The sequence below is a fragment of the Motacilla alba genome, chromosome 23, assembly GCF_015832195.1.
Source record: "Motacilla alba alba isolate MOTALB_02 chromosome 23, Motacilla_alba_V1.0_pri, whole genome shotgun sequence".
NCBI lineage: Eukaryota > Metazoa > Chordata > Aves > Passeriformes > Motacillidae > Motacilla > Motacilla alba.
Genome location: NC_052038.1, coordinates 5,806,598 through 6,070,958, shown reverse-complemented (window position 1 = coordinate 6,070,958; position 264,361 = coordinate 5,806,598). Strand labels below are relative to the sequence as shown.

General features: G+C 57.5%; 20 protein-coding genes and 2 long non-coding RNA genes across 50 annotated transcripts in view; 9 read left to right on the top strand and 13 right to left on the bottom strand.

Moving 5' to 3' along the window:
* Positions 1-4,713, bottom strand: part of CNKSR1 (connector enhancer of kinase suppressor of Ras 1) — a 6,332-nt gene extending 1,619 nt beyond the window's left edge. Inside the window, exons 1-16 of the mRNA XM_038161169.1 lie at positions 4,557-4,713; positions 4,157-4,314; positions 3,700-3,890; positions 3,540-3,624; positions 3,327-3,368; positions 2,958-3,257; positions 2,818-2,877; positions 2,392-2,460; positions 2,038-2,157; positions 1,790-1,875; positions 1,222-1,355; positions 984-1,141; positions 809-839; positions 534-706; positions 371-444; positions 1-18 (exon numbers count right to left, since the gene is read on the bottom strand). The exon at positions 1-18 is cut by the window's left edge and continues 54 nt beyond it. Of these exons, the coding sequence (XP_038017097.1) occupies positions 1-18; positions 371-444; positions 534-706; positions 809-839; positions 984-1,141; positions 1,222-1,355; positions 1,790-1,875; positions 2,038-2,157; positions 2,392-2,460; positions 2,818-2,877; positions 2,958-3,257; positions 3,327-3,368; positions 3,540-3,624; positions 3,700-3,890; positions 4,157-4,314; positions 4,557-4,608 (1,751 nt within the window). The 5' untranslated portion in view covers positions 4,609-4,713. The remainder of the gene's footprint in view (positions 19-370; positions 445-533; positions 707-808; positions 840-983; positions 1,142-1,221; positions 1,356-1,789; positions 1,876-2,037; positions 2,158-2,391; positions 2,461-2,817; positions 2,878-2,957; positions 3,258-3,326; positions 3,369-3,539; positions 3,625-3,699; positions 3,891-4,156; positions 4,315-4,556) is intronic.
* A 149-nt stretch (positions 4,714-4,862) lies between these two features.
* On the top strand, positions 4,863-6,798 carry LOC119711103. Its single transcript, XR_005259666.1, has 2 exons — positions 4,863-5,551; positions 5,927-6,798. It is a non-coding gene; the product is annotated as an uncharacterized LOC119711103 (long non-coding RNA).
* Positions 6,799-7,277: 479 nt separating this feature from the next.
* ZNF593 (zinc finger protein 593) lies at positions 7,278-8,539 on the bottom strand. Its single transcript, XM_038160867.1, has 3 exons — positions 8,309-8,539; positions 7,871-7,933; positions 7,278-7,740 (listed from the first exon to the last, which is right to left on the bottom strand). The coding sequence occupies exons 1-3, from the start codon at positions 8,503-8,505 to the stop codon at positions 7,599-7,601; spliced, it is 402 nt and encodes a 133-aa protein (XP_038016795.1). The 5' UTR covers positions 8,506-8,539; the 3' UTR covers positions 7,278-7,598.
* Positions 8,540-8,634: 95 nt separating this feature from the next.
* C23H1orf232 (chromosome 23 C1orf232 homolog) lies at positions 8,635-10,061 on the top strand. Its single transcript, XM_038160863.1, has 4 exons — positions 8,635-9,267; positions 9,348-9,434; positions 9,518-9,615; positions 9,796-10,061. The coding sequence occupies exons 1-4, from the start codon at positions 9,181-9,183 to the stop codon at positions 10,058-10,060; spliced, it is 537 nt and encodes a 178-aa protein (XP_038016791.1). The 5' UTR covers positions 8,635-9,180; the 3' UTR covers position 10,061.
* A 9-nt stretch (positions 10,062-10,070) lies between these two features.
* On the bottom strand, positions 10,071-12,862 carry FAM110D (family with sequence similarity 110 member D). The gene is made up of 3 exons (XM_038160866.1): positions 12,845-12,862; positions 12,591-12,701; positions 10,071-11,982 (listed from the first exon to the last, which is right to left on the bottom strand). Exon 3 carries the CDS (start codon positions 11,670-11,672, stop codon positions 10,686-10,688), a length of 987 nt encoding a protein of 328 aa, XP_038016794.1. The 5' UTR covers positions 11,673-11,982; positions 12,591-12,701; positions 12,845-12,862; the 3' UTR covers positions 10,071-10,685.
* Positions 12,863-15,593: 2,731 nt separating this feature from the next.
* Positions 15,594-23,745, bottom strand: PDIK1L (PDLIM1 interacting kinase 1 like). Its single transcript, XM_038160865.1, is given in 4 exon segments — positions 15,594-18,006; positions 18,009-18,585; positions 21,150-22,515; positions 23,654-23,745. Coding segments are annotated over 3 exon segments (1,026 nt in total). The 5' UTR covers positions 21,435-22,515; positions 23,654-23,745; the 3' UTR covers positions 15,594-17,842.
* Positions 23,746-26,346: 2,601 nt separating this feature from the next.
* TRIM63 (tripartite motif containing 63) lies at positions 26,347-29,737 on the top strand. Of its 3 annotated transcripts, none has more exons than XM_038160967.1 (9): positions 26,347-26,561; positions 26,650-26,816; positions 27,910-28,078; positions 28,336-28,431; positions 28,571-28,804; positions 28,930-28,952; positions 29,093-29,217; positions 29,322-29,396; positions 29,501-29,737. In XM_038160967.1, exons 1-9 carry the CDS (start codon positions 26,403-26,405, stop codon positions 29,509-29,511), a joined length of 1,059 nt encoding a protein of 352 aa, XP_038016895.1. In that variant the 5' UTR covers positions 26,347-26,402; the 3' UTR covers positions 29,512-29,737. The 3 variants fall into 3 exon arrangements, with proteins under 3 accessions (XP_038016895.1, XP_038016892.1, XP_038016893.1); XM_038160964.1 differs by having other exon boundaries at positions 26,348-26,561; positions 29,319-29,396; XM_038160965.1 differs by having other exon boundaries at positions 26,349-26,561; positions 27,913-28,078; positions 29,319-29,396.
* A 129-nt stretch (positions 29,738-29,866) lies between these two features.
* On the top strand, positions 29,867-33,546 carry SLC30A2 (solute carrier family 30 member 2). 2 transcript variants are annotated; one of them, XM_038160968.1, is made up of 8 exons: positions 29,867-30,761; positions 30,871-31,071; positions 31,310-31,456; positions 31,710-31,863; positions 31,946-32,102; positions 32,604-32,709; positions 32,802-32,936; positions 33,353-33,546. In XM_038160968.1, the coding sequence occupies exons 2-8, from the start codon at positions 31,053-31,055 to the stop codon at positions 33,496-33,498; spliced, it is 864 nt and encodes a 287-aa protein (XP_038016896.1). In that variant the 5' UTR covers positions 29,867-30,761; positions 30,871-31,052; the 3' UTR covers positions 33,499-33,546. The 2 variants fall into 2 exon arrangements, with proteins under 2 accessions (XP_038016896.1, XP_038016897.1); XM_038160969.1 differs by having other exon boundaries at positions 29,867-30,786; positions 30,918-31,071.
* A 415-nt stretch (positions 33,547-33,961) lies between these two features.
* Positions 33,962-41,578, bottom strand: EXTL1 (exostosin like glycosyltransferase 1). Of its 3 annotated transcripts, none has more exons than XM_038160961.1 (11): positions 40,935-41,578; positions 39,507-40,742; positions 36,673-36,766; positions 36,485-36,592; positions 35,947-36,066; positions 35,735-35,867; positions 35,532-35,650; positions 35,141-35,236; positions 34,921-35,007; positions 34,560-34,720; positions 33,962-34,483 (listed from the first exon to the last, which is right to left on the bottom strand). In XM_038160961.1, exons 2-11 carry the CDS (start codon positions 40,439-40,441, stop codon positions 34,072-34,074), a joined length of 2,265 nt encoding a protein of 754 aa, XP_038016889.1. In that variant the 5' UTR covers positions 40,442-40,742; positions 40,935-41,578; the 3' UTR covers positions 33,962-34,071. The 3 variants fall into 3 exon arrangements, with proteins under 3 accessions (XP_038016889.1, XP_038016890.1, XP_038016891.1); XM_038160962.1 differs by having other exon boundaries at positions 35,947-36,015; XM_038160963.1 differs by having other exon boundaries at positions 35,947-36,012.
* Positions 41,579-43,420: 1,842 nt separating this feature from the next.
* Positions 43,421-49,515, top strand: PAFAH2 (platelet activating factor acetylhydrolase 2). Of its 5 annotated transcripts, none has more exons than XM_038161165.1 (13): positions 43,421-43,682; positions 43,743-43,768; positions 44,343-44,403; positions 44,581-44,728; positions 44,899-44,995; positions 45,095-45,163; positions 45,260-45,374; positions 46,636-46,749; positions 47,004-47,095; positions 47,176-47,346; positions 47,510-47,658; positions 48,114-48,204; positions 48,701-49,514. In XM_038161165.1, exons 3-13 carry the CDS (start codon positions 44,359-44,361, stop codon positions 49,260-49,262), a joined length of 1,653 nt encoding a protein of 550 aa, XP_038017093.1. In that variant the 5' UTR covers positions 43,421-43,682; positions 43,743-43,768; positions 44,343-44,358; the 3' UTR covers positions 49,263-49,514. The 5 variants fall into 5 exon arrangements, with proteins under 5 accessions (XP_038017093.1, XP_038017092.1, XP_038017095.1 ...); XM_038161164.1 differs by having other exon boundaries at positions 43,617-43,683; positions 43,744-43,768; positions 44,343-44,442; positions 48,701-49,512; XM_038161167.1 differs by lacking the exon at positions 43,421-43,682 and having other exon boundaries at positions 43,703-43,768; positions 44,343-44,442; positions 48,701-49,051; positions 49,090-49,252.
* A 3,142-nt stretch (positions 49,516-52,657) lies between these two features.
* LOC119711098 lies at positions 52,658-53,740 on the bottom strand. Its single transcript, XR_005259665.1, has 2 exons — positions 53,213-53,740; positions 52,658-53,065 (listed from the first exon to the last, which is right to left on the bottom strand). It is a non-coding gene; the product is annotated as an uncharacterized LOC119711098 (long non-coding RNA).
* Positions 53,741-57,867: 4,127 nt separating this feature from the next.
* Positions 57,868-63,659, top strand: STMN1 (stathmin 1). 3 transcript variants are annotated; one of them, XM_038160821.1, is made up of 5 exons: positions 57,868-57,940; positions 60,902-60,972; positions 61,664-61,836; positions 62,442-62,633; positions 63,152-63,659. In XM_038160821.1, exons 2-5 carry the CDS (start codon positions 60,960-60,962, stop codon positions 63,218-63,220), a joined length of 447 nt encoding a protein of 148 aa, XP_038016749.1. In that variant the 5' UTR covers positions 57,868-57,940; positions 60,902-60,959; the 3' UTR covers positions 63,221-63,659. The 3 variants fall into 3 exon arrangements, with proteins under 3 accessions (XP_038016749.1, XP_038016748.1, XP_038016750.1); XM_038160820.1 differs by lacking the exon at positions 57,868-57,940 and adding an exon at positions 59,369-59,458; XM_038160822.1 differs by lacking the exon at positions 57,868-57,940 and adding an exon at positions 60,363-60,566.
* Positions 63,660-64,718: 1,059 nt separating this feature from the next.
* On the top strand, positions 64,719-71,726 carry PAQR7 (progestin and adipoQ receptor family member 7). Of its 6 annotated transcripts, none has more exons than XM_038160813.1 (4): positions 64,719-65,966; positions 67,180-69,259; positions 69,986-70,076; positions 70,897-71,726. In XM_038160813.1, the coding sequence occupies exon 2, from the start codon at positions 67,219-67,221 to the stop codon at positions 68,245-68,247; it is 1,029 nt and encodes a 342-aa protein (XP_038016741.1). In that variant the 5' UTR covers positions 64,719-65,966; positions 67,180-67,218; the 3' UTR covers positions 68,248-69,259; positions 69,986-70,076; positions 70,897-71,726. The 6 variants fall into 6 exon arrangements, with proteins under 6 accessions (XP_038016741.1, XP_038016742.1, XP_038016743.1 ...); XM_038160814.1 differs by having other exon boundaries at positions 67,156-69,259; XM_038160815.1 differs by lacking the exon at positions 64,719-65,966 and adding an exon at positions 66,629-66,697.
* A 343-nt stretch (positions 71,727-72,069) lies between these two features.
* MTFR1L (mitochondrial fission regulator 1 like) lies at positions 72,070-78,656 on the bottom strand. Of its 3 annotated transcripts, none has more exons than XM_038160817.1 (7): positions 78,564-78,656; positions 78,430-78,491; positions 77,341-77,445; positions 76,662-76,771; positions 75,960-76,171; positions 75,355-75,673; positions 72,070-72,915 (listed from the first exon to the last, which is right to left on the bottom strand). In XM_038160817.1, exons 2-7 carry the CDS (start codon positions 78,442-78,444, stop codon positions 72,810-72,812), a joined length of 867 nt encoding a protein of 288 aa, XP_038016745.1. In that variant the 5' UTR covers positions 78,445-78,491; positions 78,564-78,656; the 3' UTR covers positions 72,070-72,809. The 3 variants fall into 3 exon arrangements, with proteins under 3 accessions (XP_038016745.1, XP_038016744.1, XP_038016746.1); XM_038160816.1 differs by having other exon boundaries at positions 78,560-78,653; XM_038160818.1 differs by lacking the exon at positions 78,430-78,491 and having other exon boundaries at positions 78,560-78,628.
* Positions 78,657-79,469: 813 nt separating this feature from the next.
* SELENON (selenoprotein N) lies at positions 79,470-92,267 on the bottom strand. The gene is made up of 12 exons (XM_038161004.1): positions 92,078-92,267; positions 90,033-90,150; positions 88,919-89,046; positions 88,304-88,516; positions 87,520-87,644; positions 86,713-86,850; positions 85,879-85,960; positions 84,774-84,962; positions 83,751-83,856; positions 82,860-82,972; positions 82,152-82,253; positions 79,470-81,448 (listed from the first exon to the last, which is right to left on the bottom strand). Exons 1-12 carry the CDS (start codon positions 92,219-92,221, stop codon positions 81,278-81,280), a joined length of 1,629 nt encoding a protein of 542 aa, XP_038016932.1. The 5' UTR covers positions 92,222-92,267; the 3' UTR covers positions 79,470-81,277.
* Positions 92,268-94,826: 2,559 nt separating this feature from the next.
* Positions 94,827-147,016, bottom strand: MAN1C1 (mannosidase alpha class 1C member 1). The gene is made up of 13 exons (XM_038160715.1): positions 146,680-147,016; positions 145,050-145,965; positions 128,082-128,178; positions 110,734-110,849; positions 109,117-109,197; positions 107,164-107,258; positions 103,547-103,670; positions 101,489-101,582; positions 98,318-98,433; positions 97,923-98,142; positions 97,234-97,406; positions 96,588-96,703; positions 94,827-96,170 (listed from the first exon to the last, which is right to left on the bottom strand). Exons 2-13 carry the CDS (start codon positions 145,614-145,616, stop codon positions 96,050-96,052), a joined length of 1,920 nt encoding a protein of 639 aa, XP_038016643.1. The 5' UTR covers positions 145,617-145,965; positions 146,680-147,016; the 3' UTR covers positions 94,827-96,049.
* An 11,451-nt stretch (positions 147,017-158,467) lies between these two features.
* On the bottom strand, positions 158,468-172,671 carry LDLRAP1 (low density lipoprotein receptor adaptor protein 1). 2 transcript variants are annotated; one of them, XM_038161005.1, is made up of 9 exons: positions 172,518-172,671; positions 170,634-170,776; positions 168,769-168,881; positions 167,680-167,794; positions 165,384-165,456; positions 164,354-164,437; positions 163,064-163,194; positions 162,538-162,572; positions 158,468-160,409 (listed from the first exon to the last, which is right to left on the bottom strand). In XM_038161005.1, the coding sequence occupies exons 1-9, from the start codon at positions 172,600-172,602 to the stop codon at positions 160,265-160,267; spliced, it is 924 nt and encodes a 307-aa protein (XP_038016933.1). In that variant the 5' UTR covers positions 172,603-172,671; the 3' UTR covers positions 158,468-160,264. The 2 variants fall into 2 exon arrangements, with proteins under 2 accessions (XP_038016933.1, XP_038016934.1); XM_038161006.1 differs by having other exon boundaries at positions 163,064-163,191.
* A 7,478-nt stretch (positions 172,672-180,149) lies between these two features.
* On the bottom strand, positions 180,150-203,350 carry MACO1 (macoilin 1). Of its 3 annotated transcripts, none has more exons than XM_038160656.1 (11): positions 203,084-203,350; positions 196,130-196,271; positions 195,250-195,376; positions 193,955-194,078; positions 193,403-193,581; positions 192,455-192,953; positions 185,149-185,373; positions 184,357-184,539; positions 183,549-183,669; positions 181,801-181,975; positions 180,150-180,908 (listed from the first exon to the last, which is right to left on the bottom strand). In XM_038160656.1, the coding sequence occupies exons 1-11, from the start codon at positions 203,161-203,163 to the stop codon at positions 180,706-180,708; spliced, it is 2,058 nt and encodes a 685-aa protein (XP_038016584.1). In that variant the 5' UTR covers positions 203,164-203,350; the 3' UTR covers positions 180,150-180,705. The 3 variants fall into 3 exon arrangements, with proteins under 3 accessions (XP_038016584.1, XP_038016585.1, XP_038016586.1); XM_038160657.1 differs by having other exon boundaries at positions 185,149-185,307; positions 203,084-203,348; XM_038160658.1 differs by lacking the exon at positions 185,149-185,373.
* Positions 203,351-204,572: 1,222 nt separating this feature from the next.
* On the top strand, positions 204,573-211,964 carry RHCE (Rh blood group CcEe antigens). Of its 4 annotated transcripts, none has more exons than XM_038160662.1 (11): positions 204,573-204,922; positions 205,837-206,023; positions 206,230-206,380; positions 206,507-206,648; positions 208,438-208,598; positions 208,959-209,034; positions 209,119-209,270; positions 209,483-209,628; positions 210,131-210,210; positions 211,222-211,295; positions 211,590-211,964. In XM_038160662.1, the coding sequence occupies exons 2-11, from the start codon at positions 205,857-205,859 to the stop codon at positions 211,614-211,616; spliced, it is 1,176 nt and encodes a 391-aa protein (XP_038016590.1). In that variant the 5' UTR covers positions 204,573-204,922; positions 205,837-205,856; the 3' UTR covers positions 211,617-211,964. The 4 variants fall into 4 exon arrangements, with proteins under 4 accessions (XP_038016590.1, XP_038016589.1, XP_038016587.1 ...); XM_038160659.1 differs by lacking the exon at positions 204,573-204,922 and adding an exon at positions 205,018-205,384; XM_038160660.1 differs by lacking the exons at positions 204,573-204,922; positions 208,959-209,034 and adding an exon at positions 205,052-205,384 and having other exon boundaries at positions 209,136-209,270.
* Positions 211,965-213,625: 1,661 nt separating this feature from the next.
* Positions 213,626-218,907, bottom strand: TMEM50A (transmembrane protein 50A). 2 transcript variants are annotated; one of them, XM_038160654.1, is made up of 7 exons: positions 218,849-218,907; positions 218,242-218,344; positions 216,859-216,971; positions 215,284-215,351; positions 214,736-214,828; positions 214,267-214,327; positions 213,626-214,068 (listed from the first exon to the last, which is right to left on the bottom strand). In XM_038160654.1, exons 2-7 carry the CDS (start codon positions 218,332-218,334, stop codon positions 214,023-214,025), a joined length of 474 nt encoding a protein of 157 aa, XP_038016582.1. In that variant the 5' UTR covers positions 218,335-218,344; positions 218,849-218,907; the 3' UTR covers positions 213,626-214,022. The 2 variants fall into 2 exon arrangements, with proteins under 2 accessions (XP_038016582.1, XP_038016583.1); XM_038160655.1 differs by having other exon boundaries at positions 218,812-218,849.
* A 76-nt stretch (positions 218,908-218,983) lies between these two features.
* Positions 218,984-224,484, top strand: RSRP1 (arginine and serine rich protein 1). 2 transcript variants are annotated; one of them, XR_005259654.1, is made up of 6 exons: positions 218,984-219,194; positions 219,338-219,393; positions 220,643-221,221; positions 221,518-221,672; positions 222,429-222,855; positions 223,657-224,484. XR_005259654.1 is itself a non-coding variant. In XM_038160650.1 (6 exons), exons 1-6 carry the CDS (start codon positions 219,124-219,126, stop codon positions 223,843-223,845), a joined length of 1,134 nt encoding a protein of 377 aa, XP_038016578.1. In that variant the 5' UTR covers positions 218,984-219,123; the 3' UTR covers positions 223,846-224,484. The 2 variants fall into 2 exon arrangements, 1 of the variants encoding a protein (XP_038016578.1); XM_038160650.1 differs by having other exon boundaries at positions 222,772-222,855.
* Positions 224,485-224,708: 224 nt separating this feature from the next.
* On the bottom strand, positions 224,709-228,450 carry SYF2 (SYF2 pre-mRNA splicing factor). Of its 3 annotated transcripts, XM_038160652.1 has the most exons (7): positions 228,379-228,450; positions 228,181-228,300; positions 227,864-227,989; positions 226,943-227,060; positions 226,011-226,101; positions 225,297-225,395; positions 224,709-225,226 (listed from the first exon to the last, which is right to left on the bottom strand). In XM_038160652.1, the coding sequence occupies exons 1-7, from the start codon at positions 228,433-228,435 to the stop codon at positions 225,061-225,063; spliced, it is 777 nt and encodes a 258-aa protein (XP_038016580.1). In that variant the 5' UTR covers positions 228,436-228,450; the 3' UTR covers positions 224,709-225,060. The 3 variants fall into 3 exon arrangements, with proteins under 3 accessions (XP_038016580.1, XP_038016579.1, XP_038016581.1); XM_038160651.1 differs by having other exon boundaries at positions 228,181-228,450; XM_038160653.1 differs by lacking the exon at positions 225,297-225,395 and having other exon boundaries at positions 228,181-228,450.
* Between the last annotated feature and the right edge of the window lie 35,911 nt (positions 228,451-264,361).

Here is a 264,361-nt window from a genome sequence, read left to right as displayed (position 1 = left end):
TGGCACAGCTGGAACACGCTGAGGACAAGGGGGTGGCTGCTGTGGTGACACCGGGCCAGCCCCGAGCCCCCTCCAGCCTCCCCATCCCATCCCACCCCAGCTCTGGTCCTCGGCCTCATCCCAGATACCCCATAACACAGTGCAGGCCTTGCCCAGAGTGTGGGCACAGGTGCCAGCCCTGGGGGGACCCCAGCAGCCCCACGGAAACGCCAGCAGCCCTGGGGGGACCTTAGCAGCCCCATGGGAACCCCAGCAGCCCCTGGGGACATGCAGGTGGTCCCCAGCAGGATACATCAGCACGTGGCCTCGGCACAGCATCCCCCCCCTTCTGCCGCCAGCTGGGGGTGAAAGTGAGGCAGACCCCGCTCACTATTTCTTCTTCTGCTCCCTGGTGCTCTCCAGGTTGTAGGTGGCCACGTTGATGAGCCCCGCAGCCCTCTCATCCTGCGGGTCAGGGACAGCCGTGTCGGGCACCGCCCCAGGCAACGCCGGCTGCCCCGGCAGGGACGGGCACAGCCCGCGCCCCCACTCACGTTGGGGTGGTTGTACCAGTAGAGCGTGTGGCCCTTGAGCACAAACCAGCACCGCTTCCACTTCTGGGCCATGAAGCCCACGTGCTCCTTCTTCTTGAGGAGCCACCCGTCGCAGTCCACGCGGCCCAGGTCCCGGCACGAGACCCGCCGGCGGCTCAGCCGGGTCGCCACTCCTGCACCACAGCGCCGGGGGTGTCAGGGCAGGGCAGGGGGAGCAGAGCCCCCCGGGACAGCCCCCGGCCCCGCTCAGCCCAGCCTGGCAGGGCTCTGCTCACCTTTAGGTCTGCGTCCCGTGCTGGGGCTGCCCTGGGTGGGGAGACGAGATTTTAGTGACAGTGCAGGGCAGGGCAGTGTGTGCTGAGCCTCCCCAGCAGCACCACAGCCCTTAGGGACCCCCAATTCACACAGGGGGCTCAGGGGGGAGCCTCTGACCGCCCCCCCAGCTCTCACCTCTTCAGGGCTGGGCTCTGCTCCCCCATCCCCCGTGGCCGGGGCTGCCCTGGGGCTCAGCTCTGTGGCACAGGGCTCAGTGGCAGCAGGGGTGCTCGGGGGGGTGTCCAGGGGGGTTCCCAGGGCGCTGCCACTGTCCCACACCTCCTCTGCAGCGCCTGTGAACGGCGAGCGGGGCTGCAGCCTCGGATCCCGGGGGAGCTGCTCCGTCCCCGGCCACCCTCTGCTCCCGTCCTACCCTGTCCCGACGGTCCCGGCAGCTCCTCCGCGGCTGCCCCGGGCAGCCTCAGCTCCCGCTCGTCCTCTTCCTGCTCCTCGTCGGTGACGGGATCCGGGACAGAGTCTGCTCCCGAGTCCAAGTCGGCCGCGGCGCTGGGAGGGAAGCGGGAGCCCTGAGCCCCAGAGCCCCGGGAGCGCGGCCGGGGTGCCCGGTCCAGCTCGGGCTGTCCCTGCCCCGGGAAGGGGCTGGAGGGGGCGCGGGGGCAGAGCTCCAGCGCGGTCCCCCCGGCCTGCCCGCTGCCCGCGCTGCCGCTGGCTCTCCGCACGCCTTTCCATTCCGGGAGGGGAGAAGGGTCATGTCTAAATATAGTTCCAACCCCCCTACAACGTTACCAAGTGAATGAATTACAAACTCCTCTTTTTGTCATTCCTCAAGACTCCTGTCAGCTTCCCGGGCTGCTCGCAGGCAGCTGCTGCTCTGCTGGCACCTCTCCCCCTAAAAAAGGGCTGGGAAAGGGCCCTGGGTGCAGCCAAACCTCTCCCTGCTGGCCAGACTGGGGGCGTTGGGGTGTCGGGATGGGGCTCACCTGGAGGTCAAGGACACGGGGCTGCCCGGGCTCTCGCTGCTCCTGGTGCCAGGGGAATCTGCAGCATCCAGAAATGCTCCCGGGGGCTGTGGATGGAGCGTCAGCGCCAGCCCCATCTCACCACGCACCCCAGAGCTTTAGGAACCTCCAGGGTGATGGGAGATGCCCAGCTCTGAGCACCTCTGCCCGATTCCCAGCACGGCCCAGTGCGGCACTGGGGCTGGGCTGGGAGCACTGGGATCGCTCACCTGCTGCCTGGGAGAGGGGGGTGAGCTGGGCAGGTCGAGGGGGATCTTCTTCAGCACCAAAGTCACCCTGCTCCCCTTCTCCAGCAGCTTCCTCGCCAGGCTGACAGGCGTCCAGCCCACCTGCAAATCTGGGATGAGCTGCAGATGCTTCGTCCCCCAAACCCACCCCAGCCACAGCTCCCACGCCCCCCGGATCCCCCTGGCAATGGCTCCTGTGTCCCCCAGACCTTTCCCAGCCACGGCTCCTGCTTGTTGCTGCTCATAACTCCTGCATTTCCCCACCTGAGCCCCAGTGCTGCCCGAGCCCTCCCTGCCAAACCAGCAGCACCCTGGAGCCCCTGTCCCCCCACTCACCACGACCTGCTCGTTGACCTGCACGATCTCATCTCCGGGCAGGATGCAGCCCCCGTGGGCAGCCAGGGCCTGGGCAGAGAGGGGGACAGTGGGGTGCCCAGTCCTGGGTTCCCTCCCTCCCTCCCAAGCTAATCCCACTCAGGATCTCTCCCCGCCAGGGAGAAGCAGGGGGGTTAACCATTAACCCGACTGCACAGCACCCCGGAGCTGCTGCTGGAATTGGGGTGCAGAGGGGGCTCCCCATGCCCAGGCTGTGCCCACTCGTGGGATGAGCTGCACGGGCTCAGGACCGGCCACCCCCCCTGCTCTGGGTCAGGGGAGGGCAGATCAGAGCCCTAATCTGGATCCCATGGATGGGGGGTGATCCCCACAGGGCACAAAAGGGGGTGACTGGGGGGCAGGGGCGTGACAGGGCCCCTCGCTCACCTCTGGGGTGGTGGCAGACACGAAGTGCAGGCAGGAGCTGGTGGAGCTGATCTCAAAGCCCTGGAGGGGCCAAGATGGGGGTCTGAGCAGGGGGCTGGGGGTCCAAGGCAGAGGGGGGCACTGGGGTGGAGGGGACTCACCAGTCGGGCGCTGAGGAGGGGCTGGGGGCTCCCCAGAAGGTCAGAGGGTGGTGTTGGGGTGTCAGGGGATCCTGGGGGGCTGCTCCATTGGCTGGGGGGCAGCGTTGGCGTGTCAGGGGATGTTGGGGGGCTCTGCTGCAGGCCGAGGGGCAGTGTTGGGGTGCTGGGGGACATCGGGGGGCTGCCCTGTGGGCCGGGGAGCAGCACCAGCCCCACGCGCTGCAGCACAGCCCTGCGGTCCAGCAGCGCTGGGGGGCTGCAGCCCACGATGCTTTCGCAGATGCCCTCGATGTGCTGGCACTGTGGGTGACAGCAGAGGGGTGAGGGGGGCCCCCCGGGCCTGCCACCCCCTCCTCACCCAGCACTCACGATCTGCAGGATCCCGCTGCTCCTCTCGGCTGCAGGGAGGTCCTGGGGGGCAGGACGTAGGGATGAGCTGAGCACCATGGGGGGCTCCAGCCCAGCTGGGGGGTCCCTGTGGGGAACCCCCTGCACCCCACCTCCCCTTCACCCCAGTTTTTGTCCCACCTCCAGCCAGCAGAGCCCCGGGGGTCAGGAGGGCAGCCAGCCCCGGGCACTCACCACCTGCAGCGTCTCTGCCAGCTGGGCACACAGCAGGATGATGTCCCGGCTGGCTGAAAAGTCATTGAGGGTGGAGAACAGGTACCTGGGGGGAAGACAGAGCTCAGCCCCCGGGGTGGGGGGCACCCAGCACCCAGGGGTGCCCTCACCTGCCCCAGACCTGTTGAGCCAGGAGAAGAGTTCCTTGGCAGCCCCGACCAGGTCGATGACTCGGGCCAGGAGGGTGAGGGAAGGCGGCTGGCGAGCATCCCCTGCTGACAGCCCCCCCTGCACCAGGCTCTGGATGCGCTGTGCCAGCTCCTGCAGCCTCTCCGTCAGTGTCCGCAGGCTGGTGCTCGCCAGCCCTGTGTCCTGGGGGGACAGGGGTGCCAGGGCATGGACGGGCAGGGTGGCATTCAGGGTGCCACCTTCACCCAGCCCACGGTGCCCCCATGTCCTTCCCTCTGCCCAGCTCAGGGTCTCCTCAGAACCCCAGGGTGCCCCCGCGTCCCCACCTCCATCTGCCCCCTTCCAGCCAGCCCAGGGCGATCCCACATCCTCGTCCTTCAGCCCAGGGAACCCCCCTGTGCCCCTGCTCCTCCCCGGGGTCCCGCAGCCCCCGGGATGCCGGCACTCACCAGGTTCTGGAGCTGCTCCACGGCCTCCAGCAGCAGCTCCTGGTGCCCCAAGGGCCGCACGCCCAGAGCCTCCAGGACCCCCGCGTCCAGCCCCAGCAGGTCAGGCCCCGAGAGCCCCCAGGCCTCGAAGGGGTACCCCTGCACCGCCGCGTCCAGCCCTGCCACAGATCAGTGTCCCCTGGCAGTGTCCCCCTGGCCGGGTGACCCCAGGGCTGACGCCCGGCTGACGGGAGGGTCCTGTCCACGCAACGAGCCCACCCGGCTGGGAACGGCCAGACCCCTTCCCGCCCCCCGCCACCCAGGGAATGAGAAGAGGGACGGCAAGCACCGCCACCCCCAGCCACACGTCCCCAGGCTGGGGACACCCCTCCCCAGAGCCCGAGGACAGCCGGGGACTCACCTCGGAGCCAGGCGGCCGCCTGCGCGGGGCCCCAGGAGCGCAGGGGCTCCATGGTGGCGGGGCAGGAGCGGCGGCGGGCCCGGAACCGGCGGCGGGCGCGGCTCTCACCTGCCCCGGGCCCGGAACCGGCGGCGGGCAGGAGCGGCGGCGGGACAAGAGCGGTGGCGGGGCCCGGAACCGGCGGCGGGCCCGGAACCGGCGGCGGGCAACCGGCGGCGGGCAGGACCGGCGGGGCAGGAACCGGCGGCGGGCGCGGCTCTCACCTGCGCCGGGCGCGGCTCCCACCTGCGCCGGCAGCCGCAGCCCCATTGGCGCGCCCGGGTGCCGCTCAGCGCCGGGCCCGCCTGCCCGGGACGGCCCGGGACGGTGCCGTGGGGCGAGGCCCCGGTGAGTCACAGCCCGGACGGTGACACACGGCCGCTGGAACCCCCGGGAGATGACGGCCGGTGTCACCCCCCAGCCCCTGCGCGCAGCGAGGGCCGACAGCACTCGTGACACCAGTGGGACCCCCCAGGTGCCCCTGTGGGTGCCAAGTTCGGCCGCAGAGACCCCCAGAAGAACCTGAGGGAAGCCCCTGCTCAGCCCTGGAGTTTTTGGGGCGTCGCCCCCCGCCCAAAGCATACCTCACACCCCTTTACAGGTGGGGAAACTGAGGCAGCCCCGCACAGGCCTGCGGAGGGGTTCGCCCACGGTTAAGCCCAGCCCTTCAGCCCCCCCAGATCCACCCTGGCCTGGCCCCGGCCCCCCCGCCCGCCGTGTCCGCTCCGGGGAGCAGCGGGCGCTGATCGCGGCTGACAGCTGCTCTCCGCGCCCGCCGCTGCCCGCGCCCTGCCCGGGGGCCGCCGGCACGCACCGAGCCCCTCGCCGGGCTGGGGGGCTCGGGGGCTCCCAGCCCCGCCGCTGCCGCCCCGATCGCGCCCGACCCCGCTGCTCCCCGCCTCGCCATGATCATCCGCCCCCGCCGCCTGACCCCGGGCTACTTCCGACTGCTCCAGGTAAGGGGCGAGCAGGGCCGGGGACCCCGGGGAGCCCACGGGGAGCCCACGGGGAGCCGGGATGCTGCTGCCCCCGCTGCCCCCGCTGCCCCCGCTGCCCCCCGGGCCTGCCCGCCGCGGGAGCCGTGCCCGGCTGGAGCCCGGTTCCACGCTGGCAGTGACGATGCTGCCGATGGGGGGCCACAAATGCTGCGGGGGCACCCTAAAACCCCCCCCCGAGACGCCCAGAAGGGCACAAAGCCGCCCCCATTGCCTTTACACCCCCGCAGTGTGATGGGGACGCTCAGGGCACGGCCCCAGGCCCCTGTCCCCGTGGGGTTCGGGTGCTCCCCGTGGGGTTCGGGGTACTCTACTCTGCTCTCTGTGTCCCCACAGATGCAGCTGGCAGCAGGACGCGAGGCCGAGCCGGGGGGGCGGCTGCTGACCCCCCTGGCCCTGCTGCTGGCGGCCGCCGGGCTCTGCCTGTCCCTCTACAGCGCCCGGAGAATGGCCGACCCCGCCAAGGCCCCCCCGGAGCCGTGAGGAGGGGGCTGGGGGGGCCCTGGGGACAGTCCCCGGGGGGGTTTTAGGGGTCCCCTCCACCCGCCAGCCCCCACCCGAGCTCTGCAGCTGAGCTGCGCCACATCCAGCCCTTCCCACCGCCATGGGTGCCCTCCCTGGGGATGGGGGACATGCCTGTCCCCGCCTGTCCCCTCCTGTCCCCGCCTGGAGCAGCCGGGATGGAGAACGGAGAAGCCGCTTCCAGCTCCGGAGCTGCCGCCTGAGCCCGGCCCGAGCCCCGGGGGGACAGAGGGATGTGGCCACCAGAGCGGGGGCTGGACGGACAGACAGAGGGACGGCAGAGCCGGGAGCTGCATCCATCCCCATCCCCCGCGGAAACTGAGGGGCTGGGGACCCCACTGGCGGTGACAGAGCCCCCCTGTCCCCATGGGAACGCGCGGGGGCCGCAGAGCCCCGCAGGGACGAGGCCAGAGCCGCGCGTTAGGTAACGGGCAGGGGGGGACACGGGGCGGTGACGCGTCCCTGGGCAGGGACATCGCATCCCGTGTGGCAGGCACAGCCCGTGTCCCCGGGCAGGCACAGCCCGTGTGGCAGGCACAGCCCGTGTCCCCGGGCAGGCACAGCCCGCCGGGATGCCGGCTGCCGCCTTCCCAGCCCCCGCAGAGCCGCGGCTCTCCCTCCCCCGGGGCCGGGGGGAGACAAATCCGGGGCAGGCCGCGTGGAAATAAACCCTTCCCGAGCCAGCACAGCCGTGTCGCTGCTCTGTCTGCCCTTCCCAGGCCCCAGCTGGGCAGGGGGGATGAATGGGGACAAGCACTGCGCAGGAATGCGGTGGCATTGTCGCTCAGCGTCCCCTCAGGGGCACTGTGGCAAACACCAGGCAGGGAGGCTGATCACCACGCAGCCCGGCCCTGCAGGAGCACGAAATCATTGCAGGAGTGGAGTTTTTGGGGACAGGAGGCTCAAAGTGTCCTCACAAGGGGACAGCAGCACTGCCCTCTCAGGTGCAAAGCCCAGTGCTCCACGAGGAGGTCACTGGAGCTCCCGTTCCCCACAAAAAGCGGCCTGGGAACGCCCTGCCAGGAGGGCAGGGGGACTTTCACCAGGCAAGAGCTCCAGGACGAGGCTCCTGGCAGGGACAGCTTTGGGTAACGGGGAAGAGAACAACACCCAGGTGTCCCCTCTCCCCCTGGGGGGACTGTCACCCTCATACTCGACGCTGCCACGCTGTTAATTGACATATTTTAATGAGTGCATCATTAAATAACCTCTGAGCCAAGGACAGAGCAGAGACTGCTCCAGAAGCAGGCAGACAAGCGTGCAGTCCCACCAGCACGCAGAGAACGAGCAGCTTGTCCCTTTCGAGAGGAGGAGGATGCTCAGGGAGGGCACCCGGGGTCTTGCTGGCTCCTTCTCCCCCTCAGTGCCCTGGCCAGGGGGGCTGTGGGAGGAGAGGGATTTGGCTGCCAGTCCTGGGACGTGTTCTCCTCACAAAGCTGGGCACGAGGACGTCCTTGCAGAGCCACTCCGTGCCCCGTCCCCGCGCTCAGCCCGACGTCTCCATCTCGGTGACCTCCTCCAGGGGCTGGGTCTGCACCTCCACCTTCTTTGGGGGGACGTAGGAGCCCATGCCGGCGGCTCGTTCAGCCTCCTCCTGCGTGTACGGAGCCTCCCGCAGCTGCTTCAGCCTGGGGGCACACGGGGGGAAGCTCCCACCTGCTCCACCTGCCCCTGGCACCCCTCACCCCGGGCAGTTCGGGGTCTGCCCCCGGCACCCCCTCACCCCGGGCAGCTCGGGGTCTGCCCCCCTCCCCGTACCTCTTCTTGTGCACCTTGGACCTGAAGTGCTCCTTCATGCTGTTCAGGTCCACGAAGTAGCGCCTGGGATGGGAAAGGAAGGGGGGGTCAGGGGCACCCCGAGACTGAAGGGGGGCTGGGGAGGGTCCTGCCGAGGGGCTGGGGTCCCACCACAACCCTGCACGGGCCTGGGGTCACCCTGAGACCACGACAAGGTACACCCCCAGGAGCCAGGGACTACCCCGGGACCAGAGCCCCCCTCCCAGGGGACAGGGACCCCCAGAACCTGAGCACCCCCTCCCAGGGGACCCCCAGAACCTGAGCACCCCCTCCCAGGGGGCCCCGACCCCCGGGACCACGACGACCCCATCCCAGGAGCCTCATGGACCGGGACAACTCCCCCACCTCCCCCGAACCCCGGGACCCCCCGGGACCCCCCGGGACGCCCGCCGCACGCACGCGCAGTGCAGGCAGTAGAACTGCGCGCAGCCCGGCAGGTCGGGGTCGATCTCCTGCCGCAGCAGCCGCGCGGCGTTCTCGGGCTTCAGGTCCGCGTGGATCTCGTCCAGGTCGCGCCGGCGCCGCTTGGTTTTCAGCTGCCGGGCGAGCGAGTGCGCCCGGTGCGCCCCGGTGCGCCGCCCGCTCCGCGGCGACATGGCGGCCGCACGCCGCGCCGCACTGCGCAGGCGCCGCGGCTGCGGGCCCCGCCCGCGCCGCCGCACGCCCCGCCCACACCCCGCGAGCGCCACGCATGGCCGCGCCCATTCGTGTAAGCCACGCCTACATCCCGCTAAGCCCCGCCCCCTCGCCCGGTGTCCCGGTACCGGCACGGTCCCGGCTCGGTCCCGGCTCGGTCCCCGCGCCCCCCCAGCCCCGCTGGCACCGTCCCCGCCTTGCCACCGTGTCGCCCCGTGTCCCCCGCGCTGCCCCGGTCACCGCTGCCACGAGCGGGGCAGGGCTCAGCGTGTCCCGCCGTGTCCCGGCACCGATCGTGTTTCGTCCGCGATCAATTATAGATGGCGACACGCGGCGGGGGGAGCGCGGGGCTCCAGCGCCTCCTCGGCGCCGTGGGGGGGTGTCCCAGCCCTGGGGGTCCCAGGTGGGCGAGGGGCACCGGGGGGGCCGGGGCGGGGGGCTCAGGACGGGATCTGGGGGTGCCCGGAGGTGCCGCCCCCGCGCTGCCCCCGGCTCGGCCCGGGCTCAGATTCCTTTTGTGCGGTGCAAGCGGCCGCTGAAACTTTAATGAAGCCACCGGATCGCCGGGTCGCCCGCTCGGCTCGCCCCCGCTGCCCGCGGCTCCCGCCGGCTGCGGCCCCGCCGAGCCCCTCGCCATGGCCCAGGGCTTCTGGCGGCTCTACAAGGCCAAAGTGCTGCAGAGCCTGGGGGGGCCGCGGCCCGACGGGGCCCTGCAGGACGAGGTAGGGTGGGGGGTCCCCAAAACGGGCTGCCCGATCCCCCCCGGCGGGCAGCCCTGCCCTCACCGGGGGCTTCCTTGCAGGGAGACCCCCCCGAGCTGATGGAGACGGCCGAGCCCCCCGCGCTGCTGGAGGAGGGAGCCAGCCCCGTGTCCCAGCTGGCCCGGAGGGTGAGGAGGGGGCTGGGGGCGGCGGGGCGGGGGGGACAGCGGCCGCCGGAGGTGCCCGGTGACCCCAGCGCTGCCCCCCGCAGGTGCAGGGGGTGGGGGCCCGCGGCTGGCGGACGCTTTCGTCCCTCTTCACCCGCGAGGACGAGCACCAGCTGCTCAGCCCGGAGCCCTGCCCGGACCAGTGAGTTACACATCGCTGGGGGGGCACCCCAGAACCCCGATCCCCCCCCACACCCCCACCCCATCCCCTGCACCCCCCTCCCCGGCCTGCAGCCGCGGGGGCAGAGCCGGCAGGGCGGGGGGCATGGTGGGCTGGGGAGATGTCCCTGCCCCGACGTTTCCGTCCCCTGTCTCTCCGCAGCCCTCTGGCCGCCGAGCCGCCCGAGGTGCCCCGCGCCGAGAAGGCTCCCGGGTTTTGGGATCTCTTTGCTACCAAGTGGCAGCAGGCGTCGGGGCCGGACAAGGGCGAGGGGCCGCCCCCCCCGGAGCTGGACGCGAGCCCGGGGGAGCCGCCGGGTGACGACGGCGGCGACCTGCGGGAGCCAGAGGAAGGAGCCTTCCACTGGGGCTTCCTGGCCGGAAAACTGGCCGAAATCCGGAATAAAACCGCCCCCAAGGGCAACTAGAGGAGGGTGCAGCGGCCGGACTCGCCAGAAGTTATTTGCGGCCCCTCACTGCTGGTGGGCAGCGCCCCACCCGTGCCCGAGGGCTCTGCCCTGCGTTTGGGGGTCACAGCTGCGCTGAAGACCCCAAAAGCTTCCCTTTTCCCTGAGCTCTGCTTTCCTTGCCCTCGCCCCCCAACAGCCCCGCGGCCCCCGGAGCAGCCCAACCCCGAGGGTGGGGAGAGAGAGCTGCCCCCCGGCCCTGGGGCATCCCCCCACAGCCACGCACACGCCAGGCTAGGAAAAAACCCCAAACAGATTTATTGGGGGCAGCTGTGGCCCCAGCAGCCCCTGTTGTGGGGAGGAGGGGGCTGAGGGGTGGTACTGCCCACGACAGGGGGCTGCGGGCCCGTGCCACCCTCCTGGGCTGGGGACAGGGGGACAGCAGGGGGACAGCACCCTGCCAGCCCTGACTCACCCGGGGCTGGCCCTTCCTCACCTGCCCTCAGGTGTCCCCACCACGCTCAGCCCGAGGAGCTGGCGGCTCTCCCGGCCCGCAGCATCCCCACGGCACCGGGGCCACCGCGGGTGCCACATCCCGCCAGGGCGAGCCCCGCGGGTGTCGCGGTCCCGGCCGGGCTGTCCCCGCTCACACCGTGGACTCCTTGGCAGCCGCCCAGGCTCTCTGGCAGCCGTAGAGCCACTTGATGACCCGGGCGTTGCGCTCCACCACCGAGACGGCCGAGCCCTGCCGGGCGTCCGGCTCCTCCTCGCCGGGCCCCGCGTCCCCCTCGCTGCCCCCCGAGGCCCGCCCGGGCTCGGACTCGCAGGAGCCGGCCCGGGCCGAGCCGCTGTCCCAGCCCGCGGGCCCGAAGCGCTCCCGGCCCAGCAGCTCCACCAGCGCCCGGTCCAGCCCGCAGTAGTTGAAGAATCGCTCCTGCTCCGACAGCGGCAGCGACACGCGCAGAGCCAGCGGCTCCTTCCCGGCGACACCGGGCGGCTGCTCCGCGGGCACGGCGAGGATGCCGCCGCCGTCACCGCCGCTGTCCCCTCCCGCTGTCCGCGCCTCCTCCCTCTCGGCAGGCGCCCACAGCATGGGGGTCTCGGGGCTCTGGGGGGCTCCCGAGCCCAGCGGCCCGGCGGGGGGCGAGCCGGGCGGGGCGGCTCTGAGGGGTCCCTGGAAGAGGCGCCGCACCAGCCCGGAGCCCTTGGCGTTCTCCTTGTCGCCGCCCAGGCAGTCCCGCTTCTGCCGGTAGATGATGAGCGAGTCGGGCCTCAGCAGGCGGCGGCTGCCGCCGCGGCGGGACACGGGGGACTGGGGGCACGGCCCCTCCGAGCCCGGGCCCAGCTCTCCGCACTGCTGCCGGGCCAGCCGGCGCCGCCCGTGCGGGGACAGCCGCGGCGAGCCCCGCAGCGCCGGCTCCTGCCGCCGGCTGATCACCTGCTGCGACTTCACGTACTTGGCCTTGTCGGCCTCCAGGCGCTCCACGGCGCTGGCTCTGCGGCCCCCGCTGCCCCCCGGGCCCTGCGGGCACTCGGGGCCCCGGTTCAGCCAGGCCAGGGGGGAGCCGCGGCCCATGAGGCGCAGGTTGCTGGAGGGGCACACGGCGAGAGCGGGGCTGCCCAAGGGCACCATGGCCCCGGAACGGCGCTGGGGATCGCTGCTGATCACTGCCGATCGCTGGGGATTGCTGCCAATCGATGCTGATCACTGCTGATCGCTGCTGATCGATGCTGATCGCTGGGGATCGCTGCTGATCACTGCCGATCGCTGGGGATTGCTGCTGATCGATGCTGATCACTGCTGATCGCTGCTGATCGATGCTGATCGCTGGGGATCGATGCTGATCGCTGCCGAGCGCTCTGTGCCCTGCGGAGGGGCCGGGCAGGGCTGGTGCGGCCGCTCAGGAGGCTCCTGGAGCTTGGCTCGGCTCTTGGATGCAGCCCTGGAGGAGAGAGAAGAGTCAGGGTCAGCCCCGAGGGTGCAGCGGTGAGGAGGAGGAGGATGGGGCTGAAGCAGAGCTGAGGGTCCCCTCAATGCCGCACGGACAGCGAGTCCTGGCAGCCCGGGCAGGAACAGCCCCCGGGCAGGAAGGGAGAAGCGCCGAGCATCCGCCGGCTTCGCCCGCATCCCAGGAGCGGCTTCCAACAGGAAAAAATACCGGGGACGGCCGCCGCCTTGTCTTCCCGAGCGGCGGAACAAAGCGAGCTCGGGAGAGCTGGCGAGCTGTCCCGGGGCTGGGGGGTCCCCGAGCCGTGCCCCCGAGCCGTGCCCCACACTGCCGGGCTGGGCTGGGAGGGAAGATTCCGGGCGCGGAACCAGCCCCGGGGGGCAGCAGGGACACGGGGCCGGGCAGAGCAGAGCTCCGGGAGCGAACAGCCCAGGAAGCCTCTGCCGCGCAGCTCCACAGCAGCCCACACCGCACCCACCGGGAGCACACACGGGGAAACTGAGGCACTCCGGCCCTGTGCTCCCGGGCTGGGACCCTCACCCTCCCCAGCCCAGCCCCGCGGCCGGATCCGTGCCAGGCAGGTGGGGGATGCTGTCGCTCACCTGAGCCACGCTGGGATGCAGGGATGGGATGCAGGGAAGGGATGCTCCTGTCTCACGCAGCTCCTGCCCCTCCGGCTGCCGCGGCAAACTGAGCCCAGAGCCGGGAGCAGCCTCATATAGAGGATGAGGAAGAGGAAGAGCCACCCATTAACCCCTGCCAGCCTAGCCCGTGCTGACCCTGCCAGCTGGCCCTGGCCAGCGTTAACCCCTCTCCTCCCGCAGCTCCACCTCCTCTCCTCCCTCCGCCTCCTTACGGGAACCCGGCCGGCGTTTCGGGGTCTGCAGCAGGGATTTCTGCCTCCGGGTCTCTGTGCCCCTGCCCCGGGCGGGGCAGGAATGGGGCAGGGACACCGCGTCCACCCCAGCAGCTTCTCCTTCCACACCCACCCCAGGGCTGGGGGCAGCTCAGGAGCAGGAGCCCACCACAATCCCCCTCCCCAGGATCGCCCCCAGGCGGGAAGGAAGGAGGAAAGCTCCTTCTGGCACCTTCCCCGGTGGCGGTGAAAGGGTCAAACAAGCCCCGAGCGGGCCGGTTCCTGCCTCTTCCCCCCGGGAAGGGCTGTAAATCGCAGGAAGCCACAATGGGCTGGAGCTGGCCCAGGGGTTATTTTTACCGCTGCCCTCTTCCCTTCCCGAGGGCCGAGTGCTCCCACAGGGACAATCCCGGCCCCCTCCAGCGCGGGGGGCTGCGAACGTGGCACCGGAGCAGAGGGGGAAGCACCCGCTGCCCCCCAGGCTGGGCTCCCCGACCCTCGGAGAGGGGCCAGAGAAACAGAGGGGCCAGAGAAAGCCCCCGGAGCTCCCCGGGAGCCAGCAGCCCCCTGCACCCCTCTCGCAGCCGGTTTGGGGGGAGAGCTGGGGCACAGCCAGGCTGAGCACAGGGACTGAGGAGGCTCCAGGGGGACAAAGCTCCGGGATGAGAGGGGACCTGTCCCCGAGCAATCTGTCCCCACCCCAATTCCTTCCTGAGGAGCTGCCGGGAACGGGCCCTGGGGCTGTGCCCGGCACCTTCCCGGCCGGTGGCAGCGGGGCAGGAAGGGGCTGGGGCCAGGACTCCTGTGCTGACGAAAACCGGGGCTGAAATGGAACCTGGGCAGGATGAGAGGGGCCAGGTCTCGTTTGAGCTCTGCAGGCACTGGAAAAAAAACCCAGCGACAGCAAGGAAGGGACAGACCCTCTAATAAACCTGGAGAGGAGCACAGCAGGCAGCACCCGGGCTCGGTGCGCAGGATGCGGCTGCACTGGAGCAAATCTGGAGGAGGACAGGGAACGGGATCGGGCCGAGTGATGGAGAAAGCCTCGGCAGCTCTGGGATCTCCCCTGGATTCCCTCACGGGAGAGGCGAACGCCACCGCCCGGAGCGCCCCCACGGGAGGAGCCGGGAGGCTCGGGCTGTCCTCGGGGAAGGGCGGCAGGCTGGTCGGACGAGTTTAAAACCACCAAGGGTTCAAACGGGCACGAATGAATGTGAGAGCAGCGCCTCAGCCCAGGCAGGCACCCGCGAGTCGGGGCAGGTCGGGACGGGAGCGCTCCCGGGGCTGCTCCAACCCCGAAAGGCTCCAAAGCCCCGGCAGGGAGAGCTGGGCAGTGCTGGGAGCACGGGGACAGACAGACAGGGACAGACAGGACAGACGGAGCCTCTGGGGCTGAGGGAAGCAAGCCCAGGGTCAGGACGGAGGCCTGAACCCAGCACTGCTGCAAAGGTTTTTAGGTTTTCTCTGGCTCCATCCCAAACCTGAGAGCGAAGGAGCTTCTGGAATGAACAAGAGCAGCCCGGGCTGGGCTCCTCTTCCAGCAGCGGCCACTCGACACCTCCCTGCTCCTGAAAACGGGGTTTCAGATTCCCCCAAACCCTTCCAGAGCTCCTGAGCAGCACCTGCAGCAGCGCAGGCAGGTGTTCCCAGCCGCCCCGTGTCCCTCGGATGCTCGGGTGGTTTGTGGCACTCCGGGCACGCCCCTGTGCCCTTCCCGGGCTGCAGCGCAGGAATTGCACTCGGCAGCCAGGGGAACCCGGCAGCCCCTGGCTGGTGTTTAACTGCCCACACTGGCTGTCCCTGCCCGTCCCTTCTGTCCCCAACCCGGCAGCAGGGATCCAAACCAAGGAGCCAGCCGTGTCCCAGGGGCTGCGAGCGGGGCCAAGAAGGGGAGCCGAGGGAAAAACCCCACAAACCCTGAGCCGGACGTGCCCCCGCAGCCCCAAGGAGGGAGCAGCTGCTGCCCTGCAGGGAGGGCACCTTCCCAAGGGCTCTGCCTGCCCCACGAAGGCCCAGGGAAGCTCTGGCCGAACCAAAACAAACCCAAAGCACCAGCAGGGCGAGTTCCCAGCCCTGGGAACGGGAGGGGCAGGCTGGAGCCCCAGCCTCTGCGGCTGGGCTCTCCCCGCCCAAAGGGCTTTAATTAGATCCCATTCTGCACCAGGGCATCCCCGCCCTCCCTAGGGGCTAAATATATTTCCAGTACAGCACATATATAATATATATGTGTGTGTGTATATATATATATTTATAAAAGGTTTGCTTTTCTCCATTTTGTGGGAAGGAATCCAGCTTGTGTCTGTATTTGCAATCACCACTCTTAGAGCTAACCCAAAAGTGGGACTTTTTCCTTTACTAAAGGTCTTTAACCCCCCTAAAAAAATGAATTAAACCCAAACTGCATTGACCCAATCACAAGGCTCCTGCCAGGTGGGCACATGCCCATTCCAGGTGGGAATTCCTGGCGCAGGAATCCACAGGTGCAGGCACAGGGCACAGGGCTTTGCTGTGGGTGTAAGAAACTCCAAGAGAAGCTCACTTACAGCACTTCCAGTCTGCAGATCCCTCTGTCCAGAGCGCTGCTAATTAAAGCATGCAGATGAGGGCCACACTTTCCTGTCATGGATAAGTAATGATGTTTCCTCAGCTTCACTGCCAAGGTTTCTCAGGGCAGGTGGGAGCAGCAGGACGCCGTCCCTGGAGGGCAGCACTGACACTGCACTGACTGAAAGCACGTCCTGAAACTTCATCGAAATTCAAGATTTTATTTCAAAAACAGTCATGAACTTAATAAATTACACAATAATTTTCCTCATTATAAATTCTCCATAAAATATATTTTACAGTTTTTAAAGAAAAAAACATGGAAAAAAAAAATCTTTCCCAAGTGCTGAAAAGTGTCTTGACTCTGTGTCACGCTGGTGAACGACCCCGCAGCTGCTACAACAACTTGATTTACTTTCTCAAAACAAAGACCTCAGACAACAAAAACCAAAGAGAACACAGAGCTCGAGGACTACCAGTGTCACCCAACAGCGAGGATAAGCACCAAGAGAGGGATTTCAGGTACCCCCAACCTATAAAGTGGCAATCAGTGCAAAGAAACACTTGGGGAGTCAAAAACCCCGAAACTTGCCCGTGCCAGCCCCTGATTTCTGCCCTGCAGAGGGGACCCAGGTGATGCACAGAGCACCTCAGAGGGGAGCAGTGCTGTTCTGGTTCTGACTTCTGCCTGGGTAAGGCAGGGGGACGCTCACCCCTTTGTTTTTAACAGGCTCCCAAGTTTAAGGTGGGTTATAAACCCCCTTTTTCTCAGCCAGTGGCCCTGCTGAGATGCGAGAACTGGGAGGCAGAGTTGGCACAAGCAAAGTGTGTTTGTCTGAGGATCACTCCCTAAAAGGATGAAGTGAAAGGAAATAACAAGAATTATAAACTAAGGCCAGCTGGGGACAGCCACCAGCTCACACAGCACCAGGTAAGAACCACCTGCGGCCTGTAAAGCCTCAGAAGTTGGGTGGAAATCAGAATTTCCTTTAATTTTGGAAAAACAAAAACCAACATTTTGTTTATTTGCACTCGAAGAATAAAGCACTGAGTGCCCAGAACTGCTGTCCCAGCACTAAGAGGGAACAGTATCCAAAAAGCAAATTGCACAAGGAAATACTTACAGCCATTTCCAGGTAAGGTTTGGGTGGGGGGAAAAAATTAAATTGAATTTTTAAAGAAAACTGGCCTTTCCTGCAGCTTGAAAGACAATTTTAAGACTCTGCTTTTTGTTTTTTTTCCGCAAAAGGTCAAGCTGGATGGGAGAGGTCAGAACAAAGCGCTGTGCTGGGACAAAGAGCTGCTGTCAGCCCTGCAGGGCCAGGTGGCCCCAGAGAAACCTGTGCCAGCCTCCACCTGCAGAGCACAGCCAGAGCTGGGGACCAGCAGCTTCCCCTGCTCCAAACCCCCTCTGTGCCTGCAAATAAGGATCACCTCTCTAAAAGGAGGGAAAATAACCAAAAACCAGCACAGGCTGCCCCCTTTCACACACCTGTCACTGAGCCCTCTGCCAGCAGGTGTGACCAGGGGACAGAGCCACCCCTGTCCCCTCATCCCCACTGGATTTGGGGCAGGGCCAGAGAGGAAAAGCCACGAGTGTTGGATTATGAGCTGGATTCTAGTGGGAGAGCTGCTGCCACCACGTTTGGAAGGATTTTGAGAGCACGCTGCTGGATTGCCTCCTCCGTGTTTCCATAAAGTGAGGGCACAGAACTCTGCTGAGCTGATTCCTCAGGGTGCTCTGGCAGTATGGACCCCAGGGCAGAGAGCATGTTGAGAAAAGGCAGATTGACTGATTAATCAAAGCAAAATAAATGATCAGTGAGCCAGCCCCCCTGGCAGCACCTGGCTGTAGGTTTCTAATTTGACTCCCTCAGTGATGAGCTCACTAAGCTCTAAGTGCCAGATCAGCCAGGTTAGCACTTTGAAAGCAGCTGATCCCCTTGCATTGCTTTTTTTTTTTTTTTTTTGTTTACAAAGTCAAGTCTTTGAAATCAGATAACAAAAATAAATAATAAAGTCATTCAGGCCTGGGGAAGAAGGAGTTTTTCTCACTCACTTCCTTCACCCAGATTTCTAGCAGACCCCAATCATCCAGACCCACAGCAAATAAATTAATTGAAGTGCCACACACTCCCAGCCACTCATATACATAAATATATACACAGATTACATTACAAAGCCTCAAGATTTGCACTGCCAGCATGCAAACCTTTCTTTTTTCTCCATTTTTTTTTTTCCCATGAGAGTTCCTAATACTGACATAGGGAACTGGAATGTGTGAGACACTCCACGACAGAGTGCTGGAAATCAAGTAGTGTCGGCTCTTGCAACATCCCCCTGCCAGGGGAGCCCGAGGAGCACCCTCAGCCTCACTCTGCGATTTCCCAGCTCCGCATTCCTGCCCCGGGAATCTCGGTTAGGTGCAAAGTACCCCCCGCAGGCAGAGCCCCCTCACGTGTCCCAGCTGCTGTCCTTGAAGGCGATGTTCACCAGCCTCAGCTCCAGCTCGAAGGCGTCGGGCCGGTCCTGCGGGTTGGCCGCCAGCATCTCCTTGATCAGCTGCTTCATCCTGGCGTTCATGGACTTCTTCTTCACGGGGATGAGCAGCTCCATCTTGGGTTCTCCAGCAGCGCCTCGCCCACGGGCACGATGGCCGTGCCCTGCTTGACGTAGCTGCCCAGCAGCTCCTTCTTGGTCTCGGTGTCGACGAAGGTGATCCTCTCCAGCATGGCCCAGATGATGATGCCCAGGGCGAAGATGTCGGCCTTGGCCGTGTAGTGTCCCTCCCACACCTCGGGGGCCATGTAGAAGTCGGTGCCGCAGGCGGTGGACAGGAAGCACTTGTTGACGTTGACGGGCTCCTCGGGGTTGTGCCCCGAGGCCGAGCACACCTTGCTCAGCCCGAAATCCGCCACCTTCAGCGTGGGCTCCTCGGGGGCGCCGGCGCGGGCGCGGCCCCGCGAGATGAGGATGTTGTCGGGCTTGAGGTCGCGGTGGATGATCTGGTTCTTGTGCAGGAAGGCCAGGGCGCTGCTCAGCTGCAGCATGAAGCTGGTGTTGGTCTTGCGGCTGGGCTTGCGGGACAGCAGGTACTCGTTCATGTCTCCCCCGTCGCAGAAATCCATCACAAACCACAGGTAATAAGCACTTTTGGGGTCAAAGGCTATTTCTCCTTTTAATGAGGTTTCCACAAGCTGCAAGGAGGAGAAGAGACGTCGTAACTACCTGATGATGGGGGGAAGCAAAGGGGACGGGGGGGAAAACGCACGAAATCAGGATATTCATGGAGAGGGAAACTGGGGTTAGTCACACACAAGGAATTCTCCCCTGTGGGGCTGCTGAGGGCCTGGCACAGGCTGCCCACAGAAGTGTGCCTGCCCCTGGATCCCTGCAAGTGTCCAAGGCCAGGCTGGAGCAGCCTGGCAGAGTGGAAGGTGTCCCTCCCATGGGAACGAGATGGGGTTTAGGATCCCTTCCAGCCCACTCTAGGATTGTTTGACCCTCCTCTCAACAATCCAGAGAGAGAGGAATTGCAACGGGGGAAAGAAAACATTATGGAAATGTTTTTATGTAAAAGAGAGAAAAAAAAAAAAATCACAATATATTTGCCAGCCTCCTTATCTTCCCTCGTGTGGAGCGTATCGAGCTCAGGCTCCTGCCCAGGAGCAGAGCTCGACCCTGATAACAGAGTTTTTAAAGATACCCAGTGGCCATTGCCCTCCCATCTGTCCCAGCTGGACAGTGTCCCACCCTGACAAAGCCTGTCCCACCCACTTTGCCAACAGCTTTTCGGGATAAACAAAGTCTCACAAGTAACTCCACACAGCTGTATTTATCCAGGAGAGATTCCTAAAGCCTGGTCTCCGCTCCTGACACATCCGTGAATTCCAGCAAGTTAGCACAGGATCCCTGAGCTCAGGAGAACACTGATCTGCAGGCACAGCTGAGCACAGAACACCCTTCCCACCACCACCATCCACAGGGTACTTTCAGGAACAGCCAGTTCTTACAGCAGCTCCACTCAGAAAGCAAAGGCAAACCTGCAACCACTTTTACTAATCCTGTTTACACAACTGCATCTGCCTCTTCAGCTCCTCTGAGGTGGCTCTGCAAGGAAAGTCCTGCAGTTATTTCTGCTGGTAGGAAACCAATGGATACTAAATCAAACTGGCTTTCAGAAAACGAAGGGGTGTGTTAATATCTCCAGAGGCATTTTGAAATGCTTTAAAAAAGTGACCTTTCCAAGAGAAAAAAAGGGGAGTAATTTACAGCTATCTTCTTTAAACAGTAAATCTATTTTAGAGCTAAGAAATGCCTTGTTTAGGGTTTGTAGTCAGGAGCTGTGAGATTAAGGTATCTCAGGAGAGCAGGAGGCTCCCCTGCCAAGAGGGCACCAGCACAGAGTCACAGGAGCTGCACTTGCAGATATCGTGAGAGTGAAGACAACAAAATCCACCCCCACATCTGTGCCAGTGGCAAAGCACCAGCAGACAAGGCTGACTCGGGACTCAAACTCTGCAGATTTGGTTCAGCTGGCACTGAGAATGTGCCCAGAGCCCTTCCCCAGCCTCCTCACACACAGCAGCACCTCAGCTCTGTGTCATCCCCTGCGAGAGCAGAGGCTGAGCCCCGGGGCTCTGAGCGCCCTTGTTTGAGCCTGGCAGTCAGCTCAGCTCTGCCCTTTGCCCTCCTCCCTGGAGCAGCAAAACAATCCGTGCTGTTTGCACCTGGCAGGGCCAGAGCCCCGTGCTCCCCAGCACCACCATCCCGGCCGGGGGCAGCTGAAGCTCTTCCCCACCTTGCAGCCCCACCCCGGGGCTCGGAAGCTCCTCGCTGGCAGCTCCCTAGAGCAGCAGGGCAAGGCTCTGACTCGTGCCCCACCAGCTGGGCAGTGCCACTGCAGCCTAATCCTTCCCTGAACACGAGGCAGGAGCAGCTCCCAGGCCACGGGGAGCTGGCACAGCCAGGGATCCTCGAGCTCAGGCAGCTTCTGCAGGGCTGCTCACCCACAAAGGGCCGCCCCAGACTGCAGGGTGGAATGGAACTGAAATAATGATCATAACAGCTGGCTGGGGATAACACAGCAAACACTGAGCAGGCTGCTGGCCTCCTCAAACACTGATTTCTGCCCGGGGGTCATTTATACTTAGGGCTGCTTCTTGACAAGGGCATTAATTAGATTGTCTTTCAATGTCTTTCCAGACATTTTCTACTTATTCTTCAAACTTAAAGGACACTTTCAGAGCGATATGTATTCCCTAATTTATACTCTTTAAAGAGATTAATAGTTATTTATTAAAAAACAATAACAGCTCATGATGTGCTTCCAATTGATGCTCGTTTCTGCAAGAATTTTAAGCACTGGCTTCCTATAAATCAAGACACTGATTTCCTCTTCCAAGGACAGGCAGGATGGGATTCCTCCAAGGATGGAGTTCCTCCAAGCTCTGTCCCAGGACAGGAGTGCTCTTTAACCTGCAGCTGCCAAGAACTGCACAGCCTGCACCTCCCCTGGGCCTCACCTGCAGGGTTTCCTCAAGCGGGTTTGCATCAAACACAAACTCTGGAGCCTTTCAGAGCAGCACGGCTTCAAACCCCAGGTCTGGGTGATTGCTGAGGTTTTTGTAAAGACCTCTATCACGTTCTGGGTGCCGGCAATGCAGACGACCCCCTGGCCTAGCCGAGCACGCTCACACCCCTCGGCTGCCCACCTCCTTCCCCCCGGCTCGGCGTCACCCGTCCCCTCGGCCTCGTGTACCTGCAGATACAGGGAGGAGCTGGAGCCATGGGCCATCTTCTGCACCATGCCATCTTTCTGCAAGATGCACTCCTCCAGGTGAATGACGTTGGGGTGCTGGCTCTTGATACTGCTAAGGGCCCAGAACTCGCGCAGAGCCAGTTCCACGTTCTCGGGAGCGTGGCACCGGATCTTTTTGACGGCCACGCGGGCACAGGTCCTCCTGACGAGCGCTTCGTACACCACACCATAACTGCCACGGCCAACCTCCCGAATTAGATCGTACTTAGGCTGGCTACTCACCATCTTCAAGAGCAAAGGTTCTGGGGAAGGGGGAGAAACCCACACAGCTAAAACTTAGGCGCGGGAGCCGGGCCGTATTTCCCCCCCCGCGAGGGGCTGGCCTGCCCAGAGCCCGCCGGTAACGGGGGGTCGGTGCTAGAACATTCCAGAAGCTCCTCCATAAACCTGCACCTGCCTGCCGGGGACCGGGCGGAAGCGAAATTACATCTTTTTGTTAGGGTTTCAAACACGGCCCGGCGTGTTCAAGGCGGCAGCAGCTCAAACCTAGACTGGAATGGTGCCGAGACGGGGCTATCGAGAGCGCTCCTGCTGCTCTCCCTCAGTGTCTTCCGTGAGCATCTGCAGGAATAACACGAGGCTGGCATGCTCCCCATGCAGCCCGGAGAGCACAGCCCGGCCCAGCCGGAGCCCCTGGCTGGGCTGTGATTTTAATTAAAGTGCCTTTTAGTGGAGGTGGCTGCAGGAGCAAATGTTTCTGTTACAGTTGTTTTACTCCGAGAGGAGAAAGCTTCAATCGCTGCCCGTTTAGCTTTTGAGGGGACTGATTTTTCACCAAGCCTCCCCTGCGTGAGGAATCTACAGCTAGGAAAGGTTGGAAAGGATAACTGATTGCAGAAGTTTGCGCCCAGCATCTAACTTTCGCTTTTGCTCAACAGAGCAAGGATAAAAGTTAAGATATTGCTCTGAAAGTAAAACAAGAGACACACACACACACACAAAAAGGAAGAAAAAATAAAAAAAAAGCCACCAAACCCTGCTGCAGATTTATGACCCTCCCTGCACGCTGCCCTACAAGATTACAAACCAAACACCAGCAGCACCTTCACACAACCAAACCAAAACTGACTAGAGACAGCAATAAATTAAAATAAAATTAAAAAAAAGAGCTTGACTAGCCAAGGATCACTGGTCAAACAGAAGGAAACGCAAAACCAAAAGTAAATAAATAAATAAAATCACACTGATAGATCAGAACTACAATAGCTTTAAGACAGCCAGTGATAAAGGTAATTCTCTTTATGTCAGGCAATAAGGACCACGCTGAAACGGCCTGTTATTAGTAGGAAGATTTCAAGTATTTCCACTATTTTTTTAGGAAAAAAAAAGAAAAAAAAAAAAAAAGAAAAAGAGAGAGAAAAAAGGTATCATCAGTCTCAGGCAATGCTACAGAGATATTTTAACCTTTCAGCAAAGCTGTGCGAGGGACATTTGCAGCAAGGATGTGCCGTGTGTGAGGAACGGGGTGGTACCAGGACAACCCACGCTGGGACGGGCCGAGGCTGCACCTGCAGCGGGGCTGGAGCTCCAGGGCAGAGCCTGAACACTGAGACCCATGGGCCAGCGAGGGCAGGAGGTGAAATTCCCTGTGGTACCGATGGGCCAGCGAGGGCAGGAGCTGAAATTCCCTGTGGTACCGAGACCCAAAGGCCAGCGAGGGCAGGAGCTGAAATTCCCTGTGGTACCGAGACCCAGGGGCCAGCGAGGGCAGGAGCTGAAATTCCCTGTGGTACCGGTGGGCCAGCGAGGGCAGGAGCTGTAATTCCCTGTGGTACAGACACCAATGGGCCAGCGAGGGCAGGAGCTGTAATTCCCTGTGCTACCGACACCAATGGGCCAGCAAGGGCAGGAGCTGTAATTCCCTGTGCTACCGACACCAATGGGCCAGCAAGGGCAGGAGCTGTAATTCCCTGTGGTACCGAGACCCAGGGGCCAGCGAGGGCAGGAGCTGTAATTCCCCAGCGGCCAAACAGCGTTCCTCAAACACGGGCACAGCGGGCCCCGGGCGGGCACACAGCGTTCCCCGTGCCGGAGCTGTTCCCGAGCCCCGGGGCTGTCCCGGCCCCGCTCCGAGGCCCCGGGGCCGGCCCGGCCCAGCGGACACCGGGGCCGCGCTCGCCGCTGCGGGCCGGGCAGCGCCGCCCGCCGCGTTAAGGGCGGCGACTATAGAATAATATAAATATATAGATAACGTAGATAATTAATATCGGTAATATAAATGCACCCCTCCTGCTCGGCGCGGCCCCCACCTGCGGCTGTGAAGGGAAGCACCGGCGCACCGCTCGCCCCTGAGCGATGCCGGCCCGCTGGGCCCTGCCCGCCGCGGTGGATACCGGCTCCTCCCGCCCAACCTGCAGCGCGGATCCCGCCCGCTCCAACCCCCGGGGGCTGCGGAGGACGAGGGGCCGGCCCCGGGCCGAGCCGGGCCGGAGAAGCCGCGTTACCTCAGCGCCGCCGCCGCCGCCGCCCGGCCGCCATCTTAGGGCTGCGCTGCGCCCGCCGCCTCCCTCACGCGGCCACGCCCACCCAGCGGGCACGCCCACCCCGGGCGCACCGCGCTGTGATTGGTCAGCCGAGGGGGCGGGGCGGGGCGAGCGCGGTGGGCATTAATTGCATTAATGAATCAATTAATGACTAGATTCCTGTTCATTAATCGCGGAGGAATTAATTAATGCGAGGGTGAGCAGGCCGAGGGTGCCCAGAGCAGCTGTGGGTGCCCCTGGCAGTGCCCCAGGCCGGGCTGGACAGGGCTGGGAGCCCCTGGCACAGTGGAAGGTGTCCCTGCCATGCAGGGGTGGCACTGGGTGAGCTCTAAGGTTCTTCCGAAACAAACAATTCCAGAACTCTATGATTTATTTCTTGGTGTCCAGAAAAAATCAGTACAGTCCCTGTCACCCTTGGTTGTGCTCTGGCTTGGTGTGACAGTGACACAAGAGCTGTCGCCCCTCTCTGTTCCCTGCTCCGCGCCATGGCTCCCTTTCCTCCTCCGGATGCAGGGCTGGAGGGGCCCCCCGTGCCCGGGAGCTGGGGGCACAGAGCTCCTGTCACAGGCCCTGCTGTCTCCTCAACCATTGCAAAGCCACCACAGGGACATTCTGGGAGAAGCCAGGGCCACCTGCAGCTCAGAGCCCTGCGAAGGCCGAGCAGAGGGAGATTCATTCCTGCAGTGGGCTCTCCGGGGTTAATTGGGAAGGATCCCGGTGTGATTAGTGCCCTGGGTCCTGCCTAAGCTGTCCCAAGCCAATTAGGGGCCAACGAGCCCCTTGTGGGTTCCCAAAGCTGCTTAGGGCATTACAACCCCTCGGTTGCTGTGAATCCCCTTAAGCGAGTCCAGAAGCAATTAATGAATCAATGTCACCCGGGGCAGGGCCAGGTCGCGTCTGGGTCCGGGCAGGCTCCGAGCCCTGCGCTGCCCTCCCGGGTGCCCAGCCAGCCCCGTCCTGCTGCCAGCGCCGCGCTGGCAGAGCCCCAAGTGCCGGAACGGGAACGATTTTGCAAGATGTGCCTGGCAGGTCCCGGTGCAGTCACTCGCTGCACACGTGAGCCAGGGAGGAAGGAGCCCCGAACAGCTGAGGGGCTGCCCTGGTGGGGAGAGGGGGGGCCAGTGCACCCCGACACCGTGTGCCTGTGCACCCAGGTGCCCGTGTGTCACACAGCCAGGAACATCCATTTATCCACGTACCTGTGCATCCCTGCACACCTGTGTGCTCACAGAGCCCTGCACCCCGTCAGGTACCCCCTGCACCCCACACCTGTGTGCTCACAGAGCCCTGCACCCCATCAGGTACCACCTGAACCCCACACCTGTGTGCTCACAGAGCCCTGCACCCCGTCAGGTACCCCCTGAACCCTGTACCTGTGTGCTCACAGAGCCCTGCACCCCGTCAGGTACCCCCTGAACCCCACACCTGTGTGCTCACAGAGCCCTGCACCCCATCAGGTACCCCCTGAACCCCACACCTGTGTGCTCACGGAGCTCTGCACCCCATCAGGTACCCCCTGAACCCCACACCTGTGCACCCAGGTACCCCCTGAACCCCACACCTGTGTGCTCACAGAGCCCTGCACCCCGCAGGTACCCCCTGCACCCCGTTCCTGTGCACCCAGGTGTCCCCTGCACCCGGTACCATCTCCTGCCCGCAGTCACTGCGGGCACAGCAGCCACCCCCGTCCCCCCGTGGTGCCCCCCTGTGCCCAGGGCAGGGTTAGCCCGGGCTGGCGCAGCTCCCCGTGCTGCCAGCTCTCCCTGTGGCCAGCCCTGGCCCCTGGCCAGCCAGCTGGGCATCGTGCCCGGGGCTGCTTCAGCCAGGCTCTGCTCACCCTCTGCCCCCACAGCCGCCTCTGGGTCAGCTCTCGAACCCCAGCAGCGAGGCCAGCTGGGTCTGGGCTGTGCCAGGGCTGTGCCAGGGCTGTGCCAGGACTGTGCCATCGCTGTGCCATCGCTGTGCCAGGGCTGTCCAGGGCTGTGCCAGGGCTGTGCCATGGCTGTGCCATCCCTGTGCCAGGACTGTACCATGGCTGTGCCATCTCTGTGCTATCACTTTGCCATCCCTGTGCCATCCCTGTGCCATTGCTGTGCCATCTGTGTGCCATCCCTGTGCCATCCCTGTGCCAGGGCTGTGGGAACAGCCTGAGCTGCCCCCGCTGGGTCTGGGCTCATCAAGGAGCCCCCCAGCCCTGCCTGGGGAAGGGGCACCCCTGGCCTGTGCCAGGCACGGGGGCTGTGTGTCCCCAGAGCTGCCTGTCCCCTCCCGGTGCCCAGCGAGCTGTTGGCACCCCGGGAGCGGTCACGTTTTGGGTGGGGAAAGGGACAAACCGTACGAACCCCCCCTGCTGCGGCTGGGCCAGCCCTGACAGGTTTCTGGAATCGCCACGAGGCCCCGGTGACCGCGGGGGTGCCGCGAGCCCCTCCTTGTCCCCAGCGAGGCGCTCGGGGCTCGTTTTGGATGCGCGGCCCCCTGTTTACCCCGCAGCTCCAGCCCGGGCACGTCCGCGGCACGGGCGGGCAGCTCCTCCTGGACAGCCTGTGCCCGTCTTGTTTACCGGCCCTTCCCGGCTCGGCACGGTGTGACAGGTGCTGTCCCGGGACACCCGACACCGCGGCGGCCTCGTGACGCGGAGCCGCCGATAAATAGCGGGGCGAGGGGCGCCGGCGGCGAGAGCGCCGCGAGGGAGCGGAGCGCGGGCGAGCCCATGGATTTCCAAGCCGGTCTCCTGCAGGATGGCAGCCCCATGGAGAGCCTGGAGAAGCAGCTCATCTGCCCCATCTGCCTGGAGATGTTCAGCAAGCCCGTGGTGATCCTGCCCTGCCAGCACAACCTGTGCCGCAAGTGCGCCAACGACGTCTTCCAGGTGAGCCCCGTGCCCGGGCCGGGGGGCGCCGGGGGATGGAGGGGACGCTGGTGGACCCCACCCCACCGTGGTCGTCTTCCCCTCCCAGGCCGCCAACCCGTACTGGCAGAGCCGGGGCAGTCTGATTTCGGGGGGCCGGTTCCGGTGCCCCTCGTGCCGCCACGAGGTGCTGCTGGACCGCCACGGCGTCTACGGGCTGCAGAGGAACCTGCTGGTGGAGAACATCATCGACATCTACAAGCAGGAGTGCTCCAGGTGGGCGCTGCCGGCGTGGCCGGGGGGCACGGGGGGTTATGGGGACACGGGGACGTGGACATGGCCCTCTCATTCCCCAGCAGCAGCACTGAGAGCCCAAGAGATCGCACTGGGGTCTTTCTGCTCAGCGATCCCCAATTCGAATCTTTTCCTGACTCAAATCTCCCTCCCTCGACTCAAATCTCCCTCCCTCGACCAAAATCTCCCTCCCTCGACTCAAATCTCTCTCCCTCGACTCCAAACTTCCTCCCCGGACCCAATTCTCCCCTGTGCCCAGCAGTCTGTGCCGCTGGCTGTCCCAGGGGGACGGCGGGTCCCTGGGGGGTGGTGGCAGCCCCTGGTGCCCTTGCTGGAACATTCGGTGGCAGATAAGAGGTGTGGGGAAGGAATCCAGGCTCTGCTGTGACAGGGGCTGATAAGGGGCACAGGGACAGTTTGGGGGGGCCCAGTGGGTACGAGGATGAAGCTGGGGGGGGACAGAGGGGTCACAGGTTCTCGAGGCAGAGCGGTGGCCCCAGCCAAATCCCCTGAACCGCTGTAAATATTGTGTGAGAGCCATGGGGACGGGGACGATGGCACGTGGCAGGTGTCTGGGGGGCCGGGGGGGCCAGGCTTGTCCCTGTTTCAGAGCGCTGGCTTGTCCCCGTGTCCCTCCTCGCTGTGGATGGGACGATTGAGCTGCAGCCCCCGTCTGGGACCCCCGGGGGTTTCTGGGTGTCCCCACCCCGGTCACACGATGGGTGACAATAAATCCGGGCAGCACAGGGCTAAAATTAGGCACTGGCGCAGCTCCTCTGGATCGCAGCCCCCCCCCGTCCCCAGTGCCACCCCCTGCCATGCGTGGCTTAAACTGGGTCACGCTGGGGCTTGCAGAGGCACGGAGCTTGGTGGCTCCCAGAGGAGCAGCTGTGGGACAGCGCCGGGATCCGGCCTCTTCCCTGGGCACCTGATTTTGGGGCGACAGAGGGGGCGTCACCGCGGTGGGGGTGACGCTGACCGTGGCGGCGGGGGCGTCCCCGTAGCGGGGGGACATCGCCCCGGTGTGGATGTCACCGTGACGGGGACGTCAGCGCGGCCGTGCCACCCTCTCCAGCAGGCCGCTGAAGAAGGGGGAGCACCCCATGTGCAAGGAGCACGAGGACGAGCGCATCAACATCTACTGCGTCACCTGCGAGGTGCCCACCTGCTCCATGTGCAAAGTCTTCGGCGCCCACAAGGACTGCGAGGTGGCCCCTCTGCAAACCGTCTTCCAGGGACAGAAGGTGCCGTGGGGGGGACCCGGGGGGGGCCGCGGGCCATGTGCTGAGCCGGGACGGTGACAAATGGCTGCGGGACTGGCTCACGGGGTATTAATAGCCCCCGGGTGGCTTCGCCCAGGAGACAGACTATATTTAGAGCGGCTGCTGAGGGATGTGGGGGAGCAGAGCTGGGGACGAGCCATGCCCAGCCCGTCCCCAGGCTGGGGTGGGAGCAGTTCCTGTCCCCGCAGCAGCTGAAACTTCTTCTCTCTGCTCGCCAGACGGAGCTGAACAACTGCATCTCCATGCTGGTGGCGGGGAACGACCGCATCCAGACCATCATCTCCCAGCTGGAGGACTCCTGCCAGAGCACCGAGGTGAGGAAAGGGGGAAAGGAGCCCCCCAAAAAGCCGGGAGTGAAACCCTGGCCGGGCGTGGCCGGGAGTGGGGTGGAGCAGGGATGTTGCAGGCGCCGGAGGGACGCGCAGTGGCATTCCTTGTCCCTTGTCCCCGCAGGAGAACGGCGAGGCGGCCAAGCGGGAGCTCTGCGCTCGCTTTGAGGCGCTGGCGGCGCTGCTGGAGGAGAAGAAGGCGGAGCTGCTGCAGCGCATCTCGCAGGAGCAGGCGGACAAGACCGCCTTCATCCAGAGCCTCATCTGCCAGTACAAGGAGCAGCTGGAGAAGTCGAGCCGGCTGGTGGAGACTGCCATCCAGGCAGCCGAGGAGACCGGGGGGGCTGCCTTCCTCATGGTGAGACCCCCAGACCCGCCCCGGGGGTCCCGCTGCTGGGGACGGCCTGGTGGCTGCTGTGGCTTCACTCACCTCCTCTTCCTCCCTCTTCTCCTCCTCCTCCTTCCCCTTCTCTCTCCGCACAGAATGCCAAGCAGCTCATAAAAACGTAAGTGCTCGAACTGGGCTAATCTCCCTGATCCAATCCCCGAGGATTTGGCCGGGGGGAGCTGCCCTGGTGCCCCACGGTCCCCAGCTCAGCGAGGGGACGGGGACACTCAGGGACACATCCGTGCTCTCCCTGCCCAGGATCGTGGAGGCCTCCAAGGGCGGTCGCCTGGACAAGATCGAGCAGGGCTACGAGAGCATGGACGCCTTCTCGGTGAGCCTGGAGCACCTCACCGAGGCCGTGCACGCCTTGGACTTCCAGCCCGGTAATTCAGCCCCCAGCACCCCCTCACCGACCCCCACCCCGCTGGAGACACCCTCTGCTTCTCCTGGCGGCTCCCGGTGACCTTTGGCCGCTTGTTTGCAGCAGAGGAAGATGAGGAATACTTTGACGGGGAGGAAGAAGAGGTGGAAGAGAACGCGGCGCCCGAGAGGACAGTGATGGGTAAGGGGCAGAGCACGGCTGAGCCCGCCCAGGACCCTCAGCACCCACGGCGGAGCTCTGGGGGCTTGGGCTCTCCTTGACCACCCCATCCTCTCCCTCGGCAGCTTCCCTGTAGCCACAGCAACGTTGCCGGCGCGGGAGAAACGCCCCCGGGCGCAGGATGTCCGGCGACAGCTTTGGGATGGGGGGGACACGCGGCAGGGCCCGGCAGCCTCGGCCCTGCCCCAGCACAGGACACTTTTCTATACGGGTGCAAACAGGACAATTCCGCACGTTTTGTAATTCCCTTGTTTTGTATATAATTGTCACGGATTTGAAATTTGTGTATTTTGTAAAGAAAATCGGTGCTTTGGGTGGTTCTTTCCTTCCTCGCCTCTCGCGCTGGGCACCGGGCATGGCTTTGTCGGGCTGGTGCCACCGGCAGTGTCCCTGCGGGGCAGAGGGACACCTCCCTCCGGTCCGGCTCTTAATTTCCAGCCTCATTAGCACCTCTGGCAGGGCTGGCAGCCGCTCCTGGCCGCCCGCCCGGGATGTAACGGGTCGGCACCCGGCAGGATTTATCTCCTGGGGATGGGATGTCCTGTCCAGAGCTTGCCCCGGGCTGGAGATGTGGCTCGGGGGGGCTGAGGATGCTCCGGGCTGGGCCAGCCGCCGAAATGGGGATGTTCTCGGCACAGAGCTGCTGGTTTGCTGCTGACTGAGCTCAGAAATGCGCCTCGGGTGGAAGAACACACCATCAATGCTAACATACATCCTAAACGCATAAATACCCCTTAAACGCTTCTCTCCTGCAAAAACCTGAGTCCTGCTCGGAGGGGGCCGAGGGGAAACTGAGGCAGCACCCGGAGCTGAGCCACAGGGGCAATTAGCCCCAGGGTAATTAACGCTGCTCACCCAGGGCGGGGCCCTGCCGTGGAGGGGGGTCCAGGCTCATCCATCACTCGGCTGGATCCAAACTGGGGCGTTCCGAGGGCTCCCCAGAGCGGGGAGGGGGGATCACCGTGTGCTTTGGAGGGGACACGGGGACATTCCATCCCTCTCTACACCCAGCCCGGCTGTGCAGCTCCTAGGGACGCTCGGGGTTGGGGTCCCAGCGCAATCCCCCCCCCCAGCAGCAGCCCCCCGGGCAGCGGGCGAGGGGGCCCAGCCTGGGGCAGGCTCCGCGGGCGCTTTGCAGCCGGCTTGGCCGTCCCTCCTCCAGCCGGGATTTGCACACGAATCCCGGCTCTTCACACGAGCCAAGGCCACCGGCTGCCACCAGCGCCGGCCACACGCCGGGGTCACCCTCGCCGACCCCCCCCGGGCCCGGAGGACGATGGCAGCGGGCGACGAGAAGCGGCACCTCCTGAGCGAGGGCGCCGGCGGGTACGGGGGTGCGGGGGGGCTGGGGGTGCCCCTGTGCGGGTCTGGCTGGGGGGCAGCGCTCAGGGTGCACCCGGAGCCCCCCGGCCCCAAGCCGCGCCCTGGCCGGCAGGTGCTACGCGGGGGGCTGCGCGGGAGGACGGGCAGAGCGCGGCGCAGGGACAGGAGCCGGCCCTGGAGCTGGGGACACGGCGGGGGCAGCACTGCCACACGCGGGGACACGGCGGCCACCCCGGCCAGCAGCAGCGGGCGCGCAGGAAGCTCTACCTGGCCGCTGGCATCTGCCTCTTCTTCATGGTGGGGGAAGCCGTGGGTGAGTGCGGGGTGCCGCCTCCGTTGGGGTCCCCGGGGGGGTCACCCCGAGCCCCTCTCGTCCTGATTCCCTGCTGGGGGTGCGGCCAGAGCTCCCTGCTGGCTTTCTGTGGGTCAGAACACCCAGTGGGGCCCCGCCGTGGCGCGGGGTGAGCTGAGCTGTGCCCAGGTCGGGGCAGGACCCCTGCCATGTCCCCCCGGTGTCCCCCCGATGTCCCCCCGATGCCTTGTGTCCCCAGGCGGGTACCTGGCACACAGCCTGGCCATCCTGACGGACGCTGCCCACCTGCTGACGGACTTTGCCAGCATCATGATCAGCCTCTTTGCACTCTGGGTGTCCTCACGCCCCCCCACCAAAACCATGAACTTCGGATGGCACCGGGCAGGTAACGCCGTGGCCCTGTCCTGGGGGGGCCGGGGTGCCCTCCCCGAGTGCCCCAGGGGCTTTGGGGTGCCCCGAGGGGCCCGGGGAGCCCCAGCAAAGTCCTGGCGCCACGAACAAGGCAGGGGCACCGCCAGCCCTGGGCAAGGAGCGTCCTGGGATGGGAGCCGGGTGCCCACACTGTGCCCAGCCCTGCCGGGGACGGCGCTGGGGGTGGCAGGGCAGCGAGGCAGCCACGGGTGGGGGTCTCTCCGCAGAGATCCTGGGAGCCCTGCTCTCCGTGCTCTCCATCTGGGTGGTGACGGGGGTCCTGGTCTACCTGGGGGCCCAGCGCCTGCTCTCGGGTGACTACGACATCGAGGGTGGGGTCATGCTCGTCACCTCCGCCTGCGCCGTGGCCGTCAACATCGTGTGAGTGCTGCCACGGGGTGCCGGGGGGGTCCCCTCCCCGAGCCGGCTGGGCCCCGGGGTGCCAGCGCTGCCCTGCCCGCAGGATGGGGCTGGCTCTGCACCAGACGGGGCACGGGCACGGCCACGGGGCAGCGGGAGAGCAGCCCAGCGCCAGCGTCAGAGCCGCCTTCGTGCACGTGCTGGGGGACCTGCTGCAGAGCCTCGGCGTCCTCGTCGCCTCCTACATCATCTTCTTCAAGGTCTGGGGGTGACGGGGAAAAGGGGGTGATGGGGAAAAGTGGGTGATGTGAGATAAGGGGTTGATAGGGAAAAGGAGGTGATGGAGGGAAAGGGGTGATGGGGGAAAGGGGTTGATAAGGAAAAGGGGGTGATGGGGAAACGGGGTGATGTGAGATAAGGGGTTGATAGGGAAAAGGGGGTGATGGGGGGAAAGGGGCAATGGGGGAAACGGGGTGATGGGAACAAAGAGGGTGCTGGGGCAAAGGGGGTGCTGGGGAAAAGGGGGTGCTGGGGGCAAAAGCAGGTGCTGGGGGCAAAGGGTGTGTTGAGGGCAAAGAGGGTGCCGGGAAAAAGGGGGTGCTGGGGGAAAAAGGGGGTCTGGGGACACAGGGACAGGCAGCCCAAGGCCAGGCACAGGGCGGGACAGACAGGGCTGCGTGCCCGCCCTGCTGCTCCCAGTGGGGATTTGGGGTGGGGTGGCGCTGGCACAGGGGTCTCACCCCCTGGCACCCCCTCCCCAGCCCGAGTACAAGTACGTGGATCCCATCTGCACCTTCCTGTTCTCCGCGCTGGTGCTGGGCACAACGCTGACCATCCTCCGCGACGTCCTCCTCGTCCTCATGGAGGGTAGGGACCCCCCGGGGGGGGCTCTGGGCGGCGGGGACACCCACGGGCGCCCCGAGCCCCGTCCCTGCAGCCGCCGCGGCTCTGCCCCCCAGGGACCCCCAAAGGGATGGATTTCAACGCCGTGCGGGAGACGCTGCTGGCGGTGCGGGGCGTGGAGGCCGTGCACAGCCTGCACATCTGGGCTCTGACCGCCGCCCAGCCGCTGCTCGCCGTGCACATCGCCATCAGTGAGTGCCACCGAGGGGCCGGGGGGGGCGCAGAGGGGGACAGAGCCACCAGGGAGTGCCACCGAGGGGCCGGGGGGGGCACAGAGGGGGACAGAGCCACCAGGGAGGGTCACAGAGGGGCCGGGGGGCCGGGGAGGGTCACAGAGGGGGACAGAACCACCAGGGAGGGTCACAGCGATCAAGGAGTGTCACAGCGGGGGGACAGGGGTGCCAGAGCCACCAGTGAGTGTCACAGCAGGGGACAGAGCCAGCAGGAAGGGTCACAGTGGTGGGACAGAGCCAGCAGGGAGTGTCACAGCAGGGGGACAGGGGTGCCAGAGGCTGCTCTCGGTGCACGTCGCCCTCAGTGAGTGTCACAACGCCAGGGAGGGTCGGGGTTTCCCCGCACCCCCCATCCCCAGCTTTCCCCCCCGCAGACGCGGCTGCCAGCGCGCAGGAGGTGCTGGAGGAGGCCAGCTCCCGGCTGCAGGGCGCCTTCCGCTTCCACAGCACCACCATCCAGGTGGAGAGCTACTCCGAGGAGATGCGGGACTGCCGGGAGTGCCAGCCCCCCCGCGACTGACTGGCCATGTGCGGCAAATAAAGCAGAGCACGCGGGGCTGCGCGGGGACGCTGGCTCTGGCTCTTATCTCCGCTATCTGCGGGAGCCAAGGACACACCCAGAGCCGCGGCAGCCCGAGAGCGGCTGTTGGAGGCCACCTAACACTCCGTGTTTCTATTCAGCTGGGAGGAAAGCCAGCTGAAACGCCCCTTTTCCCTTCTGCGGCGAGCGCTGCGAGGCAAGGGGGTGCTGGGCTGCGCGGGGGCTGCGGGGGACCCAGCTGGAGCGAGGGAGGGAGGTCACACGCGGCTCTTATCGCTCCTCTGTTTGCTCTCGGGAAGGTGAAGGACTCTCCTGCCCGGGTAATTCCCAGGGTGACCACGGCAGAAGTGTTGCGGCACCCATAAGCCGCAGCTCCCAGTGCTCCCAGTGCCCCCAGCGCTCCCGGCGCTTCCCGCACATCCCACAGCCACCACCCGGATCCTTCCTCTCCCCTGTCCTTTATTGCACCGGTAAAAGCCGCTAACGAGTAAAACCCCGTCAGCAGCAGCGAGCCGGACCCCGGAGCGCTCCGAGCCCCGACCCCGGCCGCCCTCAGGGCTTCTCCAGGCTCGGGTATTTCTTGCGCAGGACGGAAACCTGGTCCTTGAAGAGGACGGGGTCGAGGCGCAGCCGGGAGGACACCAGGGGCATGCGGCCGAACCAGTCGGCCAGCTGGTTGAGGCAGTCCCGGCGCCGGGGGAAACGCCGGCTGCCGCCCGCGCCCTCCGCCTGGGCGGCGGCGGCGGAGAGCGGGGCCGGGGGGCTCCCCGCAGCCCCATCGCCGCGCCCCGCCTGCTGCGCCACCCCCTCCTTGTGCTGCTTGCGCTGGGTCACCTTGATGGGCGGCAGCTTGGTGACAGCGGCCACCAGCACGTTCATCAGGATGTCCTCGCAGGCGGCCAGCCCGTCCACCAGCTCCCGCAGCCCCGCGGGCAGGTACTCGGTGAAGAGGCTGTGGTAGTACCTGCGGGGAGAACGGGGTGAGGGGCACGATGTGGCCGAGCCCCCCCGGGCCCCGCGGCCCCGCCCCGGGCGGGTACCGGTGGTAGAAGGCGGCGGCGGTGAGGACGATGGAGAGCTCGTTGGTCCATCGGGAGGTGCAGCCCCAGCGGCCCCGCTCGGCGTCCCAGAAGTGGCTCTGCGCGGGGAAGCCCACGATGCGCTCGGGGAAGCTGCGCCACACCGAGAAGGCAAAGTCCACCTGGCACGGGAGGGGCACGGTGTCGCCCGCCGCAGTGCCACCCAACACACTGCCACCCAACACAGTGTCACCCGCCGCAGTGCCACCCGCCGCAGTGCCACCCGCCGCGGGACCTGCGGCAGGGGACCGCCGCTGCCCCTGAAGGACGCGGGGACACGGGGACAGCCCCGTGGTGACACTGAGCACCCGAGTGGCCTCACCTCGCTGGTGGAGAGGCTGGTGTCCTCGTCCAGGCTCAGCACCGCGTCCGTCTGGATGGCCCCGAACGGGAAGAAGCGCTCGCTGAGCTGTGGGGGGAGGAAGGACAGCTTGGTGCCCTGGGGTGGCTGTCCCTGTCCCCTGCCCGTGTCCCTGGGCCCTGCCCGTGTCCCTGTCCCCTGCCCGTGTCCCTGGGCCCTGCCCGTGTCCCTGTCCCCTCACCTTCCTCCTGCCCTGGATGACGGTCAGAGGCACGCTGCTCTGGGGCCATTTCCCGCTCGGGGGCGGTGGCTTCTCGCAGCTCCACAGCACCACGATCTGCAAAGGGGAGGACACGTGTGGCCAGCAGGGTTTGGTGGGTTCTCTGCTCCAGCCCAGACCGTCCCAAAACCACCTCACGGCAGTCTGGACCGGGATAAACCCCCAGCTGGTCCCGCCTCCACCCCAAAGGGCTTGGGCGACAGCTCTGCCCACCCAAAGGTGACAACACCAGCCACCCCCTCCATCCCTAAACCCACCCACCCCCTCTCCCGGGTGCCCGCAGGACCCAGCCCCATCATCCCGCCGATCCCTGGGGGCTGCACCGGCTGCCGCGGGACTCCGCTCCTCCCACCTGGGCGCAGTACCGGGATCCTGAGACCGCCTGGATGAGCCTGAGGAGGGGCTGCGACAGCGACCCTGCTTGCGACACCGCCCGGATGAAAGCCGTGAACTTCTTGGAGGGGCTGTAGCCTGAAAAAAGGGTGGGAAAGGGACGGGAGAGGTGTTGGGCACGCCCCGAGTTTGCGGGGCTGGGCCGGGGCAGGCAGGTCCTACCGTGGTGCAGGTAGTAGAAGGGAAAGTCCCCGGGGTGGGTGGAGAAGTCCGGCAGGACCAGGAGCCCCCCGGGCAGCGCGTTCCAGAGGAAGCGGGAGCGGGAGCGGTGCGGAGACAGCCGGTCCTTGATGATCTGCCGGAGGCCCCAGTGATGCTCCCGGCACCCCGGCAGGTGACCCGGGGAGGGGGGTTCGGGGTGGGGGGCTCCTCACCTCCAGCGTGGTGTGCACGATCTTGTCCACGGAGGAGAAGTAGGCGTCCCACAGGAACTGCGTCTGCTGCTGGAAGGCCAGCACGCGCTCGGGGGGGATGCAGCGCACGGCGGAGGGGATCTGTGCCAGGGGCAGCGGGGTCCTCACCTCAGCTTCCCTCCCTCGAGGCTGGGCTCCTCACCTCGACCATCCCGACCATGCCACGGGACAGCCCCTGCCCACGGATGTGGTGCCACACCACCCTCCCCCTGTGGGGCTGCACCTCCTCTCCCTGGGGCAGGATCAGGCCCAGGATTCCCAAGGGTTTGTGCCCAGGAAGATCCTCCCCACCTTCCCCCCAGGATGAACAGACCCCGGGACCGCAGCTGGGGTGGGACCCCCATTCCAGGCTGGGTCAGACCCTCCTGCATCTGCCCACAGGGTTGCTGCCAGGCTCGGCTGCGAGGGGATCCCCCCCAGACTTGGCTGGGGGCTCCACCACCGCTGGCACTGGGTCTGGGGTCTGGGGCTGGCGTGGGGCAGGATCTGGGCCCGGTACCTGCAGCAGGAGCCTCTCGCTGCCCACGACTGCAGCCTTGCCCCAGTCGATGGCTTCGGCAAAGGGCAGCTCCCAGCCGTCGCTCAGCAGCACCGGGATGCAGGCGGCCTGCGGAGGGACCCCGCAGGCTGGGACAGAGCCCCCGGACCCCGGGGAGGGGGTGGCCCGTCCCCCTGCCCACCCCGTACCTGCAGAGCTTCGAGGAAGCGGAAGGAGCCCAGGCGCCTGCCCCGGGGCACGATGCAGAAGGTGGAGTTGTGCAGCAGCTCCTGGTAGTCAAACCTGGCGTGGGAGATGGGCTGGGGGTCAGGCATGGCCCCCTCCCCTCCTGTGAGCACCCCGGGAGGTGTGGAGCCAAGCCAGGGCAGGGTTGGGATCGGTCTGGAATGATCTGGGCTCTGAACATCCCTGGTTTTGTGGGAGCAGAGATCTCCTGGGTGCTGGAGGGATGGACCTGGGCATCCTTTAAAGAAGGGGGGTCAGGAAGGGACCCCAGTGCCCTCTAAAAGCATGAGCCAGCTCCTCCCACCCTCCAGCAATGACACCCCACGCAAGGCCACCACCCGAGCCCCCGAGCCCGAAACTGCAGCGACTCCTGTGCCGTGCCCAGACTTGCCGGGCAGGACCAGCCCTGCCTGCCCTGGCAGCGTTCGGGGGGGGGCAGGGGGTGCCGGCAGCGCGGCCCCCCCCGCCGGGCTGGCCCGTGGGGCTCTCAAAGCGCCTTCTGTGCCCTGGTGGGGAGAGGCTCGGCCGCTGCCGGGTCCCTGCGGCCGCGCCGGAAAATCCAATATTGACTTTAGGTCGGGACAGACCCCGTCTGTTCCTGCCCGCGGGGAGGGGCAGCCGCTCCTGCAGGGGCTGGGGGGGCTCTCGTGGGCCAGCCGGGTGGCTGGGGGGCCAGAAAGGGCCCTTGCAATGTGTCGGTCCCCGGAGGAAGGGTGTCCCTGTGGTGGGAACGCGGCGCCGGTGCCAGGCTGGGAGCTGAGGCTGTGTCACCTCCGCGGGTGCCGGAGCACTCGGGCACGTCCCAGCGCTCCGGGATGTGGGAAATCAGCCCCGATGCCAAGGCACAGAGTTTCACAATGAAACCCGCCTCTGGATGAGCCTCCCCAGTGTCTCCAAAGGATGCCAAAATCCTTGACCCGTCAGCACCCCGGCCGGGCAGCCGGGGCGGCGACAGCGCTCAAACAGACCCCCTGAAACCACAGCAGCGACACCCACATCCCCGGGGCCAGACCCGGCTGCCACCTCTCCTGGGGACCCCGGACCCTGCCAGGACCCCCGGCAGCTGCGGGGCTGGGTGGCAGCGGGACCCGTCCCGGGGTTCGCCCTCGGCGGCGGCCGGTGCGGCGGGGCTGGCGCCGGCCGGGCTGCGGGGCCGGGGGCTCCCGATGGAAATGCTCCGCTCCTGACGCGCTGCGGTTTCCGGGCAATCGCCCTCGGGCCTTCCTTGTTTTGTCAGCAGCCGGGACGGGCGCCCGCCGCGCTCCCTTCGCCCGGCCCCTCGGTGGCTCCGGCCGGGCACGGTGCCACCGGCACCGGCGGCTCCGCAGCCCGCGCTGACTGCTCCGAGCGGGGGCAGCGGGGCCACAAGCCGCCCTTTATCCCAGAACAGAACCGGATTGTTCGGGGCAGCCCCTCGGGCGTGAGGAGGATGATGGGATCCCAGCAGGGCCTTCCTCCGCTCCCCGAGCGGCTTCCACCGTTCGCACCGGGTGAACGGGGCCGCCGGGGTCCCGCTCTGTCCCCTCCCCGCCGGCCTGTCCCCTGCCCCGGTGTGGCAACACCTCCAGGCCAGGAGGGCATCGGTCCCCGCGGGAGTCGGGCAGGGCCGGCCCTGTGGCGGTGCCGGTGGTTTTGTGCCCGGTGTCCCACAGGGACTCGGGGTCACACACGAGCACGCCGCCCGTGCCGCGGCTCCTCATCCCTCCCCTGGCCAAAGCCGTCCCGGGAGAGGCGCAAATCTCGCCGTGTTTGCAAACAGCATTAGGGGATTACCTGGGTGGGCGGATGGGGGGGAATTCTCATCCCGGGGCTGACCTGGGGCCCCCTGCCCTGCCAGCCCCACTGTCCTGAGATGCCCCATCCCAAAGAGACCTCGCTGCGAGTGCTGACCCTGCTGGGCTGGCGGCACCCTCCAGACAGGGCCATGTGGTGCCTGACCCACCCCAAAGCCCCGGCTAATCCCAGTGCCAGCACCCCCAGCTCCACTTTTACCTCCCAGTACCTCCTAAGACGCTTTGAGGATGATGCCCCAAGTGGCCTCTCCCCATCTGCTCTGCAGCCGGCTGCCTGGGGGATGTCCCCGGGCAGTGGGATGGGCACCTGCCCGTGGTCTGTGGCATGGGGTCTGTGTTTACCAGCCCTGGATTCGGCAGCTGCTGACGGGTCCCAAGGAGCTGGATGGGGAAGTGAGGAGCTGGCACTTGTCCCTGCAGAGTGGAACCCCCCAAACTCACAGAACTTTGTGCCCCAAATTTTTCCACCAGTGTGTCCACCCCACGCTGCTGCCACCGTGTCCATTTGTGACGGGGGGATTCAGGGGGACCCCCACCCACCACCACCGGTAATTGAACTCAGGGCTGCCCACACTGGGACGCCCACAGGCCCGCCAGTTTTGTGGGATTTTCAGTGGAGCCGGTGAGGGGGGGATGTTTCGGGCTCATCTCCAAGAGAAACGTTTATGTTGGGGGAGAGAGGGAGGGGGGAGAAGAAAAGCGTCATTCATCAGCGTTCGGAAAAAGGGAAATCGTATTAGAGGCGGTGGCAGCGATTGCAGATAAGAGCTGCTCGCGCCAGATTACTCCAACTTTAATACAGGCAGGAAAGCCCCGAGCAGTCAGCGCCTCGCTGCCCACCGTGCAATGAAACCCTCATCCCTTCCAGGAGAACCCCAAACTTCCCTCTCCGGAGCTCCAGCCGCCACAGACGGTCACGGCTGCACCCCGCAGAGAGGCAGGAGCATTTGTGGGGTGTCCCACCGCCCCAGACCCCCATTTCCCCCCCCCCAAACCCGACTCACCTTTCATAGTCGACGTTGTCCTTGTCACAGCGCGCGTCCTTGTGCTTCTCCCAGTCCTTGCCGTGCTTGCAGGTGGTGAGGGAGATGATGTCCTTGCCGTTGTGGATGTGGTGCAGCGCGTTCCGCGTGCCGGAGCCGATGCCCGTCAGGTACCTCTTCCCCTTGAACACCAGCAGGTATTTCTTTCTGGGGGGCACCGAGTCCCGCCGCAGCCGCCCCGCGTCCCCGCCGCGCTGCGGGTGCTCCTTGGGGAACAGAGGGATGGAGACGTCGAAGCCGGGCCGGAAGCTCTGGCTGTCGAAGCTGGCCCTGGCCAGGATGGCGTGGCCCGCGTCGAAGCCCAGCTCGCCGCCGTAGCTGGGCCAGGTGCCCGAGTAGAGGTTGAAGATGAGGTGGTTGCGGCCGCCGTTCCAGAGCGGGAAGCCGCGGATTTTCTCCTGCACGTCGCGGACGTAGTGGCCCGAGAGGCGGTCGCGGTCCAGCGTGTCGATGCCGAGGATGAAGAGGCAGGCTTCCTCGGGCCGCGGCGTGTGGTAGCGGGAGCGCTCGATGGAGCTGAGGATTTTGCCGTAGGTCTCCGAGACGGGCTGGCCCCGCTCCTGGGGGTAGGCGAACACTTTGAAGCCGTTCCTCTCGCACCTGGAGAGGTCGAAGCAGGTTTCCATGCGGCATCTGCTGCCCCTGTGGCCGCTCAGCCACGCCGCCCGCCGCTCCCGGGGGGACAGCAGGGAAGGGTCCCCATCCCTCTGCAGCTCCTCGGGGTCTGCAAAGCTTTTGAGGAGGGAGCGATCCGTCCAGCGGGGCCAGCTCCTCCGGGCCTCTGCTTTCGTCCCGGAAAAGAAAGCGAAACGGCGCAGCTGATCCCCTCCGAAGAAGAAAAGCAGGAGCCAAGAGGCAAGGAAAGTCAGGAAAATGTATTTCTTCCTGGTCTGCATAGGTTCACACGCAGCCCCAGCTCCTCATCGGGCTCAGGGGGGTGCCAGAGTCCGGTCAAGAGGCCGATGTTCCCAACCCCGAGCGGGTGGTGGGACGGCTGCCGGCCCCCGCCACTGTCCTGTGAGCTCGCAGCCTGTGACAGTCCCCACTTTCTGCCCGCTCTGCCCGGGGCTGCGCTGGCTCCTCGGGACGGTCCCGGTGTCTGGCTGCAGAGCAGAGCCCGGTGTCCCAGCCGCTCACTTCTCCGGGCCCCCGAGCCGCGACAATGACATTTCCATCGCTTGACCCAGCTTCAAATCCCTGGGGAAAGGGAGAGGTCGCCTCGTCACCGTCCTGTCGCCGCCAGCCGTGTCGCCACAAGTGGCTCCACACATCCCTGCGGCGGGACTCCCCTCCCCAGCTCCCCGGGGAATAAAGCCAGGGAATGAACCCTCCCGCAGCCGCCGGAGCCCCCCTCCCTCCCCGGCTCCTTCCCCCCGGTTCCCCCGTTACCTTCGGGGGGTCGCGGCCCCGGGTGGGTGTCGGGCCGCGTCCCGGAGCGCCGATGGCCGGCTGCCCGCGGCTCCGGGCTGCATCCCCGGCCGGGCAAGGCGGCGGAGCAGCCGCCGAGCGGCCCCGCGGGGCTCCCGGTGCGCGGCCGGGCGGAGGAGCCGCGGCGGGAGGCTCCGTGTGCGTCCCCCTTGTCACCTTGTCCGTCTGTCCCTGCTCTGGGCTCTCTGTTCCCGTGTCCCGCCGGTGCCTGTCCAAGACCTCGGCTGCTCTCCGCTGTCCTCCTGTCCCTTCCCGGGACTGGCTGTCCCCTGTCCGTCTGTCTGTCCCCTCGGGGCTAACTGTCCCGCAGTCCCCTACCCCTCTCGGAGCTGGCTGTCCGCTGTCCGTCTGTCCTTTCGGGACTATCTCTCCCCCGTCCCCTCCCAGATCTGGCTGTCCCTCGTCCGTCCGTGTGTCTGTCCCGCCCAGGGCTGGCTGTCCCCTGTTCCCTCCGGGAGCTGGCTGCGCGCTGTCCGCCGGTCAGTCCCCGCGGGGCTGGCTGTCCCCGTGCCCGTGTGGCTGTCCGGGTGTCCGTGTCCCCCTGTCCGTCTGTCCCGGGGGTCCCGCGTCCCCCCCGCGCTCCACGGGCCCCCCCCGCCCGCGTCTCTTACACGGCGCTCTGGCCCCGCCCCCTCCCCTGTTCGCCCCGCCTACTGATCTTCCATTGGCTCTTCGCTCATGGGAATGGGCGTGCCCCGGCGGAGCCCCGCCCCACGGCGCGCGCCCACGTGGGACGGGGGGGGGAATCCTCGCGCGCGCCGGGGAGTCCCGGGGGGGCGGGGCTGGGGGGGACCGACCCCGTGTCCCCCTGTCCCCATGGACCCCTGTCCCCGTGTCCCCCTGTCCCCATGGAGCCCGTCCCCCTGTCCTTCTGTGTCCCTGTGTCCCCCTGTCCCCGTGTCCCTCCGTGTCCCCCTGTCCCCCTGTGTCCCCCGTCCCCGCAGACATCTGTTCCCGTGTTCCCCTGTCCCCATGGACCCCTGGCCCTCTGTCCCCCTGTCCCCATGTCCCTCTGTGTCCCCCTGTCCCCATGTCCCTCTGTCCCCATGGACCCCTGGCCCTCTGTCCCCCTGTCCCCGTGTCCCCCTGTTCCCATGGTCCCCTGTCCTCATGTCCCCCTGTGTCCCCCTGTCCCCGTGTTCCACTGTCTCCGTGTTCCCTTGTCCCTCTGTGTCCCTGGCCCTGTGTCCCCCAGCTCCCCTGTTCCCGTGTCCCTGCGTCCCTCTGTCCCCTTGTCCCCGTGTCCCCCTGTGCCTGTGTCCCCCTGTGTCCTCATGTCCCCCTGTGTCCCCCTATCCCTCTGTGTCCCTGTGTCCCCGTGTCCCAGGGGGCATAGCTCGGTCCCCTGGCCTGTCCCCCCAGCTCGGACGGTCCCTGTGCTCGCAGTGAGCCCAGCGCGGGGTCCCCGCAGCACCAGGACCCCCGGGGGTCCCCAGTGAAGCCCCCAGCCCCGCTGGGCTCCGCTTGAAGCAGCCCAGGCTGGCCCCAAACCGCCGAGCTGTCGCCGTGACCGACACCTCCACCCAGGACCCTCTCCCGGGGTGGCTTTGCGGGCTGATTTGGGGGTGTTTGGGGGGGCTGACCCCATTCCCGGAGCCGTGGGCCGGGCCTGGCAGCCCGGGCAGGTCGGGGCTCGTCTCTCCCACCCCGTCCCGGCATCCGCGGCCGCGGCAGCCGCCCTCGCCCTGCCCCGGCGGCCGGGCAAGCCGGGACCGGAGCGCTGGATGGCGGCCACGGGCGGGACAGCCCGGCCAGCCCCCGCACCGATGGCCCAGGGCTCGGGCTGCGCTCCCCGCTCCCTGCCCCGGCCGCGGGGACCCTGGGGACACAGCCAGCGGCAATGCCGGGGCTCTGTCCAGCGCCCGGCGCGTGCCTCAGTTTCCCCGGTCCCGCAGGGAGCCTGGAGCGGGGCTGTGCGAGGGGGGATCGGCAGGGACGCTTGTCACCGAACCTTTGGGTATTTATTTGCCAGCCCGGCTGGCTCGGCCCCGCTGGGAATTAATCCCGGCCGCAGAGGGGATTACTGGGGACCCGGGGCCGCTTTAGCTCCAGAAAGAGGATTAAGCGAAGGACAGGGAACGAGGGGATGGGCAGCGAGAGCCCCAGGGCGCCGCTGGCCTCTGGGGGGGACAGGGGGACAGTGCTGGGGACAGGGACGCAGCTACAGACACGGACAGGGCAGCCCTGGGCTTGGGGTGCTGCCCACGGAGGGGCCACGGGGGCACTGGGGGTGTGCCCCGAACTGGGGGCACTGGGAGCCGTGTCCTGTCCTGGTGTCACTGGCAGCTGTGACTTCATGCTGGTGACACCGGGAGCCGTGTCCTGTCCTGGTGTCACTGGGAGCTGTGATTTCGTGCTGGTGACACCGTGTCCCGTCCTGGTGTCCCTGGGAGCTGTGATTTCGTGCTGGTGACACCGTGTCCCGTCCTGGTGTCCCTGGGAGCTGTGATTTCGTGCTGGTGTCCCTGGGAGCTGTGATTTCGTTCTGGTGACACCGCGTCCTGTCCTGGTGTCGCTGGGAGCTGAAGTCCGGGAGCACGGGAGGCGCTGGGAGCTGCGGGGCAGAGTTCACTGGGGGCACTGGGCAGTCGTGACTGGGAGCTGGGAGGGCACAGAGGGAACCTTGGAGCTGGGAGGGCCCTGGCAGCTTGGGAGGGGCACCGGGAGCTTCTGGGGAGCACCGGGAGCTTCTGGGGAGCACCGGGAGCGTCTGGGGAGCACCGGGAGCTTCTGGGGAGCACCGGGAGGTTCTGGGGAGCACCGGGAGCTTCTGGGGAGCACCGGGAGCGGCGTGGGTGAGCGCGCTGGGAGCTGGGGTGGAACTGCGAGGCACTGGGAGCTGCGGGGAGCGGTGGGAGCTGTCAGGAGCACTGGGAGCTGGGGCTCGCCGGGAACTGGGGTGGAACTGGGAGCTGCGATGGTGCCTGGGGGCGCTGGGGGGAGCGCTGGGAGCTGCGATGCGCTGGGAGCTGTAGCCCAGCTGAGTACTGGGAGCTGTAGTCCGGGCTCCCAGCGCATACTGGGAGCTGTGGTCCCGGGCCAGAGCCGTACTGGGAGCTGTGGTTCGGGTCCGGGGTCGCGTCCTGCCACCCCCGTGGGTGCCAGCCCCGCACGGACCCCTCGGCAGGGCTGTGCCCCAGCCCCTGTCCCCACCCTCCGCAGGTGCCCGCGGGGCCGCCCCACGGTGCCAGTCCCGGGAGAGGAACGGGGGGGGTCTCACCCCTGAGCAGCCCCCAAGAGGGGGTGGAACCGGGGGTCGTGGGGTGGCTGGGGGGCTCTGGGCTATGGGAGAGGGGTGGGGAAGGGAGCAGGGAGCGGGTTGGGGTCCCCGGGCTGGGGGACAGACACCGAGCCCGTGTCTCTGCCCAGGCTCGGCTGCGGCTGCATGGGGGGGATGCTGGCGCTGCCCCCGGGGCAGGGACCCCACCAGGTGGGCTGCACGGATGTCATGGTGGGGCACACGCGGCAGGTACGGGGGGCACAGGGATGGGGATGGGCACAGGGACAGGCTTCCCTGCAGAACAAGGCGGTGCAGCCAGCTGGTTTTGGACACGGCCACCACCCTCTGTGCCGTCCCCACGGTGTCCCCCTTCCTTGTCCCCCTCAGGGGCTCCTCCTCCGCCTCTTCTACCCGTGCCTGCCCCGGGCAGGGGCCACGGAGCCGCTCTGGGTGCCGCGCCCCGAGTACTGTGGGGGCCTGGCCGATGTCACCCTGGGTCGCCGCTGGTGCTCCCCGCTGCTCGGCATCGCCATCGGTGAGGGGGACACCCCATCGCCACCCTGGGGGCTCCCCGGTCCTTAGGGACCCCCCCTCCGGTGGGGTTCAATCCCTGGGTGGATGCCGCAGGCAGGGCTGGGCTGAGCGGGCTCTGTGGCACCCACTGCCCGTGTCCCCCCCCGTTCCGGGGGTTTCCCGTCCCCGCAGGCTCCTGCAAAGTCCCGGTCAGCTGGAACGGGCCCCTCAAGCCCCGCAGCAGTGGGTACCCCCTGATCATCTTCTCCCACGGCCTGGGAGCCTTTCGGTACCGTGAGCCCTGAGCAGGGCAGGGACAGGGGTGCGGGGACCCTCCACGGCCCCGCTCAGAGCTGCCCTGAGCCCTCTGCTCCCATCTCCCTTCCAGGACCTTGTACTCCTCCATCTGCACAGAGCTGGCGTCCTGGGGCTTCGTGGTGGCAGCGCTGGAGCACAGGTGGGTGCCCGGGTCACCACCAAGCTCCTGCTGGGGCAGGTGGGACATCGTGCCCCGGGGGGACCTGCAGGTGTCCCCTTCCCTCCTGCCCCACAGGGACCACTCTGCTGCCACCACCTATTGGTGCCCGGCAGAGGCAGGGGCGGAGGAGTGGCTCCCCTTCCAGCGGGTGCCCCGAGGGCAGAAGGAGTTTTATTTCCGAAACAAGCAGGTACCAGGGCAGGGGGGGTCCAGGGTGGCCAGAGAGGGGGGTCTGGAATTCCTCCTGCATCCCTGGGGATGCTCTTCCCGATGCTGCGTCGCCACCGTGCTGGGGCTGAGCTTTCTCTTTGGAGATGAGAAAAATGTGTCCAGCCTGTTTCTCTGCTTCCTGGGGTCCGTCTGTCCTGCTCCAGCTGACCCTGGCAGGAGCCAGGCTGGGCTTTGCCGTGGCCCTGGATAATGTCCCCCACGCCCTGGGGAGAGCAGGGCTCGGTGCCCAGCCCAGCTCTGCACCAGCTGCTGGGTTCGTTCCCACTGGGATTTTTTCCTCTCTGGGATTATCCCAGACAGCTGCTTGCTGGGGAGCAGGGAGGTTTCCTGCTGAGCCAAGTTCCCCCCCTCTGTTTGCTTCTGCCTCATTTAAAAGGACAACAGCAAGTGAAGATTAGCCGTGGAAAAGCTCTCTAGGAACGGAGGTGCTTTTGGCAGCCCTAAATCACCTCCCAGGCTGTTATTTCTGCGTGTGCTCTGCCTCACGGCACATTGCACAGGAGAGGGAAACAGCTCTCCTGAACCCACCGGCAGAAATGGTGAGGGAGAAAGAGACATAAATGATAGGCAGAAGGAAATGGTTGCCAGGTCAATCTCCATTGTGGCATTTTCTGTGTTGCAGGGAGCAGGAGAGAGGTTTTCATTGGAGGTTTTTGTCACTTGTCACCTTAAATGTGCACAGACAGCAGCTCTGGTGTCCTTAGGGCGGCTGAGGACGTGGCCTCAAAGTCGCTCCAAGTCAGGGCATCCTCTCCCTGAATCATTTGGGATTTTAGGATGCTCCTGGGTGCTGCCCTAAGCTGGGTTTTAGGGGGACACCCAGGTTTGCTCCTGGGTCAGGGGTTCTGGGGTTCCTGTGGGGGTTTGGAGCAGGGGATGGCTCGGCTGGGGCGCAGCTGGTGAGGATCCCGGGCTCTCCCTCCTCTGCTTCCTCCCCAGAGCAGAGACTTCAGGTCATTTCCAGCTGTCTGCTGGCCAGATTAGCTGAATTAAGAGTAAACCCCGAAAAGGGTTTGGTTTATTGCACCCCAATAAACGCGCTGTGTCCCGCGGGATCCCACTGCCGCCTCTCGCCTGCTCCGGGGTTTGCTGTGGTTCAGGGAGAGCCCCACGGGACAGAAGCACTGGAGGAACGGGCCTGGGGGGCACTGGGGGAAGGTGTGACCCAGGTTTGTGTGTCGGAGGAGCTGGGCTCACCCGGCAGGGGCTGGTGCTTCCAGGTTCACCAGAGAGCGCAGGAGTGCGTGCGGGCGCTGCGGCTCTTCCAGGGCATCGCCGGCGGCACGTCTGTCCCCAGCGTCCTCCCCCAGGACTGGGATCTCTCCGTGCTGAAGGTATCTGGCCCTGCCTGGGGGGGCTCTGGGTGCCCCTCGGTGCCAGGATCGCTCCTGGCTGCCTGAGGCTTTTCCTGCTGGCACAAGAAGGGTGCAGAGCCCAGCCTCCCTCCCCTGTCCCGTCACACCCGCAGCGGGACATTCTCCCCTTCCAGGGGGACTCCGCTGCTCTTCCCTTGGCTTTTCCTTCCCCGATCAGACGCCTCCAGCCGCGAGGTTTGGGCTCAGAGCCCTCAGCCCTGTCCCTTTTGCAGGACAATCTTGATGTGACCAAAGTGGCCGTCATGGGCCATTCCTTCGGGGGGGTGACAGCGGTGCTGGCCCTGGTGAAGGAGCCCCGCTTCAGGTGAGGCGTGGCAGGGATGAAGATCTGCGGAGGCTCCGGGGCTCATCCTCCTCACCGTGGCGGTGCCTGTCCTGCTGCAGGTGTGCCGTGGCTCTGGATGCCTGGATGTTCCCTCTGGAGCACCTGCTGTACCCGGAGGTGCCCAGCCCCGTGCTCTTCATCAACTCCGAGCGGTTCCAGACTCCGGAGAGCGTCGCCAAAATGAAGAGCTTGAGCTCCAGGAACAGCCAGACCAGGATTGTGACCGTGCTGTGAGCCAGGGGCTGGCACCCACCCGCTGCAGGGAGCACCCGGGGGCGTCCCAGCAGGGAAAGCTCGGGGTCCTGCGGCGCGTCCCGCTGATGGGGATGGGTTTGGGGTGGGAGGGAAGCATCCCAGCCTGGCTGTGCAGTGACACATCCCTCCCCTGGCCAGGGGAACCGTGCACGAGGACCAGACCAACTTTGCCTTCCTCTCTGGGAAGCTCTTCAGCCTCATCTTCGGCAGGAGGGGCACCCTGGGGCCCCACAAGGCTCTGGCCATCACCAGCCGGGCAGCTCTGGCCTTCCTGCAGAGGCACCTGGGTATGGGGGGAGCAGCGAGGGACTTGGGGGGCTCGAGAGCTCCCTGCTTTGGGGGTGTGGGGCTTGGGGGGCTCGAGAGCTCCCTGCTTTGGGGGTGTGGGGCTTGGGGGGCTCGAGAGCTCCCTGCTTTGGGGGGCTGTGGGGCTTGGGGGGCTCGAGAGCTCCCTGCTTTGGGGGTGTGGGGCTTGGGGGGCTCGAGAGCTCCCTGCTTTGGGGGTGTGGGGCTTGGGGGGCTCGAGAGCTCCCTGCTTTGGGGGTGTGGGGCTTGGGGCTGGTGCTTCCCAAAGCACAGGGGGGCAGTGGCTGCCCCTCGGTGGCTCCCGGCGAGGCTGTGGTGGCTCTGTCACCTGGAGGGGACGTTGTGGTGGCCCTGTCACCTGGAGGGGAGGTTGTGGTGGCTCTGTCACCTAAAGGGGAGGCTGTGGTAACCCTCTCCCCCCCTGTGTCCCGTGCAGAGCTGCAGGAGCAGTTTGGACAGTGGGACGAGCTCCTGGAAGGTGTTGGGGACTCGGTGGCTCCGGGTGCACCGTTCAGCCGCTCTCACCTGTAGCTGCTCCTGGGTTTGGGTTTGGGTTTGGGTTTGGGTTTGGGTTTGGGGATGGGTTTGGGTTTGGGATGAGTTTGGGTTTTGGGATGGTTTTGGGATGGGTTTGGGTTTGGGGATGGGTTTGGGTTTGGGGATGGGTTTGGGTTTGGGTTTGGGGATGGGTTTGGGGATGGGTTTGGGGATGGGTTTGGGTTTGGGGATGGGTTTGGGTTTGGGTTTGGGGATGGGTTTGGGTTTGGGTTTGGGGATGGGTTTGGGTTTGGGGATGGGGATGGGGATGGGTTTGGGTTTGGTTTTGGTTTTGGGTTTGGGTTTGGGGATGGGTTTGGGTTTGGTTTTGGGTTTGGGGTGGGTTTGGGGTGGAGGGAAGCAGCCCAGCCCGGCTGTGCGGTGGCGCTGCTGCCGGCAGGGGCGTGCTGGCAGCGGCAATGAAGCTTTGGAAGCACCCGCAGCGCATCCCGGGCCACACCGGGGGGGTCAGGGGTGCTTTTGGAGGGGAATCCGATCCTCAGCCATCCCGGGAAGGGCTGGAGCCGCGGGAGCTGCAGGGATTTGTCCTGTGCCGGGAGAGGAGCGGGATGCTGGGCACGGAGCCGCCGCTGCGTCTGTCCCCATTGTCCCCGCCGCCATCCCGGGGAGGAGCTGCGGGCGACAGCGGGGACAGAGCGGCGGCAGAGCCCGTTCTGGGGGAGGAGGGGGTGGGAAGCAGCGCCAGTGCCGGAGGTGTTCGTGTCACCTCACGGCAGCGTCCTCACCTGCCTGGCGCTGCGGGAAGGACGAGCTGGGGATGCTCCGGGGTGAGCTGGGGAAGGCGCAGCACGGGGGACATCCCTCAGGAGAGGGGACATCCCGCAGCACAGGGGACATCCCTCAGCGCAGGGGACATCCCGCAGCACAGGGGACATCCCGCAGCACTGGGGACATCCCGCAGCACAGGGGACATCCTGAGCTGGCTCCACATCCTCTTTCAATGTCTCCTCCCCTCCCCAGCGACCCACAAAGGGCCGGTGTGAATAAACGCGCAGGATTTTGCCGCTTTGGAGCCTTCCAGGGATGAATTTTCCAGTGTTTTGCACCCGAAGCAGCGCTCCTGGCCCTGGGCTCAGGCCGGGGTGTGGCGGCCCGCGGGGACGGGGCTGTGCTGGGGTGCCCGGGGGACGTTCAGTGTCGCTGGATGTGACAAATCCCGCGGCTGCGCCCGCCAGGTGCCGGCTGAGCAGTGAGAGGCGGTGGCAGAAATCAAATCCCGTTTTCCTGCCGGAATGGCTCCGACGCTGGGAATTCTGCAGGGCTCTTATGTAAAGGCGTTCGGGAGGGGGTGGCGGCCACCGGCTCCGCTCGGGGGGCTGTGGCATTAACCCTTCGGCTCCCGGGGAGCTCTGTCCCGTCCCCGGTGCCCCAGGATCCTCCTCCCCGGCCCCACATCCCCGCGCTCCCCCCTCCAGAGCTGCCCCCACCCCGCTCCCACAGCGATTTTGTGCCTCTGAAGAAAAATCCTGCCTGAAAAGAGATGAATTCCCCCTTCCCAAGAGCAGGAATTCATTCCCAGGGATTCATTCCCCCTTCCCATGAGCAGGAATTCATTCCCAGGGATTCATTCCCCCTTCCCAAGAGCAGGGATTCATTCCCAGGGATTCATTCCCCCCTTCCCATGGGCAGGAATTCATTCCCAGGGATTCATTCCCCCCTTCCCATGAGCAAGGATTCATTCCCAGGGGTTCAGCCACTCCCGAAGGTGAGCTGTGACAAACCCATCACTCCCAGTGCCCCTATTCATCCTCCTTCCTCCTGGTTTCTATCCTAAACCTGCTCTGGGACATCCCTGGGGTCACTGGGGATGGTGACACACTGTCCCAGCTGTGTCCCCTCCACACTCCCGGTGGGGGTGACTCAGGAGCAGGAAAGGCCTTGGCACTGTTCAAAGGCTGCTCAGACACAACAAAACATCTTTGTGCTGTCAGCCCTGCGTTCAGCACAAACCCAAACACGGCCCCGGCCCGGCCTTTGCACTGACATTAACCCTGGCCCAGCCCAGAGCCAGCACGAATTGCTCTGCTGGGCTGGGGATGGGTGAGGAAGGGTTTGGGATGGGCGAGGAAGGGTTTGGGATTGCTCTGCTGGGCTAGGGATGGGCCAGGAAGGGTTTGAGATGGGCCAGGAAGGGTTTGGGATTGCTCTGCTGGGCTAGGGATGGGCCAGGAAGGGTTTGGGATGGGTGAGGAAGGGTTTGGGATGGGTGAGGAAGGGTTTGGGATGGGTGAGGAAGGGTTTGGGATGGGCGAGGAAGGGTTTGGGATGGGTGAGGAAGGGTTTGGGATGGGTGAGGAAGGGTTTGGGATTGCTCTGCTGGGCTGGGGATGGGTGAGGAAGGGTTTGGGATGGGTGAGGAAGGGTTTGGGATTGCTCTGCTGGGCTGGGGATGGGTGAGGAAGGGTTTGGGATGGGCGAGGAAGGGTTTGGGATGGGCGAGGAAGGGTTTGGGATGGGTGAGGAAGGGTTTGGGATGGGCGAGGAAGGGTTTGGGATGGGGGAGGAAGGGTTTGGGATGGGTGAGGAAGGGTTTGGGATTGCTCTGCTGGGCTGGGGATGGTGAGGAAGGGTTTGGGATGGGTGAGGAAGGGTTTGGGATGGGTGAGGAAGGGTTTGGGATTGCTCTGCTGGGCTGGGGATGGGCGAGGAAGGGTTTGGGATTGCTCTGCTGGGCCTGGGATCATTCCCATCGGGGTTCTTGGGGTGTCCTGGGCTGCTGCAGGCTGCCCGAGCCACCCTGGGAGTGTTTGTGGCACAAAGCAGGAGTTAAAGTTCATCCCAGGATGTGATTTGCCTCCGGCACCAGCTCAGTTGGGGTTTGAATGTGAGCTCTGGGGTGTCACACCCCCAAACCCAGAGGGATTTTGTTTCTCAGGGGTGTGGGGAGGGAACAGCAGCCCCGTTCCTTTGGGGGGCCAGCCCGGGGAGCCCCCAGCTGCAGGATGGCAGCCCCAAGGGCTCCCTTCCAGCCCAGCATTCCAGCCCTGCTCCCATACTCGAACCCGTGGCTTTAAAAATTAAAAAAAAAGCCCAGCCCCAAGCAAAACAAACGCTGCTGCCCATTGATATTCCCCTCACAGCTGTGCCTGCAGCGTGGCTGGGGTATGAATGGACACATTCCTTTTCCCCACGGCTTCTCTGAGCTCTCCCACCGAAGCTTCCCACTGAAATCTGGAATCCCACAGTGTCAGCACAGCTCCTCACAGCCCAGAGTCTCCTTCTCCTCCTCCCAGGAGCCCCTTCCAGGGCACATCCCTGCAGCAACCCCAAAATTCCAGCTCCAGCCCTCGCTGCCATCCACACAAATCCTCATTTGCTCAGTCGGAGCTTCCCTGTTGGTTTAATTAATGCAAATCCAGGCTGGTGTTAAACCTCCTTGTAATCACCGTAAGGCTCTCCTGGTTTTTGCTGGGTATTTTTTTTTCCCCCCTTTTTCTTGTGTTTTTAAGGAAAACAGTGAGGCCTGGATTCCCAACAGCCCGAGGAGGTGCAGGGCCCTCCCAGCTGAGCCCTTGGCAGCTCTGGGGCTGTGCCCAGCCCCAAAGACCAGCCTGGACACAGGTGCAGTGCTGCCCCAACGCCAGGCAGCCCCTCCTGGAGCAGAATTCCCCAAATCCCTTTGCCTGCTGGGGATTCGCTCGCTCTCACGCTGGGTTTTTTTCCCACTGCGTCGCTCTGGGCAAGATCCCGGAGGAAAACCAAGTTCCTGTCTGTCTGGAGTGAATTTTCATCACCTCACCCTCGAGCTGAGGAGCCTGCACGCTCCCGGTCACGAGGGATTCAGCTCCACACTTCCATCTTCCCGAGTTCCTCCCACGCTGGGCCAGGACGGACCCTCGGGGTCTGCAGCGGCTCCGAGCTGCAGGCTCAGTGCTCTCCCCACCCCTGCCCCCCAAAAATGCACCCCCAGAGCCCAGCCGGGCTCCTGTGCCCTCGGCAGCAGCACCCCAGGGGTTTTTGGGGCCCAATTTGGTTTTCCCAGCAGTTTTCCCTCAGCCCCGTTTTGGGCTGGAGCCGCTTCTTGCTACGCCAGGGATGATTCCTGAATAAACGGGGGGGGAAAGGGCTGAGGAGGGAAACTGAGGCAGAGGAGGGGCGGTGTGAGGTGTGTGTGCTCCAAAAAGCCTGAAATGGTGCATTTTGGGTGGGATCCAGCTTTCCCCCATGTTGGGAAGCACAGGCTGAGCTCAGCCCGTGGCTGCTCCTGCCTTTCCCTGCAGTGTGCTGGAGAGGAAAGTGAGGAGCTGGGCGAGCAGGAGACCCCAAATCCTCATTTTTAACCCTTTAGGTCTTATTTTCACCTCAGAACGTGGTGCTGAGACTGCCACCAGCCCTCCCTGGGTGACGCCAGAGCCCCCAGACCCGTTCAGGCTGCCTCACCCCCTCCTGTCAACATTCACCGCACAAAGCCTCGGCTGGGGGTTGTTTTTGGGGGTTATTTATTTTTAATTTAATTAAAACAAAGCCCCTGTGTTGCCCATCACACAAGGGTGCCTCTGAGGGTGTTGATTTTGGCGTGGAGCAGCAGATTGCTGGTTTATTGTGTAAAAGATGGATGTTTTTTCCAGCAGAAAGCCTGGCTTGGTCTGTTCTCACAGCCACAGTGGATGTGTCAGGTTCTTTTGTCTTTTAATTTATGTATTGATCTATCACGGGCTCAAATTGGTCGGGGAAAAAGGGATGAGGAAGCACAGGGCAAGTGTGAAGTGCAGGAATCGTTCCTGTGCTGGTATTGCTGAGATTCCAGGGGCAGGGAGCAGCAACGAACCCCTTTGGATGTGGAATTGTCAGGGCAGACAGGAGGGGAGCTGCTCCTCGTCCTGAGAGGATCTGAAATGTGGAAAAACAGATCAGGACTGAAGTCTAAAAATCGAAAAAAAACCCCACCCCAGGCTCGTTTCCTCGGCTCACAAATGCCGTGGTGAGAGACCCCCAGTGCCTGGTGGATCCCCCCCATAAACACCTGCAGATACTCACAGGGAAAGCAGCCCTGGCTGCTGCTCTGGCTCCTCCTGCCTTCCCTGGGCGTGAGGAGTGGGGGGCACCTCAAAATTCCGCCTTTTGGCCAGAACTTCAGCACCTGAGAGCTGCAAACCTAGCTGCTCCCCAGGCAGGAGAGCTCCTGGAAAATCGAACGCTTCCCACTGGGCTGTGCCGGGGAAGCTGCTCCGATTTGGGGTGCCCCGAGGGCTCTGCCCCCAGGATCATCGCCACATCTGCTCCTTGCGGGGGCTGAACGGAGCCCGTTCGTTTTGTTCATTTGATTTTGGGGAAGCCATACTCCTTTAAGAGGATTTCCATCCCTCAGCTCCTCCCCTCGCGACACTTCCAAGCCACATTTTGTCCTGACAGGGTGGGAGTATTTTTAACCGTATCACGCCAGGGGAGTATTAATAGCACAACGGGCTCGCTGAGCTGCTGCTGGAGCCGAATCCAGATCTGAAATGCAAGCGACTAATTAGGAGCTGGGGAATAATTAGTGCTACACCCAGCTTTTTTTTTTTTTTTTTTTTTTCAGCTTCCCCCCACCCTGTATTTTCAAAGACCCACAGAAGGGTCTGTGCTGGAATGTTCCGCGGCTGTTGAATATTTCATAGCTCCTCATGCATCGCTATTCCATGGGCTTGCCAGGATCCCACCGTGTCCTCTGCAGCATCCCAGGGCCAGGGGCTGCCTCTGGCGCTCCGGCCATGGGGTCAGGGCATGGAAAAGCCCCAAACCCAGCCCTGTCCCCGTCCTGCTCTCCCGCCCGGGCCCTGGTGCTTGCTGGGCTGGCACTCGGGGATTTTTGGGCTGCCTGGAATAGCAGCAGAGCTCCAGGCTCCAAGTGGAAAGGGGAATTTGCGGGCTGGGCTTCGGGGAGGAGCAGGGAGGGCGCAGAGAAACGGGTCAGGGCACGGCTGGGAGCGAGGAGAGGGCCTGGAGGGCTCCCAAAATGGGTCTGGGGGCACGGGGAGGGTGGGGGGCAGCGCCCACAGGGACCTGGGCTGGCTTCGGGCAGCAGAACACACCTGCAGGGGTGGGAACGTTGGGAACACACCTGCAGGGGTGGGAACATCAATCTGTGCTGGATTTAGGCAGGAGAACACACCTGCAGGGATGGGGATGGGGATGCTGAACACACCTGCAGGGATGGGGATGGGGATGCTGAACACACCTGCAGGGATGGGGATGGGGATGGGGATGCTGAACACACCTGCAGGGATGGGGATGGGGATGTTGAACACACCTGCAGGGATGGGGATGCTGAACACACCTGCAGGGATGGGGATGGGGATGTTGAACACACCTGCAGGGATGGGGATGGGGATGCTGAACACACCTGCAGGGATGGGGATGCTGAACACACCTGCAGGGATGGGGATGTTCAGAACACACCCAGGCAGGGCTTGGGGCTGTCAACCCCCATTTTCCAGGAATTAAAGGATGGAAAACACCCTTTTCCCCCCCATTTTTTCAGGCTGGAAGGGAATTCTGCCGTGCCCAGCCCAGGTTGGCTCAAAGGCAGGTGTGTTCAGGGGATGGAGCTGCTCGTGGTGACAAACCCTTATTTCAGGGCCCTTTCTGAGTGCTTGGGTATTTTTTAGGAGGGAAGCAGCGTTCCTGCAGCCTTTGTTCTTTATTTCATTAATATCTGACGTTCTCCTTGTGCTCCAGAGCTCTGTCACCCCCATCCCCCGGGATTTGGGCACCAGGCAGTGCAGTCCCCTGGCTGAACGTGACATTTCAGGGCTCTGTTGCCCCAATATCAAAGCAATTAATTGATATTTCCGTCCCTGTCGCTGCAGGCGTGGTCGCCATCTGTGCTCAGCGCTTCTCCTCCTCTCATTTAAGGGAGGAATTAACAGATTTCGAGTGAATTTCTCAAAAAAACCCAACCTGTCTGACCGGCAAAAATTCAATTATTTCCAACAGCGCGTTGGGAAGTGCAAATTTATTCAGAAGGGAACGTTTTCTTAATGGCGTTTTTCAGCATAAATACAGCACCAGCCTAAACACCTCCAGTAAACAAATATCAATTACCTTAAACGCTTCCTGCCTGTGGAAAAGTGAGGGAGACACTCCCTAAAAACCTCGGTTTGTCCTTCAGTTCCGTGGGCTCCCGGGCTGCGTTTGGATTAAAATGCATTTTTATCTGAAGATCAAGAATTTTTAAGGTTGGGAAAAAGCCCTGTGAGATCACTGAGTGGATTGGAAGAGATCTTGCAGCCCTTCCCCACCTCTCCCTTTAAAACACTGCTTCCTCCTGGTTATTGAATCTCTCAAACTGACCCGCTCGGGTCAGATAATATTGGATTTCTAGTTTCAAAATAAACTTTGCTAATTCAGGGCTGCTGCCAGCCTGCGAGTGTCACTAACCAAGGTGCTCCAAAACATCCTCTGCTTAGCAAATAAGCCGTCACCCCCTCCACCAGCGCCCGAGGCTGCCAATTTAACACCCAGAAACCACATTTCCTTAGTGGAGATTAAATATTTTTGCAAGTTAAAAGAGCTGCCGTGGGCTGAGTTGTCACCTAATTGTGTCAGTCTCTTTGTGGGGTGTTTTGATGAGCACAGCAGAGCAGAGGCTTTCATCTCCGGGCTGGATCTGCTCACCTCACGTCCCAGATTCCCACCCACCAGCATTCCTCTGGGTTTTGGGGTTTCAGCCCCAGCAGGGTGGGCTGGGATGGGGCTGAGGGGTCCCAGGTTGGGTTTTTGGTAGGGTTGAGCCCCCCAGAGCACTGAGGGACACGGCTGAGGTGGGTGCTGTCCTCAGCAGCTGGGATTCTCCAGGGCCGCTGGTGACATCCCTGATCCACAGAGCCTTTGTCCTCCCTGCTCTGGGAACATCTCCTGCTGTGATCCTTTATTTTCCTCAAAAGGCAGAAATCCATCCGGCAGAAATTCATCCTGGTGTTAATTTTGGGCCTGAAGTGGTGTTTTTCTGCTGCAGCCTGTCTTGGGGCTGAATGTGACGTGTTGGGGGATGCTTCTCCCACTGCTGCCTGCTCTCTTCGTGGTAAAACTGGGATTAAAGCAAAAAAATAAAAAGCTTTTGTGGGTGATAAGGAATCCAGTAGATAAAAACCACCCCAGCCACACACTGAGGAGGGAAGAGTCTGTTTGGAACCGCAGTAAATGTGTCAATGAACACAAATCAAATGCAAATTAAATAAAAGCTTTTCGTACGCTCCATTCTCCTCGAGATCAGACGAAAATAAATTCCACATAAACAAACGGGGTTTATGAAACGCTCCAAAAATAAAACCACTCCTGCAGCAAGGCCAAAAAACGAGATTGCCTCCGTGTCTCTCCACCTGCTGGGAGCTCTTGCTCCTCTGTGTGCCTCGACAGCGCTCAGAGGTTTTGGTTCAGATCAGAGCCAGGGGTGGCAGGCGCTGGGGAAGAGCCTCATCCCAAAAGATAGGGCATGGAAAATCCCAGAGCTGAGAGCAGATCCCAAATCCCCTCCCCAGCTCTGTCAATAAGTTTCCTCTTACATAAGAGAGTTCTTACCCGAAGGAAATATTTTTGGCTTTTAAGCCAATCTGCAAAGGAAGGTAAGCTACAGACCAGTCTTTTTTTATTATTATTATTTTATTTTTTAATTTATTTTTTTTCCACTTTTTTTCTCTTTTTTATTATTTTTTTCCTTTTCTATTTATTTTTTACCCCTTTTTTATTTCCCTTTTTATTTTATTTTTTTTTCCTTTTTCCCTTTTTTTTTTCTTCTTTTTTCCCCTTTTCCCCTTTTTTTTTTCTTTTTTCCTTCCTTTTCCCCCCAGAAAACCAGCTGGGAAGTGCTGGCATGACTCATAGCTTCCTCTCAGCCTGCATCCCTCCTCCAAAGGCTGAAAAGGAAATTTCCTCCTCCCCTCCCGGGGCTGAGCACTGATCAAGACCCTCACTCAGGTACAGCCCAAAAGCCCCGAGCCCAGGAATCCTCATTTCCTCTGGGAAATCCGGGGATCATCCCAGGATAAGCTCATTGATTGACTCAAAAACATTAATATTAAACCCTCCCCCCGCTGTTGGGCTGCAGGGGCGATAATTAATAAATAATCAAGTCCAACACAGGCCAATGGCAGGGGCTCCTGCCTTGGTCCCCACAGCGTTTAATAAATTAATAAATGATTAATAACTGATCAAGCCCCACACAGGCTGGTGGCAGGGGCTCCTGCCTTGGTCCCCACAGCGTTTAATAAATTAATAAATGATTAATAACTGATCGAGTCCAGCACAGGCCAATGGCAGGGGCTCCTGCCTTGGTCCCCACAGCGTTTAATAAATTAATAAATGATTAATAACTGATCGAGTCCAGCACAGGCTGGTGGCAGGGGCTCCTGCCTTGGTCCCCACAGCGTTCCATGCCAGCACCCGAGGTGTTTCCCTGGAAAACACGCGTGCTGGGGGTGCCAGGGATGGGATTTCCCAGGGCTGGAGCTGCCAGCAGAGATCCCCAGAAAGGGATCGTTGGCCCCAAAGGGCCCTGCAGGTTTCAGGTTGCAGATTTGGGGCCTGGGATCCCCAAAAAGGTCCTACCACACTGCTGGAAGATGGCTCTTCCCGTGCCCACCCTGCCTCTCCCAACTCCAGCAGCTCGGCTGGATGTGGTTTCCATGGAAATAGACGTCAGATCAGCAAAAACCAGGGCCAGGGTTTAAAATAATCTCTGTTTTGAAAGCTTCCTGCCTTTGTGTCACAATATTACCCTTCCGCAAGGTAGGATCCCTCTCTTTTTGGTGCAAAATCTTTGGGTTTAAGGGGGTGCTCGGCAAGGGGGGGTCCCAGATAATCCTATTTTTGGGACTGAGGGTTGGAGGCTGCCGGGCTGGGCTGTAGGGGAGGGTTCTGCTGTGTGTCCATCTGCCTTTTGTGTGGATGGACCCTTGGTGTGGCCGGAGCGAGGAAACCACCACGGGACGCGCCCGGGGTTGATTTGTGAGGGACACGAGGGCACGGAGCGACTTTGTTGGGAGCAGATTTGGGAGCGAGGCGCTTCCAGAGGCGTTGTCCTGGGGAGGGGACGCTCCAGGGCCGGTCCCTGGGGAGCCGCCGTGCCCATTCCATGGCATCTGCACAAACGGGGTTTGTTCTAAACGGGCTCGGCCTCGCTGGTGTCACCCCAAAGGAGAGCGTGGCCCCCAAACGCTGTGGGGCCACAGACCCTCTCTGGTGGCCGTGACCCCGGGATGACCAAAGGCACTCGACGGTTGTCTTGATGATGACCAAGAGCCCTGAAGTTATGGTGGCCCTGAGGCGGCCATGCCCTTACGTGGGTGACTGTGTCTCTGACGTGACCGAGGGCTCACGGCAAGTGGCCGTGCCTCTGAGGTGACCGTGGCTCTGGGGTTACCATGGCTATGAGGTGACCGTGATCTTGTGGTGACCACGGCTTTGAGGTGACCATGGCTCTGGGGTTACCATGGCTCTGAGGTGACCATGATCTTGTGGTGACCATGGATTTGAGAGGACCATGGCTTTGAGGTGACCGTGATCTTGTGGTGACCATGGCTCTGGGTGACCATGGCTCTGAGATGACCATGATCTTGTGGTGACCATGGATTTGAGGGGACCGCGGCTTTGAGGTGACCACGGCCATGAGGCGACCATGGATCTGAGGGGACCACAGCTTTGAGGTGACCACGGCCACGAGGTTACCATGAACCTGGGGTTACCATGGCTCTGAGGCGACCATGATCTTGTGGTGACCATGGCTCTGGGTAACCATGGATCCAACATGACCATGGCCGTGAGGTGACCGTGGCCGTGAGGTGACCGTGGCTCCGCTCTGACCATTCCCCTGTCGGGCCTGACACCCCTGCCCGCCCCACCGCAGGGGTGACACACAAAGGGAATCCCGGCAGCTCCGGGGGCAGGAGCGGGATCCCAGCGCGGGGCTCTGGGGGCCGGGGGGTCCCTGAGGACCGGGGGTCGTGGCGGTTCGGCCCCGCACCCCCGGTCCGGCCCGGGCCGAGCGCGGGGGCCGCCGCCCCCCTCTGGGGGCGAACTACAACTCCCGGCATGCCCCGCGCGCCCGGGGGCTGGGGGGGGCTCGGTTGTGGGGGGGTGGGCGCGAGCCCCCGCAGCCCCCCCCCCACCCCCCCGCGGCGGGCGGCACGTGCCGGCGGGCTCGGCCAATCGGGGCGGGGCGGGGCGGGTCACGTGCCTTTGTTTGGCGCTTTTGTGCGCGGCGGGGCGGGCGCGAGCGGAGTGTGGCCGGAGCGGCGGCGCGGGCAGGTGGGTGCGCGGCGGGGCCGCCGTGGGGGAGCGGGCACGGGCAGGGCCAAGGCCGCGGGGCCGTGCCCGCCGCACCCTCCGCGTCTCGAGATAGGCGGAGGAAGGACAGGGGAAGCGTCGGTGCTTTGCGGGGGTCCGGCGTCCCGTCGGTACGGGCGGTGGAGGGGTCCCCGGGGTGGGTGTCAAGGTGAGGGGGGGCTGCGCGGCGCTTCTGGGGCGCTCGGGGCGGGGGTCGCTTTTGTCCCCGCTCGCGGGCATCGCGTCGCCGCCCGGTTTTGGAGCGTTGCGGTGACAAAGGGAAGGGAGACAATGGGGGGGACTGCTCGTACGTGTCCCCGTTCCCCCCGCGCCCGGATCGCTGAGGGGAAAGGGGTGGCTATTGTCCCTCAGCGCGGGGCGACGCCCTACCCGCGGCAGCGGCGCCCCCTCCCCTCTCCGCCATTGTTAGTGGGGAAGGGGCGGTATCCGGGCGGCCGCGCCCCGACGCCATCGAGCCGAGGGGGACCCTCTGGGAGCCCCCTGTCCCCGTGCGGCTCCCCGGCGCTCCCCGTCCCCTTCGCCCCGGAGGGGCTGAGGCGGCGGTGAGGGGAGGGTGGGGGGGCGGCCCCGCACCTGAGGCGGGGGGCGGCAGGTGCCCGGATGTTGGCGCTGGCCCCGCCCCCTCCCTCGAGCCCCCTCGCGCGGGCGCGCGCGCGCTCTCCCCGGCGGTTTGAATTCGGTGCGGTGGGCGGGCCGGGGGCGGGGCCTCCGCCGGCGCCTCGGCGGGGATTGGCTGCGGCCGCGGGGGGGCGGGGCCGGGGCCGCGCGGTCCCCGCTCCGCGCCCCGGCCCCGCCCGCGCCCCATCTGAGCCCCGAAACCCCCCCAAAAAAAACCTTTTTTGTCGATTTTTTTTCTTTTTTTTTACACGGCTTCTAGACCTTTTTCTGGCATTTTTTTACGGCGCCCCGTTTTCACGAGCTGTCCTGGGCGGTGTACGCCCTCGCTGTCTGCCGCGGTGTGAAGCATCTGACTTGAGCTGCGCAATTAAAACCGAATTTTAAATGAGCTCGATTGCGCACATTTCAGATCCTTCGGGAGTGGCAGGAATCCTAGCTGTGCTGTCCTGTGGTGCGTCATTTTTCTATTCGGCGAGCTCTTTTATGTGTGTGAGAGCAGTGCAATCCCCATAGCCCCGCGCTGAAACGGGGGTCTTTGTTCGAGTACCTTGAGGTGGAATAAAACAGATTGAAGATGCTCGAATATCACACAGCTCCTGCAATTCCGTAACCTCTCCAGTATTCCCAGCACTGTCCATCAGCTCCACAAAATGCCTGGAACCACTGACTGCAGTGACCTACCTTGTGTGCCTTTTGTTCAGCAGCTCTGATTCTGTTCAGCAGTTTTTATTAGAAGGAGCAGGTCCCCGTGCTGGCTGTTGAAAGGCACATCTCTTTGTTACCTAGGAACCCACCTGACTGACCTTCTCCCAGGCTTGGCTTCTGGAGTCTGATTTTCTTGGCCATGGCTACTTCTGGTAGGTAGAATTCTGTGCTAAATGCTCTTGTGTCCTTTTTTTTTCCTTTTGTTGCCTCCTAATTTCTTCAGGAATAACTTAAACCCCAAATCTAGTGAAATAAGCCGCTGTCAGCAGGCTTTTCTCCCATTTGGGCGAGGCTGTTGAAGCCGGGTGGTTGTGAAAACACCCCAAAAGAGGAGTCTGGCAGCAGATGGGCTCCGCTCCCTGCAGCCATCTGCTCCCTCGGCAGAGCTGGCTGTCACCGAGGCAGCTCGGGGACCACGCGGGTGCAGCTGACACCGTGCAGGGCTGGGGGAGAGAGCCCTGCCTGCAGATCGCTCCAAAACCTGATTTTTTTCCTTCCTGGCTCTCTCAGGTTGCAGGCAAACGCCTGGAAATTCATCCTCGGGTTTGTCACTGGAGGGAGAATGGTTTTTGGTTTGAGCTAAAGGGCTTGTTTTCACCACTTGGGATGTCGAAGGGGAAATTAGACCAGCAGGTGCTCGGGTGATGCACGATCAGGGAAGGGCTGCAAAGGAAACTTCCTCATTTTTGAACAGTGTTGCTGTGCTGAAAACAAAACTCCTGTTTGGCTGCCCTTCCTCAGGGAACTTGGTGGTGCTGAACGTTGGAAGGCTGTTCTTAATGCCACCTGAGGCAGTTCCTGCATAAAACACTCGCTTTTCTGGCATTTTCCCTGCGTTCCCAGACATCCAGGTGAAGGAGCTGGAGAAGCGAGCCTCTGGGCAGGCCTTTGAGCTGATCCTCAGCCCCCGCTCCAAAGAGGCCGTGGCAGAGTTCCCTCTGTCTCCCCCCAAGAAGAAGGATGTGTCCCTGGAGGAGATCCAGAAGAAGCTGGAAGCGGCCGAGGAGAGACGCAAGGTAGAGCCGGAGCAGCTGAAGTGAGCTCTGCTCCTCCAGTTCTGGGGCTCTTTTTGGGCTAAGTGGGGTTTTCTGTGGCAAACTGAACATTAATGAAATCCCTTTGGAAGCTTTGTGGTCCTGGTTGTGGTTCCAAAGAGGTTCTGAAGAAAAGCTGGGAGGGAGCGGGGCTGGGAGGGGCAGCTCCTTCAGGAAGAAGCTGTTTTGCTTGTCTCTAACACCAGAACAGATGAATTTTCTCCCAGAAAACGCAGCAGTGAATCTGTAATGAGAAGTTGGGGAATAAATGATCTGAGTGATGAAAGATGTGGCTGAGGGTGCAGCCTGGAGCCCTGGAGGGTGGCGAGGCTTTGATCCGAATGAGCCTGACCTGAATCCCAGTGATCCCCCACTCTGAGAAGGGAGGATCTTCAAGGAAAGCTCTTTCAGTGTTAACATCAAAAAAAAACCGTGTTCCCTGTGCAGAAAAATCCCATTTAGCAAGAAGGGCAGGCAGTGACAGAAGCTGAGCTGGGCAGGGTGTGGTGGGGACGTGCAGGGCCTGTGGGACGTGGGGAGCCCCGGAGCTGGGGCACCCCCTCACAGCCCAGCCCGTGTCCCACCAGTCCCACGAGGCAGAAGTGCTGAAGCAGCTGGCGGAGAAGCGGGAGCACGAGAAGGAGGTGCTGCAGAAAGCCATCGAGGAGAACAACAACTTCAGCAAAATGGCAGAGGAGAAGCTGACCCACAAAATGGAAGCCAACAAAGAGAACCGTGAGGCACAAATGGCTGCCAAGCTGGAGCGCTTGCGGGAGAAGGTGGGTGTGGAGCCCTGCCAGGGGGAGCTGGCCCTGCTCCCTGCTGCGAAAAGCAGGCAAAAACCTCCAGAGGAGGAGGAGGGTGCCCTGAGCAGGTGGGGAGGGCTGTGGTGGCACAGCGTGGCTGTGGAGTCTGCAGAAGGCTCTGCAGAATTGCAGCTCTGGGCGAGGGCTGGGTGGAGCTGGGGCAGGCTCTGCCCTGAGGCTCCACCCTGTGCCCTTCCCCGGAGCGGGGTGCTCTCCCCGGAGCCCGCTCTGCTCTCCCCGGAGCCCACTCTGCTCTCCCTGGAGTGGGGTGCTCTCCCCAGAGCCCGCTCTGCTCTCCCTGGAGCGGGGTGCTCTCCCTGGAGCGGGGGCTGCTCTCCCTGGAGCGGGGTGCTCTCCCCAGAGCCCACTCTGCTCTCCCTGGAGCGGGGTGCTCTCCCCAGAGCCCACTCTGCTCTCCCTGGAGCGGGGTGCTCTCCCCAGAGCCCGCTCTCCCCTCCCCGGAGCTCACAGCTGCTGCTGCTGTTTTGCAGGACAAGCACGTGGAAGAGGTTCGAAAGAACAAAGAAGGCAAAGACCCCGGCGAGGCCGAGACCGACTGACTCCGTTCTGGAAACTGACTCTCCCCCTCCTCCCGACATCCAAAGACTGTACTGGCCAGTGGTTTTATCTTTGCTTTTGGTTCGGTTATATATATATTTTTTTTTTACGTTCCTTAGAAACTGATGTAGAACTGTAAAATTAGATCCAAACTGTACACTTGCTTTGGGGGCTAGAGGGGAGACCTTCCATGTGTCACTTTTCTAAAGTGTTGTCTTTCCAGTGTAGCTTTTTCTTCTTGTTGCATCCTTTTCTACGCCAGCGCGCTCGCTCCCGGGTTGATGGCGAGTACTGTATCAGCTCTGTAAGACCTTTGTGCAAGGAATCTCTAGTAACTGTTCCATGCTGAATATCTGTTACACTTCAAACAAAAATCTGACTGTCCAGTCTGCTCCGATCCTGCTGTACCGAGTGACTCAATAAAGCTGCACAGTGCTGTTAGATCTGCCTGCCTTCCTCAGCACCGGGGCTGGGGCGCGCACAGTGGCCCGAGGCTGTGACAATCAGAGCTTTGTGTGACACCTCAGCTGGGGGCTGTTTGTGCTGCTGGCCATCCCAACAAACGGCCCTTGTTGCCCGGGGCTCTGGGGGACAGCGTGTGACACGGGGGACAGCGGGCCCCTGCTTGGCTGCCCCAAGGGGCAGGGCTCAGGGGAATCACCTGCCCGCCGCCTGCTCTGTTCCTCCTGCCTGGGAGAAGGGAGGGGCTCTGAGGAAAGATGGTTTTTAGGTGGATTTGGAACAAAATTGCTGTGTTGCACCCCAAACCCTTCCCCTGGGGATACCCACAGGGAGCCGGGCTGCCCTGGCGTGTGAACCTACCAGCCTCCCCAAAAAGAACCCTGCCAGAGCCTGTGGAGGTGGCACTGGTGGCTCTGGTCTCAGCCCTTGATTGGGCTTGGCTCCCGGGTTTGTTTTCAGTTTAACTCCACACCTGGAGCACCTGAAGATGGAAAACCCGTAGAGAACTGGGTTTTTAGGAGACTCGGGGAGTCCAGGGCCCCGGGCCTGTGCTCTGGGCTGTGCTGGAGAAGGAGCTGAGGTCGGGATGCTTTTCCCGTGTCCCAGCGGGCTCTGTGAGCTGTGCGTACCCCGAGCTGAGCCCAGAGGAGCGGCGGGACACACACCGAGGGATCGCCGGCAGGTTTGGAGGTACGAGAGAGGCTGGAGAGAGGCTGTGCTGCTCCCTGCTGGGGACAGGGGCGGCCCTGGGGCTGCCCGGCATCGCCGGCAGTGAGGGAGGAACCTGTGGGGTCGGGCTCTGCCGAGCAATGGGGCCAGGGTCTGCCTGAGAATGGGGTCGGGCTCTGCCCGGGGCCGGTTGGGGTCGGGCTCTGCCCAGGATGGGGTCAGTCTCTGCCCCGCAGGGTGAGGGCAGGAGAACGGGGCTGAACTTTGAGGCTCTGCCCGTGAGTGCGCCCAGGAGCGAGCTGAGCGCCTGGCACGGCGTAATGGAGGCTGGAGGGAGCCCTGGAGCAGCTCCCGAGCACAAAATGAGGCACAACCAGCAATCCAGACCCCCAGATCTTTATTTTAATGTAGTTCCCTGCTGAGGAAAGAGTGTCCCGAACGCCATGTGGGGTTTTTTCTCCTCTCTCCACACGTGGGGGAGGAGAATGGCAGCTCTGCCAAAGCCCAAATGGTGCTGGAGCCCGGATCGCTGCTAAATGCGAGGTTTAGGCTTGCCAGAGCTGTCAGAGCTCGGCGCGGGCCTGCTGCTCCCTCCTCTTCCTTCTGCCTCACGTGTCTGCCGAGCCTGGGCTCAGCCGGGCTCCAGGGCCGGCTCGGGGGTCTCTGATGCTCCTGGGGGAATTCTGGGGGGTGCGAGGAGGGAGAGGACAGCAGTGACCTGGGCAGGGAATGATCAGGGCAGGAAAACAGAGCGCAGGGTCCTTCTGGGGAGAGCTGGGCTGGAAACAGGTTCCTTTTAAAATAATAATAATGTAAAAAATAATTTTAAAAGCTTCTTCCAGCTGCCGCGAGAGGGAGGGAGGGAGGGATGCGGGGCTGAGAAGGGAGGAGCTCCGAGGGGCTGCGGGGCCGCGACCCCCGGGGCCCGGCCGGGAGGAGGCGGCGGCGGGGCCGTGCTGCGGGTGCCGGGGGCACCGGGAGGGGACAGGAGCCAAAGCCCGGCTCATCCCCGGCCTAAGGGAGGGAGAGCCACCCCGGGCTGCCCAGGCTCGGCAGGGCTGGAGCCGCCGCTCTGCGGGGCCTCAGGTGGGTCAGGGGCTGATCGGAGCTGCAAGGAGCCCGTGCCGGTTTGGAAACGAGAGCCCGGCGCGCTTTAGGAGCTGCGGGAGGCCGTGCCGCCGTGCGGCGGGAGCGAACGGCGATGTCAACAGCCGGGGGCGAGTCTTTATCATCACAGAAAAATCCAGCGGGTGGGGTGGATGCTGCTGGGCAAAGGAAACGCTGCGGAGGAAGCGCCAGGCGGCTGAGGCAGCGTTACCGCCGGCTCGTGGGGAGCTGGGGGCTGTTATTGGAGTACGAGGCACATGAAGGATTTCCAGGATGCGCTCCCTTCGTAGCGGAGCGTTGCTCAAGGCTCGGTAGCTGGGAAGAGCTCGGCGAATTAAATCCTGCTCCGACAAGTTTCGGAGGAGCTGAAGTAAACACCGCTCCCTTCCCCTGGCCGCTCCGGACTCGGCATCTCCCGGGCCGCCTCTCCCGCAGGAATTTCTCTTCTGGGAGCCGCAGCGGGGTCGAGCTGAGAGCTGAGCCCCTTCCCCTGCGCCTGGAGGCAGCGAGGCAAGTTCTCCGGGCAGCGTTCGCTTCCAGGCTGCCCGCGGAATTTAGGTCAAAACTGAACTTGGCAGGTTCTGCTTTTGCCCTCTGCCCGCGGCCTCACTCGGGGCTTTGCGGTTCAGAGCAGGGGCAAGTTCACGGGGTGAATTTTCCCCTGGCAGCCCCAGGAAGTGGCGGCTTTTTGGGAGGGTTCGGGGGGCCAGGGGAGGGCTGGGACGGCCGGGGTGAGGAGCTGCCCCAGCCGGGGAGGGCTGGGACGGCCGGGGTGAGGAGCTGCCCCAGCCGGGGGAGGTGGGGATGGCCGGGGTGAGGAGCTGCCCCAGCCGGGGGGGCTGCTTGGGCTGTGGGGCCTCTCTAACCCGGCCAGGTGGGCAAAGGGCACTTGGGAGGGAAATGGAGCAGCAAAAACCCTGGTTTGTTTTCTTTTTTCTGCATCAGTGCCCCTTGGATTCAGGCAGGAATGAGTTACAGCCTAACTTTGATGAGGAAATTACAGAGTTCTTTAAAACAAACAGTCCCACCCCCACCTCCTCCCGTTCCCAAACTTTGAAGAGCTTTTCCTGTCCCTGAAATGAGGGCACTTGTCTGGGGTTGGGGCACAGATCAGCACTGGGGCTGGACGTGAACCAGGTTTTCTTCAGGACTTGTCTGAGAATCTCAGGAAGTTTTTATGAAAAGGCCGAACAAGCTGGCAGGGCTGCCTTTCACGGGGTAAGGAGAGCAGCTTCCCGAAGGTAAATATGGAAATTCCCGCTCACAAAGATTCCACGGCTGGACCTCGGTGTGCGGCAGGGCCAGGATGTGGGAAGCTGCTTGGCCAATCGGGAGCTGAAAAAAGGAGGTGAAACTCCAAATGCAGGAGTTGCAGCCTCTGTTATTTGTTAGTATTTGTGAGGACAGACACTGCAAACAGTTTACAGGAGGGGGAATCTGGAGGGGGAGGTTTGTTTGGGACGCTTGGTTTGTTTAGCTGTTCCCAAACGACAGGGAAGGGGGTGAGCCAGGCACTGGTGTGTCCTGGTGTGTTCACTATTGTCCTTTAGCCCCAGCCTCGTTCCTCGGGGCTCTTAAATCTCCCTCCAGCCTCCTTTCTGTCACTGTTGGGGATTCCACGGGGAAAATCCCCAACCAGAGCACTTGAACACCCCCTGCTTGTTGATTATTACATCAAAACCCCTCCTAAACCCCACAGCCGAACTCCCTCTCCTTCCCCAAGGTGATTTTGCAGAGCGAGGACGCGGAGTTTGGCCTGGCCATGGCCGCGGCGGTGCCACAGAAGCTGAGCCAGCTCTTCGTCAACGTCAGGCAGCTGCCCGCGCTGCTGGGGCCGTCCCCGGGCACGGTGAGCAGCGCCGAGGTGCCGCCGCTCTTCTGGAAGCCCTACATCCACGGCGGCTACCGGCCCGTGCGCCAGACCTGGCGCTACTACTTCCGCACGCTCTTCCAGCAGCACAACGAGGCCGTCAACGTCTGGTCCCACCTGGCGCCCGCCCTGCTGCTGCTGCTGCGCCTGCAGAGCCTCCAGCAGCGCGTGGACTTCGGGCAGGACGCGCACGCCCGGCCCCTGCTCATCATCCTGGCCGCCTCCATCACCTACCTGACCTTCAGCAGCCTGGCCCACCTGCTGCAGGCCAAGTCCGAGTTCTGGCACTACAGCTTCTTCTTCCTGGACTACGTGGGGGTGGCCGTGTACCAGTACGGCAGCGCCCTGAGCCACTTCTACTACGCCATCGAGCCGGGCTGGCACCGGCGCGTGCGCGGCTTCTTCCTGCCGCTGGCGGCGGCGCTGGCCTGGCTGTCGTGCGCCGGCTCCTGCTACGCCAAGTTCCGCTTCCACCCGCGCTGCTCGCTGCCCGGGCGCCTGTGCCAGGAGCTGCCCTCGGGGCTGGCCTACCTGCTGGACATCAGCCCCGTGCTGCACCGCCTGTGGACCGCGGCGCGCCCCGAGCCCGCCCTGCTCTACCACCGCTGCCAGGTGCTCTTCTTCCTCGTCGGGGCCTTCTTCTTCTGCCATCCCTACCCCGAGAAGTGGTTCCCCGGGAAGTGCCACTTCTTCGGGCAGAGCCACCAGATCTTCCACGTGTTCCTGGTGCTCTGCACGCTGGCGCAGATCGAGGCCGTGGTGCTGGACTACGAGTCCAGGAGGGAGATCTACTCCTCCCTCCAGAGCGGCCTGGCCCACGACTTCTCTGCCCTGTTCCTGGCCACCGTCGCCTGCTCCGTCCTCACGGCCACCTACATGGCCCGCAGGGTGAGGAACAAGCTGGGCCTCAAGGCAGAGTAAAGAAAAAGCGAGCTCAGCCCAAATGCAGCCCCAAGCCCCCAGCTGCCGCTTCAGGGACTGTTACTCAGCAAGTGCTTCCTCTAGGGAATGAGAGATGCTTTTAATGCTTTTTTAATCCAGCCTAAGTTCCAGCTTGCTCATAGAATGGCACACGGGTTCAGTTCAGCTCTGAATAAACAGTTGAACAAAGTGTCTGTGTGCCCTGCTGGGCCGGGGACGGCTCTGGGAGGCTGCCAGCTCTCCAGCACCAGATAAGGAGAGGCCATCTGGCCCCCGTTAGACTCTAAACCATGGAACCAGACCAAGGCTAGGCTGTTTAAACCACTGACCTGACAAATTAATTTGTTATCACTTCAGGCCCCTCCTGTAGGGCTGAGGGAGCTGCTCAGAGCTGTCCATGCAGCGCCAGGGCCCCGCCCTTTACCCCCGGGGGCCGGATGGGCACGGCCCTGCCCCTGAAAGCGCAGGGAGAGGAGGGGCTGGTGCGGTGGGGAGCCGCAGCACGGGGTCCGGGCTGGGAACAGGCGGCTGTGGATGTCCCGCCGTGGACCTGGGGAAACGCGGGGACACATCGAGCACCGGGGCCGGGACCGCTCTGAGGGGACCCCGCCGCCACCGCCCCTTATATATGGCAGGCCTGTGTGGGCGTGGTCTCATTACATATATAGCCCCGCCCTCACCTCCCATTGGCCCGTCCCTGAGGGAGGCGCGTGCGCAGCGCGCTTTGGAGGCGGGGCCAGCGGGAGCGGGAAAACGGGACCGGGAAAAAACCGGAACCGGAAGCGGGGAACGGGAACGGACCCGGAAAACTGGAACCGGGGAAACACCGGAACCGGAAGCGGGGAACGGGAGCGGACCGGGGAAAGCTGGGACCGGGAACCGGGCCCAGGCCCGGTCCCGCGCAGCCCCCGGCAGCCCCGGGATGCGGCGGCGGCGCGGGGGCGGCGCGGCCCCGGCCGAGGCCTGCGGGGTGTGGCTGGACACGGCGGAGCTGAAGCGGGGCCCCGCGCGGGTGAGGCCCGGGCGGGCCCTGAGGGGAACCGGGGCGACCGGAGGGGTCGGGCCAGCCCCGGGGGACCCCCGGGCCGGGCTGAGGCGCTTCCACCGAACCCCGGGCCTCATTCGGGGAGGGAGGGGAGGGGAGGGGAGGGGAGGCTGCGGGAGCGGGGCCGGGGAGGGCTGGAGAGGGAGGGCTGAGGGGGGACCCCATGAACCCATAAAATGTCCCCAGGGTGTCAGGGGGACCCCATGAACCCGTAAAATGTCCCCAGGGTGTCAGATGACAATGCCAGGCTCTGTTCGGGGACAGGACAATGAGTCAGGACATAAACTAAAGCACAACGAGTTCCACCTCAACGTGAGGAAGATCTTCTTTCCACGAGGGTGCAGAGCCCTGGCACAGCTGCCAGGGAGGGCTGGATGTGCCCTGTGGGGACATCCCAAAGCCACCGGGACGCGTCCCTGTGCCACCTGCTGCAGGTGACGCTGCCGGGCAGGGGCTGGGCTGGGACACCTGCAGAGTCCCTCCCCCCTCAGTCACTCCGGGATTTCCAGCCCAAGTGATTGACGCTGTGGTAATTATCAATGATGGCTAATCATTATTAATTAGGGTCAGGCGGTCGCGGCTTCCGGGGCGCGGCGAGGCGGGAGCTGCGGGGCAGAGCTGGGTTTGTGTCTTTATGGATGTATTCTAACGGGATATTTTTATTTTTAACCTTTTTCCCGTGTTTCTCCGCAGCCCCCCGGAGCCCGCGCCGCCCCGAGCAGGCAGAGCCCGGCACCGCGGGCCCGGCAGAGCACCATGGCCCGGTTCCTGCGCGCCCCGCCGGGTACACGTGGGCACAGAGTGCTGGGAATGGGAATAATGGGAATGGTGGGAGTGCTGGGAATGGTGGGAATGCTGGGACGGGAATGGTGGGAATGCTGGGAATGGGAATGGTGGGATGGGAATTGTGGGGTGGGAATGCTGGGGTGGGAATGCTGGGAATGGTGGGAATGGGAGCGGTGGGAATGGTGGGATGGGAATTGTGGGATGGGAATGCTAGGAATGGTGGGAATGGTGGGAATGGGAATTGTGGGAATGGTGGAATGGGAATGCTGGGAATGGGAATGCTGGGCAGGAATGGTGGGAATGCTGGGAATGGTGGGAATGGGAATGGTGGGAATGCTGGGGCGGGAATTGCTGGGGTAGGAATTGCTGGGCATTTTGGGGTGCAGAGGGCAAAGGTTGGAGCTGCCAGGAAGGAGGGGCTGGATGGTCCTGGGAGCCATTTTCTATGGGATGGTTTCAGAGGGAAAACTTGGATTTTCCATGGAATGGTTTCAGAGGCAAAATTTGGATTTTCCATGGAATGGTTTCGGGGCAGCTCTGCCAGGCCGGGGCAGGGCTGGGGAGTTCGGGGGTTTTTGGTCACTTTGGGGTTTTTGGTCACTTTGGGGTTTTTGGTCACTTTGGGGTTTTTGGTCACTTGGGCAGCTCTGGGGTCGCACTGGAGGGGCTGTGCCAGGGCAGCTCTGCAGCAGCAGGGACCCCGGGGGTGGTGGCACCGCTGGGGACAGTCCCTAGGCACGCTCGGGGACAGCAGTGGTGCTCAGGGGGGGTTACCCCTGGCCGTGGCTCTGCTCTCAGCAATTCCCTGCTCTTTTCAGATGGAGGGGACAAAGAGAACCGCGGGCCAGCTGCCTGCAGCCCGGCCGGGCCCGCGGGGGCTGCCCCGCCCGCCCGGCCCCTGCGGATCCTGGCCTTGCCGCCGCTGCAGGGAGCCCGGGAGCAGCCCCCCGGGGCCCAGCAGGGGCTGCGGGGCACGGCCCGGGCAGGGCAGACGCCTCAGGAACCCCTGGAGCTGCGGGGGAGTCTCAGCGTGGGGCTGGGGGGCGCTGCCCGGGGCACGGCGGGGGCAGGAACAGAGCCGGGGAGTCTCCTGGAGAAACGGCCCCGGGGGGCAGGAAAGCACAGCCCTGGGGCACAGCTCCTGCTGGGACAGACCCTGCTGGGGCTGGGGACACAAACCCTGCCCCGGGGGCTGCTCCCAGCGGGGTTTGCTGCTCTCCCCAGAGCCCGGGGCCGGCTCAGCCCCTCCGGGAGCGCGGCCAGGTCCTGGCAGGGTCCTGCAGGCAGCTCTTCTGCCAGGGCTGCCAGGGGAGCAGGGTCACTGCCCACAGGGACAGGGCCAGGACCAGCCCCCCCAGGGCCAGCCCCAGCCCCACCAGGACCAGCCCCAGCCCCCCCAGGGCCGGCCCCAGCCCCCCCAGGACCAGCCCCAGCCCCTGGCAGCCCCCAGAGCCGGGCTCTGAGCTCCTGTTCACGCAGGACTCGGAAGGGCACAGGGTCATTAAGCACTGGTGAGTGAGCCAGCCTGGCCCTGGCAGCACTGGGGGTGCTCCCAGCTGGGAGGGACCCCCTGGTGCAGCCCCCAGCACCTCTTTGCTCCTGAGAAGCTGCTTTAATCCAAATAAAACACTGCCGTTTGTTGCTGAGGGTTTCCTGTGTCCCTGTCCTGCCCAGGGGGAGCACAATTCCCGGAGCAGGGAGTGCTGCCAGGCCAGACCCCCCAGATCCTGGAGCAGAGGAGCCCTGTGGGGACAGGGACAGTGACACAGCACCCAGGGGCCCTGGGGTGCACCCAGCAGGGGAGGAGCTCTCCCTGGAACTGCAAACTCTTCATCTTCTCTGCCCCAGAAGGCTCTTCTCTGGTTTTTAGGGTGGGGATGATGGTTTTGTTTTTCAAGGACATCAAGGAGGATGAAGAAAGGCCCTGGCACCTGCAGAGCTGGGATCCCAGCCCCACCCCGAGCCCATCAATAACCCCACGGACACTGGCGTCTTATTAAGGCTCCGTTTTATAGAAAGGAAAAAAATCCTATTTTCAATCCAGCCATGGGGGCACCGCAGGGGGCGTGGGGCTGGGGAGAGCTCTGGGTGAGGCAAGTGCAGCCACAGCCAAGGCCAAGCTCCTGCCCTGGGTGCTGGGGGTGCTCGAGGTGGAATAATAAAACAATAAAACAATGAAACAATGAACCACAGGCTGGGGCCAGGGGCTGCCGAGGGGACATTCAGATAAGGCCATTCTGTCATGCAACTGTGGCTGATGGGGGAGAGAAGGAACACCCAGGGCACAGAAACCCCTCAGCCCCGAGCCAGGGCAGTAAAATCCCTTTCCCACCGTGGTCCAGCAGAGCCCTGGAGGCACTCGGGAGCTCAGCAGCTCCGCGCCACGCTCGGGTGAAGGGCTGGGGTCTGTCCTGGTCCTCCTGGGAACGGGAGCCGGGTCTGTCCTTGCAGCTCAGCTGGAACCTAAGGGAAAGGGCAGGTGCAAAGGGCCTCATCCAGCAGCACTCCAGGAGATCCTCACAGGCACCAACACCAAAACACAGCTGGAAAAGAGCTTCCATCTTCTCAGAAAGGTTTTTCTTAAATAGGACAACGCACGGAGAACACACCAAATCCCATTTCCTATCGGAGCGGCCGCTGCACAAAGCACGTGTGATCAATAAAGAGGCTCAGTCCTTGCGAGGAGCTTTTGGGAGCAGCAGCTCTGCTGGCAGAGCCAAGAGCAGCAGCGTCACTTCTCCTTCAGGGCCAGGTCCTCGTCCTTCAGGGCAAACTTCCTCCTGAGCACCTCGGCGATCAGCACGGCCGGGTCCTCCTCCTTCAGGGAAGGGCGGCTCCTGAGGGGCACAGAACCCACTGCAGTCAGCACAGAGAGACAAATTCATCACTGACAGCCCTGCCTGGCTCCTGAGGGGCACAGGGCACTGCAGCCAGCCCAGAGAGACACAAATTCATCACTGACAGCCCTGCCTGGCTCCTGAGGGGCACAGAACCCACTGCAGTCAGCCCAGAGAGACACAAATTCATCACTGACACTCCTGCCTGGCTCCTGAGGGGCACAGGGCGCAGAACCCACTGCAGCCAGCCCAGACACAGCCAAACTCCTGCCCAGACAGAGCCAAACTCGTGCCTGCCAGCTCTGCCTGGCTCCTGAGGGGCACACAGCATTGCAGTCAGCCCAAACAGGACCCGAATTCCTCACTCACAGCTCTGCCTGGCTCCTGAGGGGCACACAGCATTGCAGTCAGCCCAAACAGGACCCGAATTCCTCACTCACAGCTCTGCCTGGCCCTCTGCAGGGCTCCCCTGCAGCTTTCATCATGAGATGCTGTCACAAGTGGAGGAGGTGCAAGAAAAACACCACAAAACAACAAAAAGGGGAAATTCAGCTCCAGGAACTCGTTTCGTGGCTCCAGGGGGATCCTGGAAATCTCATCCCCAAAGCTCTGGGTAATTCCCATTCCACTGTGCTGATAACAAGCCATCAACCCAAAACCTCATTAATTATTTGCAGCCTCCATCCCCTCTGTATAAACCAACCCTCAGTGAGCTGTCTGGGGGAAGCCCTGGAAGCTTCTGGGTTTTTTTTTTTCCCTGATTTTGCTGCACTCTGGGTTTCTGCTTCCCTATTTCAGCCGGGGAGGTCCCAGGCATTTTCCAGCAGGGCTGGTGCAGATTCCCTTCCCCTACACCAATTCTCCTCTCCCAGGGCAATCTGCCTCCTGCAGCAAGTTCACACAAGCAGCTCCTTGTAGAGGATTGTTTCACAGGAGGCCAAGCCTCAGTTCTTCTCCCCCAGGTGCCTTGCTTTTGTTCACAACCTGCAATAATAACCTCAGAGCTTTGGTTTTTTCATAGCTGAAGCCCTCCCTCACTCAGAAAACATTGTGAGAGATTGAAACATTCCTAAAAGACAAAAAAAAAACCCCAAAGCCTGGAATATTTCCACCAGACACTGGAGCAGGCACATTTCTGCAAGTTCCTGAACCTTCCAAGGCTGAGTTTAAACCCCAAGGCTGAGTTTAAGCACTGACTCCTACAGAGCAGCAGCAGAGAAACACGGGTGTAATTATCTTTTCAAGCATTTTTTTGCATCTTTAAGCACCTTTTTTCCTCCACTTGAAGAGCACCTGACCCTCTTGAGGCCTCCCAGTGCTGCCCAGTGCAGCTGGGGGAGCCCAGGGGCTGCTCCACAACCGCACCAGAATTAGGAATTAAAGCTCATCACATAATGAACAGCAGTAATTAACTTAATTCTTCAGCTACCTGCAGCTCTTCAGACAGCTTCAACTGAGCTGTAATGACCCCAAAGCATCGTGGCTGCGTGCGGGGAGGCTGATGAGGGCAGAAGTGGGTGAGCTGCAGCCTCGGCGTGGCAGCACTGCCTGCAGGAGCAGGGGCCTGGAGCTCCCCAGGAAAGCAGAGCAAAGGGTGAATTCTGGGGGGAAGGAGCTGTGACAGCCCTGATGCTCTGCCTGGGGACGCTGAGCCTGTTCCTCTCACCTGACTGGAATTTTTTCAGTGCTGAGGATGTGGTTCCTCGCAAAGCAAAGGAGGAGGCAGCAATGGTGCCCAGCCCCCAGGCAGGGTGGTTTTCTGGCAGGAATTCACACAGCAGAATGCAAAGCTGAGCCTGGGACAGGCAGGTGGCACGGCCAGAACCGGAGAAGAAGCTTCCCAGCTGGGCAGGAGCCTGTCCATGGAGCAGCTTCAGGAGCTCTCACAATCAGAACTTGTCAATTCCTCACGAGACAAGTGCAAACTCACCCTGCCCACGCCCAGAGCAGGGCAGGATGAAGAACCACAGAAGCTGAGAAGCTCCACGTGCTAAACCCCTGAATATTCCAAGCTGGAAAAGCTGCTGAGCTTCCCGACTGCCTGGGAATGGGAGGTGGGCTAAGAGCAGCACTGTCCTCGCTCTGAAGGCTGCCAACACACCCAGGGCATCTGGGCAAACACAGCTCTTTGCCAGGTGAGCGAGCTGGAACAGCCAAACATTGCAACAGTTTAAACTCCCCTCCACTATTTCCTATCCAGGAGAAAAAAAAACCAAACCAAAAAAAAACCAAACCAAAAACCAACAAGACTCAGGAATGAGTTCCCAAGCTCTGCTCCAACGAGGTATTTCCCCCATGAAAATTCTCCATGATTTCCTATCCCAGAAAGACAAAAACCCCAGGAATGAGTTCCCAAGTTCTGCTCCCAGAGGCTTTTCCCCCAGGAAGGAAGGACACGGAGCAGCACAGAATTAAAGGAGAATTTCAGGAAGCACTTACAAATCTTTGCTCTGCTTCATCCTATGGATGTCTTTGAGAATTCCCATCATGTCAGCGAAGCTGCTGGCCTTGGAAAGGGACACGGAGTCCTCCTGCTCGGGGTCCCGGGGCTCGGGCCGGCCCTCGGGGGCGGAGCAGAGCGGGGGCAGCTCGGCCACCGAGGGCGGCTCCTCGGGGCTCTCCAGCTCCGCCTCCTCCTCCGTGATGTCGCTGATCACGAAGGACGTGGTGGACTGGAAGGAGGGACCAAAGCAGTGCACAGGAGAAGAGGCGTTCGAGCTCCCTGGGGATAACAGATCTGGGGTCAGCTGGGCCGAGGCTGGAAGAGAAAACAAGAGGGGGACGGATGAGCTGGCAGCAGCGCACGTGGGACAGCTTTTCCCCAGCAGAACAGAACGTGAGCCTCAACACAGCCCCTGAGCTGCCCCCAGAGCCAGGAGCCCACCAAGGGAGCTGCTGGGAAACAACTCTGAGTGAGCTGGAGGAACCACGGAGCTGCTGGGAAACAACTCTGAGTGAGCTGGAGGAAGCAAGGAGCTGCTGGTTGCCAGCCCTGAGGGAGCTGGAGGAGGCAGAGCTCAGCCCCAGCAGGATCCTGCCCCTACCTGACTCCGCAGCCACGATCCTGGCGATCTGGCTCCGCAGGTGGCTCAGCTCATCCTGCAGCTCCGTGGTCCTGCTCAGGGCTGGCAAACCAGGTTTCTTCAGGGCCAGCAGCTTCTCCTCCTGCTTCCTCAGGTTGGGCACCGAGGCGTTTCTCTGGATCACCGTGAAGGGACTCGGCTTCCACTTGTGCTTCAGCGGGCGAGTGTCACTCCTGGGGACACAAACCTGTCAGTCACCGAGTCCAAACCCGTCCGTGACAAAGCCTGGCCTCCCCTGAGGGCAGCAGAGCCTCCGAGGAAACAAACGAAGCCTCTGCGTGCCCTCGGAGGGGCAGAGGAGCTCTCTGCAGCACAGGGAACACAGGAAACTGTGGCTGCCCCTGGATCCCTGCAAGCGGCCAAGGCCAGGCTGGACAGGGCATTTCAGTCCTGGGAGAGCTCACCCCTTCCACTTCCCGGCCAGAAATCGCCCTGGAGCAGGGGTTACTGTGCCCAGAGCAGGGAGTGAAACAGGGCATGGCTCGGGCTCCTGGCTCTGCCGACAGGAATTCCTCTCTGGGTACTCTGGCATTTTTTTCCCCTCTCTGGGGAAAAACGTCTTTCAAGAGGCACCACATCAGCCCTGAGGGGCCTGGAAGTTGCAGTCACCTGAGCTGAGCGTGGCCTGAGCTCTGTGCCAGGGAGCAGCAGAGGAAAACCAACCTGACCCTGGCGTAGGTCTCCTCATCGTCCGCTGCGATCCACACGATGTCAGCCAGGGTGGGCACGGGGGGCACGTCACCCAAGTACAGATCTGAGACGCTGGGCAGGACCTGGCAGGAAGGAAACGCTGCTGAGGAGATGGTGTTTGCTCAGCCGTGTCTGTGCACAGCAGCGATTCCAGCAGTTCCCTTTAATCTGCACAATTGTTTGAGCTTTTGGAGCTGGGAGAGGAATCCTCCGTGCTTCCCTGGGCAGCCCCTGCTCCCTCCTGCTGTGTGAGTGAGGCAGGAGGGGACACCTGATCCAGCCAAGGCCACGTGCCACCCTCTGCCACTCCAAGTGCCAGCCCCGAGCTCCAAGGGTGACGTCAGGGACTCCACAATCCTGGGACCAGACCCAGAGGGCACCCGGCCCCTTGGAGGTCACACAGCAAAACCCTGGGGCAGCAGCTCCACCTTTCCACGTCCCTCAGCTCAGACACTGCCTGAGCAGGGATTTCCTCAAGCTGCCAGTGATCGCTTCACGAGAACAGAATGAAAGGAAAGAGAAATATAAAAAATTATAAAAAATTATTAAAAATTCACTGTACTGGTGCAGGTTTTGTGGCTACAACTCTGCAGATGTGTGGGGGCAAAACAGCACCTGCTGGCACTGCCTGGTCCTGCCAGGGGCCACTGACCTCGAAGGTGGCCCTGGGACAGGGCTTCAGGGGGAGGTTGGAGCCGATCATCCTGACCACGCTGCGAGCCGAGCCATGGGGCTTGTTCTGCCAGATGGGGATGGTCTGCAGGAACACAGCACACAGTCAGCACCCCCGCGCCGTGCCCTCCTGGAATCCGTGACCTGGAAATCCTCCTCGGCTGCCAGAGGCTGCTCTCAGAGGCACTGTCAACAGGCATCTTCACAAAGGAAAATCGGCAAAAGGAGGAAAACAGCCACACGCCAAGGGCCCAGCAGGAAAATGACACCCAAAAAATGTCATTCAAGGGACACTGGAGGGGCTGGACCGGGTCACCTCCAGGGGTCCCACCTGGCCTGGGATAAGGCTGAGCATGGCTCGGGTGACAGCAAGTGACAATTCTATGCAGCGCCTGTCGCAGCCCAGGGCACGGGGAGCAGCCCTGGAGAGTGCTCTCAGAAAGAGCTGCTGCAGAGCTCTCAGGACACTCTGAGCTGGAGAGCTCTGCCCACGAGAGCTGCAGGGGCAGGAGCAGCACCGGGCCCTGCACGGAGAGCACACGGGGACAAAGCTCAGCCCGCAGCACACCCAGCCATGGATTTACTGCTGGATTTGTTCTGTGCTCTGGGCCTGCACTGCTCCGTGCTGACACACCCCAAATTCCTGATGAGCCCTTCAGACCGAGCCTCTGGGCTGGGGTAGGGGGGGACAGATCCCTGCCTGGGGACAGATCCCTGCCTGGGGACAGATGCCTGCCTGGGGACAAGGGCAGGGACAGGACAGATCTCAGCCTGGGAATAGACCTCTCTCTGCCTGGGGACAGATCTCTGCCTGGGGACAGGACAGGGAGGGGACAGATCTCTCTCTGCCTGGGGACAGGGGCGGGGGCAGTGCCCGGGAGCTGCTGCTGGGGAACGGCGCCGGGGGAAGGTTCTGGGGCAGCTCCCGGGCCAGGTGCCCGCGGCCGGGGCTCGGAGGAGGTGCCGGGGCCGGTACCGGGGCAGTGCCCGCTGTCCCGCCGGGGCAGGTACCGGGGCGGTACCGGGGCAGGTACCGGGGCAGTGCCCGTGTCCCGCCCGTGTCACTCACGGCCTCCGCGTCCATCTCCGCTGGCTCAGCGCCGGCCGCTCATCGCCCCGCTCCGCTGCTCACTGCAACACACAAGGGGGGCTCAGCACCGCCCGGCCCGGCCCGGCCCGGCCCCCCGGGCCCCCGGTACCTGCGGGCCGGCGGCGCAGCTCGGGCCCGCTGCCAGCGGCCGCTCCGCCGCCATCGCCCGGAACCAGAACCGCGACCCGCCCCGCGCCTTCCGGGGCCGCAGCGCCTGCGCCGCGCGGGGACAGCCCGGGGACAGGGGACAGCCAGGGGACAGCCCGGGGACAGGGACAGGGACAGCCCGGGGACAGGGGACAGCCCGGGGACAGCCCGGGGACAGCCCGGGGACAAGGACAGGGACAGCCCGGGGACAGCCCGGGGACAGGGACAGCCAGGGGACAGGGACAGCCCGGGGACAGCCCGGGGACAAGGACAGGGACAGCCCGGGGACAGCCCGGGGACAGGGACAGCCAGGGGACAGGGACAGCCCGGGGACAAGGACAGGGACAGCCCGGGGACAGGGACAGCCAGGGGACAGCCCGGGGACAGGGACAGCCAGGGGACAGGGACAGCCCGGGGACAAGGACAGCCCGGGGACAGGGGACAGCCAGGGGACAGGGACAGCCCGGGGACAAGGACAGGGACAGCCCGGGGACAGGGACAGCTCGGGGACAGGGACAGCCCGAGGACAGCCCAGGGACAAGGGACAGGGACAGCCCGGGGACAGCACGGGGACAGGGAGGGAAGCGGGGACATTGGGGACACCCTGGTGCAGGGGGGACATTGGGGACCCCCGGTGTAAAGGGACATTGGTGACACCCCCGATGCCAAGGGGACACCCCGGTGCCCAGGGGACAGTGGGGACACCCCGGTGCCAAGGGGAAATTGGGGACAGTGGGGACACCCCGGTGTAAAGGGGACACCCCGGTGCCAAGGGGACATTGGGGACATCCCGGTGCCAAGGGGACAGTGGGGACAGCCCGGCGCGCCCCTCGCCCCCGCAGCGCGGCGCAGGAAGGAGAGCGGACGCCAGCTGAGGATGCTCGGATGCTTTTACCGGGGCCGCTCCGCCGCCCCTCCGGCCGCCATCGGCCCGGGCCCGCCGCGCTTTGGGGCCAGGGCGTCACCAGGCGCGGCAGGGCCGGCGGCGGGACCCGCTGCAACCGGGACAACGCGCGGAGGCAACGGAGAACGCTCGGCACGGACCGGGGCAGCCCCTGCCCGCAGCCCGGCGGGGACAGGGGACAGGGGACCGGGACACGGGCTGTGACCCCGCGGGAGCCCCCCGGCTGGGGGGTGGCTTTGGGGTGCCCCTGCCACCGTCCAGGCTCATCCGAGAGCGCTCGCAGGTGGCTGCGGGGAGCTCAGGAGAGAACAAACAGCGACTGGGGGATCCCGAGGATGGAGCCCTGCAGGGATGGGAGCGCCCCGAGGGTGACAGGAACTGTGGCACGGCCAGACCCCAGCCTGTCCCACCGGGCAGTGAGAAAGTGCAGAGCTAATGCATAGTTACAAAGCCAGCGCCGAGAGCCAGCCCGGGGTCATTAATTCAGCTCACTAGAGCAATTAGTGGAGTGGCACTGGTTCAGCCCGGAGGTGCAGCTAGCTCAGTCCCCAGACTCGGGTATGGACACTGGGGCAGGGAGGGGACAGGGTGATTGCCACCCCCAGGCTCCTCCCAGGACTGAAAATACCTGGGCAGGAAAAAAATAAAGGAAAAAAAAAAAAAAGGCTTTTCCCTTAATTTGGTCCAACAAAATTGTGCTTCAGAGAGCAGAAAAAGCATCACCAGCCAGGGCTGGGTGCAGGCAGCTACTGAGGATGCTCTGTCCCCTCACACGTCTGTGGCAATATGCCTTGAAACCCGTTTCACTTAACCTTTCCTTCTCCAAATTACAAAGTGATGCTCGTTCCGTGCGCAGGCATTGGCACAGAGCAGGAGCAGCTGCTCCGGGTGGCTCCAGGTAAGGGAAAATGGCTTTGTGTCTGGACAATCTCTTTGGAAAAAATTCCTGAAAATACCTTCTTGTACTTCTGGCTTTCAGAACTGCCCAGTCCTCGCCCAGGTGAGGATCTCGGGGCAGTTCCCAGAGGGAGCTTCATGGTTCCTCACCCAGCACCAGCTGGAAGCCCAAAGCAGACAGGGACAGAGCAGCAGCTCCAAGGGGACCCAGGGAGAAGCTCCCAGAGCTGCTGGGGAGGGAGCCCTGGCAGGGAGGGATGGGTGGGACACTGCTCACTGCTGTGTCCTTTAGCCTGGGGGAGCTCCTGGGGGCTCAAGCTGATCCTCACCTGACCCCTCTGATGCCCTGGTGCCACCCTTGGGACACAGACCCTGCCTGAGCCAGGCCACCAGATCACACAGGGCACTGGGGGCTGCCACAGTCCTGTCACCCAGATTGTCACCGTCAGTGTCCAGAGCTGCCCGGGACGCCCCGGGGGGAGCAGGGAGCTGCCCAGGGCTGCTGGCTCTGTCCTCAGTGGTCACAGTGGCAGCGCTGCTCCCTGCACGCAGCAGGGCCCGGCAAGCAGCAGCTCTGGGCTTGCACAGTCCCACCAGGCTCAGCAGCTCTGCAGAGGAGGGAGGGTGGCTGGCACGCCCAGGAGGGGCGCTGGGAGGGATTCAAGTATTTGCACTGCTGTAGAAATGTGCCTGAACGGAGAAGGGCGGGCTGTGGGAACTGGAACTCGGGCTCAAACCAAGCTCCAGAGCACAGCCCCGGCCTGGGACCGCCTGCAGCTCAACACCAACGTCTGGCACGGGCACGAGGAGGATTTGCTGTAACCAAAATAGATCTCTGAAGTCTTTGGCCATCTCAGGGGGGCATTCAGGTGCCCGGTTTTAGGGCTGCAGGTAGGGTTTTGCTCTGTGCAGCCCTTCCTTCAGGAACTGGAGGTAAGTTGCTGTTGAAGGGTCTTCAAAATTGCTTGAGAAACTAAAGATGCTGCTTTCAACATCTTCAGGCTTCATGGAAGTAATGTCCAGGAAATAGTTGGCATTGATGTGGTGGATCTGGGAAAGAAAACGGATGAGAAGAGACTTCTAAGGGTCAGAACAATTCCCCCTCCCCTGCCTTGGCCCGCAGCCAGCACAGAGGTGACAAGGCTGTAACAGCTCCCACAGAATTCTTTCCAAGTGCTAATTCAGGAACCAGAATTCAGGTCTGAAGATCAGTCAGAGAAAAATGTGTGATCTTCCCCCAAGGGTGCTGACCCTTTGCTTAGGTTAAGAAGAAGATGAAGGTGGTTTGGGAAAAATCATGGAGCTGGGAAAAGGGGACACTGAGACACTGTCACAGCCCACAGCCTCACGGGGACAGCCAGGGGACCCTGCAGCTGTGACCAGCTGGTGTCTGGGCAGCATTAGCCCAGCCCAGCAGAGGCAGAGTGTGTGGGCTGGTTAAGGGCTGATCTGCTGTGACCAGTTTGGGGAGATGAAAGTGCTGGAAGGTGCTGATCAGGAGGTTTTCTTCAAAGGATGAGCACAAAGGGCCATGGGTGCAGGAAACAAAGCTACAGTGGCTTCCCAAAGCTCAGGGACAGTGAGGAATCACACTTGGTTCAAGCCTGTCCTGCCCCTGCCCAGAGCTGCTGCTCTGTCTCTGAACTAAAACACATTTGTTTCCCATTTCCAGGTGGAGGAACAAAGGCTCGGGGGCAGTCCCAGGTGTGGCAGACCCTGCAGAGAACAGATTCCATGAAGAGCCCAGCCTTACCACCGTGCCATTGGGGAGGCAGATGATCATCTCCACAGGGAAGTTGTATTTCTCCAGGTGCAGCTTGGCCAGTTTGCTGTAGAACTCATTCTCTCTGTTGCTCTGCAGGGAGATACCAAACCCACACACTGGCACAGCCCAGAAGTGGCAGAATGGCACAGGGGGAGCCCACAGGACACGGGAGAGGGGCAGGGAGGGACAGAGAGCTGCTCTGCAGTGCCATGGTAACTGGTACCATTCTCACAGGCTGCTTTCCCTTTCAGGCTCCCTCTCACATTTCAGCTGCAGATCTTCTCCCCAGACAAGAAAATCACCCCATCACAGGCACACCAGCAGCCCGATGCCAGCCTTTCCCAGAGTCTCCAGCTCTGTGACTGATCCCAGCTGACAGCACAGGCTCAGAAGTGGGGAAGGGCTCAGTCAGGAGCCCCAGGGTTCAGACAGTCATTTGGTTATTTGGTCGTCCCCTGGGCTGCAGGGGAGTCAGCTGGCTGATGGCACCAGAGGCCTTGGGCAGGGCTGTCTCACAGAGAATCATCTGTTTTAGCTTTAAACCTGGCACCAGGACAGAGCCAAGGGGGTCACAGTGCCACTTCTCAGCCTGCCTCCATCTGGTGTCTGCCTGGCCCCTGCTCGGAACAAAAATCCCCCCTGGCACAGGAGGGAGCTCCCCCTGCCCTGGCACCCCCAGCAGAGAGTGAGCCTCACCTGCAGCTCCTCCAGCTCCTTCACCAGGGACCAGCTGCTGATGAAGCTCTCGTTCAGCAGGGCGAGGATGGGCGAACTTTCCAGGACGGTCTCCCGGAGAGTTCGCCCCGAACCTGGCACAGGAAGAGGCACAGGAGGCTTTGCTGGGTTTCCTTAGGTCACTGTCACCGTGCTCGATGCCACCTGCTGAGTGCCAGCTGACCCTGGTCCCCCCAGCCCTCCCCGCTGTCTTTTTGCTCCGTTGCTGGCAGCTTTCCATGGCTTTTGTTCCCTACAGGTGCCGCTGGCAGAGAGCGCTCAGCAGAGCAGAGCCCAGGCACAGAAGGCCCAGGAGAAGTGAGCCATGGAAGCCACCCCGAGTGCCACTTGCTGCTCATGCCAAGCACAGCCCGGTGCTGAGGGTTTTTCAGGGCAGACAGGACTGAAGAGACCCTTCCCCTCCCACCCATCCCTCCTGCCCAACTTGGCACGGAAGCTCTGAGGCACTGAGGGGGAAAAGCTGCACATCGGGCCGGCCCCAAGGCCAGGCCTGGCTCTGGCCTCTCCTGTGCAGGTGCCAGGGACAAGGCAGACAGAGCAGGGGCCCTTTTCCCTGCCAATGCTGCCTCTTCCCCAGCAGGAAAGAGGAAGGGGAAAGACCAGAGCCGTGTCTCCACCTCGACAAAGGCACCTGACTCACAGCTTGTCTCAGACAGAGCTGATGCTGCCACTGGGCAGCTGAGCTCCCATCAGTAACTCCCATTCCCACTCCCATCAGAATTCCCACTCCCGTCAGGAATTCCCACCCCCAGCTTTGTCTGCTCAGCACCTCCAGAGCCAAAGCAAGTGGGACAAGGTTTCCTGCTGGCCCCCGGGCTGCTCCCTGACCCCCCATCCCTCCATCCTCCTCACCTCAGCAGCTCTGGTCGTCCAGGGCACCCCACAGCAGGATGGAGTGCACCAGCTTCTTCTCTGCTCGTGCTCTCTCAAAGGCTTCTGTGAAGGGCAGGTAGGAGATCTGGGGGCAGAGGGACAGCGTGAGGAACAGGCCCAGCTCCAACAGGAGCAGCTCTGAAGGAACCAGACCCAGGGGTGGCACACCCAGAGCTCAGTCTGCAGCAGGACCTGCAGATTTAGATTGGTGACAACTGTGGTGGTGTCCCCAGAGAGGGGGACACCTCCTGGGGAGCCCTGACCTCACACACCGCAGAGAGCATCTGCACCAGGGTGGCCAGGCTGTCTGCAGCCCCTCCTCAGCTGCAGGGAAATCTGGCCTGGAGATATTTATTACAAAACCTCCTGAAACAGCCCGAGAGCTGTCTGTGGGAGCCTGCACAGAGCCTGCTCCAACCACCGCGATGAAAGGAACTGATATTCACATCTTGGCAGCCTGAAGGGACATTTGTAAGCTCGGGCACAAGGAGGCAGCCACCACGACGTGTCCCTTCAGCCAAGGAAGCGGTGACAGGCAGCGGCCATCTGCTCCACAGGCTGCTGGCATGTTAAATGGTTTGGGTCACCCAGAGCTATAAATTTGTGTCTGGCTGCAGGCTGCAGAGGCACAGGCAGATCGTGTGCTCTCTGCTGATAAGGAAAGCTCGGTGCACAGGCACCTGGAAGTGAAGCCAGAGGAAAAACCATTTGTAAGCAGCACAATTACCTGCCTGCTCCAGAATCACAGCAGCAGGCGCTGATAAGAGGCAGGAAGGATGAGCCTACACCCACAGTGCAATCCTGGAGACACCTGACATGGAGGCTTGGCTCCTGCCTGTGCTGCTGTGTGACCCCAAACGCCCTGGGACACCCCCCCAGTGCCCTGGATGCTGCTCGGGCTGTGGCCTCTGGACTCTGCTGGCCCTGCAGGTCACTGGATGGCTCAGCGAGGACAATCTGCCCCAAATCATTGTGCCAAGGAGAGCCCAGCCCCTTCCTCACCTTCTTAAATGGATACATGGCCACTTCCAGCCTGTGGGCTGCCTCCTGCCAGGGGATCTCCTGCTGCCAGGTGATGTCCTCGAACACGAACTGGATGGGCTCCCCCGAGGGGTCCCTGCTGGCCAGGACCTGCCCGTTCTCATCGTGGATCACCGTGGGCACCGAGGGCCCTGTGGATTCCAGCTCCATCTGCAGGGGAACAGGCTGGCTTGGACCCTGCACTCAGCCCTCCCCCGGTTCTCCAGGACAGGATACAGATCCAAAATAACACCGTGCAGCTCCTCAGGAAGGTACAGCTTGATCTCCCATCTCCGAGAGAGAAATTTCACTTTTCCAGTGAAATGCCAGGAGAGGAACTTCATTTCCCTCAGTGTGGCTGCACTCTCTGGGTTGGAAATGCACAGACTGCACGGTCCCACCTTGCCAGTGGAGACTGCTGGCTGTGGGACACCAGATCCCCTCAATCATGAGGATCTGCAGGGCTCATTGGAAGCTCTTGCTTGTCACCAGCTCAGCCCTGGGAAGCCACGAGAGGGAGCAGCAGGAAAAGCTGCCCAGGAGCTTCCCCGTGGTTCCTGCTCTGGTACAGCTGAAATGATTCTGCTAAATCTGCCTTCCTGACTTCTGCCAATTAAAAATAATCACCACTCTAGTTTAGGAGAACATGGGCCTGTTGAATTCAGCTATTCAGAATTCTGCCTTATGTTTCCTGTCCCAAGAGCTGGGATTACCACAAAAAAAAGGGGAACAACCTTGTGCACTTTCTAAATCCAGACCCACAGCTGTTCATACCCTGCTCTGGGCTCAGGGCCTGGGTTCAGCTCCTCATCTTCCCTCCTGCCCGTCAGGCAATGTTTTAAAAAAGGAAAAAGTCTCCGAAAGCTTAGGATTCAACCCACACTGAGGGAGAAAGGAAAATATCAGAAGAGCTGCCAACAGGGCTGCAGAGGACAGAGATAAATGGAAATTCTACTGTTGGGCTGAAATGACCAAGGGCAAGCTCTAATGGGGAACGGGGCCACAGAGGCCCCACAGCTCAGGCCATGGCAGCACAAACCCCTGAGGAGAAGCTGCCCAGTGTGGAGCACAGGCAGAGGGCACAGACCTGAGGCAGGTATCCAATGTCCACTTCCATGTTGCTGCTCTCGCTCGCCCCGTACAGCCACTCCATGTCCACGTTCAGGGACCTGCACGGGAACCCACGGGTCACCCAGGGCTGAAGCTGTGCAAGGGCAACCCCAAACCGAGGGGAACATCCTCCTGCAGGGTCAGCACTGGAGCCAGAGCCTCTGCAGATCTCTGTGCTCCCTGCAGGAGCACCAGATCCTGCTGGAGCAGGGCCCAGGCACCCACTCAGCACTCTGGAAAACACCTCTGAGCTCTGTCAAATGACAGGAGAGAGATGTCTTTGCTCCCTCTTCCCTCCCAGCACTTCACTCGCACATTCTGATCCTGCTGAACTTTTAAAAGTGTTTTTTTGGAAGCAAAAGGCTGCTGGCAGAGCCCAAAGTGTCTGCTGGCTGCAAGAAATGTGCTGACAGAGCCACTGGGGTTGAGTCGCCAGGGTAACGTTGTAATAGAATTTTCACCCTTGTCATGGGCAAAGAGATTTGAAGCTTCTTCCCCCTGAAAGCTTCCAGCTCCTTGCCAGAGAGCAGGAACGAGCTGGTGCAAAGCTCTGCACACAAATCCTTCACCTGTCAGACTCCAAGCAAAAAAATCTGCTGGAGGAGGAGCACCAGGCCTTGCTGAACTTCAGTGCTGCAGCCAGTCCTGCCACACCCTGCCTGTCCCTCCCAGCACCAAGGGACAGTCACTGGGGTGTGGATCAGGCCCTGGATGGCTCAGGGATCCTCAGTGATGGAGAAATGCATTTACAGGCAACTGCAGAGCTCACATCACTCAGATTTTTCAAAAAATGAGAGGAAAACGGCTGTACCTGTTGTTAGGGACAAAGAGCCTGAAGTCCCTGACGTGGGAAGAATCCTTGGACAGGACAATGTAACCTGTGAACTGCCCCGGGGAAAACCAGAAGGGGAAGTTTGGTGGCTCGTTCAGCTGGAATTCAGCGTGGATCCTGAAAGGAGAGAGGAGCCATCAGCTGGGACCCTGCACTGCAGCTGACAGCAGGGAAAAGCTGTCCCCAGGCACCTGAAACCATGAACCTAGACTGGGCAGGACAGGCGGAGCTTAAAAAACTTTTCATGTCACACAGTGAAGAGGGTGAAAGACTGGAATGCCATGGGGCAGGAGCATCTCCAGGATCCCTGGGGCAGGAGCACCTCCAGGATCCCTGGGGCAGGAGCATCTCCAGGATCCATGCCTCCTGGAATTGGGCAGCCAGGAAGGATGAAATATTTCATCATTCCTTGAAACACAAGGACAGAATAAGGCCCCTTGAGCCCACCCTCCAGCTTGCTCAGACACATCAAAGCTGTGTGTAACACTGCCACTAAACAATTCTGTGGACTCTCCCCCTTGGAAAGACACTCTGATAAACCTAAATCTAACGAAATTCTTGCTAGCCAGATTCTCCCCTTCAGCCAGGGGCAGTCCAAGGGTGATGCCCTGCACGAGGACAGTGACACTGGCAGCACAGGTGACCTTTGGCTTGCACCACCCTCTCAGCACAGCACCCGGTGTCCCTCAGGAACACGCTGCACGTGCCATGACTGCCGTGCCCTCTGCCAGGGCTCCCGGCAGCCTCCTGCCCTGCCCTGGGACAGGGGACAGCCCCGGGGCTCACCGGAACGCTATGGTGTAGTAGAAGCTGCTGCTGGCCTGGATGCAGGCCACGGCTCCCTGCGGGGCAAAGCGCGTCTTGACGAAGGGCCGCGGGTGGAACATGCTCAGCAGCTGGTGGATGATCACCTGCAGGGGGAATGGCAAGGGCAGAGTGAGAGCTGTTCCTCCACACAGCCCCAGAGCAACGCCCACCTGAGCAGGAAGGCCAGAGAACGGCTGTGATTTAACACCCGGCTCAGAGACCGACCTAATCGCACGCCAAGGTGACAAAGCAAGGCGCTGCTGTCACAAATAAATCCATCTTCCACGGCTGCTGTGCCACTGCCGTGCTCTGCAGCTTTCCATCAGCCCAGGCAGAACAGCAAACTGATGTGCAAGGCTGCCTCCACCAATGCCTCGGCCTCTGAAGGGGTGGCAGTGCAACCCCTGATGCCAGCAGCGCCCGCCTGCACCCGGGGCAGGGTGTGCACAGCCTGGCTTCACCTGCTGAGCACACACACAGTCCCACCTGGCACCTCAGGGCTCACCTGGCCACCGTTCCACCAGGAAGGATCCCATCCCCTTCTGAATAACCCTCTCTGGGAAAAACTATCCTCAAATGCCACACAGCTAACAAATGAGATGAAGTTACTCGAGTCAGCCTCATCTGGCTGCCACAGACACACAGAGCTTTTGCCTGCTCTCAGGTTGGCCTCCAGTTTAGGTGCTCCTGGCTACACGCCACAGAATTCCTGCTTCCCTCGGAAACAGGGATACACGTGGACAACCTGACTTTCATTTCTCACCTCTTTGCCCTTGGGAGGTGGAGGGTAAAACCTGTTGTTGGAGAGATAGCCGGTGAAGATGTTCAGCTCGCTGGGAATTATCCACCAGGGATCCCCAAGATCCAGATTATCCTTAGGAGGCAGAAAGGCTTTGAACTGCCTGGCAAGCAGGACACTCCTAGGGGCTGCTGGGGCTGTCCAGTTCCTGAGCCCAGACAGAGCCACATGAGAAATCTGGGAACAAAAGATGCTGTCAGAGCCCACAGTGCAGCCTCCCAGTGTGCAGTGATGTCATGGATGCAGGGAGGCTTGGAAAAGGGGGGGAAATGCATCACATCCCATATTCTTCTTACCCCACCCAAAGGGTGTCAGCCTTCAGGAATGTGAGCAACACCAGAGCTGCTGCACTCAGCCGAGCAGAGCCAGCTCTAGCTCCTGCTCCCAGCTCCCAGGAAGGGTGCTCTAACTGGGGCAGGGTGCTGAAACCCTGAAATGCCGAGGGGGGCAGCGAGGTCCCTGTCACAGCAACCCCCACGGGATTCAGCAGGACCCTGTCCCCTCCCAGCGTACTCCTGGTGCTGTTGCCAGCCCCCCAGACGTGTTTATCCCAGAACCCGTGGCCTGCAGGACACCTACTCCCAAGAAACCATCCTTGCTCTTCGTCATGGTGTCCATGAGCAAGGGCTGGAATTTGGCCACGATGGACAAAGTCTCCCCATCTGGATCCAGCACCTCCTCCTCAGGTTCTGGGACTGGAGCAACCCCTAGACAAAAGGACAGGAATTCAAGCACTGTTCCCCCTCCCTCCCCTTTGCAGCAATTGTGATCACACGTTTATCCTGGCAAATCCAGGGCACTGGAGTCTCCAGCTGTCCCCACACAGCAGAACTCAGACCCCTTCTCAGGCCAGCTTTGGCTGCATGAACTGAAGAGGGAGGGGATGGGCTCAGTGGCTTTAAAGTGGGACGGGGTGGGTTTAGGTTGGATATTGGGAAGGAATTTCTCCCTGTGAGGGTGGGCAGGCCCTGGCACAGGGTGCCCAGAGCAGCTGGGGCTGCCCCTGGATCCCTGGCAGTGCCCCAGGCCAGGCTGGATGGAGCTTGGAGCAGCCTGGGACAGTGGGAGGTGGCCCTGCCCATGGCAGGGGTGGCACTGGAAGGGCTTTAAGGTCCCTCCCAGCCCAAACCATTCCATGACTCCCTGTTTCCCTGGCTGCAAAGCCCAGGCAGGCTCACAGCCCCTCTGAGCGATCCCAGCACGTGCTGGAGCCGGTCCAGGAGAGCACAGCAAACCCTGTCTGTGTCCCCACTGTCCATTGTCATCCCCACACTCCTCCCTGGCTGGCACCAGCAGAGCCACTTGCTCTGAGCTGACACAGCCTCCAGAGATGATCTCCCACAGCTGCCATCCAGGAGAGCTGCCCCAGCTGAATGGAGCCTTTGGCCTGGCCTGGGCTGAGCTGGATTTGCTGCATTCACCCATCCCAAATCCCCTTTAAGCTCCACACAAAGTAACTTATGTACTTTGCTAGTCCAGCAATGGGATCCTCCACCTTGTAAAAACTGCACTTTGTCACAGTGATGTCTGCTGCTTAAGCCTTTCCAACAACATGGAAAGCTTCACAGCCTCTCTTCGTGGAAACAAGGCCCAAACCAGCACCCAGAACACAAGAAAGTGAATAAAATAGTGAATTCAAGCCGTGGGGTTCACTGTGTGCAGGGAAGGCTCTGGAAGGCAGACAGGAACCCACCCGTGAGCTTCTCAGCGATGGGTTTGAACTCCTCTGGGCTCAGGTACAGGTCCTTGTTGGTGTCCAGGGAGGAGAAGAGGAACAGCCCCTCATTCCCCAAGGACTTCAGAGCCAGCTCCTGGTTTGGGAGGAAGAGGCAAGAGAGACTTCATTGGAACCTCCTGCAGGAGTCCACTCTGGCCCCTCTGGAGTTAATCCCACTCTTCCCAGCCCATCCAGGGAAAAGACTCAGCCCCTTGGCAGGATTTGGTGCTATTTGAGGCGTCCAGGAACTGCTGGCAGGAGGATACAGAACCTACATCTGCCTGAGTAATTCCAGCCGAACCCTTTGCTCACGTTCAGTGTCTTTTGCCAGAAGAATTCCCCCCTCTTTCCAGCTAGCTGGTCCTAAAGCTGCAGACACTGGGAGCACCTGGAGGTGCTGATGGCTGGGATGAGCTGATGTGCAGACTAACAAAGGCAGTCAAACATGTGAGCACCACACTCCAAGAGCACACAGGGAGTGAGCTGAGTTGGAATTAGAAACTTCCACTCACGGTGGGATCCACTGCAGCATCACTGCCCTGCTCTGGTCGGTGCCTCTCCAGATCTCCAGCCCTGGAACTGCATGGAATATTTTGGCCCCCTGCTCCCTCAGCCACCCATCAGGGAGTCACAGAACCCACGGCCTTCTCCAGAAACTTCCACAGGATCCCAGCTTCTCTGTGCCTCAGTTTCTCCCTGTGCCAAGCCCTCACAGGGCTCACCAAGGTGATGACTCCCCCAGAGCAGCCCCAGAAGGGCTCTGGATGCTTCCAGACATTTCCACTCTTCAGTCTGAAGGGAAAGAGACAACTTGGAGGCAGAGCAAGAGCTCCAGGTTGGTGTGAGGGGAGGGACAGACACAGAGCAGGCGAGACAAAGCCCTCAGTGCCAGCCAGCCCCTGGCACATGCCCCAGGATGCAGCAGCTTGCCCTGCCACCCCCGGAGAAGCCTGGAGCTGGGAGCACAACCACTCTGCATTCTGCTGCTCACCCTGCCTGCTCTCCACTGCCTGCAGCAGCAGCACCATCCCCAGAGCTCCTGAGCCAGTTTATTTTCCATCTGTTGCCTGCCAGCCTGAAGCAGCACTAATGCAGCCTGGAAGGCTTTGCTCCCATCAACTGCAGCTACAAAAGCACTTCAGAGCCTTCCAGGGCACTTCCAGGGCTGAGACTGAAATAAACTAGAACTCAGCACGAAGATCTGGATGAGGACATGGCCAAGGACATGAAAAAATGAAGGGAGATGTTTTTTTGTGCACAGGGACAATGCACTGTGGACTGCCCACAGTTAACCTGCTTTTACTCCCTGAGTGAATGGAGATGAGCATCCTGGGCTCTGGAAACAGGCAACAGCTCTGCTGAGCACCTGGCTGCAGGCGCTGCACACCTACCAGGGTCACACAGGGCTGTGCCAGGCTCCAGGACCTCTCCCAGCTCCGGATCTCACCTGTGCTGGCACACAGATCGTGGGCTGGGAGCCAGCGCAGGGCCCTGGGCAGGGAACAGGAGCTACGGCCCCCTCAGCCCCGGTAACCAGGTTCTGGTGCCCCTCAGCCTTGCTACGGCTCCCTCAGCCCAGGTTCTGGTGCCACTCAGCCTCCGTGCCCAGGTTCTGGTGCCCCTCAGCCCCGCTGCCCAGGTTCTGGTGCCACTCAGCCCCGGTGCCCAGGTTCTGGCGCCCCTCAGCCTTGCTACGGCCCCCTCAGCCCCGGTTCTGGTGCCCCTCAGCCTCCGTGCCCAGGTTCTGGTGCCCCTCATCCCCAGAGCCCAGGTTCTGGCGCCCCTCAGCCTCCGTGCCCAGGTTCATGGTGCCCCTCAGCCTCCGTGCCCAGGTTCTGGTGCCCCTCAGCCCCAGTGCCCAGGTTCTGGTGCCCCTCAGCCCCGCTACGGCCCCCTCAGCCCCGCTGCCCGCCCGCTGCCGCCGCCTCCCCTCACGCTACCCCGACCAGCCGCGCCCGCCATTCCCCCTCCCTCCGCCCGTCCCCGCCCCTGCCCGGTGCCCGGTGCCCGGTGCCCGGTACCTGCTGCCGCGCCGCCTCCGCGTCCCGGTAGTACTTGACGGCCACCAGCGCGGCGAGCAGGGCCAGGGCCAGCGCCAGGCGCGGAGGGGCCGGCCCGGGCCCCGGCCCCGCCATCGCGCCGGGCCCGCGCCGCGGAGCCGCCATGGCCGCCCGGCCGGGGGAGGCGTCAGGCGGGCGAGGAGGGGCCGCGGGGCCCGGCCGCGGAAAAAGAGCAAAAAAACCCTTATTGGTGTTAAATCATCGCCGCTCCCTCAGGGGAAGGGTCTTGGTAGTGTTAAATCAGCGGCGCCCGGTCAGGGAAAAACGTGTTTTATGTGTTAAATGGCCGTCGGTCTGTCTGGGAAAAGATCGTTTTAGTGTTAAATGAGCGGCAGCCGCTAAGGAAAAAAATGTGTTTTAGGGTTAAATCGCTGCCGGCCGGTTAGGGAAAAGCTCTTTTTAGTGTTAAATGAGCGGCACTTGTCAGGGTAAAACCACGTTTTAATGGTAAATGAGCGGTACTTGTTCAGAAAAAAGCACTTTTTAGGCTGAAATGTCTGCTGTGAGGGCTCTTGGGGGGATGAACCCCCTCCTCCTCTGTCTCCAAGGTCTTTTTCTGTATTATCCATGGCAGACAGGGATGTGTATCCATCCCCACATTCCCATTTTATCCTTAATTCAGCTTTTCCCAGAAAGAACAAAACCCTGAACTTGTTCTGCCCTTCCCAAAGCCTTGTCCTGCACTTCTACTCGGTTTACAGCTGACCAAAATGGGTATTTTTTAACAGAACAGGGATCGGTGAGTTCGCTTGCCGTGATTCCGCTGAGGTTTGAGCCCTAGGGATGGGAATTAGGGGACAGGAATGACTTGGCAGTCCTGGGGTGATTCTCCTGTCTCCAGCATCATCCCCACATTTTGGGTCATTTTTACCACCATGCCACATTTTGGGCCATTTCCACCCCAAACTTTTCTACCTCCCGTGTTTTCAGTGTCCCTCCCACAGCCGTGGCATTGCTGTCACATTGTCCCTTAGCGGTGGCTGGGCCAAGACACACAAATTTATTATTTAGACACACAAATTTGTTATTTTAACCTTCCCCACTCCTGGTCCTCCTGCTCCTCCGTGCTCCCAGTCCCCCCATAGCCGGGGAAGATTTCTGCTGCAGGGCCAACAAGAGTGTCTGATCTCTCCGAGGGTAGCAGGGAGCGTCAGCCTGTAATCCTTTGAAGCTCTGCTGGATCCTAAGCCTGCCTAATCGTTTTTGTTTTAGGTTTAAAGAACTCTCGAGATGGAGATGAGCGAGAGCATGACCAAGCCATTAAGGGAGGAGGAGGATGAGGATGAGGATGAGGATGGGACCGGGCAGAGGAGCCCAGCAGTGGAAGCGAGGGGGATATTTGTGATTTATGCGATGATTTATCCTTCTGCAGCACAGCAGAAAGCTTCCCTGGAACTCTGCTCCATAAGGAACCCCAGCGTGGCGATGGGATTAGCAGAGCATGGAAATGGCTCTGGGAGCAGGGGACGAGCTCAGCACCTGGAGCAGATGTGCTCAAAGCTGCCGGGCTCGTGGGGCTGGGCAGGGCTGCTGCTCCCCTGGAATAACCCAGGCTATGGGTTTGGATCGGGATAAAGGTCCTGTTTGTCTGGGAAAGGAGCAGGAGGGGGCCTGGCAGGCTGGTGGCAGAGCTGAGCTGGTTCTGTTTGGGCTCATTTTACACCCAAACCATTCCCAGTCACCACAAAAAGATGAGAAACGGGGATTATTTGATGGGAAAGAGAATGGAAGGCAAAAGGTGAAATAATTCAGGGCGGCTGCTGCTCCTTGAAAGAGAACAAACCCAAGCTGGCTCTGCACTGCTGGGTCCTGGGATTACAGCACGCAGGAAGAATGTTAAACATGCACACATCTGCTGTGGGGCCCACCCAGGCACACCTGGATCAAAGGGAATCCTAAAAATAATAACGGGGAAGATTTCCACCCAGCAGGAAAAACGATCCCAGACTTCCCCTCGGTCAGAACTCCTGGTCTGTGGTGTGGCCCCCGAGCTGCAGGAAACTTCCTCTGGAAGGGTGTGGGATGCTCCCACCCACCTGTGTGAAATGGAAGCCAACCATGGACCTGTTCCTCAAGGAAACCAGAACCACGCTGTTTATTCTGGGGGGTTGAATTCTGCCAGGCAAAGTGCTCCATGTTGCTCCAAGAGCAGGTCGTTCTTATTTAAGAAATTCCCTTAATCCATTATCAGAATCCTTTGAGCTACAAGAGCTCCCCATCCCCAAATCTCCCGGATAACACAGCTCACTCCCAAGATGTTTATTTACCAATAGCCATTCCTCCAGGCCAGGCTTAGCAGGCAGCAGCCTTATCCCTGGGATAATGCTAAGTCCCCATCTGACAATCTTATTTCTCTCGGGGAATTACAAAGGCAGGAATTTAGAAACAACGTTTTCTGTTTTCACAACTTGCTCAAAGCAACTTTACTTTCCCCCAAGTTGCTGAATGAACCAGTTGTCACGAGGCTGTCACAAGAATGAACAAAAATGTTCCATGCCCCAGGGCCACAGAGCTTTGCAGTGATCAGAGGGAATGCTGATCCCAGACCCAGCAGTTTGGGAGAGCTGGGAATTGCTGTCAAACACTGCCCAGATTCCCCTGGAAATCAACTTCTGCCGCACAAAACTCTTTAAATCCACTCTTTAAATCCAGTATTGTCTCATTCCAAGCATGGAGTGACTGGTCTTTCACAGGATCAACCCCAACAGGCTTTTTATTTTACAAGACTTTTATTCTGTTTCACAGATCTGACTATTACAGCAGTAAAATTATTACAAGTGACTCGTAACATTTAGTTCCAAATAAAAGTAGAAAAACACAAAAGAAAAAAAGATAAAGGAAAGTTAAATGAGATGTGATGGGTGGTAAATGTGTTTTAAGAGCACAGAAAAAAAAAGTATATAAAAATACATCAGGAGCAAGGATTTTGCAGCCAAGTTTTGGTTTAGTTACAGCGGTGACACCAGAGTCACAGAATGGCTGAGGCTGGAGGGGTGGCCCTGTCCCAGTCCCTGCTCAGGCAGGGCCACCTGGGCCCCAGGGCTGTGTCGCCTGTCCCTCAGAGAGCTCCACATCTGCTCTGCTGCAGCCCAGGCTGAGCTTCCCCCCCTCCCTGCTGCCCTCAGGATCCTGAACTCACCATCCACGGCCTCTGCAGCCTTGGGTGTGGTTTTGGGCTCAGCAGAGCCCCTCTGTTGGCTCCTGTGTCCCTTGCAGGAGGAATTTATCACCAACCCACTCCAGAAGCCTCCTGGGCTGCTCCTGAGTTACCCCTGCAGCAGGGATCAGGGTGGTTCAAGTCTCCCCCTGAAATCTGCAAATTCCAGCCTGGGGCTGCTCCTGTCTCTGGAGGGTCTGATCTTATTTTCCCACTCAAACATCACCTTTCCCTGTCCTCCCTTCACCCCTGAGCTCTCAGCTGGCTCCTCAGCCATCCCCAAGAATTCCAGCTGCTCTCCCACACCAAGGACAACTCCCCCTCCTCGTTCTCCTGAGGAGCCCCCAGAGGCCAGCAGCAGAAAGCCCAGAACACTGAGAGGTGATAAATCCAAGAGCAGATAAAAGGCAGAAATGAACCAGAGAAAGGAAAGGAGGACGTGTGTGTGTGTTGGTGTGTAAAGTCTATTTTATGGCAAACTTCCAGTCCTTTGGCCACTATAAAGCAAAATCAGTGGATTTCATATAAATTCTCTGTATAAAGGAATGTCTATGAACTGTGTACAGTATGGCCCAGAATAAACATCTCATCATCAGCTAACAGAGCTCCTCACAGAGGAAAAGAAGGTGCTTAGTCATGGTTCATCTTCCCAAGACAATACTGTCCGCAATTGGACTAGTGCCCCAAAACACCATTTCAGGAACAACAGGGATTCCTTCAATGGAAAGGAAAAGCAGAGTCTGCCCAGGCCGGGGGAGCAGGAGCTGGGCAGGGCCTCAGGGCTGCCCTGCTGCTTTCGAGTCCGTGTGGTTGATGGGCAGGGGGTGAGCCTCGGTGTTGAACACCCAATCCTCCAGGGACAGCACGTCATCTTCACAGAACAGAAGATAGAGGTACCTGCAGCCACAGGAGAGGACACAGGGCTTGGAGGAGCCCAGCAGGGCTCCAGGCAGGCACGGGCAGCAGCATGTGACACGTTCCCACCTCCCTGGAACATCCCCACCCTTCCCATAACCCAGCTCTGGAGCACAGCAGAGCCCTCCAGCCCCAGCCCCGGAGCAGGAGCCCCCAGGGAGCCAAGGGCAGCAGAGGTTCTGTGCAGGAAACTCCCCAAGATCTGCAGCCTTGCCCAGTTTCCCCTCAGAATGGGCAGACTTGGAAAGATCCTGAAAGCTGCTCTGGTTCCAGCCCCCTGCCCTGGGCAGGGACACCTCCCCTGGGAAGAGAAGACTTCTCCCGTATCATCTGAGGCTCCCTGAGCAGCTGCTGCAGGAACTGTGCTGCTCTGGCAGGCCCCTGGGAGCCCAGACTTACTTCAGAGTCTCTGCGAGGAAGAAGCTCTGCTGCATGTTGTCGTGGAGGGCCGGGGTGCTGTACACGTCCCGGATGCCAGAGAAGCCAGCTTCCACCCTGCAGTGCTTCTCCAGGGCCTGGGGAGGAACAGAGCCCTCAGCCACCCCCAGCAGTGCGGGCTGACCCCTCCAGCAGCAGCAGCTGCATTCCAAACCAGTTTACAAATCCAACCCCAGGTTTCCTGTCCCTCACTCAGGGGTTGCTCCACACTCTGGGAACCAGCCTGGCTCTAATGGAACAGCAGCCACCCCAGCTGGGTGATTGGCCGATGGCAGTGCAGCCCACAAGGGAGAGGAAAACATCCTCAGTGGAGAGAAAACTGAACTGAGGCACTTTGTGTACTCCTGCCACATTGCTCAGGGGTTTGAGAACAACTTGGGTTGAAAGGAACCTTGAAAATCACCCAGTTCCACCCCCCTGCCATGGACAGGGTCACCTCCCTCTAGACCAAGCTCCCCAGAGCCCCATCCAACCCAGCCTTGAGCATTCCTGACCTGTCTCAGCATTTAACACAATCTCAATAATTTCCGCTCCTTCCTCCGAGCGAAGCCAAGATTTTCACAGGAACGCAGGGAGCCACAGAGCTCTGTGCCCTCTGCAGCCTTACCTGCACCACCTCCCAGCCCCAGTGCCTGTACTTGGGGTGGTGGGTGAGCCTCCAGAGGTACATGTAGCTCTCCACCACCTCGGGCCGCAGGATGTAGTAGCGCTCGCTGAGCCGCGTGGCCATGGCCTCGCTGCCCGCGTCGAAGCGGAACGCCTCGGGGCCCAGCTTGGTCTCTGGGGAGAAGCACACAGCACTGTCACTGCCAGGGCAGCACCCGCAGGACACCAGCCAGGTGCTCTCAGGCTGCTCAGGACGCCAGGGTTTGCCTAAGGCTTTGCTGAGCCTTTTCCTCTGCGGCGCCTTTGGAGAGAAGGGATCAGGAGAGGCTCAGCAGCTCCATGTTCCTGTTCCCAGCAGCAGCTGCAGGTGTCCAGCACTGCCCTGCTGGGCTTCTCAGCTGCTCTGCTCCACAGAGGAGTTAACCCCTGCTAAGCCTCCCCTCCTGCCTGCAGAGGGGTGTGCAAGCACCGCCCGGAGCCTGTTGGGACCGCCTGGGAGGCAGGGCCAGGGTTCAGCCCCAGCTCCGCTCCCAGCTCTGCCCCAGGAGCTCACAGCCGCCTCTGCTGCACAGAGCACATTTCCGTCCCTTCCACGCACCCCAGGAAAGCCCAGGGAAAGCCCCAGCAGGGCTGCAGGCGCTGCTGAGGCACAGAACCCCCCTGGCAGGCAATGCCCACCCCCCCGGGTACCTGAGCGTGTGTAGGACTCGTGGCAGGTGCTGGTGATCTCTGCTGCCAGCTCCATGTGCCTCTGCCTCCTCTCCCCCGTGCTGTGCTCGGCCCCCAGGGCAATCATGCCCCCAGAGAAGCAGGCCAAGTGGCCCATCTTGTGATCCAGGATGCCACCCCTCCACTCAGCAATGTAGGTCAAGCCTCCTGCAGATTTTTTCACCAAATGCTTTTCTATTGCCTGGAGGGATGAAAATCGGGATTTCAACAGAGTGGACAGCGAGTAAAGCTTACTCAGGGTTAGTTAATGCCAGGAGTGGGTACCGAGGAAACCCACAGACTCATTCTGAAGGTCTGAACCCTTGTTATGAACCATGCCCCCCCCAAAAACCAGAGAGCAGCAGCTGGCTCCTCACCTCCAAGGCATCGTCGTACATCTTCTTAGCTTCAGAGTCTTTCTTGTCTGACATCAGCCAGGATTTGAGGAGGTATTCATAAAAGCTGTCCCCGAGGCCCCCGATGGAGACGTGGTCTGTGGTGGGAAAGGCAGGAAAGAGCTTCAGGTTCGTGACAGACAGTGAGCAGCTGCTTTACAAAGGGGAAACAATCACGTCCTATTTAATGCCCTTGTTCTCTCCTTCCTCTTCCCAGCTTCCTGGGGAGAGCTTGCAGCATTGCTTTTCAGAGAGGAAGAAAGGTGGAAAGTGCAATCAGGAGAAGAATGTTCTGTCATTTTCCAGAGCATTAGTATCCCTTACCAGAACCATTCAGAGGCCTTATTTTACAAGTTATTTATACTGCAACGTGAAGATGCTTCCTGTTTATGGAGCCATCATCATAAATCCAGCCTCATAAACCAAAAGCAGTGGTGGGTATTGATAGATTTCCATCTCGATGGAGCCCCTGGGAGCTGTCTCCCTGCCTCAGGAAAGGAAGGAGAGGTGTTTGGATCCCACAGGGCTGCCAGCGAGGGGCAGTGGACACACTCCTGGGTTTTCATTTGTATTCCAGCCTCACGGAGGGACTCCGGGCCCTGGGGAAGGCTGGGGGCTGCTGGCACATTGCAATGATAAAGTCAGGTACAGGGATGTGCACTGCATGTTTTCCTCTGCAGAAATGAGATTTCCCAGGCTGTCTGCTCAGAGCACCCCCTGCTCTGACCTTACAGGAGGTGCTGAGGGATTGCAGAGTGAAATGGGCCTGGCAGCTGCAGGGTGAGCCTGGGGGGAGCTGCTGGATGCATTTACAGCCTCAAACTGGGGGAACAGCACCGTTCTCACTCTTTAAAGCACTCAAGCACTCCCATTTTTAGGAGAACAAGACAAACGGCCCTCCCTGGACTGAGCAATCCCTGTTAATGAACAGTGTGCCCCCTGGCTCTGCCCCACCCTCATTTCCAGCTAAGCTCCTGCAGCAGGTGTTCAGAGCTGCCCAGATTTTTGTTTCCCCTCTCCTTGTACACAGATAAAGTCCCGAGGCTTATTCCAAATGCTGAATCCTCCCAGCAGCACAAACCAACAGCCATGCATCATTTTCCTGACCTGAAGAGCAAACATCCCTGACACGCTGTGTCCAATGATCCAGGGAATAATCCCTAGCAAAACAATGAGATTAAACACCCGCCTTCCGTGCGAGCAGAGAGGGCAGAGGATTTGCAAACACAGGCTGCCTTTAAAGAGCAGCTCTGTGATCCTGAGGGTGTCATTCATAAACTCACCAAAGCTGCAGCCCTGGTACGTAATTGCTTTCCATATGGCAGCAGCCCTGGCAGCGTTTGCCTCCCGGGCTCCCTGCATCAATAAATCCCTGCCTTCAGCAGGGACTGGGCTGCCACTTCCCACAGGTAACAGCTGCCCTCCCACAGGGGCAGCTCAGCCTCTCCACTGATGAGATCTGCTCCTTCAGCCAGGTCAAAGATACACCTTTTAAGAAAATCACAGCAATTTCAATGGAAACAGCTTCCTGCAAAGAGCTTTAATGGCAAGAGAGAAAATGAGAGCCTGGCCTCTCCGGGGAGCAGGCTGCAGATGCCTCCCTGCTCTGCTCCTCATCTGTTTCTCCCCAGCAGCACTGGGGATGCAGAAGGGGCTGATCACTCTTCTCCCTCCCTGGAATACGGGGGCAGATCCCAAGGTCCCAGCCTGAGCAAGTGCCACAAACAGCCTGTGAAAGTCTGTCTGGAGTCAGGAAATCTCCAGGCCTGCAAGCAGAGGCTGCTTTTAATGTGCTCTGGAAAGCACCACCAGGCCCCTCTCTACATCAGCAAGTTCAGGGCAATGCAGAGAATCTGCAGACAGGAAACAGAATTAAATTTGTGGCAGAAGGGATGAGGGCTTCCAGCACCAAAGGGCAGCTCTGGTGTAATGGGACAGCTGTGACCATCCCAGACACTTTGCTAGGACCAGCCCTGCCAGCTGAAGGTCAGGGATTGCTCACAGCCAGGGCTCTGTTGCCACCAGAGCCACAAAAGCAGCACTGGGAGAGAGGTCTGGAGTGATCCAGCCCAGCAAAAAGTGCAACAAAGCATGGGGACACCAGGAGATGCAGGGCTCAGAGTAACCTGCCTAGATAATAAATGTCACCCACTGACAGGTTCAAACCAGTCTCTGAAAGAGAGTTTTCTTTGGCAACATCAAATCCAGCAGCCAAAACAAGCAGATCAATAAGAGAGCAGAGAGTGGAGGTCACAGCTCAGGGCACGGCTGCACAAGTGGCACCTCCTGCTCCTACCACAGGGCAAACTCCTGAGGAGGGGCACAGTCTGCTCCCTGTGTGTCACCTTCCCCTGGCTGAACTCCCCTGCCCTCTCCAAGACCTTCCCTGATGATTGCTCCAGTGCTGGCTTCCCAACAGGAGGGAAGCAAACATTCTTATCTCATCCTTCCTTCCCAAATGGCTCTGCAGAGCTGCCATGGTAACAGGAACAGGAATGCACAGGAGAATTCCTCCCTGGATCCGAGGGGGAGCTGGGGCTCCTCCAAGCCCAGGTAGGAGAGGTGTCACTTGCTGCACCACTCTGGAGGGGAATCTCACTGTGCTTCCCATGCAGCAGTGCTGACTGCGGGATCCCAGGCTGGGCTGGCTCCCAGCACCTGGGGGATGAACCCCTGTGCAGCCCCAGTTCTCTCTCTGGAGCTGGGACACTCAGCAATGTCCTGTCTGGAGCTGGGACACTCAGCAAGGCCCCAATTCTCTCCCTCTGGAGCTGGGACACTCAGCAAGGCCCCAATTCTCTCTCTCTGGAGCTCAGACACTCAGCAAGGTCCCGATTCTCTCTCTCTGGAGCTGGGACACTCAGCAAGGTCCCAATTCTCTCTCTGGAGCTGGGACACTCAGCAAGGCCCCAATTCTCTCTCTCTGGAGCTGGGACACTCAGCAAGGTCCCAGTTCTCTCTCTGGAGCTGGGACACTCAGCAAGGCCCCAATTCTCTCTCTCTGGAGCTGGGACACTCAGCAAGGTCCTTTTGCTTGTCTCCTGTACCACAGCCTGCCTGGCTGGCTGCTCTGCCTGCTGCTCCCTGGGGAGGGAGGGCAGGCTGGCACGCTGCAGGAGGGAGGGAGGCAGGGAGGGAGGCAGGGATACCTACGCTGCACCCAGCTCCCCGTCACCGGGCTCAGGAAGTTGGGGTACAGGCCCTGGGGCTTCTCCACTCTGCTGAGCACCCTGCGGATGTTCCTCACCTGTGAGAGAGCACAGACAGCCTGGGGTTATGCTCTGCTGCCTCCCTCCCTCCCCAGCCCAGCAGCCTGCACACAGCTCGGGAGGGAGGTGCTGTGGGGCTCAGCCCAATCCTTATCCCAGAAATGGCTCTGGAACCCTGCCAAGCCCCAGCTCAGCTCACTGCCATGGTCCAGAAGCAATCCTGGGAGATCTTGTCCTTCCAGTACCTGAAGGGGCTACAGGGAACTGGAGAGAGACTTTTCCCAAGGGTGTGGAGTGACAGGACAAGGGGAATGGCCTCAAGGTAAAGGAGGTCAGGGTTGGATTGGATAATTGGGAAGAAATTCCTCCCTGTGAGGGTGGGCAGGCCCTGGCACAGGGGGCCCAGAGCAGCTGGGGCTGCCCCTGGATCCCTGGCAGTGCCCCAGGCCAGGCTGGACACTGGGGCTGGAGCACCTGGGACAGTGGAAGGTGTCCCTGCCATGGCAGGGGGTGGCACTGGAGGGGCTCTGAGGTCCCTTCCAAACCCAAATCTGATTGTGTGCTTGGGGATCTGGGTGGAAATGGGAGATGTGAGCGATGCCAGGGGGGATTTTTTCCATGATCCAAAGGGAAAGGAGTGGCAGGGATGAGTGACTCACACAGCACTTAAATTCACCATGTGGTCACTTAACGTGATGAATTGGGGCCTTTAATTTCAACAACAGACAGTTCCTTTAATACCCCAGAACAGCCAGCACTTAACTCTCTAAAGCCTCCCTTGGTTTCACCCCCATTAAATCCAACAGGCCTTTCCCTTAAGGGACCCAGTTAAATTCCATGCAGCATAAATATTCTATTATAACCTAGAGAGCAGCTAATTTGCCCTAAACCTTTTACAAAATCAGACAATTTGCACGCCAAAAGCTGGCTACAGCCTTAAGCCAGTGCTTCCAAGGAAGTTGTCAGGCTCCGTAATATTTGCTGGAGTTTAGGAGCTTGGCATATTAATGACAGGTTTGAATAAAAGACACAGATGGGCTTTAATTCCTGCTAAAATCACCCCAGTCCCAAGCTGGGAGCTCACGAGCTGATCTGCTCCCCTGCAGTAATTTCTGCAGGCTGGGCTGTTAGAGCCCACACCATCCCACATTTCCCTCTCAGGGTGGCTGGGATCCATTTTCTGTGCACACATCAGCCCAGGAGAGTCCCTCAGAAAGGTTTTGCCCTTTTTCCTCCATGGGCTTAGGAGGAGAAGAGGAAAATCTCCTAGGCTGGGGACACAGGTTTGACCCTGGCTCAAAATGCCACGGTTTGAACCCAGAATGAGGATGCAATTCTGGTTTTCAGCAGTGCATCCCCAGTGGTTCCTCATCTCTCCCTTCATTTCCTCACCCTGCTCCCTTTCCTGGCCTCTCCTCAGCCCTCCTTCCCTGGGAGCAATCTGTCATTATCCCTGTCCTCAGGAACCTCAGCCTTGTCTCTGTTTCACATCACCAGCCTCTCTGGATCTTCCCACAGAGTTTCCTGGGTTTCCTGTTGCCCTTCACCCTCTGCTTTTCCCTCCTCTGTACCACTCCTTGACTCATCCCACCCTCACTGCTTTCCATCCACTCCACCCTAGCTCCTCTTTGCTCTCCCAGCTTCTTCCTCCTCTTTTTTTTTTTCCTGTCTCTCCTTCAAATCCCTTCCTTGTTTCACAGCCGACAGACCTGCACTGGACACATCCTGGAAAAGCAGAATTTTGGAGTGTTTTTTGGCAATCCTGTCTGTGTCTGCCCCACTGTGGCACTCTGGACCACCCCGCTTCCCTTGGGCTCACGGGGGCAGCTTGGGTTCTGCCTGGAACAATCTGTGTCCCTCAAAGCAGGCTCCTGAGGGGTCTGCAAGCCCCTGATGGCTGCACCTTGGCCGTGCCCTTCTCTGGGTATAATCCACACTGGGAAAAACACCCCAGGAGGATGAAGAGGCCAACCCACAGAAGGCCAGGCCGGGGGTCACTTGCCTTTTCTGCAAACACCGGGTTGCCAGAGAGCTCGGAGAGGTGCAGGAACTCCAGGTGCAGGGTCCCAAATTCTGCCAGGATGCTGCTTCCAGCAGATGCCCAGCCCCAGCTCCAGCTCATGCCACTGCAAGGAGAGAAAAGGGAGCCCTCGCTGCCAGGAACCACAGCCAGAGCCTGGGGTGGCCCTGCCCCAGGTGTCCTTTGGGGCATGGGAAGGGCACACACAGATTTGGGACACACACACAGATTTAGGACACACACAGAGATTTAGGACACACAGATTTTCAGCAGCAGTTCCAGGGGCACTGAGCTGTGATTTTCCAGAGATTCTTTAGGGCTGGGATAACACACAGACTGCACAAGCTGCATTTCTTTGTGGGACAGGAATCCCTCCTGAACAGCTCAGCAGACAAACAGCTTTGGAGGAGCACTGCCACCCTGCCACACACAGATATTGTGGGATAAAACATCCTCGTGGTGCCCCACAGCTCTGGGTGTCTCTGGAACCCTGCAGACAGGGCAATGTCCTGGAGGGTGCAGGGCTGGATTTAACCACGGCAGCCTCTGTGGGGGCTGCCCCAGAGCCACCTCGGAGGTGTGGTGGCTCCAGTTTTCCATTTCCTGGCACTGAATCCCGGGGAGGGGACAGCTCCAGGGACAGGGAAGGGTGGGGGTGACACTAGATGGCGCCGGGAAGCTTGGCTGGGAGAGCAGAAGGGTTTGTTGTTTACAGGAGGTTTAAACTAATGATCCTTCTGAGCACCAAAAGAAAAAAAAAAGAAGTTTCCCTCGCCGTGATGGAGAGGAAAACGTGGCAGGTCCCGAGCTGGCTGTTTGCCTGCAAGACAGGCAGTGTGGTCACACTGCAGGGCCACAGCCTGCAGCAGCACCCCTGCTCTGGGGACACGGAGACACCTGCCAGAGTCCATCGCTGTCCTTTAGTCACTGCACTGGAGGGAGGCTGCACCAACACAGCCTCAAAAACAGCTCAGCTCAGCTCGGCTCAGCTCAGCTCGGCTCAGCTCAATTCAGCTCAGCTCAGCCCAGCTCAGCTTGGCTCAGCTCAGCTCGGCTCAGCTCAGCCTAGCTCAGCCTAGCTCAGCTCAGCTCAGCTCAGCTCAGTTCAGCTCGGCTAAGCTCAGCTCAGCCCAGCTCAGCTCAGCAGGGCTGCAGCTGCCAAGTGGGGCCGTGTTTGTTGTCACAGCAGCTCTGTGGGGTCACAGAGATCAGGACAAGCCTGCCCTCCCCAAGCCACAGCACGGGATGTGCTGCTGGAGCCTGAGCCTGGCTCAGACAGCCCAGCAGAGCTGCTGGGGAGGGGAGGGAGGAAGCAGAGCCCATGTGCAGCGTGGCCCGGTGAGAGAGCAGCCTGCAGTGACCCCCTGCAGGAAAACCCTTTGTCAGCCTTACAAATGGCCCTCCACAGCTGCCCTGCTCTCCAGCAGCTCAGAGGAAGCTGCTGTTTAAAGGACCTTGGCCTCCAAGGGAAAGGAACGTGCCCAGAACCTCCTTTATCTCCCAGATAAGTGGGTCTGAAATGTCCCATCACTGCCTTCCCTCATGGGGATCCAAAGCAGCAAAACCAGTGCCAGGAGAGAGGCCAGGAGAGGATGCTGAGGGAAAATGTGGAGGTTCAGAGGGTTTAGGGACATGTGGAGGAAAGGGCTGCAGCACAGGGAGAGCTCACAGAGCAGAGCACAGAGCAGCTGGAGCACACAGAGCACTCCAGGGCCAGCGTGGCAGTTGGAGCAGCAGGATGGAAAGCAGGCAGTGTGAGATGGGACACAGGGCCAGGGAAAGCAGGATGATGGGACACAGGGCCAGGGAAAGCAGGCTGATGGGACACAGGGCCAGGGGAAAGCAGGATGATGGGACACAGGGCCAGGGAAAGCAGGCTGATGGGACACAGGGCCAGGGAAAGCAGGCTGATGGGACACAGGGCCAGGGGAAAGCAGGATGATGTGACACAGGGCCAGGGAAAGCAGGCAGCCACAGGAAGCTCATCAGCAGAGAGGGGATCCCAGAGGAAAAGGTGACAACAAGAGATAAAGGCAGCTGGTTATGGCAGAGCTGGGGGGGCTGGCTGTGCTTGGGCCCTCAAAAATAAATGTGCAGAATTGACTCAATGCCAAGGGGGTTTTTGGTTTCAAATTTCTGAATGTCCTTCTTAACCCACCCCCCAAGCTGCCACAACAGAGGCCCACACACGCTGCAGGACCCTCCTCCTTTTGGGATGCTGAGGTCTCTCTGGAATTAGCACATCCTTGCAAAAGCAGAATTGGAGAGAGAATTCCTCGTTGCAAAACTCTTCTGGGCTTTGCTCTGGCCCTGATGTTTGGGTCAGTGTGGTCTCACAGCCTCACCTCGCCCTCCTCTGCTTCCACTTACACACTGAGTAATTCCCATCCCCTGGGGGTTTACAGCCTTTGGCTGCTCCTCGTGTTCCTGCAGCAGCTCGGGCTGTGGGTGCAGCTCCCTCCACGCTGCTCCTAAACCAGCTGGCACTCCAGCCCCGGAGCTCCAGGCAGCAGTGGGGTTCTGGCTGTGGGCTGGGTGTTCTGTCGATTTTCTCTGCTCTCACTCAAGGTCATCAGCAAAACATTTTGGGAATGTCTGGGCAGACAGAGGCTGCTTCAATTGTCTTCACAAAGGGCAGGGGAGGGTTTGGCATTTCTGTGAAAGGTTAGTCTATGCAGAGCCTTTATCAGCCACAGAGGAAGCAGGATGTCTGTGCTGTAAAAAAGGACAATTACAGTGCTGCTGGTGGCCCAAATTTTCCCCGGGATCAGGAGCACATCAGACAGCTGAGGGGTGACAGTGATATTTGAGCAACCAGCGTGAGCCAAATATTTGGAAGTCTTTTGCTTAAAGAGCCAAGGAGGAGATTTGGGCTAAGGGCTGGAAAATGACTCTGAGGGTTTTGCAAGAGGTGAGGATGAAAGGCTTTGTTAACCCACATTTCCTGCAGCTCTCACCCGTGGATTTGCTTGGATGCATCAGAAGCAGCAAATCCAAATCCCTGCCTGGCTGGCAGGGAATTGTCTGCCAGGAGCAGGAGGGCAGCCCCAGCTCTGCTCTGTTTGCTGCCAGACCTTTTGCAGGGATTTACTGAACTCAGCTGCCTCCCTGGCCATGAGAACATCACCAAGCTGAATTCTGGGCTCTAAGGAAGGCCAGAGCCTGGCTGAGGGCTGTGTGCTGTGTTCTCCCCGTTTCCACTCTCAGCCAGTCCCATCCACTCCCTTGCCCAGTTTTTCTAATTTTTAATCCATTTTTCCTGGATGAATTCACATGCATCTAGCTGGGCACACTGCAAAAATCCATGCTACGAGCAGACTAGAAAATCACCTTTCACAGAACATGAGTGAGGAAAATGCTCTTGCAGCAGGGAGCCCTGTCAGGAGGCAGAGGAAGAAACTGTGGACAGGCCCAAATTAATAAAACACATCTGGGTTTGACCTGAGTCCCCTGCACTCTGTGCCAAGGCCTGAGCTGGCAAAGCAAATGACCTGGAGGAATCTGCTCTAGAGGGGCCAGCTCCAAGGAGCTGCTGCTGCTCCTGGTCCTTCCCCAGCTCCCAGAGCTAAAGGGAATGCTGCCGAGGACGTGTGCCTTGCCTGCCCAGGTTGATGACTCCACGTGGGATTCCGGTGGGGGTGTTGAAGGCTGGCAGAAGTTTCTCTCCGAGTTCCAGAGCTTTGTTCTTGAACACCTGTTAAAAGGGAGGATGAATATTTGATGGAACGAGTCACAGAGGATTCCCCCACATCCCCCTTTCCAAACACACAGTCATGAAACACTGGAGGTGCTGCAGAACCCCTGCTCCAGGTGTGCTGTGCCCTGGCTCCCCTGCACAAAAATCCTGAACCAAAAGTCTCACTGAACTTGGGCATCTCTAAATTTCCTCTCAAATCTGCACCAAAGCAGCACCCAGGCCCCTGCCAAAGCCTCAGCCTGGAGCAGAGCAGCTCACAACAGCACCCTGTGATCTGAGCTGATCCACAGAGTGCTCTCCACATTCCTCCCATTCCCAGGATGGCAGGGAACACAAGGAGCTGCAATGACTGAACTGAAATCAGAAGAAATCCTTCTGGGCTGAAGCACTGCTAGATTTACAACACGGGCTTGCCCAGATTTTGTTTTCATCTCCTGTTGTAAAAACCATGATTTCCAACCAACCATCTTCTCCTTGCAGCTCTTGGCCAAGAAGGATTGGTGGTTTCATGGCTAAGCTGCTCCTTTTCCACTGGTAATGCCTCAGTTTTGGGCTTTGCAGTCAAATTGCAGCTTATGGTGCCTCGCAGCACAAAGCAAGCGCACACAATTATTTTGGGACAGACTGATACCAGCACTAATCTTCACTGCAGAGATTAGTCCTGATCAAGAGAAGCCTCTAAGTGACTTAGGAGATAAAGCACAAGCCTTTTACCTCTAGCCCTGTGGTGGTGGCTCTCAGAAAGCAGGAATTCATTGCTCTAAAAATACAGCACCGAGGAAACCTGAGCTCTCCTGTGGGCTCGCAGACCTTTGATGCTCTCACAAGGAAACGGGGGGCTGGCTCAGAAGGGAAAGCAAGAGCAGGGACTGGGTTTTGCCTTTCAGTGACACTGACTGGGAAAGTGACAGGCACTGCCCCAGCTGCTGATGGGACTTCAAGAGGTCACTGCTGGAGTTTTATGGTTTAATGTGGTTTCTTTTTGCTCTGTTGATCTGAAACCTGTTGAAGTCACTGAGGCAGACTCTGAGTCGGGGCACTGAGCCTTTGAGAGTTTCCCTGGAGGGAAATCCCAGAGGGAAGTCATTCCTGGAACACATTTAAAATGCAGCTGAAGCCAGAGAGCTGCTCCTGGATCAATGGTGCCACTGTGCAGGAGCCACCCCACCCTCTGTGGTGGGGCAGCACCAGAGCTGAGCTCTCATTTAGGGCCAGTCCTCACAGAACTCCCCCTGAACCAGAGTTTCAGCTCACCAAAGACTGCCAGGGCAGAGGAATAATCTCCTCATCTCCCTGCAGATGTTAAACTGCAGCCCAGGCTCAGCATCAAACGGATGATGGCATTGTGCCCCAGGCTGGGGAGGAGGGAGGGCAGTGGGAATGAGATCTGCTTCACCCAGGGCTCCAGCATCCCCCTCAGGGCTGTGACACCGGGCTCTGCACCCCAGGCCACTCCAGCTAGGAATTCCTGCTCCACAGGGATGTGGGGAGCCCCTGCCCCTCTCAGCTGCCCTCCTCAGCCCGAGGCAGGGTCTGGGACGGTGTCTGATGAGATCTCACCCGAGTTGGAAGAGAGAGGAACAAGTACAGAGACAGAGATCCTCTGCAAATGGCATTTCCCCGGGGAGCAATGTGTCCAACTGCAAACGTGTCTGGCTGGAATTGCCCACAGGAGGAAAGATCTCTGGCAAATGAGCCATGCACGGTGTGCGCAAGGTAATTATTGGAGGCTTAATTAAGGGAACATTAGTGGCATTTCCATATTCACAAAAAGGATGGGTTTAGCCTGCTGTTAAGGGGGGATTATCTGATGCTCAGGGGGCTGGGGGACACTGCAGCTGCTGTGGGGACAAACCTCCTCTCCAGTCAGGTAGTAGGTGGCCAGGAGCCCTCCGATGTAGCGGATGTTCACCTCGAACAGGGAAGCTTCTCCATTCTGCAAAGACACAAGGACAGCCCTCAGCTCTGTGCCCGTCTCCCAGCACTTTGTGCTCAGCTCTTTGTTTGCTCTGCAGAGACAGGGGGAGCCTGGAGGGAAGAGAAACACCCAGACTGCCCCATTTATCACCTGAGGCAGCACCTGGGTCAGGCAGGGCAGATCACACAGTCACAGAACCTGCTGAGCTGGAAGGGACCCCTGGATCATCCAGCCCAACCCCTGGGCCTGCCCAGACCCCCAGCAACCCCACCCTGGGCACCCCTGGAGTGGTGTCCAAGAGCTCCTGGAGCTCTGGCAGCCTCGGGGCTGTGCCCATTCCCTGGGGAGCCTGGGCACTGCCAGCACCCTCTGGGGAAGAGCCTTTGCCCAAAATCAGCCTAAACTTCTCTTGACACAACTTCAGACAGAACGCAGCAGTTTCAAGCAGAGTTTGTGGGTCCTGCAGTCCCTGCCGTGCCTTCCTGGACTGTGAGAGCTCCTTGCACAGAGGCAATATTGAATTAATTTCCCCCTGCCTCCCTTGCTGTGCTCCCTGACTCCACGGATCAATCCATAGCATTCACTCTTGTCTTTACAGATCAATCTATTCTGCAGGCCAAGATTAAAAGCTTTTATGAAATCCAGATAAATTATCTCCCAGTTGATTTTGTCCCTTGTTTATCGATTCAGTAACAGACTGAGACCATTCACCAGATTTATCAGATGTGGGCTGCCTTTCATGAATCCGTGAATGCCAGTGGTGCCCTCCCAAATGATGCTTCTCTCTAAAGGCAGCTGCAGGCATTGTTCCCGTGGGAGAACCACTCCTCACAACAACTAGACTGGCATTAAACAAATGCAAGTTGAAGCTGCACTTTGGTTTTAACATGCTCGGTGTGTGCCACGATGAGCTGCCATCAGCTGGGGGTGAGGGATGCAGGAGCTGGGACAGCACCCTGCAGCTGCCAGCCCTGCTGTGCTGCACCCAGGGCCCCAGCACAGCCCCACGTGTCCAGGACAGCTCCAGGGAGAAGCAGCCCTGGCTGTTTTTAGAGGTGATGCTCTTCCTTCCAAACCCTGGCTCCTCTGTGCTCCCCCTCTGCTGCTGAGGTGTCACACAGGTCCCAGCAGTGACACCAACAAAGGGCCCAGACAAGGGGAGCTGGGTTTACACCCTTCATCTAATTTAATAAGGAAATTTAATAAGGAAATCTCGTTTTATCACAGGCAGACATTTACCTGAGATGAAACAGAACCTGCTCTTTGATGAGCAACGTTTCCTTGGAGTGTCAAACAGTGAGTGGCTGTTTCCATAACCCAGACCAGAGCACAAGAACCATTAAACACTGAACCTTCTTGTCAGCCAGGTGAGGCTGACCTGCTGGGCCCTGCTGCAACCAGCAGAAAACTGGGCTGAATCTCTGCACTGCTCCCTTTGGCCTTGGAAAGAAAATCAGCTGAGTGCTTTCCCTCCCCAGAGGGCTCCTGGGGAAGATTGTGATCAGGACTGGCACTTTAGGTGGCACAGGCAGGCATTCCCAGCAGCTGACTCACCACGTTCAAGTCAAAGCTCTTCTCCACCCACTGCTTGGCTTCCTGGAATTCCTCCTCGAGCTCCATGATGTAGAGGGTATCTAAGGCATCTATCACAGTTGCTCCTCGAAGGCCTCCTGTGTGGCAAAAACACAACAGAGAGATGAAGCCACAGCCCTGAGTCAGCCTGGGGGGCTGGCACAGGCAGCGGCTCCCAGCCCTGTGCTGGGGGTGTCTGGGTGGCATCTCCCACCAGGGCTGCTCAGCTCTGCACCCACAACAGCAGAGGCCCAATTGCCACGGGAAGAATGCTGAGTTCTGGAAGAACTCCCCCACGGAACAGCTCAGGGTCCACACCTGAAGCCCCCAGCCACGAGTGCAAGCCTTGGCCTTGCTCCCAGCCCTGCCTGGGCCAGAGTGGCTCAGCACTGTCTGTGCTCTCACCAAGGGGCACAGGGATTGTGTCTGACTGATCTGCAGCCCAGGGAAGTGCTCAGATCCACCCATTCCGGGCTCCTTCCTCCTCTCAGCCTTCCTCTCCCCTAGGGAAGGATCCTGCCTTATTTTGTTGATGCTACAAGATTGCAGTTTTGACACTTTTCAGCCAGCCAACACATCATTGCTTTAATAAAAACCCAGCCAGGACTTTCCTGCTCCACTACAGATTACTGCCTTTCGGATGCTGTCTGCATCAAAAGCAGGGGCTGTGCGAGGGGAGGGAGGCAGAAACAGCCTCCAGAAATCCATTTATTCCTGCAGGCCTGGGAAATGACCACCTAACTGCAGCCATCTCCAGCAGCAATGGGTGGATGGAGTCAAACAGCCACTGGATCAACTGGTGGGCTCTAAAAATCAGCTGGGCTGACGTGGGCCTGGCATCTTTGCCAAAAGCACTGAGCATGGAAAACAGCACCATGCAGGCAGGGCTGCTTCCATCAGCCCTAATGATTCTTCAATATTAATGATTCTGTGATTTTTATACACTTTCCTGTTAGCAGGGAGAGACGTGACGGGGAGGCAGGGAGAGCATTTTAAACAGGGAAGGAAGGGCAGTGGCACCTGAGGCACAGCTGTTGCTGTGATATTCTGAGAGGAAAATCACACTGCTGGGCTCTCCTTAATTTGATGATATAATCAACAAAAGCTTTTCATAATCTGCAGAGAGACAATGAGGAAAGTTGGATTTGCTCAAGCTAAACGGAGACAAAGAGACAACAAACTCACCATTTTCTGGGATGATTAATTGAAGTGAGGAATGTTGCTGGAATTGACAGAGCCTTTTATGTTTTTAGCAAGTCAGGGAATGGCTCTGGGGACTGGGAACTCTCTGCTTGGAGTGGCTCAGCTCTCCTGCCTGTGTTTGACAAAGTGGAGGGCAAACCTCGCTCCCCTGCTGCTTTGTCTTTGTGTCACATTAAACATTTGTTTTAAATATTCCCTCGCCCTCTGCATCAGAAGAACCTGGGGCTGTGTGTTCTGTACCAGGGGCTGGGCCGTGTTCCCTTTCTTCTGCACCGGCTTTGAAGCAGCTGCAGATGCTCAGTGACTCCTCTCCTGCAGCCCCAGAGCCCTCCCCGGGCCAGCAGGGGCTGGGTCAGCTCCAGCCCCAGGAGAGGGATGAAAAGGCAGCACAGATCACACCAGGGCCTGGCTCTGCCTGTCCCTCACCGGGACAGAGGGTGCCAGACAGTCCCTGAGCCCCAGCCTGTGACTTCTGTGCCAGGGGAGCACCTTCCCTCCGTCCTGCTCAGCCTTGGCTCTCCCAGGGCAGGAGGGAGCTGCAGGGGCAGCTGGCAGGATTTGGTGTGTGCACACCCCGGCAGCTCACTGCAGCACAAACACACCCACCTGGCAGGGTGGTGACACCTCCTGCCACCTCCTGCCAGCTCTGTCACGCCGTCAGCACCTCTCTGCACCTGCACGTTAGGGTGGGAGGGCTGCAATCAAAGGGGAGGCAGCTCCAAACCAAATCAAACCCCTCTGTGTCACTTGTGACTCTTGCTGACTCCCTCATCTCGAAATTGCTGGTTTCAGCCTGACTGTACTTGCTCTCAGGGAGTTCTAAAGCAGGAACCAAGAAACCCTGACAAGAAACCCGTGACAGAAACCCTCCTGGAAGCTCCCAGGGCTGGGAGCAGTGGCTTTTGAGCAGGACCCCCCAGCTGAGATTGTGCCTGTGTCCCCAAACCCAGGTGGGCAATGAAAACCCCTCCTGATCCTGCCCCAGACTGGCTGGGAGGGGACACCTCCACGGGACAGTCACTCTGCTGATGCCACAGCATCCACAGCAGCTCCTCACTGCCCTGGAGAGAACAGGCACAGAGCACTGAGCTGGAAGGGACCCCCGGGATCATCCACTCCCCCTCCAGTGGGACCCGTGAGAAGAACAGGGACCTCGGGAGGAACCCAGGGGCTCTGGGGGCATTTCTAACCGAGGGTCACAGCTGCTCTGGGGACCTCTGCCCGGAGCTGTCCCCGAGTGAGGATCAGGAGGAGAAGCAGCAGCTGACGGGACAGACAAAGGTTCATCTCTCCCTGAGCTGAAGGAGCGCCCGTGCCACCCCGGATTTGCTCTTTTGTGCAGCAGAAGAATGGAGAGAGGAGCGTGGGCAACAAGGCTGCTCTGTTCCTGCTGCCACCCACCCCAGGAGCTGAGCGCTGCCCCAGAGAGCCCCAAGCAACATTCATTCATTAACGCAACGCTGGGGAAAGGTGCTGCCTGGAGAGGAGCTGGCTCTAGGAAGAAATTCTGCCCCAAATGAAAAACCTTGGGGTGAGGTGTTTACAGGCTGGGGATCTACGTGTCCAAGCCCAGACTCACCTGCAGCTGCCTCTCCCAACACCTGAACAAGTGGCCTAACCCCTGCACTCTTCCAGCCCCCAGAGCTTAGCAAAAGCCTGATTTTCCAGAGAGGAGCAGCTGTGAAGGGAGGGATGGAGAGCACTGCCTTCTCTCTTCCCAAAATAGCCACTCTGGAGTGTCACAGGCCAGACAGACTTGAAGGGCTCCCAGCTGCAAGTCTGTCCCTTGAGAGCCTCAAAAAAAGCCACCAAAGTGATGCTTCAGCAGCCAAGTAGCTCTGAAATAGCCTTTCCTCAGGAAGGAGAGCTCCTTCCAAAGGCTCTCCTGCATGCACCACACTCTGTGCCTGGGCACGGAGAACAAGGACCCTGCACAGGCCCCCAGAGCACAGGCTGGACTCTCCTGTGCCACCAGCTTTGCTCTGGGGTCCAAGGACCAAGGAGGAGTGCAGGGTGTGTCTCTGGGAAGGTGGACACCGTGCCAGGATGCCCAAGCAGCAGGAGATGGGAGCATCCTCACCAGGATCCCCAGCAGCTTTCCTGCACTCCCTGATGGCAGGGTTCAGCTCAAATTAAAATTATCCTTTCACAGGCTGGTTTGGATTGGAAGGGGCCTTAAAGATCATCTCATCCCATCCCAACCTTCCACTAGAAAATTCCTTGTGCTGTGTCCCCCCCTGTTTAGAGCCACGTTCCCCTGTGAGGGATGGAAGCCCAGCCTGAGCCCAGCCAGCCCTGCAGCAGGCAGAGAGCTTGGGGAATGTCATCTCTAATGCCCTCAGCCCCAGGGGGCCTGGTCCTGCCATTTGGCAAAGAACCTTTGATGAAGTGACTCAGTGAACAGAAACCAAATCCTTAATTTCCAACAAAGCCATTTCAAAATCCTGCGTGCCAAGGCCTCAGAGAACAGCACGAGCCATTAGGAAGATATCAGACTTAATCTTGCATGCAGCAGGACTGTTTAAATGCCACAGAACAGGGGGTTTCAAACAGCTCTTTGCTAACTTTAATAACAGAGTTTACAACTGAAAAGCCAGAGCAGAAGGGGGAGGAATTTAGATCAGCACAATGTAAACCCAGATCAAAAATGAAAGGTCTTGACTCCCACTGTTCTCATGTCAAATCATATTTGTCAAAACAGAAATTAGTGCTGCAATCTTGTTTGGAATAAAAATTAGGATGCAGTTTCTATGAAACTCGATGAACTTGTGAAGTGCCAAGGCACAAGGGGCTTTGGTTGTCACTGGTTGTTTACCTTCACCTCCTGGGGGACAGGGGGGAAAACACGAGATCCCTTCCCCTGCTTCTGCTGCTCTGAAGGCTTCAATTAAAACCAGTGCCCTGTTACAGCAGGAGTCTGAAAAATTACCATCTCCAAGTGCTGCTTTTCCTGTTCTTTTTGCTCCTTTTTCTCCATGACAGGGCTTGGAGAGCAGCCTGAACTCCTGACATTTATCCCAAATGTGTGCGAGAAGCCTGGGAGCTGCCTGGGACCGCGTCACCACACAGCTCCTGCCTGGTGGCAAACTGTCCAATTCTGGGAGAAATCCACACAGAGACGTTTCACACAGCTCAGGATTATCTTGGCAACCAAGTAAACTGTGAAAATCACTGCAGCTCCTTGAAAAATCTGCCCTGCAGCCAAGATTTGCCAGTCGCTGTGCGGAGCGCTCCAGGTCAGGCACGAGCAGAGGCTGGGAGCCTGCAGCTCCTGAGCTGGGACCTGGGCTCAGGCCAGAGCTCCCTGGGCTGGGCTTTGGCATCTCCTGCCAGCCAAAAAAGCAGGAGGAATTTTCCTCAAAGCATGAAAAGAAAGAGGGTTTAAAGCAAGAGAACGTGATGGTTAGAGAAATAAGGATTAAATTATCCGCCACATCCGACCCGGTGTCTCTGCTCTTCCCAAGCACTTTGCAGCAGCCATCCATCCACCTCCCCCCTGGAATGGTGCAGGAACACTCCCCACCCATTTATTTCTTAACATTTCCTCCAGCACTCACACCTGACACCAGGGCTGGGCACTGGGAGATGAACTCCAGCTGCAGGAGGTGCTCTCCAGCGCAAAGTCCCACTGCCAGGATCAGATGTGGGATCCCCAGGGCTGGAACCACTGCTCCAGCTGACAGAAATCAAACAGAAAATCCAAATGGAGCTGGGAAATGGGTTTTCTTTGCAGGAAGAAAGAAAACTTCTCAGTTAAACCCACAATCATCTCATTACAGTCCTTCAGCTGCCTGTGAGTGGTACCTACTGCAGATGAGGGCAGAAACACCAGACCTGAGCTACAGCCCTGGCAGTGCCTTATTTATTGAGTTTTTTGTCTGGGAACCTGATGGCTGTAACACAGAGTAACTACATTCCCTTTATTTAAGGCAAACTAAACAAATTACATCTGAGCAACAAGGCAGCAGAAGTGAGAGATGGAGGGGACAAAGAAGTAGTCCAAGAATTAGAAAAGATCTATTTCTTTTTGTATCAGCACATTCTCTTGCAGAGTTAGGGGAAAAAAAAAAGTCCATTAGCTTTTGAGCAACCTCATTTTTCTTTGCTCTCCAAAAAAACCACTGCACCTACACTTCAGGGACCTCATCAAAAACCACTCCATGGCCAAGGTTATTTTCCCATCTTCCTCTCATTAATCTTCCTCACTCTCCTCTGCAGGTGCTGGTCAAAGGGTCACCCCCTGAGTGCTCTCCATGCCCCGATGGGCAGCAAAGGCCCTGCAGGGTCATGGCAGCCCAGACCCTGTCCCCATCCCTGTCCCTCGGCTGGGAGCTGCCATCCCTGGGGGTCTCGGGGTCACACCCAGTGCCAGGCCCCACCCCACACCCCAAAAACCACCCCCCATCAGCCCAAAGCACAGTTTCCCCCAGTTTCAGTCTCTGTTCTGGTCTCTTCCCCTTCACCCTGGCACATTCAGCATTCCAGGACGCTGGCCCCAACCTCCTCAGCCATCAACCCCTGGAGATGTGGATTTCCAGGCAGCTCCAGAGGAAATAGGGATCCACTGGAATTCCAAGCATTTATGAGCCACAGGACATCACTCACACCGTGCTGAGGTGACATCCCCCCTGAGCCTCACACCCAAACCAGCTCCAGCCCCACCCTGTGCAGGGTGGTACAGCCACACCTGCCCAGCTAAGGACAGCTCAGGGGCTGATCACTGCCTGAGAAGATGCTCAGGAACAGCAGAGCAACCAGTCCTGGAGGGATTGATCAATCAGTCCTGGGAGGGATTGATCAACCAGTCCTGGGAGGGATTGATCAACCAGTCCTGCACGAGGCTGGGAGGGAGCAGAGCCCCAAAAGCTCCTTCTGCCACCCCACCCTACAGCAAAGGAACTTGGAAGGCTGGCATGAGGGACATCACCCAAACATCTGGCTCACAGACAGCTCAGGCTGCTTTTTGCTGTCAGCAGGAGAGATCTTCCAGGCTCCTGGGAAGGGCTGAGGGGTGCCAGCTCCACCTCGGCACGGAGCAGCCTCAGCAGATGGGCTGCACAGGTAAAGCTGGCACCAGCCAGGCAGCTTCAAGTGCTGCCTTTTAGGCTGCTATGATCAAATTTAATAGAGAGCGTGTTCCAGCTGGGGGAGAAATGGCTTTTTTGGATTACAAACCACTCATGTTTTTCAAATATCAATTTCCCCTGGAGAATTAAGGCTATCCTTCAAGCTGGAGCAGCAGTGGCAGCTCTGCCCTGATCCAGTGATGGGTGGGAGACACAAAAGAGAGCTTGGGCTCATTTAGGGACGTGGCAAAGGAGGCAGAGTCTGGGGGGAACAGGCTGGCAATATCCTTACTAGGCACTGGGAAAAAGGAGAAGAAAGGTGTTCAGCACAAAAATGAATCACTTGTCACAGCACCAGCCCCTCAGATAAGTGACTTCCTTCAGAGGAACGGGAGAGCAGACACATGATAAGCACCTATTGCCAACTGATTCTTAAATGTTTAATACTTGGCAGCACTCCCCAGTTTAATCCTCTTTTCCCCAGTTCCTCCAACCATCTTTCAACATTTAGTGATCCTCCAACAAGCAGCTCTGCTTCATCCCTGCACGACTCCAACACCTCCTGGAGCTCAAATCAAACCGTTCCTGTTCCAAAGTGCCAGGGAGGAGGGGAGGCTTGCCTGAGGCTGGGAACACAATCCCTGATACAGCAGAGACACGGCAAATCCACTCTCCACGTGCCTCCCATCTGTCTCCAGTGACACACAGGCAGCTCCGTGGGCCAGGGAGAGCTCGGCAGGAAATTGGAAGTGATAATCGTTCAAATGCTCCTCTGGGAAAGAGCTTCCCTCCTGCTTTTGGGCAGCGGGGCTCAGATGCTGGCCAGCAGAGGTAATTACTTCTGACAAAGATGGGTCATTTGACAAGCCAGGAGCACTTCTGGGAGGAGCAGTTCAAGGAGGTTAAGCACGGGACAACAGCTGGGGCAAAGCACTGCTGGTGCCTCCCTGTTCTGGACGTTTGAAATTAATTTTGGAGCGGTTAAAGGTAATCTGATTATATTCAATTTATTGCTCCTCCACAGACCTCCTGGAGGACCTGCAGCATTTAATGTGAGGGGTCCCAAAGGCCCATTAAAGCAAACACACGCGTCCTACCTGCAACGATTATCCTGCTCTGCCAGAGCCACAGGTAGCAGTTAATGAGCAGAGGCTGCTAATTCACCTCAGAATTCAAAGGGGAGATGCCTCATTACAACAATCAGAAGAAGGTGCCCTTCTGCCTCTCAAACACATTTCCCACAAGCGGCAGATGTGTTATGACAGCACAGCCTGGAACTCCTGACAGTGATTTTCCCTCAGATCGGGATGGGCTCTGCAGAACAGGCGCCACGCTGGAGCTGAGGCTGTAAAACCTCTCCACTCATCCCTGCCGTGGTTTTATCCACAGCCCAGCCCAGCAAACATCACCTCCCAGAAATTACCTGGCCTTAACACCAGCCCAGGTGGGAGAGAATTCAGAGATGAAGAAACCAAACCACCCTTTGCCTCAAAATGAATGAACAGATTAATTGTGCTGCTCAGTCTGGTGCCCGGCCACCTGCTGAGGACTCACGAGCTGGGCTTGGAACCCTCATAATCATCCATGGAAGAGTCTGAACACATTTTCTCCGTGAATGCAGTGGGTCAGGAGAATGCAAATGGTCCATTACCACGAGCACAAACACATTCAGCCACAAAACTCCATCGCTTGGGACCATCTGTGCCTGTTCTTCCCTCTCTCCCATATTGTTAAAGTCACACCGACAAGACCCCAGCTGAAAGCCTCCAAATGCTCTCCAGTATGCTGCTTGACAGGATTAGATACCCAAATAATCTCAGCAAAGTGGGGAAATAGTCAGGAACAAGCGGGATGCATTCAGCGAGGCCGCTCTGCCCCGGGGAAGCACAACGAGCCATGAAGCAGAAGGAATAAACGGAGAGGCAGGAGCCACAGCCAGGCTGCAGCCCAGGAAAGGCAGCTCAGAGCAACCACTTCCAGCTCAGACCAACCACTACCAGCTCAGACCAACCATTTCCAGCTCAAATCAACCATTTCCAGCTCAGACCAACCATTTCCAGCTCAGACCAACCATTTCCAGCTCAAATCAACCATTTCCAGCTCAGACCAACCACTTCCAGCTCAAATCAGCAATTTCCAGCTCAGACCAACCACTTCCAGCTCAGACCAACCACTTCCAGCTCAAATCAGCAATTTCCAGCTCAAATCAAGGATTTCCAGCTCGAACCAATGTTTCCAGCTCAAATCAGAATTTCCAGCTCAGACCAACGATTTCCAGCTCCAATCAATGATTTCCAGCTCAAATCAATGATTTCCAGCTCAAATCAACGATTTCCAGCTGAAACCAAGACGCTGAAATGCTGGGAAAAGGAGCAAAGCCCACGCCAGGAGGAGCAATAATGTCTCACTCGAGGAAGGGCACAGAGCCTCCTTCCAGCAGCACTCGGAGATTCCAGAGGGCTCAGCAGGAGGAATGTGACCTGCAATTAAAGCTGGGCAGCTCTGAGGCCGCTCAGCCTCCAGGGGACAAGGCTGCAGGAAACCTGACAAGGTTTTTGAGATGCTGCAAAGAAGGAGAGGCTAAAAGCACTCAGCACATCCCCAGGGAAAGGCCAAGGAGTCACAGCCGAGCTCTGCAGGAGAGAGGGGTCAGGCACCAGGACCAGCTTGAAAGCACTGAGGCAGAACTGCCTGCCAGGACCTTCCAGCTTTTAGGGAAGCACTGAAAGACCCCCCTGGCTGCTGCTTCTGTGTCCTGCTGCTCCCTGGGACGAGTGGGAACTGCAGGTCTCCAAAAAGCCTCCTGAAGATGCCCTGGAGAGGCAGCAGAGTGATGCTGAGGGAAGGAAGAGCTCCATGAAACGCTTCCCGACGGCTCCATCCCCTGCAAACCTTCCCCAGAGCTCCCTTAGTGACAGAGAACATCGCAGCTACAATTTGGGATGTGCACACAAAAGTCAGGAAATTAAAAATGCTGGTTCCCACAGCAACCAGGATGGAGCCTGCCAAGAGAGAAGGAATGCTCTAGCCTAGGCAAAAGGTGTCAATTTTAATGCCTGAAGGTGACTTCCACTTCCAGCTGCCTGAAGGAGAAGTCCATGAAAGCTCTGCACTCCTGCCCAGGCAGACCTTGATCCTCAGGTTCCTGAATTCCCTCTCCTCCTGGCAGACACAGCCCAGGCTGGAGCTTGGGAATGGAGATGAACCGGAGCTGTAAACCCACCCTGCATGCTGGGATCCCCCACGTCAGAATCCAGAGTTTGTGTTTTCCCAGCCCCAGCTGAGTGAGGAAAGCACCCCAGAGCAATCCTGTGCTCAGAGGAAAGCACTGCGGAGAGAAACAGCAATAAACTTGGTGTTCTTAACCCTGTGTTTGTACCTGAGAGGTCAGTTCTGACAATACTGAAATGAGTAGGAAACAACCTCTGCCTTTACAACTTTCTCTTGAAACTCTCCATTTCCTCCACTGAACTTTTTCTTCCCTTTTTTTTTCCCCTTTTGGAGCTGCATATAAAGTGTGTGAGGGTGCAGAAGTGGTGCTGGGAATAAAACATCACAAGAAGGAGGAACAATTTGAGTCAGTCCAAAAAAAAAAAAAAAAAATCCTCACTGTGTTTCACACGGATGCCTCAAGCAAAGGCTGAGGGATTTCCTTGAACCTCCAGAAAAATCCTCTCTAGAGACAGGAACAATCCTGGGAGGCTAAAAGGAAGCACTTTGTGAAGGCATAAAGGTCTTGCAGTGACAAATGCCTGCCACAGCATTCCGAGCACACAGAGCCAGCCCCGAGCAGTGACAAATCTGAAAGCTGATGTCCTGTGGGAGGAAGTTAAACCCACTGATTAAGTGAGATAAGGGACTCCTCTCCCCCAAAAAGGCAGCAGAGATAAAAACAAAAATCAGAAACAAGCACCTGGAGAAATTACAGAGGAAGAAATTCAGTAGCAGGACCCATTTGATATATGATCTCCTGGAGGTGAATAGAAAAATGTCAAAATCTAACACTAATCCAGAAGAATATCCAATGAGATACATAATGAGGGTGGAAAGAAACCTCAGCAGCAGCACAAAATGATGTGATAAAGCAGTTAAGTTCTAAATGTGAAATCCAACACAGCAAAGCCAGTTTGGAACCTCCTTAATCTCTTCAGAAGTTTCAGGAGTAGAAAGCAAGAGAATTAAAACCAAAGTAAGTGTTTTGGGTTTTCTTTTGCTGTACAGTTTCTATTTCTTCTGAATAAACAAGGGAAAGCTAAAGCACAGAGGGATAAAGGGAAGAAACCCACAGGTCTCAAGCTATTTCCAACATTAAAAGGCATAGCTAAAAGTGTATTTTTAAAATATTCTCAACCTGCTCTGGATTTTATGGAGTTCCTGGTAGTGCAGGGGGGGCTGTGGCTGCAAACTCCTCCTGGAATAAAGCTGGAGCCAGAGAGGGTCAGGCTCTGCCCCCAGGGAACAGGGACAGGACAAGGAATGGCCTCAAGCTGTGCCAGGGGAGGTTTGGGTTGGATAGAGGGAAGATTTCTTCCCTGAATGGGTTATCAGGCATTGGAACTGCCTGCTCAGGGAAGTGCTGGAGTCACCAGCCCTGGAATGTGTGGATGTGGGTTAGTGGTGAACACAGGGCTGGGGCTGGGTCAGTGCTGGCATTTAAAGGTCCTTTCCAACCTTCATTCTGTGATTCTGGCAAGAATCTCACCAAGAATCTGACTGCAAGCAGTGGCCAGAGACACCTGGCCCTGGGCATGCCCCAAGCCACCTCCAGCCCAAGCAGGGCAGGCAGGAGCCCCAGGTGTGGCATTTACCTCCCTAGGGACTGCCAGACTGCTCTGGGTGGCAAGGGCCCTCAAAGCCCATCCCATCCCATCCCATCCCATCCCATCCCATCCCATCCCATCCCATTTATCCCATCCATCCCATCCCATCCCATCCCATCCCATCCCATCCCATCCCATCCCATCCCATCCCATCCCATCCCATCCCATCCCATCCCATCCCATTTATCCCATCCCATTTACCCCATCCCATCCACCCCACCCCAGCTCCCGGTGATTCCCAAGCTGTGCCCAGCTCCCCGGAGCGGGTGCTGGATGTTTGTTCAAACCAGCTGGAAGTGCCAAGCCTCCAACTCAGCTTTTGCTGCGGAGCTGCCACCAAAGCCTCCTAATCCAGAGCTGGATCTGCGAGCAGTCCAACTCCACCCACCCTCAGCTGGCTGCCTTTTAATCACACGCTCAATATCTCTGAAGATTAGGCAATTATTTCCGCATAATTAGTGTCCAGAATGAGGTGCAGGCAACATCCATAATGGGGTGCTTAAAGAAAATATTAAAAGGAAAGAAGGAAAAATCTTAAAGACGCGCTCACTGTGTTTTAAAATACACCCAGAGCCTGAAAAAAAGGATTAAAAAATAGCTGCAGCCTGATTGTTCCCCGTGTGCTGTGCCACGGGGCTGCTCACGTGTGGCTTCCTCCTCGTCTCTGCCTGTTCCTCTCTCGGCAGCCCACAGAGGCCCCACAGAACCCTCTCCGCTCCCAGCTCAACGCAATTTTCTCCCTTTTCCTGCTCCCATTTGCTGCTCTAATGGCTGTTTTTCTATCTCTTGTTTTGTTTCCTTCTCCCCCGTTCTGCTGCGCGAAGCACTTCTGCCAAATCCCACGGCACCCTCTGCTACTTCCAGGCCTCATTAAGCTCCATGCTCAGTCTGGGGTCAGTGGAAAGTTCAGGAAGCCGGGGAGGAAGCTGGGCTGATGGATGGGGCCGGGGAGATGAGGTGGGGCTCGCCCAGTTTGCTGCTGGGGTGTCCAGAGTGCCCGGCTGGGCTCTCCCATCCCAGCCTCTCCACCCCGCTTGCCTTCCTGCCCTCCTTTCTCTGCTGAGATGCAAATCCAGGATGAGCCCACTCTGCTCAAATGACATTTTCCAACAGTCACTGCCCAGCCCCAGAGCCAGGGTTTGATGCCAAGGTGGCCTCACTTGGAGGCCACTCTTGAGACATCGGGGGTTTTTTCTGGTTAAACTTTTAAAGTGAATATTTCAAGCTGAGAAGTCAGCGGAGCCACTGTAATCAGCTTAAACTCCTGTTGAGGGGGGTTTAGGGTCCAGCAGAGCCCTGATGTCTGAGCCACCACTGCCAGCAGGAGCCAAGGTGAGGGTGGAGTGGGGACAGAGCTCCTGAAGGATTCATTAGCTTGGGAGGGATCTCAAAACAGGGGAAAAAACCCCACAACAGGGATTAACGTCACTCCAAGACGCAGCCAGACTCCAGTGAGTTTGGGATTTGGAGGACATCCTGATCCCCTGCTTCCTGCTGCCAGGAAATAAGTTTGTTGCTGCAGATTTCACTGACATCAAAAGCCAAAGTCAACTCAAAATGCCCTCCTGAAAATTATCCATCTGGGGAACATTATACATGAAAAAGACAAAAAAGATGATGATGCCAGGGAGCAACAGAGTTCCAGCAACATCTTCATTACGAGGTACTTTTCTCTTTAAAGAGCCCATGGAGCCAAGCATCCAATGTCATGTGCAATAGGCAGCAGGCATCATTCAGCATGGAAATTAAGAGAGTGATTATTATTATTATTTTTTAATCATATAAAAGGACTCTCCAGGGTTTTGCAATTTTGTGATCACACAGAGAGACCCAGAGACAGAAGAGAAAAGGTGCAGTAAGTGATTGCACAATTGGAGGTTCCCATTTCTCTTCTGGTAGCTGGGATATTGCTGAATTAATATTTTCATTCAATTACCTCTGTTATATACTCACAGACCAACTCCTGTTGGTGCTGAGCTGGGTGTGTTTGCTGCCTGCTGAATCCTGGATAAGGAAGCAGCTCTTTGGGAAATGTGTGGCTCAGCTGGCCAGACTGGGGGCACTAACCCTGGCACGTGGAGATTTTGGGGTCCAGCACCTGAGCTGGCAGCCCCAGAGCTGTTAAAAACTGCTGTCACAGGAGCTTGGGGGTGTTAAATCCACTGGGGATTCCTGGGATTTCCAGTGGGATTGCTGGAATCTCCATCCAGATCTGAGCCTGGCAGGTCACAGTGCCACAGGGCGGTGACAAAGTCTGGTGGGATTTGCCAGGCAGAACAACCTGAAGGTTCTGGACCTCAGGACAATCAGCTGGGTCCTTTCCAGAGGCCTCTCTGGATATACTCCTGCGGTCACTGCTTTTCTTTCCCAGCCTTTTCATCCCCTTTTTTTAACCTCAGAGCCAAACCAGCCCCATTTCCAGGCAGCTGAGGCCAGTGACCTCCTGTCCTCAAAGCAAACAGCTCAGGCCAGAGTCTGAGCCCAGCACACAAACACAGCCACGGATTTCCAGGAACTCCTCCAGCCTGGGCCCTGTCACCAGGCAATGGAACGTGGAGCAACACGAGAGCCCTGCCGCAGGATGAGGTGCAAACACCTGCTGTCCTTTGGCAGAGCTGTGCCACCCCTCCTGCTGGCCTGGCACTGTCCTGGCTGTGACAGTTGTCACTTGGGCTGCCATCAGCTGAAGCTCCACAGCCTCACTGTGCTGCAGAAATTCAGCATATGCTGAGAGGAGCAATGGCTGCCACGAGGCAACTCATGATATCAGGCATGATATCGAGTGGGGAAAGAGGCAAAAAAAGGGGAGAAACCTGGTTAAGGCTTGCTATTTTTAAACTAAAATTAATAAACCAACGTGCATTTAGGTGGTGAGAAACGCCTAACAGCACAGCAGGGTTCCATATTTACTTGCTGTCACTGATTTCAGAGCAAATTGGCTCGGGGTACAAGTCAAAGAAAGATTCTTCTGCTGCCAGCACTGCACACTTCAAGAGATATCTGAAAATCAGGCTTCTCACCTTATCATTGTTAAAAGACTGTGCAATCAAAATGTAACTGACAATTCAGCTGATGCACGAGCAGAACGAGATGCCAGCTCACTCTCCCGTAGCTACAGAAGCTCTGTAAAGCTATCAGGATTTTAAAAACATTTTGTCAGAAAAATAAGTGGCTCTGACAGAGCTGGGGAGCGGGCAGAATAATAATCCAGTGCTCTGGAGCTCAGGGTGACAGGTGCATTTCAGGGGCTGTGAGACACAGAGCCGTGGCCTCTCCAGCAGCCCTGCTCCCAGGGAGCCACCGTCTGCAAACAGCACTGAACTGAATCCCTCCAGCACCCAAGGCAGCAGTGCTGAGGGGGTTGAGAGGGGTTAAAATAACTGCATCGGCACTGGGAGCAGAATTTGTACCTGCAGATCCCCAGTGTCATCCTCAGCCTCAAGCTCAGCCGTGCCATTTTCCTTAAATGTTCCTAAACCAGCTCGTTTGGGGCCAGGCTTGATCAGTGCCTGGCATGCTGCAGCTCTTCCTTGAGAAATCCTGCAGATGACCCTGGGCAGCCTTTAGGAGCATCTGGAACCTCCTGATGAGGGGTTTGCTCCAGCAGAGATCATCCCCCACCCTCATGGGGCACTGTGCCCACTCCCGTGGCACCATTCCCAGGGAAATCATCCCAAATCCGAAAGCCCACGCCGTGCTCACCCCACTGGAGGGCATGGGCTGGGCAGTTCAGCCTGGCACTTCTGATCACAAGCATCACTGATGAATAATTAATGCTGATGAAAGGAGCACAGCTTGTGGGTTTAAGGAAAGGGCTCTCAAGCTGCAGTGATTGTAAATGACAGCAATCACAGGAGTTCTGTGCAAATAAACTCTGGCCAGAAACGTGGGAGAGGCTTGATGAGAGAAACGGGAGCTGGAGAACACCGAGCTCCAGCAGGAACGTGGGACCAGTCTCCAGATCACAGTCCAGGAGAGGGGGAATGCTGGAAACACCTGGGAAGTGCCAAGGCTGGATCTCTGCAGAGATTGACTGGGCTGGGGATCCAAGTTTTCCTACCTGGACAGAAGGTGGGGAGGGATGCTCTCTCCTGGCTGTCAGGAGAAGCAGGACACCCTGCAGGAGCAGAATTCAGAGCTCATTGTGATTTCTACTTGGACTAGAGGGAATATTTGATCCAGAGCAGCTCCCCCCAGGCTGAGGCTGCCAAACTGGAGGCTCCAAGTGAGCAGCAGCACATCCACAACAGCAAAATGTATCACCCTTCAGGAACTTGATTGCTTCCCATGCACAAACACACTCAAAAATAGCCCCGAAGAGGTTCCTCCCCTCCCACATGGAAGCAGCTGCAGAAAAATCTCAGCTTAATATTGACATTTCCAGCCTGGAGAGCACCCAGTTTGCCTCCTTTCCAGCTGGAGTTTGGGATAAAAAGCCACTTGATGTGACAGGAGGGGGAATGGGCAGCAATGCAGGGCCACAGTGCCCTGTCCTCGTTTCCCAGGGTCTCTGGAGGCCAGAGGGACAGAGGGCTGCACCAAGGGATTGCCTGCTGCTGCCCTCCTTTAGAGGCACAGTCAGGAGCAGGAAAAGCCCATTAAAAGGCTGAAATGTACCGTGTAGCTGCTTTTCTGCAATTGTCTGCAAATCCTCGTGCTCCAAAGCATTTTTCTTGAGAGTGCTCACAGGCACACTGCAAACAAGCATAAGTACTGTCAATTGTCTTAGCATGATAAATGCATTTTAAAGCTTTCAATATTTTTGTCTGTTTACTGGCACACTCCTTGAGGAATTTTGACAAGCTTGCCAGAGTGGAAGAGCTGCAAACGCTTCAGCTTGCTCTGAACTCCACGCAGATTCTCCAGAAAAGAACCTGGCTGCTGCTGGAGGGGGTTGAAAGAGCAAAGCAAAGGCCAAGCCCACCCAAATCAGTGCTCGGGGCAGAGAGGGACAGTGGCTGCTCACAGCCAGCCTGTGACAATCCCAAACCCCTTCCCTGAGCCTCCACAAGGCTTAATGGGGCTTCCTTGCAGCCCAGCCCTGCACAGCCAGCTGTGAGTCAGATGTGGCCTCCCCACCCCCACAGCACAGAACCTGTCCCTAATATCCCATCTGAGCCTGCCCTCTGTCCCTCTGAAGCCACTCCTGTCACTCCAGACCCTCATCAATGGTCTCTCCATCTTTCTCGTCCTCCCTTCAGCTCCTGGAAGGCCATAATCAGGTCCCCCCAAGCCTTCTCTTCTGTCAGAGACACCTGATGCCATTTCCACCTTCACAGTTCCCTTCTCCACCCCTCAGCCCCCGAAGCTGAGCAGGATTAGGGCTGGGGTCCACACAAAGCAGATCTCCACAGGCTGAAAGCTCCCCCCAGGTCCTGGAGCTGATGTGGAGAAGGACCTGGGCACCTACAGAGTGCAAAACAGGATGGGAGTGTTCTCCAGAGCCTCAGTGCCACCCTCTGCACGGAGGCAATCAGCTCAGGGGTGACCTGCCCAGGGAGGAACTGGAGCCCCGAGCTGGGGGAGAACTCCAGGAGATAACCTCTGCACACAGGTCCCTCAGAAAGGAGCCCAGAGCCCTCTGCACAGCAGGAATTGCCCCGGGATGGGAAGGGAAAGAAGGGCTCTCATGGCACAGGCAGGGGCTCAGGGAGCAGGGCAGGGAAATGCTCCAAATGCAGAGCAGCAAAAAGACAATTTATATCCCCAAAAAACACCCCAAACCCACAACAAATATCCCACCAGAATGAGCAGGGGAATAGCACTGAAAGTGACTCACATAAAAAAGGGTAATCTGCTAAAGAGTAAAATTATACAAGCCAGTTAGCACAGAGTATAAAGAGCTTTTAATATTGATTCACTCAATATTTCATGGAATTCACATCTTGCTCAACAGTGGAGAAACGAGAGAGAAAATGCTCAATTTGGTCAGGTCCTGAAGCCTACAAGCCCAGACAAATAGCAGCATTGTCAGCTCTGGGCTGGCTCCATGTTTTAATAAAGACATTTCATTTCAGCACTGCTCCCGAGCACGCCTGGTGCTGGCTGTGCACTCAGAGGTGCCCCAGGCTGGCACTGGGAGCTGCCTGAAGGGATGAGGTTCCAGCCTGGATTTAAAGCCTTGCTTCTCACCCACAGCGACAGGGACGAGCTCAAAGCTGTGACAGACACCTCCCTGCCCTGGACAAGTGACTTCCAAAGCTCAGGAGAAGTGGAAGTGCAGCCAGCTGAGCTCACTCACCGAACATGTTCCCGATGTGGCCGTTCTTGGTCAGCGGGCGCAGCTCGTTCTTCCCCAGGGCATACTGCTTGTAGTTATCCCAGGCAAACTTCATCATCTGCGAGGGGAAAAGCAGTGGAAACAGTCAGCAGAAGGGAGGATTTCCAAACCTGAGCTCTGGGAATCCACGGCAGTTTCCCGCTCGCTGCTAAACCCATGGTTAATGATAAAATCTTAATTCCCACTGAACACGAGGAGTGGGGCTGCATCCAGAGGGTGGGTAAGTCCCCAGCTCATCATTTCTGGGGAAGGACCTGGCACATCTCCCACCAAAACCCCACGGCCCTGCACACCATGTGGGATGTGTAGAAAGCTGTCTCCATCTCTGAATTTCCAGCCCGTTTCAGAGAGCAGCAGTATTTCAGAATGCTTGTTAAAACAGGCTAAGAATGTAAGACCACAGCTGCTCTGTGCCTGAGTACAGGGAGGAACTGACCTTAGGGACTGCACAGAGGTTTTCACTCTGTTAATTGACAGAAGGCATTCACAAAGACCAAATCCACGACATTTTGTTACCTTCTGTCAGAACTCCACAGTGCTTTCTTCAGAGAGCTCTGCACAGGGGCTGGGTGATTTCTGAGCAAGCCCTTCCAACTCAAACAATTCCTTTTGGGATGTTTGAGCTGTCCTGCCCGGGCCCAGCACCCTGACCTTCCCCTGAGGGCTGCGGGGCAGTGCTTGTGCAAGTTCCAACACACACACACACATCCCAGCGCAGCTTTTTGTGTCCTCCTGCCCCTCTGGGAGGACAAATTAAACATGCAAGTGTCCTTTCTTCACCTGGGAGAGACTGGGACTTGTCAGCTTCCAAGGAGTGCCTTAAATAAAGCTGCCTTTCCTAACCCCAGCCTGGCTCTGAGCAGCTCCAGCCCCAGCACTGCACTGACCTGAACATCCTTTGATTCAATCCCTGGCAAAAAAAAGATAACAAAGGGGAAGAAGGGGCTTCAGAGAATCAGCCATGTCCTCCAACAAAGATAAGAGAAGTCTGAAACGCTTCCCCCAGACCAGACTTTTGAGGGAAAATGGCAGTTTAACCGAAATCCTCCCTCCACAGAGCACTCCTGCCTCGTGTCTGCAGCAGCACTGGCCGCTCTGGGTCAGGATCAGAGCCAGCAGGTTCCCTTGGTCTGAAACCCCTCCTGTCATCTCAGCTCTCACTCTTCCCTCCAGCTGTGTGCTCACAAACCCCACATCACAAGCCCCTGGCAGTATCCTCCTTAATTAGCAAAAGGCCACAGCCCCAGATTCCCCCCTCCTTTTCAAACATCAAGCTTCCAAAGTAAAGTTTCCTGGAGCAGTTCAGATGGAGGAGGATAAACATTTGCTGAACTGATTGCTAACACTCAGGCTCCAACACCACCAGGAGATGGAATGCTGGACAAACAAATAAAGGCAATTTGGGGTTTAAAAACTCAGTGTGGGATGAATTAGTCAGTGGAGAGCTCTGCTGAAGAAACTAAATAATGACCCAGGCAGGGGGAAGAACCCCTCCACAAAATGCACTCAAACATGTCCCAGGCATATGACTCGGGGTATTCACTTTACTTTTGCCAAATCTCTTTTTTGATTTTTTTTTTTTCCAGTGGCAGCAGGCTCTAAATGGGAAGCTCTCATTCCCCATGAACATTACAGGGTGAATCTCTGAGGAGCTCTGGCCTCTCTCTGGGCAATGCAGAGCCATTCTGTGTGTCAGAGCTTGCTGCTGAAGCTGGCAGCAGGAAGGATGGTGTTTGTCAAGGCAGCATTCCCACAGCAGGGCTCCTGCACTGAAAGGAAACAGCCAGGCACCTCCTGGGCTCCTCTCAACCAGAGCTGAGGAAGGGGGACCCACCCTGCTGGCACACAGGGAGCCTGGACACGCAGAGGATGTGGAAATGATTCTGCTCTGTTCCCTGAAACTCCTAACGCTGTCATTCTGAGTCAGCCTCATTTCAGCTGAGTATGAAATTTTCAGTTATTTCCTTCCCTCCACTGCAGAAGGTGCAGGGTGACCCCAGCTGTGCTGGCACAGCTCCCTGGCACCAGAGCCTGCAGACACCCCCATGAGGGCATGAAAACCACCCAGGCTTCCCTTCAGCCTCATCTCCCACAGGGAAAATCTCCTCTTTTCCTGAGGGACAGCCCGAGGCTCCCCAAAGAGCCCCACTTCCCCCAGGGCTCCGAGTGCTGATGGAGCCAACACGTGCATCCCTCACCTGCCTTTGTCACACTGCTGTCAGCAGTTCCCCAGCACAAATTTCTGTCCCCAACTCTGTCCAGCCCTGAGCTGACCATCAGGGGATGGCGGTGCTGCCTCCTGGAGCTGCCAGGCTCCCTTTAGGGGAAGCACACCGTGCTGCCTGCCCTTACACCCTGCACATTTGGGAGGCAGGATGCAGAGTGTGGCAGCTTTTCATCTCCCAGCATCCCAGAGCTTGCCTCTCTCCACCAACAGCTCCAAAAAGCAGCAACTGGAAAAGGGGAAGAGCCAAAAAAGCATCTGCACCACCCTGCCCCTTCTGGCTCGCTGCAGCTGCCTCTCCAGCCCAAATTTAGCACCTCAGCTTCCAAAGCACTGGAGGGATGCAGCAAGGTCCTGAAAGTGGGGGCTCCACACTCACAGCAGCTTCCTCTGAGCAGAGATTCCAAATTCCAGGCTGGGAGGGAAGGGATGGAGGTGCAGGAGGGAAGGGAATGCGTGTGGTGAGCCTGCTCCAGGCTCATTTCTGATGAGCCACCAGAATTAGAAGTGAATATTTTATGAATTCTGGTCCTGACACATTACAATACATCAGTGTTAACATTGTGCCATTTTGCATTTGAAAAATGGCACCGGAACCACAAAAATTATGGAAATAGATCCATAATTTCAGATTTTGTTCTCACCAGTGAGCCATCTGCCACCTAACAGACAATTATCTATTTGGGCCTGGTGTTCTAAGCACTCTGGGTCTCAGCTGATTTATAGCAGAGACTTCCAAATTTATAACTTAATTTGTCAGATTGCTCTTTCTTTCCTTTCACCTGTAAGTCACTTGTTACTTTGGAGAGTTTCAGCTGCCCAGCCAGACATGTCTGCATTAAACTCAACTAGGAATGACAAAACTGACCTCTGGAAACCATTCAGATCCCTATCTTTTCCTGTGCTTGGCTCCATCCAAACCCAGAAAGGACCTGGCTTTCAAGCCCACCTGTGTTTCACAGAGGCAGCAGCAGAACAAAAAGCATTTGGAGGATGCTGTGCTCCAGGCAATGAGGAAATGGGTCTCGGGATGAAAACTTGACCAAGAAAGTGTTTTCACTTTGAAGAGATGTGCGAATCTTTAGCACATTTAATAACTCAACCACTCCAAATCTCTGGGTTTATGGACTTGCAGAAAGCAGAGGGATGAGAGGGGAAAAGAAGAAGAAAAAGCAACCCCACCATCACTTGCCCTCCTTTTGTTAACAGGGAAGGTTTCCAAAGGCAGAGCATTCCCAAACAGCTATTTGATTAGTTTTATCCATCTAGAGTGGGTAATTAGTAAATGCTTAAAAGATGAACTCTAAATACAGAAACCAATCAGCCCCTCTCAAGCACTTCCAAGGAACATTGCACTAAGCCATTATCTTCACAAGATAACCACTTCCGTGGCTCTTTAGCCTCCTTCCTTCAACTTCCCTTCAAACACTGCCCTACAAAACATCAAAGAAATTTCCAGTTTGAGATAAAAAAAAAGAAAAAGGAGGGCACGGGGGTGAGTGTAATTTTAATATTTCTTTCCCCATTGTATTCCTAACTTGTTTTTTCCCCACCTCTCTTCCTTTTCCTGCAGCTGGAAGCAGATTATTTGTGCTGACAGTTTCCAAAGTAGGACCAGTGCTACTTTTAACCCACCTTTAACCTCCTTGCCCTGCAGTAGCTCTGTGCCACTTTGGGTCTTTAAGCTGCAATAATGCCATTTATTTCCCCCTCCTGTGTAAAACATAATTTGCCAGATGAGAAGAAAGAAAGGAAAAGAAGAACTGTCAGTCTTGTAGGAAGAAGTCTGCTGAACACACTGGGATAACTCATTTCTGTTTGGAATAATGGATGCATTTTCCCTTATCAGACTTGCATAAACCTGTATAATTCAGGATCTGCAGAAAAGGTAATGAAACAGCATCATGTTTATTTTGTGTTGCTGCCTTTAGTATTATCACATGGAGATATAAATACCCAGGCAAACAGCAGGGCAGAATGCTATAAAAAGGCTGGAATTCATTTGAAAGCATTTAATAGAAAGCTGAGCAACTTCTCAGGTTACTTCTCTGGGCCTGTGTCCTCGGTAATGCTTTTATGTAACAGCAAAATGATAACAAAAAGGCTGTGAGCTCACTCCAGTGCAGGGAGATGTTCCATTTAGGCAGACACTGATATCCAGAGCCTCCCTCTGGCTGCCTCTAAAAGCCTGGAAGTGCAGAGCAGGAGGAGCTGCAGCTCCAGGGACGTTACCAAGCAACTCCCGCAGACGGACACCAACATTGATAATCCATCCTAAAGTAATTATGCTTTATAATTAAAGATTACAGGAAATCCAATAGATCCCAACAGGAACTCCAGCGGTTTAGAGGCACGCTGGCTCACCTGCCTGTTTTCCAGCAGCCATGTTCTCTCCTGCTGGAATGGAGCACTCAGGAACTGCAGAGATTCCCATTCCATGGGCCCTCAAACGCTGCCAGCACCTTGGGATGTGGTAAACCAACATCCCCTCTCTCCTCCCGCTTCAAATCAAACTCATCCTTTTAACTGATGGCACAGGGGTAAAGCCTGAGCCTGTCACTCCAAAGGAAAGCCAGGAGAAAACCAGGAGCCAGGAAAGCCAACTCCAGCTCCAGCTCTCTCCTCTCCACCGGTGACTGACACATCCTCTGGGCAGCTTCCACTGCTCCTCAGCTCCTCCAGCTAAAACACACTCAGCCCTTTCCTCCCTGAGCCTGGGCAGGTGGAAATACCCAGAGGGCACTGGATACAGAAATCTCCAGAGGGAACTGGGCACAGCAATGTCCAGAGGGAATGGGGCACAACAAAGTCCAGAGTCAACGGGGCGCTGTGAGCCTGAGCACACTTGGTCCACCAGGGTGCCCAGAGCAGCTGTGGCTGCCCCTGCATCCCTGGAAATGCCCAAGGCCAGGTGGGACAGGGCTTGGGGCAGCCTGGGATAGAGGAAGGTGTCCCTGGAGCACTGGGATTTCACCCTTTCCAGGCTGACTGGCCCCCCAGACAGCACAGGGCTGGCTCCTGTCACCAAGCAGCTCCCTGAAAAGCAGATTTCTCCAAACACGCCCTTTGGAATGGCCCCCAAAGCTCAGGAAAGTCTCACCTTTCTGACACCTGCCACTGTTCTGCTCAGGTTCTCCTTAAACACGAGCTAAAGGCTCATTTTCCACACCTAAAGCAGCAGCCTGGGCACAGAACTCCTCCCTGGGGCTCCACTCTTCCTGGAGGATTCTCACCCAAAATTTCCATCGCTGTCAGCTCCTGCCTGCAAACACATCAGCTGAGAGTTCAGAGGGAGATGGCAGACGGAGGAATTGCTTGCTACAGGCAGCTTTATCTGGAAGTAAATGTAAGGGAGCAATTCCAGCAACAGGTGAGTGGGGCTTTGCTTCAATTTCTTTCTGGCAAACTCCTCAAAGCTGCATGGGTGGATTTTTCTGCCATCAGCTGCTACCACAGCTCACCCTCTCTTGCACAACAGCCAAAGACATTGCTCAGAAAGCTGATCTCCATCACTGGAACAATGGGGGAATTCTTTAGGAAGTCAGAAATCAATTTCCAGAGAGTCACAATATGAAAAAAATAAGTTTTAAGCTCTCCTTGCTGTTCCCAACAGCCAGGTCACTGTGAGTTCTCCAGCACAGACCTGCAGAGCCAAGCACTCCCTGCCCACCACAGCCAGGGAAAAGCAGGACTAGAGGCACTGGGAGGACAGAAAAAAGCCCAGCACAGAGCAGCCCAAGGTTGTCAGTGTTAGCGGCAAGGACAGAAATAGAACTCAAGAGTCTCCCTGACTCAGTCCCTGCTAGGAAAGCTGAATGGGAGAAAACAGCTCAAACCACAATTAAACTAACACCTAATTAAATTCCTAATGCAACTAGATTTAACCGTGTCAAGAGGAGAAAAAAATAAAACCCTTCTAGGGCTATCTGAGGCACTAAACCCCAGCTGGATCCAGCTGCATCTAAATCAGGAAACATGTCAGCAAGAGCAGTTGATTTTGCAGTTAGCTCTGTAATGAGATGCTGGCCTGGAAGAGGCTGACAATGGTTTTGAGAACAAATTTGCAAGTCTAGACCAAAGCACGGGGTGATTTAGTGGAGAGATGAGGGAAACTGCAGCCTCCTCTTCCCTCCGGAATCAAAGCTTGGCGAAAATTCTGATGGCAACAAACAGGATTTGTGTTCCTGGCCACCCTGACACCTCAGCTTTGTGTCCCTGAGAGCCCCTAGAGCTGATCAGACTCGGGATATTCCAGAGCACGGCCAGGCTGGCACTGCACAGCCACCCCAGCAATGAACACAATAAATATTCCTGTCCTGAGCTTGTCACCACTCAGGCACTGCTGTCACTGGGTGTAGGAAGACGGCAGCAAGAGGCAATCCCTGAGATCCAGCTTGCACCTGGCCAGGGGAGCTGACCCTGGTAAATCTGAGGGTCAAACACAATTGCTGAGCTGCTGCCAGGCTGCAGGCACACAGGACAGCAGGAGGACCAGAAAGCCACCAGCACCCACTGTGTGACAGTGCTATTTGCATTTTTTCAAGTCCATTTCACTCCAGGCTGGACAGTCTGGCTTGCCTTAGCGACTGCTATTGCATTCCAGCACACTTGAAGGAAAGAACGTGGGGAAAATGAGTTCCCTAGCAATGATGCTCCTTCAAATGTCACCTCCGAGTCCCCTCCTGGGTTTTGAGCCTGCAGCACAAACCACACAGGAAATTCCCTGAGCTCCTAAGATTTTGGGCACTGTCTCATTCCTGCAGGCTGCCTTGAGGGCTCTTCCATTTCAGCTGCTTCCCTTCAAGCATGTCCAGCACACGGGCTCCGTAAATCCCTAATTACACACAGACTACAAATTCTCCTTGAAAGAGCCCAGCAGTCCAGGTGAGCATGAGCAACAGCTGAGCAGCCAGGCAGAATCCATCAGCTCCTCTCCAGAATCCCCCCACGCTGAAGGGGAAGGCGGATGGAAACACAAACACCAAGCAGGATTGTTTTTACAGACCTGCATTATGCCAAGGGAAGGTTTTTTTCCTTTCCCCTACGGATACCATCTGCACAGAATTCTCATTTCTGGAGAGCCACAGCCCAAGGGGATGCTCAGAAGGAGCTGTAGCCATAAGTAACCCAAAATGCTGCAAGGAGAAGGAAGAAAAGGAAAAGGTGTGGAAATATTTTGCTTTTATTTTTCAAGGAAATAAAGAAAGAAAAACCAAGCCTTTAGAACGTATTGGGCCTGTCTGTTTGACAGCCTGTAGGACAAATGTCAAACAGATCAATAATGAAAAGAAACAAAACGAGAGGAGAGAGGAGAGAGGAGAGGAGGCTTTGTGCTCCCGAGCCCTGGATGGGGGAGCATGGCAGGAATCCTCAGCGGGCTGGGCAGAGCAAGCAGGCTCCAGAGCATCTGTGAGCACATCTGCCAGGGAGCCATCCCACGCCTCCCTGCCCAGAGCAGGAGCTCCCTGCCCATCCTGGGGGGATGGAGATCGGGATGGGGGCACCAGACCTTCTGGGGGGCTCCCAGCCCAGCAGCCCAGGCTGCACAGCCAGGAGCTCCCTTCAGCCAAGGGAAGGTTCCCAAAGCATTCTCAGAGACAGAAAGGGAGGATCAGCCCCACACCCAGCACAGAAGGACACAAAAGGAGCAGCCCCGTGCCAGGCTCCCCCAGAGGCTCGGCTCCCTCTCCCTCTCCCCATTTCAGCCTCACTCCCCTCTGCAGGCCCAGCAGCTGAGCTGCCTCTCCCCAGCGCCCACAAGGTGTGAATTGCTTCTGACACATGGATGGCTCAGGGGCCCAAAACACAGCAGAAGCAGATGGGAGAACTGAAGGAAAGGGAGAAGGGAAGGAAAAATGTAAATACAGGCCGAGAGTCATCCTGCATCACTCCTGTTCTGCACTGTGAGAACGGGTTTAGGGAGCAGGAGGAACATCTGTTTGGAAACTGGCTTTGTCTCAGTCCAAATGCTGGAACAGAAGAAAGAAGGAGGCTGAGGACTGCCAGCACACCTTGTGCTTCATCTCACACTTGGATGGCTTAGCAGGAGAGATCTGGGAGGATGAGTTTAGTTTAATGATTTCTTGCTGGTTCACCTGCTCCCCATCTGTCTTTGTAGTCCTTGCTCAGAGGGACAGATTGGAGCACTGCTGTCCTCTCCCTTTTCCAGAGTTCCTCGTGATTGGAACTTCTGAAGAGAGGAACGGAGCAATTCTCAAGTATTAAGTAGTCAGCTAAGATTAGTCCAATAATTTATCACAGGTAATAGCTAATAACAGACACGAGAAACTCACTCAGAGCCTTCCTAGAGCCACGTGGCAGAGCTGTCACCTTACAAAAGTGGTGCAAGAAATTCTTGGACCACAGTAGCAAATTTATTAGCCAGAGGCTGATAAACCCTTCCAAGAGTGCCAGAGCCCACAATAAATCATTACAAACCAGGTTACAAACACCGGGTCCCGGATGAAAATGAGGTTGGTGGGTGGATGTGAGAACAGTGTTAGGATTCAGCTGGCACGATGGAGGGACCTGGCTCTCCCTGGGCCTGACCTCCCATCCCCAGAGGGATCAAGGCTGGCCCTGGCACTGCTCCAGCACTGCCATCACACGGCAGTGACTAATGGGCTGCTGACAGAATAAAGCAGGGAATGGCAGCGTCGGGGATCCGCGTAATAAACTACAGAAAACGGCCATAAAGGTTGATCAGAATTACAGGCAGGAGGCAGCTCCTTGCTCACAGACTCCAGTCAGTGTGCAAGTGGCACCCACAGAATGCTCAGGCCTAAGGAACAAGCCTGCACTCACCAAATCCCACCCTGGCACTCAACTCACAACTTGATTTAAGCCTTTGAAAGCCAGAAATGGAAGAACCAAGAGAAGAGAGCTGCCTGTGGCTTCGTCCTATGCCAGCCAGGGCTGAAATCAACCTTTGAATTATTTTGCAGCCACCAGTGAGGGTGGGCAGAGCCACAGCCAGCAGCAACGGTGTTCTTGTTTGGGCTCAGCAGCACAAACCTCTGAGAGATAAAATAATCAAACCCAGCCATGGTGGTTCAGCAATCCTGACAGGGTCTTGGTGCTGCAGAAAGGCCTTCAGGAAAGCCAAAACAGCACCAGGAATCAGCCAAGGGTTTGTTTGGGTTCATCAGCACTGCATTCCAACATAGATAGGCGTCCTTCCTAGAAAACTCCACAGAAAACTGAAGCTCATGTGGAAGGAGGGCCAGAAACACCCCTTCTCCACTGGAAGCATTTTATTTGTATTTTATCCTGCTGGCTAACCCAGGCAGCAGGAGGGTTTCGGGATGGATGAAACACGATTATTTTATAATTATCCTTTGTTACTTCTCAAAGTACACGGTTCTGCACTTCCCTCCCTGCCCAGGGAAATCATGTTAACACAATTAGAGCAAGAGCCCTGCTTTAAACACGGCTGCTGGACGTTGCTAACACGGCTCCAATTCTCAGCACAGACAGTCTGCAGAGCCATCCTGCTCCATAAATCAGCAGGAGCTCCGTCACCGAGTCCCTCTGAAGGGAAGGGACACTCTCTAGGAGGAACACTCACTGTATATCATCATCCTGTGCTAGCGCTGCTGGCACGAGATGCTGCAGGATTGCTCCATCTCTTGCATTTAATATTCTTTGCAGCCTTATTCCTGCAATATCTAAGAGAGGAAATCTAACAGCAGCTCTAGGGCCACGCAAGGCAAGTATTGGAGGCCAGATTAGAACTAATGAGCTCCTGGCTCCCACTCAATCCCAGCCTTTAGAACAATTAGCTCAAATAAACCCAGGAACCGTTTTCTGCTCCGCTGTCGCCTGCCCGTCCTCCCCGGTCCCTCCTGAGCTGGAAAATTGGCTTTGACAGAGGGGAGAGGTCACAGAGACAGCAAAGTTCAGTGCCAGCTGCCAGCAGGGGAGACCCCCAGGGTGCCCCACGGAGGGGGCAGTGCAGGGCTCCTGCTGCCCCACCGAGGAACAGGCACCGGGGTCAGGATGGGGGCCTGTGGCTCACGCAGGGGACACAGAGGGACACAAGGATGGGAAGCCCCACGCTGTCTGATGGCTCTGAGGAGGTTCCAGCACGTAGGGCTCCCGTTCCTAGAAAGCTGCACTGTGTTACCTTCCAGCCCAGGGAAGAAGCCTCAGGAACGCAATTCCCCTTTCCAAAGCCACTGGAGATCCCTCCTTGGACTCCGCACTCACTCCCACAGGGGACTCTGCAGTGTCAGCAGCAGGAGAGGCAGGAGGGAAGCACAGCAGTCACTTCAGTTTAGTGCAGCCTCGTGCTTTACTCACGCTCCAGTGTCCTCCTGGAGTGCCCAGGAGGAACAGCTCTGCTGCTCATTTTCCTGCTGGATTAGGGATTTACCAGCGTGTCCCCATGGATCTGCCCTCAGGAACAGAACACCAAGTGTCCTGCTTTAATTACCAGAGGGTGCTCTGCCCCGTTAGCCAGGGTACAAACGAGCACCATCCTGTCCCAGGAAGAGGGGGTGTTCATTATCCAGTGCTCCAGCACAGCTCCCAGCGTGCCCTGTCTCCTGCCATGCTCTGGGTGCATGGTGCACAAAGCCCTCACATTATGTGCAGCTCACAGACACCACTGCCCACGACAGCTCCTCTGGAGCCCTTCCAAAATGTGGTGTCAGATGATGAACTCAAGCGCCAGGGGACCCAGAGTAAAGACAGCAATCATGGCAGCGTGTGCTCCTCACGCCAAATCCACTCACAGCATCCACTGAAAAGCATTTTTCTGGGGAATGTAAATGTCGCCTCTTCCTTAAGTTTAAAAATCAGAATGCTCCCACCACCAAGATCTCCTCTTGCCACCACTGGAGTGAATTTTCCTTCCTGCCTTCTCCTTCTGACAGCTCCATGTCAGTTTTATATTCAGGTCAGTCTCTCATTTAGTGCTAAGGTACATTTCCCTTTCTCCCTCTCAGCTGCCCCATCTAAAATCTGAATTGTTTTCAATACTGGAGAACGTATTCAAAAACGTGAAAATGACAAACAATCTGTACAATAACAGAATCCCAGAGTAAACCAAACATGATGGATTAGCCTCATCTGGCGAAGCCTTGCGCACAGAACCAAAGGAAAGAACGCTTCGCACGGAAATCTTCCTCCCATTAAGGGGCAGATTTAATCATTGATTAAAAGTTAATCATGAGTCCATAAAAATTTTGGCTGGGAAGATGGAATCTTAATGCAGGTGACTGCTTTTCAGTAAATATTTGAAGACCTGGATGTGCTCAGGCCCCAGCCTGATGGAGGAGCAGGGAGGTTCCAGCAGGATGCTGCTGACAGCTCACAGCCAGGCTCCATCCCCCTGCCCTGACCCCATCCTCCCATCCAAAGAATTCCAAGGAGCCGGTGTGCATTTCCTGAAGCGATTCAGGAGAGTGCAGGTCCTTCAGCAGCACATCTGTGGGCATCCTCGAAAGGCATTTCCCCACGCCCAGCACTCGCAGTCACTCATCACCCGCCCGCCAACAACTCTGCAGAGCTGGAGCCGTGTGCTGGCTGCAAGTGGCAGTTCAGAAACCAGTCTAGCATCAAATTTAGTTGTTGTGGAACAAGTGCTTTCACCGCTAGACTTGGGCAGAGAAGAGCAAATGACTGCAAATTGCAGAGCACTCCCAAATTCCAGAGTGCCCTCAGCTCGGGAGAGCTGGGTCAGAGCTCTGAGGTATCACCGAGGCAAACAGCTCTGCAGCACTGATCACAGCACGCTCAGATCCTGTGCCTCTGCACTCTACCAGCAGAACAAATACATTTTTAGTCAATTAACTGTATCCCCTACAGCTAAAACAGGCTCGAAGTCAGGTCTAAATTCTGTCTGCGTGAATCCACCGGAGGCTACTGAAGCAAAAACCCACTGCATGCACCATTTGTGGGATTTACACTACAGTACCCCTTTCACAGGTTCAGTAAATAGATGCATGAGGAGTGTGGAGCAAAGGAAAATTCCAGCAAGGCTGGAGCCAGCCTGTGCTTCAAACTGCAGAGAAATTCTCTCTTGCAGAGGTATGTCTACCCCAGAGAAAGAATTACAATCACAGCACATCTGACTGGTTTGAGATCATAATTCCACTGCACCACAGTAAATATTTTACAGAGAACTGGTTTCCTTACCCCCAGCAGCCAGAACCAGCCTGGTGGAAGTGCCTGGCTTTCCATCTGCCCGGCACACAGGATCAGAGCCTCCCCACGCGCCTCAGAGAGGAGATGGGCACGGGAGGAGCAGCCCCAGCTGAGCTGTGCGTGGTGCTCCTCACGTACGGAACCACGGGCGGATGAACGGCTGGCCTGGAGCGCTGCTCAGCCCCAGCCTGCAGCACTGGCAGGCGTCTGCTCCGAATGGATGGGCAGAAAGTTGCACAGTGCAGGCAAAAGAAGAGGCCTGACATCTTTTTGCTGCCGGCTGTAGAAAGGAGATGGTCAGAGATGACCAATTCACAGCCCAGCTCAGCCTGAGAGCCCTGCTCTTGGCAAACTGGTGATTCCAGCCCACAGCAGGGCACCTGTGAGCTCCAGGAGACCACCCAAACCCACACAGGTGTACCAGAGGCAACCAGCACCAGAGCTGAGAGCTCTCCTGGCAGGGGTCAGGGCTGTGGCAAAAAAAATTCAGGAGAACCTGCACCATTTCCCCAGCCCTGCCCCAAAAACGGGCAGTTTTTTCACTGCAGTCACAACAGTCCAAAACCACACAAAGAGAACTCAGCAGCCAACACCAAGGGGCTTCCAGCAGAGGCTGAGCTCCTGATAACATTCCTGTCTCCTGCTAATTACCTTTTAGTGATAAACTGTCAAGATATTTGTGTTCCAAAGACTGATCCACCTGCTGATGTGCAGAGTGATGCAGGGTAACTGTGTGAGTTGGTGCCTCTTCCCCCCGGGGGCTGAATTTGGAGAGCAAATACATCTTTAGAGCTGTGTTAGAACAGGACAGGCGACAGCCAGGTGAGCAGGCAGAGGTGGAGATGGGAGGAAAAGCCAGGATGAAGAGAACTGCACTGTGAAACAAACAGGCTTTGCTGTCATTAATCCAGAGGAAATGAACGCGGGTGTCAGACCCAAGGGGACAATCCCTGCCTGCATGTGACACATTCCCTCATTTGAAAGGGACAAAAGGCACTGCCAGGTTCAGGCACGATGCATTCCCACACCTCAGGCATGGAAACGTGCCTTTTGCACCCAAAAAAAAGAGAAGAAAAATGAGTAAATCTCTCCCCCTGTTCACATTTTTCTCACAGCCCATGACTGAGCTGGAAGTATTTAATGATGAACTTTCTGCTCTGCCTGGTTCCAGTGGTTGTCCTCAAGCACTGGTTGGTGTAAAAATACTTGAAAGAAATGTTCTTCCCTGTGTCCCCACTGCTCCCCACCTGTGAGAGCCAGGAGTGCAGCAAGGAGCAGCCTGTTTGGCTCCATCCATCATCAGCAAAACTGTCAGCTCAGCTCCACCAGCAAAATCTTTATTACTGGTTATGATGCAGAAGGCAGGATCCGCACGGTCTGATTTCCTCAGATCTGAGGCTGAGTTTACAGAGGCAGCAGTTAGAGGGGAAATAATTTTGACTTTTCCCTGAGCCAATTTGATCTGGAAATTGTTGAGAGCAAATAAATACGGAATGCCACCGTGGAATTTCTGCAGTCACTCTCCAGCTACAACCACTTCTCTTTTTTTTTCCCGAGCATCAGTGATTTGTATTTGGCACATGTAAAAAATCAGCTAATCCCCAAAGCCATGCCTGACTGATCAATTACACAACTAATACCTTTTCCAGAGGTCATCTTAAGAGATGAATAATCCCTTCCAAAATTTCCCAACCTGCAGCGTGGGGACATTTGTTATTTGGCTTTCTGCAGCTTTCCTGGAAAGGTCAGAGTGCCCCAGCCCTGGGCTGCCCACAGGAACACACAGCAGTGGATCCCAGACTGCTCTCCAGGTGACCAACGACCTTTAGCAGCAAAAGGCTGAGCAACACAGCTGCTTTTTTATTTTATATTTCCAAGAAAACAACTGTTAACTGACCCTGGACTTGTCTTTAGAGGTGCACACACGTCAGCCCAGCAGGTCCAGCCCAGCCTGGCTCCTCGCTCTGCAAACATCCCCAGTGCTCCTCATGCCCCAAAGGCTTTCCCAAACAGCAACAAAATGGGAGAGGCCATGGGGCTTCCCACTCAAAACTCTGTTTTTCAAGCAGGGAAGGTCTGGCAGGGCCACAGGAGCTGCCACTCTCCACACAGAGCAGCCAGGAAAGCCATGGCACTGCCTGCTCGTTAGCTGAAGATCAGGCAGCTCAGAGGGTGGGAAAGAATGGACACCAGCTCGGATTCCTGGCTGGAATTCCTCAGACTGGAGGGTCCTGGGGAAAACAGAAAGTTCTGGTCTCTAGGCCGGGCATCACCTCTGGGCATCTTTGGTCATGCACCAGTTTTTCCTCCTGGCTTTCATCTGGCAGGCAGATGGGGGGAAAATATCCACAAATCCCACCCACACCCATCCTCCCTGTTACAGAGCGCTGACCTGGGAGGATGGCCTGGGGGAAGGCAGAGAAAAGAACAAAACTCCCAGTGCAAGGACAGCTGGGGACTCCTTCTAGCAAGTTACAGGGCTGAAAGCTCTGAAGGAAGGAGGGAAAGGCAACTCAGAGCAGCCAGCACAGCCACCACCTGCCCTGCTGGCATCTCACATCATGTGAGCAATATTTGCTAATCCAAAGGCTGTATCATCGCTTCTTCCTTGCAATTCTTTTTTTCTCCATCTGTTTCTTTTTATGCAGCATTTGTCTTCTAACCTTCCTGGTTTGTTTTCCTCTTGTCTTTTTGATTAACAAAAAGAGACACACCTTATCTCTTCCCCAGGCTGCACCACCCTCCCTTGTTTTGCGTGTTCAGCCTCATATCTCAGCACCATATTTGTTTCTCTCTCTCTGAATAAATAGAAGCGTAGGCACTTTTAAGAAATAAGGGCTCTGTTTGAAGAGTAATTAGCTGTCAGCATAAAACTAATATTTATGGATTCTCATCCTTGAAAACTCTAACTCTGCTACCCAGCACTGATTATGGCTGTTAGAAACAGATGGGGCTGAATCCATACAGCTTGAAATAATGCTATATTTAAAAAATAATTAACTCCAAATGAAGGACTGAATGCCGCTCGCTTCCCCTAAATTTGATTTTTCAATTTGATTTGTTTGCACGGAGCGGGAGCTGGGTTATTCCCGGGTGTGTCGTGCTCCCTGGCACACCTTGGAGGTGGGAATCTGCAGAGAGCCAGGCACACCTGAGGGCTGGGCACCGGAACATTCCAAACACCCTGCAGCAGGACAGGATGGCTGCATCCCTCCTGGGACCACCCAGCACCCCGGCTGCTGGCAGAGGAATTGGAATTTCACCAGCCTTTGTTTTAGTGCCTGACAAAGACAGCAGGAGGGGAGCTTCAAAAACTGTTTTTCAGATGCAGGTTGGAGAGGATGAAAGCCCTCAGTGTGTTATTCCCTGACTTGATCCTCTCTTCAATCCGGGGCAGCATCGTCGCTGGATGCCTGCACCTCTGCGAGAGCACAGACCCAGGAAATTTATACTCTGCTTAATTAAATCTGTGCTTTTTACTTATTGGCACCTCTTCCCAGAGCAGAATTCCCTCCAAGTTGGTTATCCATCACGGCGAGGGACCCGACAGCCACAATGGAATCCCACACAAACCCGGCTAAGTGGGTCACAGCCTGCTCCGGGTGTCTGCGGGGCTGCCAGGCTTCCACGCGCCAGCTGGAGGCACGGGGCCAAGCCCTGCCCTCGCCCTGCAGCCCCCCGGGGGGCTACCCCGGCTCACAGGGGTCAGCTCCCCGCACTGGGGGACAATTCCAGTGCCAGTCCCACAGGGACCTGCAGGGACAGAGCCTCCCGCTCCTCCCTGGCTCCTGCATCCTGTCCCTCCATCCCCCTGCACCGGCCAAGTTCTGTCATCTCCCCGTTTTCTTCTGACCCCCCAGGGATGGAGACTCTTGCACAAGCAAAGACATCTCCCACCAAGCGAATTTCTTCCCCCATAACCCTTTCCCCCCCCCCCCGAATGACCAAGCTGAAATTTACATTTCGTTAATTTCAGTAGAGGTGTGTGCTCAGTGACAGGGACATTCCTACGGGAAGGGACACCCCAATTCCTGCCACCCTCCTTGGGAAAAGGAGCAAAGGAGCTTGTGTGAGAAATGGGGGCAAGGCTGGGGACGTGAGGGGTGGGGGCAACGAGGGGGGACATGGCTGTGACGGGAGGTGACAGCAGATTGAGGGGGGACATGGCTGTGAGGGGAGGTGACACTGAGGGGGGACCCAGCCATGAGGTGGACATGGCCCCAAAAACTGAGGGGAGTCATGGCCGTGAGAGGGGGAAAGGCTTGACTGAGGGCGATGGGCTGTGAGGGGAGCAAGGACTGACTGAGGGGGAGATGTGGCCGCTGATGGCAGCTGAGGACTGAGGGGACACACACCTGAGGGGAGAGGAGATCTGGTGGGGACATGGCTTTGGGGACACACACCTGAGGGGAGCCGATGCTGTGAGGTGAAGCAAGGTGAAGGCTGCCTGAGGGCGATGAGAGCACTGACGCGGGTGAGGGCTGCCTGAGGGGGCTATGGAGGGACTGAGGCAGCACCGAGCGGGCGCTCGGCCGGGAGCGCCGCTCCTCACCCACCTCTTTGATCTTCATCCTGCGGGCGCGGGTCTCGGGGTCCTCTCCGCTCCGCCCGCCCCGCACCGGGTGCCGGAGGCTCCGGCGGAACCGCTCGTAGTCGAAGCGGAACGGGGCCCGCGTCTCCCGGGCCGGGGGCGCGCCGCTGGCGGGCTGGGCTCGGCTCTCGCCGCCCTGCACCTGCTGCCGGGAGGCGGGCGCGGTGCGGGCCGGCGGCCCGGCCATGCGGGCGGCCGTGCGGAGCTTCTCCCGCAGGCGGCGCGGGGCGGCGGGGCTGGCGTGGCGGGGCTCGGCGGCGGCGGGGGGGCTGCGGGGCAGGTCGGTGTCGCGGGTGGAGGAGGAGGAGGCTGAGGACGAGGAGGCGGAGGATGAAGAGGAGGCGGAGGCGGTGGCCCGGCGGGGCAGGAACAGGCGCTTGAAGCGGGAGGAATCGGGCAGGAGGAAGAGGGCCCCGAAGCAGAGGGTGAGCAGGCCCGAGAGGAAGAGCAGGAACAGGAACTTCTGCGGCAGCCGCAGCCCCAGCGCCGCCGGCCAGCCCGGCATGCCCGGCAGCTTCCGCAGCAGCACCATGGGGCACCGGATCGCGGCCGCCGGGCGGGACCCGCCGCCACGCCGGGGGCTGCCGCTGCCTCCTGCGGCGAAACGCTCAGCGGGGCCCGCCCTGGGCACCACCGGCCGCCTTCAGCGGGGACCGCACGTGGGTGGCTCCGGGCCGGGCGGAGCGGCGCTTCAGCGTCCCCCCTGCCGGCATGAAGGCGGCGGCGAGCGCATCCCGCCGGGGCCGGGCGGCTGGGCTGGGCTGGGCTGCTGCCGGTGCGGGCTCCCGGCCGGCCGGTGCTCCGGGGCTGGCTCAGGCAGCGGCGCCGGGGCGGTGCGAGCCCGTCTCTCTAGGCGGCGGTGGGTTCATGCTGCAGCATTTCTGCGGGGCGGGGGGAGACAAGAGCGCGGTCATTCAACACCGCCGAGGATGCGAGGAGCCTTTGTCGCCGGCCGGTCCCCCACCCTCCAGCGGCACTAGTTCGGTTCCCTCTGTCCGGACTTGGCACCAACTCTCCGGTCTGCGAGCAGCTCCCAGCTCTGCACCATCTCCCATCCAGCGCCGGGATGCCGGGCTCTGCTGGCGGGGCAGCTCGGGGGACAACGGGGAGAACCCCGGAGGGACGAGGTGCTCGGGGACACCCCAGGAGGGGCAGGGTGCCCTGGGACAGCGCACACAGACAGGGACGAGGCTGCTCCGCTTCCCTGCCAGGAGCTGCCTCCGCCCGCGCCGGGCTGGGGACGATGGGGCTGCAAACCAGCCGTGCGGAAAGCTCGGCTCGGGCTGAGTTTCTCCAGGCAAAAAATCGTAATGAAAAAAATTAAATCTACCGGGTTTGGTTTTGCCGAATAGATCCCGGCAAATTTCTCCCAAATCTCTGCCTGCTAGAGCTATCCATACCCCCCTACACATCCTCTCCTTGCCGAAGAGACAGAGCTCAACTTTCAGACCCCGCAAGCCGGCAGGACACGGCTTAAACCCCTACGTGCGATGCCCAAACCGCCCCTTCTCCTGCGGGCAGGGACAGCGCTGCCCCCGAGCGCCGTCACAGCCGCTGGGGCGGACGCCCTCCTACCCCCAGCGCTGTTTACTCACCCCTCTGACAAATCCAAGCCGCTCTGGCTCCTACAGTGAGCTAAATCTTCTCAGTCCTGCCCGCTCATCCCAAAAGCGACAGCCCGTCGCTGCTGCCGGCGCTCAGGGGCGCCCGCTCAAGCAGGAGAGGGAAGATGCTGCGCTCTCCAGGGGACAGCTCCTCTCCCTGCCCATCCGAGCACGCACGAGGCAAGCACCCAACTGCTCCGAGCCCCTTGCCGGGCTGGGGTTTTGGCCGCCGCCGTGGCGGGCGCGGGGAGCGGCGGGGCAGCGCTGCCCGGTGCCCGCACGGAGCCCCGCCCGCGCCGCCGCTCACTGCGACAGCGCCCGGCCCCGCCCCCGCCGCGCCCCCTCCCGCCAACGGTCACTCCGCCGCCGCGCCAGCCAATCAGCGCGCACGGCTCTGCCCGCCCTCGCTCGCTATTGGCTGGCTGACCCCTCCCGCGATCTCCCATTGGCTGCTGCCCGCGACTGGGAAGCGTTGAGCCCCGCCTCCTTGTTTACCACAGTTGCCCGGCTCGAGCTCGGAAAGGGCAGGCCCCGCCCCTTTCCTCCAGCCGCCACCTCCCATTGGCTGCGAGGAACGCCCCGTCCGCGCTGCGATTGGCGGAGGGGGGGCGCCGCTGCTTTAAAAAGGGGCTGCGGGCACGCGGCGGCTCCCGAGGCTGTGAGGGCTCGGCGGGGCGGGCTGGCCTGCTCTCATCCTTTCCTGCCCTCACGCACCGTGAGGGCTCCGAGGGACCGATTTACCCACAGATCCCCCACGAGGGGCTCCGAACCTTGCGGGTGCCACGGCCCTGGGGGCGCTGCCTCGCTGGCTGGCACGAGGAGAGGAGCAGGAGTTTTAGGGAGGGGCTGGAGGTGCCTTGGGAGCCCCTTTTCTGATGTACATGAGCCCGTGTTCAAGTGCCGTGAAACACTTCTTAATCCCAAATCCTTAAATCTACATCCCAACCTTCCAACATATCACCAGGTAAATTTGAGTGACCCTGTGAGCTAATCATGTACCAGAGGGTAAATCAGAGTTTCTGCTCATAAATGTTACAAAAAACACCCTCAAACCTGCAGAATTAGCGATGAAAGGGAGAAAAGGGCATCACCCACACCCGGAGGCATCTCGAACCCCTCGGGAATAACTGCATGGGGCAGGATGAGGCTCCCAGGAAAGGGTAAACGCAGAGAACGGCTGTGACTAAACTTGGAAGAGCTAAAAGGGAACATTTTGTAGGCTGGAAAGGAGCTGGAGCCGCGAGGAAAGGAAAGAAATCATCTGCTGTTTGTGTGCTCAGTGTGTGCCGCCTGCACAATAACCAGCACCGCGGGGGACAAATACCTGAGCTGATTGCTGCGGGGCCCCACGCTCTGAGAGTCACAGACACACTAATATTGTCATTTTCCCGTGAAAATTGCTTTGAGGGGCATAAAGCAGGCGGCACAACAGGACTGTGGAGCTGCCCTTGACCCAAAGCCGGCCATCCTCCTACTTCACCTTCCCCACAGCTGCCGCAGGTTGAGTTTTAGTCCAAATAAACCCAAACAATCGTGATGCTTTCAGCTCCAGTGCCTGCCTGGCGGACCTTGAAGGTGGCCACCCTCCGAGGCGGATTTGCATCTTGATGGTTTGGGTTTGAAATCGCTTTTTTCCCCCTGCAGTTGGAGGCAGGGCCTGCTGAGCGTGAAGGAGCTGTGGGCGCCATGGCCACCACAGCCACCATGGCCACCACAGCCACCACAGCCCATGGGCCACCACGGACCACGGCCCACAGCCACCATGGCCACCACGGCCACCACAGCCCATGGGCCACCACGGACCACGGCCCACAGCCACCATGGCCACCACAGCCCATGGGCCACCACGGACCACGGCCCACAGCCACCATGGCCACCACGGCCACCACAGCCCATGGGCCACCACGGACCACGGCCCACGGCCACCACGGCCACCATGGCCCGCAGGACACCGTGACACCCATGGCCACCACAGCCCACAGGACACCATGGCCACCACGGCCACCACAGCCCATGGGCCACCATGGACCACGGCCCACGGCCACCATGGCCACCATGGCCCGCAGGACACCGTGACACCATGGCCACCACAGCCCATGGCCCCCATGACCCAGCTGCTCTCCCTCCTGCCCCGTGGCTGCACCACGAGGAACAGGAGTCACACAATGACCAGGTTGGAGGATACTTTCAAGGCCATCGAGTCCAACCCAGCCCCAACAGCTCAGCTAAACCCTGGCACCCAGTGCCACATCCAGTCCTTTTTTAAACCCATCCAGGGATGGTGACTGCACCACCTCCCCGGGCGGACAATTCCAGCACTTTATCACCCTTTCTATAAAAAGCTTTTTCCTCATATCCAACCTGTATTTCCCTTGGTGCAGCTTCAGGCTGCCCTAAGGAGGGAGGGATGGGGTTGCTCCTCCCTGGCAGGTTGGCAGATGCTGCACGGGCTCCTCTCAGCCCCGGGAGCAGCTCCAAAGGAAGGTCTGGTCCTGCTCAGGACGGGCAGAGCCCTGCGAGCCAGCTGCCACTTCCATCGCTCTGAGCACGGATGGATTTTGGCATTTTGTACCTCGGGCAGCCCCCAGGGACCAGCGCCAGCCGGAGAGCATCGCTCCGTGGGCTCCCCACACCTAAGCTCAGACGGAACAGAAATAATCCTTCACCTTCCTCAAATCTCCTCTCCCCCGGGGAAGCCTCGCACAGCAGGCAGGCTGCATTTTGTCTCATCATTATTGAAAAAAACAACCCCAAAGCAGCAGAACAAAACCCCCCCAAAGCAAAGCTCTCTGCCGTTCCCGTGGTGGTCCCTTGATCTTCTTAGGGAAGGCCCCAGGATGGGAAAGGTTGGTCGGCTCTGCTTCCTAAGAGGATTTGGGGGCATCAAGGAGGATAATAAATCAAAATCAACAGCAGAGAGCAAAGCAGAGGGAGGATAAACCAGCCAGTTCTGAGCAAAGGGCTACGCCTCGCTCCTCATTCCAGGCAGCGGCGCTGGAAAAGTTGGAGGCTTATCTTTTAATTAGGTTAAATTAGGAAATCTTTTTGTTTTGCTTTTTTTTTTGTGTTTGGCATAACATTGTCTTGGAAGTAAAAGCTTGGAAATGGAAGGTTCTCCAGATTAGGTTAAATTAAGATATTATGCTTCTTAAAGAAGACAAAGCATTGTCTTCAAGGTAAATGTTTAATTACATTTAAAAAACAATTTTGTCTGTGCAATAATAAGACAGAGCCCAGCTCTGCCCGTGACTGCAATTCCAGACAGAAGCCAAATAAATTGAGAAATTGCTGTTGAAGGAGTTAGGAGGCAGAGTGTAATTACTTGGGAAATGGGGGTCCTGCTGCATTGTGATTCTTGGTTTTTTAGCAGCTCTGGAAGAAATAATTTAAAGAAAATTACTTTTTTTTTTTTTTATGGGTGTAAGAAAAATAGAATTTAATATCCACCTTTCTGTGAGGAAGCAAACTACAGAGTGATAGATAACACTCAGGGCAAAGGAGTTTGGCCCAGTTATTGCTCTCCAGCCTCCAGACTATCCTTTCGAGAGCCTCGATGTTTATTCCTCTCTCTGAGCAGAAAACATTCCTGGTTCTGGCTGTGGGATGAGTCCCAGGGCTGGAACAGATCTCCAGAAAGCCTCTCTGGCTCCCAGGACCGCTCCAGCCGGGGGGTTTTGGGCATCCCAGCCCTGAAAGGATGGAGCAGGCAGGGGGAGAGAGGTGAGGGGCAGGGGCAGCACAGGGATGGGGAGGGGAAAATGTGGAGAGGGGAAAGGAGAAGGGAAAGGAGAGGAAGAATGTGGAGAGGGGAGAGGAGAAGGCAGAGGAAAAATGTGGAGAGGGGAAAGGAGAAGGCAGAGGAAAAAAGGGAAAGGAAGGAAGACAATGAAAGAGGGAAAAGGAAAGGGAAAAGGAAAGGGAAAAGGAAAGGGAAAAGGAAAGGGAAAAGGAAAGGGAAAAGGAAAGGGAATGGGGGGAAAGGAAACCAACCCAAGAAGCCAGCCTTGCTCCCCGGTATGGAAAGGGATGGTACATCTGAACACGTCCCCAGAACAGGGCAGCCCCAGCGTGTAGAGCAGACACAGAGCCGCTGCTGATCGCTACTACAAAGTGCAGGCAGTGACAACAAACCCTGCTGGGGCTGCCAGCCTGAAAGGAAGGGATCCCCTCCCTCCCGGGGAACAAGCTCGGCGCTGACAGAACAAGGAGCCGTCTCCCAGCGCGGCGCTGGAACAGCTCTGACATCCACGGCCCGATTTGTGCCTCAGCTCTGCAGCTGATCTCAGGGAACAGGGGCTCCTGCTGCTGGCACGGCTCCTGGCAGTGCCCACCCTGCCCTGCCTCGCCTGTGGGCCAGCAGGGAGGGTTTGGGGATGAAGGGATGGATCCTGGCTGTCCTCACCTGTATGCCAGCAGGGAGGGTTTGGGGATGAAGGGATGGATCCTGGCTCTGCCTCACCTGTGTGCCAGCAGGGAGGGTTTGGGGATGAAGGGATGGATCCTGGCTGTCCTCACCTGTGTGCCAGCAGGGAGGGTTTGGGGATGAAGGGATGGATCCTGGCTGTCCTCGCCTGTGGGCCAGCAGGGAGGGTTTGGGGAGGATGAAGCTTCCGAGGCTGCTGTTCCTCCCCTGGTGTTGTTTCACGTGTCGCTGCAGCTGCCCCTGGTTTATCTGCTTGGGATCAGATCAGGGCAAACCCAGACATTTAAACGTGGCTGAGGTACTCTGCAAACACCAGCCCTGAACTCGTCTCTGCGGTGGGGAGAGTGAGCAAAACAGCCCCTGATGACCTGTAACGACTCAGGACAGGAGAAACCTGTACGGTATCGATTGTTTCAAGGCTTTGGAAACACGAGCAGAGGGCAGCAGGCTGCGGAGGAGCCCGGGCGATTCAGGAAGCTCGTTATCTGCTCCCTGGGCATGGGTTGCAGTGCTGCAGGGAGCGAGGGGCAGCGCTGCTTGGCACATTAAACCACTGCTGAGGGACTGCCGGCATCCTTCGGGGAGGAATTATTCCAGCAAGCAGCAGAAAGGCTGGATTGTGATGGCGATCCAGCCAGGGCAATGTCACCTGTGCAGGGGAATTCAGCCAACTGCAGGAGCTGTGGGAAAACTGATGGATGCCGGGGAAAAGGCAAGGCAGGGAAAGGATAAAGGTGAAGAAAGGCTGCTCCAAAGAACATCTTTCTCCTCCTCCCTCAGATGATCCCCTCAGCACCTCTTGTGTTGCCAAGGAGGACTTTTCCAGGCTGGAAGCTACAGAAATGGATAAGCTGGAAGTGGGGCTTGCCCTGATTTTGTGTAGAGAATTTCAGTGAGCTAAACCTGCAAAAAAAGGGGTTCCTAAACCCCCGTGTGCCAGTCAGGAGGGAACGCACAGTGCAGGGAAAGCAGCTGCCTCACCCAAAGCTACAGAAGTGCTGCAGCCCCATCCAGACCACAGAAAATGGGATATTTGTCCCCCAGAGCTCTGAATTCAGGGGCATCAGCACACGCTGATCTGCGGGTCTGGCTGCTTTGCTTTTAACTCCACTTTCCTACGTACGAGATATTAATTATCTGAATTAAGAGTCACACTTAGGGACGCACAGAAGCCTTGCTGAGAATTCCAACAGCTCTCTGCAGGCAGGAGAGAGACATTTGCACGATGTAAACCCCATCACCTCAGCCAGACTCGTGTTCCATCCCAGAAGAGGGGAAAAAAACCCCTTCACATCTGAGATAACAACCCAGTCTGAGTCCCTCACCCCAGAATTGTGTAGGAACAAGCTCTCACAAGAGGAGGAATCTTGCTTAATTATGGTAAAGGTCTACATCTCAGCAATCTTTCCTCCTGTGTGCCAGGGAAAATATCAAAGCCGCTGAAAAACAGTACAAAAGCAGAAACACAACATAAGGTGCATGGAGGAGAGAGCAGGAACATTCCTGGTTTATTCCTTCCCTGTAACACCAGGTGACTAATGGAGCAGGCTGCAGCTTTTTTCCCCTGTTTTTTCATTAAAATCAGCATCATCAGAAGGCCTGTGTTCCATTTCGCCCTGCTTGAATAAGGAGAGGGCCAGAGGAAGGGTGAATTTGCTCCTGTGAATGTGGAGCAACAGCCCATTTTAGATGGCTGCAGAAATAAGATCCCAGGTGGGAAAAGGTCTAAGAATAATTTTCAGCCGAAGACTTCACCTGGCAGGAAATGCAGCCCAGGCAAACCGGACCAAGATAAATCAGGGAGGAACTTGGTGAAAGCAAAACAAGCCCAGCTTTTCCCAAACCCCCTTCAGCTGCTCCTGCTGAAGCGCAGCAGCTCCCTGGCAAGCCCCGAGACAAGGAGAGGGCTTCTGCAGCCCCAAAGAGCCTTGCAGTCACCTTGAGGGTGAAGTTCATCTGTCCCGACCTGAGAAACGGGTCACTCCAGCTGGCTGGGATGAATCACTGTCTGCACTATATTTAAACCCGGCCTGGGGAGGCCAGCGCTGAATTGTCATTGTGCCAGTCTGGTGTCCCACGTGCCCCGTGGCATCCACGCAAAACGCATCCCGTGACACGGCCTCAGCACAGCGCTGAGGGCTCACACAGGAGATTCCCAGTTCCCCCAGTAGCTGCTGCTGGCCCTGTACTGGTGGCACTGTGCCAGCACAGCCCCTGCTGCTGGGAGAGGAGGAAAAGACAACTCCAACAGCAGGGCAGGGAGCGGCTCCAGCCGGGAATGCTCGGGCTCAGCCCCAGCTCGGAGCCCTCCCTCGGTCCTGGGGTGATGGAAAAGCAGAACTCCAACAGCAGGGCAGGGAGCGGCTCCAGCCGGGAATGCTCGGGCTCAGCCCCAGCTCGGAGACCCTGTTCGGTCCTGGGGTGATGGAAAAGCAGAACTCCAACAGCAGGGCAGGGAGCGGCTCCAGCCGGGAATGCTCGGGCTCAGCCCCAGCTCGGAGCCCTCTCTCGGTCCTGGGGTGATGGAAAAGCAGAACTCCAACAGCAGAGCAGGAGCGGCTCCAGCCGGGAATGCTCGGGCTCAGCCGCAGCTCAGAGACCCTGCTCGGTCCTGGGGAGGTGGGAAGAGCAGAACTCCGAGCAGCAGGGCAGGGAACAGCTCCAGCCGGGAATGCTCGGGCTCAGCCACAGCTCGGAGCCCTTCCTCGGTCCTGGGGTGATGGAGAAGCAGAATTCAAACAGCAGGGCAGGGAGCGGCTCCAGCCGGGAGTGCTCGGGCTCAGCCACAGCTCAGAGCCCTCCCTCGGTCCTGGGGCGATGGAGAAGCAGAACTCGAGCGGCAGGGCAGGGAGCAGCTCCAGCAGGGAATGCTCGGGCTCAGCCCCAGCTCAGAGCCCTCCCTCGGTCCTGGGGCGATGGAGAAGCAGAACTCGAGCGGCAGGGCAGCGCGGGGATGCGCAGCCGGTGCCGCAGCCTCGCCTCCCCCGCCGGGCCGGGCTCTGGCCCCGGCGCTGCCCTGCAGCCGCTGCCGGGAGCTCGCTCCCTTCTCCCATCGCGTTCCGCAGACGTGAGTCAGGCCAGCTCGGAGTACAAACGGGAGACCACAGAGGAGCAGGTGACCCAGATTCTGCCAGACCTTCCCCAATTTAATCTTGATCTACACCACCAGCTGCCGGCTGGGTCCCGACGTTTAACCAGCGTGAAAAACAAAGTCCAGCCTCTGACATCCCCTGAAAGCAAAGCTCCCGCCTGCCCAGCACTGGCTCTTTCCACACAAAATCACATTTGGCCGACCCACTGACCCCTAAACTCTCCTTGGATCTCATTTGATGGATCTCAGGATCCATTAAAGCCTCAAACAAAAATGCCAAGGATCAAATCTGGCCCCACTCTAGAAGCAAGTCCTCTCCAGAGCTGCAGCATGGCTTTGGGATTTATTTGGCTCCTCTGAGAGGTGGGAAGGTGGATATGGGGAAGCTGTGACTCCAGAGTGGACAGGGAGAGCTGAGCTGAGCCCGGGCAGTGCCAGCCCCAGCTCTGCCTGGCTCTGCAGGGCAGGGCTGAGGGTTTCTGGTGATCCGAGCTCAGTGAATATCCCTGGCTCCAGCTGGACCAGGGCTCCAATAAAGCTCTGCCAGAGTCAGCTGGATCATCCTCTGGCTCACGCACCAACCACGAAATTACAGGTTCCTGTTCCAGGCCCTTTATGAGCAGGTGATTTCACAGGAGCTGTGATTTTCAAACCTGAGCCGGATCTGCAGGCCCAGCAGATTTTTTGCATCATTCTCATCCCTCTTCCACCACCCACCTTCTGTGCTCTGTTTTTAACTCACACCTGAAGCCAGGTTGATCTGAGAGCGGCTGTCAGAAGGTGCACCTGGCTCCTGTCACTGCCTCCCTGCTGTCACCCTGATATCCCGTTCCCAAAAGCTGCAGCCCCTCCTTGTCCATGGGCACGGAGCCTCCTCCGGCCTCCCTTACCAACACACCCAATCACCCAAAGAATTCTGACACCTTTTCCTGTTTTTTTACATTTTCCTTTGGGCTGGCTGAGCCACAGCCCCTTCTGTGCACAGCAGCTCTTGCTCTAGAAGGGTTAAGTGATCAGAAATATTTCCTGTACCTTCGGGCTGCCTCAGTGCCCTGCAGTTTGCAGGTTGTGTGCAGACAGAGCTGCAGGAATTGCAGCAGGACATGCTGACCTGGCAGCGTTCCACGGGGCAGTGGGAACCAGAGGACATCAAAGGCAAATCCCTGCTGCTCCTGGCCAGATGAGATCTGCCTGGGCTCAGGATCCTGCTCCTGCACACAGGACACTGATTAAAGCCCTGCTCTTCCCCCGAGCTGTCCGAGGGACCCTGCAAGCACGGCTCGCTGTCATCATTTCACTTGCAATAACACATGAGCTTACAGGAAGCCTCTCAGCTGCAGCTTTTTATATCTGAACTCTTTCTGGCTGAGCAATCTCAACCTACTATTGATCCAGATGACGCATTTGATTCCTATAATTGAGATTGGAATGAAAAAAAAAAGAAGAAAGCATTTCTGTTTCTGCCAGCCAGTTTGTGTCTCACGTGTGCCAGCTCGGAGCGTGCATCACTCGGCTCTTGCCGTGGCTGAAGTGAAGGAATTTGTTAAAAGTGGGAAGCTGAGACTGCTCCAGCCCAAAACTCAGCGATGGTGGAAGCAAAATACCTGGGTGTCCTCCCACCCATCGCCTTTCAAATGTCAAGCAGCTGCTGAAGTTGTTTTCTGGGGATCAAGGAATGGTTTGGGTGGGAAGGGACCTTTAAAATCATCCCATTCCCCCCCCGGATGGGCAGGGACACCTCCCACTGTCCCAGGCTGCTCCAGCCTGGCCTTGGGCACTGCCAGGGACCCAGGGGCAGCCCCAGCTCCTCTGGGCACCTGTGCCAGGGCCTCACCTCCCTCACAGGGAGGGATTTCTCCCTAATGTTTCCTCTAATCCCACTTTCTTTGAGCTTTCACCCATTCCCCTTCGTCCTGTCAAGCAGGAACTTGGAAAGAATGGAATAGAAATAAACCCATGGCCAGCTGAGAGTCCAACAAGAATGTTCCTGATGCTGCAGGCTCAGAGATCTTCTGTTGTGTTTGCAGGGTGCCCCGAGGAAGGCAGGAAAGGTGAATGTGACTCCGTGTCCTCAGAGGGCTAGTTTATTATTCTAAGATACTGTATTAAAGAATACTGAAGTAAACTGTACTAAAGGATGCTTAGAGAAGGCTAAAAAGATAACGATGGAAACTCGTGACTCTTTCCAGAGTGAAAACAAAGAGTGGAAACAACTCACATGAAACCACAGAAACAATCACCTATGGGTAAACAATCTCCAACCACACCCCAAGCAGCAGAACACAGGAGAAGCAAATCAGATCATTCTTGTTCTCTTGTTTCTCTGAGGCTTCTCAGCTTCCCAGGAGACAAATCCCGGGCGAAGGGATTTTTCCAGAAAATACGAACGTGGCAATCTTCCCTTGCTGCTTTCTCCTGCTCCAAGGGAATTTGCAGCAGCTGAATGGACAGAATCCCCAGTTTCACACGGAATAGCCACTGACTCAGAGGAGAGAGTCTCTGACTCAGGAGCCACCCTCTCTGGCTGGCAAAGTGAGCTGGCACTCGCTCACCTTGGAGCTCTCTGTAGGTATTGCGTTGATGGAGAAAACGCTGCGTGTTCGCTTGTTTATTTGCAAAAAAAAAGGTAAAAAAAAGAAAAGTCTATTAAAAAGCTGCACCTCTGGGCCTGCCTGTGAAAGGCATGTGATGTGACTCCAGCAGGGAAGTGATCAGCCTGCAATAATTTAGATGTTCCTGTTGCTATGGATACTTTCTTTAAGTGAAGCATACCATTATAATTTAAATTTCCAGTAACTCACCAAAAAAAAAAAAAAAAAAGCACATTAAAAGTAATAAAAAATGCCAGAGACGCCAGTGTTTTATTCCTTGCTGTCACTTTTACTGGGGCTGTGACAGCCCTGGAGGAGTGGTAAAATTGCCACCTTGGAGCAGATTTAATTCCTTACTCATTTATTCCATTAATTAGACCTGGGAATCGTGGCTGTGAGCGAGGCAGGGCCTGGTGACAGGCTGGGAGTGGGGATGTGACACTGGGAATGGCACTGGGAGTGGGGATGGGACACTGGGACACTGGGAATGACACTGGGAGTGGGGATGGGACACTGGGAGCTGGGATGGGACACTGGGAGTGGGGATGGGACACTGGGAATGGCACTGGGAGTGGGGATGTGACACTGGGAATGACACTAGGAGAGGGGATGGGACACTGGGACACTGGGAATGACACTGGGAGTGGGGATGAGACACTGGGAATGGCACTGGGAGTGGGGATGGGACACTGGGACACTGGGATGGGACACTGGGAGTGGGGATGGGATACTGGAATGTCACGCTGGGAGCAGGGCTGTCACCCTGGGAGCTGGAATGTCACGCTGGGAGCAGGGCTGTCACCCTGGGAGCAGGGCAGGAGCAGGGCTCACAGCCCCAGCAAGCCCTGACGAGCTGCAGTCTGGGGTTGTTGCAGCAGCAGCAGCAGCACAGGCAGAGGCAAACACGAAGGCACAAGGCAAAGAACGCCCTGCACAGGACCCCCAGGCTGGACCCCCAGGCTGGACCCCAGGCTGGACCCCAGGCTGGACCCCAGGGGACATCTCTGCCTGCAGGGCTGCTGCCACCCGTGGGGCTGGAGCAGCAGGGACAGAAACGGAGGCCGTGGCTGGCAGGGAGCGTTGGGGAGAGCCTGGTGTGGAGCTGGGGTGTTTGTGAGGAAGGAACTGCTGACGGTGAGGGCTGGACAGGTGAAAAAAACCCTCTTGGAGGCAGAAAGTGAGAGATGTGGGGTTTGCAGTGTCTGCTTAGAAGGGAGAGGAAGGAAAATCCCCCAGGCACCAAAACAGAACCTGGGGTGGCAAAAGTTTGGAGCAAACAGGGTTTAGGAAATACTTTGGTGTCCAAATCCTGCTTTTGGCAGCTGCTGGCTCAGCACAGAGCCCAGCACAGGCCCTGCAGCCCTGCCTGGGTGTCTGCTCCATCCCAGCACTGCTCTTCCCACCATCTCCCTCAGGCAGGACGGGAGCCTTGGCTGAGCCCGACGCCCTTAAAGCCAAGTTTTAAAATCCATCTTCTCCCTCCTCGTGGTGCTGTGTCCCTCTGTGCCACCCCTGGGCCACCTCCAGGGCCACGGCAGCCCCTGGGAGCAGAGCAGGGCTCAGTGTCCAGCTGAGCCCCTTGGAGTCACCCCCAGGACCCTTCTGATGACATCAGGGACAGGCAGAGCCCAGAGACACAAAAGCTGCCACGCATTAAAGGAACCACAGGGGAAATAAAACCACCCAGCACCAAAAAATGCCACCAGAGGCTCCAAAAAATGGCAGTTTTTATTCCCCTCAGTGCAGAATAATCTTTACAGCATCAGGTTTTCTTAAAAAAAAAAAAACAACCCCAAAAACACTCTAGACACACACAGATAGTGTTGAGAATTTGTGAATTTCAGGATCTGCTGCTCTGGGAAAGGAGAGAGGGCAATGCTCAGAGGAATCCTCACAGCCAGTCCCAGGTTCCTGGGGCGAGCAGAGCTCCCTGAGGCCAGGGCTGGCTCCGGCCACTGCTGGGCTCGTGCAGCAGCTCCTGTGAGCCCTGAGCCTGAGCAGCAGCTCTGCTGCTCCCTCCCCGCACACAGGAGCCAGGGAGCCACGGGCACAGCCCTCCCAGGATGGGAAACTGCTCTGAGCACCACTGCAGAGCCCTCGGAGCACAGGTTCCATCAGAGAGCTGATGAGTCAGCTCCACGAGTCCTCAGCACCTTCTCACACTCACACTCGGGGGGAAAAAATATCTCAAATCCAAGTCGGAGTCACTCACTGCTTCCTAATGAATTCTTACAGCTGACTGAGAGGGTTTTTTTCCTTTCTGTGAGCAGTTTTAAGGGAGTTCTAAAGAGCTATCTGGGGAATGAATTAGTGCTTCAAACCCAAGTTACAAATCTATAAAACAGATTAGTACACTTCACATAAGGCCACAAACACTGCGAGGTGTCAGTGAGACTACTTAGGATCGTTAAACCTAATCTTTTAGTTAGCCAAGTTGTACCTCCATGGCTGATTTCCACTCCCAGGGGTAGATGGAGCTTCCTGAGCCCCCTGGGAGCTGTGGCTGTCAGGAGAAGGGTGGGAGCACCACTGGGAAGGGCACCCCTGCCAGCTACTGCTCCTGCCTGCTCCCATCCCATCCACGGGGCAACAACCACCCACATGGCTTCGAGGCAGGAGCAGCCCTGGCCAGGCAAAGCTGCTGGGCCGAGCTGGGAGCGTGGATCTGTGCTGCTGCTGGTCCTCCCAGGCTGCCCTTTCCAGCAGAATTTAGCAGAACAAATCCTTCCTCCCCGGTGGTTTTGCTTTTAAAGCCAAGGGAGCTTTGGGGTCTCGAGTGGCACCAGGGGTCAGCCCGGAGCCAGAGCTGCAGCATGGCCAGGGTGGTTCTTTTTGGGTGAATAGCTTCTGAGGAGAGCTTCCAGGCACTGCTTACCTTGACAATCCGGACCACTGCTTTCAGTTCGAGCTTTAAAGTGCAAAACTTCTTTGAGCAGAGTCTTTGGGTTAAAAAGCACCAACTCCCCCAGGAGCCGGGGCCCGCGGGGTGACTGACAGCTGTGAGAGCGCCACAGGCACCGGCACAAAAGCACCAGCTCCGCTCCCTCTTCCATTTCACACTGTCAGCAGCTGCTGCAAATCCCCTCCCTGGCCGGGCAGGTGGTGTGTTGGTGCAGGCTGGCTGGATTAGTAACGCTCGGGGCTGTTCTGCATCCCAGCCTTCGCCGGGGGATGCTCCAGGGGGGCTTTGGTGCTGCCCGCGGGAGGAACGGGCCCTGCTGCAGCTCCTCCTGTGGTGGGCAGACGCTCTCCACACCTCCCAGGAACACTTGTAAACTGTGAATAAATACGTGTCCAAGAGCATCCCGTGGTTTGGGTAAAAGCAAGGTACAAAAATCCGCGTTAGGCGTCTGAAGCTTTGGTCTGGACTGGGCCGTGGCACCCTCGGAGCTGTGAGGAGCCCCGGGCAGGTTCCTGCTTGCAGCAGCATCCAGGGGCTCAGAGCGGCTTCCTCTGCCGGCCGCCGTGCCCTCAGAACATGAACAGATCGTCCTGCGGGGCCGGGCTGGGCTCCAGCTGGCTCCAGTGCACAGGGGACAGAGCCCCCGCGCTCTGCAGCTCCTGGGCTGACAGCCCCGTGTCCAGCTCCTGCGGGTTCGTCCTGGACTGGGCCAGTCTGAGGGGCACAGACACGGGGGAACAGTGAAATAAGCACGGAGCAAAGCACAGAGTAGAATAAACACTGAGCAAAGCACAGAGTACAATGAACACTGAGCAAAACACAGAGTAAAATAAACACGGAGTAATGCACAGAGCAAAGCACAGAGTAATGCACAGAGTAAAATAAACACAGAGCAATGCACAGAGTAAAATAAACAGAGTAATGCACAGAGTAAAATAAACACAGAGCAATGCACAGAGTACAATAAACAGAGTAATGCAGAGAGTAAAATAAACACAGAGCAATGCACAGAGTAAAATAAACAGAGTAATGCAGAGAGTAATGCACAGAGTAAAATAAACACGGAGCAATGCACAGAGTAAAATAAACAGAGTAATGCAGAGAGTAGAATAAACATGGAGTAATGCACAGAGTAATGCACAGAGTACAATAAACACAGAGTAATGCACAGTAATGCACAGAGTAATGCAGAGTAAAATAAACACAGAGGAAAATACAGAGTAGAATAAACATGGAGTAATGCACAGAGTAAAATAAACACAGAGCAAAGCACAGAGTAGAATAAACACGGAGTAATGCACAGTAATGCAGAGAGTAAAATAAACAGAGTAATTTATAGTAATACACAGAGTAATGCACAGAGTAAAGCACAGAGAGAAACAAACACAGAGTAAAGCACAGAGTAAAGCAAGCACAGAGTAAAGCACAGAGTAGTGGTTCCACTCCTGCTGCACCCCCACGTTCCAACACCCTCCCGTGGGATGCAAACACTCAGGGAGGGGAAAAGGCATCAGGGAGCTGGCCCAGAACATTCCAGCACTGTCGGGTTTGCTGCAGCTTTGCTGCTGGCTTCTCCCAGCACCTCTGGACGTGCCATACTCCCCTGGCCTGGCAGAGCAGGGCTCTCCCCCTGTGCCATCCCTGGGAGCCGCTCCCAGCCCCGAGCAGTGACTCAGCCCTGCTGCCGTGGCTGTCCCTGCCTCAGCCGATGTTTCACAGCCCCAGGATCAGCTGGAAGAGCTTTTCATCCCAGCTGTTTCACAACAGCCAAGCAGCCCCAGCTGGCTGTGGTGTGGTTTAAGCAGCCCTGTGAAAACGCTGCCGCACTGGGGCTGAACTCAGACATTTGGGGCTCCATCCGGGGCAGGCAGGGCACCACGGCCAGCCTGAGGTGAAGCCCCAGTTTTTAACGGAGAGGAGACACGGGAGTGATGTGGCAGGAACGGCCTGGGCAGTGCTGCAGGAGGAGCAGCCCAAACTCTGAGTCACCAGAGGGCCCAGGGAGATGGGACAGCTCAGCACGGAGCAGAGCAAAGCCCCAAACCAAGCAGAGCAAAGCCCCAAACCAAGCAGAGCAAAGCCCCAAACCAAGCCCATCTGCTGCAGCCCATGGGGAGGAAAAACGCAGACACCAGGACATCAATCAGCCCTGCTACCAGCCCCAGGGGCTGCTGGGGAAGGGAAGCTGTAAATCACCCCCGAGAGCCAAACAGCACCCCAAGGGCTGAGCAGGGACTGCTGCAAACCCTTCTCCTGCCTCGCTCCCTCCTCCAGCACCTCCCAGCCCGAGGAGGAGGAAGAGGAGGAGGAAGAGGAGGATGGGACCCACATAAAGCCACCCCAAGCCTGCCAGGACAAGGCAGGAAAACCCACTCGAGAGGAAACGGGTTTGTTTGGCTTTGCTGGCTTGCTCAGCAGGCACGGGCAGGGCAGCCTTTAATTTGGAGTGGGAAGGGGAATAAACCCATGAACTGATGGCCACGCACCCGGAATTTGGGCTGAGGCAGAGCAAAGCCCCTGGTGCCAGAAGCTGGGACCAGCAGCCTGGAAAAGCCTCGGTGAGTGGGAGCAGAGCCAGCAACTGCCTGGGGAATGAAACTCCCCATCACACACAGCCTCTCTCCATCCTTTAAAGGTTGTCAAAATATTTGGCTTCTCAGGCAGCCCCAAAGCCTATCCTTCAGTCACCAGCTGAGGCACTGCTGGGGCAGCTGCCTAGGTCAGATCAGAGCCCTGATGAGACTAAGGAGCATTAATTAACGGCCATTATTAACAGGCTGTCACCAGCCAAGGCTCTCTGCCCGTGCTGAGCTCCAGGGAGGGATGAGAATTTGAGAATTACCTTGAGAACGCCTCGTCCAGACCATCATCCATCTCCTTTGTGAAGAGATAAAAAGAGAGACAAGTAGTTGCTAAGAGAACTGCACAAAAGTGTATTTAGAGATCTGGCTCTGCACTCAGACAAAAAAATATCTGTCTACTGGCTTCTGAGTGCCTCAGTCACCTCCTCTGCAATCTGCCTCCTCTGCAGGGGAAAAGGTGAACTCACAGTGCTCCTGGGGCTTGGCCCTTCCTCCACCCCGACTCTGCCCCAGCTCCATCCCGGGAGAGCAGCACAGGGGTGGAAGCAGCACCCCTCACCCTGCCAGCCCTGCGTGTCCTGCTCCCAGGAGGGACCTGACACAGCTGGGGTCCCTTCAGGCTGTCCCTTACCCACACCAGGCTGTTTTTCTCTGTCCCTTACCCACACCAGGCTGTTTTTCACTGTCCCTTACCCACACCAGGCTGTTTCTCAGTGTCCCTTACCCACACCAGGCTGTTTCTCAGTGTCCCTTACCCACACCAGGCTGTTTTTCACTGTCCCTTACCCACACCACGTTGTTGTTGACCGAGGGGCTGGGCCCAAAGCTGCTGTTGTCCAGCTCTGGGGACTCGGTGCTGCTGCCCAGGGGGGATCTGCCAGGGTCCTCCAAATCCAGCAGGTTCCCCAAGGCTGCTGCTGAGGGCAGAGCAGAGAAGGGAGTGAGGGGAGAGGAACAGGCACAGCCAAACCTTCCTGCAGGAATCACTTCCCTGCACCAAATTCCTGCAGGAATCACTTCCCTGCACCAAATTCCTGCAGGATGGCCCCAAAGGCGAGCACTGAGGAGCTGCACCCACCCCACTGGGGGCTGTGGTTTATCCAGGGCAGGTTCCTGAGCACCTCCCAGTGCCTCCAGCAGCCTCTGGGAAAGCTCCTGGGCGCCCACTGATGAGCCCCGGGCCAGAACAGCCCCCGGGCAACATCCCCACATCACCTCACAAAGCTGCACCGGGGTTCGATGGACTGAGGGCAAACCCTGCCCCGGTGGAGTTCAGACCCTGGGAAGCCTCAGACCCTCCCAGCAGCCTGCACCGGGGTGGGGCAGGAGCATCCCAGCTCTGGGATGCCCAGGGAGATGCTGGAGCTCATCCCAGCAGCCCTGGCAGCCCCAGGCTGGGCTGGTGCCAGCCTCGGGGAGATTCCTCCAGTTCCTCCTCCCAGCAAGGGGCAGGACGTGCCAGCCTGGAAGGGAGCCCAGTTTAATGCTGTGCCAAATCCTCTTATCTCGGTGGCCAGCACGGCGAGGGACGAGCCTTTTGTCCCGCTTCACCCTGCCCTGCCCTGCTCAGGGACATCCCTGTGCTGCTCAGGGACAGCCCCCATCCCTTGGGACAATCCCCTGCCCTGCTCAGGGACAATTCCCCATCCCTCAGGGACAATTCCCCATGCCCTGGGACAATCCCCTGCCCTGCTCAGGGACAATTCCCCATCCCTCAGGGACAATTCCCCATCCCCTGGGACAATCCCCTGCCCTGCTCAGGGACAATGTCCCCATCCCTTGGGACAATCCCCTGCCCTGCTCAGGGACTGTTCCCATCCCTCGGGACAATCCCCTGCCCTGCTCAGGGACAGTTCCCATCCCTTGGGACAATCCCCTGCCCTGCTCAGGGACTGTCCCCATCCCTTGGGACAATCCCCTGTGCTGCTCAGGGACAGTTCCCATCCCTCGGGACAATCCCCTGCCCTGTTCAGGGACTGTCCCCATCCCTCGGGACAATCCCCCATCCCTCAGGGACAATCCCCTGCCCTGCTCAGGGACTGTCCCCGTCCCCCAGGCTCTGCCCTGGTGCCTCACCGGTGCCAGGGGGGGCAGGAGCTCCTGAGCCAGGGCTGCTGGTCCCTTCTGCTGCCAGGATGGAGCGCTCCCTCTTCTCCTTCTCTGCACAAGAGGAGATGCCATCAGTGCCTGCAGGCTTCCAGGGAGGGAGGAGGGACAGGGACAGCTCGGCCAGGCCGCCTGTGGGGCCCCTGTCCCCTCATGGAAGGTGACAGCAGAACCCCAAGGGAGGGGTATTTGCTGGGTCTCCAGGATGAAGGAGGAACTGAGAATTTGGCTTTCTGTTCTTAGAAAGTTAATTTATTCTTATGTATTTTAATACACTATAATATATTGTAATAGATTGTAATATCATTAAAATATATAATATATATAATATATAATTATATTATCATCACATTAATACATTATATTATATATAGGATATTATATATTGTATATTAATAATGTTATATATTATATACAATATTGAATATATACTATATTATATTAAATATTATATCACAATATAGTATATGATATTAATATTATATATTATAGTATATGATATAATATATTATATTATATTATATTATATTATATTATATTATATAATGTTATGCTAAAACTAAACTAAAGAATAAAAAAAAACAGAAAGAAAGCTTAACAAGGTACTAACAGAAAATTTGTGACTGACTCTTCAGAGTCTGACACAGCTGAACAGTGATTAGTTATTAAGTAAAAACAATTTACATAAAATTAATCAAACGTGTACTTTTTAGTAAACAACCTCCCCACTATATTCTAAAAAACAAAGCACAGGAAAGCCAAACTGAGATAATTCTGTTTTTCTTTTTCTCTGAGGCTTCTCAGCCTCCCAGGAGGAAAAAAATCCTAATTTTCAGAAAATACGCCAGAAACACAAGGGGCTGTGAGGCAGGCAGGCCCTGCAGGGCAGGAGCACAGCCCCAACCTGCCTGGGCTGACAGAGGGCCCAAAGGACCTGGGGGGCAGGAAGGGGGAGCAGCAGGGTGACCCCGAGGGGAGCGGGGCAGGGAAACAAACTCACCTTCCCTGGCTGCCTGCCAGAACTCAAAGGCAATCCTGAAGGCCTGGGCCACGGTCAGGGTGACAGCCTGGGCCTGGGGACACAGAGGACAGGCTGAGAGCTCTGAGATCAATCACTGAAACCTCCGAGACTGACCCCTGAGACCTCTGAAAGCACTGAAATCAGTGAGATCAGTGAGATCAGTGAGATTACTGAAATTATTGACATCAGGGAGATCAGTGAGATCAATGAGATCACTGAAATTACTGAAATACATCAGGGAGATCACAGAAATCAATGACATCACTGAAATCAATGAAAGCTCTGAAATCAGTGAAATCACTGAGATCAATCACTGAGATCAATCACTGAGACCTCTGGAATCACTGAAATTACTGAGATCAATGAGATCACTGAAATTACTGAAATTATTGACATCAGGGAGATCACAGAAATCAATGACATCACTGAGATTAATTAATGAAAGCTCTGAAATTACTGAAATCAATGAGATCAATCACTGAGATCAATCACTGAGATCACTGAAATTACTGGAATCAATGAGATCACTGAAATCAATGACATCACTGAGATTAATCAACGAAACCTCTGAAATCACTGAAATTACTGATATCACTGAAATTACTGAAATTATTGACATCAGGGAGATCACTGGAGCAGCCCTGCAGCACTGAGAGCCCAGCAGGGCTCTCCAGCCCTGCAGAGGAACCAGGGGGGACAGCAGTGCCACCTCCAGAGGGACAGGAATGCCACCTCCAGAGGGACAGAAATGCCACCTCCAGAGGGACAGGAGTGCCACCTCCAGAGGGACAGAGTTCAGTAGCAGCACCAGCCCCAGCAGTGGAACCATCAGGGAAAGGAGTGCCACCTCCAGAGGGACAGCAGTGCCAGCTCCAGCAGGGCCACAGCTGGGCAGCAGCTCCAGCCCCAGCGGGGCACAGGAACTGCTCCCCACACCCCGAGCCTCCGGGCTGGGTTTGTTTTCCCCAGCTGTGAACACAACAAACCCAACCCCAGGGCTGGAGCCGCTCCCCTGGCAGCCCCCAGGGACAGGGGGGGACACAGCCAGGGCACAGCACGCCCCAAAGCCAGGCAGGGGGCACGGAGACCCCCAGAGGGATCAGAGCCAATTGAGGCTGGCAAGCAGGAGGGCTCGTTGGAATGTTGGAGCTGTTTACATCCTTGATGGAAGTGCAAATGCTTTATGGCAAAAAAAAGCCCTTAAATATGGTAATTAAGTATGAAACTCCTCACAGCTGTTTACAATTTAAGCTGTCACATCTGAATCAAATTTAATAGACCCAGGTACTGTGGAGAATTACCCAGGAACTAAAAATATGGACTAATTATAAGCCTGTGGCTGGGAGCTGTGGTGCACCCAGAGCCCCTGCCCTGGGGAGGGCTGGCTGCAGTCTGGGAGCAGGGATCACCTCAGCAGCAGGATGTTCCTGCATTTTACAGAGCAGGAAAAAGGAAATTATTCCTGTTTTTTTGCCACAAAAGGCTTTGGAGAACTTTATTTGGAGGGGGATGCACTGAGCTGATGCAGCAGTGAGATAATTCTTTTAGCAGCAGGAAGATTTCAATTTTAATTTGCAGAGCAAGGCTTATCTCGGCCCTGCCAGGATGGGAGCGCGCGCCGAGCACAGGAGACACAACTTGTAGCTCCCTTTATTCTCTCCAAGGGGAAAAAAAGGAGCTGGGAGAGGCAGAGAATATTGAGGGAGCTCTGGTGGCCCAGCTGCAGGCAGGGGGATGCTGAGGAGCAGCCTGGGACGGCCCCAGAGGGGATCTGGCACGTCCTGTCCCCCGTGCAGAGGCACCAGGGAAGGATTTCTGGGGGCACAGGGCTCTGAGCTGCCCTTCCTCTCCCCTTCAGGCCCTTCCTGGCTCGGGGAGGGGGCTCAGTGCCAGCTCTGGCTCCGGCAGAGACCCCAGGGCTCACAGCCCAGACCCCTTCCCACAGCCAGGGCTCTGCTCTGAGCCCCAGGCAGGCTCTCCTGCGGGCAGGACACGGCCCCAGCTGCACCAAAACCTGTGTGGGGAGCCCCAGCAGGGTCCCCTGGGCACCCCCTGCCCAAAGCTCCCTGCCCAGGGGGCTCAGGAGGCTCCAGCAGCACCGGGGGTGCCCGTGGGGCAGGGCTTGGTGCAGGGTCAGCTCAGGTGGGTCACACCCCATCCCGAGAGCCTTCCACCAGGCAAGGCACAAATCAGCCTGTTCCAGCTGGGATGAGCTGCTGGGCAGCTCATGAGCCCTCCTCCTCCTCCTCCTCCCTCCTCCCTGCCCGGCACTGACCATTTTCCTCTTGGGGCACAGGAAGGCGTGGCACTCCAGGCTCTCACTCTGCTGGCTCTGGGCGATGTAGGCAAACACTTTATCGTGGGCCTTGTCTGCCGTGCAGTAGGAGATCCTGGAAGACACAACACCCCGGGCTGGGCTCTGGGGACAGCCTCCAGAGCCTCCCGGGGCTGCCAGAGGGAGCTGCCCAGGCTCCAGAGCCTCCCGGGGCTGCCAGAGGGAGCTACCCAGGCTCCAGAGCCTCCCGGGGCTGCCAGAGGGAGCTGCCAGGCTCCAAAGCCTCCCAGGGATGCCAGAGGGAGCTGCCAGGCTCCAGAGCCTCCCAGGGATGCCAGAGGGAGCTGCCCAGGCTCCAGAGCCTCCCAGGGATGCCAGAGGGAGCTGCCCAGGCTCCAGAGCCTCCCAGGGATGCCATGCCCAGGCTCCAGAGGAGAGGGAGCTGCCAGGCTCCAGAGCCTCCCAGGGATGCCAGAGGAGCTGCCCAGGCTCCAGAGCCTCCCAGGGCTGCCAGAGGGAGCTGCCCAGGCTCCAGAGCCTCCCAGGGATGCCAGAGGGAGCTGCCCAGGCTCCAGACCTCCCGGGGATGCCAGAGGGAGCTGCCAGGCTCCAGGGCCAGGCAGGCAGCAGGGGATGGCACCAGGCTTGGGCTGGGCAGGGAGAGAAGCCAGGGGCAGTGAGGGAGTGAGATCCATGGGGAACACAAGGAGGAGTGGGAGAAGAGAAAAAGAGAAGAAGAAATGTCTTTTTCACGCCGTGGGACAGGACAGGGCAGAGAAGGGGAGGATTCCAGCAGAGCAGCAGCTCACACTGCTCTGCCCTCAGGAGAGAGGCTGCTCAGAAGGTTTTCCCTGGAGGATGAGGAAGGAGGAAGGAGCTGTTCTCAGGCTGGGACTCCATCTCCAGGCTCCAGGCAGGCCCAGGATTGATGCAGGGGTGCCCAGGTCTGGGATTTGCAGCAGCAGATGCTCAGGATGCTCCCTGAGCTCAGGGCACGTGGAGGGAGGCTCAGCCTCCTCCCTGGAGCCTCCCCTCACCTCTGAGCAGCCCGGGGGTGAGCTGGGGCCCAGGAGAGCAGCCAGCACCCACCTGTAAATGGAGATGTTCTCGATGAGCTCGTTGGTCCCGCTGTCCCTGAGCACAATCCCTCGGGGTGACACTTTCAGGGTCACCTTCTGCAGCTTCTTTCCACTTGCTTTTGCCTTTGGGAGGGAAAGAGGGAAGGGAAACCCCAGGCTTTGAACACTGGCACCTCCAAAGGGCTGTGAGCAGCCTGGGCGTGCACTCTGCTGTCACTGCTGCCAGGAGGGACACAGCACTGCTTAACCCTTCCCTCCCTGCAGCAGGGATCCGTGCTGGATTCAGCAGGGACACACCTCACCCCAGTGCACAGGCACTGCCAGCACCTCCAGGGGCTGTCCCCAGGGCCACCAGCACCTCCAGGGGCTGTCCCCAGGGCCACCAGCACTGCCACAGGAGCTGTGCTGGGAGCAGGACAGGCCTGGCACACGAGGGCTCCCAGGTGGTGCCAAACCCCACCGCAGTGGCAAAGCTCCCCCTGGACAGCACATCAGCCTCAAACCAGACTTTTAGGAGCCACTTTCTCTTCCTTGCTGGCCTGGTGCTTTCAGCCTGCAGCTCACATCCAGCTCGTGCCTGGCTGGAATCCTCAGCCCCATTCCCTTGGGGATTCTGAGTCCCTTGGGGATCCCAAAGCCTTGCCCAGAGCAGTCCTGCCCCAGCCCAGGGCTTCATTTAAGGGCTCCCCATCCACCAGGGCAGATGTGAAGGGCTCTGCAATTCCCTCCTCCCCTGGTCCAGCTCAGCTCGTGGCCCAGCAGAGCCACCCCACTGAGCTTTATGGCACAGCCAGGGCTCTGCCTCCTTCACTTGCACAGGGCCCTAAAGCAGCCTTAATTCCACCCAGAGCCTGCTGAGCTGGGAGCCCCTGAGCTGGAGGAGGGCTGGGAATCGGGGGGATGGCTGGGAATGAGCTGGAGGAGGGCTGGGAATTGGGGAGATGGCTGGGAATGAGCTGGAGGAGGGCTGGGAATCGGGGAGATGGCTGGGAATGATCTGGAGGAGGGCTGGGAATCAGGGGATTCAGGAAATCCACCCCTCTGAGGTTACAGTGGGACAGTGCTGTGGTGGCTGGCAACTGCAGCAAGCTGTCCTGCTCTCCCTGCCCTCCAAATCCTGGAAGGAAAGCCCAGAACAGCCCTGGCCGTGCTCCAAACTCTGTCCCTGCCATGCCCCAGCCCCAGGGCAGGCTGACTGCAGCAGGTCAGAGCCTCCCCACACAGCCTGGCTTATCACAGGGAGCCAGAGCTCAGCCACACACCAGCCTTGCCCAGAGAGCCCCATCCCACAGCCCGGGCTGGTCCCAGGGGCTTCCAGGGCCTGGAACTGTCTGCAGTTCCACCCACAGCCCTGGAGGGCTGGAGCTGCAACCCCAACCCCATCGAGCTGCAATCCCAACTTCCCCTGGAGCTGCAAATCCTGACCACCATGGAGCTGCAACCCCAACTTCCCCTGGAGCTGCAACCCCAACTTCCCCTGGAGCTGCAAATCCCAATTTCCCTGGAGCTGCAAATCCTGACCACCATGGAGCTGCAATCCCAACTTCCCCTGGAGCTGCAATCCCAACTTCCCCTGGAGCTGCAATCCCAATTTCCCCTGGAGCTGCGAATCCCAATTTCCCCTGGAGCTGCAATCCCAACCTCCTGGAGCTGCAATCCTGACCCACACAGAGCTGCAAATCCCAGTTTCCCTGGAGCTGCAAATCCCAGTTTCCCTGGAGCTGCAATCCCAACCTCCTGGAGCTGCAATCCCGACCCCATGCAGGTGCAAATCCCAACTCCCCCCACTGCAGCTCTGAAGCTCTTCCCTGGGTGATCCCCCCAAGGGCCAGCAGAGCCACCTGGGGCCGCCTGGGGACACCTGGGGACACTCACGGTGGCCACGATCCTTTTGACAGCGGCTGCAGAGAGCTCCTCTCCCTTGGGCTGCTCCACCAGGGTCATGCCCATGTACTTGAGGCTGAAGAGCATCCCCTCCAGCAGCGTCTCCCGCGTGTCCGTCCAGTTCTCGGGCAGCTCTGGGGACACAGGGACGGCTCTGGGAGTGACAACCTCACAGCAGCACCCCCGAGGCTGGGAACTGGGGGATGGCTGGGAATTGGGGGGATGGCTGGAGGAGGGCTGGGAATTAGGGGATGGCTGGGAATTTGGGGATGGCTGGGAATTGGGGGATGGCTGGGAATTGGGGGATGGCTGGGAACGTGCTGGAGGAGGGCTGGGAACTGGGGGGATGGCATCCCCTCCAGCAGCGTCTCCCGCGTGTCCGTCCAGTTCTCGGGCAGCTCTGGGGACACAGGGAAGGCTCTGGGAGTGACAACCTCACAGCAGCACCCCCGAGGCTTCGGCTGCTGCCTGCAGCAGGAGATGGGGCAGGGAGAGGAGGCAGCAGCGCTTCAGCCACGAGGGGATCCCCTGGGAGCCTCCCCTGCAGCTCTCCAAGGCAGCAAAGCAAACCCCAGAAGGTTTTCCAGGAGCCACCACAAACCCTTCAGGAGCCACCAGCTGAACTGGGAGCCACCCCGTGCCCTGACCCTGCACAGCAGCACCTACACAAGGAGGGTAAGACGGGATTTGCTGCTAAGCCCGGGCAGCTGCTGGGACCCAGGTGAGGTAAAATCATCCCCCAGAGCCCCGAGGAGCCCCTCAGGAGGAGAGGACTCTGCTCTGCCCTTGGGAACCCCCGCGGGACCCTTCCCCGAGGAGCTGGGGGGAAAGGAGGGTTCCAGACACAGGGAGAGCTGTGGGGCCAAGGTGAAAGTCAGGTGGGCGTTCCTGAGCCTGAAATTCCAGCCGGGAGCCACCTGGGATGGGCAGCTGTCACACAGCCCCTGCAGGTGTCACACACAGCCCCTGCAGGTGTCACACAGCCCCTGCAGGTGTCACACACAGCCCCCCAGGTGTCACACACAGCCCCCCAGGTGTCACACAGCCCCTGCAGGTGTCACACACAGCCCCGCAGGTGTCACACACAGCCCTCCAGGTGTCACACACAGCCCCTGCAGGTGTCACACAGCCCCCCAGGTGTCACACACAGCCCCCCAGGTGTCACACACAGCCCCCCAGGTGTCCCCAAGCCAGCCCGTTCGTGTCCCCCCGCTGCCCATCCCTGACCCCAGGTGTGACACGCCGGGTGGGTCCCACGGGATCGGCCACAGCCACAGGTTCGGGGTCGCTTGGGGGGTGCGGGGTGGTCCCCCCCGGGCCCGGGAGGGCGCCTGGCACGGCCCGGTGGCCGCTCGCCACGGGGCCATCGATCGTGTGACAAAGCCAGCAGCGGGACGAGGTCACAGAGTGCCCGCGGGGCTCCGGCCCTTGTCCCGGGCTGGGGGGCAGGGGGACACGGGGACAGGGGGATACAGGGACGGGGGGGACACGGGGATATGGGGATATGGGGATACAGGGACGGAGGGACAGGGGGACACGGGGACAGGGGGGTACGGGGATATGGGGACAGGAGGACACGGGGACAGCGGGACATGGGGACATGGGGACAGGGCCACCCCCAGCCAGCCCCGCCGCTGCCGGGGAAGGCGCGCAGTGAGCGGGGAGCGCAGCGGGGCGGCGCAAACCGCGCGGCAGAAAGTGGGGCTGAAAGTGAGAAAAGAGCCCGAGAGAGAGCGGAAGCGGAGCCGAGGGAGCGCAGGGGGCTGGGGACAGGGACAGGGGACAGGGACAGGGGACAGGGCAGGGAGGGGAGGGCAGCGGGGGAGCGGGGCCCGGCCGGGGCGCGGGGTGCGGGGTGCGGGGCTCGGCGCTCACTCTTGTGCCTCCCGCCGGCCCAGGACGGTTTGTGCACGCTGGGGCTCCTCAGCAGGGCCCGGCCCGCGGAGCGCAGCGCGTCCATCCCGGCCCGGCCCGGCCCGGCCCCGCCGCAAACTTTCCTGCGGCGCCAGCGCTGACCGCGTCCGGGGGCGGGGCCATGCAAATCAGCCGTGACGTCAGCGTGCCACGCCCTGTGCCACGCCCATCCCCGCCCCGGGGCGCCAAGCTCCGCGGGGTCCCAAAAAACTCTGCGGGGTCCCAAAAACTGTGCGGGGTCCCCTGAAGTTGTGCTGGGTCCCTAAAGTTGTGTAGGGTTCCTAAAACTCCGCGGGGACCCAAAAGTTCTGCGGGGTCCCCAAAAACTCTGCGGGGTCCCCAAAACTCCGCGGGGACCCAAAGCTCCTCGGGGTCCCCGAAGCCATCCAGGGTCCCCAAAACGCTGTGGGGTTCCTAAAGTTGTACAGGGTCACTAAAGTTGTGCAGGGTCCCCTAAGCTCCACGGGGTCCCAAAAACTGTGCGGGGTCCCCTAAAGTTGTACAGGGTTCCTAAAGTTGTGCAGGATCCCCAAAACTCCTGCGGGGTCCCCAAAGCTCCTCGGGGTCCCTAAAGCTGAGCAGTGTCCCCAAAACTCCGCAGATTTCCCAACACTCTGCAGGGTCCCCAAAAGCTGTGCAGGATCCCCAAAGCTCCACGGGGACCCTAAAGCTCCTCAGGGTCCCTAAAGCTCCTCGGGGTCCCCTGGGTGTGACAGCACCGTGGGGACACTGTGACCCGGCCACACCCAGGGCTGTGGGTGCCCCCCAAAATCGGGGGTGGCTTCTCCCCACAGATCTTGCCCCCACATCCCTCCTCCTCCTCGTGCCTGTGGGGTGCAGCTCTGCAGGGATCCCCCCCTTCCCCCTGAAATTCAGGGTAAGGAGCCCTCTCTGCTCGCTCCGTGCTCAGGTGACCCCAAAAAAGTTTGTGTGCCCCAGGAGGGGTTTGGTGGCCCCAGGCTGGGGTGGGACGCGGGGATGTCCTGTCTGAGCACACGTCACCCTGCGTGTCACCAGCGTGTCACCAGCTGCTCTGAACGTCACTGAATGGGAGATTAAGGCCCTCGCAGGCTTTCCGAAATTAAAGGATCATAATGAGGAGGTTAAACCCCATATTGGGGATTTGGAGAGTAATGCCTCCCAAAGCCTGTTACTGGCAGAGACGTTTGTGTGATTGAAATCCCCTTTTTTGCTGGAATTTGACATTCCCCTCGGGCTGAGGAGCTGGGGGCTGAGGCAGGGCAGTCACACCAAGCTCCTGTCCCTGGGACACGGCAGGGTGACTCCAAACATGCCAGTCTGGACTGGGATGGAGCCCCTGCTCTGTCCCCACCGAGGGCCTGGTGTGGGTCTGAGCTCGTGGGGGTGAGCAGGGCACGGTGACAACGCTTGGCAGGAGAAACTTCCCGGGGCTCAGAGCACACAAACACCAAAAAATCCTCAAAAATCCCCAAAAATCGCTGTGTGAGGAACAAATCTAAGCTTTCCACAGCCCCTGCTGGGTGCAAAACCCTCTGTGAGCATCTCTGCTCACGGGAAGCTCCCACTCACACCTGGACGTTTCAGGGGTTTAAGCCAAGCTCGAAGTTTCTGTAAATGATGGATGAGCTCAGCCCGGGGGTTCTGCTGAGCTCAGAGCCTTGGCCGTGGCTGGAGAGGCACCTGAGCTGTGGCCAGAGCTGATTTACCTCCCAAACTCTGTGTTTAGAATAAATCCCACCCTGCTCCTCCCCGCAGGGGATGCTCACTGCCACCACCCCGCCCTGCAGCTGCTTCTGGGGTGTCCCCAAAGGGCACAGCAAAGGTCCCACTCTGCTCACAGCCAGGACAGTCCTGGGGCAGGCCAGGAGCCTGGGGAGCAGCAGCAGGCAGGGAAATATTGAAATAAAGAGCTGAGTTTTCCTGGGGACGCGCTGCAAACGCCATCTCTGGGGTTTTGTGAGTGTCCTTTGAAAAGGTTTCACCCTCCGCTTCCCCATCCCCTCCTCTGCCATCCTTCGCTGCTGGGGCAGCCCTGGGGAGGTTTCCCTGCCAGGCTGGGCCAGAGGGGACTTTTCGGGATGCCAGGGGAGTTCCCCTGAGCCGCGTGAGAGCCACAAGCTGCCCCGGAGGTGCCACCACCCCTGGATGGCAGCCACCCTCCAGAAACCCCTCGGGGCTGCCTTTCCCCGGCAGGGCCGCCCTGCTTCCCGGTGTGCTCCCGCAGTTGTGGTGGGGTTTCCCTCCCTCCGAGCTGGTTTCTGTCCCTTTCCCAGCCCTGCATCCCCAGGGCAGATCTTGCTGCTGCTCCCAGCCAGGCTGGGCCGGAGCTCGGAATCCGAGGCGCAGCCGGCACCAAAAGCTGCTGCAGAGCAACAGATGGGCAGTGCCCGGGCTGCTCTGCTGGGGCAGATTTGGGAGCTAATAATAATTGTAAACATCTCCGTGCTCCGTGTTTAATCCTGGTAATCTCCTTAGCCAGCCTGGGCTTGGTGGCTGTGCTCTGCTGGGACAGCCCTGAGCGTCCCCAGCCCCAGCTGGCATTCCTGCAGGGCTGGCTCTGCCAGCAGGGCACTGCCAGAGCTGCCAGCCTGCTGAGACAGAAAATAAAGGAAATTAATCATCATTTATAGTTATTTATTTAGCTGTAAAGGTGGCAGGCTGAGCCCAGGGCCCATCTCAGCCCTGGAGCTTCCAGCCTGCTCCCAGCAGCCCCAGGGATGCTTCCAGCTCACAAATCTCCATTAAAACAAGAGGCTTGGGGATTTTTGTGGTTGGAAAGATGAAGAGCACGAGTTCGGAAATGCACACAGCGAGCGGAGAAATATGACTTTTTTTTTATTGGTTTTTTTGTTTGTTTGTTTTAATCTCTGGATCTGGAGGAGGAGCTGGCTCTGGGGTTTGGAGCTTTTGATAGAAAAACTGGAATCTGCTCCCGTGGTGGAATCTGCTCCTGCTGGCCTGGGGACAGAGGGACACAGGGACAGGGGGACAGAAGGACACAGGCCTGGGCTCCTCAGCAGCTGCTGGGCAGGAGGGGTGCAGGTGGAAGGGTAAAAAACACAAAAACCCTTTTTGAACTCAGATAAAAGGAAGCTTTTTTTTTAAGGCAAAATAAAAACCCCAAATCCAACCCAAATCTCACCTCATTATTGTTAAAAATCCCCTCTGAAACGTGGTGGAAAATGTGTTTTTTCTGCTGGGGAGTGCCAGAGTTCCCACCTTGCCCTCAGCTGCTGGACCCTCTGTGGCCCAGGAGCAGCAGCCAGGCTCAGTTCTGTCTTCACTTTCCTGATTAAAATGCTTTTTTCCATCACTAACTCCATTTAAGTGCCTGCTTTTCAAGCACACAGAGGGCTGCAGCCCTTGGAAGCCCAGGGGAGGTTTTAAGGCCCATCAGGAATGCTGGAGCTGCCCCGCAGCTCTGGGTGGCACAATTCCCTTTTTCCTTGGGGCTGCAGCTGATTTCTCCTTCAGATTCACCAGCACTGGCCCCATCCCTAAAACCACAATTGCCAGCGCCAGGCAGGCCCCAGAGCTCATTGGAATGAGAGGGTGGAGGTCAGCTCCTGCCTGGCCCAGGGGCTGCAGGGGCAGGGGGAGCTCAGCTCGTGGGTGTTCACCGCTGCAGCTCCTCGCTGCCCTCTGATCCTTTCCATTTGTGCATTCATTACAGCAGCATCAGCAATTCCCAGCCTTCCTGCCCTCCCATTCCCTGCCCCGGCCAGGGTCTCAATTTATTCCACACAAATACATTCATTTATTCCAGACAAATCCTCTGAGGCAGCTTCCCGAGCCCCTCTTCCATGTGGAGCTCTCCTGCTGGCAGCCCCAGGGCACCGAGTGGCTGCCCTGGGCATGCCCAGCCCTGGAGGGGGAAGGAACATCCCCAAATCCCAAATCCCACCCCCAAATCCCCATTCCCATCCCCAATCCCATCCCATTCTCATCCCAAATCCCATTCCATCCCCAAATCCCCATCCCACTTCCTATCCCAATCTTCATCCCCATCCCCAAATCCCATTTCCATGCCCATCCCCAATCCCAATCTCCATTCCAAATCCCATCCCAATCTCCAATCCCAATCTCCAATCCCAAATTGGCTCCACCTGCAGCCCCCCATCCCCTCCAGGCCCAAATTTGGGGTGAGGGGACCCCAGGTTTGTCCCAGCCCCCCCTCCCTCCCTCCCTGGGTGTTTTTCCATCGTTTGTTCCAAAGGGAACGGGAATTTTGGGAGCAGGAGGGCACCTCACACCCGGGGTGACATTGTCACTGCTGCTGCTGCTGCTTCCATGGCAACCCTGCCTTTGTTTCCGGGAGCTGCTCCATCATAATTAATAAATAATTAACAAAAACCCTCCCCTGCAGGTGGGCCCTGCCCGGGTGCTGCCCCGGGGCACGTGCAGGGAGCAAAGAACAGGGAAAAAAGAACTTCCCTGCTCTGGGACAGGCAGGGCCAGCTGGTGATGCTCCAGGAGAAGGAGCAGCAGGGAATAACCCTGGGCTGGCACCCCCATCCCCATCTGCACCCCCATTTCCATCCCCATCCCATCCCCATCCCATCCCACTTCAGCCCAGCCTGTGGCAGAAGGGAGCAGCCCCTGCTTCCCTTGGCACCTCTGCAGTGGGATCATTCCAGACATTTCCTGACCCTTCCTGGCATTTCCTGACTCTTCCTGATGTTTCCTGACCATCCCTGACAATTCCTGACCATCCCTGACCATCCCTGACCAGTTCTGATAATTCCTGACATTTCCTGACCCTTCCTGATATTTCCTGATCATCCCTGACCATTCCTGACAATTCCTGACCCTTGCTGATTATTTCTGATCATTCCTGACATTTCCTGAACCTTCCTGGTATTTCCTGACCATTCCTGATCCTTCCTGATCATTCCTGACCCTTCCTGACCCTTCCCGGCATTTCCTGACTCTTCCTGGCATTTCCTGACCATTCCTGATCGTTCCTGATCATTCCTGACCCTTCCTCACCATCCCTGAGCCTTCCTGACCAGTTTTGATCATTCCTGGTATTTCCTGGCCCCCCGGGGCCCAGCGAGGTGTCCCTGCGTGGCTCAGGGCAGCCCGGAGAGCTGAAATTCCCGCTGGAATCCCTTTCCTGGACCCGGGGTCCCTCCGCAGGCTCTGGGAGGCTCCGGGATCAGGGAATTCCGTGCCCTCGGCTGCTCCTCCCGAGCCCTGCAGAAACTCTCATTAGGGAGCCCTGGCTGCATTAATTAATGCTGTTATTAATCAGGGCTGCGGGATGGACCGTGCTGCCATTCAGGAATAAACGAATCCCAGGGCCAGGAGGGGAGCAGGAGTCTGGATCCCACTGCCCTTTCCAGAGGCGCCGCATCTGCAGATTATACTCTGCAATCTGTAATTAGGCGGATTGTTAATTGCCAAACGCCGGGCTCAGCCCGTGCAGGGGAAATGGGGCTCCTGAGCTGCACGCACCCCAAAGCTGCGGGGCCAGCAGAGCTCCAGGCAGGCACAGAGCCCCTCGGGCATGGGGAGAGGAGGAGCTGTGCCCCCAGAGCCCGCCTGCAGGGGAGGCAATAAATACCATATTTATATTGAAATTATATTATATTTACATTAAATATCATATCTATATTATAATTTGAATAAATATCATATTTATATCTAAATTATCATATTATATTTAAATTTAATCTATTTATATTATATTATGATTGGAATAATTATCATATTTATATTTAAATTATAGTATATTTAAATTATAGTAAATTTAAATTATATCATATTTAAATTAAATATAATATATTATATTATGATTGGAATAAATATCATGTTTATATTTAAAGTATCATATTATATTAAATTAAATATCATATTATATTATATTATAATTGGAATAAATATAATATCTATATTTAAACTATCATTTTATATTTAAATTAAATATAATGTTTATGTTATAATTGGAATAAATAGCATATTTATATTTAAATTAACATATTATATTTAAATATCATATTTATATTATAATTGGAATAAATATTATATTTATCATATCATATTTAAATATATTTATATTGTGATTGGCATAACTATCATATTTATATTGTAGTGTAATTGATATTTCTATTATGATTGATATTTCTATTATGATTGATATTTCTATTATGATTGATATCTCTCAAAAGCCCCGGCTGAGCTCAGGGAGCGCTGGGAGCCACAGGAATAATGAACCCCCACTGTCGGGGGGCTGGCAGCAGGAGCGGTGCCAGCCCCGGGGACAGCTCAGGGAAGGGAAATGTCCCCGCGGAGGGGAAGGCTCGGGGCTGGCTCTCCGGGCCACCCAAGGTGTCCTGAGCCCTCTCGTGGCTGCTGGGGACAGGACACGAAGAAATCTCCTTCCATGTCCTACCGAACACCCAGATCGTGCTCTTGCAGGGAGATTCCTGGGTCTGGAGCGCAGAAATTCCAGCTGGTGCACACAAATGTCCTGAGAAATTAAAATGTTTGGAGCAGCTTCTGGGCACGGGATCGCAGGGACATTGGAATGGCAAACAATGCTAATGAGAAATAATAATGATATTAAATAACAAAAAATTAAAATAATAAAAATTACCTTAATAAAATATAAAATTAAAATAATAAAATAATAAATATAGAAATAAAAAAAATCCCTTGCAAACTCCTCAATAAATCCCCAAACTCCCATTTTTAATTTCTGCAATGAGGGTTTCCTTAAACTCCTCAATAAAACCCCAAACTCACATTTTTAATTTGTGATATTTGAGGGTTTCCTTGAACTCCTCAATAAACCCCCAAGCCCCTCGGCAGCAGGGCTGGGATCCATTCAGGCAGGAGGGCAGACCGAGTGTCAATGGGAGGTGAATAAATAAAATAAATAAAACCCCCAGAAGTGCAGCTTTTCTTGGGCAGCTTTGCAGGGCCCCGTGCCCAGGACCTTGCCCAGCTCCAGCTGCAGCCTGGGGGCACAGCAGCGAGGGCAGGGGCTGCAGAGCAGGGCAGGGAGCCTGGGGGCACAGCAGCGAGGGCAGGGGCTGCAGGGCAGGGCAGGGCAGGGCAGGGCAGGGAGCCTGGGGGCACAGCAGCAAGGCCAGGGGCTGCAGGGCAGGGCAGGGAGCCTGGGGGCACAGCAGCAAGGCTGGAGGCTGCAGGGCAGGGCAGGGAGCCTGGGGGCACAGCAGCAAGGGCAGGGGCTGCAGGGCAGGGCAGGGAGCCTGGGGGCACAGCAGCGAGGGCAGGGGGCTGCAGGGCAGGGCAGGGAGCCTGGGGGCACAGCCTGGGGGCACAGCAGCAAGGCTGGAGGCTGCAGGGCAGGGCAGGGCAGGGAGCCTGGGGGCACAGCAGCAAGGCTGGAGGCTGCAGGGCAGGGCAGGGAGCCTGGCTCCGGAGCAGCCCCGCGGGCACGCAGCTCTGCAGTCAGCTCTGCAATCAGCTCGGCTACAGAAGCTGGATGACACTGAAAGGGGGCAAAAAAACCCACTTTAAACCATCAAGTTTCCTCTTGAAACGTCTTTTGCCAAGGCACTGTGAACAGGCATGTCCAGCCATGGATTCTCCGGGACTCCAAACCACCAACGGGGACAGAAATATTTCACACGACAAGCACCATCACATCATCAGCTAGCCTTTATTCCTTCCCTTAAACAACGCCCCTGGAATTTGTTTGGTCCTTTGAGGGGGGGAAATCAAATTATCTTCTGCGACGCCGCGTGTTTGTGTTTCACACATCTGGAAATCAAAGCTTTGTTGGGTCCTTTAACCCTTTCACTGGGAAACCTGAAGGCTTTTCCTCACTGCGTGAACCTGCAAATCCAATTTGATCATTAAATAAAAAAAACTGAGGAGAAAGGGTTCAAAACCAAGCAAAGCCCTGTGGTTTTTTGTTTTGTTTTCTTTTTTTTTTCAAGAGGAAACCATGCAAGAGTACATAAAAAGGCAAAATTGGCTACTTGAAAACCAAGAATCGTTTTTAATGCGTTGGCCGAGGAAAATAAATCGCGAAGTTCTGTGAGGTTTTCTAAAAATTTACAAGAAAAACCGATGGGCAGTTCTAGTCAACGCTCCTTTCTCCTGCTGGAAATGACAACAAACACAGTCCCACACGAAACAATTTCATCTTGACTGCAAAGAGACCCCTGGGGGCACAGAGAACCTTGGCATGCCCTCATTTCTTCAGGGGCTGGTACACAGAGGCGTTGGGGTCGAGTCCAGAGGGGCTGGGCTCCACGAATTTGGAAGAGTAATGTGGGGACACGGGGCTCAGAGTGCTGGTGGCTGCGGTGTAGGTGATGCTGGGCATCACTGCCATCACCTCTGCGATCTTCTGTTTGAGCTCCTTGATCTCCTGATCCTTCTGCAGGATCTGCCCTGCGAACGGCAAAGCACAGCACTCAGAGCAGCCCTGCCACCCCCCGGCTGCTCTGCTGGGCTCAGAGCTGGCTTTGGTTCCCCCCCGCTCCCACAGGACACATTTCAGTGCCCCCACTGTAATTCTGCATTGTTTGGATTCGCAGCTGCACCACCCCCAAAGGTTGATTCCATTTCATCTCCTTTTTCTGCCTTTTCCATTCCCTTTCTCACAAAAGCTGTTAATTTTCCAAACTGTCCCGCTCCCATCGTTCCCCTCTGAGCTTTCACACCCCCACCCCAGCAATTCCTGCAGCCAGGTGATGAAAAAACCCTCTGCTGAAACAAAACAGAACTATTTCTCCCTCTAATTAAACATTCCTGCAATCAAACCACCTTCTGCAGGGCAATTAAACCGCTGTTAATTGCAGTTACTGAGTGCTGCTCCCCGGTTTGCTCAGCTGCACAAAGCCCGGGCTGGCTTTATCTTGGTTTTCTGCTCCCTCTGGTGGCACCTCCAGCAGTGCCCACACTCCCCTCACCTGCTGAGGGTTAAAACAGCTTGGATTCTCCTCAAATTTAGGTTTTATTTACTTGAGGAGTATTAAATGTTATTGTTAGGATGACAGGAGAGCAGCTTAATGACAGGCCTAATTTAATTAATTGATCTCCTTTAAAGAGAGAGCTCTTTCAGAGCTTTAAAAGAGCTCCAGCTCCTTGTAATGGTTTCTAAAATGCAGAAAAGAATCATGAATTAACCGAAACACCTATTTTAATGTTCATTATCACGATGGGCTGGGAAGGTGAGCTCAGATGGCTCCAGCTCCACCTTCCCAAAGCTGGAAAGGCCAAATTCCCTCTGGGAAACTGCAGGATTTCCCCCGGTGAGCGTGCAGTGGAAGCCCCCAGGTACCTTGGGCAATCTCCAGCTGCCTTTTTGCGTCTCCCAGAGCAGAGAAGAGGTCCAGCTTGATCCTGGTCTCTGCACTCAGGCTGTTCTCCAGGTGCTGGGTCTTGTCCTGCATGGCCGAGAGCGCCGACATCAGCACCTCGGTGTCCTTCTCGTTCTCCTTGTACTTCCTCAGCTCCTGCAGGGAAACTGGGGTCAGCACGGCAGCCTGGGGGTAAAATGTTATCCTGGGGGCAAAAATGTTATCCCGGGGGGCAAAAAATCCCACCCTGGGGGCAAAAATGGCATCCTAGGGGGTAAAAATGTCAGCCTGGGGGCAAAAATCCCACTCTGGGGGGCAAAAAAAAGCCACTCAGGGACTTCACACAGCAGACAGACCCAGGAGTCTCCCCCCTTCCCCAGACTGGGCCTGGCATTAATTAAAATACTGGTTAATTAAGGTTGCCTGCAGTGATCACACGTGGCCACCCTGCAGGTGGTTAGTGCTGTGATGAGGGCACATTTGCTCTGGGCCTCCACCCAAAAACCCCAAAATCCCTTTGCAAGAGAAGCTGGGGGTGTGGGAACCCTTCCCTCAGGAAAAAGCTGGAATCTCCCAAGTGCTCATGTGGGAAAAGGCCTCAGAGAGCATCAAACCCAACTGGAATACATAAATACACTAAAATACACTAAAATACATCCCCAGGTGCCACATCTGTGCTTCTGGACACTTCCAGGGATGAGGATGCCATCCCTGCTGCACAGCACCATGGAAAAATGGGAAAAGCTTCCCTAAACCCCAATCCAAATGGCTGATTAAAAGGATTATTTGTGTCTCGCTTTAAACCTCGCTGCTGCAATGCCAGGAATGAAGGGAAGAGAAAAGAACCAGGGAGCAATTCTCCTGGCAAGCAAAAACCCCCACAAAAACATTCTGCACCTTCACGTGGAGGGACAAGAGTGCAAAGGGGAAAGTATTAGTGCCTGCAACAAAAAGCTTCTCTAACAGTTTGAAGATGCTCATAAAATAAAATAAAAAAAAGCTTAATTAGAGCTGGGTTTAACGATCTGAAAGCCACGCTCAAACGCTCCAGGGATAAGCCACACTTGTTGTCAAGGGTTTGGAAAATCCAGGGACAAGGAGGCTGCACCTGTGATTGGGAAACAAGTCCAGAGCAGCACCAGGTGGGTTTTGAAGAGGCATTAAAAATCCATTTTCATGCAGATTGTCAGTCTGAGCACATCTTATGGACAGCAATAAGGGCACACATTTGAGCTCCTGAGCTGTAACAAACCCATCCCTGTTTGCTGCACATCTGCCACAAAGTATTTCCAATATTCAGGCACTTTAACACGCACAAAAACTGGAGCCAGTGCTCCAGACTGCCCTGAATCAGCAAGCTTTAGTCAAATTTGTGATTTATTACAATGACAGTGGCCACAGGCTCCTTGCACGAGGAGAAAAACGCTCTTGAGGGGATTCTACCCTCAGCCTACCCAGACCAGTGGGTTTGGGGGGAAAAATCCTCATTTAACCATGGAATGGTTTGGATAGAGCCTCTGGCTCCTCCTGGAACCATGGAATGGTGTGGATGGAGCCTGCTGGAACCATGGAAGGGTCTGGAAGGAGCCTCCTGCTCCTGGCCTCACCCTGGCCAGCCCGGGGCAGGAGCTGCACGCCCTGGGCATTGCTGTGGAGCAGATGCAGGGAGCTGGCAGGGCTGGGAGCTGTCCCTGGCTGCTGGCCTGAGCCCCTGGAGCCGTGGCATTACCTGCACTTTGATTTCCAGCTCTCTGATCTGATCCTCTTTCAGTTTGATGTCCAGGCTGAGCTTCTTGCACTCGGTCTCCAGCTCGCGGATGCGGCTCCGCAGGGTCTCGGTGCACTCCCCCCTGCAGGGACACAGCACGGCTCAGCAGGGAGAGAACAGCAGCCCCAGAGGGAACAGCCAGCCTGCCCCTCCTCAGCTGCTTGCAACGTCAAAAATTAAAACTAAAAATGAGGCTGGAGAAGAAGCAGCTAACTTCGGTTTGCTCGGCAAAGCGACCCCCTCACAATGCAGAGCTACACCTCAGGGACTGGAGGTTTGGAATATTGATGAAATATCAGTGCTCCAACTGATGAGAGAGTCATTCCTCTCTGGGAGAGCACAAAAGCAGGAATAATTCCTTACAGGCATTGGGAGCCCTGCAGGTTGAAGTGCCCCCAGCTTGAGCTGGACCACAGAACCCCACTGGGACCACTGCCCCAGCAGGAAAATTCCAGAATTACAGCCAGTGTCACTGCACAAATCCTGTATTCCCACGTGAAGGGAGAAGCTCCTTTGAGCAGGACACAGCAGCTCTGAGAGCACCCTCAGCAGAGCAGGGCATTCAGAGCACGCCCATCCTGTACAGCCTCAATGTCACGGAGGCTCAGCTGCAGGGAAGCCATCTCCCACTCCTGCCTTGTTTTAACACCAATGAGCCTTTCAGTGCAAATAAAGCTGTTTGTTTTCTTTTAAATAAAAGATTTTTTAAAATAAAAGCTCAAACACAGGCTCCTCCTTCCCACCCCAAAGGCTCCCAAGGGCAGAGCACCTGGTAGCAGCAGCAAAGGCCACAGCTCGTGCTGCAGTTGCTTCTTCCAACTTCTTCCTCTTCTTTTCTTCCATTAATTGTTTTTCTACGAAGGTTCGTGCCTCCTGCTCTGCCTTTAGCTTCTTCTCCAGCTGGCTGATCATTTGTTTGTCTTTTTGTTTCATCTGTACAGCGTTGTGCAATCTGCAGGGGGACAGGAATGGGTTTAAAATCTGCCTGGATTTGCCCCCCCAAACATTCCTACCTGGATACGATCTGAGATTGCAAACATTCCTACCTGGATACGATCTGAGATTGCAACCATTCCTACCTGGATACAATCTGAGACTGCAAACATTCCTACCTGGATACAATCTGAGATTCTGGGATAGCACAGCAGCCCTTTCCCACTGCATTCCCAGGGGAGCAGCTTTCTCCTGCCCTGCATTCCCAGAGGAGCAGCTTTCTCCCCACTGCATTCCCAGAGGAATTCCAGGCCCATCTCCAGCGCCCCTGGACCTTCAGAGGAAAACTCCCCCCTTGTGCAGGATCCCTGCTCCAGCAGAAGCACAGCTGGCCCTGCAGGAGGGCCGAGCCACCACGGAATGGCCCTGCTGCCACCACCCTGGGGTGTCACCCACACTGTGCCAGCGCTGCTCTGTGTCACTGCGTCACTTTTATTCCCAATAACCAACTGCTATTCCTACTCCCACACCTCAGCCTGAGAACTCCAAAAGACAGCAATTCAGCGGGGAGGGAGGTTTCCACTTGCACCCCAGGGTGGCCCTGCCCTCCGTGCCCGTGCCCACGTACTTGTTCTGCAGCAGCTCGTTCTCCTGGCGCAGCTGGCCCGTCTCGGCGCGCGCGCCGCGCTCGGCGGAGCTCAGCGAGCTCACCTGGCTGCGCAGCTCCTGCTCCACCTGCCTGCTGGCCTGCAGGTCAGCCTTCAGCTTCTTGATGTCCTGCTCCAACCTGGGGGCACAAAGGACAGCGGCGCCTCTGTAGCGATGCGCTCTCTGTTGGTGGAAACAAGGAGCCCTGACGAAGGCAGGAGGGATGAGACTGACCCGTGCTCTCAGAAGGCTCGTTTATCAATTCATTATACTATATTACATTAAAGAATCCCAAACTGTACCACAGAACACAGAAAGGATACTTCCAGAATGCTAAAAGCTAATAATGAGAACTCGTGACTCTTTCCTCTCAACACAGCTTGGCCCCAATTGGCCAAAGAGTGAAAACTCACAGCAGATCCAATGAAACCATCACCTGTGGGGAGCAACCTCCAAACACATTCACGGGAGCAAAACACAGGGGAAGCAAATGAGATAAGAATTGTTTTCCTTTCCTCTGAGGCCTCTCTGAGGCCTTTCAGCTTCCCGAGAGAAAAAACCCGGGCGAAGGAATTTCTTCAGAGAATGGGAATGCCACACGAGTGAACAAATGATCCTTTGCCTCCTTAAAAAGGAAAAAAAGCCCACAGGTTTCTCTCCTGTAAAAAGACACCTCACAGGACCTTGAGGACTTCACCTCAAACATAAGGATACCCAACTGGACAGAAGCCAAAAGGTCCCACCTAAGCACTTCACCAGAAAAAGAAGAGAACAAAAAAAGGAATTGCATTTGTAGGGTATTTTTACCAGGAACTCTCAGAGCTCTGACTGTGTCCCTGCTAAATAATAATAATAATAATAATAATCATCATCATCATCAGCAGCAGCAGCAGCTTTTATGTAACTGCACACACACCTCAGAGCCTCCCCCGGGAATTCACTGCCACGCCTGGCAAGTGCTAAACAAATCCTGGGGACTCAGTTTCCCCTCCAGCTGAGGAGCTCCAAAGCAGGACAGAGCTACAGCAAGAGCTTTCCTCCTGTCCACAAACGCTGAGTTGATTTGCTGGCCAGAGCTGAGCTGGGAATTGTCACCTCACCACGCTGGTGTTTGCTTGCAGCACATGATGTGCGTGCCGAGCAAGAGGATGTGTTAAGTCATCCCCAGCTCAGGAGTCAGTAAATTTAGTTTTAATTGCTCTTGAACAGAGACCATCTGCTCTACACTCGAAATTGTGGCTTTGGAAAGTTCTTGAAGATTCATGTAATCTTGTTAATTAAAATATTGTTAAATAAAACACACGTTTCGGAGGAGAGGCACTCGGCTCACTTTCATTTTCCCCCACAAATAAGGTTATTGATTCTTAGAATAAAAACACATCGCAGGTGAATAATCAACCATTTAAACTCTGTTCCTCACTCCTGAAAGCAATACACCCCAGCCATTCTCCCACAGCCCTCCTGTGCTCTGCCAGCTATCGACTGCAGAGTTTTTAAGTGTCCATAAAGAAGATGAAGGTGCTTTTATTTCCTAGGCTTCCATTCTGAACTGGTGGCAGCGGGATGTTAAGATGAGGGGAGCAGTCACAAAAGCCAAAAAGAGCTGCCCTTAGTGACACTCAGCAGTGCAGATGAATGGCTGGAGCCTTCTGATTCCTTAATGAAACATTTTGGGCTTCAGGGCAGGGAGATCTCAGCCTAAAAGGCACTGAGAGATGAGCAGGGAGAACGTCCTGTGCCACTGCCTGCAGAGGGGAAGCGTGGAATCCCCGAGGCTGTGGGAATACAGAGAAGTGGGTCTGGAACAGCAAAAACACCCCGAGAGGGCAGAGGGGGAGTGAGCCAGAGCAGCCCCAGAGGAGCAGGGCAGGGCTGGGACAGCTCAGCCCACTCCAGTCTCAGCCCCTCCTGCCCCAGCTGCCTCTCCAGGCCCATGGAAGTGCCCTCCTGGCAAGATTAACTCCTTCAGGGCTCCAGAAATGCTCAAAAGCACCCTCAGACAGAAAAAAAAAAAATCAACTTACAGGCAAATAGTAACAGCACAAAGCAAATACCCACCTCAAAGGGAAGGGCACAGATCACTGGTGCTCTGCTGAGGGAAAGAATTTGCAAACCTGACCAAATATTCCCACCTCAGCCCCACAGGGGAACAGCAGCAGCTGGCTGTAGGTGAGGGCTGCCCCCCTGTGCAGCGTTCAGCGACGGACAGGGCAGCTGTTGGGCACAGAAATCAGAGTTTCATCTCATCTGCCAAAAAAGCAGCAGCCCATTGCTTTAGAGAGAGCAAATGTGTTAATTAAAGAGAGAAAGAAGCTGTGGGAACCGCTACCAGCCTGGGGTGTGCCAGCAGCTGCTGGCTTTAATCCAGGATTTCACAAACAGGGGGGAAATGCTGTTCCAACAGAGGAATGCACCCGAGTCCCCCTTTACACCCACCCAGAAATAACTTCAATATCCATGGCTACAATGAAGTGAGGACTGAAGATAAGAGCTGTAAACAGCTTTTACCTGTAGCTCGGACTGTGCCCAACTCAGACACCCCAGGTTTACTTTGGGTATTGAGTATTCCAGGAAAAGAAGCCCTGAGCAGATAAAGGCTGACCGGCTCCGAGGGGCTGGCACAGGCCAGGCTGAATCTGTAGTTTTGAATTTGTAGTTTTGGCTCAGGGGTGTGCAGCCATCTGGCTGGTGGCATTGCTGCACCTGAGAGGGCTGGAAGAAAGCTGCAGGATGAGCAGACAGGAGCCAGCCCTGCAGCAGAGAGGAGGCCACAGGCACAGCCCTCCCTGCTGCGGGTGTGGCATTTGTGGGGTCAGGGCTCAGGGAGGGTGGAACATCCACGAGACATCACCCCAAAGGGGCCAGAAAAAAAAATAACACAGAAAATTCCTCTATATTAATGCCACACAGAACCACTGGAAACTGCTTTATCAGTGGGCTTGTTTGGAATGAGGCTTTCCAGTAAGATTTCAGCAGGTTTTAATTACCCCTTTTCATTACATCGAAGGTTTTGCTGCAGCTCGAAACACCAGAGCACAGAAAATCTGTTTGCTGCCAATCACAGAGCAAATGCAGGCTCCTGTCTCCCTAAAAGCAGAGGAAGATCACACTCCATCATCGTGCAAAGGCTTCCTGCGTGCTGCCTGTCCCAGAGCTGCCCCAATTAGGCAGACACAAGTTCATTAAGAAGGAGAAAACAAGAAGGGAGCTACCCCTCAGACCCACAGGGGCTGCCTGCACTGTCCCAGAGCTCACCTCTGCCACGAGGACATTAACAACAATCCAAAATAAAAGTGTATCAAGGAAAACCAACACAAAGGCATAAAAACTCCTTGCTGCAAGCAGGGAGCAGGGCAGGGAGCAGGGCAGGGCTGGCCTCGTCCCCTCTGAACAGCCTGCACTGCTGCTACAGTGATAAATGACCCTAAACCAGCAGCTTTCACATTATTGTTATTCTTACTCTCATTTCATTTGCTGCTTAAGTTTCTTATTTCCTGGCTTATTGGAGAAAATTGTTTTCAGAGGAGGGGGAGCAAAGGCAGCCTGAGTTGTGGAAGATGTTCTTCCTCACTGTGACACAGAACTGCTTTCAAATGAGGCTTCAGTTGCAGATTACGTTGTGCTGTTCATACAAGCCAGGTCAACTCCTTCAGTTTGTCATTGCCCTGCAGATTTCCCCACCACCTCCTGCCACTCCTGGTGAGGAGAATTCATCAGGGATCACCTCGGAGAGGGAGCGTTTTCCCAAATGCCTCGGGGGAGACTGATGGCTGAACCTACAGACATCTCAATTCAGCTTTAATGCTCCCCAGCACGGATGTCTGGGTGCTCAGTGTACTCCATCCCATAATCACCTGGCAATTGCACTCGAATGAAACACAGCTCAGATCAAAATTATCATTTTAAAGTACCCACAGGGCCCTGAGATGCTCTCCAAAAGCCCCAGCTCTGCCTGGCACAAGCAGCCCCTGCAGTGAAGCTGCTCTCTGGGGTCACTGTGGGACTGGGGCTGACAGGCTGTCCCTTCCCAAAAATCCAGGAATCCCAAAAAGCCAGGAGCCTCCTCCCCCTGCTGCTCCCAGCAGCTGCCAATCCCCAGGCTGGAAATGTTCTGTTCCTGAGCTCTCTGCTGCCTTGGGAAGGGGCTGCAGGAGGGATTGGCTCCCACACTCCTCCTTTCCATTCCCAATCCTGATTTTCTGTTCTGTGCTTGCCTTCCTGGGGCAGGAAACCTTGGCCAGCACCCCCCTGCAGCTGCCACAGGAAGCCTTCTGCTGCTTGAATGCCACCCCAGGCAGGGGGGAGAGCAGGAGGCAGCAGCCCCTCTCTGCCCATCACTGATGTCACCAAATTGCACAATATTAGCACCAAACGGCCACAAATTGGCAGGAAAACCTCCCAGTCTGTCTCTGCAGGTAACACCATTTCAGGAAAGCCAAATAAGCTGTGGCAGAGCAGCTTTTGCTTCACCAAGAATTTTCCCAGTCCAACTGCCAGAAGATGTCCTCGTTATCTGTGGGAATAATTAGTACATGAGACAGCTTGTTCATCACCTCGTGTGCCAAAGGCAGGACCTCTGTGGATCCAGACACTTCTGCCAAGCTGCTCTGCCAGGCCTTCGTGTGCTTCCAGCGCAGGGATTTTTAAGGGTGCTGAAAGGCAGAGGCAGGTCATGGGTTTTGCAGTGTAACGTGCAATAAACAACAGAAAAATAATAATTCTGCAGCAATTACAGCTTGGACTGGTTCCATATATCGAGGCTGTAAATCTGCTTCACCTCAGAAACGACAGGGAAATGTGGAAGAGATGAATTTGCTCAGCACCTCCTGACAAACAGCAGAGTGCAAAGGGACACGAGGCTGATCCCAAATGGATCCCCGTGGCCAGAGAGCTGGGAAAGAAGCACTCAGATCCCAGATCCAGTGATGGAGGGCTTGACAAGCTCCAGCAGATTCCAGCACCCCCAGGAGACATCTCAGAAAACCCCAGAGGTTCCTGAGCCCCTGGGACCCCTCAGCTCCAGCCAGAAGGGAACAATCCCCAGGGATGGGCATCAGGAAGTTCCTCTCCACAAAACCCAGGCCCTGACACTGCACCAGACACAGCAAAAAGCAAAGCTTAGCTTCAAATAAGAACATGTATAAAATATATGCATAAACCTTAACTAGCAGGACCCTTCCAGATAGATCACAACAAACATTTCAAAGTTCACAACCCTGTAAAAATCCTGGTCTCCAAAACCTCCTGATCTTGGCAGTCTCCAGCCCTGCTGAACCCAAGCCCCAGCAGCAGAAGGAATATTTCACATTTGCTCCTGGTTACTCAGCCCAGGGCCATCATCTGTGGACACAAAAGGAAAGCAGCTCGGGTCTGCCACCCTGCTGGACACCCAGCTAGAAAAAGCAGCTTTATTTGGAAGCTGAGCAGAGTCTGAACAAATGCAGGACTTCACTCAGCCCTTTCCAGGCTCCAGCAGCAATGCAGACTGAAAGTTTAAAAACAGGAATGAGTAACACTCCTGGAAGTGGAAAAAATGATGAACAAATGCCTGGAACTCCAGGGACAGGATAATTGACAAGGCTAAAACAAAAAAGCCCCATGAATTTTTAAATTTAAGTGCATCCATCCCATCCAATTTGTCAGGTGAGTTTATGCTCCCACTGGTGTGGGAGTTCACAGCCAGGCTGAGCAGAACCAAGATTCCCTGAATGATTCCTGGCAGCAGCTGGGAGCAGGAGCCCGGGGTTTGGTGCTCCTGGGCTGCACAGGGACAGCAGGGACAAGAAACAGCTCCAGGGATTTGTGGCACAGCTCCACAGCCACACATCCCAAAAAACATTTATCTGAAGAGGTTCAATTCCCTCTCAGGGCAGAGTAAGGCCCTTTCAGAGTACAGCTGTGTTCTGTGTCCTTCCCCAGTGATTCCAGGAGCTGCAATTCCCTCAGGACAGGAGCTGCTTTGTTAGACTCGTTTCTGTGACCCAAAACTCACCTTGGGCAATTGGTGAGCACCTGCTCTGAGCTCCCACACAAGGATTTCAACAGGAAACTGCTGAACGCCCCAGGTTTAACTCTCACCCCTGTCCCAGCACAATCCTCAGGCTGGCAGGCAGCTCATCCCTTCCCTTCCCTTCCCTCTGCTCAAGGCTTAGGAGTGTTTGGAACTGCAGCAAACTGAGCTGAGCCTTCTGTCCCTCAGAGAGGGAGCAGACAAAGCTCATAAGGAGTGCAGAGCTCCCAGCTGAGGTTGGGGACAGCCAGCCAGGCCTGCCCAGGGGCTGGAGCCACGTGCAGCCCATCCATCCTGTCACAGATCACGCTGACGGGCTCTTCCTGAACCTCACACAGCTTCTCCACAGACTTTAGGTATCAATTAGTCCAGGTGTTTAATTGGCAGGGGCACGTCAATCAGGGTAGAGTAATTATCAGAAAGGAAAATAATATTTCCATTGAAGCAATCGTGTTCCCACAGCACAAATCTGCAGAGATAAAAGCCCAATTCTCAAAGGTACCTGCAGGGAAAACAAGCCTGATCTGCCAGTGAAGCTGGCCACCATTGATTTGGTGCAGTAAGAGACACGGGCCAGGTGGACAATGCTGGAGAAGGGCAGAAGTGGGAGAGTTTTTGTTCCAGACATGCCTCCATGCACAGTCACACCCCTTTCCTCCCTGGAGCTTCTCCTGGCAGCACCCTCCGTGCCAGGGTGAGCCTCTGCAGCTCCAGCTCCCTCTCCCCCTGAACTCCCAGGAGCAGGTGTGAACTGGGACTCTTCCACGCTGCCAGATCCCCGGGCTGGGCTGTGAGCAGAGCTGAGCTCAGCTCCACGGCAGCACTGCCTCTCTGTCACCACGCTTGGAATCAGAGATGAAAGCAAAACCAAACGCTTCAAAGGAAAAACGAAACCAAACCACCTGTGCAGGCAGCAAGAAACCCCAGCGAACTCCCTGGAGAGGCAAGGCTGCTCCACAGCAGAGCTGCCAGGGACAGATGAGCTGATTTCCTCAGGTTTTCCTCCTGCCTTCCACCAGAGCATTTCTGGTGCCTCACCACAGAGCTGCGAGGCAGGGGAGCAGCAGATCCTGAGCCAGAAACGAAGCAACCTGCTCCAGGCTGCACAAAACCCAGGAACAGAGCTCCAGGCACCTCCTGGAGGTCCTGCCCCACCACTGCACAACTCTGGCTTCTCTAGGTGATCACAAATGCCACTTTCCTGATAAAAAGCAAACGAAAGCCCTGAGCCCTGATGGACCCAGGGAGGACGAGACGAGGCTCAGGCCCAACTTACCTTACCAGTGCATCTGGTTTGCTTAGCTGGTTATTAGGAATACAGTTTTCCATTAAGTCCTTATGTGTGCTCGGGCTCTTGCTGGCACATTTCTGTTTTTTCTCATTTTTAGAGGATGAGGAGGGGATGCTCCCGTTGGTTGCACTGTGGCTGCGGGGTGAGGAGTTCACAACCCCACTGACATTTTTGTAATTTTTGGACGAGGCAGTGCATGAGTCCTCTTTTAAGAGGTTTTCTGTACTTCCTACAAGATCATTATTTAATCTTTTACTATTGATATGGTTTTCCATATATTCAATTTCTTGTATTTTAGAGTCTACAGGTTGCAAAATGTTGTTATTTATTCCAAGGTTGTGTTTCTTTGCATCCTTGTCCTTTTCTTTCCCTTTTTCTCGATATTCCAGCTCTGGCAACGTTGCAGAGATTTTTTTATTGGCTGGAATGCCTCCATTGTGCTGCAGGAGTATTGAGGAATCCATATCAGATAATCCTTTGGCTGCTGCAACACCAAAGTGAAAAAAAAACCAACTTAGTTCATTAAATCCATCAATACCACGCCACAGAAAGAAAAAATCATTATGGACACATCCATCATTCCTGCAGGAAACAACCAGGATTGGAGGCTCTCTAGAAAAGAGAATCCAGATCACCTATTTTAGGGCTTTTTGCCTCATTCCAGGCAGGAAAGAGGGATTTAGGAATAAGCACTAGAGCTTGACCCAATGCTGCCTGACCCGAGTGATGCAGCTGCTGCTGAGGAACTGAGCAGAGGGGCCATCACTCCCTGCTGCTGTCACAGAAACCACTCCAAAGGGATCCCACCCCTGCCCCTCTGAGCTCAGCACCCTCCCACCACACGGAGCCAGGCTGCAGCAGCTCCTCCTCAGCACTGGGGGCTGTTTTCCCTGGAACAGCACAGAACAGAGCACACGTGGAGGGATAACTTGCCTTCCTCTGCCTCCCTCTCTTGCCTTTGCAGCATCTGCTGCTCTGGGGGCAGAGCCTGCTGCAGGAGCTGCATGTAGAACTCGTTCTCCTTCTGCACCTCCTTCTGCTTCCTCAGGCGCATCTTGTAGCTGACGTAACTTTTAAAGCCAAAGCCCAAAGTCACAACGGGGTAGCCAATGCTAAGGAGGGGGAAAAAAAGCAATATTGTTAATCAAACTACAGCCGTGAGAGCCAATTAATTAAATATATACACAATCCACACACACGTATTGATATGTATATGAACAATGCCCACAGGAACTGATTCATAAAGAGGTTTTTGCTGTTCCACAGGAGCTTTCAGGAAATGTTTGGAATTTCCACACTGCAAATTCCTCCCAGCACAGGAAGGTGGCACTGGGTCCTTGTTTACACACATTTCTCATGGAATTTTTCACAGCAGAAGTGTGAGAGGAAAACTGAACAGCCAAGGCCTGAACCCAAATAAAAAGGCCTGGTTATTCATTTTCCTGGTGAAATAAAGGTTAACAGGGAAAGGACAGAAGCACTCACCAGTGTGCTGCAAATGGACGACAGAGGTCCACGTGGAAGTTTTTTAAATCTTTAAATCTAATGGCTGCTTCAATATAAACAAAAAGTATCCACAGTGATACTGTTGGTAAGCACACACCTCTTTCTGTGGAGAGAAGGGAAACACAGGCACTCAGGGACAGAGTACAAGAGTTGAGAGATATTTTTAAAATGTTTCAGGAGTCTGAGGAAACAAACCTTAAAGATTTTCACCAAAAAAAGGAAAAAAAAAAAGCAAGTTCCCATCACTTTGGATGAGCATGAAAATGAGTAATTCCTGAGGTTGCCATGAATTAAATTAAATTAAAATATTAAATCAGCTCAACAGCTACAGCTAGAACTGGCCCATCAGGTTCTTCCTTCTAAGCATCAACCCTGACCAACTTCAGATAAGGCTTCCACATATGAACACAGCTCCAAAAATAACCCAGATGCTGCAGGTATTTGAAACTGGGCAGCAAGTGGCTGACAGCATCTGCCATCAGCTCCCACACTGCTGCTATCAGCAGGGCCTGAGCTGTCACAGAGCTGAGGGAGGGATGATCACAGCACCCTGCAAACCCCTGGGGTCGGGGCCGACACAAAACGTTCCACAAACCCCAAGAATCTGGGCAGTGAAAAGTTACCCCTAAAAAAATTTTAAATTAAATTTGATTCCTAAAATGATTTGATGGAGGGAAGGAACTGAACCACCTCCTCCAGCTCCATTTCCTCATCCAAACCCAGGGACTTGTGAGAACAAACTCAGGGAGAAAAGGGCAGCAGAGGGGGACAAGAATCCTCCAGGGAAGCCTCAAACTGTCAGGGCAGCCAGTGGCAGCAGCAGCTCAGAAACTGGATCCAGCTTTGCTAACACAGAATTAAACTCTGACCACTGGAATATTGGATATCTGAACATTATTAACTGAATTATCAGCACACCAGCTGAGCGTGGAAGAACAGAGCACTGCCACAAGCTTGTCCTGTGTGCTCTGTAATTGTTGAATCACTGCAGGAAGAGTTTTAAAGTCAGGAATTTCATTTTCTTTTAACTGTCCTGGAATTCCTGTTTATTCCCCTTCAGTTCCTGCTTACTGGAGATGCACCCTAAGTGCAAAACAAAAAAACCAAAACAGAATTTTAACTCTAAAAAAACTGCATGAAGCGAGGCAACAGCAGAGGGGTTCTGCTCCTAAAAGATGTGAGACACAGAGCCCTGGAAGACGCCAATAGAGAAGAGCTGGAAATAAAGAAATGATTAATGAGTCAGGAAGTGGTAAACCAAGAGTAATGCCCACCTGTGTGCCACACATACTGTACCCACACATAGGTGCTGGCAGCAAAGAACAGCCACTGGATTGGGATGAAGAGCAGACAGATGATGTTGGACGTGAATGCTACACACACAAAAAACACTGAGAAGGCCTGAAAGAAAGGAGGGAGGGGGAAAAAGAAGAGGGCTTGGTTATTCCAACCCAAATATTGTTTTGTATATAGATTAAAATACATATAATACATTTTTATATGAAATATCTAATAGCTGTAATTTTATCACACAACAGTATTTCTAATAATACGTTTAATTTTGATATATAAAATTATATATGTTCATAAATATACAAATATGAAGATTTTATATATAAATATTAAAATTTTATAAATAGAAAAATGTATATAATTGTATACAAATATAAGAATATAAAATTAAAAATATTTCTATAAAATATATAAATCTATATAAATAAAATATTTTATATGGCTATATATTTATTTTTAAATATAGCTATATATACAGGCATATATAGCCCTATACAGATACCATGTCTGTGTATATATATACACACATATATAAATATTTTAAAATATTTATAAAATAAATACTTTAAAAATATTTTAAAATAAGTCTACATAAGAGGGTTTTCTTTAAAATAATCCAGAAAGTCTTGCCTGTTTACACATATGTAAGGTTATCCATAATTCTGATTAACTCAAACCCAGCTCAGGAATTTAAAGAGAATTTCTGCGTGGTGAAATTTGGATAAATCTTTATTTCCCTTCCACTGGCCACAGATAAAGGGTCCATCAGAGAGAAGCCCCGCTGCTGGGGGGAGGCTGGAGTGCCAGTGTCCCTGTGGAGGATGGAAGCCCCGGGCAGGGTGTGACCCTGAGCCCACTCACCAAGCCCTGGTAGCGGAAGGAGTCGTACACGCTCCTGATGAAGAGCCAGAAGGGCCACAGGTACTCAAACCTGAACTCCAGCACAAAATCTGCCAGCAGCACCAGGGCCCACACCACCAGGAACTTCAGGTACAGGAAGGTGCTGGGGGGAAGAAAAAGGAAATTTCAGGTCAGGAGTTCCAACAGGCAAACTGACTTTTTTTAAATTAAAATATTCAGAATTAAAACTATGGACAGCTGTAATACATAGAAGGAAACGTCAGCCAAAATAATTTATTTTATAAAGTTCAGGTTGTTTTTTTTTTATTATCCATCACAGCAGGCCTGGTCTGATGAAGCTAACACTGCATTTATTTTTCTCAACAAACAGCAGGCTCAGTGCTCATCAGCACCGTGGCCCTCTGCATTCTCACACGCTGAATCCTGCCACAGGTGACTTCTCCCAGCTGGAATGTTCCTTTTCCAGGCCTCTCCTGTCCCTGGTGCTCAGGAATTTCGGTGTTCCCCCCCTCAGCAGGGTGCAGATGTTCCCTCATTTAACACAGACTGCAACACCAATAAACTCAGATGTGTTTTAAGCCTACAGCAGTTTAAAGACTGCTTTGATATTGAGTTATCAGAGTTGAAAACATTTCTATGAAGGCAAATGGATCCCTTAAAAACAAACAAACAAAAGCCCAGAAAAATGGAAGCACGTGAGGCCTGAGACCAGCCTAACTTCTATTTTTGATTATTTCTGAGCCACATTCCCATGTTCTGAGCCCTGCATTTTGAACCACTGATGATCCTTCTTGGCAACAGAGCTTGAAAACACTGTGAGCTCATACCCAAATAACACTTGAGGCATCAGCCCGATCCATCCTCCCAAAAAAAAGCAGCAAAACCCCTTTTTCCCCCAAAGCCACCCCCCAGATCTGGCACTCCAGCTCCCCAATACCTTGCTGCTCTATTGGGTTACAACAACAACAAAAAAAAAGAGGGATAAAAATATTTTTTTCTCATTTAAATCAAATGCAAATTGTCCTTTTAGTAACTTGTTTTCCCTCCTCTGCCACCCTGCCAGCACAACCAGCAGAACTTTGCCCTGGAATGCTCAGAGGGAGGTGCCAAGGGCTGGCACCCTGTGCCAGGCAGGGTCGAGTTCCTGCCCTGCCTGCTCGGGGCTTTTTTAGGAACTTGCTCGGAGCTTTGGGGAAGAGACAAAACCCCAAATTTCCAGGGAAAGAGCTGGGCAGCAGCAGAGGTTTGGAAAGGACTGAACTTGTGCAATTCTCACCCAAGTTCAGCTGCAATCCCAGGGCTGGGCACACTGGGTTTCCTGGGAGGCAGGGGTGAATGGCAGGTGCCTGAGAGCGCCCTTATCAACAGAACAGGCTGGGAAAAAAACCCCAAAAGGCTCCAGGGAGCACTTCAGTGGAATGGAAACTAAACTAATGGCACACACTTGCAAAGTTAAGGAAGTGCTGTTTTCAGTTCTGAGGGACCCAGCCCCAGTCACAAATTACTGTTAGAGAAGAGTAAAACTGCAATGTAATTATTTTTTTAAATGCTCAAACCCAACAAAATATCCCACACTAAAACCCAGCCAACCAAAACCCCTAAATGGCCACACTGTCCTGGTGGATTCTGCTTCCACAGGCTGCCTTTCCCTGCTTATTTACAGCTCAGATCCTCAGCAGGAATCTGGGAAAAGCAGCCGCATTCAGGGAATATTTGACCCTAAAGGTGACATTTGGGGCCAGACTCTGGAATTGTACCTGTGCAGCTCCTCAGATCTGAGGAATTCCATGAAAGCAGCACAGCCAGGAATCACTCGCTGTGTTCAGCTGTGCTGTGGGGCCTTTTCCTGGGCTGCTCTCGTGGCTAGTGTTTGTTTGGCTGCCACTGGAAGGGAGGAGACCCCGTTTTCCCCAGCAAACGAGGGCTGGCAGCACTAATGCTGCTCAAGCACGAGGGCCACTCCAAGTGAAAGCATTTCTGAGCAAGAGTTCTGTAACACAGCCATTAAAGTCATTTCTGATATTAAATTCATATCAATCCAAGGGCCCCGCTGACACTTAGCACCTTCTGAAGTGGAATTGGAACAATGCAACACTTGTAAGGAGGTTTTGCCAACAGCACTAAAGAGCCTATTCCTCATTGTCTGAAGGGCTCCAAAGCCACTCGGAATTCCAGGAGCTCAGGGAAGTCTCAAAGCTCAATCCTTGGGTTGGTCCCAGCAGGGAAGGAGCCCAAAGCTCAGATCCTGCTGCCCCTGGGGTGCTGCACAGCCAGGTTTGTGTTCAGGCCAGCCCCCAGCCCAGCAGGGTGGGCTCGCAGCTGGAACACATCCCCAGGAATCAAATCCCCCGGAAAAGCCTTTTATTGCACAAACCCAAATATATTCCACGAGGCCAACTGGAATTCTGAGGTGGGTCCCAAGAGAGGGAAGAGTCTTGCAGATAAATATCTACAGCCTGGGTTATCCAATTTCCTGACACATGTCCAAAAATCTGCCCTGGGTGACCTGGCAGAGCTTTAAGGACAGGGCTTTCCCCATGGAACAGCATATGGCATCTAATCCTGGAGGGTGATAAAGGAGAAGGGAAGGATGGACACATCCATGCCAGGAGCAGGGCACAGGGCAGGCAGGAGCAGGGATTACAGAGCTGCAATTTCTCTGAAAGGTCAACTGATGGCTAATGTACGCTGAATAGAAAGATTTGTCCATAACCCTGCCGTGCCTGTGCTCCCCCTTTTGAATTTGCAAATAAATAATTTTCCTCCTTATTCTTCCTCCCCCTGCAAGTGCCAGATGCCATTTCCTTTTCCCCCTCCCTTTTTTTTTTTTTTCCCTCTCTTGTTCTTTGTTCTCCTTTTACTGCCCTGCAGAAGCAGATCCTCTGCCAGCTGTAAGGTAAAAACACAGCCAAAAATCCCTAGAAAAAGCCCCAAATCTGCACCCCAAACCCAAGCTGGGGGTGGATTAAGCCTTAATTCCATCCCACTATTATCAGCAAGGCCCAAAGGCTGGAAAGGCAATCCTGGCATGTTCCACTTGGCAGCCTGACTCATCCAAGACAATGGAGCTGGAGGCATCCCGAGGCTGGCAGGGTGCCCAGGGCACAGGTGAGCTTCAAAAAGGTGAATTTGAGCATTTGGGTGAAATCACCAAAAAATCAACACCCCCCCACCTCAGGGTTACCCAGCAGCCACAACACAGGGCGTGCTGAGTGGAGATTAGCAAATATTAAAGCTTTATCTCAATAAACACACAAACTGAGAGCTGAGATTGTTATCGGCGGGCAGAAGAAGGGAAACCAAGGAGTCTGAAAGGCAGAAAACACCACAGCTGGCACTGACCACGTGAAACACCCGCCAGCCACAGGCCTGAAAAGGAAAAGGAATGTAAGGAACCCCAGGAAAGCTCCCTGAGCCCCGATTCTGTGTCCTGCCAGGGCACACAGGGCATCCATCCACCCCTGAGCTGGGCAGGAGGAAAGGGAACCCCTGCAGGGGGGCAGCCCGGGCAGCACCCAGGAGGCACTGCCAGCTCTGGGGACACAGCTGCACAGCCCAAAACCCCAAAATGCAGCCACGGGAGCCCCTCGAGCTGCAGGGAGGGAGGCAGAGGGGCTGGCACAGCGGAGCACGTTAAATGTGGGATAAATGACACTGGAGGCCTGCACCAGAGTTCAAGTCATAAAAGGCACCTCTGCTGCTTTGCTCCAGACCTCCAGAAAATGCTTCACCCTCTATAGGAAGCTGGGAAAAATAAGCACCAGAATGAATTAGCAGGAGGAATCATCATGGATTTTCAAGAAAAGCCTAAAAAAGGCCATGTTCCTGGAGGTAGTGCTGATGTTTTCCTTCCAGTTTATTTGGCTGTCAAAAAATGCAGCCCTTGGAATTCAGCCCTGCCAGGATTTGGGTGGCAGAGGGAAGCAGGAGTGTTTATGGGGTTGTGGCACCCAGGAATCCTGTCCTGTGCCACCAGGGCCACTTGGAGATGAGGCAGCCTCCCCTGGCAGGCACCCCCTTGGCTGGCAGCCCACGGGGCGCCCGGGATAAAGGGTGATTTACATCCCCAGGCAAAAAAACCCTGCCTCTGAGGGAACGTGGAGTATTTCAGGACTATTGTCAGGGGATCCATGAGACAGCATCCATCAGCTGACGTGACAGCACAACTTAAAGCAGGGAAGGGTGGAATTCATCTTGAAACTTCCCCAGCTAGGAAAGAGGGACCGGGCAGAGCCAAAACAAGCAACATCAGCAATGCAGCTGAAGGATTTCAGCCAGATTTGAACCAGATCAAAGACGAGGACTGGGGAGAGTTAGGAACAAATAAACTTTAATTGCTGAACTGATGACAAGCTGCAATGAATACTTTAATTAACAATTAAGGGTTTAATGCATGCACACTGCCAAAGGTAGGGGATGCTAAATCACTTTGTTGCCATTGTTTTACACAGAAGGCAAAATGTGGGATATAAGCTGTGGAAATAAGAGACCCTCCAGTTCCTGCTGTGAGTGTGGTGGGTTTGGAGATCAGCTGAAAGCAGTTATTTTAAATTATAACAGAGTTCTTTCCCCAGATCCTGCAATACTTCTAAAGAGCATAAGTCACTGCAAGAATCAGCCTTCAGAGAGTGACAGACAATCAGTGCAGCCCAGGATTTTACACTTCTAACTCTCTTCTGTTTTTCTAGCACTTCTTATAATCTGCTTCAGTTTCACACATGCAATGAGCCCAGAGCTTCCCTGCAGGACAATTCCTTCATTCCCTGCTCCAAACCTCCTCATTTCCCAGCTCTCACCCACCCCACGTGTCTCAGTGACAGCTCTGCCTCGCTCACACGCCAGGCTGGACAGGATGCTTAATTTAAGATCAGGCTTAATTTAAAAACCAAACAAAACAAAGCGTTAAGGATCCCAATGCTGCTGTTTGCTCAGCCTGGCTGCTGTGCCCATAAAGGCAGGATGCTTCCTCCTGATAACTGCATTTACTGGGTCTGTGTAAGCTGATGGGGACAATTAAGATAAGCTGAATAAATAACTGCAGTAATTACAAGAATTTAGACAACTGTAGTTCTGTGAGAAGTCAACCTGTATGTGACCACTGGATTATGAGGATAGAGAAAAAAATATTTAAAAAAAAAAAGAGAAAGATGCCAGATCCACGCAGAAGAACCTCCCTCTGCTTAGATTCCCAAAGGGAAAAGCCTTCTCACTGTTTCTCCTTTTCCGTGTGACAACACTCTGAGGACACTGATGGGTTCTGTTTAACAAAATGCCACGTGAAACAAAGGCTAAAAATCCCATTCCTGAACCAAAGCATCCCAGGAGAAGCAAAGGCAGAGGTGCCTCAGCTGCTCAGGGACTCCAGCAGCTCTTCCAGCTGCACACTCAGCTCCTGGAGCTCCTCTGAGCTTTCCCTGATTTCCCCTCCTTCTCTCACCCCACCTTCCCCGCCAGCCACCTCGAAGGCAAAGCACTTGGAATGACTTTTGAAATCCAGGAATGAGCAATTCCTTCCATATTTGAATTATTCTTCACCTTGAATAGTAATTTCTACATAAGGGATGCTTTTCTTTACCGTCCCAGCAGGGTTTTCCCAAAATCTGAAAGTCTAAAGCAAGAAGCTCTCTACTCTCACAGATTCACTACAAGTGGGATAAGCAGCACACTGGGACAATTTTATTCCTGTCACAGCTCCCCAGCAGCTGCTTCCCTCGTGCAAAGTTAACATCTGAATTGTATGAGCTTGCTCAGGTTTCCAGGCACTGCATTCATCAACCCCACTGAACTAGAAACAGAAATGGGACAGCGGCACATTTACTACAGCTCTCACAAGCTGCCGAGCCTCTCCTGACCCAAACTCCTGCTGACTGAGAAACGCACAATTCCTGCACGCCACACCGAGCCCGACACGCCGGGGAGAGCAGAGCTCTGGAACACCGCTCACACGGGCTCACAGCCGGGCTGGGACACAAACCAGCCCTGGGAGCAGCTGGGAAACACACCCTGCTGCCCGGGACGAGGCTCATCCCTCGGGTGTATCCCTTCGCTGCCCGGCTCGGGGGTGAAACGGGCACCTGCTGTGTCCCCGGCACACCGGGCTGTGTCCCCACGGCAAGAACAACTCTGCGAGACCCCGGGTGAGGAGCCGGGCCAGCAGCACCGCCGTGGGGGCGAGCCTGAGCCTGGGAATGCCCAGCCGGGAAACCCTCCCGGGGCAGACCCAGCTGAGGCGGCAGCGGCAGCTCGGAGCTCCGGCAGCGCCCAGCTGAGAGACCCGGCCGGGAAACAGTGCCCAGGGAGACACAGCCGAGGCTGGCAGCTCCGGCAGCTCCAGCAGTGCCCAGCTGCGAGACCCGGCCGGGAAACAGTGCCCAGGGAGACACAGCCGAGGCTGGGAGCTCCGGCAGCTCCGGCAGTGCCCAGCTGCGAGACCCGGCCGGGAAACACTGCCCAGGGAGACACAGCCGAGGCTGGGAGCTCCGGCAGCTCCGGCAGTGCCCAGCTGCGAGACCCGGCCGGGAAACACTGCCCAGGGAGACACAGCCGAGGCTGGGAGCACCGGCAGTGCCCAGCTGCGAGACCCGGCCGGGAAACACTGCCCAGGGAGACACAGCCGAGGCTGGGAGCACCGGCTGTGCCCAGCTGCGAGACCCGGCCGGGAAACCCTCCCCAGGCGAGGCTGGGAGCTCCGGCACCGGGGTGACCCAGCGCGAAGGCCCCAGCGCTGGGCGCGCACCCCGGGGCCGGCTCCGGCCGCTCCCTCCCGGCAGCACCGGCAGCACCTTGGCCAGCAGCACCCCCGGCCCCGCGGAGCCCCGGGGGCGCGGAGGGCCCGGGGCGGGGCAGCGCCTGAGGGGCGCCGGGGCGCCATGACGGTGACAGGGCCGGGGGGCGGCCGGGGGGGCCCGGGGCCGCGAACCGCCCGCTCCCGGCGCCGCGGCGGCCGCTCGGTACCTGCCGTAGATGCCCTCGGTGATGCGGTTCCGCTTGAGCGGCCGCCGCAGTTTGCTGCAGTCCGCGCTCCGCCGCTTCATCCCGCCGGCCCGGCCCGGCCCGGCCCGCCCCGCTCACGGCAGCACCATCCGCCCCCGCGGGGGTTACCGAGCGCGGGGCTTTTTTTTCTGGGTTTGTTTTTCTTTTTTTCCCTTTTTTTTCCTTTTTTTTTTCCCCGGGAAACAAAGAAATAAAAATAATTCCTGGTCCGTCCCTCCCCGCCGTGTCCCCCCGCGCAGCCGCCGCGCAGCGCCCCGCCTCCCCGGCGATCACCAATCAAACGGTTGATCCCACCTGAGTGACAGCATGTCCGGCCAATCGGCAGCGGGGAAAGCCAGACAGACAGTAGTTTCGACCAACCGCAGTACGAGAAAGTTGAGCCCGCCTCGTGCCGTCGTGTGACACGCCTACTAGTGTGAATGACGGACGTGCAACCCAATCAGAGGGGATTATTTGTGATTGATTGCCTATCATCCAATCAGAATGCAAATTTTAGCCCCCGCCCGCTTACTATGATAGGGACTGGTTCCCACCCCTTGCGATGACAGACAGCAAAATTGCCCAATGCAGGAGAAACAGAGAAATAAAAGGACAGCTCAGCCATCCACTCGGAAACGGAAGAAGGAGGGCTCTATTTCCTCTGTCACCGTAGCACCGAGGTGCCGCCTCTCTCGCTTGATTGACAGCCTCGCTGGCAAATGGGCAGCTGGGGAAGGGGACACCACGTCTCAGGTGCCAAGTCAGGCAGTGACAGTTTGTGACGCCCGGTGCCGCCCCCACAGCGCGGCCTGCGCTGCCGCTCACCGGAGAGCAAAATAACCCCCGGCGTGACTGACAGGCAGCGCCAGCCAATAAATAGCGCGCGTCGCTGAGTGACAAGCCATCGTGCCAATCGCAGTGCAGGACTCGCGGCCCAAAGACGGCCCGTGCTCGGGATAGGCCAATCAGAGGCCAGGAGGAGCTGCGCTCGGCCAATGGGAGGGCAGTCCCTAAGGGCGGCCTGTGGGGAGGGGGCGGGAATTCAGTGAGGGGTGGGGCCGGGCGGGTCCCGCCGGCGGTGCCGCCACCGGGGGCCGCCGAGTCACGGCCGGGCACCGGCACCGGCACCACTGCCACTACCGGCACCGCTGTGAGCCCCGGCTGCGAGCCAGAGCCGCCCGGCTGAGCCCCCGCCCCAGGGCCCGCGGTTGGGGCCTCCGAACAGCTCCCGGCCTGCTCCCGTGAGGGGAGCAATGGCGGCGCCGCTCCTGAGGGAGGCTGGAGCTGGCGGGGCGCAGGGCAGCGGTGCCCGCGGCCTGGGCTGTGCCCTCGGGCCTGCCGGGGGTGATGGGTGGCCCAGAACAAGGCTCGGGCAGTGAGGGGCTGCGTGTGAGGAGTGCGGGTCCCTAAACGGCGTTGGAACTGCCCCAGGAGGGTGCTGCGCTGAGGCACGGCGGTGTTCTCCTGGTAGTAGAGTTACAATTAAGAATTGGAGCATCACGGATTTGTTTGGGCTAGAAGAGACCTTGAAGATCACCTCATTCCATCCCCTGCCATGGCAGGGACACCTCCCTCTGTCCCAGGCTGCTCCAAGCTCCATCCAGCCTGGCCTTGGGCACTGCCAGGGATCCAGGGGCAGCCCCAGCTGCTCTGGGCACCCTGTGCCAGGCCTGCCCACCCTCGTGGGGAAGAACTTCTCCCTAATAAAAGTTGCTTTGTGCTTCACCCTGTCAGACGTCACCAACCTTTGGTCTCAGTTTGGAAACATAAGCTGTGAATCTGAGCATCACCTTTCCAATGTGTCATCCTGAGGGAGAACGGGTCAGTTCCTCCCCTCTGGGGTGTTCTCCCTGCCTGTTAACACTGCTGGGGTTTAGTAACAGGTAGCAGAAAGGCTCATGGTGCTAGCTAAATTAATTCCTGAATTGCTGCTTGAGCTGCTGCCTCGTCTAGAGAAAGCTCACCAGCTTTGCTGGGCTCCTGCCACAGCCCAGATAAGGAGCTGCTCCCTGCTGACGCCTCTTGGCCTTTTTATCTCTGGCTGGCCGCCGCTGCTGGCCCCCCCAGCTGCTCAGCCGTGGCTGCGAGGGCACGGGGACAGTGGCAGAGGGCAGAGCCATCGCTGCTGCTCCAGGTGGAGGGGCACCATGCCTGCCCGCTACCTCAGCTTCCGCTGCAGCGTGCCCTGGCTGATCCTCGTGCTGCAGGCTCTGCTCCTGCTCCGCTCCTTCTTTGGCTTCCCGGGGCTTAGCGACGCCTACTCCCCAGCCAACTCCTACCTAGGTAAGCCTGGCACCCTGCCGGGGAAGGGGGGATCCCTGCTCCTGCTGTGCCCCGCAGGGGTCTGCTGGTGAGCAGCAGAATGGTTTCATTGCTCTTTGAACGTGCTGGGGGTTTCTTTATGTCACAGGTGTGATGGGGATCCAAGACTAAATTGGATTTTTGGCCAGTTTTCTGTTGGGTTTTTCACCTCTCAGCCCCCATCCTGATCCATTCACACATCCTGATCCATTCAGAGCAGTGTGTAAAAATAAATTCAGCACTAAGGGTGTTTTTTCTCTGATTATACATTGGAAAGAAAGCTCTGGGATTCTTTGCAAGCTCTAAACAATAGTGGCACTTAATTTTTTTATCTAAAGGTTTCTTAGTTAATTGTCATTTTTAAATTGATTTTTTTTAAACCAGAAATCTGCATCAATAATTTCACTGCTGTCTTGTTCTTTTCTGTCCTGCAGGATTTCAAGATGTCAACCACATGGTGATTTTTGGATTTGGCTTCTTCCTGATGGTTCTGAGAAGATATGGCTTTAGCAGCTCTGGGTTCAACTTCTTGCTCGTTGTTCTTGGTGTCCAGTGCTGCGTGCTGGCAGAGGATTTCTTAGTTTTCCTTAGGGGACAGCAAAATCAAGTTGGTTTGGAGAGGTAATGAGTTATGTTAGAGCTGGGCTAGGGCAGAGCTGCTGGTTGCTCCCCGTGGAGTGAATCCTTGGTAGGGATGGGCAGAGTCACGTTTGCAGGCATTTTAGAGGGCTTTTGGTTTTTAGGTGCATTGTTCCGTGGCATTCCTTTTTATTGGCCCTGGTGTCACCCTGAGACTGAGTTGTTGTTCTCCCCTTTCTCCCTTGCAGTCTAGCAAAGGCTTTTGTGAGCGTGGCTGCTGTGGTCATCTCCACTGGGGCTGTCCTGGGCAGGGCCAGCCCTGTGCAGTTAATTGTGATGAGCCTGGTGGAAATAATCTTCTTCTACGTGAGCAGATGCATCAACAGGACGTTCCTGGAGGTACCCGGGGGGGATTTGCAGATGTGAGGTGGGAAATGTCACTGGAGCTTTGGAGCAGCTCTGTCGGGAGCTGTGGATCTGTGTGGCCTGGCTCGGCCCACGGTGGTGGGTGTTCTGTTGGTGCAGGTCCCAGAGCCCCTCACGGTGATGCACGTGTACCTCTTTGGAGCCTACTTTGGTCTGGCGCTGGCCTCCCGCTTCCCTGAGCCTCCCCCGGGGCTGGACAAGAACAGGAGCACCCCAAAGTCAGAGCTGTTCTCAGTGCTGGGTGAGTCCTGCCTGGAAGGGCCCAGCTGGATGGGGGACTGCAGGGAGAGCACGGGGAGGGTCGGGGTTTTAATGCAAAATGCAGCTCAGAGTGCAGCCGAGCACAGAACCTGCTGCTCTTTGTGACAGTGTCCCTCCTGCCACAGCAGCACAGAACCTGCTGCTCTTTGTGACAGTGTCCCTCCTGCCACAGCAGCACAGAACCTGCTGCTCTTTGTGACAGTGTCCCTCCTGCCACAGCAGCACAGAACCTGCTGCTCTTTGTGACAGTGTCCCTCCTGCCGCAGCAGCACAGAACCTGCTGCTCTTTGTGACAGTGTCCCTCCTGCCGCAGCAGCACAGAACCTGCTGCTCTTTGTGACAGTGTCCCTCCTGCCGCAGCAGCACAGAACCTGCTGCTCTTTGTGACAGTGTCCCTCCTGCCGCAGCTGGGGCTCGGTTTGCTCGGCCCCCTCAGCAGAAAGGCTGCTCCAGGTTCCCGGTTCTTTCTCCAGGTTCACACTCCCTTTCCTGGCCGAGTTGTCCCCCCTGGCTTGCTGGCGAGGGGCCGTGTGCCAGGGCTGAGCTCATCGCTTGGACTTCAGCAGAGCTCAGCCTGTGGGTCCAGGTGGTGCTCAGAGATAGAAACGGGCAGTCCCTGCTGCTGAGGGAAATACAAAGATAAAGCCTGGTGAAGGGTGGGGAGGGTGATACAGGCAGGCCACGAGAGAGGAGGGACAGGCTCAGTGCCTGGCACTCTCATTCCTTTTCTTAGGGAAGCAATTTGGTGTCTTTATCATCACAGATTCTGTAGTGCTGAGCCCAGAGCTTCCTGCAGGGGTCCGCAGAGTCTCATTCTCAGTCAGTCTTTGCCCGGTTTAGGGAATACAAAATTTAAATCTGCTCTTTTGTGTCCCTGGAGCTCTTGTTTGCTGCTTGTTTCCAGAGCTGAGCACATACTCATGAGAATGCTGCAGAGCATTTTATATCTGTGTTTATGACTGACTAACTGCCTGATCAATGGGAATGGGGTGAATCATCTCACAAGTCCTCAGTGCCACCACAAGTTTAGAGCTGCTGAAATGGCCTCTCCTGTCTGAGGCAGGGTTATCTGTGCCTCGGTGCACTGAAATCATGGATGTTAGCCATGGAAACTGGATTTCACAGAGCCAAGACAAGGCTGGTTCAAAATCAGTGCCTGCCAGGGCTGCTGCAAACTGGGTTTGTGCCTCACGGTGACAATGCCTGTGTCACTTGTTGGGGGTCTTGGACAAGAGCACATCAAATGTCGCTGTCAGGGTCTGGTGCCTCTGGGGGGTGGGGAACACCTCATCAGTGATGGGAGCGGGCTGGAAACAAAGCACAGCGGCTGGGAACGCCAGAGGAGCCGTGGCTTGTGTTGGTGCTGCTGTCTGTGCACAGCCCAGGGCCGCAGGGCCGGGTGCGACCAGCCTGAGGTGCTCTGAGGCCGCCGAGGTCCCTCTGTCCCTCTGCTGGCTGGAATTCGGTGTGTGCAGGGGGAATGCGTCCTGCCAGGCGGGGCACCTGCTCCAGGGAGGCTGGGGCTGCCAGGTGAGGACCATTGAAGCAGAGGAACCTGTTTCCACTGCTGTTAGAGGAGCCTGTGTGGTCACGGAGGTGTGACACTGACGGCTCCTCGCTGGGAGGGATCCTGGAGCAGGCTCTGCTGTGGGAAGGCTTTGGGAATCACACTGAATGCACGCTGTGGGCTGGAGCCCTCCAGGGTCAGGCAGAGGTGGGTTCCCTGTGGCTCAGAGCAGCTCCTGAGGGTCTGTGTCCTTGTCCCCAAGGCACTGTGTTTGTCTGGGTCTTCTGGCCAAGCTTCAATTCCATCCTGGCTAAGTCCAAGAAAGTGGAAGCAGTGCTCAACACTTACTTGGCCCTCGCAGTGAGTGCTGTGGCTGCCTTCATTTTGTCTGCTCTGACCTCCAAGGATGGCAAGTTCAGAATGGTAAGGACGAGGGGAAACCCTGCATGGGGTTTTTCTGTTCAAAGAGAATTTCTGGTACCCCCAGGGACACACTGGAAATACAACACTGTTAACTGAAACCTTGTCCAGGGTCTGACAGTCACAGACTCACTGAGGCCTTTGGGTGGGAAGGGACATCAAAGGTCACCTCGTTGCACCCCCTGCCATGGCAGGGACACCTCCCTCTGTCCCAGGCTGCTCCGAGCCTGTCCAGCCTGGCCTTGGGCACTGCCAGGGATGCAGGGGCAGCCCCAGCTGCTCTGGGCACCCTGTGCCAGGCCTGCCCACCCTCCCAGGGAACAACTCCTTCCCAGTATTGAATCTGCACCTTCCCTCTCTCAGTGCAGAGCCACTGCCCCTGGTTCTGTCCCTCCAAGCCCTGTAAGGAGTGCCTGTGTCCCTGTGTCCCCGTGTCCCCGTGTCCCCGTGTCCCCGTGTCCCCGTGTCCCTGTGTCCCTGTGTCCCTGTGTCCCTGTCCCCGTGTCCCTGTCCCCGTGTCCCTGTTGCTGTTCTGTGCAGGCTCACGTCCGCAGCGCGGTCCTGGCTGGAGGGGTGGCTGTCACTTACACGGCACACTGCAATCACCCTTGGATTGCCATGGTTTTGGGGCTGCTGGGCAGTGTCATCACCATCCTGGGCTCTCACTGTTTGCAGGTAACGCTCAGTCCCCTAAATGGTTCTTGGATTAGCTGTGTAAATCTGGGAGCAGGACACCCCAAGGAAAACCTCTTTTCCAACCCAGGAAACCTGAGGTGTCCTGAGCACTCTGCTCATGAGAGGAAGTTCATCCTCTAGGTCTGCAAGAGCTGATCTGCAATTACCAACTTGTGTTTCTGGGTGTCAGTTAAAGCTTCTCTTCTTCCCAGAGGTGCTTGAATCCAGCTTTGAAGCTTCAGGATACTTCTGGAGTTCATTTCACTTTTGGTTTGCCTGCTGTGCTCGGAGCTGTGGCCGCTGTTGTTCTCAGAGTTGTAGAAGATGGGATTGAGACCCAATGGAATGAACTGTCCAGGTACAGAAATTCTTGTATTAAATAATGAAGGTCAGTAATCATCCCTGCAGTGTGCCCTGAGAGGCATTGTCATCATCCAGAGAGCCTGGATGTCATCACAAACGCAGTGTTTTCTATCAGGTGACCCAAGGTAACCCCTGAAGTCCAAAAAAAAATCAGTAAAAAGGAATTTGAGAGTTGGGCAGACTTTGGGTTCTGTTTTCTGTCTCTCTTTAGGGTTTGGGATGTTTTGGGGGGCTCAGGAGGGAGGGAGAAATGAGAGTGCAGCATGAGGGCCTGACACGTCTCATCATGTTCTTAATGAAACAAATTTAATGAAGTTTTAATACCAAAAAGATGGACAAAATAAATCCTCTGAAGTCTGCATTAGGCTTCTGATCTGCTCCTAACACATCTCACTGAGATTGAGAATCTCAGCTTCTGTGGGAGATTCTGACAGCTGCAGATTCATTCACAGTGGTGATGCTAAATAAAAGCTGAAACACTTTTTTTTGCTTTTCAGTCTGGGTTACACTGCCTTTTTTAACATTGGTGCCTTCTGCCAGACCATCAGCACTGCCTTGATAACAGGTTTGATTACAGGTCAGTACTGACACATCCCGGGAATCCCTGTATTTCCTTGGAGCAGTTTCCATGGCTAAATCACCTGTGGGATAAATGGAGACGTGAGTGCCAGGGACTCTTCCCAGCCAGAGCTGTTTTGCACAGAAACAACCCAGCAGCACCATTCTTTCAGTGCTGAAGTTTTATTTTAGCCAAGGTTTAACAGCTGCCTTCAACCTGCAGACAGGAGAGGTGTGAAGATGAAAATACTTCCCCTTGTGGGCGTTGTCTTATTGACAGGAGATGCCCCAGTCTGGGGCTTGTCACTTTTTAGGCCGTTTGGAGCAAACGTGCAAAGTTTCAGTGACATCAGGAGCTGCCTCAGCCCTTTGATCAAGACATGTTGGGATTTTTTGGGGCTTTTTGCTGCTGTGGGAGCAGCAGCACTCACGTGGCTCCCGTGGAATGCTCTGGTTTGTGGCAGCTGCTGCTTTTCCCCAGCCCCTAATTCTGTCTGGAGCAACAGAGAAATGGCCAGTGCCAATTGCTGGGAAACACACCCTGCAATGATTTTTGGGGTGCTTTCATTTATTTAAACCTTTGCATTGCTGTAAGTGTAAGGAAGAAGGGATAGATCTTTGGAAAACACCCAGCTGAAACAACCAAACATTCAGTGTTTAACCAATTGTTCAAAAATCCAGATTCCCATCAGAGATCCCAAACCCACAGTGCTGCTAAGCCAGAACATTTTAAATACACAAGCACTTCTCAGGCAAGAAACTCATCTTTTTGATGTATTTTCATAATCTAGCAGCTGTTTAATGGGGTTTTACCTAAAGTAATTCCTTTTTAGCATCCCAAGCCTTGATCCTGGCAAGCCTCTTTTTGTATTTAAGGCCAGCTCCAGTCAGGGGGGCTCTGCTGGAGGATTTAGGTCTGAATTTGTGTTTTGATCTGTTACATTTGCACAAACGTTGCCCAGAAACTCCTGTTGCACACAATCCTCCCCTTGCCCTGGCGTTTGTTTTGGATCTCTGTTTTTACCCACAGGTTTAATCTTAAACATCAAACTGCTGAAAGCAGTGCACGTCTCCAAGTACTTTGATGACCAGTTTTACTGGGAGGTGAGTTTCAAAATGATTTCAGGTTCCCCGTGGGGGAGTTCATTTAGCACCTTGATGAAGAACTCCAAGAATTTGAATTAAAAGTATGGGGGGAAAAAGGGTTATTCCTTTTCCCAGCACATTTTGATGCACAAACAGTCCTTGGGCACCTTTAGGTGCTGATGTGAGGCTGTATCTGAATTTCAGGAATAACAAATGGGTGAAAAGAAGCTTTTAATCAGCTTTTCCCTTGGTTTGGGGGTTTTCCCTGTGATGATTTGACATGTTCTGATACAGGAATGTTTGTGTTCACAGTTTCCCCACTTGTCTGTTGGATTTTGAGTGGAGGATCCCAGCTGACAGGACCAAGAGAAGATTTTCCTCTTTACCACCAGAAAAACTGAACAGCTCTGATGGGTTCAAAGAGCCCTGCAATACCAATCCTCAGGCCCACCAAAGCCACCCCAGTGCACACTCAAAAACGAAACTGTTCCAGTTATTCTTGAAAGATACAGAGTGTGAATTCACAGCTGCAAACTTCAGGTGCATTCAGCTTTTCTGCTTTGTTGGCCTTACCTTAAAATGTTTTTTAGAAGACGTGTACAAAAAAGTTGTCTGCATTCATGGCTTATCAACCCAAATGCTTGGAAACATTAAACTATTTTTCACTCCCGAGTTTACAAGGCAAAATGATGGATTTGAAGGTGTCATTTCTCAAGGAGCACTCCTTGTCTAGCAAAGTCCTCCAGTTTTTAAGCTGAAGTGATTCTGCTGAAGGCCTCGGCAAGCCAGGATGTGATGAGTGAGCTGGAGCAGGGCCAGAGCTCTGCATCCTGCCAGACTGAACTCCTGGAAAGATCTGGCTCTGGGGAGCTTCTGATGGGCACAGTTCAGTCGTGGGTGGTGTTCCTGGAGCCCCTGGGGTTTGCTGCCAGGTGTGACACACAAACAGAGCAGGGTGTGCGAGGGGACAGCACAGGGGATGGCCCTGGTGCTGCCAGCACCCCACTCGGGAAGTGCAGGGACTTTGGGGACAGAGATTGTCTGCCAGCTGTAGGAATGTGCCCCCTATGGACAGAGTGACAGAACCTTCCTCTGTCCCCCAAAAAGGAAAGAGCCCAGAGCTTTCTCCCAGTGATCAGGTAGGAAAATCACCGAGAGGACCTTGGGGGCTTCACCTCAAGTTTGGGGACAGCTAATTGGCCATAAGCCAAAAGGTCCTGCCTGTGCCATTGAGTAGAAAAGCACAGAACAAAGAAACCAAATGGCTTTTGTGAGGTGTCTTTACCAGGAGCACAGGTCTGCAGCACCTGGATCAGCTTTGAGTTTGTTATTTTGCCTTTATTAAACCTTTTTTGTTCCTGATGCTGTCACATCAGCCTCCTTCTCCTTTCATGCCTCCCAATGAATGCTGAGCTATTCTGGGGTATATATTTGGGTGTTGGGAGCTTATCAGATCAGCTCAGAACCCCGGGCAAAACCATTCTAGCCAGTGAAGCCTTTGAAAGGGGATCGTGATGCTCAGTGCTCCTTCCTTTCAGAAACAGCTGACACAGAAACTCTTTGAGCCGTGCTTAGCTCATAAAGAGTGCAGAGTGGCTGCTGGCCTTGCCTCAGCACCCCGGGAGAGGCAGTGTGACAGGCTGAGCCCTTCCACGTGCCTGGCCTCCCTCTCTCCCTGACGGCACATCCCTGCAGCTCCAGGGAACGCAGGCTCGCCGAGCAAGGGCCAGCTTGTGCTTGTGATATTTTGTGAAAATCCCTTTGCTAGGATTTTCTTCTCCTGAGAAGCTGAAGGGTCTCAGCTTCAAGTGTGACGTATTTGTGATCTGCTGCTGTGGGATGCAGCAGGTGCTTCCTCCATTGCTCAGTGTGGGATGTTTCTGCTTGCTGATCAATCAAGAAAGCAGCAGCTCTCGGACTCTATGGAGTCACAGAACTTTGTTATTCATTCCTTTCTGTTCCTGTCTCACCTTCTGATGAATCTTTCTCTCTGTTCTTTGTAGTACAGTTACAGTGTGGTGTTTTTAATGTAATAGATCTCATCATATAATAAACCAGCCTTCTGAAATGGAGTCAGGATCTCTCCTTCCCTTCACCAAGTCCTGACTGCCCAGAGGACCCACGGTAACAAATGGTGACCCCAGAGTGGCAATGCCAGCTCTCCTTGTTCCCAGCTCCCCAAGAGCCAGCAGGAGTCCAGCAGCTGCCCAAAGCTTCTACACACAACTGGGAGCTGTTATTTCCTCTTTATCACCACAGGATAAAGGAAATATTCAGGGATTGGGGGGGGAAAGAATCCCAAACCAGCACAGTTCTGAATGACACAAGAAAAGCCACACACCAGCAAGTTTTGAAATTGAAGAAATGGTTATATTGCCCAGATATAGGAAATAGTTAATAAATACCTGTTAAAAGGCTGTTGAAATGCAGTTTTAGTAAGTCTTGGAGTGTAAATAACATCATAGAAAGAGCTGGTTAAATACATCCGTATTCCACTCTCCTTTTATTTGTAACAAACATCATTTTAGAAAAGTTGACTCCACTGTTGTTTGTAGCAATTTTCCATTTCTCAAAAACATCACAACACTGAAGTGGACGTACAAGAGTAAAAAAAATAACCAGAATAGAGCTGGATTTAGAGCTTTCAGCTTTCCTTGATTTCTCCTCAGACACAACGGGAGGTTTACAAAATGCTTTTACAAAACCTTGGGGGCGCAGCTGGAGCCCAGGGCACTCCAGGGGGGTTCACTGCCACAGATCCTCTGTGCGACCAAACTTGAACACCAGGCCCCTGTGGAAACACGGCAAAACCCCCCCAAATCAAACTCCTGCTGTTCCAAACACAGCGTCCCGGGGGGCGTTTGTCAATCCAGTTTATTCACACAAGTCTGCTTGCAAAACAGGACTTGGGGAGCGAGCAGATGGCAGCAAGTTTCAGTTGTTTATCATTAAAATTAAATGGGAAACAAATAAAAGAGGTCAGTCTTACCCAAAAAAGATGAACGCGTTCTGGAAGAACACTGCTATTCCTGGGTACACCACTGGTTTTTCTAAGAGAAAAAAAAAAACATCCCCATAAATTTTTTTTGAAGTAATTTTCAAGCCTATCCAGTTCCTGACGTGTCCTTTTCCCTTGTGCTAATTTAGCAGAGAGGCTTTGGGAGCAATCTGCAGCAGCTCAGGCATTTGTATTCTGGGAGTAAGTGTTCACCCAGGGAATTATTCCCTACAAACTGCAGCAGTTTAATTACACCCATGGAGCTCCCAGCTGGGTTTGTAGAGGAAGCTTGTACTCGGAAATAATCAAATCCATCCCAATATCAGCAATGACATGGGAGAGTGGAGTGGAGGGCAAAATATTCCAACCAGGCCTGCCTAGAAACCCTGTAAATACCAGCTCTAAAACCCAGGAGTCATTTAAAACACCCTCAACTCCCAAAAACAGGCTCAGCTCTTACCTTTAACCACGTAACCCCCAAAGAGGATCCACATGGAGGCAATGAGGGACCCAAAAGCCATCATGAAGCCAATGAAGAGCCAGATGCGAGCCCCTGCAATGGGATGGGGAATGTCCTGAACCCATGGGACTCCTGACCCCACAAAACCCCTGGAACAGCCCCACAAACCCCCCTGGCACAGCCCCACAAACCCCCCGGCACAGCTGGGACCCCTGACCCCACAAACCCCCTGGAACAGCCCCACAAAACCCCCTGGAACATCCCCAGAAATCCCCTGGAACAGCTGGGACCTGCTGTAATTTCTGAGACCCCCATCGTTGGAAGGAATGATAAATCTATGTTCTTAAAAAGCTAATTTATTCTTTTATAACCTATTAAAAATGCTATACGAAAATGAACAGGGAGCCCCAGGCCTGGTACCTGTCCTGGGCAAGAACAAACATTCAGAAAATAGAAAATGAACAGGCAGCCCCAGGCCTGGTACCTGTCCTGGGCAAGAACAAACATTCAGAAAATAGAAAATGAACAGGCAGCCCCAGGCCTGGTACCTGTCTGGCCCAGGCAGCCCTCGCTGTAGCTGTCCCCTCGCACCTGCCCGTTGGACACGGCGTTGATCCTGGGCAGAAAAGGGACAAAAATGGCATTAAATCTGCTTTTCACTCTCACAGAAATGGCATTAAATCTGCTTTTCTCTCTCACAGAAATGGCATTAAACTCTGCTTTTCATTCTCACAGAAATGGCATCAAACTCTGCTTCTCACACTCACAGAAATGGCATCAAACTCTGATTTTCACTCTCACAGAAATGGCATTAAATCTCTGATTTTCACTCTCACAGAAATGACATTAAATATTCTCACTCTCACAGAAATGGCATTAAATCTGCTTCTCACTCTCACAGAAATGGCATCAAACTCTGATTTTCACTCTCACAGAAATGGCATTAAATCTGCTTCTCACACTCACAGAAATGGCATCAAACTCTGATTTTCACTCTCACAGAAATGACATTAAATATTCTCACTCTCACAGAAATGGCATTAAATCTGCTTCTCACTCTCACAGAAATGGCATCAAACTCTGATTTTCACTCTCACAGAAATGGCATTAAATCTTTTCACTCTCACTGCCCTGCTGGGGTGGGTCCTTGTGTGAAAAGTGCCCATCAAGTGGCTCTTGGCAGATATTTACTGTTTGTGTTATGTTGGATTAATTAGTATTAATCCTTTTAAGCAGTGTGGTAAATTTTAATGAATTTAAATAAATTAAATTAAATTTAAATTAAAATGTAAAATGTAATAAAAATAACAAAATATAAAAAATAAAATTAAAATTATTTAATAAATTTAATTTTAGGTAAAAACATAATGTTAAAATAGAAACTGTGCAATGTAAGATACTTTTATAACTAGCTCTATTAAATTTAATATAATTTTAGGTGTTAAAATAGAAACTATGCAATTTAAGATACTTTTTTAAACTAGCTCAAGAAAGGGATGAGACATTCAAGGAATTCTTTGCACAGAGAAAACAGCAACAAGACACCAAAATCCCCAAGAGAAGGATTATTGCCTCCTGTGGGAAAAAACCAACCTCCTGCCACCTCCTTCCCATCCTTGAGGAGCCTCCAGGATTGAGGGGGAAAATGCAAATAAAACCAACTTCAACCTCCTGCCATCTCCTTCCCATCCTTGAGGAGCCTCCAGGATTGAGGGGGAAAATGAAAATAAAACCAACTTCAACCTCCTGCCACCTCCTTCCCATCCTTGAGGAGCCTCCAGGATCAGGGGGAAAATGCAAATAAAACCAACCTCAACCTCCTGCCACCTCCTTCCCATCCTTGAGGAGCCACCAGGATTAGGGGGAAATGCAAACAAGCAGAGAGCAGCCTGTGTTTGAAAGCACTGATGCTCGGCGTGTGGGACAGATGGACGTGCACCAGGCTGTCAGTCCTGGGGATCCTTCTGGGGCTTCACCTGCCCAGGAAGGCACCCAGGCCATGCAGAGCCCTTTGTTTGTACTGTCCTAACCCCGACTGTCCGAATTCTCATCGCTCTGATTTTATCCCTGTTTTGGTAACTGTTTTATCACGGTGAAGCTTGGAGGGTTTTCAGCACACTCACATCAGGAAGGCAATGGTGGCAATCACCCCACAGGCGTGGTAGGAATGGTTGAAATCTTCCACTTGAGGGTATTTCACTGCAGCGTCGATGATGATCCACCAGCCTGTGAAAAACTGGGGAGAAAGGGCTTCAAATGTGGATAAAGCTGAAAATACAGAGCTTAAAATAGGGATAAAGCTTAAAATACGGAGCTTAAATATGGATAAAGCTTCAAATATGGATAAAGCTTCAAATACAGAGCTTAAATATGGATAAAGCTTAAAATATGGATAAAGCTTAAAATGCGGATAAAGCTTAAAATGCAGATAAAGCTTAAAATACAGAACTTAAAATGTAGATGAAGCTTAAAATATGGATAAAGCTTCAAATACAGAGCTTAAAATAGGGATAAAGCTTAAAATAAGGATAAAGCTTAAAATACAGAGCTTAAATATGGATAAAGCTTAAAATACAGAGCTTAAAATGCAGATGAAGCTTCAAATACAGAGCTTAAAATGCAGATAAAGCTTAAAATATGGATAAAGCTTAAAATGCAGAGCTTAAAATATGGATAAAGCTTAAAATATGGATAAAGCTTAAAATATGGATATAGCTTAAAATGCAGATAAAGCTTAAAATACAGAACTTAAAATGTAGATGAAGCTTAAAATATGGATAAAGCTTCAAATACAGAGCTTAAAATGCAGGCAGAGCCTTTCCTCAGCCCGTGAGCTGCCTCCAGAAGAACACCCATATTTAAGCAGCCTCACAGCCTGCAACCCAGCCTGAACCGTGACACCGTTCGTTTGGGACCAAGCTGTGACACCATTAGCTTGGGACCAAGCTGTGACACCATTAGCTTGGGACCCAGCTGTGACACCGTTTCTTTGGGACCAAGCTGTGACACCCTTAGTTTGGGACCAAGCTGTGACACCATTCGCTTGGGACCAAGCTGTGTGCAGGCCAGGGCTCTGCCCGCCCCAGCGGTCCCTCCCCGTGGAAAACGGTGACATTTGAGAAACGGACGGAGGAAAGCGGGCCGGAGCTCGTCGGGAACCCTGCTGCTACCCACGGGCACAATGTATCCCTGCTCTGCCTTTCCCTGGAATCGCCACGGCTGGAGCGGCCCTTTAACACCAAAATTCCGACCCGCCGTGCTGGCCGTGTCCCCGAACGCCACATCCCCGCATTTTTAACATTCCCAGCGGCTCCAGCACCGCCCGGCCGCCCCTGCACGGAGAAACCTCCCCGCTCATCCGGCCCGAGCTGCCCCGGCACAACCGGAGGCCGCTCCCTCTCGCCCTTCCCGGCTAAGGCAGGAGAGGCTCCCGAGCCGCGGAGGGTTTTAATCCCGGGACGGGAAAGCCCCGAGAAGCGCGGAGTCCCGAGCGAGCGGGGCCGTACCAGCACCCCCGCGGCCACCGAGGCGATGGTGTTGCGCTTCTCGGCCCAGTCCACGCACTCGGAGCAGCGCAGGCTCTCCAGGAAGCCGGACATGCTGCAGCGGCTGCGGGCAACGCCGGCTCCGTCCGCCCGGGAACCGCCGCCTGCCCCCGGCCGGGGCGGCACCGCCACCGGCGGCTCCACCCGGCACCCCGGGCACCCCCCGCACCCCGCTCCCTGCACCCCGAGCATCCCCGCACCCCGGTCACTGCACCCCCCGCACCCCGGTCCCCGCACCCCGCGCATCCCCCGCACCCCGGTCCCCGCACCCCGAGCACCCCCCGCACCCCGGTCCCCGCACCCCGAGCATCCCCCGCAGCCCGGTCCCCGTATCCCGCGCATCCCCCGCACCCCGGTCCCCGTATCCCGCGCATCCCCGCACCCCGGTCCCCGTATCCCGCGCATCTCCCGCACCCCGGTCCCCGTATCCCGCGCATCTCCCGCACCCCGGTCCCCGTATCCCGCGCATCCCCCGCACCCCGGTCCCCGTATCCCGCGCATCCCCCGCGCATCCCCCGCGCATCCCCGCACCGTGCGCGCCCCCGGGCCCCGCGCGCGCCCCGCGCACCGTCACGGGACGCGGCGGCAGCGGCCGCGCGCAGGCGCAGGAGCGGAGGGCGGGGCGCGTCGCGCGCTCCGGGGCGGGGCCGCCGCTCGGGGCGGAGGGGCGGGGCCGGCGCGTGCGCCGCGAGCGCGCGGGTTGCGTAACGGGAGGGACGTTCTGGAAGGTTCTGCGGCCGCCCTCAGTCGCGGGCGGGCGGAGGCGGCTCCGGGCTGCGCTTCTGTCGCTCTTCTACCGTCCTTGTGTCGCCGATTCGCGGCTGTCGCGGCGGGCCCGGCGCTATGGGGGTGACTCACGAAGCGGGGCTCTCCCCTCAGGACCCGTGCGGGGGCAGCCCGGCGGGCTGGAGCCGGTGAGGCGGCGGGCCGGGGCACGGAGGCGGGAGCGGCCGGTGGCGGTGGGGCTGTGCAGGGAGGGCTGTCAGGGAGGGCTGTGCAGGGAGGGCTGTGCGTCGCTCAGGGTGGGTTTTTACGCGTTTTATTTGCTTTGTTCCAGGAGCGCGCAGGTGCCTCAGGGGAACCAGCGCGGGGCGTGCCCGGCGGCGCCCAGCGGTGAGTGAGGGACCGGGGGGGACCGGGGGATCCGGGACCGGCCACGGGCCCCCATGGACGGGACCGGACACCGGCCGGGAGGGCTTGGCGATGGCACTGGGGGGTTTCCCTTCTTACCGACCCCGCAGTGTGACCTTGGCTCTGGCGTAGAGGTGAAGGAGTGAAACTTCACCTGGAGTAGTAGTGACAGAAGCGTGCCAACTCTCCTACAACTTATATTTTAAAGAGATTTCAGCGCGGGGGTTGTATTTGTTGCCTAACCTCGCTTTGCACCGAGCGCTAAATAGAAATTCCGTGTCCAAGCGAGCTTCCCTAAAGTGTAAACTGGTTACGTAACTCCGGGCTTAAGTCTTGTGATAATATCCTTACCCCGAGTAACCTTTGGAGCCATGAAATGGCTGCCACTCCGGGGACAGCCATTTTAATTATTAATATATGAAGCGCCGCGTCCTGTGCGAGTCAAGGCCACTGAATCATCGCCCGGCTGTGCACAGAGCGCTCCTCACAGCAGCTTGTTGCACGCCCTGCTGGGGGGTGTGGGGCTGTGTGCCGCCAGCTTTAGGACAGGATACAGGGCAGGACCTTAGCTGCTTTAAACTTAATAGAGACTTTCATTTCCCCTCGTTGGAGTAAAAACCTGTGTGGAATTGTAGCAGAAAACTCAATTTGTACTGAGCCGCAGGCAAATAAATGGTTGTTTTGTATCATAGATACAATGGGCTGTATTTAGGATAGAGGGAAGATAAAACACCTTGAAAATTCTTTTCAAGAATATCAAGATTTTCCTCCTTTTTGGAGGAAAAAAAGGTACTGCAAAAAGAATTGCACTTAAAACCCACACAGACTTCTCTGAAATTCCATAAAGAACCACTCATGGTTTAAAGTGAATCTTTTTTTATATGACCGTGTGTTTGTTTTGTGGCTGAGTGCAGGAGAGGGGACTGCAGACCCGAGCTGTCCCTGGGAGACATCTGGGCTTGTTGGGGTGTTGAATTCCTTGTGTTTCAGTTTTGTGGCTGGGTGCAGGAGAGGGAACTGCAGAGCTGAGCTGTGCCTGCAAGATGGCTGAGATTGTTGGGGTGTTCAATTATCGCTGGCCTCGCTGCCTGCGTGTCACCGTGTTTGTAGCTGCTGAGGAAGTGCCGTGTTTGTGGCTGCCTGCGTGTCACCGTGCTTGTTGCTGCTCAGGAAGTGTCTGTTGCTGCTCAGGAAGTGCCGTAAACGCTGACCCTGCCTCTCTCTCCCGCAGGAACAGAGACGGGGCACTGCAGAGCAGCGGCGCGGCCCGAGGCGGCGGCTGACGGCGCGCAGAAAGGCGGCGCGGGGCAGACGGCCGACATGGCGGAGTTCATGGACGACCTGACGCTGCGCTCTCCCGAGCGCCGGAGCCCTGCGGCGCGCTCCCGCTCCTCCGGCCGCTCCAGCTCCCGCTCCTCGTGCAGCTCCCGCTCCAGCTCCAGCAGCTCCTCGGGCCGCTCCGAGCGCAGCTGGAGCCGCTCCCGCTCCCGGTCGCGCTCTCGGCGGCGCGGCTCCCGACGCTCCCGGCGCCGCTCCCGCTCCTACTCGCGCAGCCGCTCCCGCTCCCGGCGCTACCGCGGCCGCTACCGGCCCCGGCGCTACCGGCGGCGCTACGGCCGGCCCCGCTCGCGCTCCCGCTCCCGCGGCAGGGCCTGCTACCGCCGCTCGTACTCGCGCAGCCGCTCCCGCTCCCGCGGCCGCCGCTACTACGGCTTCGGCAGGAGCGTCTACCCCGAGGCCTACCGCGGCTGGAGGAGCCGCTCGCGCTCCCGCTCGCGGAGCCGCTCCCCGCTGCACCTCAGCGAGAAAGGTACCGGGGGCTGGGGGGCTGCAGGGCGAGAGGCTCTGAGGAGGTTTTGTTCGAGCCGGGCGGGTTCTGCGCTCGCTTGGATTGTAAAGGCTGAGGGAAGGAAACTCGGCGTGGTTGGATGAATGTGTTTAATAGAAATCGTTCTTCAGAACGGTAATTGGCACGGGGGACAGGCTGGGGTGAGGTGGCCCAGCTGATGGTTGCGTAGGTGCTGAACCTGCAGGTTTTGGGCTTGAGCGGGTACACGTGGGTTTTAATGTGACACAAAGCGCTTTTTTTATTCCTTCCTCTTCTAGACAAGAGGGAACTCCTGGAAATTGCGAAAGCCAATGCTGCCAAAGCTCTGGGAACAGACAACATTGTCCTGCCAGCGAGCCTGAGGATCTCTGCTCCTGCCAAGGAGATCAAAACTGAGAGGCAGGAGCATGAGGAAGCCACGGAGTCAGCTGAGGTAAGTATGGAGTGTTCTCCCTGAGCAGGTAAACTCCTCTTAGACTTGTCTGCATGGCTGTGCTGTGTTCAGCTGTGGAGGTTGTGCTTATGAGCTCAAACTCTTGAACAAAAACTTCTCCAGAGACCTCGAGGCTTTGCCTTAAGCTGGAAGCACAGAGGCCCTCTCTGAGGTGGTTGATCCCCTGAGTGTCCAATAGGGACAGCTGGGGAGGAGAGGAGACTCGTTCCTTTGGCTTGTTCTCCTCCTGGGATATTTCCCATGAATTCCACTTGTTTATGCCTTTCTGACCTAAAATAGGAGTCTCCTTGCCAAACCTAGTGAATAGTCTGGGGTTATTTTTTATTTTTTTTTAAGGTTAAATCTTTCTGCATTTTTTAACTGTTAAAAGCTTTTCATGTGCAACAAACTGTTTCCCAGAAATTCCATACCCAAGCACACAATGCATTTTACATACTTTATTTCTGTCTTATAGAAATCATGACTATGGTTCCAGACATGAGGAAGAAAATCTGGTGGTAATTAAGGGACTTGTGGGCTGTAGCTGCTGTGAATTGAAGGGAGGGAGAAACTGGAGCAGCTTGGAGTGAATTTTAGTTTGGTTCTGTCGTGGTGTGTTACCCTGAGTCACAGTAAATACAAACCTGCAGCCGCCGGTGGCTCAGGAGCTGCTCTTGGAAAGGGAAGTGACTTTGCTGAGGGTTTGACCCCAAAGGTCCAGGCATCCCTTTCATGAACGTGTGCAATATATTGCAGATGTTGAGAGAGTGCAGAAGAAGAGGCCTGCCTCCCTTGCAGATAAGTTTGTTGTTGTTCTCCGGAGGATGGGTGTGCAGAGCTGTGTCCCTGCTCTGGCGCAGCTCCTGCTGCCACCCCGAGTCCCTCGGGGCTCTGACGGGGCCTGGAGCTGCCTCCGCTCCCCCGGGGATGGGCACGGCTGCCTGGGCAGAGCTGCCTGCCCCCAGTGGGCTCAGCACTGCTGTGCTGTGGCTTTAGAGCTGCCTGAGGTGAAACTGTGACCCGCTCCACAGAAAGCTGTGCTGTGCAATGCCTGCCCTGGCTCGGGGATCCCCTCTGAGCTCTGTCTGCTCTTCTCTAGCAACCCGGGAGTGCCGCTGAGGACGTGAGCAAGGCTGGCGTGGAGAGAGCGACCATCCAGAGGAGCATTTCCTTCAGCCCCAATGTGAGTGCTGCAGTCCCTGCACTCAGCCTGTTGTGGGATCTGCAGGGTCCCAGGACGAGGGAAGAGATGAGGATCTGGACTCCGTGTTTCAGGAGGCTGATTTATTAGATTATGATGTATATGATACTGAAAATGCTGTATTAAAACTGTACTAAAAGAACAGAGAGGATTCATCAGGAAGCTGGACAGGAATAGAAAGGAATCAATAACAAAATCTGGTCACTCTCAGAGAGTCTGAGCCAGCTGCATCCTTGATTGGTCATTAATTAAATCACCTCCCATGGACCAATCAAGGAAGCCCCTGTTGCATTCCACAGCAGCGGATAATTATTGTTTACATTTCTTTCCTGAGGCTCCTCAGCTTCTCAGGAGAAGAAAATCCTGGCAAAGGATTTTTATAAAAATGTTGTGGTGACACTTGAGCCCTCCTGGCTCGGGCTTTTCCCAGATAATCATCTCAAGAATGGTAACAAAAGGAATTTCATGTTTGGTCATGATTTCCCTGCAGGAGGTGGTGGAGCACCCTGAATCTCCTCAGCAGTGTGTTTGAAATAAGAGTTCACCCTCAATCTGATCAGTTTAAAACCAGAACTAGTTCAAAACCCAGCTTATCTCGAGTTAGATGTTTCAGTAATGCAAACTCAGGATTCCTCCTGTGTGAGTGCACGTGGCCGATACCCAGTATCGGCACCAGGAATTCAGGAGCTGGAGAGAAAACGTTGATCTGATTTGTAGGATCAGCACAGATCAACCCCTTGGTTTCAGCTCCTTTTCTCACAGGAAATGTCTTTTTTTCCCCAGAACACAATGGCCAAGCCCGCCCTGCAGAAGCCAGTGAGCCATGCTGTGGTGAAGGAGCCGGTGGTGTCCCCGGCCAGGGAGGATGACAGGAAGGGAAGCCCCTACGGGCAGTGGGTTCCTGTCAAGAAGGAGGAGAAGAAAACATTCCTGAACTTCTCACCCAGAAGCTCCTTGTTCCGGGCGCGCTGATCCCGCAGCGCTGCGCCCCTCGGAGAGAGGGACACTTTGGGATTGAAGACTTGTTAATACTGAGTATTTATTTTGAGGTCTTAATTTTTGGAATCTTAGGTTTCTCTTTCAGATAGAGAGCACACAGATCCAGAAGCCACAGATGGGAATCTTGTGTATATCTGTAAATATTTTATATTGCTTTATTGGACTAGAACTTGCAGGTGGGTAACTTTTTCTAAACCATAGTTGAGTAGCTGTTCTTTGCACACCTGGATTTCCCTCGTGTAACTGTTTACTTAAGTGAATAAAGTTTAGTTTTGCACTGGCTGGGTGTGTCGGGTGTCAGGCCTGAGTCCCTGTGGGTATTCTGGGTTCGCCCTGCGCTCCCCAGCTCCTCTCTGCAGCACGGCAGAGCTGCTGCCTCATTCCAGAGCTGATCCTTGCTTTCCGTCCCTGGGTCCCCTCTGGAAGTGGGGCCGTGTGGCCGTTCAGTCACCCTGTCCCCAGGTAGCAGAGTTGGAGATCAGCCTGCTGTGAAGGGAGGGAAAGGGCAGGAGGGTTCAGGAGAAAGGAGCTCTTGCAGGGACTGGGAGTTACTGGTCGCACTCGGCTTTTGTATAAATAAATTATTAATAAAATAAACTGAACTGGACTGCTGGCTGGAGGTGTCTTTATTGGACCCTGGAATGGGTGGGTGAGGCTGGCCAGCTGCAAGGCCAGGGGGAATCCCACCCTGGAATGGCCTCAGTGGGGAATCTCACCCTGGAATGGCTGCTGGGGCAGGAATCCCACCCTGGAATTGCTGAGGGACGGGGGGAGCTGCCTCTGTGGGAATGTCGCTGCTCTTCATCCTGCTGCCAAACAAACCTGAGGAAATCGACTCCCAAATTAGCCCAAAGAGTTTATTTAGAGCACAGAAGGGAGAACCTGGCTGCTCCTGCAGCCAAAGCTATTTACAGCTGAATTCTGCAAAGCGTTCAGCACACTTGAGCTGAGAGAGCAACAGCTAAAATCGACTTCTGATACAATTTAAAATAGAAAATGAGAAAATGGCAGCAGAGGAGCCAGGAGTGAGCTGTGCCAGGCAGGCTCAGAGAGTCCAGGCTCTGAGCTGAGCTGTGCCAGGCAGGCTCACACGGCCGTGCCCCTCTCCAGGCTCTGTGAGGGTTGTGCCAGGCAGGCTCACACGGCCGTGCCCCTCTCCAGGCTCTGTGAGGGCTGTGCCAGGCAGGCTCACACGGCCGTGCCCCGCTCCAGGTTCTGTTTGATCTCGGCCGTGTATTTCCCGTAGAACCTCTCGGCCTTCTGGTTGAACTTGGCGTTCCTCTCGTTGATGTAGTCGATGTCGGCGTCGTCGTTGTAGGGCCGCCTGCGGCTGTACTTCTCCCTCTTCTCGATCCTGGGGGGCAGCAGGGGCTGAGCGCCGGCCCTGCAGCCCCCCAGCCCTGCCCGCCCTGCCCGCTACTCACTGCTTCTCCAGGTCTGCCACCATCCTGTCCACGCCCTCCTTGGAGGGCACGTGGGTGCCGTGCAGGAGGCTGTCCGAGGTGGGGTACAGGGCCTCCCCGCTGTGGGGACAGCACAGTCACACACCCGGCACTGCTGCAGCTTCCTGGGAATCACAGCGGGGACCTCAAACCCCCCCGGTGCCACCCCCGCACCTTCCAGCATCCCTGTCCAGCCTGGCCTTGGCACTGCCAGGGATGCAGGGGCAGCCACAGCTCTCTGGGCACCTGTGCCAGGGCCTCACACCCTCCCAGGGAAGAGCTTCTTCCCAATATCCACCTAAACCTCCCCTCTTGCACTCCGAACCCCTCGCCCCTTCTCCTGTCCCTGTCCTCGTGGCTTCCCTGCTTTGCTCCACCGTCCCACCTCGCTCAGCTGCGGCAATCCCAGACTCGGGTGACAAATGCCAGCACTAAACCCAACAGAGGGAGCAGCAGGCACCTCTGGAAGACACAGAACCCGCCAGAAATGCCAAATCCGGGCAAGTCTCAGTCCTTAAACCCAGCTTAAAATCCCCAAAGCCAGCTCCGGAAGCGCCTGCTGCCACCCTGCACCGTGCCAAACCGGTGAGTGTTTCCCGCGAGCCAGCAGAGCCCGGCGGGCAGAAGGGAGCTGGAGCACAGCCCCGAGCAGGGCTCCGGGGCCGGCCGAGCCCCCAGGGGCTGCCCAGCACTCACCACTGCTCCTTCAGCCTCTCGTACTGCTCCAGGTCGGGCTTGATCTGCCGCGTCAGGCGCTGGTACTGGCGCAGCTGCGCCGCCGCGTAGTCTGGGCACAGACACGGCACTGAGCGCCTCTCACAGCAGGGCTCGTGTGCTAAAGCATGGCTTTACACTCTGCAGCATTGCTTTAGATCTTCCATAGCATTTTCCGTATATTTGATAGCATTTTAAATACATTTGATGCCATTTAAAATACATTTGATGCCATTTAAAACACATTTTATGCCATTTTAAATATATTTTACGCCATTTAAAATATATTTCATACCATTTTTATATATAGTATAGCATTTAAATGTATTCTATACCATTATTTTATATCTTTTATAGCATTATTTTATGTTTTCTACAATTTTTAATATCTTTTATACCATTTTTGATATCTTTTATACCATTTCTAACATATTTTATACCATTTTTAATGCATTGTATAGCATTATTTTATATATTATACCATCTTTAGTATCTTTTATACCATTTTAAATATCTCTTATGCCATTTTTAACGTATTCTATAGCATTATTTTATATCTTTTATAGAATTACTTTATATGTTTTCTACCATCTTGACTCTCTTTTATACCATTTTAAATCTCTTTTATACCAGTTTAAATCTCTTTTATACCATTTAAAATCTCTTTTATACCATTTAAAATCTCTTTCATACCATTTTAAATCTCTTTTGTTTTAACTGCTTTAAGCTGAGGTGTGCTTTTGGCAGACACTCTCCCTTTTATCCCTTATTAAATTAAACATTTAAGCAGTGAGCAGTGTCTGTGCCAGAGCTGGGCACGCTCTGGGCTGGGTCCCAGCGCCCCACTGCCCCCAGGTGTCCCCCAGGTGCCCCCCAGGTGCCCCCAGGTGCCCCCAGAGCAGGGCTGGGCTCACCTGAGAAGCCCAGGTCGGGGTTTTTCTTCTTCCTCTTCCTCTCCCACCTCTCGGCGTCCTCGGCGCTCACCTCCAGCAGCTTCACCCGCTCGTAGTCCTCGCCCCGGGCCGCGCACTCCTGGGAGAGAGCCCGGCCTTGCTGACCCCAGCCCTGCTAATCCCAGCTCTGCTGATCCCAGCTCTGACAGCCCGGCCTTGCTGACCCCAGCCCTGCTGATCCCAGCCCTGCTAATCCCAGCCCTGACAGCCCGGCCTTGCTGACCCCAGCCCTGCTGATCCCAGCCCTGCTAATCCCAGCTCTGACAGCCCGGCCTTGCTGACCCCAGCCCTGCTGATCCCAGCTCTGCTGAACCCAGCCCTGACAGCCCGGCCTTGCTGACCCCAGCCCTGCTAATCTCAGCTCTGCTGATCCCAGCTCTGACAGCCCGGCCTTGCTGACCCCAGCCCTGCTGATCCCAGCCCTGCTAATCCCAGCTCTGACAGCCCGGCCTTGCTGACCCCAGCCCTGCTGATCCCAGCCCTGCTAATCCCAGCCCTGACAGCCCGGCCTTGCTGACCCCAGCCCTGCTAATCCCAGCCCTGACAGCCCGGCCTTGCTGACCCCAGCTCTGCTAGTCCCAGCTCTGCACAGCCCAGCCCTGCTAGTCCCAGCTCCACAGAGCTGACTGAGAGCAGTTTAAGGGATTTTATCCCACTGTCAGTCTCCATGAAGGGTGACAATCAGGAGTGAGTTAATCAGCACACAGATTTGGGGTGACAGGAGTTAATCAGCACACAGAACTGGGGTGACAAACAGCAGTTAGTTAATCAGCACACAGAACTGGGGTGACAATCAGCAGTTAGTTAATTAGCACAGGGATCTGGGCTGACATCTCTGTAAGGCTGGCACACCGCGGGCTCTGGGGCAGGTTTTTTTTTTACCTTTTTCTTCTCCTGCACCTGCAGCTCCCACTCCAGCCGGGCTTTTTTGGCTTCCCAGTTCGGGGGCAGCTTCAGCCTCTTGTCCTCCTCCACCACCTCCTGGCTGTTCAGCTTGCAGGCCTCGTACTGGAGCCAAACGGGGCAAAACTCCAGCACAGAGAGAGGGAAAAACCCCAAACCCGGGGGGAACAATCCCAAATCGAACAACCCCGAACCCCCGGGGGAACAAACCCACACCGAACAGCCCCAGAGCAACCAAGGGACCCCTGGAGATCGCCCAGCTAGGCAGTGTTTGGGCTCGGTCCCGTCCCCCGTACCCGCTTCATGTGGAGCTCCCGGAACCGGCGCAGCCGCTCCTCCCGCCTCTGCTCCGCCGCCGCCGCCGCGGACGGGCCGGGCTCTGCCTCCTCCTCCTCCTCCTCCTCTTCCTCCTCGCTCTGCAACGAGCCGCACTCAGCCAGGAGCCCCGGGAGGAGCCGGGACCCCCGTCCCGCCCGACCCCATCCCCGCCTCACCCCAACATCGGCCTCGGGCACCCCCAGGCTGCTGAGGGCCGACACCTGCGCCGCCATCGCGCCCCGCCTGCGCTTCCGCCTTCCGCCGCTCCCGGCACTTCCGGCTTCCGGCGCTTCCTGCCGGGCGACCCCTAGCGGGCGGGAGGTGCTGCCGCCTCTGCATCCCGGAATTCTCCCAAAATCCGCAAAATCGCTCGGGAGATCCAAAACAGGGCAACGTTACAGAAAAATAAAAAAATTAAAAAAAAAAAAAAAAGAAAAAGGTTTGGGTTTTTTTTGCAACTTCTGGGCGAAGGAAGTCCAGATTTCCGCGGCCGGGCTCTCCCAGCCTCACACGGAGATTTATGATGAATTTATCCAGTTTATTATTGGTGCGAACCATCTCTGCAAAGCCTTTCTGTGCGCACAGGGCAGGCAGGAGGGCTGGGGGTGTTGGGTTTCCTTTGCAGAACCAGAGCCTTCGGTGAGGGCTGCGAGGCGCAGCGGGGTTGGTGGCGGAGCCGCGGCCGCCGGCAGAGGGAAGCGCAGCCCCGGCCATGGGGCGGCCCTGCCGGCCTGTGCCCTCAGCGCCGCTTCCCTGTGCCCTCAGCGCCGCTTCCCAGTGCCCTCAGCGCCGCTTCCCTGCGCCCTCAGCTCCGCTTCCCAGTGCACTCAGCGCCGCTTCCCTGTGCCCTCAGCGCCGCTTCCCTGTGCCCTCAGCTCCGCTTCCCTGTGGCCCTCAGCTCCGCTTCCCTGTGCCCTCAGCTCCGCTTCCCTGTGCCCTCAGCGCTGCTTCCCTGTGCCCTCAGCTCCGCTTCCCAGTGCACTCAGCGCCGCTTCCCTGTGCCCTCAGCGCCGCTTCCCTGTGCCCTCAGCTCCGCTTCCCTGTGGCCCTCAGCGCCGCTTCCCTGTGCCCTCAGCGCTGCTTTCCGGGGATTAAAAACACCCCAGAACTCCTCTGTCCCCTCAGCTCCGCTTCCCTGTGCCCCTCAGCTCCGCTTCCCTGTGCCCTCAGCACTGCTTCCCGGGGATTAAAAACACCCCAGAACTCCTCTGCCCCTCAGCTCTGCTTCCCTGTGCCCTCAGCTCCTCTTCCCTGTGCCCTCAGCTCCGTTTCCCGGGGATTAAAAACACCCCAGAACTCCTCTGCCCCCTCAGCGCCGCTTCCCTGTCCCCTCAGCTCCGCTTCCCTGTCCCCTCAGCTCCGCTTCCCTGTGCCCCTCAGCGCCACTTCCCGGGGATTAAAAACACCCCAGAACCCCTCTGTCCCCTCAGCTCTGCTCTCCTCTGCTGCCCAGCCCCGGCCATGAGGCGGCCCTGCCGGCCTGTGCCCCTCAGCTCTGCTTCTCTGGGATTAAAAACACCCCAGAACTCCTCTGCCCCCTCAGCTCCACTGAACAGGGATTAAAAACACCCCAGAACTCCTCTGCCCCCTCAGCTCCACTGAACAGGGATTAAAAACACCCCAGAACTCCTCTGCCCCCTCAGCTCCGCTCTCATCCCCTGCTAAGGGATTAAAAACACCCCAGAACTCCTCTGCCCCCTCAGCTCCACCGAACAGGGATTAAAAACACCCCAGAACTCCTCTGCCCCCTCAGCTCCACTGAACAGGGATTAAAAACACCCCAGAACTCCTCTGCCCCCTCAGCTCCACCGAACAGGGATTAAAAACACCCCAGAACACCTCTGTCTCCTCATCTTCGCTGCCGAGGGATTAAAACCACCCCAGAACAGGGTTTTGGGGTGAGAGGGAGCGGATTTAGAGGGCCCTGCTGAGCGAAAGGAGAGTGTGTCCCATGGGTGTTTGGGGGTTTTTTTTGGGGTTTGGGGTCTTCCCTCACCTGAGCCCTCTCCACATCCCCAGGCTGCGCTGGGGTTTGTTGGATTTCCAGGGAGAAAATTTGTTGGATTTCCAAAGGGCCGCCACGCCGGGGATGGGGACAGGGACAGGGATGGGGACAGGGACAGGGGCAATTCAGGGATGGGACAGGGGAATTCAGGGATGGGACAGGGGGAATTCAGGGACAGGGACAGGGATGGGGACAGGGGGAATTCAGGGATGGGACAGGGGAATTCAGGGATGGGACAGGGGGAATTCAGGGGCAGGGACAGGGCAGGGACAGGGGGAATTCAGGGATGGGACAGGGGAATTCAGGGATGGGACAGGGGGAATTCAGGGACAGGGACAGGGATGGGGACAGGGGGAATTCAGAGATGGGACAGGGGAATTCAGGGATGGGACAGGGGGAATTCAGGGACAAGCTGCAAGGGCAGGGTTGGTGCTGTCAAGCAGGAACTGAGGCAGTGCTGCCCAAATCCGTGTTCGGGACATTCCCAATGTCCCCTGCCCTGTTTGGGGTGGCTGGGCTGGCTCTGGGGGGACCCTGGGGCCCCCCGGCCCTGTCCTGGGACAGCCCCACTTTTGGGGTCTCCCCCAAACAATTAACCCCAATATGGAAATGGGCCAAAACTTATAAAAGAGTGAAAACTCTGACTCGGGTCCGTCTTGGGTGCAGCCCTGGCCAGGCTCTTGCGCTGCCCCAGGTGTATCCTGTGAAGGATTTTAAATAGATACTTTAAAATATTCGTAATAAATCCCTACTTTACTGCTTTAACTCTGTCCAGCCCCTGTCCCAGGTGCTCTCTCCAGCCATCACTGCTGTGGGTGCCCAGCCTGGCCTGGCCCAGCAGGGAATTGTCCCAAATCCCCAAATCCTGGAGCTCCTGCAGGGCTGACAGCGAGCACGGGCAGGGCTGCTCTGGCTGGCACTGACAGCTGATGTATTTTTAGATTTTAGAGTGTTTGTGTTTCTCGGAGCTGCCTCCATTGTCTCCTCCAGCTCTGCCTCCCCTGCAGGGCCGAAATGAAATGAAAAATTCCAGTTCCATGTAGAACAGGGGCTGGAGCTCGGAGGAACTGACTCATCTCGGGTGGATTTGGGCCTCTCGAAGGGGAACATCCTGGCCAGGGCTGGGGAGCAGCATCCCTTATCTCCCCCTGAGCTCTTATCAGGGATCTCAGGGTGCAGCTCCTGGGCTGGGGCAGGGGGAAAGGAGAGGTCTGGGAGGTTCCTGGAAAAATAATGGGAAAATAATGGAAAAGTAATGGTGACAGCATGCCTGAGGCCACAGAGCCTGGGACCCCACAGGTGTGACCCCAAGGCCTGGGGACAGGGATATGGAGGGCTTGGGTGTGCAGTGCTGTGACTTGGGTGTGCAATTCCATGGCTTGGGTGTGCAATTCCGTGTTTTAGATGTGCAATTCCATGTTTTGGGTGTGTAATTCCATATTTTGGGTGTGCAATTCCATGTTTTGGGTGTGCAATTCTGTATTTTAGATGTGCAATTCCATGTTTTGGGTGTGTAATTCCATATTTTAGGTGTGCAATTCTGTGGTTTGGGTGTGTAATTCCATATTTTGGGTGTGCAACACCACAATCCAGACCTGCAGTGCCACAACCTGGACCTGCACCACAGTGGGTCACACTTGTGTCCCTACACTCTGTGATGGTCACTCCCGTGTCCCTGAGCCATGATGGTCACTCCCGTGTCCCCACACTCTGTGATGGTCACTCCTGTGTCCCTGAGCCGTGATGGTCACTCCCGTGTCCCCGCAGGTCCCTCCTGTGCCGGTGCTCTGGCAGGGGCAGCCCTGCCCAGCCCAGCTTTTCCTCCCGGTGTCCCCCCCCGTGTCCCCCGGTGCCACCAGCTCGTGCCACGTGTCCCCTCGCGTGTGAGCCGCGGGCTGAGCCCCGCAGCTGCGGGAGCCGCTGGCGTTTCCTGCCCGAGCGAGCTCCGGGTGCTCCGCAGCTGCTGCCCCGGCCCGGGCGTGCTCCGAGCGCCGCGGCTGCGGAAGGAAGGAGCCCTGGCGAGCAGGGGAGGCAGGCGGGGCTGCAGCGAGAGCTGCGGGGCTGTAGGGATGCAGAGAGAGCTGCAGGGATGCAGGGATGCAGGCAGGGATGCAGGGATGCAGGGAGAGCTGCAGGCTTGCAGGGATGCAGGCAGGGATGCAGGGATGCAGGGAGAGCTGCAGGGATGCAGGCAGGGATGCAGGGATGCAGGCTGCGGTGCAGGGATGCTCACCCCACTCCCAGCCCTCATTAGCAGTGACAACTGGGCACCGATGTCCCTGATGTCCCCAGCCAGGTGGGGACCCTGCCACACCTTGGATGTTTGGGGGGGACTCCTCTCTTCCAGTTTAAAACTCCCCCCCTTTGGAACCCCCATTTCCCCCGGCCGGGGAGCTCAGACCTGGGGCAAATCTCCTTTGTGCTGGGCAGGAAAAGGGGCAGTGCCAGGGGTTCCTCATGGCTGGGAGCCCTGGGGCTGCTCCGGTGGGATACTGGGAGCCCTGGAGCTGTTCCAGTGGGATACTGGGAGCCCTGGGGCTGCTCCGGTGGGATACTGGGATCAGCCTCCCCGGGAAGCCCTGGGCAAGCACCAGCACTGACCCGAGTTAAGAAAACTGGGCCTGGAACTTGCACAGGATCTGACCAGACTTGTAATAATAACATTAATCCAGCAAAATGGGGGATCTGAGCTGTGGGGAAATTAATTAGGGACAGAACTTACTGTGTGTGGTCATTAACCGGGGGGAAATTTGGAGAGGGGTTGGTTTTTAGGTGGAAGAGAAGCTGGGTCTGTGTCAGGCCGGTTCCTCTCCATCACAGGCTCCTGTTTGTGTCCTCTTGGGTTGCAATTACAATCTTTCAGATCAGACACAAAATCATTGGGCTGGAGAGCCAAAAGTACCTGGCTAATGGGATTAACAGAAATTAACCTGGTTACATGGGGACTCCATCGAAAATGAGAAAGTGCTGATGGCCAAAATCAATTCCTCCCCGGCCAAATGACTGCAGGCCTGGCTTAGGGTTTCAGTTTAATGCTCAGCCCTCCAACAATGAGCAGGGTGGGATTGAATTAGGTCCTGATCGTGGAGTTCAAATGATGGCAGTGGTTTGTCTTTAATGCCAGCAGAGAGCCAGGGGGAAAATGGGAAATCAGGGAATCACAGGGAGGGTCCTGCTGGGTGTCCCTGTGATGGGCAATGTGGGAAATCCTCCCTGATTTCCCTGGAATCACAGGCAGGGCCCTGCTGGGTGTCCCTGGAGCTCTCATGAGGAGCTGCCTTGCCCAAGCCCTCCCTGCCCCTGCTCCAGCCCGGGATCAGAGCTGGAATTGGGGCGGTGGGCTGGGCACAATGGGGTGGGATGGTTTGGGATCCACAGTGGGATAAGGAATGGGGTGAGATGGTTTGGGACCCACAGTGGGCTGGGAGAGCAGGATGGCACAGTTGGGGACCCACAGGGGGCTGGGGGAGCAGGATGGCACAGTTGGGGACCCACAGTGGGCTGGGATGGTTTGGGACCCACAGGGGGCTGGGGGAGCAGGATGGCACAGTTTAGGATCCACAGGGGGCTGGGGGAGCAGGATGGCACAGTTTGGGACCCACAGTGGGCTGGGAGAGCAGGATGGCACAGTTGGGGACCCACAGGGGGCTGGGAGAGCAGGATGGCACAGTTGGGGACCCACAGTGGGCTGGGGGAGCAGGATGGCACAGCTGGGGACCCACAGGGGGCTGGGGGAGCAGGATGGCACAGTTGGGGACCCACAGGGGGCTGGGGGAGCAGGATGGCACAGTTGGGGACCCACAGCCCCGCGGGCTGACAAAGCCCAGCTCCCCAGGCAGGGCTGCTCCTTTCGGAGCCTCTCCGAGCCTGCGGAGGGGGCGGCTCCCGGCGGCTCCCGGCAGCTCCCGCCCGGTCTCATCTTTTCCCCTAAAAGCCGGAACCTGGCGGGGTTTCCTGGCCGAGAGCAGCTCGCTCGTTACCGTGCATGCCAAATGAAGCAGATTTTGTGTTTCATCGCACCAACGAGGGGCTGCGCCACCTCCCTGTGCCCGTGTCCCCGCGGGGAGGTGCCAGCCCGGGGGGGCCTCACCCCGCTGGGATGGGGGTGCCTTGGAGCGCCCCAAACCCGCAGGGATGGAGAGCCGGGCGTGGCGATGCGACAAGTGACAATTCATTCACTGTCCCCAACGCGGGGAGGAGGAGCTGGGGGGATTGGGAGGGAGAAGGAGGCTGGAGGGAGCTGGCGGAGGGGAAGGGACAATCGCGGTGGTGCTGGAAGGAGTGCCAGCGCCTCGGGAGAGCCGGGAGGGTGCCCTGGGTGCTCAGGATTTGCTCCTGTCCCTGCTGTGGGACACCCGGCGGGAGCACCCCCAGGATGGAGCCATCCCTGGAGGGCAGCAGCCCCTCCGGGCGCTCAGGGAGGGAGGATAACGTCACGTTTCCCCCGGATCAATGGAGATTTTGGTTCGGGAGTTATTAGCCCGGTGTCATAAACTATCAGAAAACCGCAAAAGTAAAATAATAAATCTCCCTGTTTGCCTCCTGCGCGGGGTTTTTAAGTAGCCGAGTCCCTCCAGGCAGCGGTTCGATATCGCAGCGGACACAAATCACCGAGACAGAGCCGGATTTTGGGGAATATCGGTCAGGCTTTGCTGTTTTCCAGCACTCGCCCGTGGCCAGGGAAGCTCCCCCGGGCTCCTTGGGCAGGGCTGGGGGGGCACTGGGGCTGAGGTGGCTCCGGGGATGTGTCCCTGTCCCACAGCGGGGCAGTTTGGGACGTTCCTGGCATGGGAAACACAACTCGGGCATCATTAAATCATTAAAACGAAGCTGGTGCTGGTAAAGCAGCAGGGCCGCGCCCCAAAACTGGGGTTGACTGGCTGGGGGGCTCCTCCCAGTGCCCCCAGTGCCCCTCTCCTGGGTGCCCTGCCGGGAATTCCGGGGGTCCACGGGGTGTCCGTGCCAGCAGCGGGGCTGGCCCTGGGGCCGGAGGTGTCGGGGTGTCCCCTGGCCCCTCCCAGCCGCAGGTTTGCTTTCTAAAGCTCCTTTTGCTGCCATTTCCCGCTGGTTTTGTGTCCGGGCCGCGCCCTCCCTCCCTCAGCCAGGATTGTGGGGTACAGAGGATCTGTGGGGCGGGATCTGTGGGGCAGAAGGGATCTGTGGGGCAGGATTTCAGCTTGTTTCCAGCCTGCCTCGAGCTCTCCGTGGTTTGCCCCCATCGCAGCGGGCTGCCCCTCGAAACCCACGAGAATCAACCTCTCCAAGGGAAAAACAAACCCCGACCAAATAACCCTGACCAAATAAACCCCGACAAAATAACCCTGACCAAGTAAACCCCGACCAAGTAAACCCCGACCAAGTAAATCCAGCCAAGTAAACCCGGACCAAATAACCCCGACCACGGCGATTTCGGGCCGGGGGCCGCGCTCCCTGAGCCGGGGAACTCTTCCAGCAGCCGGGGAAAGCTGCCCGGGGGGAGAAGGCGGCGATGGGGGCTCAGCGAGCCCGGCCGCGCTCCGGGGCTGCGGCAATTAGCGCCGGGCGTTAATGAGAGCGCTCACGGGCAGGGACGGGGCCGTGCCGTCTCTTTTCCAGGGACGCGGATCCACGGGGCACATCCCGGCCCCGGGAAGGCTCCGACCCCTCGGGCCGCCCCGAGCCCGCCCCACACGCGGCCCCTCTCTCTTGGCAGGGCCGGGAGCGGCGCTTCCCGTCCGGACACCTGGGATGGGGAACCCCCACGCTGTTCAAAGGGACGGAGCCTCTTCCCTGTCCTGCTCCCTCCGTGCCCCCGGGCCACCCCCCGGCTGGGCGGGCTCGGGGCTCGCAGGCTGGGGAAAGGGAAGCAGAAGGAGCCTGCCGGGAGCGCAGATCCCGCTCGCCATGCGCTCCCCAGCCGCCGGAGCAGGATGCTCGCCCCGGGTTCGTGCCTCACACACCATTTCCCGGCGCGGGGAGGGCTCTTTGTGGCTCTGCAGCGCGATCGTGCCGCGATGGAAACAGGTGCAGCTTCCTGGGTTTCTGCAGAGGCCCGGGTTTGGCTCCTAAAGTGTTAAGTGAGTGCTAAGCCCCATAAAATTACCCTTTCAGCTACTATTTCTGCACAAAAGGCTCTCCGCGAAGAGATATGCCAAAGCATCTGATGAAGTAATATGTCTATTCTCATTTGTGACATTTATTATTAACAGGGAAAAGAAAAAAAAAAAACAACAAATCCCAGTCAGAAAGAACTCTTAATTGAAGCACCATTGTGCCGTGGTAACTGCTATTAAATTAATCTGCTGCATTCCTTTCCACCCACACACTTTAAAACTTCCTGGTTATAATTAGAACCATCTAAAACAAATTTGACACTCCTCGGATGATGCAGTTCAGCTGCTTAATATGGTGAGACTTTGGTGAAAGGAGCGGAGAAGGGCTGCGAGCAAGCTGGGGCTGCTGCTGCTGCCCGGGGATCTCAGTTCCAGGGGGAATTCGAGTTTAGCTCTGCTCTGAGCCTGCTCCATCCCGCCTGTCCCGCGGGAGATGCTCCTGCCCAGAGCATCCCTCACCCGGAGCCCCCCCCCCCGGGTGCCGGGCAGGCGATTTTGGGAGGTCGCTGTTTTGTTTTGGGAGCCCCTCGAGCTCTCCCCTCCTTCGTGGCAGCTGGGGAAGGCACCGAAGGCAACAATTCCCCGAGGGAAAAGCGTTTGGGTGGTTCGACGTGGGGAGAAGGCAGCCGAGAGGGGAAATTTTGGGAATGGGGGAATTTGGAGGAGTGGGGATGCTGCCCGCCCCTGCGCCAACGCTCTGCCAGCCTCGGGTTAGGGAATCTTTGAGGATGCTCATCCAGGGCTGGGTTTGGGGAATGCGCTCTGGGACCTGAGGTGAGAAACCGCCGGGCCCGGCCGAGAACCGGCGCGGGTGTCACTTCTGCAATCGTGTTCCCGCTCGCCGCCTTTATCTGTCATCCTCGGAACCACCTGGGTGCCATTTGATGCTATCAGGGGCCGCGCCGAGCTCGCAGCACATCCCCGGCCGCCTCAAGGCAGCGCCGGTTCCCCCGCAGCCCTGGAAGGTCCCGTTAGTCACGGTATCTCCGCTGTCACCTTCTGCTTCCTTCTGCATTTGGCTTTCGCCCCGCGCCCATGTGTTCACCAGGGCTCCGCAGCTTCCTCACCCTCCCCTGGGGCCGTTTCCTCCCGGCCGGGACCTCGGGCCGTCCCCGGGGCCGGGATGGCTCCAGGGGACGCGGAGCTTTGCCTTCCGTGCCCGGTTTGTCCCTCCGGGCAGGGCTGGGCTGCAAACCTCGAGCGTCCCGCTTCCCTGTGCTGCGCCTCCCGCCCGGCCCCCGGGGTGCGGAACGCAGAAAATGCAGGAATTCGGGGCTGCCGCGAGCCCGGGGGCTCCCGGGGCTGTTTGTTCACCCCCCAGCCGGGGCTGGGACAGCTCCCGGTGCTGCTCGGAGCTGTCACCGGCTCCCGCCGCGTCCAGGGCCATTCGAGCCATTCTGAGCGGGCCGTTTGTCCCTTTCGGGGCCAGCCCCTGTCCTGTCCTTGCCCTCCCCGCTGTCCCTCGTTTTCCATCTCTCCCGGCTGCCCCTGACCCCCCTGAGCTCATTCCCGAGGCGGGGCCGTGCCAGCAGCGCCAAGAAGAAGGAAATTGTGGATTTTGCCCCAAACCAGGCCCTGCTGTGGGACAGGACCCCCGGCCGGGTCCCTCTGCAGGGCTGGGCTGGCGTCACTGCCTGGGCACATTTTCCATGTTTTGGTTTGTTTGGTTTTTTTTTAAATACACAAACTGCAGTTTTTTACGTTTTGAGTTTTTTCCCTTCTTTCGCCCTGGAGCGCGATCAACCCCCCAGAGCCCAGAGATTATTTATGCTTTTGTCTAATCTCTGTCGCTTGGCTTTGGGTTGGGCCGTTCTTTTTTTATTTTACTTTATTTTATTTTCTTTTATTCCCCGCCTCTTGCTACTTCGTAACTTTTTCCCAACTTTGGAAGCGCAACTTTGGAGTAGCCAAAGGCAAAAACAAAACAAGGATATTTCTGCTACCCTGTTAACTTTGCAAAAATGCTGCGTGCCTGCAGCGCGGCGGGGGGGTAACGAGAACCAGGGGCTGCGAGCTCGGCCAGACCGGGTAAAATTAGCCCGGGGGGCGGAGAGGGGGAAACGGCTCCATCCTGGAGCCTCGCACCCAGATGGGCTGGGATGCGGCGAGCGGGGCTTGGGATTCACCCCTCGGCCTGCTCCGGCTCCCTTTGCCTCCTCCCTGCCAAAGCCAGCCCAGGGATTTGTCCTTTGCCTCCTCCCCGGGCTGTGACATTTCTGCTGCCCCCAAAAGCGGGGCTCCGTCCCACGCCGGGTGTCACAAAGCAGGGAGCCGCCTCTCGCTGTCGCCCACCCCGCCGGGACACCGCGTCCCCCCCCCGGGGCACTGATTCCAGAGCGATTCCAGGGGTTTATTCCAGTTTTATTCCAAGCTTGCCCCGGCCGGGAGGCGTCAGCTCGGCACGGTGGCTCTGCCAGCGTTTGTCACCGTGGCCGGGATTTGTCACCGTGGCCAGGATTTGTCACCGTGGCCGGGCTTTGTCACCGCTTCTGTCCCTCCGTGTCGCCACGGGCACCGCAGCCCCGCGGCCGCAGCAGGGCAGGGTTTGTCACCTCAGAATGTGCTGGTGCCACCTGGGTTCGGGGCTGCAGGGATGGAAATGGGATTGAAGACGATCCGGGCTGGGGGGTTTTAGGGTCCCTGATGGCCGTGGTGTGGGGATTTGGCACTTCCTGGGGTTTTTTGGGTGTTTCTGACAAGCACCTCGGGCTGCGCTGTCGTTTATCCTCAGAAGTGTTCTTTAAATCAAGGTGGAGATGGGGCCGTGAGCAAACGGGATTCGGGAATCGCGACTGGATCCGGGGTCCGGGCTGAGAATTCTGCTGGGACTGGTTTGGGCACCGCAGACCGTAATTGAAGGGGATAATTAGCGCGACGATTTGCGTTAATTAACACCAGGACGGAGCGGGATGGGAGAGGACGAGGATGAGGATGAGGATGGGAGGGATCCGGCTCTGGAGGTGCCAGACCTGGACGTGGAGCACGGAGGGTTTGCAGGTCCTGCCGCTGGGGGGACAAAAAAACCCCCAAAAAACCCACCAAAAAAAACCAAAAAGGGAAGAAGATAAAAGAACAAGGAGCGGCGATGGAAGCACGGAGGAGCCGCGGAAGGGCTGGCCCTGCTCCCGAGCTGCTGCCAACACCAGCTGGGGAAGCTGCTGCTGCTCCTCGGAGCTGCTGTGATGCTGGAATGGCTCGAACACTCCCCAGATCCTCGTCTGACGGAGCCCCGGGAAAGCAAAGCAGCAGAAAGGGGGAATTCGGGGTGCTGGGGAGCGGGGCAGGGGAATTTGGGGTGCTGGGGAGCGGGGCAGGGGAATTCGGGGTGCTGGGGAGCGGGGCAGGGTCACAGGAGGCTCTGCATCTCCGGCCCAGCAGCTTTTGGGGTCTGTGCACAGGTGGGTGAGCAGCAGCTGAGCTCCTGGGGACACCTGCACAGCCCTGGGGCCGCAGGAGAGGAAAAGCTGCCCTTGGGTGACCCCTTGGACTGGCTGAGACAGCCCCCCAGGCTGCTGAGGGGCATTCCCGAGCCAAATTAAAGGCGAGAAAGCTCCGTTCCAAAGCGCTGCTTTGAGAGCAAATTCGAGTTGATTTATTCAGCTTTTCGAGGCAGAGCTCAGGGAGAGGAGAGAGCCCTGCAGAGCCTTTGGGTGTCCCTGTGCAGCTCCCGCCCAGCAGCTCGGCCTGTTCTGAACCGTGTCTTTGTGTCCTAATCCGACACGAAAAGACGACACGGACGCTGCTGCTCTGCAGGTGAATAAAAAAGAGGCACCTTTATTTTCTGACTCCAACATTTATAGTTTTTCAAAAGTGGCAGTGGATTGGAGGGTGACAGTGCCACCTCTCCAATGACAGACCAAGAGTCCATCAATTCTCTCCTCCTCCATGAAAGAATGCAAAACATAAGTTATTGACAGAATTGTATGTGAGAAAGTTTGTTACAAGAATGCAAACATCAGAAGGCTTAGCAAAGCCTTAAAAAATCAGGGTGACATCTTTGGGATTGAGCATGTCTTTGTTTGGCCAGGGGCAGCCCCAGGGGGCTGCAGAGGCTTTGCCCCCAAAGCTGGCTGCTCCCAGAGGCTGTCACCCAGCGGGTGACACCGCAGCACTTAGCGGCCTCCTGGCAGCCCCAGATGGATTCCTTCTCCCGACTTTTCTTGAGTCGGATTCTCTCCATTTGCTCTATTGATTTGAGTTTTAAAGCGAGGGGATAATGCTGGTTTTAATGCTGTTTTTATTGTGGTGAGAGGAGCTGGTGGGGGCGTGGGCGCTGCGGAATAAACGGAATTATTGCCGCCTTTTGGCGAGCCTGAAGCTGCTGTGGCGAGGGGTGAAGGTGATTTGGGGCTTTCCTCGTGGCACTTCGGGGCGGTGGGGTGAGCTTGGCCCTGGTGGGCCCCCAGTCCTTGCTGGGTGCCCACAAACCCAACCCAGCCGAGCCCTGCACACCTTGGGTGGCTCCCACATTAAATATAAATGGGGAGAAAATTACCTTAATCAAGTCTAAGCAGAATTGATTAATATTTTAGTAAAAACCTCACGCTGGAGTTTAACAGACTGGTTAAATCTCAGCTGGAAAAACCACTGTGGTTCCCCACCAGCTTTTTTTTTTTTTTCTCTCCTTAAACCCAGCCTGGTTTCCACGGCCCCTCTCTGCCTGTGGGGCCTGCACTGGGGTTGCTGGGGAGCTCTTTGCCCTTTAGCTGAGCGAATTATCAGCGGTTTAAAAAGGCCCCTTCTCCCCCTCCCGGCTCCCTTTTATAGGTACAATAATCAGATAAAATATTTCTGGAAGACTATTTACAAAACCCCCCCATCCCCATCAATCTTACGGTTAAGAAGGAGCGGAGGAAGAAATCTTAACCTCAAGAAGCTGCTAATGCAACCGAGCTCTTTAATGGTGGGGTGGAGATCTTCTTTTTTTTCCTGCTGCCATTACTATGGAATACATAATAACATCAATAATTAAATATAAATTGGATTTAATATTTTATGCTGGCGACATGTAATTTACACTCTACCCGAGAAATCAAAAGGTCACGTCTGAAGCGAAGGCAAGGAGGGAAAGGGAGAGGGGCTCGGCCCCGAGCTGGGTCTGGCGTTGGGAGGATCAACAAATCGCTGCAGGGAGGGGAGGCAGAGCTTTGTTTGGGGTGAAAAATGAGGGCTTTGGGCTGGGTTGCGGCTGGGGGGGTTGTTCCTGCTCTGTCCAGCTGTTCTGGGCTCTGGGGGTGGTTTTAGGGGGTGATGTGGGGCTGGCTGAGGGGGCTGTGGGATCCCCGTCCCTGGAGGAGAGGCCAGCAGAGCTCTCCTGCATCGATCCCCGGGCAGCGGGGCAGCTCTGGGTGTCCTGCCAGCACAGCCCAGCAGCTCCATTAACGCCGAGGCACTTCAGGAACTGCCCGGGCTATTTCTGGAATGGGCCAGTTTTCACTCTTTTATTGCTCTCCCTGTTGGGTCATCGAAGATTTGGCCGATTTTCACATCCATACCCCGGGTTTTGTGCCCAACAGCCCCAGCTCTCTTTGCCACGAGCTTTACATCTTTGATCAATTAAAACCAGGAGAAATCCAGCCTCTCTTGGGCAGGCGTGGGGCTCTCCCAGCTCTCCAGGCCCGGGTTTGTGTCCCCTCCCTGGGCTGGTGGCAGCCGGGAGCAAACCTGGAGCCATCCCTGGCGTGGGGAGAGAGGATTTCTCCCCTCTGGTGAGTTCTTGCTCATCAGGGCTGTGGGCAGGGAGGTTTGGGGCTCCTCGGGGCTGCCCAGCACAGGTTTCTCTGCAAGTGAGGCTTCTGCTTTTTTAAAGGTTGTGCAACACATCTGGGCAAAGCCATTCCTGATTCTTCTTCTCCTTCTCCCCCAGAGTGGCTTCAGCTGGGGAAGTTGGGGGGAACCAGCCCTGGGGGCGGTTGGCTTTGGGATCTCACCTGGCACGAACGCCGGGGGGGGAGGCAGGTGGAGGGGCTGGGGCTGCTGGGGATGTGAAATTAAAGTGGAATTTGGAGAGGGAATGAATCCTCTTTGTGCACGGCGGGGAGGCTGCCTGGAGCTGCTGGCTCTCTGCTGGGGCAGGGTGGGGTTTGGCTGCCTGGGAAAGGGAGGGATGTCCTTTAGGGAGACTGGACAGGCCAGGAAAAGCCCTGGGTGCACCCTCGGGTGGTCCTCGAGGGGGGACAAAGGGACAGCAGCACCCTCCCCCCCTCACTGGGGAGCCTGGCAGGCAGAGCTGGAAGGGCCTGGGTCTGATTTTGGGTCTGTTTTGCCCAGATTCAGCCACTGCCATCACATCCAGGAGGGTTTGCTGCTCGCGGCCGAGGTGGAAAATCCTCCCTGGGCCTGGGGTTAACTGAACATTCGTTCGTCTGCTTTGGTCTCCGTGGCCAAGTGAAGCAAAAACCCCCCAGCAGCCGAGCTCCCACCCCCTGCAGGGGCCATAAACCCCCTCGGATCCCCCAGGAGTGGGCAGAAAACGCCAGGGCTCGTTTGGCAGAGCAGCAGCTGGGGCCAAAACGGCTCCGTCGGGATTTTCACAGAGCCAAAGCCCCTCTGGGCCTCGGGGGAGCCCAGCCCTGCTGGGAGAACTTGGGAAAGGCTGGATGGGATGGGGCTGGGAGCAGCCTGGGACGGTGGGAGGTGTCCCTGCTGGGCTCTGGGTGGGCTTGAAGGTCCCTTCCAGGCCAAAAACCCCCATAATTCTGTGAAAAGCAGCTGATCCTGCCCCAAACCCGGATCCCTGCTGGGATCAATCCTAATTTGTCTTTCAGCATCACCTGGGGGTGCCAAGCTCTGCCTTTGAGGGCACAGCTCCTTTGGGGGCCCTCAGCACTTTGGGGCCTGAGCTGAGCAGCCCCCAAATCACCCAAGGCTGAGCTTTATGGGACCATTACCCCTTTTACAAGGCTTTGGAAGCCACTTGGAAAAAGAGCCACTTGTTTTTCGTTGGGATTGGAAGGGTTTTGATCAAAAATGGGGCAGCTTTTTCCACCTCCTGGCCCTTCCCTTGATCAGCACCTGCCCCAGAGGAGGAAGGATCTAATGAACTGCAAGAGGATGGGACTGGCCCTGTGCTCTCGGGGCTCCTTCCATGGATTTATTTCGTTTTTCCGAGTCAAGCATGGAAAATCTCCATAAACCCTGCGCCCTTGCAGCTTCTGGTGCCCCTGAAAGTGGAAACACCTGGTTTTCAAAGGGCAGTCCTGACTCTGACTTGCTCCTAATGGCACATTTTGATTTTATGGATGGGATAATGTGACTGGAGGGGGCTGGCTGGCTTGGCAGAGGCAAAACTGGGATTTTCTGGGTGGGAAGGAACCTTAAAGGCCATCCAGTGCCACCCCTGCCATGGCAGGGACACCTCCCACTGTCCCTGGGTGCTCCAGCCTGGCCCTGGGCACTGCCAGGGATGCAGGGGCAGCCCCAGCTGCTCTGGGCACCTCTGCCAGGGCCTCACCCCTCTCTGAGTGATGATTCTTCCCAATATCCCATCTCAGTTTCTCCTCCGTGCACTTATAACCACCCCCCTTGTCCTGTCCCTCTCTGCCCGTGCAAATTCACCCTCCCTGATTTTCACAAACCCTCCGAGGCCTGGGAGGCTGCGGGGGAATCTCCCGGAGCCTTCTCCTCTCCAGCTCCGAGCCTTTCACTCAGGGCAGCTCCAGGGAGAGACCGAGAGGTGTCAACCCTCCCCAAATCGCTGCGGGAGGGTCTCCCTGCCTTTATTTCCATCCCAGAGATCTTCTGCCGCTGTCGAGCTCCTCTGGAGAGCTCCTGGCCGGGATCATTCCCAGCAGGGACCTTCAGCAGCTCTTTTGTTTCACCTTTTGCAGCACAAAGCAATTACAGCTGCCAGGCTCTGCCTCCCAGAGCCGACCCGCCCTGTCACGTCCCATTAACTTCCAGTTCAGCCCTAATCCCTGCCCTGAAATGTATAATGAAAGACGTTCAAAATATATCAAAATGGCATGGGTATTGATTTATTAATGCTGGGGAATGCTGCCCTAATTGAATTTAGCTCCAGGAAGTCAGTTAATGCAGCTGACAGTGATACAGGAATTCAATCTCCCCAGCGCACTGGGTTAGGACTGTTTTCTCCTCTCTTTGTTGTCAGTTGGATAAATAACAAATCAATTTAAATTTCAACGAGGTTGCTAAAAACAAGGCGGGCTCTGCCGGGGCCAACGGCTCACCCGGGGCTGGGGCTGCTGGCGAAGGTCAGAGCTCCTCAGGGAGCACCCCTGGGTGCTCTGGGGGTCCCTGGGGCTGGGGCTGGGTTTATTTTGGGGTCCAGAGGAGGGGGTGTGTCGGTAAATCTTGCTGTGGCTGTTTCCCCCCTGATCCTGACACGGAGGAGTCAGAATCTTCATCTCCCAACCCCACCTGGGCTCGGACCTGCAGCTCCTGGGGACAGCAGGTGCCTTCCCTGGGCTCTGGGGGTGTTTCCCGGCCTGACCTGCCCAGAAATTCCCATATTCCCTGTGTTTTTTGGTGGGGATGCAATCAGAAATCTCAACAAAGCGCCCAGAGCTGCCCTTGGGTGCTGCCCCTCTCGGCATCCCCGTGCTGCACCTTCACTTTTGGGTGCTCAACTCATCCATTCGCTCCTGGTTCAAGCTTAGGCAACAAAAGTTTGCTCCTAATCGAGTTTAGGATTAAACAACCAACCCTGCAAGGGCAGAGCCCAGTCCTCCAGAGCAGTCATTTTTAATTTCTCAGCTTTTATTTTAAAGTTTAAGCTCAAACCCCCCCACCCCCCCACGACCTTAATCCTGCGTTTGCTCTCCAGCCCTGCTGGGGTTGGTATGGTCAAGGAGGCAGAGGAGCCCGAGTTAATTAAATCAACAGCTAACAGTGGAGGTTACCCACAAAAGTGAACCTTGGTGCCCCTAAAACCACTGACCAGAGAATGGCTGGAAAAAAACAAAACCACAGTTGGAGTGAAATGGAAAAAGAAATCTTCAGCTCTATATCACTTCAGCCGGCCACAGGTATCAGAATATTAATTGCTCTTTGACTTGATTTTGTTGTGGGATTAAGGGCACATTGTGGCTTATGAAGATATTCTAGGAGCCACAAGGATGGAAGCAAAATCCATCTCTGCAGCGTTTCTGCGCCCGCTGGAATCCAGGGCGCTGCCGCGGGAGCTCCGGGCTCCAGCTGGAGCCCAGCAGCTGCCGCTGCTCCCCTCGCACGCCTCCCAGCCCCTGGTCCCTGCCCGGCAATGCCAGCTGTGCCCCCTCCCCGTGCGGCCATCGCAGGTGACACCTGCGGGGCCGGGGCTGGCGTCACCCCCAGCCTGGAGCGGGGGGAATCGGGGACAGGCCACCCTGCTGGGGACAGGAGGGGCCACCGGGGCTGGGAGGCTGCCAGGAGCCTGTCCCTGCTTTCCCCGTCCCTGCTTTCCCTGTCCCGAACGGGGCTCAGGGCTGGGCTCTGCCGGGGGGGTGGCAGCACGGCCAGGCTGGCACTGACTGTCCTGGGCTTGCCTGGCCCAGCTCTGGTGCCTTCTCCTGGCCCTTCCCGGGCTGCCACACGGTTTCAGGCACTCGTCTGGTGTCGCCGAGGCCCCGGGGAGCCGGGAGGGGAGGACGCGGTGCTGCTGAGCCCAGCCCTCGCTCGGGAGCGCATTGACGAGCCCCGTTTGTTCATCTCAGAATCTCCGAGGATGCTCCTGGACCCGCGCAGGGCAGAGAGCCCGGCCTGGAGCGGCTCCTTAATGTGCTTGAAACCAGCGAGACGAGTTCGGGCTGGCAGGGAGGAGCCTCAAAAATGCTTTTATAGCAGGATGACCAGGAGTGCCCTTGTGACTGCCTCCAGATTCCCAGCGAATAAATGAATCATGGACAAATAGACGAGTAATAGGTATTCCAGCGGGCTGGGGACGGCCGGGCGGGGATCACCAGTCCCCGTGCCAGCATTTTGGAGTGAAGGACACCGGGAGAGCCAGGGGCAGGGCGGGAGGAAGGAGATGTGGCACCGCAGGTGGCAAACCCTGGAGCTGCTGCTGCTCTGGGGGGTTCCCGGGGCGCTGTGCCCACCTCAGAGGGGCCAGACTCTGCTGGGACGCCCTGCCCTGCGCCAGGACACCGGGCACGCTGCGGGAGGGGCGGCTCTGCTGGGCGGGGGGCTGCCAGGGGGCCGGGGCACGGCGGCACCGGGGGCCGCGGGGTGGGCGAGCTGCGAGCCGCGGCTCCGGCCGTGCCCGGGGTGCCCTGTCCGGCCGTGCCCGCTGGCCGGAGGCTCCGGAGCGCCGTGCACTAGAGGGAGACAAAGCCCCACGCTCGGCCGGGGGTGCCGGGGGCACGGGGAGGGGTGCCCGGGGTGGGAATGGGAGCCCCGGGGAATGGGAATCTCATGGGATGGGATTGGGAACCCCGAGAGATGGGAATGGAAATCCTGTGGAATGGGAATGGGATCCCCGTGGGATGGGAATGGGAACTCCAGGGAATGGGAACCCCAGGGGATGGGATTGGGAACCCCAGGGGATGGGATTAGGAGCCCCAGGGGGATGGGAATGGGAGCCCCAGGGGATGGGATTGGGAACCCCAGGGGGATGGGAATGGGAGCCCCAGGGGATGGGATTGGGAACCCCCAGGGCTGGGTCTCTGCCCAGATCCTCTCCCAGGTTTCGTGCTGGGAGGACACACAGCTCTGGGAGCCCCTTCCTTTGATCCACGGGGTTTTTCCCAGCTGGAAAAGGCTCATGGAGGGACAGGGGGTGTCTGCGTGGGGGGCTGGGGCTGCACCCCATGGAACTGGGATCACAGCCCTGCCCCAGCTCCCCGTGGGAGCTCTGTGGGGCTCAGGGCTCTGTTCCTGCTGGCAGTGCCCAGTTCCCACTGAGCCTGTCCCGTGCCTGGGTGCTCTTTTCCAGGGAGGTTTGTTTGTTTGTTTTCTTGCCTTTTACTCAGTTTGTGCTCTGGAGAAAATCCATTTTCTCTCCCCGAGGCCTCACTGCCATCCTGCCACACAGGGTGGCCTGAAAGAAAAAAAGAAATCGGCCTGAAAAATAAAATAAATAAATTAAATAAATGAAGTGAGCAGAGGCTGCTCTCCCTAGCACAGCTGAGGCTTTTCCCTCCTTCTTCCCCTCTGCCTGGGCCGCAGAAGCTGAAGCAGTGCTGAGGTGTCGGGTGATGCTCTTTTTGGGGTGACAGGGAATCCTCTCACCCAGAGCAGCCCCGGGTCAGCAGCTCAGCCTGGCACGAGGCAAACCGGGCCAAATAACGACTAAAGCATCCATTGCACCCCCTGTGCCACGGCACCGGGCTGGGGACGAGCCTGGCCAAGATTCTGGGGAGGATTTGGGGTGTTTGGGGCCAGGTGTCAGACGCTGGCTGTGCTGTCAGCCCAGAATATCCTCTGTGGTCGGGCTGAGGGCTGAGGGATGCAAACGAGCTCCTGCTTTATTTGTTTATTTGTTTAAAGCCACCGTTTGTCTTTTTTTGGCTTCTAACCCGGAGCCTCATTTGTTTGGGCAGCTCCTCTGTCCCGGGGCTTGAACAAAGAGGGGTTTTAGGACTCTTTAGGCCCTGAGTGCAGCCAGAGCTCCTCGCTGCTGCTCGGCTGCGGCGGCTCCTCGGGGACCCGGCGGCAGCTGAGTTTTCGGGACACTCAGAGAAGCCACAGGAAAGCCCCAGGTCCCTGCAGGAGGTGCCAGCACCGCTGTGGGGTGGTGGAATGGGAGCATCTTTAGGGCTTCTCAGCAAGGTCCCCTGCTGAGCACCCCGTGCCCTGTAACCCTGCAGTGATATCCTCGGGTGACATCCTGGGGTGACATCCTGGGGTGACATCCTGGGGTGACATCCTGGGGTCTCTCCCGTGCTGCTGGCACCCTCGGGAAGGGGTTCGCAGCCCAGCTGGTGCTGCTGCGTTTCCTGTGGCAGCTTTGGGGCAGATCCCAGCCCCCGGTGGGAAACCCGAGGAGCCGCCCCGTCCTTTCCAGGGAATGGGATTTCTCAGGGAACGGGATTTCTCAGGGAATTCTGCACAAAGGAGGAAGGTGCGGCTGTGGGATCCGCAGTGAATCACCGCGCGGCTGTCCTGGAGCTGCCGGCGCTAATGCTGCTTGTGCTAATGTAGGAAATCATTAAAGATCAATGAAGGGATCATTAGCAGCGCGACGCCCTCGCCCGACCGCCCGGGCTGCAGATCCCCCACTTAATCCGGCCATAAAAACGGCACCATGAGCTCATTTTAATGGGTGTCAGCAAGATGGATTGGCCGGGGGCAGAGGTTACAGCAGCAATTTGGGAGCAGGACCGCTAATGCACTTGTAACTCTGCTACACTTTAATGCAAGTTAAACAGAAAATGCCCTGAAACCGCAGCCAGGCCTCCCCTGCAGACGCTTTAAAAGATCTCGATGCGATGCGGGATTTGGGAAGAGAAACAGCTCAGAGCAGCGCGGGGATGGGGCTCGGTTAAAGGCAGACCGGCCCCAGGCAGCTCCGGGGGCGGCTCCCTGCAGCCCTGCTGGGGCTGGGGCCGTGGGCCGGGGCTTTGGGGTTCCGAAATTATCCCGTCCCCTCTTGCCCAGCTCTGAAGGGGCTTGTCCTGGCTCACCTCTGCTTTGGAGGGGCCTCTTGGGCTCTTCAATGTTTGCTTTTCATCCCTCGCCAGGTGGCCGAGGAGGGATCCTGATCCCTCCTGCTCTCCGGGGATGGGATCAGCCCTGGGCTCCGGGAGGAGCAGGGACCCGGCTTGTGCTGCCTTGGGAAAGCCCCAAAAGCTCTCGTATTGCTGCGTTCTGTCACTTGCTTTCTTATTTATTTATTTCTTTATAAGGATATTTATTTATTTATTTATTTGGATATTTGTTTATTTCTTGATAGGGCATTTATTTATTTATTTATTTATTTATTTATTTATAGGGGTATTTATTAATTCATTTATAGTGGTATTTATTTATTTATTTATTTATTTATTTATTTATTTATTTATTTATTTATTTATTTTCTATTTCTCGATCTTTTCTCCTTTCTCTTTCCCCTGTAAAACCGGCCCTGATTTGAGCTTTGTTCCTCTCTCTCTCTCTCTCTCTCCCTCCAGGCCGGTCCAACACCTCCACCCGCATTTTGGGGCTGTGCCCCGGGGGTCTCCGAGTGCTCTGGGGGCCGCATCCAAGGGATTCCAGCCCCGTGCCCACCCGGGAGCTGCGGGGAGAGCAGCGGCTGCCCCTCCCTGCCCCGCTGCCCGCTCCGAGGAGGGAGAAGCGAAGCTCCGAGCCGGCAATTCCCCCCAAATCCCCCCCGGGAGGAGCCCCCTGTCCGAGCCCGCAGGTGTGGGGGGTCACTGGGAGCCCCATCTCCTTGCCTGCCCTCGGGGGGCTCCGGACCCCCCCCAAACACCGGCGGGTTCCCCGGGGCGGCTGGAACTGCGTGGGGCAGAGCCTGCGGCACCCCGGGATGGCACAGCCAGCCAGCTCGGCTCCCGGCACGGGAGGGCACAGCCAGCCAGCTCGGCTCCCGGCACGGGATGGCACAGCCAGCCAGCTCGGCTCCCGGCACGGGATGGCACAGCCAGCCAGCTCGGCTCCCGGCACGGGAGGGCACAGCCAGGCAGCTCGGCTCCCGGCACGGGAGGGCACAGCCAGCCAGCTCGGCTCCCGGCACGGGATGGCACGGGATGGCACAGCCAGCCAGCTCGGCTCCCGGCACGGGAGGGCACAGCCAGCCAGCTCGGCTCCCGGCACGGGAGGGCTCCGTGCGCTCCCATCGGGGGGAAATGCCCCTGTGAGCTCCCATCGGGGGGAAATGCCCCTGTGAGCTCCCTCGGCCCCGGGGCAGAGCTGGGGCTCCGGGCCGGGCCTCCCCGCGCTCCCCAGGGGTGCTTTTTGGGGCGCAAAGGCGCCTCCAGCCCGGAGAGCCGGTGCGGGCTGGGGCTCCCCGCAGCCCCGGGAGGGTTTCACATCTCTTATCTGGGTCACTGATAAGGGACTGCCGGGCTGTCACCGCAGGGTTCCTGCCGAGTTCAGCAGCGCCCGCCGGGTTTCGAATCCTTCCAAGCAGAGCCGCCGGCTCTGTCCCCTCTGCTCGCTGTCCCCAAGGTCCCCAGGGTCCCCGGGCAGCTCCAGCCCCGCAGGGCCGCGGGGACAGTTTGAAATTCCCTTCAGGACAGTCTGAAATTCCCTTCAGGACAGTTTGAAATTCCCTTCAGGCTCCGGGGACAGCTGGGGAGATGTGATTTCAGCGCTCCCAAGCCGTGACTTTTACCCTGAAACCTTCGAAAAGCCGGCGCTGAAGGAGCGGTTCCTCCCAGACCTCGCTGACATTTCTTTCTCCCTTTCTGATCTGCTTTTTAGGTTTGGATCCTCGCTGCGCTCTCTCGCAGTTCTCAAAATCGCTCAGGAACTGGGAGAAGCTGCGTTTGGGGTGGATTTTTCCTCCCGGAGCTCGCTGCCCCGGCCCCGTCACCCATTGCCGGTGTCACCCGTTGTCACCCACACCACGCGCGGCCCCGGCCTGCCCCGGTACCCCCCAAAAAACGAGTGGAACCTGGCCCTGTGAATCATTTTTAGGGTTTTTCCCCCCTCAGCTTGAGTCTCCTGCGAACGGGGCCCTTCGGAGCGAATCCCAGGAATTCAGCATTTCAATCTCGCAGCGGTGTGGGGTCAGTGGCAGCCCTGGGGCTCAGTGAGCAGCCAGAAATGGGCATTTTCACCCCAAAAATGCCACCCCGGCTGCCCGAGGGGTTCCACCTCAGCCTTAGGGCCGCCTGGGGGGTAACTGGGAGGACCCTGCGGGTCGTGCCTCAGTTTCCCTCAGCGCTGGGTCCCTCCGCAGCCCGGAAGGCAGAGGCTTTTGGGGGAGCCTGGGTGTGCATTTCCCCTCCCGTGGGGTCAAGGACGGGGTTTTGCTCCCCCGGGGTCACCGGGAGGCACCGGGCCCTGCTGGGGTGGGGATGGGGCCCCCGACCCCCGCAGCCCCCCGAGGGTCCCCCGGGGGCAGAGCTGCCCTGCAGCCCCTCCCAGGGGAGCCCATTTCAGACCGCAGCTCTGGCCTTGCTTTGAGGTTTTGGTTTTTTTACAAGGGCATTATTTCTGTTTGAAGAGGAGGAAAAAAGGAGAAAAAAGCCGTTTTTGGAGCTTGATCTGTGCAGAGACCCGGGGCCGGGGAGGCAGCGGCACCAACTCCCGCTGCCGGGGGTGGCGTGGGGCGCTTTTTTTTTAATTATTATTTTATTTTTAATTTTTTTTTTTTGGTCTGGTTTCTTTTTTTTTTTTTTTTTTTTCTCTTTTTCCTCCCTCGTCTTGCCGTGCCTGTGACTCACCCGGCGGCAGCGAGGACACGAGAGAGTCCCCGCGCTCGGGGACACAAACCGCACGTCTGCAGGAGGTTCCCACGCTCTGCCTTTAAATAGAGCCCGGCAGCGCTTCCTCCCCATCCTCCTCTTCCTCTCCGCCGCCTTCCCCTTTCCCCCGACCCCCCCAGAATTCAAAACCGCCCCACCGGGGGTTTTTTCCTGGCCGAGCCCCGGCTGGTGGCACCTGCCACCGCCTCGGTGACAAGCGCTGCTTCCGGCCGGGCCCTTGCTGGGAAAGTGTCACCAGGAGTCGGAAAAGGGAGAGAAATTAAAAATAAAATTAAAAAAAAAAGAAACGAGACCCAAAAAACGCGCGGTGAGAAAGGAAAGAGAGAGGCAGGGCCCGTGGAAGCTTCCAGAGAGACAGCGGGAGGACAGGGGGGACAGGGGGGACACGGAGGGGACAGGGGGGACAGGAGGGGGACAGGAGGGGGACAGGGAGGGGACAGAGAGGGGACAGGAGTGACAGAGAGGGACAGGCAGTGACAGGGCAGTGACAGAGGGGGACAGGAGTGATGGGGGGGACAGGGAGGGGACAGGAGCTGGGGACAGAGCTGCCCCTCCTGTCCCCAGCGCTGCTTCTAGGGCTCTGAAGGGTAAAAGTGGGGGCGCGACCCCAGAGCCACCAACCAGAGGGGACACCCCGACCTTCAGAGGAACCCCAGAAATTCGGGACCTCCGGACCTTCATGGGGACCCCCGGAACTTCCGAGGTACCCCCAGCCCTTTTTGGGGACATCCGGCCCTTCTCAGGGACCTTCATGGGGACCCGCAGCCCTTTCTGGGGACATCCAGCCCTGCCCAGCTGGGTGCCTGGCAGACAAAACCAGCCCCAGGTTTCAGCAGTTTTCAGTTGCAGGATGGAGGCGAAACTTTGTATTTAAAAGTGAAAGAAACAAGTGGGAAAAATGAGGTAAAATGAGGTTTTTGTGGAAAAAAAGCTGAATCTCAGCCAAGCTCCAGCTTAAGCTTTGTTTTTTGGTTTGTTTTTTGGTTTTTTTTTGTTTTTTTTTTTTTTTTTTTTTTTAATGAGCTGTTTGAAGCTGAAGGGTTTTGATGGAAGGAGATGTGAATCTCCTCGACTGAGATGTGTGAGATGCTCTGCGAAGGGCAGGTAAGAAAACTGAAATAAAAACCAATTCAAATAAATATCTTTGCATATATGCACATGCATGTGTGTGTTCAGATATTTGAGCACAATTGGAAGGCTCTGGGTCATTCAGGGACTCCCTTCCACAATCCCATGTCAATAATAATAATAAAAATATGGATTATAATACTCATTATCATTACCATTACCATATCGTTACCATTCCCATTTTCAGTGATATTATTTCATTTTTTCCCGCTGTTTTGTGACCACACACACAAAACTTTCGCAGCTTTCTGATGTGGGTTTTAAAATTGAAAAGGACACCGAGCCCGTGGATCAGACCCTTCCAGCAGGAGTGCGGGTGAGGAATTCCTGCTCGGGAGGTGCAATCCCTCCCTTCCCCTGCAGTCCAGGCTCGTTATTTTCGCGTTTTACACAAACCCTGCTCTCTCCAGGCACTGCGGGGTGCGAGGAGGGGTTTGGGCACCCCCGGCCTGAGCTCTGGTGTCTCTGAACTCATCCTGCCAGGGGCAGTGGCGCGGGATTTCTTTTCCTGCCCCACTTTTTTCACTTTTATGCGGGAATAATTGGGATTTTGACCTCGCTGAGGTGCCCAAGTCCAGCCCTGCCCTCCTGCCTGGCAGGTGCCCCTCGAAGTGCCACCAGCAGGGACGCGCCAGCTTCTGCAGGAAGCTCTCCTGGGACCGCGCCCACCCCCAGAGCTCAGCCCAGACGCAGAAATCCCCCTTTGCTGCCCTGCTTTGTTTTCGCTCGAGAGCGGCGGCTGAGCGGGGGGGCCCGGCCGGCCGGTCCCAGGGCGGTTCAGACGCCTTCAACCCCAGAAAGGGAAGCGAATTTCCTCCCGCTCCGTGGCCGCACCGAGGTTTGGGGCATTTCCAGCCTTTCCCTCCGTGGGGCTGGAAGCGGCTCCGGCCCCGTGGGCACCTCCTGGCTCTGCTCAGCTGGGAAAGGACCCAAATCTGCCACGCCTGGGGGGGCCGGGGCAGGGCTGGCACCTTGGGGCGCTGCAGAGGGGTCAGGCAGAGGGCACGGCCCTGACCCCTGCCCGTGTGACTGCAGCGTGACCCGGCCTGGGGCTTCTCCCTGGGGCTGGAACATGCTGGCCTGGCTGTCACCCCCAGCCCGGCCTGGCTGTCCCCTCTGGGGCAGATTTGGGGCTCCCCTCACCCCTCAGAGCCTCCTGGGAGCCTGCAGGGCTCTGGGCTGCTCCCAGGAGCTCCTCGCTGCCCCACGGCTCTGCTGCCATCCCGCTCCTCCCCAGGGCTGGACCTTCCTCCTGCTGCACCCCACCTCTGTCCCCAGACCCCTCCCGGCTCTGGCCATGTCCAAGGGTGCCACGAGCTGCCCCAGGTGCTTGGTCTGCTCCTAAATTTGGGGATTTTAGGTTTTTTTATCACTGCCAGGAGCTCGGCACCAGATGCCCGTGGAGGCACCCACAGCAGCCCCGGCTGCTCCCATTTTCCCTGGGCTGGGGGGAAAAACGGGAGCTGGGATGGATGGAGGGATGGATGGAGGGATGATGGATGGATGATGGATGATGGATGGATGGATGGATGGATGATGGATGATGGATGATGGATGGATGGATGATGGATGGATGGATGATGGATGGATGGATGGATGGATGATGGATGATGGATGGATGATGGATGATGGATGATGGATGGATGATGGATGGATGGATGGAGGGATGGATGGATGGATGGATGATGGATGATGGATGGATGATGGATGGATGATGGATGGATGATGGATGATGGATGGATGGATGGATGGATGATGGATGATGGATGATGGATGGATGGATGATGGATGGATGGATGATGGATGGATGGATGGATGATGGATGGATGGATGGATGATGGATGGATGATGGATGATGGATGGATGATGGATGGATGGATGGATGATGGATGGATGATGGATGGATGATGGATGGATGATGGATGGATGGATGATGGATGGATGATGGATGGATGATGGATGATGGATGGATAGATGATGGATGGATGATGGATGATGGATGGATGATGGATGGATGGATGGATGATGGATGGATGATGGATGGATGATGGATGGATGATGGATGGATGGATGATGGATGGATGATGGATGGATGGATGATGGATGATGGATGGATGATGGATGGATGATGGATGGATGGATGGATGATGGATGATGGATGATGGATGGATGATGGATGGATGGATGATGGATGGATGATGGATGGATGATGGATGATGGATGGATGGTGGATGATGGATGGATGGATGATGGATGATGGATGGATGATGGATGGATGATGGATGGATGGATGATGGATGATGGATGGATGATGGATGATTGATGATTGATGATGGATGGATGATGGATGATGGATGATGGATGGATGATGGATGGATGATGGATGGATGATGGATGGATGGATGATGGATGGATGGATGATGGATGATGGATGGATGATGGATGATTGATGATTGATGATGGATGGATGATGGATGATGGATGATGGATGGATGATGGATGGATGATGGATGATGGATGGATGGTGGATGATGGATGGATGGATGATGGATGATGGATGGATGATGGATGGATGATGGATGGATGGATGATGGATGGATGGATGATGGATGATGGATGGATGATGGATGATTGATGATTGATGATGGATGGATGATGGATGATGGATAGATGGATGATGGATGGATGGATGGATGATGGATGATGGATGATGGATGGATGATGGATGGATGATGGATGATTGATGATGGATGATGGATGGATGGATGATGGATGGATGATGGATGGATGATGGATGGATGGATGATGGATGGATGGATGATGGATGATGGATGGATTATGGATGATGGATGGATGGATTATGGATGATGGATGGATGGATAATGGATGATGGATGGATGGATGATGGATGATGGACAGAAGCTGGATGACAGATGGATGGAGCGATCCCGTGGCCGCCCCTTGCTCCGGGCTCCGCGGGCAGGGGTCACAACGCCGGCTTTGTGCCGGGCCCCGGCGTTCCCAGAGCGGCCTGGCGCCGGCCGGGAGCGCAGGCAGGGGCCGGGACACAGCCGGGAGTTGTTCCTGGGTCGTGACCGCGGCGCTGGGGGATCACAGGGATCTCAGGATCACATGCCTGCTTTCCCATGGCTCGGGGCAGCCCGGCCCGGCGCTGCGGCAGGGATGTGGCTTTGTGGCCTCGTGGCTCGGGCAGAGGGTCCTGCCCTGGCCAGCCCTGGGCTCCGGCCCCGGCTTCTGAGCCCTTCTGAGATGGGTTTTGGTGTCGTGACGCCACCTTTGGGTTTCCTTCTGAGCAGGAAGTGATGGAGAGGCAGCAGAAGGAGACGGGGATGCGATGGGAGCACAGAATCCTGGAATGCTTTGGGCTGGAAGGGAGTTAAAGCCCATGCAGTGCCACCCCTCCCGTGGCAGGGACACCTCCCACCACCCCAGGCTGCCTCAAGCCTTGTCCAGCCTGGCCTGGGACATTCCAGGGGCGGGGAATGGAGTTGTGGATGAGATGGGGATGGGATAAGATGGGGGAAAGGGTAAAATCCAGCCTGGCTTCACAAGCCCATCCCGGGGCACCAGCTCCGAGTGCCTGCCCTCTGCTCGGAGCTGGTGGCACCACAGGCGTGTCCTTTGTACTCCCTGCAGTTAATTGAAGGCAGTGCCGTGGCAGGGAGAGAAGAGAAGTTTATAAAAACCATTCGCAGGCCTCTTTTGAATCTCTCCTTCTCCCTCCCCGAGCCAGATGAAGAAACGGCGGGGTTGAAGTTGCTTGTTTAAAAATAAAAAGGCGGCGGGCGAGCAGCAGAGATCTCACGTCTCGTCTGCAGTTTCCACACAAATAGGAACTCATAAAAGCAATAAACATCTCTGTCTCAGACATCGTTTTTTATTAAATGGGGGAGAATTAAATGATTGCACCAAGGCTGGAAGGTGGCCAAGTGGCGAAACATTTGTTTAGGATTAGGACAAGAAACCCTTGTTTTCTTTAAGGAGCTCGGTGCCTTCTCCTGCCCGGCTGGATTCGGGTCAGCTGCGAAACCTCCCGGGATGCTCATCCCAGCTCCTCGTGGCTTTGGGGGACACGCCGCAGCCTGAGTTGGGCTTTGCTTTTCTGGGCACTTCCAGGGGGATGGAGAGGTTCTCCATGGCGGCACCCCGGGGAGGCAGCTCCGTCCTGCGCACCCCTGGCACGGGAATGTGCACGGAAGGGGGGATGGAGGGGATCCCCTCCCCTGCAGGACAGCAGCATCCAGCCTGGGGTGATGCCAAAGAGTCAGGGTGCTGGTCCCCAGGCACAGCCTTTGTCCTCCTCTTCCTCAGCTCTAAAAAGGCTTAAAAATTATTATTATTATTATTATTATTATTATTATTACTACTACTACTATTGCTATTACTATTATTACTCTTACTATTACTATCACTATTAATATAACTATTAATATTAATATTAATATTAATATTATTGCTATTACTATTATCTTACTATTATTATTATTTTTAAGACAGTGGGACAGCCAATGCCTTCTGTGATCCAGGGTTATTTTCCACAACATAAACATATCAAAAAGAAAATAAATTAAAAAAAAAAAAAAAAAGAAGGAAAAAAAAAGAAAAAGGAAAATAAAGCCGAAACAATGATTTTCCATTCCCACTGGAAGCAGCGAGCGCCTTTGGAACATGAGGAATGTATTACTCGGGCTATTGTAAAGTAAAATATAAAAACAACCAAAATAGGAGGAGAAGGGAGAGATTAAAAAAAAAAAAATAAAAAGGCCTCAATTGGGAAGGGAGACGCTGAAAATTGGGCTTTTATCCAAAAACCCTGCGGTGCAGGAGAGTCTGGGACTGGTGAATCCTGCCTGGAGGGAGAGGAGGCTGCAGGGCTTGAATTTCCACGTGCAGAGACCCCTGTGACGCTGGAAGGGACCTCCTGCCACCCTGGATGGTCCCAATGTCCCAGCAAGGAGCGTCCCTGGGGATTCACATCCCTGGGGATTCACATCCCAGGGGGTTCATATCCCTGGAGGATTCACATCCCAGGGGGATTCATATCCCAGGGGGATTCACATCCCACGGAGTTCATATTCCTGGAGGATTCTCATCCCTGGGGGATTCACAACCCTGGGGGGGTTCATATTCCTGGGGGATTCACATTTCTGATGGATCCACACCCCTGATGGATCCACACCCCGGAGGGATTCACACCCCAGAGGGGTTTGTCTCCTCCCCAGGCAGGAGGAAACGCCTCCCGGGCTCTTTTCTCCGGGATTTGGGGCTCCGGGGTGTTTTCCCCGCTCAGAAGGGCAGGGACGATGCGAGCGGCTCAGCCCGGCGCGGGGACAGACGGACGGACAGAGGCCGGGACAGACCCCCGAGCGCGTCACTGCCCGGGCCGAGCTGCTCATTAAAGCATAATTAATGTGTTAATGAGCCTCGCTCGGGGCTTTGCGGGAGGAGCCCCGCGTGGCTCCGGGCGCAGCATCCCCCGGCTCCGTCCGTGTGTCCGTCCGGCGCTGTCCCGCAGCCGGGGCGGTTTTCCCAGGAGCGGCGGCTCGGTGACCTCCGGGGCCAGCCCGCGGGAGCAGCAGCATTCCCGAGCGGCACACGCCTCCCGCCTCGGGAACATCCCGGCTGGAGCTGGCCAAAAATCCGCGGAGGGAGCCCCAAAAGATTCCCTGCTGCCGGTGCTTCCCGCACCGCTCGGGACACGGGGAGGGGAGCCGGGCTCCCTGCAGCCCGGGAGGATGCTGGAGCGGGGCTGGCGCCAGCCCGGGAGGATGCTGGAGCGGGGCTGGCGCTCTGGATCCCGGGAAAAGCCGGGGAAGCTGTTTCTGCACGGCCTGGCAGGGATGAAAGGCCAGGCAGGGGCCGGGCTGCTTCCCTTCAAACCGGGAGGGACTGCGTGGAGAGGATTCCGTGATTTCAGGATCAGGAACAAACTCCTCAGGGCGATTTGGGAAAGGCTGAGCTGCTTTCCCCCCTGAGGGCACAGAAAGTGGCAGCCGGGGATCCTGAGGGTTAAATCAGATGTGCTGCTGCAAACCCCAGGCCTGGGGCAGCTCCCTCTCCTCAGCCGTGTTTCCCTGGGCACTTTGGTGCCCAATCTCCCTGAGCCCTGCAATTGAACAGCTCTTTTTGTTTCATTAGCCCGGGGTCAGTTTGGAAAATGAGGGAGCGTGGTTTTTTTTCCATAGAATTTGGAGAACATGCCAGGCTGGGAGGGGCAGCCCCCAGGGGAGGTGAGGGGACACAGAGCTCAGAGCCCCCTGGGGTGGAGGGAGGGAGGTGTCCCTGCCCCGGGCAGGGCTGGCGCTGGCTGGGTTTAAGGTCACTCCAACCCAAACTCCTCCAGGATTCTGTGATCTCCCCTGCCCTGCCGGGGCTTCCTCCGGAGCTCGGAGGAAAACCACAAACCCGCTTTCCCACCCCCCAGTTTTGGAGGGTGGGCAGGTGCAGGGTGAGTCAGGGCACTCCGAATTTGTGTTTCCCAGCCCAGATCCCCTCTCTGCCCGTGGGAGACCCAGAGCTGCTCCCGTCCTGTCTGGGCAAGTTCTCCATTTCCCATCCCCAGCCCCAAAGTGCTCCAGAGCCCCTGTGACTTCCCAGGCCGCGTCTGGGCTGGCTGAGGAGCCTCCCGTGGTGGCAGCCAGCTGACCCAGGCACCTCCTGCTTGCGTAGGAACTTTTATAAGAAACTTCTGCAAAAGCCCAGATGAGCTCACGCTGATGAACGCTGGGGATGAGTTCCCTTTCCAAGCTGGGGGATGAGGAGCAAGCAGCCACTGAAGAGCAGCCCTAAATAACAGCGAGCTGGAGCTGTCTCAGTTCACAGCCAGGAACCAGAAAAGCACCTCCTGCCTCGTTTTTAGCCTGTGACTAATTCCCCCGAATTGGGGATTTGTCTGGGCCTGAGGGGAGGTGTGAATGTTGGGTGGGTTCGCAGTCTGAGCCCTCTCAGGGGATTTTTTTGGAGCTGCTCTACAACCTCCAGGCCTACTGATGGGCCCTGCTGGGCAAAGTCACGTTCCTGAGAGCCTTCATGGAAAGGTGGATCTGAAAGAAATGTTTATACAGGAAAAAAACCAACCTGAGGAAGGAGCAAAAGCAGCACAACCCAGAGCCCCTCAGTCAGAGCTGGAATCACACCCCCGGGGTTGTTCTAGGAGTGAAAGTGGTGAATAATGGCAAAAAGCAGATTAACCTGGCAAAAATGCTGTGACAGGCACAGGCTGAGCTTCGGGACAGGGGGAGACTCCCCACCTGCAGCCAGGGGGTGTTTCGGGAGGGGCTTTGGAAGCCGAGCCCAGAGGTCTCTCCAGTGGGACAGCACAGCCCCTTATCCCCCACAGCACGGTGCAGATGGGGCACGGGGGCCCTGCGCAGCTGGGGGCCGGCCAGGGGGTGTCTGGGACCAGGGGCTGCCCTCAGGGCCACCAGTCTGGGTTCCTGTGGCCGTTCTGGTGTCCCACAGAGGAGTTCAGCAGAACTGGGGAGCGCTGGCCCGGCCTGTGAAGCCGCTTCTGCTGAGACGTGACCTCTGCGAGACCCGAGCCAAAAGGGAAACTGGAGTTCCCTGTCTGACAGCAGCAGCCAGGCCCTGTCTCAGGCAGCTGCCAGACCCTCCTGGGAGGGGGAACACGCTGTCCTGTCCCCACAGAGAGGGACGGAGGGGACAGAGACGCAGCCCTGGTGCAGGGAGCCTCGGGTGAGGTTTGCCCGTGGCAGGGATGGGGCTGAGCTGTGGGATCGTGTTCCCCAAGGGTCACTTTCTCTGCTCACATTCAACTTCCCCAAAGGGAGCTTTCCGCAGCAGAGCCCAGCTCAGCTCCCTCAGCCCGCGGGGCTCAGCACATCCCTGGCCACTGCGTGGTGTGTGGGTGCTGGCCTCGCCCAGGATCCCGCAGCAGAACCCCTCACGGGAGCGCTGCCACCTGCTTTGTGCCTGGAAATATTCCCAACATTTCGGGCCAGGCTGTGGGACCAGCGCTGAAAATGCTCCTCGGCAGCAGCACCAGCCAACGCACGGGGACAGAGGGCTGGAGTTTGGATTTCCCAACCCACCAGGACTGCAGCGAGTGCTGGGTCCAGCTTTCCCAAAGCACCACCACTTTCCAAGGCAAGAGACAACTCGGAGCAGCGTTTTCCTGTGGCAGCAGAGCTTTGCTCAGCACGTGCAGGAGGATTTCCCTGCGCCTTGGAGCTCTGCCCAGGAGCCTTTCCGTGACAGAGCTGCTCCGAGCTCCTCTCCCTGCATTCAGAACTCAAACCCTGCTTTTCTGTGCCCCTTGTGCTTTTCTCGCCGTCATGTGCCTTTCGGTTCCTCTTTTCACCTTCCAGACGTTTCCCCTTTTTCTTTCCTTTGGAATTTTTTTTTAATTTCTCCCCCTGTCGCGTTTTGGGTTGGGGGGGTCTGGCGGCACCTGGGGCTCTGTCCCTGCCGTGGGACGGGAGCCTGGCACTCTGTCCCCTCCCGGTGGGCTTGGCAGTGCTGGGCTCCAGGGAAGGTGTCTCCAGGAGCTCCAGGAGTCCCATGAAACGCCTTCCATGGGGAACGGACAGGCTGGAGGTGTCTCCAGCAGGGAGAGCCCTCATTCCCTGCAGGACCCGGCAGGGGCGGCGTCACCCCTCCCTAAAACTCCGCCGAACCCCCCGGGAGGGAGAAACTCCCGAGAACTCGAGCATCTCCGAACAAAGCGCAGCGTTTCCAGTTGTGCTCCGCACCTTTGGGCATTTTTGGAGGAGATGCGGTGTCCTTAGGTGCTCCATAACCTTTGCATCAATGGCTCCTTTTCTCCGCATAAGCACATTCTTGCAGGAGCGTTGGGCTTTCATTCTGCTCTGCCCCAACCCTCGGACTCCTCTGTTCACTTGTTTAAATCAAGCATAAAGCTCTAACTGTTCTTTGAATATTTATGACCAGTTTTTATCTCATGCCATGCATACAAAACATACTTGATTCCTTTCCTAAAAGTTTTTTCAAGTGCAAAGTTTTAAAAACATGTGGCTTTTATTGCAGGCAGGAATGAATAACAGCATTCCACCCATAACCACATTAAATGGAACAGTAATATTCATATGCGTAAGGGCAAAAGCTGCCTTGTTTCCTATTTGCAGCCGAACTCTGAAATTAATTAAGAACTAAGAGGATCTGACAGTCATTAGGATCTTTCAAGAAGGAGTGGAAGCGGCAGATGGGACCCACGCTCCAGCGGCGCGGCCGTGCTATCAATAGCGCGGAGGATGCGAGCCCCGAGCGCGCTCCCCGTGCCGGGGCTGCGGCGGCCGGAGGAGCCGCGGCCCCGAACAATGAAGAATGGCACTTTCGTGACTCCGCAACCGCAGCGCTCGCGTCAATCGCACTCGTGCTCCGGAGTCACTTCGCAGCTTTTGAAAGCCCCGGCCGCTCCCCGGGCGCTGCGCACGCCCGGCCGCTTCGTGCCGCGCCTGCTGCCGGGGCACCGGCTCCCGGGTGTCGCCGGGAGGTGACAAATCCCCCAAGGGCAGCGGGATCGCTCCCGGATCCCCTGAACCAGCCCGGGGTGCGTGTGGCTCCCGCAGCTCCCGCAGAGCCGCGGCGGGTGCGGGGTGCGCGGAGGGTCCCCCTGGGGATGCTGGCGGAGATGAGGGCTGGTACGAAACCTGCAGGACTCATCTGGGGACAGGTGCGAGCACAGGCACGCCCAAAGCTGTCAGGAGTGACGCTGACGGCGATTTCTCCAGCGCAGCCTTTCGCGGTCACTCGGGAGCTGCCGAGCGACGCCTGGCCCCGGCAGCCAGGCGGGAATCTCGGTTTGATTTCCCTCCGGACAGCATCTAAACTCGCTCCTGCTGCTCCTGCTGCAGGTGCGACCGGGCAGCTGCGGCTCCCGGGGGTGTCCCGGCTCAGCATCCGACCCCAAACAGCATCGCTGGGACTGGGGCTGAGCAGGGCCCCCGCTGCGGGATCCCCGATCACAGCAGAGCCCCGGGCAGCCCCCGCGGCCGTCCCGGGTCCGCTCTGGCAGCTGCTCCCTGCCCAGGGGGACATTTCCCTGATTTATGTCGGGGGCAAACGCTGCCCTTTCCGCCGCCAGTTTCCCCTCATTCCTGCCCCCCAGCCCCGCAGCTTCCTCCCGCAGGAGCCTCTGCCCCCGGCGCCCGGACCTGCCCCGGGGGAGCCCCTTCGAGCGGTGACACTCAGGGGTTAAAAACTGCCACCACCGTGCGCCCCATCGGCCCCGGCATCTGCTGTTTGATTTATGAATGAATTGCACGCTCCCTCCCTGCGTGCTGCTCTCAGATCCCCTTCCCTGAGCTACAAAATAGATCCAGACACCCGCCTGGCCCTACTGAGCGCCGAGCTCCTGAGAGTTTGCGATGAATTTTTAATAGAAAGCTTCCTCCGAGCCTCTGCTCTCGCTGCTCTGCTGTGGAAACGAGCGGCTCTGCTGCTAAAAGAGCAGCTCAAACGAATTAAAAACTACAGAGGAGCCCGTAAGGGAAGCAATCCCAGCGAGGAATGATTTAAAGAGCTGCTGACCTCCCCGCGATGCGAACAGTAGCTTTTGAGTGTTTGTAAAGAGGCCCATGCAAATCCTGGGTCTGATACTCTATTAACCTCCTCGGGAGCGCGGGGAGGGCGGTGTTGGGATAATCCCCACGTGTCGACATCTCCTGGTTTGCGGAGGACCAGAGCAGCTGGATCCTGCTGTGTCGGAAAAGCAGAATTCAAATGAAAACTCCTTCCTCCGCGGCTCCCCGGAGCTCTGGGGGGCTTTGCTTGGCTGGACACCTCTCGCAGCGGCAGCCACGGGGTTGATTCGCAGGGCTCTGCGCCTCGGGAGGTCCCCAGACAGTTTTGGGGTTGTGGGCAGCCTGGTTTGTCGCAGCTCTGCGGTTTTGGGTCTCATCTTTGCACTGCTGCGAGTCGGCAGCTACGTGCAGGGCCCTGCTGCGGGTTGTGGGGTGAGGCTGCGCCCCGTCACCCCGAGGGGAGAACGGGGCGGGGGGGAGGGCAGAGAGCGGGGCGAGGGAGGGTTTGGGGCAGGCAGCAGGACGTGGTACCCAGCACACCCGGGGCTGCAGCTGGGACGACGCGGGAGGCGCTGGGACGGCGCTCGGAGGAACGCGGGTGATGCCAACAGGTGGCTCCCGGGGACAGCCGGGATCAGAGGAACGCGAGCACGGCGGGGCTGGGGCACAGCCACCGGATAAAGCGGTGCAGGCAGGGAACCGCCAGCCCTGCTGCAGGCAGCACCTCGCTCCTGCAGGGACCCAGCCCCAGGTCACCCCAAAGGGCGAGCGGCCCCAGCGGGGCTCCCCCTGCCCGTGCGGGGAGCCGGGGGGTGACAGGGGACACCGCCAGGACCGCGCAGGGTGCGGGGCAGAGCGGGGGTAGCCCCGGGGGTCGGGAAGGGGCAAGAGAAGCAGCGGGGCGGGCAGGGCGGGAGGTGTCGGGATGGTGCGGGGGTGTCAGCATCCCGGGGGTGTCAGCATCTCGGGGGTGTCAGCATCCCGGGGGTGTCAGCATCTCGGGGGTGTCAGCATCTCGGGGGTGTCAGCAGCCTATCCATCCCATCCCATCCCATCCCATCCCATCCCATCCCATCCCATCCCATCCCATCCCATCCCAT

What these genes read in the sequence shown, in the direction of transcription:
- ZNF593 (XM_038160867.1), bottom strand. Translation starts at nt 8,505, where the DNA reads ATGTCGCCGCGGAGCGGGCGGCGCACCGGGGCGCACCGGGCGCACTCG. An exon ending in TTCTACTGCCTGCACTGCGC is followed by an intron (nt 7,934 to 8,308) that starts GTGCGTGCGGCG and finishes TTCCCATCCCAG; the next exon opens with GCGCTACTTCGTGGACCTGA. An exon ending in TCCAAGGTGCACAAGAAGAG is followed by an intron (nt 7,741 to 7,870) that starts GTACGGGGAGGG and finishes GTGTGCCCCCAG; the next exon opens with GCTGAAGCAGCTGCGGGAGG.
- C23H1orf232 (XM_038160863.1), top strand. Translation starts at nt 9,181, where the DNA reads ATGGCCCAGGGCTTCTGGCGGCTCTACAAGGCCAAAGTGCTGCAGAGC. An exon ending in ACGGGGCCCTGCAGGACGAG is followed by an intron (nt 9,268 to 9,347) that starts GTAGGGTGGGGG and finishes GCTTCCTTGCAG; the next exon opens with GGAGACCCCCCCGAGCTGAT. An exon ending in TGTCCCAGCTGGCCCGGAGG is followed by an intron (nt 9,435 to 9,517) that starts GTGAGGAGGGGG and finishes TGCCCCCCGCAG; the next exon opens with GTGCAGGGGGTGGGGGCCCG.
- FAM110D (XM_038160866.1), bottom strand. Translation starts at nt 11,672, where the DNA reads ATGGTGCCCTTGGGCAGCCCCGCTCTCGCCGTGTGCCCCTCCAGCAAC.
- TRIM63 (XM_038160964.1), top strand. Translation starts at nt 26,403, where the DNA reads ATGGATTTCCAAGCCGGTCTCCTGCAGGATGGCAGCCCCATGGAGAGC. An exon ending in ACTCCTGCCAGAGCACCGAG is followed by an intron (nt 28,432 to 28,570) that starts GTGAGGAAAGGG and finishes TTGTCCCCGCAG; the next exon opens with GAGAACGGCGAGGCGGCCAA. An exon ending in GCCAAGCAGCTCATAAAAAC is followed by an intron (nt 28,953 to 29,092) that starts GTAAGTGCTCGA and finishes CTCCCTGCCCAG; the next exon opens with GATCGTGGAGGCCTCCAAGG.
- SLC30A2 (XM_038160969.1), top strand. Translation starts at nt 30,712, where the DNA reads ATGGCAGCGGGCGACGAGAAGCGGCACCTCCTGAGCGAGGGCGCCGGC. An exon ending in GCCGTGGCCGTCAACATCGT is followed by an intron (nt 31,864 to 31,945) that starts GTGAGTGCTGCC and finishes CCCTGCCCGCAG; the next exon opens with GATGGGGCTGGCTCTGCACC. An exon ending in CCTCCTCGTCCTCATGGAGG is followed by an intron (nt 32,710 to 32,801) that starts GTAGGGACCCCC and finishes TCTGCCCCCCAG; the next exon opens with GGACCCCCAAAGGGATGGAT.
- EXTL1 (XM_038160961.1), bottom strand. Translation starts at nt 40,441, where the DNA reads ATGCAGACCAGGAAGAAATACATTTTCCTGACTTTCCTTGCCTCTTGG. An exon ending in GATCCCGGTACTGCGCCCAG is followed by an intron (nt 35,237 to 35,531) that starts GTGGGAGGAGCG and finishes TCCCCTTTGCAG; the next exon opens with ATCGTGGTGCTGTGGAGCTG. An exon ending in TCATCCAGGGCAGGAGGAAG is followed by an intron (nt 35,008 to 35,140) that starts GTGAGGGGACAG and finishes CTCCCCCCACAG; the next exon opens with CTCAGCGAGCGCTTCTTCCC.
- PAFAH2 (XM_038161164.1), top strand. Translation starts at nt 44,359, where the DNA reads ATGGGGGGGATGCTGGCGCTGCCCCCGGGGCAGGGACCCCACCAGGTG. An exon ending in ACCAGGATTGTGACCGTGCT is followed by an intron (nt 47,347 to 47,509) that starts GTGAGCCAGGGG and finishes TCCCCTGGCCAG; the next exon opens with GGGAACCGTGCACGAGGACC. An exon ending in CTTCCTGCAGAGGCACCTGG is followed by an intron (nt 47,659 to 48,113) that starts GTATGGGGGGAG and finishes TGTCCCGTGCAG; the next exon opens with AGCTGCAGGAGCAGTTTGGA.
- STMN1 (XM_038160821.1), top strand. An exon ending in CGGCCGAGGAGAGACGCAAG is followed by an intron (nt 61,837 to 62,441) that starts GTAGAGCCGGAG and finishes GTGTCCCACCAG; the next exon opens with TCCCACGAGGCAGAAGTGCT. An exon ending in TGGAGCGCTTGCGGGAGAAG is followed by an intron (nt 62,634 to 63,151) that starts GTGGGTGTGGAG and finishes GCTGTTTTGCAG; the next exon opens with GACAAGCACGTGGAAGAGGT.
- PAQR7 (XM_038160810.1), top strand. Translation starts at nt 68,645, where the DNA reads ATGCAGCGCCAGGGCCCCGCCCTTTACCCCCGGGGGCCGGATGGGCAC. An exon ending in TGAAGCGGGGCCCCGCGCGG is followed by an intron (nt 69,260 to 69,985) that starts GTGAGGCCCGGG and finishes GTTTCTCCGCAG; the next exon opens with CCCCCCGGAGCCCGCGCCGC. An exon ending in GTTCCTGCGCGCCCCGCCGG is followed by an intron (nt 70,077 to 70,896) that starts GTACACGTGGGC and finishes TGCTCTTTTCAG; the next exon opens with ATGGAGGGGACAAAGAGAAC.
- MTFR1L (XM_038160818.1), bottom strand. Translation starts at nt 78,613, where the DNA reads ATGGCGGCGGAGCGGCCGCTGGCAGCGGGCCCGAGCTGCGCCGCCGGC. An exon ending in GAGACCTACGCCAGGGTCAG is followed by an intron (nt 76,172 to 76,661) that starts GTTGGTTTTCCT and finishes TTGTGTCCCCAG; the next exon opens with GAGTGACACTCGCCCGCTGA. An exon ending in GATCGTGGCTGCGGAGTCAG is followed by an intron (nt 75,674 to 75,959) that starts GTAGGGGCAGGA and finishes TTTCTCTTCCAG; the next exon opens with CCTCGGCCCAGCTGACCCCA.
- MAN1C1 (XM_038160715.1), bottom strand. Translation starts at nt 145,616, where the DNA reads ATGGTGCTGCTGCGGAAGCTGCCGGGCATGCCGGGCTGGCCGGCGGCG. An exon ending in GCAGGATGAAGATCAAAGAG is followed by an intron (nt 128,179 to 145,049) that starts GTGGGTGAGGAG and finishes TTCCCCTCGCAG; the next exon opens with ATGATGAAGTTTGCCTGGGA. An exon ending in CGAGTCCTACACACGCTCAG is followed by an intron (nt 97,407 to 97,922) that starts GTACCCGGGGGG and finishes GCTTCTCCCCAG; the next exon opens with AGACCAAGCTGGGCCCCGAG.
- LDLRAP1 (XM_038161005.1), bottom strand. Translation starts at nt 172,602, where the DNA reads ATGGACGCGCTGCGCTCCGCGGGCCGGGCCCTGCTGAGGAGCCCCAGC. An exon ending in TCAAAAGGATCGTGGCCACC is followed by an intron (nt 168,882 to 170,633) that starts GTGAGTGTCCCC and finishes TCCCTCCCAAAG; the next exon opens with GCAAAAGCAAGTGGAAAGAA. An exon ending in CTGGCAGGCAGCCAGGGAAG is followed by an intron (nt 164,438 to 165,383) that starts GTGAGTTTGTTT and finishes CCTCTTGTGCAG; the next exon opens with AGAAGGAGAAGAGGGAGCGC.
- MACO1 (XM_038160656.1), bottom strand. Translation starts at nt 203,163, where the DNA reads ATGAAGCGGCGGAGCGCGGACTGCAGCAAACTGCGGCGGCCGCTCAAG. An exon ending in AGAGAGGGAGGCAGAGGAAG is followed by an intron (nt 192,954 to 193,402) that starts GCAAGTTATCCC and finishes TTGGTGTTGCAG; the next exon opens with CAGCCAAAGGATTATCTGAT. An exon ending in AGCTGGAAATCAAAGTGCAG is followed by an intron (nt 181,976 to 183,548) that starts GTAATGCCACGG and finishes GTTTCCCTGCAG; the next exon opens with GAGCTGAGGAAGTACAAGGA.
- RHCE (XM_038160659.1), top strand. Translation starts at nt 205,249, where the DNA reads ATGCCTGCCCGCTACCTCAGCTTCCGCTGCAGCGTGCCCTGGCTGATC. An exon ending in CCCAGCCAACTCCTACCTAG is followed by an intron (nt 205,385 to 205,836) that starts GTAAGCCTGGCA and finishes TCTGTCCTGCAG; the next exon opens with GATTTCAAGATGTCAACCAC. An exon ending in ATGACCAGTTTTACTGGGAG is followed by an intron (nt 211,296 to 211,589) that starts GTGAGTTTCAAA and finishes TTGTGTTCACAG; the next exon opens with TTTCCCCACTTGTCTGTTGG.
- TMEM50A (XM_038160654.1), bottom strand. Translation starts at nt 218,334, where the DNA reads ATGTCCGGCTTCCTGGAGAGCCTGCGCTGCTCCGAGTGCGTGGACTGG. An exon ending in CGGTGGCCGCGGGGGTGCTG is followed by an intron (nt 216,972 to 218,241) that starts GTACGGCCCCGC and finishes CTTTCTCCCCAG; the next exon opens with TTTTTCACAGGCTGGTGGAT. An exon ending in GGGCTGCCTGGGCCAGACAG is followed by an intron (nt 214,829 to 215,283) that starts GTACCAGGCCTG and finishes ATCCCATTGCAG; the next exon opens with GGGCTCGCATCTGGCTCTTC.
- RSRP1 (XM_038160650.1), top strand. Translation starts at nt 219,124, where the DNA reads ATGGGGGTGACTCACGAAGCGGGGCTCTCCCCTCAGGACCCGTGCGGG. An exon ending in GTGCCCGGCGGCGCCCAGCG is followed by an intron (nt 219,394 to 220,642) that starts GTGAGTGAGGGA and finishes TCTCTCCCGCAG; the next exon opens with GAACAGAGACGGGGCACTGC. An exon ending in AAGCCACGGAGTCAGCTGAG is followed by an intron (nt 221,673 to 222,771) that starts GTAAGTATGGAG and finishes GCTCTTCTCTAG; the next exon opens with CAACCCGGGAGTGCCGCTGA.
- SYF2 (XM_038160651.1), bottom strand. Translation starts at nt 228,435, where the DNA reads ATGGCGGCGCAGGTGTCGGCCCTCAGCAGCCTGGGGGTGCCCGAGGCC. An exon ending in GGGAGCTCCACATGAAGCGG is followed by an intron (nt 227,990 to 228,180) that starts GTACGGGGGACG and finishes GTTTGGCTCCAG; the next exon opens with TACGAGGCCTGCAAGCTGAA. An exon ending in GTGGCAGACCTGGAGAAGCA is followed by an intron (nt 225,227 to 225,296) that starts GTGAGTAGCGGG and finishes GCTGCCCCCCAG; the next exon opens with GATCGAGAAGAGGGAGAAGT.